The sequence below is a fragment of the Bombyx mori genome, chromosome 19, assembly GCF_030269925.1.
Source record: "Bombyx mori chromosome 19, ASM3026992v2".
Lineage (NCBI taxonomy): Eukaryota > Metazoa > Arthropoda > Insecta > Lepidoptera > Bombycidae > Bombyx > Bombyx mori.
This window is the reverse complement of record NC_085125.1, coordinates 8,228,269-8,499,728: the sequence shown is the minus strand read 5'-3', so window position 1 is coordinate 8,499,728 and position 271,460 is coordinate 8,228,269. Positions and strand designations below refer to the sequence as shown.

The window sequence follows — 271,460 nt, the reverse complement described above, 5'->3', positions numbered from 1 at the left end:
GTTACATTCATATAAATTTTTTTATCATAAAAAGTTATAGTCTTTTTGTGATCCAACTAATGACTTAAAGCTTTGAGAACGTCGATAGCTTAAAGCTGTGCGGAATAATTGGACTTTAATACTCAATGAAGCATGACTAGCTTTATGATTAATATTATAATATAGTATAAATTAGTGTGGTTTACTGAATTATTGGTATTACTTTTTTTTAAATATCAATAATTTCACTCGAAGAAAACTGCTTCGAGTCTAAGTATGACTAAGGGTGTAGATAAATTGCACGTAGTTGTAAGATTAAATAAGAATCATTAAAAAATATATATATTGTTTACGTTGTCGATGTCCATGGGCTCCGATGACCACTTGTGGCGGGTAGCCATCATACAACTTACTTATACTTGTATATATGCGCTTTATCTTGAAAATGTCGTAAGCGAGATTCAGGCATCTGTCAATTATCTTGCGTTGTATGATGGCTACCCGCGACATCACTCCCCTCCGAGACCGGAGGTCGTGTCATTTTAGTTATCGTTGTCCGTGCTGAGATTAGCTTGCAAGTGCCAGTGCTGCTCGAAGTCTGCGGTGAGTCGAGACTGAGCTTGAATGCTGCGCGTGTATCGTGAGTAGTCCATGTGTGGGCTGTGTAAGTGCTGTGGTGTCTGGGTCATGCAGTATGTAGGCCGGCTTGATGCGATCTACGGATACCGTGACCTTCTTACCGTTGGCTATCGTGAAGACTTTATCCCCACGCTGAACCACTTCGAATGGTCCAGTGTATGCTGGTTTCAAAGTTCCATCGACAGTACAGTCACGCAGGAATACGTGACTGTAAGTGGCCATATTCCTACACACTTAACACCAAATGGACCGACAGCTCAGTCACAAAACAAAACATTACAAAAAAAATATGTTAGCAATGTATTACGATTGTCCTCTCTTAGCATTGGTGGAAGAGAGAAAAAGAGATATAAACAATTTACAACATACACTTGAGCAAACCACTTGCGAGTTTGCAAGCGTACGTGAAAAAACTCGTAACTCATCTCCATACTTGTGAGTTTATTTTATCACAGTCCTATTCAGAACCCAAATTAGGAAAATCGTGCATGAACAAGTCTACAAGCTCCCTACAAAAAAGACTTTTTAAATACAATCACTCCGAAAAAATACTACCCACTTTTTTTTCCCTTCCTATGCTGATAGCCTTGAGAGGCTATTTCAGCTTCACCCTAACATTTGTAGGTGAGCTCACGGGGCTCAACCGGAGAGTTGCTAACACTGACCCTAGCAAGAGCAGTGCTTCGCAGAATCTACCACCGGATCGGAAACGCGACCCACTGAGAAGATTCGGCGAGAAACTCAGTGGGCTGTGTCTATGGGTTAGTTCGCTCGTCGAGCCCTTCGTCGCAAGCGACGGGTTCGACGAGGACGGTGACCAGACTACCCACTAATAGCCACTACATGGTATGGAACAACGGGCTAATCTCCCGATTGTATGTACTACATACTCGGAATCCAAACATGGTTTCTTCACTTAAAGTGCCTCCTCATCTATAAAACGAAATGGATGGTGTTCTCGCCTAAAGCTTAAAATTACCTATGCCTCATCTTGAATTAATCTTAATTCTTTATCATTCGCTGAAATGAAAGTCAAATGATATAAAGACAACAAGAGAATTTTCTAATAGAAGACAGTTAGTAGTAACATATTCGTACCGTATGAAAAAGACATGTAATAAAATTAATTCCATTTAAATCTATTCACATTTAGAGTAAAACGCATTCGATTATGTGTTAAAACAGTTATTTCAAAGGGTTGCCAGTTGTTAGAATAAAACTAATTATATATTTCGTGTGATCCTAAAATAAGGCCTAAAGCAAGACAGCTTTGGTATTCAAATAATTGTATTCATAATAAATATCAAAAATAGACTAGCAGATAAAAAAAAACTATAGCGATGAATAGGTATATAAATCTGGGGGAAAACCCGTCATAAGGAGATTAATTTTGAAATGTTTCGTGCAGCTTGTTTGATAAAAATAATATTTAAATATAAAACTTTATTGATATAAAATTTCAAACGTATTTTCCGTTATACTCGTAATATCCTGGCCTAATGAATAAGGCGCCCAGTATAATAGGAGTTCAAAACCGTTGTAAATATTTAATTAAGCACATTGTAACTTGCGTTTTTGTACGGTTTACTAATTGTTTATTTATGGCTTAGATGGATGGACGAGCTTTTTTTTTTTTTATTGCCTTTGTAGTCAGACGAGCATACGGCCCACCTGATGGTGAGTGGTTACCGTCGCCCATGGACTTCAGCAATGCCAAGGGCAGAGCCAAGCCGCTGCCTACCGAGCTCACAGCCCACCCGGTGTTAAATAGTTACTGGAGCCCATAGACATCTACAATGTAAACGGAATATTGAAACTTTGTCGCTGATTGATTATTTAGAGGTGTTTTGACCACAACTCGATTCCTTTGACCACCGGTCACTTTTCGTACAATCAATTTCAAAAAACTCAAGAAATCTCATGTAGTGCTTAAATTCGAGAAAATTAATGCACGCATCTTTAACTTAAATAAAAAAATTAATGAATCGAGAGTCCTTCATCAAAACAGATTTAGAATATCAGAGACTATCACAGATTTAGAATATCAGAGAATATCATTTATTAAACGAGGAATGAACTTGTAATTTCAATTAGACTTAAACTTTATTCCTCTAGAAACCGGCCATTCCGAATTAATTGATTGGGATTTTCATTAATATTAAACGATTGTTATGAAGTTTGTTAACAATACTGCTCCAATAGGATTATCAAGTTTGACAAGTTCGTTGCTATAATATTGGACTCTTAGCAAAACATCCTCGAAACGGGCTATAGCTTGCTCGCAGTTGTGTCAATGAACTGCGATCACACACTTGGACCGTTAAATCTTCTAAACATGTGTATGTAAACATTTTTGGAGTGAGTTTTAGGAATTATCACTTACGATGATGTATTTTGTGATATAAATGAGATCATCTCAAAATTAACCATACAAGAATGAATTGAGGCCCATAACTTTTGGTTAAGTTTCAATGTCTCATTGTGAATTCCAATGTTCGTCATGTCAAAGTTACAACGCCCGTCCGAGGCTTCTTTTAAAAAGAAAAAGGACATATTCTTAAAACTCCTTTTGAAAATGGAATTCGCTATGGAAGTCGTTAAGATCTGTGCAAGAGTATAATAAGCTACGTTATATTGCTGAGCATTCGTCTCCGCCCATGCGATATATTATTATGTAAATGATTTGTGCGAATTTCAAATCAAATTTAAAACCTTTTTTCGTAGAAAAAAGCTTTAATTCATTCTTAGTTAATAACGATCGTAGCAATCAATACGAATCAGACAATTTTTATGGACTACGAAAAAAAAACGATCGATTAATATGTTTTTTTTTTCACCCAGGCTTTGAGAATTCGGGCTTGACTATTATGACTATTTTACTGTAGTTTAAATTACCAGCTGATATACCTATGATCTGTCTTTATTTTTAAATCAGGGTAAGCTCGATTGACTTACTGTTAGCATGGTCGATATTTCTATGAATGGCTTCTATCTCTTCTATAGTATATTTCCTAGCCTGTATTTTTTATTTTTTTTATATATTACATAGAAGGGTGGACGAGCTCACAGCCCATCTAGTGGTAAGAAGTTACCAGAGCCCATAGACATCTACAACGTAAACGCCGCCACCCACCTTGTGATATGAGTTCCAAGGTCTCAGTATAGTACAACGGCTGCCCCACCCTTCAAACCGAAACGCATTACTGCTTCACGACAGGAATAGGCAGAGCGGTGGTACCTACTCGTGCGGACTCACAAGAGCTCCTACCACCAGTAAGCATCCAATGATTCCTGAACATCCAAATAATAATTGTTAAATTATTGGAATTACATATTTAAAACGTTTAAGCATTTACATGCACCGCTTAGGTATGTAATATATGTGGACTGATAGAATAGAACAGAAAAATGTGTGTAAATTCATACAGAAATAAAAATAATACAAGAAGTACAAAATAACGATTCAACTCTCTATTTTGAGTTATCGTTTTTAACAGCAGTAACTTAACGGTGTATCGAAATATATTTCATAACATAAAACATTTATAAGCTATGCAGACGTCGATTAAGATTAACAAAAAAGAACCGTGCTTATCGACTATTATGTCTATCGACTAAAATACCTATTACTTTAAATATATCTTGAATGTACGATTCATAAAACGTATTATTAAATCAACTATATAGACCTAAATTACACTCAGACAAACTATACCAGAACATGTTTTCGGAGTAGTTGGAGTTAAAGTGTTTTTTTTTTGTGCTTTGTTCGTTCATTTTGATTTAACGGGTTCCGCAGGATAAAATGATAGAAAATTACGTGCAAATTTCGTCTTTTTTGGCGACCCTGGCGACCCTGCCAGGATATGAGGTGCGGGGAGTAGATGTTGTTGATTGAAACACGTATTGTCTGTACGACGACTTTTATTATACTGACTTACACACTACAATTGCCTGGACGGACACGCTCACGGGATGTCAACGAAAATCAAATCCGCAAAATTATAATATGCGTAATTACTGGTGGTAGGACATCTTGTGAGTCCGCACGAGTAGGTACCACCACCCTGCCCATTTCTACAATGAAGCAATAATGCGTTTCGGCTTGAAGGGATGAGCAGCCGTTGTAACTATACTGAGACCTTAGAACTCATATCTCAAGGTGGGTGGCATTTAGGTTGTATATGTCTGTGGGCTCCGGTAACCACTTAACACCAGGTGGGCTGTGAGCTCGTCCAACCATATAAGCAATAAATAAAAATAAAAGTCTGCTGTTAAATGCTTACTGAAGCCCGCAGACATCACCGCGGGAATGCCACCTTGAGCTGTGGTGTCGATGTCGTGATTATATGGCGTCCTTTTGTATTACTTGTTCTCCTACCCTACTTCTTGAGTGCTTTTCGACAAAAACCAGCCTGATATCTGAATTCGACCATAAATGACAGCGTATGATTTTGGATTTAATCAGTTCCGATCGCAACACGGTTGAGCCCGGACGCGTTTTCCCGAGAAATTGTCGCTGCTGTCGCGATCGTGTGTTTGGATTGCACGACATTGTCGTTGACGTTGTTTTGCATTCCGGACGCTCTGTCGCTGGCATCGCGACCTTGAATCGGTAAAGCGTATTTCGTGTTCGTAGTTTTGCACTCGAAACGACAACTCATTTATCATTCACTCATTTCATTATTAAATTTATTTATCGTATTCGGCGTGCAAAACAGTCTTTTTAAAGACTGAACCCCCACTGCGATCACCGCTTGTTGTGGCACTCACAACCCAGTGGGGCCCCACCTTCCCCAACTCTCCACCCCAATCCCAGCTGACTGCCGTTTTCACGGCATAGGCATCCCCCCCCTACAAATCACTGCTGGCAAGTACAGCGCAGGGGGTATAAATCCCACTCAGGGGACTCGCCTTTCGGCGAGTTTGCTTTAAGTCCCGGGGACGCCCCCCCCGGGCACACTCACCATGAGTGACGCCAATGGCGCGCTCTTTTTTAAGTTCGTCCGCGATTTTTGTCCGGACATCATCACGAGATTTGAAGCCTACAAGGCCGGCCTTGACGCGCCGGCACTCCGCGACTCTCCGTTGTCGCCCCCCGCGCCGGTACCTCGCGACTCGCCGATGTCGCCCCCCACCCCCGCGCCCGCGTCGATCGCGTCCTCCGTAGCGGTAAGCTCCGGCTCCGACTCCGAGTCGGAAATGGAGTACGAGTCCGCCGCGAGTCCCCAACCGGGAACCTCGGAAGGGTTCACCACCGTCGCGCGCGGGAAAAAACGCGCCCGCGCCGTGGAACCGTCCGCGGCGCCGAAACAACCCAAGGCCGCGAACGCGTCGCGGCCTAAAGTCGTGGTCTCACCCGACTCCCCTCGCCGCGCAACCCCGTCGCCGCGCCCCGGGCCCGCGCCCGTCCGAAAAGTTCCCGCGCCGCCGCCGGTCATCCTGCGGGAAAAGTCTTCTTGGGATCGCGTGTCCCTGGCCCTTAAGGCCCAAAAGATCAATGTCATCCATGCGAGGAATATCCCGCATGGAATTCAGATCAAGGTAGAAACATCCGACGACCATAGGTCGTTGACCGCGTACCTCCGCAAGGAACGCATAGGGTATCATACCTATGCGCTCCAGGAGGAGCGTGAACTCCGCGTATTACGACCCCAAAGAGCTCGACGTCGAGCAAATTAAGAATGACCTGGTAGGTCAGTCCTACCCCGTCATAAGTGTGCACCGGATGCACAGCGGGCGCGACAAATTCGCGTATGATATGGTGCTCGTAGCACTAGAAGCCACACCGGAGGGCAAGAAAATTGCCTCATGTCTCCGCACCGTGTGCGGCCTATCGGGGGTCACCGTAGAGGCCCCCTACAAACGCGGCACTCCCGGGCAGTGCCACCGTTGCCAGTTATATGGCCACTCCGCGCGTAACTGCAACGCGCGACCGCGTTGCGTGAAGTGTTTAGACGATCACGCGACCACCGATTGCTCGCGAGTAAAGGAGACAGCGACGGAGCCGCCGAGCTGTGTACTCTGCCGCAAGCAGGGACACACGGCCAACTACCGTGGATGCCCCAAGGCTCCACGGAAGCGCCCGGCAAACGCGCCCCCTAAAACCGCTGGCCCAAAGACTTCGGCGCCCCGCGCGCCGAAACCGGCTTTCGTACCAGCTCCGGTGCCCACCGTCTCCGCGTGGGCGAAACCGTTGCCGTTCACAAAGGCAGGAACGACACCGGCACCCCAACCGCGGTACGCGCCGCAACCTCTACTCGCGCCGCGCCCGCGCCCGGTCCCGCGCCTCGCCCCGCCCCCGCGCACTCAAACGATTTTACGATTATTCGCGACTACATCGCCGCGATAAACATTGACCGCATGCGTGCATTCGCCGACGCCATGCGCAGAGCGGTCACGGCCGAAGACCGCCTAAACGCGACGTTCGAATACATCGACGTCATCGAGTCCGTCCAGCGCACGCTGGTTTGATTACCGGTAATCAATGGCGTGCAACGGGAGATTAAAACCCCATTCTTTGAAGTTAGCATTCTACAATGCTAACGGACTCGCGCGTCAGCGCGACCAGGTTTATGAGTTTCTACGTGACAATCTCATCGACATCCTTCTGGTGCAGGAGACCTTCCTAAAGCCCTCGCGTCGCGACCCCAAAGTCGCGAATTACGTCATGGTTAGGAATGACAGACTCTCCACCCGCAAGGGCGGGACTGTCATTTACTATAGGAGGGCCCTGCACTGCGTCCCTCTCGATACTCCCTCGCTCTTACATATCGAGGCGTCAGTGTGCCGCATCGCGCTGACGGGACACCAGCCGATCGTCATCGCATCCGTATATCTCCCTCCTGACAAACCCCTCCTGAGCAGTGACCTCGAGACACTGCTCGGTATGGGGGACGCGGTCATTCTGGCAGGCGATTTAAATTGCCACCACACTAGGTGGAACTGCCATCGCACGAATGTGAACGGTAGGCGTCTCGACGCGTTCATAGACGACCTCACATTCGAAATATTCAACCCCCCGACCCCCACGTGCTATCCGTACAACGCCGCGCGTCGTCCGAGCACAATAGATCTGGCACTGCTGAGGAACGTAACTCTGCGCTTGCGCTCCATCGAGGCAATGTCAGAACTCGACTCAGACCACCGACCTGTCGTCATGCAGCTCGGTCGCCCACTCAACCGCGAACCAGATACGAGGACCATGGTGGATTGGAAGAAGCTGGGCACGTGCTTAGCTGACACCGCTCCACCAATCCTCCCTTGCGGCCCGGATTCAACTCCATCCCCCGAGGACACCGTCGAATCCATAAATATCTTCACTGATCACGTCTCGACGGCGATCACAAGATCTTCAAAGCAAGTTGATGTGGAGGATTGCTTCCACCGCATCAGACTTTCCCCCGATCTTAGGGACCTCGTTAGAGTTAGGAACGCGGCAATCCGGGCCTACGATCGATATCCCACGGATTCAAACCGGACTCGGATGCGTCGCTTACAGCGGGAGGTCAAATCCCGCTTGAGCGACGCCCGAAACGAAAACTGGGATAGTTATTTAAAAGAACTCGCGCCCACTCACCAATCATACTGGCGACTAGCTAGGACCCTCAAGTCCGAAACTATCGTCACTATGCCGCCTCTCGTACGCCCCTCAGGCCAATCACCGGCTTACGATGACGATGACAAGGCAGAGTTGCTGGCCGATGCACTGCAAGAGCAGTGCACCACCAGCACTCAACACGCGGACCCCGAACACACCGAGTTCGTCGACAGGGAGGTCGAGCGCAGAGCTTCCCTGCCGCCCTCGGACGCGTTACCCCCCATTACCACTTCCGAGGTCAAGGAGGCGATCGATAGCCTGCAACCACGGAAAGCTCCCGGCTCCGACGGCATCCGCAACCGCGCGCTTAAACTGTTACCAGCCCAACTGATAACGATGTTGGCCACCATATTAAATGCTGCTATGACGAACTGCATCTTTCCCGCGGCGTGGAAAGAAGCGGACGTTATCGGCATACACAAGCCGGGCAAACCGAAGAACGAAACCGCGAGTTACCGCCCCATCAGTCTCCTCCCGGCGATAGGCAAACTATACGAACGGCTCCTTCGTAAACGCCTCTGGGACTTCGTATCCGCGAATAAAATTCTTATAGACGAGCAGTTTGGATTCCGCGCCAGACACTCGTGCGTCCATCAAGTGCACCGCCTCACGGAGCACATCTTACTAGGGCTGAACAGGCGGAAACCCATTCCGACAGGAGCCCTCTTCTTCGATATAGCGAAGGCGTTCGACAAAGTCTGGCACAACGGTTTGATATACAAACTGTATAACATGGGAGTGCCAGACAGACTCGTGCTCATCATACGAGACTACTTGTCGAACCGTTCGTTCCGATATCGAGTCGAAGGAACGCGTTCCCGGCCCCGTCACGTCACAGCCGGAGTCCCGCAAGGCTCCGCCCTCTCCCCGTTACTATTCAGTTTGTATATCAACGATATACCCCGGTCTCCGGAGACCCATCTGGCGCTCTTCGCCGATGACACCGCCATCTACTACTCGTGTAGGAAGAAGGCGTTGCTTCATCGACGACTTCAGACCGCAGCTACCACCATGGGACAGTGGTTCCGGAAGTGGCGCATCGACATTAACCCCACGAAAAGCACAGCGGTGCTCTTCAAAAGGGGTCGCCCTCCGAACACCACGCTGAGCATCCCTCTCCCGACTAGGCGCGTCAACACCCCCGCCCCCGCCGTTCGCCCAATCACGATGTTCGACCAGCCCATACCGTGGGCCCCGAAGGTCAAATATTTAGGCGTCACCCTCGACAGTAGGATGACATTCCGCCCCCACATCAAGACGGTACGCGACCGTGCCGCCTTCATTCTAGGACGTCTCTACCCGATGATATGTAGGCGAAGTAAAATGTCCCTTAGAAATAAGGTGACACTCTACAAAACTTGCATACGCCCCGTCATGACCTATGCAAGTGTAGTGTTCGCTCACGCGGCCCGCATACACTTAAAATCATTCCAAGTCATTCAATCCCGTTTTTGCAGGATAGCCGTCGGAGCCCCGTGGTTCGTCAGGAACGTCGACCTCCATGACGACCTGGACTTAGAGTCCACCAGTAAGTATATGCAGTCGGCGTCAATGCGCCACTTCGATAAAGCGGCACGACACGAGAACCCTCTCATCGTGGCCGCCGGTAACTACATTCCCGATCCTGCGGACAGTATGGAAAGCAGTCGACGTCGCCCAAAACACGTCATCTCGGATCCTCCCAATCCACTAACGGTGCTTCTAGGTACTCCAAGCACCGGTCACCGTTCTCGTCGAACCCGTCGCTTGCGACGAAGGGCTCGACGAGTAAATTAACTCCCAGACACAGCCCACTGAGTTTCTCGCCGGATCTTCTCAGTGGGTCGCGTTTCCGATCCGGTGGTAGATTCTGCGAAGCACGGCTCTTGCCAGGGTTCGTGTTAGCAACGTCATCAGGTTTGAGCCCCGTGAGCTCACCTACAAAAGTTAGGGTTACGCTGACATAGCCTCTCAAGGCTCTCAGCTTAGGTAGGAAAAAAAAAAAAAAAAAAAAAAATGGATTTAATTTTGTATTGAATTTTCTTCTCGTTTAGAATTTTACATTTTGAAAAAAAAAAAGAAACTAAATTCTCTTCTCGTTTTGAATTTTGAATTTTACATTTAATAAAAAAGAAGAAACTAATTGTTTCTCTTTTATTGGTAACATTTATTGGTAAAGCTCGCTATTAACTATGTTATCGATATTTCGTTGTCTTAAGAAAATAAGAAAAACGTCTGAGAAACAAAAGAAAAAATCGTCTGAAGAAAAAATTACTTGGCCTATTTTATCAATATCCTTTTTTTTATGATTGAAGGATTACTGGTGGCCCGAAGGCCTTTCCAGTTTCACCGGAACAGGTGGGCGAGCAAATGCTCTGCCAGGAGGGGTGGGATTTGCTAACAACTGCCCGAGCACCTCCGAAGGAGACCTAACAGCTCAAGAGTAGCTGCTTCGCGAATGAATCTACTACCGGATCGGAATCGCGACCCGCTGAGAAGATCCGGCGAGAAACTCAGCGAGCTGATTCATGAGTTAGGTTGCACGGCGAACTCTTTGTCGAGTTCGACGAGTACGGTTACCGAGGTCCCTAAGCCTGCTCCTAGTGTTAGAGCTAAAGGCGTCTAATGCAAAGGTTATTGGATCTGATGGATCCGTAAGGACGTGTCTAGGGCGTCGACGGTGACTGGCTCCTGCGTGATCAGGATTCGGGGAGTAGTCAGCGGCGGCAACGATAAGGCGATTATCATGACACATAACCTTATCGAAGGACCGTTCCGACGCTGACTTCATGTACTTCTGGATAGATTCGAGGCCCAGGTCGTCGTGTAGGTCAACGTTCCTCACGAACCACGGAGCTCCGACGGCTAACCTGCAAAAGCGGGATTGTAGAGATTGGAGGGTGTCTATGTGTGTGCGGGCCGCGTGAGCGAACACCACACTCGCGTAAGTCGTGACGGGCCTTATGCAAGTTTTGTAAAGTGTCACCTTGTTCCGAGGGGACATTTTACTCCGCTTACAGATCATGGGGTAGAGTCTACTGAGAATAAACGCGGCACGGTCACGGACTGATTTTATATGCGGGCGGAATGTCATCGATGCGTCCAGGGTAACGCCCAGGTACTTGACCTTCCTGGCCCAGGGTATGGGTTGTCTAAAGAGAGTAATCGGGGGTGTGAGATTCCTCCTCCTAATCCGGGAGGAAATCCGTGTGGAGCTTCCCCTCTGAAATAGCACCGCAGTACTTTTCGCTGGGTTGATGTCTATGCGCCATTTTCGGAACCACTGTCCTTGGGCTAGGGCTGCGCTCTGAAGCTTCTTCGCGATTAGGGACTTGTTTCTACTGGAATAGTAAACAGTCGTGTCGTCGGCGAATAAAGCTAAATGGGTCGGCGGCGACCGGGGAATATCGTTAACGAATAAGTTAAATAGGAGGGGTGAGAGGACAGAGCCTTGCGGGACTCCAGCTGTGAGAGGTCGTGGGGAGGAGCGGGTTCCCTCGACTCGATATCGAAAAGAGCGGTTTGACAAGAAGTCCCGTATGATGAGCACGAGACTATCCGGCACGCCCATGTTGAATAGTTTGAAAATCAAACCGTTGTGCCAGACTTTGTCGAACGCTTTTGCGACGTCGAAGAAGAGAGCTCCCGTGTATAACGGTTTTGGTCGATTAAGCCCCACAAGAATGTGCTCCGTGCGGCGGTGCACTATAGAGGTGTTCGGGACACTATAGAGGTGTTCGGTTCGATTTCTCTGCTCCCGTAAATAAATTAATTAAAAATAAACTAACACTTCATAATATCATTGCAACATATCAAAGTAGTGTTAAAGGTGTATAAATAAGTAAACTATATTATAAATAGTGCTTTAAAACGTTATTTAATTGATTGTTAACGTTATAATATTGCTTGGTGAGTGTGTAATATTTTGTAATTTGAGGGTAATCTGACCGGCAACTTCGTAAATTTTCTTTACATACTTTATTGTAATTTATTTTAAAATGATGACTCGCAGCATCAAATCTCGTCAGGTTGATGAACAGCTTCGTATTGCTTTAGAACAATTAAAAAATACTCGCGAAAAATATGATATACTTTTACAAGAAAGTGAACAAAATGAAGAGGAGATGCTGTCAGTCATCTCTAAGAATACTGACCTTAAAAAACAATTGTCTCAGCTCTTCATTGAACACAGTGAAGCTCTTGAGACCAACCAGAAGTTGCAGGATACGATTAACACCTTTTCTCAATGCAGTGATGAATTTTGTGATTCATTGAAAATCACCGCTGAGTTGAGACATAAATTGGCTGAGGCTGATGATTGTATTTCTGACTTGCGGTCAGAGCTATGTAAACTTAAGGAACAGCAGCCTCAGAGCTTATATTCGGAACTGGTTAAGAGCGAACCCTCTTTGGTTGCTGTAGATACTGCCTTGAATTTTGACATAACTACTATTGATCTGACTGGTAGTGATGCAGAGACCTCAGAGCGCTCCCAGTTAGTTTTAAGTAAAAATAAAGTAAGGAAATATGTTAAAATTAATAAATTAATATATAAGACTCAACGTAAATTGAGAAATTACAAGTCTCAGGATTACATCAAGCTCATTTGCAAGCAGAGAACTTCACTTTCACACCAGGTTGCTGTATTGACTGAACAGAGTCAACAAATTCATCACAAACACTTGGAAGAAATAGAATGTTTATCTACACAAATAAACAATTTAAAGTCAAGTTTAGAGAACATTACATTAAACTATGAACTAGCACAGAGGGACATTAGTGAGCATGTGTTGGCAATGGACAATTTAATTGATACTTGTAATTATAATCAACAGCGTTTTGACTCTTTGACAATGCAGTACGCTGAATGTAAATGCTCTGCATCGGGTTGTCAGGAGCTACCACATGTTGAAATTCAAAAACATAATGTGTCTACTCTTTCAGTGCTAGAGTCTCAAACCAATGATATTGTGAAGGCAGCACCTATCTGTATACCTACTACTGCATCTTCACAAGTTTCTAGAGAAGACAAAATTAAAATTAAAATTTTTAGTGATGAGCTGGGGAAACAGATGGGTGTGGCATTACATGACCTTTGTTTTGGACAACATGTGATTAATTACTGTATGCCAGGTGCTAATCCAGCACAAATATTTGATAAGATTTTAAATACCACACATTGTCTAAACACTGTCATAATAATTATGTTAGGGAGGAGAGAAAACGTTAACCAAAAACAAATTTTGCATTATGTTGAAAAAGTTAATATGTTAAATATTAAAAAACTTATTATGTTCACTTTTGCTTACTTGCAAGACTTACCGACAGAAAACAAAATTAGATTTAATATTAATAATGCAATTTATAATGCTTTTGATAATAATAACTGCACCTTGACATCCAAAAAATATGCATTTAAATTAATAGACATAAATAATATAATAAATTTTAGAAATTTAAGGACATCAAAAAATGACTTATTTAAATTAAGTAATAAAAATTTTAGACAAGTAGCAACATCGCTACAGTATTTTATACACAATTTCCTAGCTATAAATTTAGCTAAAAAAATACCTGCTTCTATTGAGCAGGAAAAAAATTTGACATGTTTTAAGACTTTGGAATCTGCTTCCAATTTAAATTAATTGATAAGACAAAGGAGTCACACTCTTGCAATTACAAATCAATTAATACAACTAGATTATACCCATCAAAAGACGTTAACGTTTCAATTATTAACATATTCAATTTGGTGCATCAAAATTTACAAGGGATGATGGGTAAAGAGCTAGAAATTGAAATGTTTTTAAATATGCATAATATTAATATATTCTGTGTTACTGAGCACTGGTTTAGAAATTATGAATTATTGTTTAATTTTAATGATCACCAGTTGTCAAGTTCCTTCTGCAGAGAGAACGCTATTCGCGGTGGCTCACTGATTCTCGTTAGTAAATGTTTGAAATGTAAGGAACGAAAGGATGTAGTGGCCCTCTCTGTTGAGAGAATTATTGAAATTTCCTGTGTTGAGCTTGAGCACCTCATTGTTGTCTGCGTCTACAGACCTCCTGATGCGTTATATGATTCTTTTGAAAATATTTTGGAAAATGCATTGCTGAAGCTTTCTGTTTCTAATAAACAAATTTTTGTATGTGGTGATTTTAATATTAATCTTTTAGAAAACACAAATACCACTATTAGATTCAGAACACTGTTAAAGTCATATAACCTCCCAAATTTATTTTTAGAGCCTACTAGGACAACGACCACATCGGCAACATGTTTAGATAACATATTTACAAATGTAACACCGATTAACAAAAAAATTATTAATCAGTTAACATCAGATCATAGTGGACAATTTGTGTCTTTTGAATCTAATATCAATTCTATAGATAAAAATACTCTTGTGATTGTTCCTATTAATAAAAAACGAATTGAGAAGTTTAGAAAAAATATTAAGCAAGAACATTCAGAAATTATTTATAACCATAACCCAAATTTGTCATACCAGAATATGTTTGAGAGAATTAATTTGGTCTTTGCTGATGTATTTATTCCTAAAACTGTAACATTAAAAAACAAAACAGTGTTCAGCGAGTGGGCCACCACCGGAGTGTACAAAAGTAGAAAAAAGTTATATGATCTGTACTCTCAAAAAGCCTATAATAATGATGAAACATTTCATCAATATGTCAGGAACTATTCAAAAGTATTTAGAAAAGTTTGTTTAACGGCAAAATCTTTACATTTAAGTGATTTAATAAAAAATGCCCCTGACAAGATAAAGATGACTTGGAACATCATTGGTAGAGAAAGTGGAAAAGTCAGAAATAGTCACCAAGAATTCTCATTAAAAATAGATGATAAATTGGTAACTAGTCATAAAGATGTGGCTAATGCTTTTGAAAAGTTTTTCTCTGACATTCCAGTTTCAACTACCACTTCTCTAAATTCATCCCCCACAGCAGCTGAAATATTATTGCATAAACATGTCAACAAATGTAATGAAATTTTTAAATTTAAGGAAATTAATTCAAGCAATATAATAAAAAGTTTTAATAGCCTTAATGTAAAAAATACAGCTGACTTGTGGGGAATATCAGTAAAGGTTTTGAAGTCTGTAATAGACATTATTGCTCCTCATCTTGCTAGTATTTTTAATGATTGTATTAGGTGTGGTGTATTTCCTGACTTAATGAAACATAGTAAAGTGATTCCTCTTTTTAAATCTGGTAGTACTGATGACCCCTCTAACTATAGACCTATTTCAGTACTCCCTACGTTGAGTAAAATCTTTGAAAAAATAATTTTGACACAACTTTTAGAACATTTTAATTCAAATAACCTGCTTCATAATAAACAATTCGGGTTTACCAGGGGTCGCTCTACAACTGATGCAGGTGCTTATCTAGTCAAAAATATTTTTAAATCTTGGGAGGAATCACATGATTGTCTTGGAATTTTCTGTGACTTATCCAAAGCATTTGACTGTGTTGAACATGAAACATTGGTGAGGAAACTACATCACTATGGTATTAGGGATGGTGCATTGGAACTTATTACTTCCTATTTATCAGGACGGATACAAACAGTAGATGTGAAAGGTAATAGATCTTCAGGTACCTTGTTGAAAATGGGTGTACCTCAGGGTTCCATTTTGGGTCCTTTTTTATTTCTAATATATATAAACGATTTACCTAGTTTTATTGAGTCCCGACACGAGGTCGTATTATTCGCAGATGATACATCTTTATTATTTAAAATTAAACGACAATTACAAGTCTATGACGAAGTGAATGATGCGATTTCGTGTGTGGTTCATTGGTTCCGTATCAATAACCTATTATTGAATAGTAAGAAAACTAAATGTATTAAATTTACTTTAAAATGTATTAAACCATCTTTAAATGTGAGACAAGTGGATAGTGATGTAATTGTTTCTGAGGAATCATTGGAGCTTGTTGAGTCAACCGTATTTCTTGGTATAACAGTGGACTCCAAACTGCAATGGGGACCTCATATTCATAAATTGGCGAGTAAGCTCAGCTCTGCAGCATACGCAGTAAAAAAAATTAGAATGTTAACAAACGCGGACACGGCTCGTTTAGTTTACTTTAGTTACTTCCACAGTGTCATGTCCTATGGCATTTTGCTATGGGGCAATGCGGCCGATGTAGAAACGATATTTATTCTGCAGAAAAGAGCTATACGCGCTATTTATAACATGCACTCAAGGGAATCCCTGAGGGAGAAATTTAAAGAAATTAAAGTTCTCACTATGCCATCCCAGTACATTTTTGAAAATTTGATGTATGTTCGTAAACATATTGAGGAGTTTCCTAAAAAGTCGGACATACATAATAGAAATACTAGGAACAAACACAAGCTTGTTGTGCCGATGAGTAGGTTACATAAGATACGAAATTCATTCGGGTGTTTGTCTGTGCGCCTGTACAACAAAATTCCACAAGATGTTCAGAACCTACATATACATAGGTTTAAGAAAACTGTTAAAGAACATCTGTGCAATAAAGCTTACTATAAAGTCAATGATTATCTAGAAGATTGCACAAAGTGGGAATGAGTTGCTCGCTCCGGGCATTTCAATATTGTAGTAATTGTTACGTTATAATACTCATTGTAAAAAACTCATATTTAAAAAAAATAATGTAATATTAAAAAATTTATAAATAATAATTTATTAAAAAAAAAAAAAAAAAACATGCCCGCTGAGTTTCTTGCCAATTCTTCTCAGGACGGAGGCTAGTTCTTGTGAATTGGCGGTAGTTCTTTTGACGTTCAACAAGTATGTACTTTCATTTATGTTGAATAAAAATTTTTTGATTTGATTTGATTTGATTTGATTTGCACCTGTTGAACGCATGAGTGATTTGTACGGAATCCGAATTGTTCATCGATGAGAATGCCCTTGGATGAGACGAAGTCTCTGAGGCGTTTGTAGAGCAGACGCTCATACAGTTTGCCTAGAGACATGAGGAGGCTAATCGGGCGGTAGCTCGTCGGATGATTTTTTGGTTTACCGGGTTTATGTATGCCGATAACGTCCGCTTCTTTCCACACCGCGGGAAAGATACAGTTCGCCATAGCGGCATTGAAAATAGATGCCAACATCACGATGAGTTGGACGGGTAGAAGTTTAATAACGCGGTTGGATATACCGTCGGAACCGGGAGCCTTGCAAGGACGTAGGTCTTTGATCAAGTTTTTAACTTCCATCGGGGTGACGGGTGGTAACGCATCCGAGGGTGGCAAGGAGGCTCTGCGTTCTACCTCACTGTCTACTAATTCTACATGAATCAATTTCTCTATATCTATGTAAAGTGATCTTTATCAAGGTTTTCACTAACTTCAAGACCTCAGATGAACTTGAAAATTTGAACACGTATCCAGATCGATGACTAATTATTGTTACTCTGGCCTATGCGGAACAGGATTACCGCAATCTACACATCTATACATATAAATAAAATTGGAGTGTATATTGAAATAACCGCTTTTTACTACATGCATATGAATATATATACACCATATACACCAAAATAACATTTTTTACAGTTTCATTGATTTCATTGATTTTAGACTAGATTCGTACCGCGAGTAACATCGCGGGACTATCAATAATAAAATTTAATGTTTTCAAAGCGGCGCGAGGGCGGGTCGTTAACTTAAAATAAAAAATTTTGAGTGACTACTTTAGCGTCTATATATGCCTTTTTTATATAATGTTTTGATATACTTTGGATCTGTTTGTATGTTCTAAAGTATGTACGAGTATAAAGTTTCTAATTCTGAAAATTTTTGAGTTATCTGGTCGTAATACTGAGAGAAAATAAAGGAATACTTTTGTGTGAACGCATACCGCATTTCGTTTTGCCAACCAACTTTTCATAAATAATCACATAAAATTTACCCACAGAATAAAATATAACGCAAAAACAAAATACAAACACAGATCTTATAATTTATTATTTTACTCCTTGCTACACGTTCAGTCAGGTTATTATTATTACATTTTGGCAATTTTTTATATTTATAATTAATTACTAAAAATTACTCCAACCGATGTAAAAATAAATTATTTCCATAATTATTACCATTGTATTTCCCGTTGTATCAAAGAACTTCGAACATAGTTAATTAACTTATAATAGATTATCATCATATATTCAGATAACTGCCTCACAAGGTATAATATATAGCCTGCGCCATTTATCTAGCTCTGAAATTAGAAGTAATAACGTTTTATTCCGTCGGCCATTGACCTTTTTCTACATAGAGTTTTTTTTATATATCCAAAGAAATTAATAGATGCAAAATTTAATTTAACAATAGTAGACGAGCAGCTTATGAATCTAATATTCGCACGGGTTTTTACTTCACCAATGAATTATTTTTATTTATTGCTGTTTTATCCCGTAGAATCACTAATTTCACACACAATGTATTTTTAACACGTTTTTTACTAGCTTGAACTGTATCTATTTGTTCATATAGTGGAATAATTAACGTTATTTTGCACGAGCTTCGAGACGGCCAATTTACTTGAAAATTTGGATACGTATATAGTAAGACCCAATCAAATTATGTGATGTAGGATTGGTAAGAACGGAACGTAAGATGTGAATAAGAGAAAATTAAAAGAAAGGTAGAAGAGAATAACAGACAGAATGACAGAGAAAAGGAAGATGGCGAAGACGATTGAAAAATGAGCAAGACGTAATAAAAGTTATTAATTATTATTATAACAGAAGATTTTGGAACAGTGGAAGTTTTATTTTATGCGCTGCGATCCCTATTCTACCGCAAAAATTTTTTGAACAGGAGGAAATTACCTAGCTGCTGTATACGCGTTGGTGGTGGTAAACGCGCTATATTGGAATTGAAGTGACTAAAACATCCTATTGACCCCATCGATATATTACCACTAGATCCCGCGTAAAGGCGTCAAAAGTAACCAAACAAAACTGTGCTTAGATTCATATTAAGCACTGTTTTGCCGTCAGTGTCACGCCGACCGTCGAGTGAAACGATCCTAAAATGCGCTGTAAAAAGATGTAAAAAACACGTTTATAAAGAGAAAACAACATGAAATTTAGTATTTTTGGTAAGTTTTATAATTTTTATTAACAGATAGTGATAAATATTTGAAATAAATCAGTTATTCTTACCAAATTAGTACTTCAAGAAATTAAATCCTATTATTTTGCTTCGCAGTTATTTCTTTCGCACACATAATAACGGTTACATGCAAGACAAGGATGAAATAGGGCTATTTCAGAACAAGTGTAGTGGAGTCACATAATTTATAATTTTTTTATTATTTTTTATTGCTTAGATGGGTGGACGAGCTCACAGCCCACCTGGAGCTAAGTGGTTATACTGGAGCCCATAGACATCTACAGCGTATTTACGTTGCCATTTGCGCATTTGCGCCACCCACCTTGAAATATAACTTCTAAGGTCTCAAGTATAGTTACAACGGCTGCCCCACCCTTCAAACCGAAATGCATTACTGCTTCACGGCAGAAATAGGTGGGGTGGTGGTACCTACTCGTGCGGACCCACAAGAGGTCCTACAACCAGTAATTACGCAAATTATTTTGCGGGTTTGATTTTTATTACACGATGTTATTCGTTCACCGTGGAAGTCAATTGTGAACATTTGTTAAGTACGTATTTCATTAGAAAAATTGGTACCCGCCTGGGATTCGAACACCCCGTGTATCGCTAGATCAGATACGAATGCAACAGACGTCTGTACAATGGACGGCGAAGTGAAATCTGTAAACTGGAATTTGTTTTTACATTTTTACAGATTTAATAACAGAGTAATAAAAGAAAAAAGAAGCAACAATTATTTCAAACCTAATTGCTCCAGTGTGGTTTGTGCAGACCATTTTACCGAATCTGACATGTATTTAATAAATAAAACAATTTGATGGGGATTATGTTTTTGTGATTTAAAAAGCTCTTGTCTATTTTCCCCACCGATGTGCAAGGTACAATACAGCTAACTCAGGTATAATTATCTATAGTTATACAATATTTGTTGTTAATCATATGGAATTAAATTGAAAAAATTGAAAAAATTGAATGAATATGAATTAAAAAAACATAATAAAAAATAAATGACTCAAAATATTCTTACAAAAAAAGTATAAAGTGCGACTCCGTAATACTCTGTTCGGAGCAGTAAAGTCTTAATATCGTAAGTTTAAAAGGGCGTAAGTAAAATGCTATGCGTGTAAATTTTTGCTTTATTTTTAAGGGGATAAGGTTAAATTTGGAATAAAAGTTATTGTAAAAAACTATCTTTTTCTGTCATTCATGGCGTAAAGTCGTAAGTGAATGTTAAAATAATCTAACTGCACTTTATTGCTTGGGGAAAAGGCATAGTTTAGGTTACAATTATTATATTATACATCGTTTTTCTCCACTTGATGGTGTAGTCAGATCAGTTAGTCGATGCCATTTTTGTGTTTGGTTTTTGTATGTGATGCGTTATCTAGTGGTAATATATCGATGATTGACCCAAGAAACCACGTTCGAAGGGCAAGATGACACGTTTCGCGCGAATAAGTTTTTTCTCTCTACCAACTCGCCCACACTGAATTCCGAACTGGCAGTTGTGGGCTCCACGGCCACTGGATCGGGGGCTATACGAAATCCGCCTAGACAGTATCGCCTGCTCATACCACCAGGATACCCACACTCTTGTCAGAACCAGTACGTCACGGACTACGGTGTTTCATCACCCGCTTGCTCTTTTGTAAGACGCCTGTAGATCAGCTTACATGTCCTTATTTTCATAGCTAACAGCTGGTCGAGCACCTCCGAAGGAGACTTAACAACTCGAAAGCAGCTGCTTCGTGGATGAATCTACTACCGGTTCGGAATCGCGAGCCGCTGAGAAGATCTGGCGAGAAACTCAGCGGGCTGAAAAGAATGTGTACATCCAGACCTCGATTACCACATATCTTTAACAGACACTGAATTGAACCCCAAGTCGAAGCAACGGAGCAAAGAAATAAACTCTAAAATTTAATTTATAGATTTTGTAAGTCTATATGATGAACTGATGATATGATGATATACCTAGTCCAGTCATAAGTTCTGTTACAAACAAAAACGCATTTTTTAAATGAAGTAATATAATATTATTAAAATTTATACTTTAAATTTTAAATTTATCAAAATCTCAGCAAAAAATAAAAAAAGATTCTATTCGAAATGGCCATCTTTGGCTTTGAAATTGTAAAGATTGATTTACGCCATGTCCTGCTTATCGACGATAAGCACCGAGCTTCAGGTCTTGTTTTATAAAACGCGATAGTCATAACGGGAATATTTCTTTCTCACGATAAGATATTTTGCTTCCTAATGGGGTTTCAACGAATTAAGGCTTTAACAACATTAACAGCCTTTGTAAATTCTATCAGCACGCGGCCGCCCCGATCTTTTCTGGTCTTCGACAGACGAAGTGTTGTTGTATCTGTTGATAGTACGTTATACGAACATACGGCTGATAACAAGCTTTTGAAGTGTCTTGATTATGACCATCTTTGTGCAAGGCGATCACTCCAATCCTATTTTCTTTAACACCCCATTCCATATTGTAATTTGACAATGAACACGAAAAATATGTAAAATAGCAATATCGAAAAAAGTTTTTAAAATAATATACTTGTTCCAAATTTAAAATAATTCAAAAGTTGAAAAAAAGAAAAGTTTTTAAGTAACCGTATTTACGGCCAGACTGAAGATATGATGAATGGTCTTTATGAACTTTAGCACTGATTATAAGACGGGTATTTGAAACGATCCTTGAATATAATACGTTTCATATACCTATTCGAATTTTAATTTAAAATATATGGAATTAATTATATCATTTTGATCTTTTAAATACGTATTTTTTCGTCTTGTGACTTTCCATGACCCGAAAATGTTAAGCGTGACTTTTTATTCGTTTATTTCAATGAGTGACGCCAAAATTTATTTGTTGGTGTAAAATTTTGAGTACTGTACTAAACATTTTAGCAAACTTCAGTTACAAGCCTGATTAAATTCTTAATATATAGGTATATTCCTAAATGGTTAGCGAGATCTTCGGGAATGTGGAAGAAGCACAACCATCGAAATACTTAATGTATTAAGGGACTTATAATTTTGCTTACATCATTGCAGATCCATAAAGATAAATTTCAAGTAGTACCTAGCACAATTATTTTATTCTTTAAAAATTATATTAACTGAAAATTATGAAATCCAAGGTTACAATTTTCATTTTATAATTACCTATGTTTCAAATACTTTATAGTTAGTTGAATTAACAAAACATTAATCAATCTTTATGAACCTTGCGTTTTATAATTTTTTTTAGGAATTTATAAATAATTTATTAACATATTGTTTAATTAATTTGTTCATTAAGAACGTTTTGTGAGCTCTACAGTGCATGTTGAACAGTACAAAAAAATATTATCTATGTTTTGTTTTTAATCATGTTGAAATTTATGGACGACATGAACCAGTGGCTCAACTACGCCTATGTAATACCCGAAAAATACTAAGAATTTTTCAACATTACTAAATATACACCAATTTTAATTAGTAACATCAAATACACAACATTATTTAAGACAGAAATAAACATTAAAAAATCAGGTACAACGACCAGCACCGAATATTCCCGAAAAGATATGCACAAGTTTGTTAGTGAATTAATACGCTTATAAAAACCTTAAAAAAACGTACATCTATACTAACATATAAATCTACAGTGGTTTTTACGGATGTTCCGTTATAACTACTGAACTATGCATCCGATTGACTTGAAACTTGGTATCCATGTAGAAAACACATGTTTTAATGGATAGGCTAATATTTATATGAGTGTTGGACTCCCTGCACCAGTTGCGGCGGCGTTAATAATGAAAATCTTTGTGGGGGGTGAGAATTAATAATGTTAATTTTAAATGCCCAGCGAAGTGGGTGAGTACGGCTGGTACTGTATATAGCTATTACAGATTATTCAAAATACATATGGCTATTTATGTAGTCCAGCCTTAAGTTCTGATACAAATGAAAATACATTTTTTTAATGAAGTTATAATATTATTATAGTTAGAAGTTAGAATATAATTAGAATTTATGCCTACATATTTATTAAAGTCTCAGCAGAAAATAAAAAAAGATTCTATTCAAAATGGCCACCATTGAAAAAATTTTTAAGACTCAATGTCACCGTGTCGTTTAGAGCAGGCCATGTCTTCTTCGGTAGTCGTTCTGCGGGGCAAGTGCTTCGCGCGCCTTTTTCAAAGCGTAGTCTCCTGTGAGAAATTGGGGGAGGTGAAGGACCTCGGCCCTTCTCTTCTCCCCTTCTTCCTTTCAGGAATCGCCGGAGTCCGACATAACCCGGTCCGTTACCCCCCTCGACCGGGTATCCGTAAATAGATTCCCCAGCGTTAAAAAAAAAAAGGCCTTTTCCTCTAAAACTCACCATAATTTGAAGTCTAAAGGGTTGAGGTCTGAGCTAGATGAGGGCCAGTCTTCAGCTCTTATAAAGTCCGGAACTTTTATTTCAGGCCAGGTTTGGGTGGTTCGTGCCTTGTGACCAAGTGCAGAGTCGTGCTGGAAAGTACACGGTATATTTTAAAAAAATGTATTGTTGAGAGATTTCACAACATGATCCAAAACACACTCGATACACTTTGGCTGAAGTTTTCACTTCTTTTTCACAAAAATGTAATTTTGTGACCCCTTGATAATACACGCCCCACCCAACCATCACTGACGAAGGATGATGATCACGTTGTAACTTTCCGGCCACTTGAGCAGCTTTTTTAGAACTGTGAGCGTACACTTTATAATTTTGCTTATTGTAATGTTCTTCAATCGTGAATTATTTTTCATCGGTTAAGAGAATATTTCTGTGCCTTTCACCTGCGTATCACGACAGAAGGCGTTTTGATCGATCCACTCCCTTTAATTGTTAAGATTGATTTAGAGCATGTCCTGTATATCGACGATAAGCACCGAGCTTCAGGTCTTGTTTTACAATACGCGATAGAGTCCTAACGGGAATCTTCATTTGTTGCGATAATTTTTTTTGATTCCTAATTGGGCTTCGACGAGTTTGGCTGGCTTTTAAGGCATTAACAGTCTTTGTAGTTCTAATAGCACGCGGCCACCCCGATCTTTTTTGATCTTCGACAGACGAAGTGTTGTTGTTGTTGTTGATAGTACGATATACGAACATACGGCTGATACCAAGCTTTTGAAGTGTCTGGAATATGACCGACGGCTCCATAACCAGTTTGTGCAAAATTAAATAAAAATAATACACGTCTTCCAAATTCAAAATAATTAAAAAGTTGATAAAAATGAAAGGTTTTTATGGAACCGTATTTATGGCCATACTAGTTAATTTAATATTATTTCATTTATTGACTGCATGTTACTAGAAACAGGTCCAGACTGAGCATGGACTAAAACATCACATCTTATAATCTTGTTTTGCTTTAAATAGTTTCTATATAAAACGAACGAAACGAAATAAATAAATTACATTATAATGTCACTTTGTACGTCATGATTTCAATATACATATCCCGGATTTTTATAATTCAAATTGAGAGTTACAGATAGTATTTGGTTGGTGACTAGAATTCTAAAAACTAAATGATTTAAAAAAGAGTTTTGCAGTTTATGGAGAAATTTAAACTAGTGGCCTGACCTTTAATAAATGAATTATTAATTAAATAAACGAATGTAACCCAACTTAAGGTGAATCTCTAAATTTTAAAATGGACTCGAAGTCCAAACTCTGTTACTTAACGTATTAAAAGCCGTTACACCCTTAAAATCGAAACGAATGAGTGCTTAGTGTGCGAGCTCACAACACATATCATCACTAATAGACATAATTGGCGATCGCATTTTGTTTGCATAAAATCAGAAAAACATTGACACTTGATTTCCGATGCAACCTTTAAAAGAAACGAATACCTACCTCTGTCTCCACTTAGGACAAAATGCGGACCAACTTTTTTTTTGAGAATTAAGTATTACTTACTGTGACCCGTAGGCCTTTCCAGTTTCACCAGGACAGGGTTAAGCCAGGAGGCAGTTACTCTGCGGAAGAATTTGGATTCCCGCGGCCCTGCGCGCACGTGTGGGTGGACACCGGGGTGGTTTTAGCCGGTAGGAGTCCGGCACGCCCCTCCGCCTTTGCCCAGGCGGAGGTAGTAGTACATGAGGATTTCCACCCGAAAAAACAAAAAAAAAGGATGCATTTACTATTTTAGTCCAACTCGAATATACATATTTATGCAAAGCAGATAAACCGCACGGCTAATACGAACATACACACACGTATTTACATATCTATTTATAGCTACAAATTCTTATTTTGACGTCATTTCTGAGCCATAGTTACAAGCTCAAAGGAAGTTTGGATCGATGACATTCCGCCCGAATATAAAATCAGTCCGTGACCGTGCCGCGTTTATTCTCGGTAGACTCTACCCCATGATCTGTAAGCGGAGTAAAATGTCCCTTCGGAACAAGGTGACACTTTACAAAACTTGCATAAGGCCCGTCATGACTTACGCGAGTGTGGTGTTCGCTCACGCGGCCCGCACACACATAGACACCCTCCAATCCCTACAATCCCGCTTTTGCAGGTTAGCTGTCGGGGCTCCGTGGTTCGTGAGGAACGTTGACCTACACGACGACCTGGGCCTCGAATCAATTCGGAAATACATGAAGTCAGCGTCGGAACGATACTTCGATAAGGCTATGCGTCATGATAATCGCCTTATCGTTGCCGCCGCTGACTACTCCCCGAATCCTGATCATGCAGGAGCCAGTCACCGTCGACGCCCTAGACACGTCCTTACGGATCCATCAGATCCAATAACCTTTGCGTTAGATGCCTTCAGCTCTAATACTAGGGGCAGGCTTAGAGACCCCGGTAACCGTACTCGTCGAACTCGACAAAGAGGTCGACGTGCAACCTAACCCATGCATCAGCCCGCTGAGTTTCTCGCCGGATCTTCTCAGCGGGTCGCGATTCCGATCCGGTAGTAGATTCATTCGCGAAACAATTGCTCTTGAGTTGTTAGGTCTCCTTCGGAGGCGCTCGGGCAGTTGTTAGCAAATCCCACCCCTCTTGGCTGAGCCTTTGCTCGCCCACCTGTCCTGGTGAAACTGGAAAGGCCTTCGGGCCACCAGTAAACTTTCAATCAAAAAAAAAAAAAAAAAAAGTTTGTGTTTAATTGAATTATTCAAGATCATAATTAAGAAAACAATTGTATATTTTTTCATAGTTGTTTAGTGGATAATAAAGATAACGCTAACAAAAACATTTATTTAAAAAAATTTTAATTAGATAGATTAAGCCAAAAACATGTTACAAATAACATATATACGCGTAGTTTGCTTAAATTTATTTTAATTTAACCATGAATGGCAACAATTGTTTAATTCTAACGAAAATAAATAAGAGCAATATGTTTTAATGTTTTAAAAGCATGTCAATTAGACATAAAAGTTCCGTCAGTCCTCGCTTGAGATAAGTTTATCGTAATTGAATAAAACTTTAACAACAACGTTCCGGATATTTCATTTGTGCTTTTCGTGGGGTTGATATCGATGCGCCTCTTGCGGAACCACTGTCTTATGGCGGTTGGTCTGGGGTCGCCGATACAATAAAAACTGCTAGATGGGTCTCTGGTGATCGGGATATATCTTTGATATACAAACTAAATAATTTCAGATATTTTTTCGTGTTAACTATCAAATAACAATATGGAATGGGGTGTTAAAGAAAATAGGATTGCAGTGATCGCCTTGCACAAAGTGGGTATGGAGCCGTCAGTCATATTCCAGACACTTCAAAAGCTTGGTATCAACCGTATGTTCGTATATCGTACTATCAACAGATACAACAACACTTCGTCTGTCGAAGAACAGAAATAATCGAGGCGGCCGCGTGCTGTTAGAACTATAAAAGCTGTTAATGCTGTTATAGACAGAATTCGTCAAAATCCTATTAGGAAGCAAAAAATCTTATCGCAAGAAATGAATATTCCCATTAGCACTCTGCCGCGTATTATAAAACAAAACCCGAAGCTCAGTGCTTATCGTCGATATACAGGACATGCTCTAAATCAATCTTTACAATTAAATAGAATGGATCGATCAAAACGCCTTCTGTCGCGATACGCAGGTGAGAGGCACAGAAATATCCTCTTACGTGAAAAAAATTTCACGATTGAAGAACATAAGCAAAATGATAAAGCGTACGCTGACAGTACTACAGAAGCTGCTCACGTGGTCTGAAAGGTACAACGTGCTCATCATCATGCGTCAGTGATAGTTTCATGGGGCGTGTCTTATCAAGGAGTCACTAAAACTACATTTTTGTGAAAAAGGAGTGAAAACTTCAGCCAAAGTGTATCAAGATGCAGTCTTGAATCATGTTGTAAAATCTCTCAGCAATACACTGTTTATAGTACATTGTGCACCAAGTTTCCGCGGTGCACATACTATTTTTTCTCCTACCAGGCCGAAAGTTCGTGGAGTACCGAGCCGGGGTCCAGGGGCGAAGCCCTGGCGTAGGTGGAGGATAGTCCTAAAAAAAACAATTGAACTGTTTTTTAATTTTTAAATAAACTACTACTAATTAAATAAGAACTGTCTGATGAACTCAACTTCGTTTAATACTCCACTATTAAATTTTGTTGCTTTTTGTTTATTTCACTTTTACACTAAACACAATATTGCAAATTACCCGAGCACAACAATGGTAGAGAATTTTAGGTGCGTGAGAGCAGACGTAGACACTAACGCGCATGCGCACTTGTCAGTACCCAGGGAGAAAAAGTTACACTTTCTTCCCTGTACAGCGGGACGAAAACCAAACTTTCGGCATCGGTAGGAGAAAAAAAAATACCGTGGACTTTCCAGCACGACTCTGCACCTGGTCACAAGGCACGAACTACCCAAACCTGACTTGAAACCAAAGTTCCGGACTTTATAAGAACTGAAGACTGGCCCTCATCTAGCTCAAACCTCAACCCTTTAGACTTCAAATAATGGTGAGTTTTAGAGGACATGGCCTGCTCTAAACGATACGATGACATTGAGTCTCTTAAAAAATCTTTCCTTGTTCCAAAGATTTTTTGGAAAAGACACCAGTCTTTGGAAAGAGGCAAAATTTCCCTTGGAAACAGTGCGTAAATCCATAGATTCGTGGCCAAACAGATTAAAGGCCTACATAAAAGCCAAACGTGGCTATTTCGTATAGAATATTTTTTTATTTTTTGCTGATACTTTAATAAATATGTAGGTATAAATTTTAATAATATTACATTACTTCATTTAGAAAAAAAATGCATTTTTTTCAGTTCAGCTATAGCTGAACTAGGTATAGCAACATGTAGTTTAGTTCCGAGTCGGTGAGTTGAGTACTGGTGGCGAATTGTTCTTGCAGCATCGGTCAGTAACTTTACCTTTTCATCGTCATCGTAAGCTGGAGATTGGCCTGAATGGCGTACCAGAGCTCGCACAGTGGCGATAGTTTCGAATTTGAGGGTCCTCGCTAGTTGCCAGTAGGTACGCAACACGACCCGCCACCATTTTCGAAACTACTAACCAAAGATTTTCTTTCTTTAAATCTGCTTGCTCATTGTACAACACAAAGTTCCTCATAACAACAATGGTTTATAAAGTAGAATTAAAATGGATCAAACCTTGACACAGAGGCTATAATGACTAATTATTTACCCAAACGTGTTTTCTCCAAAATCTACCTAAAGTAAATAGCATCATTAAAACGAAAGAAGTCAAATCGACTTGATTACTTTTGGGCTACGAAAAAAGGCAGAAAGATTTACTAAAAGTAAAAAAAGATGCAATCAATGCAATAGGAACTTCATCGGTGCATTATACTGTCGTTGCCAACGAAATGACATTGTAAAACCAGAAATTTTAATTAAGAAACAAATACATAATTACGTTTGTTGTTTTTTAGTGCACAAATCCACAGATAATCCACACTTAGTATTTGAGACACAAGTCGTCAATAACACGTAAGTTAACAACTTGTCCGGCGTCATGGATGTGATTAGCTTTGCCGGCTATATAAGACGACTCGTAATTCCATTATACATTAGATTCAGTGAAGCTACGGTGAGTAAGTCACGCTCTCAGAGCTATACTGCTATTTATTCACAATAAGCTTATCAAACTCATAACTAAACGCCAATTAATTATTACATTGCTGATTGTTATTTGAAAATCGTATTTGTTTTATTTGGCCTCGTATCTTTGAATATATAATTTAGACAAAATATTTGCTAGATATCCTTTACAAATTTTCTAAGACGCGTAATTTCCTTAACCAATTAGGCAAAGTCTTATTCAAATATGTATAATATAAAAATAAATGCTTTTAATTTATAAAATTCGTAATCATAAATATACCAATATATTCGTTTTATTTACAACGATTTTAGAAAAGTTATATTTTCGATCATTTAACATAGTCAAAGTTTAATATGTACAAACAATAATATGTATGAACACTGTAAACAAAAGGCCAATTTTTTTAATCAAATACGAAAAAGTGTTTTTGGGTTCAGTTTCAGTGCAAATCAGTGTGTAAATACCATATGTTCATCTTGCTTAGGGCAATCCTGAACATAAACTTTTACATAATTGTTTTTAAATGTAGGAACACACTAATAAGTATGGCAGCACAGCTAAGTAGTTGCAATTGCACAAAAAATCTGGTCGTACGGGCACGTGTTTTACATCAAGAAATAAAAATCCTTCGCTCTGAATCTAGTTTTTATTGAAGCTAGCACACACAAAACAGTCCACGTTCTAAACAGATTTTGCTCCCTTGTAAGACCTAAACTGTAATTTTTTTTTTATATTTTTGGTACATAATAATAGTGTATTTTAATAAAACGTCACAATAAATTGGAAATAAGGATCCTACGGATCGATCATAAGGGAAATAAGGAGCATAGGATCATTGGATAGGATAGGATAGGATCGAAACTGAATAAAAACAAAGTTAGACAGAACAAAAAATATAAATTAATTTAAAAATTAAACTTAAATATTCATATTCTGTGAACTCATAATATGTTCTCTCGAGATCGTAAATTCCGCTCAGTGGCTAGTTTTTATATTAGATAAATAGAATCGCCTACACCGAAACAATAACAGTTTATATGCGATTTTTTTTAAGTAATACTCAATTTGATTAAAATGTTTAGTACTTTTACTTTTTACTAAAATATTTGGTAGTCGTTTTTAAACAGTTTCGGGTGTAGTCTAGTATCTGATGTCACTGACCCGCAAAATTGTTTTTTAAAATTGGTCGCATTGATTTCTAGTCAATGTTGACCTTTGCTTTAGTAATGTTTAATTTGAATATAAAGGACATTTGACCATATGTCTGTTAAATCAAGAATTATCGTCATATCCTCCTTATTGTTCTGATTAAAGGCTAGGTGTTTAGATAAGATTCAAATTTAAATAACCATAGCGTGTAAACTTGCCCGCTCCCTCCAATCCCAGTGTAGAAATTTGCATATGTGTCTGTGTCCCAAGCATAGATCATGTCATAGACCATACACTAATATAAACTAGATCAGAAAAGCTGAATGGAGCGGACAATTAGCCGCTACTAACTATTTATTTAATATATACTATCTTACCCGGCGGACTTCATTGTGCCTCAATCGGTAAATAAAAGACCTAAACTTTTGTGTAAAATAAACTTAAAACAAACAAAAGGAATCCGTCCGACGGGGGACACATCAAAGGGAAAACAAGATTGCTATTTTTATTTATATTCCGAGCATTTTCATATTTATTCACCTTTTAAACCTTCACTGGACTTCCACGAATAATTCAAGACCAAAATTAGTCAAATCGGTCCAGCCGTTCTCGAGTTTTAGTGAGACTAACGAACAGCAATTCATTTTTATATATCGACGCTTTTAAGGCAAACGTGACAGTGGGCAATGACCATATTCGATGCGCAAAAAAAATATATTTCTAGGTCTATTAAAATCATTTCAATCCTACAGCTAGATACGTTAAAATATTTTTTTTTCAGGTAATTCAACTTTAAATTAGTCTACTGTAAAGTTCACGCATTGTCGCTTAGTCACGTTTGCTTTCAAGCGTCGATATATAGAATAGATTTCACAATAATAATTATACATTTTGCAACAGCTAAAAGAAATGAAGTTCGTCCTCGCTCTCATCGCTCTGGCTGTAGTGGTGGCCGCCCGGCCAAATGACGATCTATTCTATGACAAGAAATACGACAACTTCAACGTTGACGAGATTATTGACAACCCAAGACTGCTTAAAGCGTACACATTCTGTTTTAATGACAAGGGAAAGTGCACAGCTGAAGGAAACGACTTCAAGAGTAAGTTTTTTTATATATTTTTTATTGCTTAGATGGGTGGACGAGCTCGCAGCACACCTGGTGTTAAGTGGTTACTGGAGCCCATAGACATCTGCAATGTAAATGCGCCACCCACCTTGAGATATAAGTTCTAAGGTCTCAAGTATAATTACAAAGCAAGTAAGTACTATCAAAGTCAAACTCTTGTCATTGGCATAGCTATAGCATTATGGCTTTCTTTCTTTTTTTCGTTTTTTTATTCGTTACCCGTTCTTCGTTTGAGACCGACTTTTTCTTATGTTTTTGGTTTGCCCGTCGATAAATAAGTTTTGCTTGTGTTATTCCAAACGATGGTACTGAATGGCATAATTATTTCTCACCCGGTTTGCGTAGAATGCCTTCGCTCCGTAGGATGTATTTTTTCTCAGAAATAACTCACTTTAGGATGGCGTCACTGTTAACTTTTTTTTAAAAGGTGCAGAAATTTTTATTTGACTCAGAATACTGTAAATGCTGTAATAATTTGACTAAACTGATTCTTTGCAAAAAATAGATATTCCGCTCTATATTGTTTTGTGATACCTTTTACTACTTGCTTTATTAATAAAGAAACCGTCAAGAGCTATTTAAAAGAACATTTTTGCATATAAATATAAACTTCATAAATATTGAATCAAAATAGATTTAATATGAAATAAAATAAATAGAGAGAGCTAATAAATGAAGTAACTTTTTTCTTTTGTAAATTTCAATATATAAAAAAGACATCTATTTTGTACCAACGAATTAATATATATCCCAAACTGCATTCGTTATTTCTAAATAGGTATATATATTTAAATCCAACTCACCTTTTTACTAAATTCATTTATACTAAAGACGAGCAAAAAAATTTGAAATTAGAGATCATTAAACTATACAAAATATAATCATTAAAAACATCAATTAGTATAATTTAAGAACATCAACAATGAAACAAAAACAATTAATTGAGGAAGAATAAATACACTTTAAGCTGCTCGATAAGAATTTTGATTAAAATAAAAATATATGTAGGCAACTAATGTTTAGCGTCCACACAAATATATAATGTGAGGGGTCCACACCACTTACAGATATTCTACTTAAGATAAACTCATTTTGTCATACACATTCAAATGACATATTCTGTATGTATAGTTATATGCATAAACAAACAAACACAAAATAGTTATGTAAATGAATAGCTTATTATACTATTAGTATACTGCAGTTAGTATACTGTAGTATAATAACTGTTCTCCTCTGTTTGTCAAGAGATTTTTGTTTTTGTTTCTCGTCTTGAAACTTCTAACAAGATTTAGCTATTTCATTTTTTTGTTAATAGTTTCACGAAACAGAATATGTTACAAAAAAAGTGGGAACCTTGACAATATAATACTATGTATAATCTAATTATGGTCGAATATCGAAAATAGGCGAATGCAAATATTAAAAAATCGGCTACTACTACTACTGATGGTAAGTCGTCTTGTCAGTCCGCACGGGTAGGTACCACCACCCTACCTATTTTCGGTTAGGGGAGGGCAGCCTTTGTACCGTAAAAACTGTGAGAGCTTAGAACTCATGTCTTGAGGTAGGCGGCGGCATCTACGTTGGAGACGTATGTATATGGGCTCCGGTAACCATCACTTAGCATCAGGTGGGCCGTGAGCTCGTCTACCCATCTAAGCAATTTACACTAACTCAATCTAGTATTTGATTATAAGTCTACATCTTCGAAAACCTATAAAAAACAGGTAAATTGCTATCGGTGACTGTTAATTATAAACTATTTTTAATAACCCTAATAGTCTTACAATTAAGCATATTTCACGAATCGAACACACATCAATATAAATTTTAATTAACTGTTGGCAATCGAAACCCGGTCATTAATCAAATTTCGTTTGCATAATTAAAATTTAAACTTATCAGTAATTAAGAAATTGCTTTTGAAAATTCTAATCAAATAACACTGAAATAAATATCTGAAATTAATTATTATATATCCGCCAAAACTTCTAACACACATATTTACATATATACTCTGTATTGTAATAAATTCCTCATTTCACCATTGACTCATTTCTAATGCATGAATATTTTTGAACGATTTTTGCTGTAGTAAGCTCCGTAGCAAAAAAAAATTTGATTTTTTTTTTTTTTTATAGAATGGATCCCAGAAAGCTTGCAGACATCGTGCGGGAAGTGCTCTGAAAAGCAGAAGTATCTAGTGGCCAAGTTCGTCCACGCCATCAAGGATAAGATGCCTGACGAATTCGATATCCTGCGCAAACTGCACGATCCCAAAGGGGAATACACCGAGAACCTTGATAAATTCCTCGAAACTTACGGACATTAAATTATGATTTAACTTATTCGCTTCATGATAATGTTACCTGTGACTTCATAAATAAATGTCATTACAGTTTTTGTAAAATCGTTTTTTTTTATTCCCGAGCTACCACGAAACTGAATCATACAATGTGTAAAACACATCAACAGAATTTTGTTTGTGGAAGCGAAAATGGCGTGGTCGTTTTTCCACTAGAGTTTACTAGTAAGATATACACTTGGCGCTACTTGAGTACACATAGATTTCCCAACGTGTGTACCATCCACCTTGAGATATGAGGGTCAACGAATAATATTGCTTATTAACTGTCCTACCATTAAAAAAGGAACGTGTAATTAACTATAGGCTAAAACTAAACTGAGTTATGGTAAATACCAGTGCAAGCTATAAGCTAAGCTATTTTTTTTTTATTGCTTAGATCGGTGGACAGCTCACAGCCCACCTGGTGTTAAGTGGTTACTGGAGCCCATAGACATCTACAACGTAAATACGTCACCCACCTTGAGATATAAGCTCTAAGGTCTCAAGTATAGTTACAACAGCTGCCCCACCCTTCAAACCGAAACGCATTACTGTCACGACAGATGTAGGCAGGGTGGTGGTACCTACATGTGCGGACTCACAAGTGGTCCTACCACCAGTAATTACGCAAATATGAGATATAATCTAAGGCCTCAAGTATAGTTACAACGGCTGCCCCACCCTTCAAGCCGAAACGCATTACTGCTTCACGGCAGAAATAGGAAGGATGGTGGTACCTACCCGAGCGGCCTAACAAGAGGTCCTACCACCAGTAATTACGCAAATTATAATTTTGCAGGCTTTGATTTTTATTACACAATATTATTCCTTCACCGTGGAAGTCAATCGTGAACGTTTGTGGAGTACGTATTTCATTAGAAAAATTGGTACCCGCCTGAGATTCGAACACCGGTGCATCGCTCAACACGAATGCACCGGACGTCTTATCCTTTAGGCCACGACGACCACTAAGTAATGGTTGTAGAAGGTCGATATAAACTCCCTTCAGGTGACCATGGTTACGGTTTGCCTCTATGCAACCAAAGAATGAACGATCTAGGCTGAATTTTACGCGTCATCACACTATTAGGGGCGGCTCGCCTTGATCGAAGAGATCTTACGAATCGACATTACTACACAGGTAAAAGTTTGAAGTTTTGAACAAAAAATAAATAATAGTTTAAAAAATTTACAAAATACGCTTTTATAGAAAATCCAACTAAAGAATAGAAAATAAATTTTAATAAATTTGAATTAAAAATAGTGTAAGAAACATGATTTTATTGTAAAAAAGCGTGGGGTGCATGGTATCAGTAGTTATAAATACTTTATGAACAGATATGAGTAGAAGGATTATTTTTATAATATCCTATAAAATTCTATAAAAGCGTATTCTGTAAGTTTTTTTAAACTATTATTTATTTTTCATTTTTTAGTTGAATTTCAATTTTTTCAATTTTTTTTTAAATATAGAATTGTCGTCGGTTCTTAATAAGTATACCAAATTTCGAGTTAATCCGACGTTTTGAAGGGGGTCAAAATCATGTTCAAAGATTAAGCGTTACAAACATAGTAATACATACGTATGAAGCTAATAAAAGCGTATTAAAAATAAAACTTTGATAAACCCTCTGAACTGCTCCAATGTGTTCATGGGGCTCCGATAGGTGTTCTTATATACTCGCGTACCACGATTTGACGTACTATTGGACCACACTTGAAGCGATAATGCGGATCATTATATGCGGTATATTATAATAAAATAGATATTAATAATATATTATAATAACGAATTTTCAACTAATACAAATTATGAAACCGAAGCCTTCAGAATTATTACTTTAATATATAATATGCACATTCTACATCTACTTAATAAATAATACATGGAATTTAAAAAAAATATTTACGTTTGTTTGTTGGTACCTATTCTATGCGTTTTATAACCATTCGGTTGACTTGAAACTTAGTTTAGTTGATGTTGGCATTTTAGGAAGGTTTTAGTTTTAGCCATAGTACCATGAAAATGCGAGGCTTGCAGTGCGTGAATTTATAGGAAATTGGTGTTTTTTCACAAATTTAGTGATAGTCAAGGTAATGCATAGACAAAATTACTCCGATTTGCTTTAGATAACAGCTTGACTGACTGACTGGTCTAAAGTCCAGGGGCCACTTAAAGTCAATGAGCGACGGTTACCAACTACCATCAAGCAGGCCATCGTGTAGTCTGCCTTCGGTAGCAATAAAAAAGTGTTAGTGTGAAAGTATCAATAATAAAAATAATCGCAAGGGTCAACCAGCCTGCAGTGCAATGGAGCAGCCTCACCCTAGGGGAACCGCCTGCATGATCACGGTATCCCTGCGCTAGGTAAGTATAATTTAGAAAGAGAAATTCGAGAACGTCTATCAGCTGTGTAACCGCGATTCAGAAATTGTTGAATTTACGTGCAGCGACACCTATTGATAGCAAACTAAATAAAAATAAAAGTATCTCAGGGCGCTCCGAGAGCCACGACAGCGTGCACGGACGTCAAAAACATACTGAACTAGTCGGGGACGCGAGACCGTGTGGAGCACTTCGTGATTTGTCGGAGCCGCTCGGAGCCGCTTTGGCAAGCCAATCGCGGCACACTTATTTTTCCGTTTCGTTTCGTCGAATTTGAAATCACAACGATTCTTAAGAAGTTTCACTTCAAAAAACTTTCATTTCACAGACTCCCATTACTGATCTTTTACATAGCTCCAACAATGTTAGCGCGTACAAACGCACAGACAAAATTCTGTAAAGATATACGACACACATTATTTCGTTTATCACGTGCTCATTTCAGGAGCAGTGTTATTAACATTTCAGCGGTACGTTTACGAGATAAACTTATCAAACGATATTGGTAAACCGTCCGAAATTGTGGCAATTACCAATCGGCAACGTTCCGATAAGTTCTCTGTGACACGACACTCAACTGTATCACTGACGGGATCGTATAAAATAAAATAAAAATGATTTTATTGTAAAAAAAAGTGCGGGGTGCATGGTATCAGTAGTTTATTGATAATATCCTGAAAAGCACCCCACGCATTTTTACAATAAAATCATTTTTTCTTACACTATTTTTAATTCAAATATATTAAGATTTAGTTTCTATTTTTAGTGGGATTTTCTATAAAAGCGTATTTTGTTAGTTTTTTTAAAATATTATTTATTTTTCATTTTTTAGTAAATTTCATTAGAATTGTCAGCGGGCCTTAATAAGTATACCAAATTTAATTTTGAGTTATACGTTTTGAAGGGGTCAAAATCATGTTCAAAGATTCCGTTACAAACATACATACGTCTGAAGCTAATAACAGCGTATTAATGAACGAAAGCTTCAGTGAAATAACACAAACAGTTGTCATGAAGTTTTTCAGGAAACCGCTCTGACTTGTATACGTTTTTCCATTTATATATTACTTATCCGTCTTCCGATCTTAGATTTTACTTTCCGATTACTAGCAAACTTCACAGGATCACCGGTTAGTCTAATCTGAATATCTCCTGAAAATGTCGTTGAAATCGGTTCAGCTGTTTCAGAGTCTAAGATACCCACATCGATTTTTATTTTAAATAAATTTCCCATGGCTTCGCCACCTGCACCACCAAATAGAACGACAGCGAAGAAGGACAAGAATCAAGTAATAACAAAGATACAGAGAAAGTCACTCGCAATAAAGTTACTTTCGGAACTCTAAGTGAAAGGACTCCTTTGTGCGCGTTTATTTATTTCCCGGCAAATACTAAAGACAGTTAGGTGGCTAGCGTTTTGTAATTTGCATATAGAACTCTTGTGTTGGTGAGGTAAGCCATATAGTTCTAGGCTATGATATCAGCGAGAGATTGAAGTCTAAGTTTGCTTAATAATTAAAATCTTAGTTTATAAATTAGATTCCATGGAACAAGCATGTTAAATGCCTAAATAAACCTGAGAAGAACCGGTAAAACGAACTAAACTGACTTGAATTTCATTTCTTAAATCACCACATACATACACTAAGAAACTCAGATTTTTAATTGTATGGTGTTTTAGAATCGTATTTTATGATGTTTTGGTAGCGGCATTTACTCTGTGTAAATGTCTATGGGCTCCGATAACTAAATAACACCAGGTGGGGCGTGAGCTTGTTCACACATCTAAGCAAAAAAAAATAAAAAATGTAGGCAATAAATGTAAAATAAAAACCTAATATAAGTAAACCGTTAGCAACTTCATTTATTAATAGAGCGTGCGTGGCGCGTTATTATTCGACAAGGTGTAATTTCTATTTGGCTTTGAGCTTTTTAGGCTTAAAATCCATATAAATTTTCGCGACTCTGGAGTCAAACACTGACTCGGTGATCAAAGTAAGTATGCAGCATATTTTGAAACAGCCATAGAAGTAAAAATTTTTGTAGGAAATACGTTTCTGAAGTTTTCACTTCTATTGAGTTCTATTATTTTTTTTGCTTCGTAAGAACGATGAGGCGATTTCAAGGCCTGCTATTGAAAGTTATCACATACCACACCCCGAGACTCAAAGGCAATAATGCCGCCACGAACTCTGTGAGTTTATTTAAGTTATTAAATTTTCTCTTATTCAATATAAAAACCACCATGACTGCAAGTACTTCAAGCTCACTGACTTCAAATAGTTTTGTAACAATTTTCAAACCAAAAAGAGCTTTTTTGGGTCAAGGTTTGGGGCTTTCGCCTACGCGTTGGGGATGGTAGGAACATGTTAGGGTTGAACCGACTAAAACTTCCGGCTTTACCAACCGCGTCTAAGCGCTCGATGTATCAGTAATAAACCAAACAACAAAGGGGCAAGCTTATGTATTTCACGCAAAGCGCATCGTTTCTCGGGGCCCTACTCTAGCCGGACATCGAAACAGAGATTATTGGAACCACGGTCACTGGACCTCTCAACCGGCGAACTATTACTTAAGGGCTTGACTAGTGCGTATACTATCTATATATTAATACGTTAATACGAAAAAAAAATAAAAAAAACATATCGACGCTTGAAAAGCAAACGTGACTAAGCGACAATGCGTGAACTTTACAGTAGTCTAATTTAAAGTTGAAATACCTGAAAACAATATTTATTTTAACGAATCTAGCTGTAGTAGAATCTAGCTAGTAGCTGTAGGATTGAAATGATTTTAATAGACCTAGAAATATATATTTTTTGCGCATCCAATATGGTTATTGCCTATCATTTATATCATCATCATCATCATTTCAGCCTATCGCCGTCCACTGCTGAACATAGGCCTCTCCAATAGATTTCCAGTGCGACCGGTCCATTGCCACCTGCATCCAACGAGACCCAGCGCTTTTTACTAGGTCGTCGGTCCATCTAGTAGGTGGCCGTCCCACACTGCGCTTGCCAGTACGTGGTCGCCACTCCAGGATCTTTCTGCCCCATCATTTATATACAAAGCAGTTATTGTCGCTTACGTTTGCCTTTCGAGCTTCGATATGTACATACTCATGTAGAATTCGTATTTTGGATTAAATTTATTCTCATTCAATACTTTCACATTGTGAAGTGGATTGTTCATACTCGTATTCAATATTCCTTGAAAATACCCCATAAACGTTAATTTTAAACACAAAAAGTCGTAGGAGTCCCTATTGTGTAAGAAAATACGTTTTTACGTCATTTCACGTATCGTGCTCATTGAGACATTAAATTTATTCCGACCTCCCACAAGCAGCTCTGATCCCGTCAAAAACTAGGTCAAAACCATCGGATTCATGAATAAAGCTATGGCTAAGTTCTTATTACAATTGTGGTAAAGTACCAGTAAACTAGTGAAAGTCTATTTTAAATTTTTACAGCTTTACAAAGTTAGATTCCTTTTTTATGCTTTAATAGTAATATTATATATTTTATTAATCGCTGTTATTAAAGTTTACTTCAGATTTCTTACTAAGTACACGCACACAGTTGCAAACACAGTTACAAATTGAGTATTTTGTGAATGATGTAGAATACAATAAACTCGTCGAAGCTTATTTGAACAATAAACAAATTACTTTTTTAATATATATTTTTCGTTTTTTTACAGAGATCGATGAATGAGCTCACGGCCCATCTGGCGTTAAGTGGCTACTAGATCATAGGCAACACAACGTGAATTCTACTATCCACCTTAAGATATAATATCGAAATTTCTATTATACTTTTAATAAATATATCATATAATATAATCATTAATTGACCGGACTTACCTGCCCATGCGAATCTATAATACAGAAATAAAAACATTTGGAAATTTTATTGTTTCAATTCTTTTTCTTATGTCATCAAAAATATAAGTAGATCACAAATGACTTTTTCTAATAACAAACAGTAATGTATAAAGAACTCTTCCACCAATCCTTAAATATGTAGTTATCGTAGTGTTGAATTTGTAGGTTATTTGAATATTTTTGATTTGAGTTTATAATTTTTTTTTAAATTCACATTTTTCATTTATATCTTTATTCGCAATTTATTCTGTTTTGTTTTAATAAAGTTATTTCTAATACTGCCTTCTTTACTTTAAGAGTATACAGATATATTTGTTACTTACTTAATAATATTATAACGTTGCAATTAATACGTTTATCGGAAATCCAAATCAAATTTACCAATTGGGTGAGATTTGCTTCATTGTCTTTGAATTCTGACGAGAATATACCCAGTATGTTATCGCTCATATATTTAAAAAAGAAGCTAGGAACACAGCTAATCCACTGAAAACCGTTCACTATATTATGAGGCGACATTTCAGAGAATATTCCTTAACGTTACATGGCATAAATTACCACGCACTCAAATCTTTCATTTATTAATATTTCAAGAACACAGGAGTACAGTTTGAGAGTCTACAAAAAAAAGTCTCTTAGATAAAGAGGTACTTATTTTAATGGATATATGTATGTAAATTTGAGAGCCACTAACGTACACATTTTAAGATACGTGGTAAAAATAATTACAAGTTTTATTTTTAGTTTATCCTAATATTTATTTGATGCAATATAATGCGACATTTGATTTATTATACCTTCAAATAGCTAATGATGGAGCCTGTAAGATGTAGTTAAAAAAGGCTGAGCTATGAGCTGATCGACTACTAAAAAGTTCATGGAAGTTTGGAGGATCCCCAGAATTTCCAAAGAACACACAAATCGGGCCGGTTGCGAAAAACAAAACAATTCAAATTACTTTTGACTAATTAAATTGTCTCAGTTGTTGAAACTTTCACTGAACTACCATTAATAATAACTAAATACTTATTAAGCTAAGTTTAAAAGATGCGCGGATGGATACAGACGAATGATCAATTTGATTTTTTTTGATAAAGAAAGGATTACTGTTGTCCCGGAGGTCTTTCCAGTTTCACCAGGACAGCTGCTCGAGCGCCTCCAAAGGAAATCTCATAACTTAAGGGGACCTGCTGCGCATATGCATCTACTATCGGATGTGAATCGTGACCCACACAGAAGATCCGGCGAGAACCTGAACGGGCTGTTGTATTGATTAAGTTGCACGTCGAACTCTTTGCCGAGTTCGACGAGTACGGTTACCAGGGTCCCTAAGTCTGCTCCTTATGATAGAGCTATTGGCGTGTAACTGACGAGTTAATAGATCCGAGGGATCCGTAAAAACGTGTCTAGGTCATCGATGATGACTGGTTCCTGCGTGAGCCGGAGTCGGAGAGTAGCCAGCGGTGATAACGATGAGACGATTATCATGACGCGTGGCCTTATCGAAGTACCGTTCCGATGCTTTCTTCAGGTGTTTTCTGATCGATTCAAGGTACAGATCGTCGTGTAGGTCGACGTTCCTCACGAACCACAGTGCACCGATAGCTAACCTACCAAAAATGCGATTAGAGGGTGTTGGTCTATATGGGTTCGGACCGCGTGAGCATTCGTGTATGTCATAACGGGGCGTATGCAAGTTTTGTAAAGTGTCACCTTGTTCCGAATTGATATTTTACTCCGCTTACAAAGCATGGGATAAAATCTGCTAAGAAAAAACGCGGTGCAGTGGCAGACACGATGACAGATTTATGGCGATGAAACAACGATCCTACAAGATATTTTATACACATTCAGTATCATTTTAATATCTGTTTGGAAAGCATGTTACGAGAATTGGATTGAACATTTATGAATTAGTACAATGATTACGACAAGTTTCTAATTGAAGATCGAGAAGTAAAAAGAGAACAAACATAGCTTTTTAACCAAGATAAGACTTCCTTTTTTTGCCCATGTAGGCAGACGAGCATACTGCGAGACGCTGCCTACAAATATCTACCTTCTAGGAAGATGAATGAGCAATTACAATTATCTTAGAACCAAAGTAGTTTAATTATAGCTAAACCATAATCTGACGGGTTGGTCATGCGTATAATAGTTAAGAACAAGAAAATTACAGTTAATTAACACAGTAAATTAAGCTGTGGTACTCATTGATTCGTTCTCTGTAAATGGTCACGTTTTATTTCTCACATAAATCTTAATATTTGTTTTCATAGATTTTTTTGCATAGTCTCAGCATTTAGTTAATCTTAGGCAATGAAACACTAGTATTCATGCATCACGCTGATCGGTGCATATACCAATGTTCCCGCAATTATTTGAACTAGTGGCCCCGCAGTAGTCGAAATTCGACTGTAATTAACTGAAATCATAAGTTTAAACTTTATTATGGTTCTATTGTAAAAACACTAATATAATTCGATAATATAATCACAGTATTCGCCAAAACTACACTATAGATCAATAGTATTAAAGACAAACAATATTAATCTATTCTCAGTTCGACCACAGACAAACAATAACAAAAGCTTCCCAATTGACAGTAAACACAAAGTATATTTTTATGTATGTGTTTTGTCAAATACATGGTAGTGTGTGTAATGCTTTGTTTATTGATTTAATGTGTTTTTTATGCATATTTAAAAAAAAAATTAGCATTCTGCACTTCTTTTCTATATTATTATTATCTATAAATATAGGAAATTTCATACTCCTCCGTCCAGGCAATTTTCGTAAAAAGGGGTACAAAGTTTTTGCTTCACGTATTAATATATAGATTCCACCATAAACACTGATACCTCAAGATTCAAATTCATTTGATTTGATAGTTCCTCTTTTGTTCTGTTCTTGAAATTTTTATTACGTTACGTACGTCTTTATATGGGAAACTTGGGCATTGTCATTTTTATCGTCTAGACACTTACTACTAGTCTAGACTTACATTCGAGACAATTTAAATTATAATTGGCAACGAACTTAGTCACTGGATAAAAAATTGAATAATTTCAAGGTTTACATTTATTTCGATTATAATACATTTTTTTACATACCAGAAGTTTGTTTTTACCTTGAATCTATTTTATTTGACAACTACTGAAGGATCATTCCGGCTTAAATTTGTGCAGTCTAGTTTAAAAAATAATAAATGATTCTGGTTATGCTGTTTGGAACCTATGGGTCTACGAAGGGACATCGTATCTTTCAGCATTATGTACTTCATGTTCCATGGGAAACGCTTTAAAATTGTTTGAAATGATTTCTACACCTGTTTTTTACTTCCGCATCACCGGTAACCATTATGTTCATCAACAATGCTTTTAAGACTTCTTTTTTGCCCGTGTAAGCAGACGAGCATACGGCCCACCGGATGGTGAGTGGTTACCGTCGCCCATGGACTTGAGCAATGCCAGGGGCAGAGCCAAGCCGCTGCCTACCGTGCATTTGTGTCGTATCTATTCTGCTCTGTAATTACGGTGCAATTTTTTTGCATCTTATGTGTAAAGTACAATGAACATGACACTAAATCCTGGAACGCGAAATACCTTGAGTGAGTTTTGCACTCTGTTCGAGAATTGAACCCGTAGTTATGGTCAATTTAAAAAGTAGTGACGTAAATTTCGATGTTCAGATATACAATACATTCTAATGAAATACGTACTCTACAAATGTTCACGATTGACTTCCACGGTGAAGGAATAACATCGTGTAATAAAGATCAAACCCGCAAAATTATAATTTGCGTAATTACTGGTGGTGGGACCTGTTGTGAGTCTGCACGGGTAGGTACCACCACCCTGCCTATTTCTGCCGTGAAGCAGAAATGCGTTGCGGCTTGAAGGGTGGGGCAGCCATCGTAACTATACTGAGACCTTAGAACTTATATCTCAAGGTGGATGGCGCATTTACGGTGTAGATGTCTATGGGCTCCAGTAACCACTTAACACCAGGTGGGCTGTGAGCTCGTCCACCCATCGAAGCAATAAAAAAAAACATATACACAAAGTCAAATACGTAAGCAAATGAATTTTGATCGAGTGCTCTATTATAACACAATACAGTAGTGTAACATAAATATGTTTTCCATTACATACTAATGTTTAGTTAAGTAATACCTCACAAAAGAGATAAAAATAGAGGTCCTATTTTACTGAAAGGGAAATGCAACGCATTTTCCTTCTTTTTTATATAGTTCAACCTAAGAGGCATCCATCACGCAAAGTAGACATTTCCGGGTTGCCTTCTCTTTGATGGTAGTAATCTAGAATAGTTTATATGGGAGAAAAAAAAAACAAAAAAAAAATTCTACTGTCTATATTATTTATTACACCAAGCAAGGCTTGCGATCCTCTGTTCATCGAATTAAAAACCTACATTAATATAACTAAATATTTATTTATTAATTTCACAATTTTTTTTTATCACTTTGTAATTCTCAGTGAAGGAATAACATCGTGTAATAAAAATCAAACTCGCAAAATTATAATTTGCGTAATTACTGGTGGTAGTATCTCTTGTGAGTCTGCACGCGTAGGTACCACTCCGCCTATTTCTGCCGTAAAGCAGTAATGCGTTTCGGCTTGAAGGGTGGGGCAGCCGTTGTAACTATACTGAGACCTTAGAACTTAGCTATAAAGTTAAAGCTATAAAGAAAACATTAAATAAAACAATAAAACACTGGCCGACTAATAAAAAAACAACAGCTGTTTTTAAATCTCAACCTCCTACCTATTTCAGCCTTAAAGTTATGAGTTCTGGTTCACACGTGCCAAAACTGTAAACGAACTCTCGTCTCAGCGATTGTTAAGCGGCTACCGGAGCATGCCATTTACGGATGTGTACCATTAATTACCCAAAGTATCAGGGACTTTTATAATTTTTCCTAGTGTGATTTATTACACGATGTTATTAAACCTATACCATGGAAGTAGTTCGTGTTTAACTATGATAGCCTTGAGAGGCTATTACAGCTTCGCCCTAACGTGTAGGTGAGCTCACGGGGCTTAAACAGGAAGTGTTGCTAACACTGGCCCTAACAAGAGCAGTGCTTCGCAGTCTCTACCACCCGATCGGAAACGCGACCCACTGAGAAAATCCGGTGAGAAACTCAGTGGACTGTGTCTATGGGTTAATTAACTCGTCGAGCCCTTCGTCGCAAGCGACGGGTTCGACGACGACGGTAACCGGTGCTTGAGGTACCTAAAAGCACCGTTAATGGATCAGGAGGATCCGTAATAACGTGCTTAGGACGACGTCGACTGTTTACCATTTGGTCCATAGGATCGGGTATGTAATTTCCGGCCGCCACGACAAGAGGGTTTTCGTGTCGTGCCGCCTCTTCAAAGTGGCGCAATGATGCCGACTGTATATACTTACTGACTGAGTCAAGCTCCAGGTCACCATGGAGATCCACATTCCATAGGAACCATGGTGCTCAGACGACTATCCTGCAAAAACGGGACCAGTTAAGTGTATTTTTTTATACAAATCGTGTCTGAGGGATATGAACATCGGCATAATCCAATCGCTTGGTACATATTCACCGATTATCCATTAAGCCACGTCGACTTCATTCATATATTTTACGGTTTAAATGTCTGCTCAATTAATAAATTAGTCAAGAATAGAACATCAAAACAAGGCAATTTGAAAGCGCTCTAATTAATTGAAATAAACTGTCATATCCGCAGTCGGTAGTAATCTAAATAATTATAATTAAGTTAATGTGTATTGTTCACGCGGGCATGGCTTCGGATGAATTGGTTGGAAAACGAGTCTAGGCACGCAAAACGGGCCCATTTCAACCTTATCGTGTCGCCCTTAATTAAGAGGTCCTTCGAGTTTCTCAATGTCACTGTGATCAGCCTTCACGGTCGCGTGACGTCACGGAAGATCACGGCTAATGTCAAGATCGCAATCATTATATATCTCTGACATCACAATACGATACATATAAATAAAATAAAATTTGTTTTGGTATTTCAAAAATTCTATTAATATCACTGCTGACGGGCTGTAACAATTGATGCTTCCTCGACTTACAGCCCGTATTATTTTCGAAACATCTGACCTAGACCCCGAATTTGGTTTTCATTGCATAGTCAGGTGAATGAGATCACGCCTCATCTGGTTTTAAGCGATTATTGGAGTTCGTTGACATGGCGAAATGTATGTGGCTACCAACATTAAAACATGAGGCCTGCCTCAACTGTATAGTACATACAACGGCCATATATTACTTCTAAATAACAAGTATATGCTTTACAAAAAACTGGATTCGACTGGGAACCGAATCTGGATCCCGTAGTACAATAATCGCGGCCGTCTCCCCAATTAGTCTACACACGCTTCAAATATTTACAAGTTTGATTTTTTAAAGCGAATTATCATAATAAAATCGTAATCCCTTAAACTTATAAACAAACCAAGGAATAAAAACTCATAAAAATTGCTTCGATAACCATTAACGCGTTAATTGTATACTCTGAATAAAATCAATACAACTTATTAAAGTTTGTAATGTACATTAAAAATAATTAGGAGATGGCATACATTTGATAAGCACAGATCCGCCTTGATTCCGGGTCTATGTGTAATTATATCTGAATTAATTAATGCATTCGAGTATAAATGGTATTTAATTAAACTGCTTGCGTACAAGGTATTTCCAGAAAACACTACAATAGTTATAATTTACAGTTACATTCATATAAATTTTTTTATCATAAAAAGTTATAGTCTTTTTGTGATCCAACTAATGACTTAAAGCTTTGAGAACGTCGATAGCTTAAAGCTGTGCGGAATAATTGGACTTTAATACTCAATGAAGCATGACTAGCTTTATGATTAATATTATAATATAGTATAAATTAGTGTGGTTTACTGAATTATTGGTATTACTTTTTTTTAAATATCAATAATTTCACTCGAAGAAAACTGCTTCGAGTCTAAGTATGACTAAGGGTGTAGATAAATTGCACGTAGTTGTAAGATTAAATAAGAATCATTAAAAAATATATATATTGTTTACGTTGTCGATGTCCATGGGCTCCGATGACCACTTGTGGCGGGTAGCCATCATACAACTTACTTATACTTGTATATATGCGCTTTATCTTGAAAATGTCGTAAGCGAGATTCAGGCATCTGTCAATTATCTTGCGTTGTATGATGGCTACCCGCGACATCACTCCCCTCCGAGACCGGAGGTCGTGTCATTTTAGTTATCGTTGTCCGTGCTGAGATTAGCTTGCAAGTGCCAGTGCTGCTCGAAGTCTGCGGTGAGTCGAGACTGAGCTTGAATGCTGCGCGTGTATCGTGAGTAGTCCATGTGTGGGCTGTGTAAGTGCTGTGGTGTCTGGGTCATGCAGTATGTAGGCCGGCTTGATGCGATCTACGGATACCGTGACCTTCTTACCGTTGGCTATCGTGAAGACTTTATCCCCACGCTGAACCACTTCGAATGGTCCAGTGTATGCTGGTTTCAAAGTTCCATCGACAGTACAGTCACGCAGGAATACGTGACTGTAAGTGGCCATATTCCTACACACTTAACACCAAATGGACCGACAGCTCAGTCACAAAACAAAACATTACAAAAAAAATATGTTAGCAATGTATTACGATTGTCCTCTCTTAGCATTGGTGGAAGAGAGAAAAAGAGATATAAACAATTTACAACATACACTTGAGCAAACCACTTGCGAGTTTGCAAGCGTACGTGAAAAAACTCGTAACTCATCTCCATACTTGTGAGTTTATTTTATCACAGTCCTATTCAGAACCCAAATTAGGAAAATCGTGCATGAACAAGTCTACAAGCTCCCTACAAAAAAGACTTTTTAAATACAATCACTCCGAAAAAATACTACCCACTTTTTTTTCCCTTCCTATGCTGATAGCCTTGAGAGGCTATTTCAGCTTCACCCTAACATTTGTAGGTGAGCTCACGGGGCTCAACCGGAGAGTTGCTAACACTGACCCTAGCAAGAGCAGTGCTTCGCAGAATCTACCACCGGATCGGAAACGCGACCCACTGAGAAGATTCGGCGAGAAACTCAGTGGGCTGTGTCTATGGGTTAGTTCGCTCGTCGAGCCCTTCGTCGCAAGCGACGGGTTCGACGAGGACGGTGACCAGACTACCCACTAATAGCCACTACATGGTATGGAACAACGGGCTAATCTCCCGATTGTATGTACTACATACTCGGAATCCAAACATGGTTTCTTCACTTAAAGTGCCTCCTCATCTATAAAACGAAATGGATGGTGTTCTCGCCTAAAGCTTAAAATTACCTATGCCTCATCTTGAATTAATCTTAATTCTTTATCATTCGCTGAAATGAAAGTCAAATGATATAAAGACAACAAGAGAATTTTCTAATAGAAGACAGTTAGTAGTAACATATTCGTACCGTATGAAAAAGACATGTAATAAAATTAATTCCATTTAAATCTATTCACATTTAGAGTAAAACGCATTCGATTATGTGTTAAAACAGTTATTTCAAAGGGTTGCCAGTTGTTAGAATAAAACTAATTATATATTTCGTGTGATCCTAAAATAAGGCCTAAAGCAAGACAGCTTTGGTATTCAAATAATTGTATTCATAATAAATATCAAAAATAGACTAGCAGATAAAAAAAAACTATAGCGATGAATAGGTATATAAATCTGGGGGAAAACCCGTCATAAGGAGATTAATTTTGAAATGTTTCGTGCAGCTTGTTTGATAAAAATAATATTTAAATATAAAACTTTATTGATATAAAATTTCAAACGTATTTTCCGTTATACTCGTAATATCCTGGCCTAATGAATAAGGCGCCCAGTATAATAGGAGTTCAAAACCGTTGTAAATATTTAATTAAGCACATTGTAACTTGCGTTTTTGTACGGTTTACTAATTGTTTATTTATGGCTTAGATGGATGGACGAGCTTTTTTTTTTTTTATTGCCTTTGTAGTCAGACGAGCATACGGCCCACCTGATGGTGAGTGGTTACCGTCGCCCATGGACTTCAGCAATGCCAAGGGCAGAGCCAAGCCGCTGCCTACCGAGCTCACAGCCCACCCGGTGTTAAATAGTTACTGGAGCCCATAGACATCTACAATGTAAACGGAATATTGAAACTTTGTCGCTGATTGATTATTTAGAGGTGTTTTGACCACAACTCGATTCCTTTGACCACCGGTCACTTTTCGTACAATCAATTTCAAAAAACTCAAGAAATCTCATGTAGTGCTTAAATTCGAGAAAATTAATGCACGCATCTTTAACTTAAATAAAAAAATTAATGAATCGAGAGTCCTTCATCAAAACAGATTTAGAATATCAGAGACTATCACAGATTTAGAATATCAGAGAATATCATTTATTAAACGAGGAATGAACTTGTAATTTCAATTAGACTTAAACTTTATTCCTCTAGAAACCGGCCATTCCGAATTAATTGATTGGGATTTTCATTAATATTAAACGATTGTTATGAAGTTTGTTAACAATACTGCTCCAATAGGATTATCAAGTTTGACAAGTTCGTTGCTATAATATTGGACTCTTAGCAAAACATCCTCGAAACGGGCTATAGCTTGCTCGCAGTTGTGTCAATGAACTGCGATCACACACTTGGACCGTTAAATCTTCTAAACATGTGTATGTAAACATTTTTGGAGTGAGTTTTAGGAATTATCACTTACGATGATGTATTTTGTGATATAAATGAGATCATCTCAAAATTAACCATACAAGAATGAATTGAGGCCCATAACTTTTGGTTAAGTTTCAATGTCTCATTGTGAATTCCAATGTTCGTCATGTCAAAGTTACAACGCCCGTCCGAGGCTTCTTTTAAAAAGAAAAAGGACATATTCTTAAAACTCCTTTTGAAAATGGAATTCGCTATGGAAGTCGTTAAGATCTGTGCAAGAGTATAATAAGCTACGTTATATTGCTGAGCATTCGTCTCCGCCCATGCGATATATTATTATGTAAATGATTTGTGCGAATTTCAAATCAAATTTAAAACCTTTTTTCGTAGAAAAAAGCTTTAATTCATTCTTAGTTAATAACGATCGTAGCAATCAATACGAATCAGACAATTTTTATGGACTACGAAAAAAAAACGATCGATTAATATGTTTTTTTTTTCACCCAGGCTTTGAGAATTCGGGCTTGACTATTATGACTATTTTACTGTAGTTTAAATTACCAGCTGATATACCTATGATCTGTCTTTATTTTTAAATCAGGGTAAGCTCGATTGACTTACTGTTAGCATGGTCGATATTTCTATGAATGGCTTCTATCTCTTCTATAGTATATTTCCTAGCCTGTATTTTTTATTTTTTTTATATATTACATAGAAGGGTGGACGAGCTCACAGCCCATCTAGTGGTAAGAAGTTACCAGAGCCCATAGACATCTACAACGTAAACGCCGCCACCCACCTTGTGATATGAGTTCCAAGGTCTCAGTATAGTACAACGGCTGCCCCACCCTTCAAACCGAAACGCATTACTGCTTCACGACAGGAATAGGCAGAGCGGTGGTACCTACTCGTGCGGACTCACAAGAGCTCCTACCACCAGTAAGCATCCAATGATTCCTGAACATCCAAATAATAATTGTTAAATTATTGGAATTACATATTTAAAACGTTTAAGCATTTACATGCACCGCTTAGGTATGTAATATATGTGGACTGATAGAATAGAACAGAAAAATGTGTGTAAATTCATACAGAAATAAAAATAATACAAGAAGTACAAAATAACGATTCAACTCTCTATTTTGAGTTATCGTTTTTAACAGCAGTAACTTAACGGTGTATCGAAATATATTTCATAACATAAAACATTTATAAGCTATGCAGACGTCGATTAAGATTAACAAAAAAGAACCGTGCTTATCGACTATTATGTCTATCGACTAAAATACCTATTACTTTAAATATATCTTGAATGTACGATTCATAAAACGTATTATTAAATCAACTATATAGACCTAAATTACACTCAGACAAACTATACCAGAACATGTTTTCGGAGTAGTTGGAGTTAAAGTGTTTTTTTTTTGTGCTTTGTTCGTTCATTTTGATTTAACGGGTTCCGCAGGATAAAATGATAGAAAATTACGTGCAAATTTCGTCTTTTTTGGCGACCCTGGCGACCCTGCCAGGATATGAGGTGCGGGGAGTAGATGTTGTTGATTGAAACACGTATTGTCTGTACGACGACTTTTATTATACTGACTTACACACTACAATTGCCTGGACGGACACGCTCACGGGATGTCAACGAAAATCAAATCCGCAAAATTATAATATGCGTAATTACTGGTGGTAGGACATCTTGTGAGTCCGCACGAGTAGGTACCACCACCCTGCCCATTTCTACAATGAAGCAATAATGCGTTTCGGCTTGAAGGGATGAGCAGCCGTTGTAACTATACTGAGACCTTAGAACTCATATCTCAAGGTGGGTGGCATTTAGGTTGTATATGTCTGTGGGCTCCGGTAACCACTTAACACCAGGTGGGCTGTGAGCTCGTCCAACCATATAAGCAATAAATAAAAATAAAAGTCTGCTGTTAAATGCTTACTGAAGCCCGCAGACATCACCGCGGGAATGCCACCTTGAGCTGTGGTGTCGATGTCGTGATTATATGGCGTCCTTTTGTATTACTTGTTCTCCTACCCTACTTCTTGAGTGCTTTTCGACAAAAACCAGCCTGATATCTGAATTCGACCATAAATGACAGCGTATGATTTTGGATTTAATCAGTTCCGATCGCAACACGGTTGAGCCCGGACGCGTTTTCCCGAGAAATTGTCGCTGCTGTCGCGATCGTGTGTTTGGATTGCACGACATTGTCGTTGACGTTGTTTTGCATTCCGGACGCTCTGTCGCTGGCATCGCGACCTTGAATCGGTAAAGCGTATTTCGTGTTCGTAGTTTTGCACTCGAAACGACAACTCATTTATCATTCACTCATTTCATTATTAAATTTATTTATCGTATTCGGCGTGCAAAACAGTCTTTTTAAAGACTGAACCCCCACTGCGATCACCGCTTGTTGTGGCACTCACAACCCAGTGGGGCCCCACCTTCCCCAACTCTCCACCCCAATCCCAGCTGACTGCCGTTTTCACGGCATAGGCATCCCCCCCCTACAAATCACTGCTGGCAAGTACAGCGCAGGGGGTATAAATCCCACTCAGGGGACTCGCCTTTCGGCGAGTTTGCTTTAAGTCCCGGGGACGCCCCCCCCGGGCACACTCACCATGAGTGACGCCAATGGCGCGCTCTTTTTTAAGTTCGTCCGCGATTTTTGTCCGGACATCATCACGAGATTTGAAGCCTACAAGGCCGGCCTTGACGCGCCGGCACTCCGCGACTCTCCGTTGTCGCCCCCCGCGCCGGTACCTCGCGACTCGCCGATGTCGCCCCCCACCCCCGCGCCCGCGTCGATCGCGTCCTCCGTAGCGGTAAGCTCCGGCTCCGACTCCGAGTCGGAAATGGAGTACGAGTCCGCCGCGAGTCCCCAACCGGGAACCTCGGAAGGGTTCACCACCGTCGCGCGCGGGAAAAAACGCGCCCGCGCCGTGGAACCGTCCGCGGCGCCGAAACAACCCAAGGCCGCGAACGCGTCGCGGCCTAAAGTCGTGGTCTCACCCGACTCCCCTCGCCGCGCAACCCCGTCGCCGCGCCCCGGGCCCGCGCCCGTCCGAAAAGTTCCCGCGCCGCCGCCGGTCATCCTGCGGGAAAAGTCTTCTTGGGATCGCGTGTCCCTGGCCCTTAAGGCCCAAAAGATCAATGTCATCCATGCGAGGAATATCCCGCATGGAATTCAGATCAAGGTAGAAACATCCGACGACCATAGGTCGTTGACCGCGTACCTCCGCAAGGAACGCATAGGGTATCATACCTATGCGCTCCAGGAGGAGCGTGAACTCCGCGTATTACGACCCCAAAGAGCTCGACGTCGAGCAAATTAAGAATGACCTGGTAGGTCAGTCCTACCCCGTCATAAGTGTGCACCGGATGCACAGCGGGCGCGACAAATTCGCGTATGATATGGTGCTCGTAGCACTAGAAGCCACACCGGAGGGCAAGAAAATTGCCTCATGTCTCCGCACCGTGTGCGGCCTATCGGGGGTCACCGTAGAGGCCCCCTACAAACGCGGCACTCCCGGGCAGTGCCACCGTTGCCAGTTATATGGCCACTCCGCGCGTAACTGCAACGCGCGACCGCGTTGCGTGAAGTGTTTAGACGATCACGCGACCACCGATTGCTCGCGAGTAAAGGAGACAGCGACGGAGCCGCCGAGCTGTGTACTCTGCCGCAAGCAGGGACACACGGCCAACTACCGTGGATGCCCCAAGGCTCCACGGAAGCGCCCGGCAAACGCGCCCCCTAAAACCGCTGGCCCAAAGACTTCGGCGCCCCGCGCGCCGAAACCGGCTTTCGTACCAGCTCCGGTGCCCACCGTCTCCGCGTGGGCGAAACCGTTGCCGTTCACAAAGGCAGGAACGACACCGGCACCCCAACCGCGGTACGCGCCGCAACCTCTACTCGCGCCGCGCCCGCGCCCGGTCCCGCGCCTCGCCCCGCCCCCGCGCACTCAAACGATTTTACGATTATTCGCGACTACATCGCCGCGATAAACATTGACCGCATGCGTGCATTCGCCGACGCCATGCGCAGAGCGGTCACGGCCGAAGACCGCCTAAACGCGACGTTCGAATACATCGACGTCATCGAGTCCGTCCAGCGCACGCTGGTTTGATTACCGGTAATCAATGGCGTGCAACGGGAGATTAAAACCCCATTCTTTGAAGTTAGCATTCTACAATGCTAACGGACTCGCGCGTCAGCGCGACCAGGTTTATGAGTTTCTACGTGACAATCTCATCGACATCCTTCTGGTGCAGGAGACCTTCCTAAAGCCCTCGCGTCGCGACCCCAAAGTCGCGAATTACGTCATGGTTAGGAATGACAGACTCTCCACCCGCAAGGGCGGGACTGTCATTTACTATAGGAGGGCCCTGCACTGCGTCCCTCTCGATACTCCCTCGCTCTTACATATCGAGGCGTCAGTGTGCCGCATCGCGCTGACGGGACACCAGCCGATCGTCATCGCATCCGTATATCTCCCTCCTGACAAACCCCTCCTGAGCAGTGACCTCGAGACACTGCTCGGTATGGGGGACGCGGTCATTCTGGCAGGCGATTTAAATTGCCACCACACTAGGTGGAACTGCCATCGCACGAATGTGAACGGTAGGCGTCTCGACGCGTTCATAGACGACCTCACATTCGAAATATTCAACCCCCCGACCCCCACGTGCTATCCGTACAACGCCGCGCGTCGTCCGAGCACAATAGATCTGGCACTGCTGAGGAACGTAACTCTGCGCTTGCGCTCCATCGAGGCAATGTCAGAACTCGACTCAGACCACCGACCTGTCGTCATGCAGCTCGGTCGCCCACTCAACCGCGAACCAGATACGAGGACCATGGTGGATTGGAAGAAGCTGGGCACGTGCTTAGCTGACACCGCTCCACCAATCCTCCCTTGCGGCCCGGATTCAACTCCATCCCCCGAGGACACCGTCGAATCCATAAATATCTTCACTGATCACGTCTCGACGGCGATCACAAGATCTTCAAAGCAAGTTGATGTGGAGGATTGCTTCCACCGCATCAGACTTTCCCCCGATCTTAGGGACCTCGTTAGAGTTAGGAACGCGGCAATCCGGGCCTACGATCGATATCCCACGGATTCAAACCGGACTCGGATGCGTCGCTTACAGCGGGAGGTCAAATCCCGCTTGAGCGACGCCCGAAACGAAAACTGGGATAGTTATTTAAAAGAACTCGCGCCCACTCACCAATCATACTGGCGACTAGCTAGGACCCTCAAGTCCGAAACTATCGTCACTATGCCGCCTCTCGTACGCCCCTCAGGCCAATCACCGGCTTACGATGACGATGACAAGGCAGAGTTGCTGGCCGATGCACTGCAAGAGCAGTGCACCACCAGCACTCAACACGCGGACCCCGAACACACCGAGTTCGTCGACAGGGAGGTCGAGCGCAGAGCTTCCCTGCCGCCCTCGGACGCGTTACCCCCCATTACCACTTCCGAGGTCAAGGAGGCGATCGATAGCCTGCAACCACGGAAAGCTCCCGGCTCCGACGGCATCCGCAACCGCGCGCTTAAACTGTTACCAGCCCAACTGATAACGATGTTGGCCACCATATTAAATGCTGCTATGACGAACTGCATCTTTCCCGCGGCGTGGAAAGAAGCGGACGTTATCGGCATACACAAGCCGGGCAAACCGAAGAACGAAACCGCGAGTTACCGCCCCATCAGTCTCCTCCCGGCGATAGGCAAACTATACGAACGGCTCCTTCGTAAACGCCTCTGGGACTTCGTATCCGCGAATAAAATTCTTATAGACGAGCAGTTTGGATTCCGCGCCAGACACTCGTGCGTCCATCAAGTGCACCGCCTCACGGAGCACATCTTACTAGGGCTGAACAGGCGGAAACCCATTCCGACAGGAGCCCTCTTCTTCGATATAGCGAAGGCGTTCGACAAAGTCTGGCACAACGGTTTGATATACAAACTGTATAACATGGGAGTGCCAGACAGACTCGTGCTCATCATACGAGACTACTTGTCGAACCGTTCGTTCCGATATCGAGTCGAAGGAACGCGTTCCCGGCCCCGTCACGTCACAGCCGGAGTCCCGCAAGGCTCCGCCCTCTCCCCGTTACTATTCAGTTTGTATATCAACGATATACCCCGGTCTCCGGAGACCCATCTGGCGCTCTTCGCCGATGACACCGCCATCTACTACTCGTGTAGGAAGAAGGCGTTGCTTCATCGACGACTTCAGACCGCAGCTACCACCATGGGACAGTGGTTCCGGAAGTGGCGCATCGACATTAACCCCACGAAAAGCACAGCGGTGCTCTTCAAAAGGGGTCGCCCTCCGAACACCACGCTGAGCATCCCTCTCCCGACTAGGCGCGTCAACACCCCCGCCCCCGCCGTTCGCCCAATCACGATGTTCGACCAGCCCATACCGTGGGCCCCGAAGGTCAAATATTTAGGCGTCACCCTCGACAGTAGGATGACATTCCGCCCCCACATCAAGACGGTACGCGACCGTGCCGCCTTCATTCTAGGACGTCTCTACCCGATGATATGTAGGCGAAGTAAAATGTCCCTTAGAAATAAGGTGACACTCTACAAAACTTGCATACGCCCCGTCATGACCTATGCAAGTGTAGTGTTCGCTCACGCGGCCCGCATACACTTAAAATCATTCCAAGTCATTCAATCCCGTTTTTGCAGGATAGCCGTCGGAGCCCCGTGGTTCGTCAGGAACGTCGACCTCCATGACGACCTGGACTTAGAGTCCACCAGTAAGTATATGCAGTCGGCGTCAATGCGCCACTTCGATAAAGCGGCACGACACGAGAACCCTCTCATCGTGGCCGCCGGTAACTACATTCCCGATCCTGCGGACAGTATGGAAAGCAGTCGACGTCGCCCAAAACACGTCATCTCGGATCCTCCCAATCCACTAACGGTGCTTCTAGGTACTCCAAGCACCGGTCACCGTTCTCGTCGAACCCGTCGCTTGCGACGAAGGGCTCGACGAGTAAATTAACTCCCAGACACAGCCCACTGAGTTTCTCGCCGGATCTTCTCAGTGGGTCGCGTTTCCGATCCGGTGGTAGATTCTGCGAAGCACGGCTCTTGCCAGGGTTCGTGTTAGCAACGTCATCAGGTTTGAGCCCCGTGAGCTCACCTACAAAAGTTAGGGTTACGCTGACATAGCCTCTCAAGGCTCTCAGCTTAGGTAGGAAAAAAAAAAAAAAAAAAAAAAATGGATTTAATTTTGTATTGAATTTTCTTCTCGTTTAGAATTTTACATTTTGAAAAAAAAAAAGAAACTAAATTCTCTTCTCGTTTTGAATTTTGAATTTTACATTTAATAAAAAAGAAGAAACTAATTGTTTCTCTTTTATTGGTAACATTTATTGGTAAAGCTCGCTATTAACTATGTTATCGATATTTCGTTGTCTTAAGAAAATAAGAAAAACGTCTGAGAAACAAAAGAAAAAATCGTCTGAAGAAAAAATTACTTGGCCTATTTTATCAATATCCTTTTTTTTATGATTGAAGGATTACTGGTGGCCCGAAGGCCTTTCCAGTTTCACCGGAACAGGTGGGCGAGCAAATGCTCTGCCAGGAGGGGTGGGATTTGCTAACAACTGCCCGAGCACCTCCGAAGGAGACCTAACAGCTCAAGAGTAGCTGCTTCGCGAATGAATCTACTACCGGATCGGAATCGCGACCCGCTGAGAAGATCCGGCGAGAAACTCAGCGAGCTGATTCATGAGTTAGGTTGCACGGCGAACTCTTTGTCGAGTTCGACGAGTACGGTTACCGAGGTCCCTAAGCCTGCTCCTAGTGTTAGAGCTAAAGGCGTCTAATGCAAAGGTTATTGGATCTGATGGATCCGTAAGGACGTGTCTAGGGCGTCGACGGTGACTGGCTCCTGCGTGATCAGGATTCGGGGAGTAGTCAGCGGCGGCAACGATAAGGCGATTATCATGACACATAACCTTATCGAAGGACCGTTCCGACGCTGACTTCATGTACTTCTGGATAGATTCGAGGCCCAGGTCGTCGTGTAGGTCAACGTTCCTCACGAACCACGGAGCTCCGACGGCTAACCTGCAAAAGCGGGATTGTAGAGATTGGAGGGTGTCTATGTGTGTGCGGGCCGCGTGAGCGAACACCACACTCGCGTAAGTCGTGACGGGCCTTATGCAAGTTTTGTAAAGTGTCACCTTGTTCCGAGGGGACATTTTACTCCGCTTACAGATCATGGGGTAGAGTCTACTGAGAATAAACGCGGCACGGTCACGGACTGATTTTATATGCGGGCGGAATGTCATCGATGCGTCCAGGGTAACGCCCAGGTACTTGACCTTCCTGGCCCAGGGTATGGGTTGTCTAAAGAGAGTAATCGGGGGTGTGAGATTCCTCCTCCTAATCCGGGAGGAAATCCGTGTGGAGCTTCCCCTCTGAAATAGCACCGCAGTACTTTTCGCTGGGTTGATGTCTATGCGCCATTTTCGGAACCACTGTCCTTGGGCTAGGGCTGCGCTCTGAAGCTTCTTCGCGATTAGGGACTTGTTTCTACTGGAATAGTAAACAGTCGTGTCGTCGGCGAATAAAGCTAAATGGGTCGGCGGCGACCGGGGAATATCGTTAACGAATAAGTTAAATAGGAGGGGTGAGAGGACAGAGCCTTGCGGGACTCCAGCTGTGAGAGGTCGTGGGGAGGAGCGGGTTCCCTCGACTCGATATCGAAAAGAGCGGTTTGACAAGAAGTCCCGTATGATGAGCACGAGACTATCCGGCACGCCCATGTTGAATAGTTTGAAAATCAAACCGTTGTGCCAGACTTTGTCGAACGCTTTTGCGACGTCGAAGAAGAGAGCTCCCGTGTATAACGGTTTTGGTCGATTAAGCCCCACAAGAATGTGCTCCGTGCGGCGGTGCACTATAGAGGTGTTCGGGACACTATAGAGGTGTTCGGTTCGATTTCTCTGCTCCCGTAAATAAATTAATTAAAAATAAACTAACACTTCATAATATCATTGCAACATATCAAAGTAGTGTTAAAGGTGTATAAATAAGTAAACTATATTATAAATAGTGCTTTAAAACGTTATTTAATTGATTGTTAACGTTATAATATTGCTTGGTGAGTGTGTAATATTTTGTAATTTGAGGGTAATCTGACCGGCAACTTCGTAAATTTTCTTTACATACTTTATTGTAATTTATTTTAAAATGATGACTCGCAGCATCAAATCTCGTCAGGTTGATGAACAGCTTCGTATTGCTTTAGAACAATTAAAAAATACTCGCGAAAAATATGATATACTTTTACAAGAAAGTGAACAAAATGAAGAGGAGATGCTGTCAGTCATCTCTAAGAATACTGACCTTAAAAAACAATTGTCTCAGCTCTTCATTGAACACAGTGAAGCTCTTGAGACCAACCAGAAGTTGCAGGATACGATTAACACCTTTTCTCAATGCAGTGATGAATTTTGTGATTCATTGAAAATCACCGCTGAGTTGAGACATAAATTGGCTGAGGCTGATGATTGTATTTCTGACTTGCGGTCAGAGCTATGTAAACTTAAGGAACAGCAGCCTCAGAGCTTATATTCGGAACTGGTTAAGAGCGAACCCTCTTTGGTTGCTGTAGATACTGCCTTGAATTTTGACATAACTACTATTGATCTGACTGGTAGTGATGCAGAGACCTCAGAGCGCTCCCAGTTAGTTTTAAGTAAAAATAAAGTAAGGAAATATGTTAAAATTAATAAATTAATATATAAGACTCAACGTAAATTGAGAAATTACAAGTCTCAGGATTACATCAAGCTCATTTGCAAGCAGAGAACTTCACTTTCACACCAGGTTGCTGTATTGACTGAACAGAGTCAACAAATTCATCACAAACACTTGGAAGAAATAGAATGTTTATCTACACAAATAAACAATTTAAAGTCAAGTTTAGAGAACATTACATTAAACTATGAACTAGCACAGAGGGACATTAGTGAGCATGTGTTGGCAATGGACAATTTAATTGATACTTGTAATTATAATCAACAGCGTTTTGACTCTTTGACAATGCAGTACGCTGAATGTAAATGCTCTGCATCGGGTTGTCAGGAGCTACCACATGTTGAAATTCAAAAACATAATGTGTCTACTCTTTCAGTGCTAGAGTCTCAAACCAATGATATTGTGAAGGCAGCACCTATCTGTATACCTACTACTGCATCTTCACAAGTTTCTAGAGAAGACAAAATTAAAATTAAAATTTTTAGTGATGAGCTGGGGAAACAGATGGGTGTGGCATTACATGACCTTTGTTTTGGACAACATGTGATTAATTACTGTATGCCAGGTGCTAATCCAGCACAAATATTTGATAAGATTTTAAATACCACACATTGTCTAAACACTGTCATAATAATTATGTTAGGGAGGAGAGAAAACGTTAACCAAAAACAAATTTTGCATTATGTTGAAAAAGTTAATATGTTAAATATTAAAAAACTTATTATGTTCACTTTTGCTTACTTGCAAGACTTACCGACAGAAAACAAAATTAGATTTAATATTAATAATGCAATTTATAATGCTTTTGATAATAATAACTGCACCTTGACATCCAAAAAATATGCATTTAAATTAATAGACATAAATAATATAATAAATTTTAGAAATTTAAGGACATCAAAAAATGACTTATTTAAATTAAGTAATAAAAATTTTAGACAAGTAGCAACATCGCTACAGTATTTTATACACAATTTCCTAGCTATAAATTTAGCTAAAAAAATACCTGCTTCTATTGAGCAGGAAAAAAATTTGACATGTTTTAAGACTTTGGAATCTGCTTCCAATTTAAATTAATTGATAAGACAAAGGAGTCACACTCTTGCAATTACAAATCAATTAATACAACTAGATTATACCCATCAAAAGACGTTAACGTTTCAATTATTAACATATTCAATTTGGTGCATCAAAATTTACAAGGGATGATGGGTAAAGAGCTAGAAATTGAAATGTTTTTAAATATGCATAATATTAATATATTCTGTGTTACTGAGCACTGGTTTAGAAATTATGAATTATTGTTTAATTTTAATGATCACCAGTTGTCAAGTTCCTTCTGCAGAGAGAACGCTATTCGCGGTGGCTCACTGATTCTCGTTAGTAAATGTTTGAAATGTAAGGAACGAAAGGATGTAGTGGCCCTCTCTGTTGAGAGAATTATTGAAATTTCCTGTGTTGAGCTTGAGCACCTCATTGTTGTCTGCGTCTACAGACCTCCTGATGCGTTATATGATTCTTTTGAAAATATTTTGGAAAATGCATTGCTGAAGCTTTCTGTTTCTAATAAACAAATTTTTGTATGTGGTGATTTTAATATTAATCTTTTAGAAAACACAAATACCACTATTAGATTCAGAACACTGTTAAAGTCATATAACCTCCCAAATTTATTTTTAGAGCCTACTAGGACAACGACCACATCGGCAACATGTTTAGATAACATATTTACAAATGTAACACCGATTAACAAAAAAATTATTAATCAGTTAACATCAGATCATAGTGGACAATTTGTGTCTTTTGAATCTAATATCAATTCTATAGATAAAAATACTCTTGTGATTGTTCCTATTAATAAAAAACGAATTGAGAAGTTTAGAAAAAATATTAAGCAAGAACATTCAGAAATTATTTATAACCATAACCCAAATTTGTCATACCAGAATATGTTTGAGAGAATTAATTTGGTCTTTGCTGATGTATTTATTCCTAAAACTGTAACATTAAAAAACAAAACAGTGTTCAGCGAGTGGGCCACCACCGGAGTGTACAAAAGTAGAAAAAAGTTATATGATCTGTACTCTCAAAAAGCCTATAATAATGATGAAACATTTCATCAATATGTCAGGAACTATTCAAAAGTATTTAGAAAAGTTTGTTTAACGGCAAAATCTTTACATTTAAGTGATTTAATAAAAAATGCCCCTGACAAGATAAAGATGACTTGGAACATCATTGGTAGAGAAAGTGGAAAAGTCAGAAATAGTCACCAAGAATTCTCATTAAAAATAGATGATAAATTGGTAACTAGTCATAAAGATGTGGCTAATGCTTTTGAAAAGTTTTTCTCTGACATTCCAGTTTCAACTACCACTTCTCTAAATTCATCCCCCACAGCAGCTGAAATATTATTGCATAAACATGTCAACAAATGTAATGAAATTTTTAAATTTAAGGAAATTAATTCAAGCAATATAATAAAAAGTTTTAATAGCCTTAATGTAAAAAATACAGCTGACTTGTGGGGAATATCAGTAAAGGTTTTGAAGTCTGTAATAGACATTATTGCTCCTCATCTTGCTAGTATTTTTAATGATTGTATTAGGTGTGGTGTATTTCCTGACTTAATGAAACATAGTAAAGTGATTCCTCTTTTTAAATCTGGTAGTACTGATGACCCCTCTAACTATAGACCTATTTCAGTACTCCCTACGTTGAGTAAAATCTTTGAAAAAATAATTTTGACACAACTTTTAGAACATTTTAATTCAAATAACCTGCTTCATAATAAACAATTCGGGTTTACCAGGGGTCGCTCTACAACTGATGCAGGTGCTTATCTAGTCAAAAATATTTTTAAATCTTGGGAGGAATCACATGATTGTCTTGGAATTTTCTGTGACTTATCCAAAGCATTTGACTGTGTTGAACATGAAACATTGGTGAGGAAACTACATCACTATGGTATTAGGGATGGTGCATTGGAACTTATTACTTCCTATTTATCAGGACGGATACAAACAGTAGATGTGAAAGGTAATAGATCTTCAGGTACCTTGTTGAAAATGGGTGTACCTCAGGGTTCCATTTTGGGTCCTTTTTTATTTCTAATATATATAAACGATTTACCTAGTTTTATTGAGTCCCGACACGAGGTCGTATTATTCGCAGATGATACATCTTTATTATTTAAAATTAAACGACAATTACAAGTCTATGACGAAGTGAATGATGCGATTTCGTGTGTGGTTCATTGGTTCCGTATCAATAACCTATTATTGAATAGTAAGAAAACTAAATGTATTAAATTTACTTTAAAATGTATTAAACCATCTTTAAATGTGAGACAAGTGGATAGTGATGTAATTGTTTCTGAGGAATCATTGGAGCTTGTTGAGTCAACCGTATTTCTTGGTATAACAGTGGACTCCAAACTGCAATGGGGACCTCATATTCATAAATTGGCGAGTAAGCTCAGCTCTGCAGCATACGCAGTAAAAAAAATTAGAATGTTAACAAACGCGGACACGGCTCGTTTAGTTTACTTTAGTTACTTCCACAGTGTCATGTCCTATGGCATTTTGCTATGGGGCAATGCGGCCGATGTAGAAACGATATTTATTCTGCAGAAAAGAGCTATACGCGCTATTTATAACATGCACTCAAGGGAATCCCTGAGGGAGAAATTTAAAGAAATTAAAGTTCTCACTATGCCATCCCAGTACATTTTTGAAAATTTGATGTATGTTCGTAAACATATTGAGGAGTTTCCTAAAAAGTCGGACATACATAATAGAAATACTAGGAACAAACACAAGCTTGTTGTGCCGATGAGTAGGTTACATAAGATACGAAATTCATTCGGGTGTTTGTCTGTGCGCCTGTACAACAAAATTCCACAAGATGTTCAGAACCTACATATACATAGGTTTAAGAAAACTGTTAAAGAACATCTGTGCAATAAAGCTTACTATAAAGTCAATGATTATCTAGAAGATTGCACAAAGTGGGAATGAGTTGCTCGCTCCGGGCATTTCAATATTGTAGTAATTGTTACGTTATAATACTCATTGTAAAAAACTCATATTTAAAAAAAATAATGTAATATTAAAAAATTTATAAATAATAATTTATTAAAAAAAAAAAAAAAAAACATGCCCGCTGAGTTTCTTGCCAATTCTTCTCAGGACGGAGGCTAGTTCTTGTGAATTGGCGGTAGTTCTTTTGACGTTCAACAAGTATGTACTTTCATTTATGTTGAATAAAAATTTTTTGATTTGATTTGATTTGATTTGATTTGCACCTGTTGAACGCATGAGTGATTTGTACGGAATCCGAATTGTTCATCGATGAGAATGCCCTTGGATGAGACGAAGTCTCTGAGGCGTTTGTAGAGCAGACGCTCATACAGTTTGCCTAGAGACATGAGGAGGCTAATCGGGCGGTAGCTCGTCGGATGATTTTTTGGTTTACCGGGTTTATGTATGCCGATAACGTCCGCTTCTTTCCACACCGCGGGAAAGATACAGTTCGCCATAGCGGCATTGAAAATAGATGCCAACATCACGATGAGTTGGACGGGTAGAAGTTTAATAACGCGGTTGGATATACCGTCGGAACCGGGAGCCTTGCAAGGACGTAGGTCTTTGATCAAGTTTTTAACTTCCATCGGGGTGACGGGTGGTAACGCATCCGAGGGTGGCAAGGAGGCTCTGCGTTCTACCTCACTGTCTACTAATTCTACATGAATCAATTTCTCTATATCTATGTAAAGTGATCTTTATCAAGGTTTTCACTAACTTCAAGACCTCAGATGAACTTGAAAATTTGAACACGTATCCAGATCGATGACTAATTATTGTTACTCTGGCCTATGCGGAACAGGATTACCGCAATCTACACATCTATACATATAAATAAAATTGGAGTGTATATTGAAATAACCGCTTTTTACTACATGCATATGAATATATATACACCATATACACCAAAATAACATTTTTTACAGTTTCATTGATTTCATTGATTTTAGACTAGATTCGTACCGCGAGTAACATCGCGGGACTATCAATAATAAAATTTAATGTTTTCAAAGCGGCGCGAGGGCGGGTCGTTAACTTAAAATAAAAAATTTTGAGTGACTACTTTAGCGTCTATATATGCCTTTTTTATATAATGTTTTGATATACTTTGGATCTGTTTGTATGTTCTAAAGTATGTACGAGTATAAAGTTTCTAATTCTGAAAATTTTTGAGTTATCTGGTCGTAATACTGAGAGAAAATAAAGGAATACTTTTGTGTGAACGCATACCGCATTTCGTTTTGCCAACCAACTTTTCATAAATAATCACATAAAATTTACCCACAGAATAAAATATAACGCAAAAACAAAATACAAACACAGATCTTATAATTTATTATTTTACTCCTTGCTACACGTTCAGTCAGGTTATTATTATTACATTTTGGCAATTTTTTATATTTATAATTAATTACTAAAAATTACTCCAACCGATGTAAAAATAAATTATTTCCATAATTATTACCATTGTATTTCCCGTTGTATCAAAGAACTTCGAACATAGTTAATTAACTTATAATAGATTATCATCATATATTCAGATAACTGCCTCACAAGGTATAATATATAGCCTGCGCCATTTATCTAGCTCTGAAATTAGAAGTAATAACGTTTTATTCCGTCGGCCATTGACCTTTTTCTACATAGAGTTTTTTTTATATATCCAAAGAAATTAATAGATGCAAAATTTAATTTAACAATAGTAGACGAGCAGCTTATGAATCTAATATTCGCACGGGTTTTTACTTCACCAATGAATTATTTTTATTTATTGCTGTTTTATCCCGTAGAATCACTAATTTCACACACAATGTATTTTTAACACGTTTTTTACTAGCTTGAACTGTATCTATTTGTTCATATAGTGGAATAATTAACGTTATTTTGCACGAGCTTCGAGACGGCCAATTTACTTGAAAATTTGGATACGTATATAGTAAGACCCAATCAAATTATGTGATGTAGGATTGGTAAGAACGGAACGTAAGATGTGAATAAGAGAAAATTAAAAGAAAGGTAGAAGAGAATAACAGACAGAATGACAGAGAAAAGGAAGATGGCGAAGACGATTGAAAAATGAGCAAGACGTAATAAAAGTTATTAATTATTATTATAACAGAAGATTTTGGAACAGTGGAAGTTTTATTTTATGCGCTGCGATCCCTATTCTACCGCAAAAATTTTTTGAACAGGAGGAAATTACCTAGCTGCTGTATACGCGTTGGTGGTGGTAAACGCGCTATATTGGAATTGAAGTGACTAAAACATCCTATTGACCCCATCGATATATTACCACTAGATCCCGCGTAAAGGCGTCAAAAGTAACCAAACAAAACTGTGCTTAGATTCATATTAAGCACTGTTTTGCCGTCAGTGTCACGCCGACCGTCGAGTGAAACGATCCTAAAATGCGCTGTAAAAAGATGTAAAAAACACGTTTATAAAGAGAAAACAACATGAAATTTAGTATTTTTGGTAAGTTTTATAATTTTTATTAACAGATAGTGATAAATATTTGAAATAAATCAGTTATTCTTACCAAATTAGTACTTCAAGAAATTAAATCCTATTATTTTGCTTCGCAGTTATTTCTTTCGCACACATAATAACGGTTACATGCAAGACAAGGATGAAATAGGGCTATTTCAGAACAAGTGTAGTGGAGTCACATAATTTATAATTTTTTTATTATTTTTTATTGCTTAGATGGGTGGACGAGCTCACAGCCCACCTGGAGCTAAGTGGTTATACTGGAGCCCATAGACATCTACAGCGTATTTACGTTGCCATTTGCGCATTTGCGCCACCCACCTTGAAATATAACTTCTAAGGTCTCAAGTATAGTTACAACGGCTGCCCCACCCTTCAAACCGAAATGCATTACTGCTTCACGGCAGAAATAGGTGGGGTGGTGGTACCTACTCGTGCGGACCCACAAGAGGTCCTACAACCAGTAATTACGCAAATTATTTTGCGGGTTTGATTTTTATTACACGATGTTATTCGTTCACCGTGGAAGTCAATTGTGAACATTTGTTAAGTACGTATTTCATTAGAAAAATTGGTACCCGCCTGGGATTCGAACACCCCGTGTATCGCTAGATCAGATACGAATGCAACAGACGTCTGTACAATGGACGGCGAAGTGAAATCTGTAAACTGGAATTTGTTTTTACATTTTTACAGATTTAATAACAGAGTAATAAAAGAAAAAAGAAGCAACAATTATTTCAAACCTAATTGCTCCAGTGTGGTTTGTGCAGACCATTTTACCGAATCTGACATGTATTTAATAAATAAAACAATTTGATGGGGATTATGTTTTTGTGATTTAAAAAGCTCTTGTCTATTTTCCCCACCGATGTGCAAGGTACAATACAGCTAACTCAGGTATAATTATCTATAGTTATACAATATTTGTTGTTAATCATATGGAATTAAATTGAAAAAATTGAAAAAATTGAATGAATATGAATTAAAAAAACATAATAAAAAATAAATGACTCAAAATATTCTTACAAAAAAAGTATAAAGTGCGACTCCGTAATACTCTGTTCGGAGCAGTAAAGTCTTAATATCGTAAGTTTAAAAGGGCGTAAGTAAAATGCTATGCGTGTAAATTTTTGCTTTATTTTTAAGGGGATAAGGTTAAATTTGGAATAAAAGTTATTGTAAAAAACTATCTTTTTCTGTCATTCATGGCGTAAAGTCGTAAGTGAATGTTAAAATAATCTAACTGCACTTTATTGCTTGGGGAAAAGGCATAGTTTAGGTTACAATTATTATATTATACATCGTTTTTCTCCACTTGATGGTGTAGTCAGATCAGTTAGTCGATGCCATTTTTGTGTTTGGTTTTTGTATGTGATGCGTTATCTAGTGGTAATATATCGATGATTGACCCAAGAAACCACGTTCGAAGGGCAAGATGACACGTTTCGCGCGAATAAGTTTTTTCTCTCTACCAACTCGCCCACACTGAATTCCGAACTGGCAGTTGTGGGCTCCACGGCCACTGGATCGGGGGCTATACGAAATCCGCCTAGACAGTATCGCCTGCTCATACCACCAGGATACCCACACTCTTGTCAGAACCAGTACGTCACGGACTACGGTGTTTCATCACCCGCTTGCTCTTTTGTAAGACGCCTGTAGATCAGCTTACATGTCCTTATTTTCATAGCTAACAGCTGGTCGAGCACCTCCGAAGGAGACTTAACAACTCGAAAGCAGCTGCTTCGTGGATGAATCTACTACCGGTTCGGAATCGCGAGCCGCTGAGAAGATCTGGCGAGAAACTCAGCGGGCTGAAAAGAATGTGTACATCCAGACCTCGATTACCACATATCTTTAACAGACACTGAATTGAACCCCAAGTCGAAGCAACGGAGCAAAGAAATAAACTCTAAAATTTAATTTATAGATTTTGTAAGTCTATATGATGAACTGATGATATGATGATATACCTAGTCCAGTCATAAGTTCTGTTACAAACAAAAACGCATTTTTTAAATGAAGTAATATAATATTATTAAAATTTATACTTTAAATTTTAAATTTATCAAAATCTCAGCAAAAAATAAAAAAAGATTCTATTCGAAATGGCCATCTTTGGCTTTGAAATTGTAAAGATTGATTTACGCCATGTCCTGCTTATCGACGATAAGCACCGAGCTTCAGGTCTTGTTTTATAAAACGCGATAGTCATAACGGGAATATTTCTTTCTCACGATAAGATATTTTGCTTCCTAATGGGGTTTCAACGAATTAAGGCTTTAACAACATTAACAGCCTTTGTAAATTCTATCAGCACGCGGCCGCCCCGATCTTTTCTGGTCTTCGACAGACGAAGTGTTGTTGTATCTGTTGATAGTACGTTATACGAACATACGGCTGATAACAAGCTTTTGAAGTGTCTTGATTATGACCATCTTTGTGCAAGGCGATCACTCCAATCCTATTTTCTTTAACACCCCATTCCATATTGTAATTTGACAATGAACACGAAAAATATGTAAAATAGCAATATCGAAAAAAGTTTTTAAAATAATATACTTGTTCCAAATTTAAAATAATTCAAAAGTTGAAAAAAAGAAAAGTTTTTAAGTAACCGTATTTACGGCCAGACTGAAGATATGATGAATGGTCTTTATGAACTTTAGCACTGATTATAAGACGGGTATTTGAAACGATCCTTGAATATAATACGTTTCATATACCTATTCGAATTTTAATTTAAAATATATGGAATTAATTATATCATTTTGATCTTTTAAATACGTATTTTTTCGTCTTGTGACTTTCCATGACCCGAAAATGTTAAGCGTGACTTTTTATTCGTTTATTTCAATGAGTGACGCCAAAATTTATTTGTTGGTGTAAAATTTTGAGTACTGTACTAAACATTTTAGCAAACTTCAGTTACAAGCCTGATTAAATTCTTAATATATAGGTATATTCCTAAATGGTTAGCGAGATCTTCGGGAATGTGGAAGAAGCACAACCATCGAAATACTTAATGTATTAAGGGACTTATAATTTTGCTTACATCATTGCAGATCCATAAAGATAAATTTCAAGTAGTACCTAGCACAATTATTTTATTCTTTAAAAATTATATTAACTGAAAATTATGAAATCCAAGGTTACAATTTTCATTTTATAATTACCTATGTTTCAAATACTTTATAGTTAGTTGAATTAACAAAACATTAATCAATCTTTATGAACCTTGCGTTTTATAATTTTTTTTAGGAATTTATAAATAATTTATTAACATATTGTTTAATTAATTTGTTCATTAAGAACGTTTTGTGAGCTCTACAGTGCATGTTGAACAGTACAAAAAAATATTATCTATGTTTTGTTTTTAATCATGTTGAAATTTATGGACGACATGAACCAGTGGCTCAACTACGCCTATGTAATACCCGAAAAATACTAAGAATTTTTCAACATTACTAAATATACACCAATTTTAATTAGTAACATCAAATACACAACATTATTTAAGACAGAAATAAACATTAAAAAATCAGGTACAACGACCAGCACCGAATATTCCCGAAAAGATATGCACAAGTTTGTTAGTGAATTAATACGCTTATAAAAACCTTAAAAAAACGTACATCTATACTAACATATAAATCTACAGTGGTTTTTACGGATGTTCCGTTATAACTACTGAACTATGCATCCGATTGACTTGAAACTTGGTATCCATGTAGAAAACACATGTTTTAATGGATAGGCTAATATTTATATGAGTGTTGGACTCCCTGCACCAGTTGCGGCGGCGTTAATAATGAAAATCTTTGTGGGGGGTGAGAATTAATAATGTTAATTTTAAATGCCCAGCGAAGTGGGTGAGTACGGCTGGTACTGTATATAGCTATTACAGATTATTCAAAATACATATGGCTATTTATGTAGTCCAGCCTTAAGTTCTGATACAAATGAAAATACATTTTTTTAATGAAGTTATAATATTATTATAGTTAGAAGTTAGAATATAATTAGAATTTATGCCTACATATTTATTAAAGTCTCAGCAGAAAATAAAAAAAGATTCTATTCAAAATGGCCACCATTGAAAAAATTTTTAAGACTCAATGTCACCGTGTCGTTTAGAGCAGGCCATGTCTTCTTCGGTAGTCGTTCTGCGGGGCAAGTGCTTCGCGCGCCTTTTTCAAAGCGTAGTCTCCTGTGAGAAATTGGGGGAGGTGAAGGACCTCGGCCCTTCTCTTCTCCCCTTCTTCCTTTCAGGAATCGCCGGAGTCCGACATAACCCGGTCCGTTACCCCCCTCGACCGGGTATCCGTAAATAGATTCCCCAGCGTTAAAAAAAAAAAGGCCTTTTCCTCTAAAACTCACCATAATTTGAAGTCTAAAGGGTTGAGGTCTGAGCTAGATGAGGGCCAGTCTTCAGCTCTTATAAAGTCCGGAACTTTTATTTCAGGCCAGGTTTGGGTGGTTCGTGCCTTGTGACCAAGTGCAGAGTCGTGCTGGAAAGTACACGGTATATTTTAAAAAAATGTATTGTTGAGAGATTTCACAACATGATCCAAAACACACTCGATACACTTTGGCTGAAGTTTTCACTTCTTTTTCACAAAAATGTAATTTTGTGACCCCTTGATAATACACGCCCCACCCAACCATCACTGACGAAGGATGATGATCACGTTGTAACTTTCCGGCCACTTGAGCAGCTTTTTTAGAACTGTGAGCGTACACTTTATAATTTTGCTTATTGTAATGTTCTTCAATCGTGAATTATTTTTCATCGGTTAAGAGAATATTTCTGTGCCTTTCACCTGCGTATCACGACAGAAGGCGTTTTGATCGATCCACTCCCTTTAATTGTTAAGATTGATTTAGAGCATGTCCTGTATATCGACGATAAGCACCGAGCTTCAGGTCTTGTTTTACAATACGCGATAGAGTCCTAACGGGAATCTTCATTTGTTGCGATAATTTTTTTTGATTCCTAATTGGGCTTCGACGAGTTTGGCTGGCTTTTAAGGCATTAACAGTCTTTGTAGTTCTAATAGCACGCGGCCACCCCGATCTTTTTTGATCTTCGACAGACGAAGTGTTGTTGTTGTTGTTGATAGTACGATATACGAACATACGGCTGATACCAAGCTTTTGAAGTGTCTGGAATATGACCGACGGCTCCATAACCAGTTTGTGCAAAATTAAATAAAAATAATACACGTCTTCCAAATTCAAAATAATTAAAAAGTTGATAAAAATGAAAGGTTTTTATGGAACCGTATTTATGGCCATACTAGTTAATTTAATATTATTTCATTTATTGACTGCATGTTACTAGAAACAGGTCCAGACTGAGCATGGACTAAAACATCACATCTTATAATCTTGTTTTGCTTTAAATAGTTTCTATATAAAACGAACGAAACGAAATAAATAAATTACATTATAATGTCACTTTGTACGTCATGATTTCAATATACATATCCCGGATTTTTATAATTCAAATTGAGAGTTACAGATAGTATTTGGTTGGTGACTAGAATTCTAAAAACTAAATGATTTAAAAAAGAGTTTTGCAGTTTATGGAGAAATTTAAACTAGTGGCCTGACCTTTAATAAATGAATTATTAATTAAATAAACGAATGTAACCCAACTTAAGGTGAATCTCTAAATTTTAAAATGGACTCGAAGTCCAAACTCTGTTACTTAACGTATTAAAAGCCGTTACACCCTTAAAATCGAAACGAATGAGTGCTTAGTGTGCGAGCTCACAACACATATCATCACTAATAGACATAATTGGCGATCGCATTTTGTTTGCATAAAATCAGAAAAACATTGACACTTGATTTCCGATGCAACCTTTAAAAGAAACGAATACCTACCTCTGTCTCCACTTAGGACAAAATGCGGACCAACTTTTTTTTTGAGAATTAAGTATTACTTACTGTGACCCGTAGGCCTTTCCAGTTTCACCAGGACAGGGTTAAGCCAGGAGGCAGTTACTCTGCGGAAGAATTTGGATTCCCGCGGCCCTGCGCGCACGTGTGGGTGGACACCGGGGTGGTTTTAGCCGGTAGGAGTCCGGCACGCCCCTCCGCCTTTGCCCAGGCGGAGGTAGTAGTACATGAGGATTTCCACCCGAAAAAACAAAAAAAAAGGATGCATTTACTATTTTAGTCCAACTCGAATATACATATTTATGCAAAGCAGATAAACCGCACGGCTAATACGAACATACACACACGTATTTACATATCTATTTATAGCTACAAATTCTTATTTTGACGTCATTTCTGAGCCATAGTTACAAGCTCAAAGGAAGTTTGGATCGATGACATTCCGCCCGAATATAAAATCAGTCCGTGACCGTGCCGCGTTTATTCTCGGTAGACTCTACCCCATGATCTGTAAGCGGAGTAAAATGTCCCTTCGGAACAAGGTGACACTTTACAAAACTTGCATAAGGCCCGTCATGACTTACGCGAGTGTGGTGTTCGCTCACGCGGCCCGCACACACATAGACACCCTCCAATCCCTACAATCCCGCTTTTGCAGGTTAGCTGTCGGGGCTCCGTGGTTCGTGAGGAACGTTGACCTACACGACGACCTGGGCCTCGAATCAATTCGGAAATACATGAAGTCAGCGTCGGAACGATACTTCGATAAGGCTATGCGTCATGATAATCGCCTTATCGTTGCCGCCGCTGACTACTCCCCGAATCCTGATCATGCAGGAGCCAGTCACCGTCGACGCCCTAGACACGTCCTTACGGATCCATCAGATCCAATAACCTTTGCGTTAGATGCCTTCAGCTCTAATACTAGGGGCAGGCTTAGAGACCCCGGTAACCGTACTCGTCGAACTCGACAAAGAGGTCGACGTGCAACCTAACCCATGCATCAGCCCGCTGAGTTTCTCGCCGGATCTTCTCAGCGGGTCGCGATTCCGATCCGGTAGTAGATTCATTCGCGAAACAATTGCTCTTGAGTTGTTAGGTCTCCTTCGGAGGCGCTCGGGCAGTTGTTAGCAAATCCCACCCCTCTTGGCTGAGCCTTTGCTCGCCCACCTGTCCTGGTGAAACTGGAAAGGCCTTCGGGCCACCAGTAAACTTTCAATCAAAAAAAAAAAAAAAAAAAGTTTGTGTTTAATTGAATTATTCAAGATCATAATTAAGAAAACAATTGTATATTTTTTCATAGTTGTTTAGTGGATAATAAAGATAACGCTAACAAAAACATTTATTTAAAAAAATTTTAATTAGATAGATTAAGCCAAAAACATGTTACAAATAACATATATACGCGTAGTTTGCTTAAATTTATTTTAATTTAACCATGAATGGCAACAATTGTTTAATTCTAACGAAAATAAATAAGAGCAATATGTTTTAATGTTTTAAAAGCATGTCAATTAGACATAAAAGTTCCGTCAGTCCTCGCTTGAGATAAGTTTATCGTAATTGAATAAAACTTTAACAACAACGTTCCGGATATTTCATTTGTGCTTTTCGTGGGGTTGATATCGATGCGCCTCTTGCGGAACCACTGTCTTATGGCGGTTGGTCTGGGGTCGCCGATACAATAAAAACTGCTAGATGGGTCTCTGGTGATCGGGATATATCTTTGATATACAAACTAAATAATTTCAGATATTTTTTCGTGTTAACTATCAAATAACAATATGGAATGGGGTGTTAAAGAAAATAGGATTGCAGTGATCGCCTTGCACAAAGTGGGTATGGAGCCGTCAGTCATATTCCAGACACTTCAAAAGCTTGGTATCAACCGTATGTTCGTATATCGTACTATCAACAGATACAACAACACTTCGTCTGTCGAAGAACAGAAATAATCGAGGCGGCCGCGTGCTGTTAGAACTATAAAAGCTGTTAATGCTGTTATAGACAGAATTCGTCAAAATCCTATTAGGAAGCAAAAAATCTTATCGCAAGAAATGAATATTCCCATTAGCACTCTGCCGCGTATTATAAAACAAAACCCGAAGCTCAGTGCTTATCGTCGATATACAGGACATGCTCTAAATCAATCTTTACAATTAAATAGAATGGATCGATCAAAACGCCTTCTGTCGCGATACGCAGGTGAGAGGCACAGAAATATCCTCTTACGTGAAAAAAATTTCACGATTGAAGAACATAAGCAAAATGATAAAGCGTACGCTGACAGTACTACAGAAGCTGCTCACGTGGTCTGAAAGGTACAACGTGCTCATCATCATGCGTCAGTGATAGTTTCATGGGGCGTGTCTTATCAAGGAGTCACTAAAACTACATTTTTGTGAAAAAGGAGTGAAAACTTCAGCCAAAGTGTATCAAGATGCAGTCTTGAATCATGTTGTAAAATCTCTCAGCAATACACTGTTTATAGTACATTGTGCACCAAGTTTCCGCGGTGCACATACTATTTTTTCTCCTACCAGGCCGAAAGTTCGTGGAGTACCGAGCCGGGGTCCAGGGGCGAAGCCCTGGCGTAGGTGGAGGATAGTCCTAAAAAAAACAATTGAACTGTTTTTTAATTTTTAAATAAACTACTACTAATTAAATAAGAACTGTCTGATGAACTCAACTTCGTTTAATACTCCACTATTAAATTTTGTTGCTTTTTGTTTATTTCACTTTTACACTAAACACAATATTGCAAATTACCCGAGCACAACAATGGTAGAGAATTTTAGGTGCGTGAGAGCAGACGTAGACACTAACGCGCATGCGCACTTGTCAGTACCCAGGGAGAAAAAGTTACACTTTCTTCCCTGTACAGCGGGACGAAAACCAAACTTTCGGCATCGGTAGGAGAAAAAAAAATACCGTGGACTTTCCAGCACGACTCTGCACCTGGTCACAAGGCACGAACTACCCAAACCTGACTTGAAACCAAAGTTCCGGACTTTATAAGAACTGAAGACTGGCCCTCATCTAGCTCAAACCTCAACCCTTTAGACTTCAAATAATGGTGAGTTTTAGAGGACATGGCCTGCTCTAAACGATACGATGACATTGAGTCTCTTAAAAAATCTTTCCTTGTTCCAAAGATTTTTTGGAAAAGACACCAGTCTTTGGAAAGAGGCAAAATTTCCCTTGGAAACAGTGCGTAAATCCATAGATTCGTGGCCAAACAGATTAAAGGCCTACATAAAAGCCAAACGTGGCTATTTCGTATAGAATATTTTTTTATTTTTTGCTGATACTTTAATAAATATGTAGGTATAAATTTTAATAATATTACATTACTTCATTTAGAAAAAAAATGCATTTTTTTCAGTTCAGCTATAGCTGAACTAGGTATAGCAACATGTAGTTTAGTTCCGAGTCGGTGAGTTGAGTACTGGTGGCGAATTGTTCTTGCAGCATCGGTCAGTAACTTTACCTTTTCATCGTCATCGTAAGCTGGAGATTGGCCTGAATGGCGTACCAGAGCTCGCACAGTGGCGATAGTTTCGAATTTGAGGGTCCTCGCTAGTTGCCAGTAGGTACGCAACACGACCCGCCACCATTTTCGAAACTACTAACCAAAGATTTTCTTTCTTTAAATCTGCTTGCTCATTGTACAACACAAAGTTCCTCATAACAACAATGGTTTATAAAGTAGAATTAAAATGGATCAAACCTTGACACAGAGGCTATAATGACTAATTATTTACCCAAACGTGTTTTCTCCAAAATCTACCTAAAGTAAATAGCATCATTAAAACGAAAGAAGTCAAATCGACTTGATTACTTTTGGGCTACGAAAAAAGGCAGAAAGATTTACTAAAAGTAAAAAAAGATGCAATCAATGCAATAGGAACTTCATCGGTGCATTATACTGTCGTTGCCAACGAAATGACATTGTAAAACCAGAAATTTTAATTAAGAAACAAATACATAATTACGTTTGTTGTTTTTTAGTGCACAAATCCACAGATAATCCACACTTAGTATTTGAGACACAAGTCGTCAATAACACGTAAGTTAACAACTTGTCCGGCGTCATGGATGTGATTAGCTTTGCCGGCTATATAAGACGACTCGTAATTCCATTATACATTAGATTCAGTGAAGCTACGGTGAGTAAGTCACGCTCTCAGAGCTATACTGCTATTTATTCACAATAAGCTTATCAAACTCATAACTAAACGCCAATTAATTATTACATTGCTGATTGTTATTTGAAAATCGTATTTGTTTTATTTGGCCTCGTATCTTTGAATATATAATTTAGACAAAATATTTGCTAGATATCCTTTACAAATTTTCTAAGACGCGTAATTTCCTTAACCAATTAGGCAAAGTCTTATTCAAATATGTATAATATAAAAATAAATGCTTTTAATTTATAAAATTCGTAATCATAAATATACCAATATATTCGTTTTATTTACAACGATTTTAGAAAAGTTATATTTTCGATCATTTAACATAGTCAAAGTTTAATATGTACAAACAATAATATGTATGAACACTGTAAACAAAAGGCCAATTTTTTTAATCAAATACGAAAAAGTGTTTTTGGGTTCAGTTTCAGTGCAAATCAGTGTGTAAATACCATATGTTCATCTTGCTTAGGGCAATCCTGAACATAAACTTTTACATAATTGTTTTTAAATGTAGGAACACACTAATAAGTATGGCAGCACAGCTAAGTAGTTGCAATTGCACAAAAAATCTGGTCGTACGGGCACGTGTTTTACATCAAGAAATAAAAATCCTTCGCTCTGAATCTAGTTTTTATTGAAGCTAGCACACACAAAACAGTCCACGTTCTAAACAGATTTTGCTCCCTTGTAAGACCTAAACTGTAATTTTTTTTTTATATTTTTGGTACATAATAATAGTGTATTTTAATAAAACGTCACAATAAATTGGAAATAAGGATCCTACGGATCGATCATAAGGGAAATAAGGAGCATAGGATCATTGGATAGGATAGGATAGGATCGAAACTGAATAAAAACAAAGTTAGACAGAACAAAAAATATAAATTAATTTAAAAATTAAACTTAAATATTCATATTCTGTGAACTCATAATATGTTCTCTCGAGATCGTAAATTCCGCTCAGTGGCTAGTTTTTATATTAGATAAATAGAATCGCCTACACCGAAACAATAACAGTTTATATGCGATTTTTTTTAAGTAATACTCAATTTGATTAAAATGTTTAGTACTTTTACTTTTTACTAAAATATTTGGTAGTCGTTTTTAAACAGTTTCGGGTGTAGTCTAGTATCTGATGTCACTGACCCGCAAAATTGTTTTTTAAAATTGGTCGCATTGATTTCTAGTCAATGTTGACCTTTGCTTTAGTAATGTTTAATTTGAATATAAAGGACATTTGACCATATGTCTGTTAAATCAAGAATTATCGTCATATCCTCCTTATTGTTCTGATTAAAGGCTAGGTGTTTAGATAAGATTCAAATTTAAATAACCATAGCGTGTAAACTTGCCCGCTCCCTCCAATCCCAGTGTAGAAATTTGCATATGTGTCTGTGTCCCAAGCATAGATCATGTCATAGACCATACACTAATATAAACTAGATCAGAAAAGCTGAATGGAGCGGACAATTAGCCGCTACTAACTATTTATTTAATATATACTATCTTACCCGGCGGACTTCATTGTGCCTCAATCGGTAAATAAAAGACCTAAACTTTTGTGTAAAATAAACTTAAAACAAACAAAAGGAATCCGTCCGACGGGGGACACATCAAAGGGAAAACAAGATTGCTATTTTTATTTATATTCCGAGCATTTTCATATTTATTCACCTTTTAAACCTTCACTGGACTTCCACGAATAATTCAAGACCAAAATTAGTCAAATCGGTCCAGCCGTTCTCGAGTTTTAGTGAGACTAACGAACAGCAATTCATTTTTATATATCGACGCTTTTAAGGCAAACGTGACAGTGGGCAATGACCATATTCGATGCGCAAAAAAAATATATTTCTAGGTCTATTAAAATCATTTCAATCCTACAGCTAGATACGTTAAAATATTTTTTTTTCAGGTAATTCAACTTTAAATTAGTCTACTGTAAAGTTCACGCATTGTCGCTTAGTCACGTTTGCTTTCAAGCGTCGATATATAGAATAGATTTCACAATAATAATTATACATTTTGCAACAGCTAAAAGAAATGAAGTTCGTCCTCGCTCTCATCGCTCTGGCTGTAGTGGTGGCCGCCCGGCCAAATGACGATCTATTCTATGACAAGAAATACGACAACTTCAACGTTGACGAGATTATTGACAACCCAAGACTGCTTAAAGCGTACACATTCTGTTTTAATGACAAGGGAAAGTGCACAGCTGAAGGAAACGACTTCAAGAGTAAGTTTTTTTATATATTTTTTATTGCTTAGATGGGTGGACGAGCTCGCAGCACACCTGGTGTTAAGTGGTTACTGGAGCCCATAGACATCTGCAATGTAAATGCGCCACCCACCTTGAGATATAAGTTCTAAGGTCTCAAGTATAATTACAAAGCAAGTAAGTACTATCAAAGTCAAACTCTTGTCATTGGCATAGCTATAGCATTATGGCTTTCTTTCTTTTTTTCGTTTTTTTATTCGTTACCCGTTCTTCGTTTGAGACCGACTTTTTCTTATGTTTTTGGTTTGCCCGTCGATAAATAAGTTTTGCTTGTGTTATTCCAAACGATGGTACTGAATGGCATAATTATTTCTCACCCGGTTTGCGTAGAATGCCTTCGCTCCGTAGGATGTATTTTTTCTCAGAAATAACTCACTTTAGGATGGCGTCACTGTTAACTTTTTTTTAAAAGGTGCAGAAATTTTTATTTGACTCAGAATACTGTAAATGCTGTAATAATTTGACTAAACTGATTCTTTGCAAAAAATAGATATTCCGCTCTATATTGTTTTGTGATACCTTTTACTACTTGCTTTATTAATAAAGAAACCGTCAAGAGCTATTTAAAAGAACATTTTTGCATATAAATATAAACTTCATAAATATTGAATCAAAATAGATTTAATATGAAATAAAATAAATAGAGAGAGCTAATAAATGAAGTAACTTTTTTCTTTTGTAAATTTCAATATATAAAAAAGACATCTATTTTGTACCAACGAATTAATATATATCCCAAACTGCATTCGTTATTTCTAAATAGGTATATATATTTAAATCCAACTCACCTTTTTACTAAATTCATTTATACTAAAGACGAGCAAAAAAATTTGAAATTAGAGATCATTAAACTATACAAAATATAATCATTAAAAACATCAATTAGTATAATTTAAGAACATCAACAATGAAACAAAAACAATTAATTGAGGAAGAATAAATACACTTTAAGCTGCTCGATAAGAATTTTGATTAAAATAAAAATATATGTAGGCAACTAATGTTTAGCGTCCACACAAATATATAATGTGAGGGGTCCACACCACTTACAGATATTCTACTTAAGATAAACTCATTTTGTCATACACATTCAAATGACATATTCTGTATGTATAGTTATATGCATAAACAAACAAACACAAAATAGTTATGTAAATGAATAGCTTATTATACTATTAGTATACTGCAGTTAGTATACTGTAGTATAATAACTGTTCTCCTCTGTTTGTCAAGAGATTTTTGTTTTTGTTTCTCGTCTTGAAACTTCTAACAAGATTTAGCTATTTCATTTTTTTGTTAATAGTTTCACGAAACAGAATATGTTACAAAAAAAGTGGGAACCTTGACAATATAATACTATGTATAATCTAATTATGGTCGAATATCGAAAATAGGCGAATGCAAATATTAAAAAATCGGCTACTACTACTACTGATGGTAAGTCGTCTTGTCAGTCCGCACGGGTAGGTACCACCACCCTACCTATTTTCGGTTAGGGGAGGGCAGCCTTTGTACCGTAAAAACTGTGAGAGCTTAGAACTCATGTCTTGAGGTAGGCGGCGGCATCTACGTTGGAGACGTATGTATATGGGCTCCGGTAACCATCACTTAGCATCAGGTGGGCCGTGAGCTCGTCTACCCATCTAAGCAATTTACACTAACTCAATCTAGTATTTGATTATAAGTCTACATCTTCGAAAACCTATAAAAAACAGGTAAATTGCTATCGGTGACTGTTAATTATAAACTATTTTTAATAACCCTAATAGTCTTACAATTAAGCATATTTCACGAATCGAACACACATCAATATAAATTTTAATTAACTGTTGGCAATCGAAACCCGGTCATTAATCAAATTTCGTTTGCATAATTAAAATTTAAACTTATCAGTAATTAAGAAATTGCTTTTGAAAATTCTAATCAAATAACACTGAAATAAATATCTGAAATTAATTATTATATATCCGCCAAAACTTCTAACACACATATTTACATATATACTCTGTATTGTAATAAATTCCTCATTTCACCATTGACTCATTTCTAATGCATGAATATTTTTGAACGATTTTTGCTGTAGTAAGCTCCGTAGCAAAAAAAAATTTGATTTTTTTTTTTTTTTATAGAATGGATCCCAGAAAGCTTGCAGACATCGTGCGGGAAGTGCTCTGAAAAGCAGAAGTATCTAGTGGCCAAGTTCGTCCACGCCATCAAGGATAAGATGCCTGACGAATTCGATATCCTGCGCAAACTGCACGATCCCAAAGGGGAATACACCGAGAACCTTGATAAATTCCTCGAAACTTACGGACATTAAATTATGATTTAACTTATTCGCTTCATGATAATGTTACCTGTGACTTCATAAATAAATGTCATTACAGTTTTTGTAAAATCGTTTTTTTTTATTCCCGAGCTACCACGAAACTGAATCATACAATGTGTAAAACACATCAACAGAATTTTGTTTGTGGAAGCGAAAATGGCGTGGTCGTTTTTCCACTAGAGTTTACTAGTAAGATATACACTTGGCGCTACTTGAGTACACATAGATTTCCCAACGTGTGTACCATCCACCTTGAGATATGAGGGTCAACGAATAATATTGCTTATTAACTGTCCTACCATTAAAAAAGGAACGTGTAATTAACTATAGGCTAAAACTAAACTGAGTTATGGTAAATACCAGTGCAAGCTATAAGCTAAGCTATTTTTTTTTTATTGCTTAGATCGGTGGACAGCTCACAGCCCACCTGGTGTTAAGTGGTTACTGGAGCCCATAGACATCTACAACGTAAATACGTCACCCACCTTGAGATATAAGCTCTAAGGTCTCAAGTATAGTTACAACAGCTGCCCCACCCTTCAAACCGAAACGCATTACTGTCACGACAGATGTAGGCAGGGTGGTGGTACCTACATGTGCGGACTCACAAGTGGTCCTACCACCAGTAATTACGCAAATATGAGATATAATCTAAGGCCTCAAGTATAGTTACAACGGCTGCCCCACCCTTCAAGCCGAAACGCATTACTGCTTCACGGCAGAAATAGGAAGGATGGTGGTACCTACCCGAGCGGCCTAACAAGAGGTCCTACCACCAGTAATTACGCAAATTATAATTTTGCAGGCTTTGATTTTTATTACACAATATTATTCCTTCACCGTGGAAGTCAATCGTGAACGTTTGTGGAGTACGTATTTCATTAGAAAAATTGGTACCCGCCTGAGATTCGAACACCGGTGCATCGCTCAACACGAATGCACCGGACGTCTTATCCTTTAGGCCACGACGACCACTAAGTAATGGTTGTAGAAGGTCGATATAAACTCCCTTCAGGTGACCATGGTTACGGTTTGCCTCTATGCAACCAAAGAATGAACGATCTAGGCTGAATTTTACGCGTCATCACACTATTAGGGGCGGCTCGCCTTGATCGAAGAGATCTTACGAATCGACATTACTACACAGGTAAAAGTTTGAAGTTTTGAACAAAAAATAAATAATAGTTTAAAAAATTTACAAAATACGCTTTTATAGAAAATCCAACTAAAGAATAGAAAATAAATTTTAATAAATTTGAATTAAAAATAGTGTAAGAAACATGATTTTATTGTAAAAAAGCGTGGGGTGCATGGTATCAGTAGTTATAAATACTTTATGAACAGATATGAGTAGAAGGATTATTTTTATAATATCCTATAAAATTCTATAAAAGCGTATTCTGTAAGTTTTTTTAAACTATTATTTATTTTTCATTTTTTAGTTGAATTTCAATTTTTTCAATTTTTTTTTAAATATAGAATTGTCGTCGGTTCTTAATAAGTATACCAAATTTCGAGTTAATCCGACGTTTTGAAGGGGGTCAAAATCATGTTCAAAGATTAAGCGTTACAAACATAGTAATACATACGTATGAAGCTAATAAAAGCGTATTAAAAATAAAACTTTGATAAACCCTCTGAACTGCTCCAATGTGTTCATGGGGCTCCGATAGGTGTTCTTATATACTCGCGTACCACGATTTGACGTACTATTGGACCACACTTGAAGCGATAATGCGGATCATTATATGCGGTATATTATAATAAAATAGATATTAATAATATATTATAATAACGAATTTTCAACTAATACAAATTATGAAACCGAAGCCTTCAGAATTATTACTTTAATATATAATATGCACATTCTACATCTACTTAATAAATAATACATGGAATTTAAAAAAAATATTTACGTTTGTTTGTTGGTACCTATTCTATGCGTTTTATAACCATTCGGTTGACTTGAAACTTAGTTTAGTTGATGTTGGCATTTTAGGAAGGTTTTAGTTTTAGCCATAGTACCATGAAAATGCGAGGCTTGCAGTGCGTGAATTTATAGGAAATTGGTGTTTTTTCACAAATTTAGTGATAGTCAAGGTAATGCATAGACAAAATTACTCCGATTTGCTTTAGATAACAGCTTGACTGACTGACTGGTCTAAAGTCCAGGGGCCACTTAAAGTCAATGAGCGACGGTTACCAACTACCATCAAGCAGGCCATCGTGTAGTCTGCCTTCGGTAGCAATAAAAAAGTGTTAGTGTGAAAGTATCAATAATAAAAATAATCGCAAGGGTCAACCAGCCTGCAGTGCAATGGAGCAGCCTCACCCTAGGGGAACCGCCTGCATGATCACGGTATCCCTGCGCTAGGTAAGTATAATTTAGAAAGAGAAATTCGAGAACGTCTATCAGCTGTGTAACCGCGATTCAGAAATTGTTGAATTTACGTGCAGCGACACCTATTGATAGCAAACTAAATAAAAATAAAAGTATCTCAGGGCGCTCCGAGAGCCACGACAGCGTGCACGGACGTCAAAAACATACTGAACTAGTCGGGGACGCGAGACCGTGTGGAGCACTTCGTGATTTGTCGGAGCCGCTCGGAGCCGCTTTGGCAAGCCAATCGCGGCACACTTATTTTTCCGTTTCGTTTCGTCGAATTTGAAATCACAACGATTCTTAAGAAGTTTCACTTCAAAAAACTTTCATTTCACAGACTCCCATTACTGATCTTTTACATAGCTCCAACAATGTTAGCGCGTACAAACGCACAGACAAAATTCTGTAAAGATATACGACACACATTATTTCGTTTATCACGTGCTCATTTCAGGAGCAGTGTTATTAACATTTCAGCGGTACGTTTACGAGATAAACTTATCAAACGATATTGGTAAACCGTCCGAAATTGTGGCAATTACCAATCGGCAACGTTCCGATAAGTTCTCTGTGACACGACACTCAACTGTATCACTGACGGGATCGTATAAAATAAAATAAAAATGATTTTATTGTAAAAAAAAGTGCGGGGTGCATGGTATCAGTAGTTTATTGATAATATCCTGAAAAGCACCCCACGCATTTTTACAATAAAATCATTTTTTCTTACACTATTTTTAATTCAAATATATTAAGATTTAGTTTCTATTTTTAGTGGGATTTTCTATAAAAGCGTATTTTGTTAGTTTTTTTAAAATATTATTTATTTTTCATTTTTTAGTAAATTTCATTAGAATTGTCAGCGGGCCTTAATAAGTATACCAAATTTAATTTTGAGTTATACGTTTTGAAGGGGTCAAAATCATGTTCAAAGATTCCGTTACAAACATACATACGTCTGAAGCTAATAACAGCGTATTAATGAACGAAAGCTTCAGTGAAATAACACAAACAGTTGTCATGAAGTTTTTCAGGAAACCGCTCTGACTTGTATACGTTTTTCCATTTATATATTACTTATCCGTCTTCCGATCTTAGATTTTACTTTCCGATTACTAGCAAACTTCACAGGATCACCGGTTAGTCTAATCTGAATATCTCCTGAAAATGTCGTTGAAATCGGTTCAGCTGTTTCAGAGTCTAAGATACCCACATCGATTTTTATTTTAAATAAATTTCCCATGGCTTCGCCACCTGCACCACCAAATAGAACGACAGCGAAGAAGGACAAGAATCAAGTAATAACAAAGATACAGAGAAAGTCACTCGCAATAAAGTTACTTTCGGAACTCTAAGTGAAAGGACTCCTTTGTGCGCGTTTATTTATTTCCCGGCAAATACTAAAGACAGTTAGGTGGCTAGCGTTTTGTAATTTGCATATAGAACTCTTGTGTTGGTGAGGTAAGCCATATAGTTCTAGGCTATGATATCAGCGAGAGATTGAAGTCTAAGTTTGCTTAATAATTAAAATCTTAGTTTATAAATTAGATTCCATGGAACAAGCATGTTAAATGCCTAAATAAACCTGAGAAGAACCGGTAAAACGAACTAAACTGACTTGAATTTCATTTCTTAAATCACCACATACATACACTAAGAAACTCAGATTTTTAATTGTATGGTGTTTTAGAATCGTATTTTATGATGTTTTGGTAGCGGCATTTACTCTGTGTAAATGTCTATGGGCTCCGATAACTAAATAACACCAGGTGGGGCGTGAGCTTGTTCACACATCTAAGCAAAAAAAAATAAAAAATGTAGGCAATAAATGTAAAATAAAAACCTAATATAAGTAAACCGTTAGCAACTTCATTTATTAATAGAGCGTGCGTGGCGCGTTATTATTCGACAAGGTGTAATTTCTATTTGGCTTTGAGCTTTTTAGGCTTAAAATCCATATAAATTTTCGCGACTCTGGAGTCAAACACTGACTCGGTGATCAAAGTAAGTATGCAGCATATTTTGAAACAGCCATAGAAGTAAAAATTTTTGTAGGAAATACGTTTCTGAAGTTTTCACTTCTATTGAGTTCTATTATTTTTTTTGCTTCGTAAGAACGATGAGGCGATTTCAAGGCCTGCTATTGAAAGTTATCACATACCACACCCCGAGACTCAAAGGCAATAATGCCGCCACGAACTCTGTGAGTTTATTTAAGTTATTAAATTTTCTCTTATTCAATATAAAAACCACCATGACTGCAAGTACTTCAAGCTCACTGACTTCAAATAGTTTTGTAACAATTTTCAAACCAAAAAGAGCTTTTTTGGGTCAAGGTTTGGGGCTTTCGCCTACGCGTTGGGGATGGTAGGAACATGTTAGGGTTGAACCGACTAAAACTTCCGGCTTTACCAACCGCGTCTAAGCGCTCGATGTATCAGTAATAAACCAAACAACAAAGGGGCAAGCTTATGTATTTCACGCAAAGCGCATCGTTTCTCGGGGCCCTACTCTAGCCGGACATCGAAACAGAGATTATTGGAACCACGGTCACTGGACCTCTCAACCGGCGAACTATTACTTAAGGGCTTGACTAGTGCGTATACTATCTATATATTAATACGTGAAGCAAAAACTTTGTATCCCTTTTTACGAAAATTGCGCGGACGGAGGAGTATGAAATTTTCCACACTTATACAGAATATAGAGAAGAAGTGCACAATGCTAATATTTTTTTAAAATAATGCATAAAAGATACATTAAATCAATAAAGAAAACATTACACACACTACATACCATGTATTTGACGCACACACGCATGCATACCGTACTATTTATTGTCAAACTTTTGTTCTTGACGTCTGTTGTCAAATTGAGATAAAATATTGTTTGTCTTTGTTAATATTTTTTATAGTGTAGTCTTGGCGAAATTTGTGATTATAGAAGTATAAAATACAATCATAATAGTGTGCAAACTTACAATTCCAATTAATTATAGTCGAATTTCGACTACTGCGGGACCTCTAGTCTATACTAAAGTATAAATCTACAGTGGTTTTTACGGATGTTCCGTTATAACTACTGAACCGTGCGTCTGATTGACTTGAAACTTGGTATCCATGTAGAAAATACATGTACTTAATGGATAGGCTAATATTTATATGAGTGTTGAACTCCCTACACCAGTTGCGGGGGAGTTAATGATGAGAATCTTTGTGAGGGTGAGAAATAATAATGTTAAATTTAAATGCCCAGTGAAGCGGACGGGTACAGCTAGTTGCTAATAAATTAAAAAATTAAAACTGATAGGAAAATTGTATACTATTAGCACCGACGTAAATATGTATATTTGATGTGCTTCGCGGTCATCGGTGATCACCAAAACTCAAAACGTCAAGAAAAACATCATTATCATTATCCTGCCCTTCTCCCAGTCACCTGGGGTCGGCGCAACATGTTTTCTCCTTCCATACTCTTCTATCATATACCATTTCTTCGCTCACTCCATACTCACTTAGAACAACATCAAAAATAACATAATGACACTAAAGAACTCGAAGTTAAAACGTAAAAGAAATTTAAATTATGTCAATAACTCTAGGCAAAAATTGAAGAAAATACTATAATTCAATACGTCATTAGCAGTATTGTAATAGATTTATACAAAAGCGAAAATTAGTAGAGCCTAACTAGTGATTCTCTCCATGTAATTAGTACGACTTAATTTCAAAAGACATAACTGAAAGAAATGTACAACATAAACACAGTAATGAAAATATTTTCCGCTCGTTTGGAAAACAGGTAAACACAAACGTTTTACAAACGGTTACAAACGACGACAAAAATATTTGATATGTGAACAAAAAACAATAAACTTGTTATTTCGGAGAAAAAAAATAACAATAATAAAAATCTAGCATTAATGTTCGCTTTCTTACGACAAGAGCTCGTAAAATATCAACCCTTTTATATTCATCGTACTGAAACAATCAGTGTTAAAGAGATATTCTCTTATTATGCTTTCACTTACAATTTGAGTTTTATTACTTTTCCGCCGAGAACCTCGACCTGTACAGGAAGTTTCCCAAACGCTCGCGAACATTAAATATATTTAAAACGTTGTGGTTTTTTCTGTCACAGATTAAAATTAACAAAGGCTAGTCTGTATTATCTGTAACTGCATATATCTTATACTACGAGTATATTATGTAACTCCATAATCTGATGGTTTTTTTTTTTTTTTTTTTTTTTTTGTCAGGAGGAAATCGCCGGACTTCCACCCTTCACTGGGGATGGAGGGCGGGGCATGTCGGAGTCGAACCGACTAAAACCTCCTGTCTCTCAACAACCAACGTCCAAACCTCGCATGAGACAAAACTCATGAAAAGGCAAGGGGGGAAAGTGAAGCGTTTAGTGCGGAGCACATCTCTCCCATCACCCTCTCCCTCGGGACGCCGGACTGGCGGTCGTCGGCGCCACGACCACCAGCCCTCTCGGTCGGCAGGCTATCCGAAGCCCGCCTAGATGGCGCCGGTTAGAATGGTCTATCCTACGGAATACCCCGCTGGGTCAGAACCAGCGTGGGTTGAGGATAGCCGGCCTTCCATCACCCGGATGCTCATGCATAAAACGCGTGCAGAGCAGCTTGCACGTCGTCTTCTTAGGCCCCCTTCGTCGGTCCCCAGGCCGACATGTGAGGGAGACCCGAAACACTTAGAGGGCCAGGGCTTGGGCGAGATCCGCCTCCCTGGCCCCCGCTCGACGGCGGCGGGCCTGTGCGTCTCTCACGCGCCCCGCCGCCTCCTTCTGCGAGATGGTGCACTCGCAGAAGTCGAGCATCGCCTTCCACGACTCGTCGTCGCCGAGCATCGATGCCACAACACTCGGCAACGACAAGTCGTTTCCTATTTTTGCGACGAGGACACGGCGCCACCCCTCCCACGCGGGGCAGGCAACGAGCGTGTGCTCCGCCGTGTCCAAGTCGCAACCACAATGGTGGCACTCTGCCGTCGGCTCGGCTCCGATCCGGTGCAGGAACTCACCGAAGCAACCATGCCCAGTGAGCACCTGCGTGAGCCGGAAAGTGAGGCGTCCTCTGTCACGATTCACCCAGTTCACAAGAACCGGGCGAATCGCCTCGACGGTCCTACGACCAGCCGAAGGATCGGCCAGCCGTCTGGACCATGACTCCAGCACGGACCGCCGAGATTGGGCCCTCCGCGCTCTGACCACACTGGGGCTGAGACGTGCCACGCCCCGGGCACGAAGGTCAGCCCGCCACTGATAGTCAGCGGCGAGCGCCTCCGCCTCCAGGACCCAAGGCGGCGTCCCAGCCAGTACACACGCCGCCTCGAAGGAGATGGTGCGATAGCTAACTAGTGATTCTCTCCATGTAATTAGTACGACTTAATTTCAAAAGACATAACTGAAAGAAATGTACAACATAAACACAGTAATGAAAATATTTTCCGCTCGTTTGGAAAACAGGTAAACACAAACGTTTTACAAACGGTTACAAACGACGACAAAAATATTTGATATGTGAACAAAAAACAATAAACTTGTTATTTCGGAGAAAAAAAATAACAATAATAAAAATCTAGCATTAATGTTCGCTTTCTTACGACAAGAGCTCGTAAAATATCAACCCTTTTATATTCATCGTACTGAAACAATCAGTGTTAAAGAGATATTCTCTTATTATGCTTTCACTTACAATTTGAGTTTTATTACTTTTCCGCCGAGAACCTCGACCTGTACAGGAAGTTTCCCAAACGCTCGCGAACATTAAATATATTTAAAACGTTGTGGTTTTTTCTGTCACAGATTAAAATTAACAAAGGCTAGTCTGTATTATCTGTAACTGCATATATCTTATACTACGAGTATATTATGTAACTCCATAATCTGATGGTTTTTTTTTTTTTTTTTTTTTGTCAGGAGGAAATCGCCGGACTTCCACCCTTCACTGGGGATGGAGGGCGGGGCATGTCGGAGTCGAACCGACTAAAACCTCCTGTCTCTCAACAATCAACGTCCAAACCTCGCATGAGACAAAACTCATGAAAAGGCAAGGGGGGAAAGTGAAGCGTTTAGTGCGGAGCACATCTCTCCCATCACCCTCTCCCTCGGGACGCCGGACTGGCGGTCGTCGGCGCCACGACCACCAGCCCTCTCGGTCGGCAGGCTATCCGAAGCCCGCCTAGATGGCGCCGGTTAGAATGGTCTATCCTACGGAATACCCCGCTGGGTCAGAACCAGCGTGGGTTGAGGATAGCCGGCCTTCCATCACCCGGATGCTCATGCATAAAACGCGTGCAGAGCAGCTTGCACGTCGTCTTCTTAGGCCCCCTTCGTCGGTCCCCAGGCCGACATGTGAGGGAGACCCGAAACACTTAGAGGGCCAGGGCTTGGGCGAGATCCGCCTCCCTGGCCCCCGCTCGACGGCGGCGGGCCTGTGCGTCTCTCACGCGCCCCGCCGCCTCCTTCTGCGAGATGGTGCACTCGCAGAAGTCGAGCATCGCCTTCCACGACTCGTCGTCGCCGAGCATCGATGCCACAACACTCGGCAACGACAAGTCGTTTCCTATTTTTGCGACGAGGACACGGCGCCACCCCTCCCACGCGGGGCAGGCAACGAGCGTGTGCTCCGCCGTGTCCAAGTCGCAACCACAATGGTGGCACTCTGCCGTCGGCTCGGCTCCGATCCGGTGCAGGAACTCACCGAAGCAACCATGCCCAGTGAGCACCTGCGTGAGCCGGAAAGTGAGGCGTCCTCTGTCACGATTCACCCAGTTCACAAGAACCGGGCGAATCGCCTCGACGGTCCTACGACCAGCCGAAGGATCGGCCAGCCGTCTGGACCATGACTCCAGCACGGACCGCCGAGATTGGGCCCTCCGCGCTCTGACCACACTGGGGCTGAGACGTGCCACGCCCCGGGCACGAAGGTCAGCCCGCCACTGATAGTCAGCGGCGAGCGCCTCCGCCTCCAGGACCCAAGGCGGCGTCCCAGCCAGTACACACGCCGCCTCGAAGGAGATGGTGCGATAGCCACGGATGACCCTGACCGCGATGGTGCGTTGCGGCCGTTGCAGCAGCTTCGCTACCCCCACGGCCAGGGACTGGCCCCACACGGGCGCCCCGTATAGGGCCATTGATCGCACCACCCCCGTATAGAGACGGCGCGTCACCTGGTCAGGCCCCCCCACGTTGGGCAGAAGCCGGCTTAACGCACCGGCCACCCCCAACAAACGAGGGACCAGGTTCTGAAAGTGAGCACGGAAGGTCCAACGACTGTCCAGAATGAGGCCGAGGTACTTCAACTGCACCCCGACCTCGATACGGACGCCTCCAACCATGATATGGGCATCGACAGGTGGCACTCTCCGGGGCCTGTGGAACCACATGGCCTCGGATTTACTGAGCGCCACGTCGAGGCCCAATCTCCTGATTTTGCCGACGACATGCGCCACCCCAGCGGTGGCAAGACGAGCAGACTCAGCAAAACTCCCCCCCCGGGCCACGACCAGCGTGTCGTCTGCGTAACAGATTACGCTTAGGCCCGGGAGGAGGGCACCCCTCAGTACCCAGTCATACCCGATATTCCACAAAAGGGGGCCGAGCACCGACCCCTGTGGAACACCGCGCACGACCGGGAACCTGTGCACGATCCCACCGTGTCCGGTACACGTGACCGATCTGTCCTCCAAGTAGGAACCCACCAGTCGGCGAAGGTAGAGAGGCACTCCGTGTCTTTCCAGTGCCCCCCCTATCACGGACCAGGGCAGGGTGTTAAACGCATTGGCGATGTCGAGCGACACCGCCAAGGCCACCCCACCCCTGGAGACGGCTCCTTCCGAGAGAGCCCGTACGCGAAGGATCGCGTCCACCGTTGAGCGGCCCTCTCGAAAGCCATACTGCTCCGCCGACAGATCGGGTCCCACCCCGACCAGATGCTGAATGATGCGGACCGCCAGAATGCGTTCCAGCAGCTTGCCCACCTCATCCAGCAACACGATGGGACGGTACCCGGCGGCAGTATCCGCCGGGCGCCCCTCCTTTCTCAACAGCACGAGTCTGCCCGTCCTCCACGATGAAGGAAACCGTCCCGACTCGAGGCAGGAGTTGTAAAGCCTCAAGAGTCGGTCCCCCAGGGCACCAAGAGCCAAGGCCCAAACCCGGCCATGGACGCCGTCCGGACCGGGCGCAGTGTCCTTCGCGCACATTTTACGCACGGCCACATGGAGCTCCGCCCCCGTTATATGGGGCACCTCAGCAGAGGCGTCGCCGCCGTTTTCCGACGGGACGTCCATAGCGGGAGCAATAAATCCCTCCCGCTCCTGCGGGAACAGCGCCGAGACGATGTCCCGCAACTGCTGAGGCTGGAGACGCTCCGTGATTGGGGGGGGGGCCCATGGGCGCATTTTATTGCGCATAATCTGATGGTAGGCATTTTAGACGGTTCTTTCAAAATTGAATCCCATTTTTTCTTGTGATTTCCACGTAGATATAATAATTGCACGACTAATATTAAGTAAAAATAAAACCTTTATCGCTGCTCATCGTTTTTTTTATTGCCTTTGTAGGCAGACAGTCATACAGACCATCTGACGGTAAGTGGTTACCGTCGCTCATGGACGCAAGCGATCCCAGGGGAACAGCCTACCTACCAAACATCAGTGCAAAATTACAAATATGAAGTTTGCTCGAAAGTAAACATTGACATACGCGGTTATTAATCTTAGTGTATCTCGTCTTTCGGCAAAGGGTTTCCATTCAGTCCTTAGCTTTGCTATACAAGTCCACATTTATCTCGCTATTTTATTGCTATGTTTCTCTTATCTCATAGTTTGTCTAACTTTGTTTCATTTGCTACCACAAGCACCGGTCACCGGCCTCGTCGAACCCGTCGCTTGCGGCGAAGGGCGGTAGATCGATCCTGCGAAGCACTGCTCTTGCTAGGGTCAGTGTTAGGAACACTCCGGTTTGAGCCCCGTGCGCTCGCCTACACACGTTAGGGTGAAGCTGAAATAGCCTCTCAAGGCTATCAGCATCATAGGGAAAAAAAAAACATTTGATGTTTTGTCCTTTTCTCCTTGATTTCTGTTACTATAAGCCCCGTTCATCTCCTGGACAATTAACTTCTAAAATTAACTTCAAATCGAAACGACTGTAATGCAAAACATTACATTAATGCGAGCATTACAATCGATGTGAAGTTGATTTCAATTTTGAAGTTACAAACAAATCGATACCAATTCTCGATGCAATCAAAAAAGTGTGAAATTTGACGTTCTTTACTCGCTCGCAGCTATTGCTTTTTCGTTTTCATGAATATTTACGAATCGCTATAACGAGTTACGAGAATCGAGTGAAAATTACAAAATAAAAAAATAAAGACCATAAAATTAACATAATACGACAGAAGTAAAGCTGTTGTTCCGGAACGACTTTCAACATTGAGAGGCAAACTCGGTAACGAAATTAAGACTTGTTCGAATTAAAAGATTTTCGGTTTGATTTAGAACTCAATTTTTAAATATTTCTTCATATTCGTTCTTTTTTTTATTGCCTAGATGAGTGGACGAGCTCACAGCCCACCTGATGTTAAGTGGTTACTGCAGCCTATAGACATCTACAACGTAAATGCGCCACCTACCTTGAGATATAAGTTCTAAGGTCTCAAGTATAGTTACAACGGCTGCCCCACCCTTCAAACCGAAACGCATTACTGCTTCAGGGCAGAAATAGGTAGGGCGGTGGTGCCTCCCCGAACGGACTCACAAGAGGTCCTACCACCAGTAAATCACGAACCAATACTAAGAACTTCATATAACTAAAGGAAAAGAACGTAAATCAAAATGGATAAGCCATTTACGATAACCAATAATCGCTCGTTTTAGAGCATAATTTTAGCGGAAGTATTTGAGGTCTTCTTATTCTTTTTTGCCTTTCACGGTTGAGACGATAGGCCCTATAGCAAAGATTTTTTTATCAGAAATATCCAAACGCTTGAAGGAGGCCACACGTGATGCTAAAGCTGGCTGGTACTTTGCACAGAGAGTGAGTCTGGCTGTCCAACGAGGTAACGCAGCCAGTATCTTGAGAACTGTGCTTCCTTCAGGGCAATTGGAAGATTTGTTCTACTGTGTGAATTGATTTATGTTAAATTATTTTGATTTGTTAAGATTATTGACATAATTATTGACATTAGAAACAAACAGAATTTACTTACGTTTTCATAATTTTATATTACTAAACATTTTATAATTGTGTACTTATATTAAGTAAGAGATAAGATGAATTTTATTTTAAATCATTTTAAATTAAAAAGATTAAATCGCGATAGTAAAAACAAGAAGTGTTACAAACATTCTTAAATAAATAAATTATCGTAAACGTACATCAACCGTAGGGTACGGCAATATTTCAAATCCTATCTAATAATTCAGGCACAGAGACAAATCCACAAGTGTCGTCCCTAAAGATTAAGGGCCGGTGGTCTTTTAGCATCTAACATGTAATTTATCATCCAGTCATGTTGTACATAAAATTTGCTTGTTACCCTTGTTTTATTTATGTGAATAATTTTGATTTAGTTTTATCAAGTTTTATATTGTTTTAGTAATTAATAACAATACGTGTAAACAGTATCTTTCTAAATTAAATTCAATAGCCTCTGTATTTTTGCAAGATTTCGTAAAAGATATTGACACACCAACGTGGCCACGGAGCCCGCACTTTTACATGTAAAATCGAAGTCTCAATACTTAATAACGGGTATCTTTCTTTCTTATGCAGTCAGTTAAAAAGGCTGAAAGTTAGCAGGTGCTATGATCTTCAACTTCAACTATTTTAACCAGACATCTACAATAGGCCGTAGTTAAATTTTTCAGTTCAAATAATTGATTTGCCAAAAGTAACATCTTGCTTAGGTATTTTCGGAACCATTTCCTTCGGCTGGATGACAGATTACACAGGATAATTTATTTTCTTCCCCTCGCTGCGGAATATGAATTATTTTGGTTTCGTTCACCCAAAACCAGATTGACTTCCTGCAAAAGTATTCACTATCGTCAACCATTAGCAACATTATTTTCTTTATCTTAAAGAAATGATAAAGTATCATCTCACTCGTAAACTAAAATATTTTTCCTTTTATACTTTTACAGTGTGGGTGCGACAAATCCTTAGAATTTCAGAGAGTTTTTTTCTTATACAATAAGTGTTTATAATATTCTCAGAGGGACACGTGGTTTACTTACGGATTAACACGCATTTTCTGGAAAAAAAAACACCTATTGTAAACTAAAACAGCTGTGACATGTTTGTGATATAAATTCACAAACCGACTATCAACTGTTTTTAGTTAATAAAATATAGATAAAAATAAATTTCCACGTATGTTTGACGAAGTTGATGGTTTACTGGTGGTAGGATACTGTGAGTCCGCACGGGTAGGTACCACCGCCATGTCTATTTCAGCCGTGTAGGAGTAATGTGTTTCGGTTTGAAGGGTGGGGCAGCCGTTGTACTGTTAAAACTGAGATCTTACAACTCATGTCTCAAGGTAGGTTGCGGCATTTACGTTGTAGATGTCTATGGGAACAGTAAGCACTTAGCCGTGAGCTCGTCCACCTATCTAAACAATAAATAAAAACATTACATTCACGTTACGTTATAAAAGATGAGTACTTTTTCAACGAATGTCTAAGATCCAATTTAGTTTCATTTACTTGTAATTCGTTACGTGTTCTACATAAAAACACAGTCCTAATTGAAAACGGTCAGATTATAAAGGTACGGGTGCCATTGAATTGGCTTCGAATTGCAAAGGACGTTTGTAAAGATGTCCTCCAATAACATCGGAAGATCTTGTTAACAAGGGTTCTCCTGGATATTAGACGTAGTATTTAAGTGGATATTATCGTTTATTTTCCGGATGGTACCAATGAGAAATCTTCGATGATTCCCCAAATATAAGCGGTTCGTTTATAAGTTTACTGTTTCATTTAAAATGTATTACGGATATCATGAAAATATACATTAACTACAATTATTAGAAAAATACTTTTGCTTTATAAAGCACAAGTCCGGCCTCGCGTGGAGTACTGCTCCCATCTCTGGGCCGGGGCTGCCATCTTCTTCCATTTGACTCCATACAGAAGAGGGCCTTTCGGATTGTCGATAATCCCATTCTCACGGATCGTTCGGAACCTCTGGGTCTGTGGAGGGACTTCGCTTCCCTCTGTATTTTATGCCGTTTGTTCCATGGGGAGTGCTCTGAGGAATTGTTTGAGGTGATCCCCTCATCTCCTTTTTATCATCGCACCTTTCGCCATCGGAGCAGAGTTCATCCATATTATCTGGGACCGCTACGTTCATCGACAGTGCGTTTCCAGAGGTATTTTTGCCACGTACCATCCGGCTATGGATGAGCTCCCCTCCACGGTGTTTCCCGAGCGCTATGACATGTCCTTCTTCAAACGAGGCTTGTGCAGAGTATTAAGCGGTAGGCAGCGGTTTGGCTCTGCCCCTGGCGTTTCTGAAGTCCATGGGCGACGGTAACCACTCACCATCAGGTGGGCCGTATGCTCATCTGCCTACAAGGACAATAGAAAAATAATAATAATCAAAAAACTAAAGCGTCGATTCTATTTATATTTTTGTAAGAAAATTCAGTGCAGAGCCTGATTTAAAAAGTAAGCAATCTTTCTCAACGTGTATTAAAAACTAGACGAAATAATAAATAAATTATATATTTCAATTTCGCGGGCTTCATCATTTTATGACTCTATTGTATTCTACTGTACTATATTTATCTATGAATTATTTGTCGTTGAATTCATAAATAAATAATAACTATCGGTCACCCGACCCTAAATTAGAATTCCCTATGTTATAGGTGCCAGAGTCTGACATACATATATACTTATATACATTTAAACATATACATATATAGAGAATAGACACCCAGAAAAGAGTAAACAAACCTGTTCATCACACGAATATTTGCCCGACGTGGGAATCGAACCCACGACCCTCGGCGCAACAGTCAGGGGCGCTCAATAATGCACCACCGAGTCAGTTAGTCAGGAGCATGGTCAGGACCAGAGAAAAGTGATGCATGGAATGATGGTACTACAGTTACACACAGTACGTCTTAAGTCGTCGTGGCCTAACGGATAAGACGTCCGGTGCATTCGTGTTGAGCGATGCAACGGTGTTCGAATTTCAGGCGGTTAGCAATTTTTATTATTACTCGACAAATGTTCACGATTGACTCCCACGGTGAAGGAATAACATCGTGTAATAAAAATCAAACCCGCAAAATTATAATTTGCGTAATTACTGGTGGTAGGACCTCCTGTGAGTCCGCGCGGGTGGGTACCACCACCCGGCCTATTTCTGCCATGAAGCAGTAATGAGTTTCGGTTTGAAGGGTGGGGCAGCCGTTGTTACTAAACTTGAGACCTTAGAACTTGTATCTCAAGGTGGGTGGCGCATTTACGTTGTGAATGTCTATGGGCTCTAGTAAGCACTTAACACCAGGTGAGCTCATCCACTCATCTAAGCAATAAATAAAAAAAACATAAGTTAACTTAGTCATGAATGGGCGGTCTACTCACAACCCACTCGGTATTAAGCTGAGTTCATCGAGAATGCCTCTATCGACCTCGAGAAACGAGATTGACGTCTCACTTTTGTTTGACGGCTTTCCCATTCAGAAAACCGTAACTTTTGTCTGCTCTGTAGCCCAAAATAACATGACGATGGTACCAACCCATTCGAGCTTTTCCGTTCTACGACATCGGAGGCATAAAGAACCGGCATATATTGATGATTTTTTCTTTTCAAATTGAATATTTTAAGACGTTACAGGTTCTGAACTCGTGGACTACGACGAAGAGTTCGACGTGCGAACTAGCTTATAGACACAACCCACTGAGTTTCTTGCCGAATCTTCTCAGAGGGTCGCGATTCCGAACCGGTAGTAGATTCAACAAAACACTGCTCTTGCTAGGGCTAATGTTAGTAATTGTCTCAAATTAATCCCGTGAGCTCACCTACCGGTCCGCATGTAGTTGGAATAGCCCCTTGGGCTACCAAATATTAGATAAAGCAGAGAATAAAATGGTTCTGAAATAAAATGCTACTACAAGTATTATTTTTTCTTATTGCTTAGATGGCTGGACGAGCTTACAGCCCACCTGGTGTTAAGTGGTTACTGGAACCCATAGACATCTACAACGTTAATGCGCCGCCCACCTTGAGATATAAGTTCTAAGGTCTCAGTATAGTTACAACGGCTGCCCTACCCGTGCGGACTCACAAGAGGTCCTACTACCAGTAATTACGCAAAAATATTATTTTACAAGTTTCATCGTATCACACGATGATATCCATTTATTGTGTCTGTCATTCATCATTCTAGGTGCGTATTTTTTTTTTAGTTTACTCTATTATACGAATACAAATAATTTTCTGAACCATTTAAGTTACGATGATTTCTTTTACAACGTACGCAACAGCTTTTAAACTATAAATATCTCTTCATTAAAGTCATTTAGTCATTAATGTCATTTAGATTACGGATTTTTGTAAATTGAAAATCGTCTAACGATTACTTTACAATATCCGTGTTAAACGTAATTTCGAATAATTGCAGTATTGATATTCGCAGTCGCTGACTGTGTAACAAGCCTTCGCTACTGAGATATTTCTAATTACTATCTTTTCTATTATAATATAGACAGCCTAAGTTTATATAACCTTCTCGTCTATCTCTACACGATGGAGTATTCAAAGTAACAAAAGTAAAACGGGAAACATTTTCTTCAGAAACCATTAAATTAATAACCATAAAGAAGGAATAAAGAAATGAAATTACATCAAAAGCATAATTTTAATTTGTTTTGTACAATTTAAAATAAGATAGATGACAAATAATAAATTAATTACCATTAAAAAATTACACGGACATAATCTCGTCTTCTCGCATTAAAACTGTATAATCTCAAAAGTTACGAATTTTACAGGAGAGTGTTTTAAAGGTTTATATGTGATATTTTTAATATGAATCATCTTTGCAGCATTTAATTTTTATTTTTTAACAGTTACATTAACTGTCTTTTAAAGTAAGATAAAATTATGTATTAATGTTGTTAGTAGTAGTAAAAATATACATAAAATAATAATAATAAAAAAAAACTAAACTACGCTCTTTTGACAGTATTTATGAGAAAAATACTGGTGATGCCAAATGATTCCGCATATTATCTCAATTTCGAATATTTTTGGAAATTGTACACTTTTAATGCGAAAAGACGATCTGTGTAGAATATGGAACTCAATACTTGATACAGGTTATGATGGCAATACTTTAAATTATTTTAAACGCTATTTAAAAACGAACTCATAATGCAACTTACGATGCACTCTTAAAGTTTCCTTACTTAAAGTACATGGACAGACGACAATTAATTGATGTAGACAAGAACATCAAGAACCGATATAACTACGACAAAATTTGGCAGAATGCTGCTATTCTATAACACTATGAACCTTATTTCATCACATCGCAATACGAGCCATGATATTGTGAAGTCTTCGGTAAAGCTGAATACAGCAAGATGTAAAACAAACTACAATACAATAAATTCAATAACCTACATATTTTAAATATAGTACGTCGCGTCGTATACAAATTTGGCTTTATCTAAACTATATCCGTTAGAGACAAAAACATATGGAAAAAGATCGTGCGAGAGATAGTGATGCAGAATGGTAATCACGACCTTCAGCATTGAGGAATACGACGCAAGTAGGAGGAAACTATATCCTATTGGCATGAAACTACTACTAATGATTACTGATGATACAGTACAATATGAAATTAAAGTCCTCACGGTATCGTATCCTTGCACCCTCATTGCTTGACATACCACCCATATTTACGGAAAAATGTTAACTGTGCTTGATTTTTGTCATCCGTTATTACCTCATCATAAAAGAAGTTCAACAAGACAGGAACACATTGCTAAATTTTTTGATATATATAATCTATGTTATATGGTATGGTATCTATGTTATGGTGTGGTATCTATGTTATGGTACGGTATGGTATCTATGTTTAAGTGAACCTGCAGTAAAGTCAAGGAGCAAGCGCAAGACAGGGTCAAGTGGGGACAACTTTTGAGGGCCCTATGTACCAGCGGGGTAGCCTAGGACTTCAAAAACTGCATCTGTAAAAGCCCTTATTTTGCTGCAAATCAGTCAACGGTACCAGCTAAAATGTGGCTCCATTATATGAGTTCTATCAATACTATGTACAAATGACAATGATTTATTTGTGCTTATCATTTACTCCAGTAAATATTTAAAAAGAAAATACAGCTAATCTGTTCACCTAAGCTTTTTTATAATCTAATCTATTCGTTATTATCATTATTATAATAATATATACATATTTCATCGGATTAGTCTATGGAAGGGTCTATCAAAGGAGGTTATTTAATCAAAGCCTCCAAATGTCCTCCTATTTTTATTGCATTTATAGGCAGATGTATACTTCACGGTGACCACATCACCTCATGCTGATTAGTTAATGAGGCTTATGCATATCAGCGATACCAAGGGGCTAGCTGAGCCATTACCTGATACTGAAAAAAAATTTCAAACGTTATTTGAAGAAGAATATAGCATGGTGCTCGAGAAACACCGTGGAGGGAGTTTATTCCAAAGCCGGATTGTGCGTGGAAAAAAAGCTATCTAGAGACGAACTGTGGTGTAAGCACAGTTTCCAAGTAGTAAACTCTTCTCTAATGGGGAACCAAAAAATCAGAGGTGATGAGTTCCTCCGAAACAATTTCTCAGCGCACAAATCTAATCTTATTAAATCTCAATATTTACTAGCGGAATTATTTTACAAATGGAACTAAATACTTCCCCCTATTTATCGATATCTAATGACTACATTTTTTGAAAATTTGTTTTGCTAAATCTTTTATGCATACAAAATCTCAAATCTACAACATTACTATGACATGTATAATATTTTTTTTTGGTTTATTTAAAATGTCATATATCATACTTAGTGCATAAATTATTCAATACAGTTTTCACAGTAATTTTAACACTTATTCTATTTTAAAAGATATCTCATCAAATCTAAATTTTTCACGATCCACAAAGAATGCACAATGAAATCGAAATGATATTCAACAAGTTTCACAAATGCATTTCAATTGTTCTTTTTTCAAGAGCATTTTAAGAGCTTACGAATTATTCCCACGAACAGTTTTCCTTTTTATTGGTTCACGTTCAATTTAACTTTTATTCCGCACTATCGAGAGATCACTTCTGCGCACTGAACTGTGCACGCTGCTATAGGAAATGTTCACAAATCACAGGAGCATTTCGCTGTTTCATCCGCCCTCAAGGTATAGAAGTCTTCATGCTGTAACAAACAACATAATTTACAACAATTCATTGTAAAACATATCGTCAATTCTACGAAGACACCAAACAAACATAAAACAATCGAGTCGTCAAATATTGTACTAGCTGTTGCCCGCGGTTTTGCTCACGAGGTCAAAAATATGTCAACATAGTTTCCTGTAGGAATGAATTTTCTTTCGGGTTAAAAGGTAGCCGTAGCCTCTCCCGGCCTAATACTATCACTTTTTGGAACGAAGTTCCTTACGGCAGGCTTGGAGGGGATAGGGATTTTGCTGCGCGACCGAACTGAAAAAAATGTGATAGTAAAAACGGAAGAAAAAATCCGTGGAAAAAAGTGCGTGGAAAAAAACCGTTAAATGAGACGTGCGCAGGCGCGACAGTCGTATACACGAGCGAGTAGTGTATAATACCTTTCTCTTTCTCCCTCTTTCTTTTCGTTCTCTCATCCCTTCTCTCTCTATTTTGTAATTATTTCTATTTCTATGTAATTTTATGTTGTCAAACAAAAATAAAGAGACATATTTTGTTATTTTAATTGATAATTTGAATTACGATTTTATTTTTATTTTACGTAATTTATTATTTCCTAAAATACTGAATTTCCTAAATACTTTCCTGTACTTAAATAAAAACTAATCAGCAAAATTTAAGAGAAAAATCAAGAAAACCAACATACAATTGAGCACGTTTTTTTTTTGCAAATTGTGTCGATTCTACATTTGCCGAAGGAACTTCGTTCCTACCTGGTGTCCCACGACACCACATTTATATATTTTTAAATATGTCAATCGATAGCCTCGTTCGAAATTAAAAGAAGGCAAATAAACCTACAAATTTACAAACAAAAAACACTCACTCATTTAATAATATTAGTATAGATGACAGTACTAAAAGTAACGATGTTTTCCGATTTAAAGCGTAACCTAGACGCTATTTCAAAGCACTTCAGATTTCAGCTGGCGGTAGCCCGATCACTCATTTTGACCGGCTATAACAAATTCATTTATGCTTTTTTAATGACGTGTGTAGGGTAGACAGACTATCTATTTGAAAAAAAAGGTAGGAAAAGAAACAATGACAGTTTAATCGTAGCTTTCTTGATTATGATAAAATACGACCTGTATGTACGCTTCAACGGAAAACTGCTATAAAATTTACCGTTAATTTCAAATAATGCGATACATGAAACGGGTGCGTTCAACGTCCAGCGTTTAATGTGCTGCGTGCAGTATGATTTTTCATTCAATCGTGTTGGTATCAGGTGACTCACTTTGCCCAGAAGAGTAATCAACGTAAGTGCACTGTACAAAGCTTGTGCTTTCGATTAGCAATGCGCATACATTACTACTAAGCACTCTTAAGCATGTTTAGGTTTTTTAATTGTAGTAAGTGGATAGAAATTTTTTATACACGATTAATGTCGCCACCATTTTTACTGGTGGTAGGACCTCTTGTGAGTCCGCGCGGTTAGGTACCACCACCCCCTACCTATTTCTGCCGTGAAGCAGTAATGCGTTTCGGTTTGAAGGGTAGGGCAGCCGTTGTAACTATACTTGAGACCTTAGAACTTATATCTCAAGGTGGGTGGCGCATTTACGTTGTAGATGTCCATGGGCTCCAGTAACCACCTAACACCAGGTGGGCTGTGAGCTCGTCCACCCATCTAAGCAATAAATAAAAAAAAAACATGTGTGCAATTCACACGTGGTAGAAGTGAAACCTTCCAAAATTAAAATACAATTATCCTAAACGTCTTAAGTATATGTAAAATTTTGTCATTAGTAAATAATTGTAAGGTAACGCCCTCTGTGAATTGATATTTTAATTATAACGTATAATCCTAAATTAAAATTCACTACAAGAGCTTTCATACACACGTTAGTATTAAAAAATCTCACAGATGGCGCTGTATTAAATAGTATGTATATTTCTGTCTCATTCTTTGCTGGCTTCATCCTACACATTTTTGTATTTGTGTCTCTTACCTGTCGTTTTTTCCGTTGCATCCGGTTTGAAATCACAACGATTCTAAAGAAGTTTTCACTTCAAAACTCACATAAAGTGGAAATTAAATAGCGGTTCTCTCATCTATCAAACTGGAACGCATGACTGCTTCACGGCAGAAATAGGCAGAGTCATAAGCCCATTCTGCCATTCATCACCATACCTAGCCGTGTGTACCCGTACGAACTCGCAATACATCATAAGCAATTACAAATATGAAACATTTCATTTTAACTTAATGTCGATTCTTTATAACGTAATTCATTTTCGTTACTTAGAAACATTGAAAAACTCATTGTTTTTTTTCTTGTTTTGAAATTAAAGCCTGTTTTTATAAAAAAACGAACAAAACGATACGAAAAATTCCCAAAAAATTGTACATCGTTTCTTTTTCCTGATGAAACTTAGTTTCGGATCTCAACAAGTAACAAATGATTACGTTTTGAAATACTTCTGTGAGCTGCTTTATTTACGGGATTACATAGACGAAAGGGACCCTCTGATTATGGATGACAAGCCATTGCCGGATATGGAAATAAAAACAGTCGGACCTTTACCTTGACCTTAATACCGATTGTTCTTAATTTTATTTATATACACAGTGCTCTGAGAAATTGTTCGAGATGATACCGGCATCTCGTTTTTACCATCGCACCGCCCGCCACCGGAGTAGAGTTCATCTATACTACCTGGAGCCACTGCGGTCATCCACAGTGTGTTTCCAGAGGTCTTTTTTTCCACGTACCATCCGGCTATGGAATGAGCTCCCCTCCACGGTGTTTCCCGGGCGCTATGACATGTCCTTCTTCAAACGAGACTTGTGGAGAGTATTACTCGCTAGGCAGCGGCTTGGCTCTGCCCCTGGCATTGCTGAAGTCCATGGGCCACGATAACCACTCACCATCAGGTGGGCCGTATGCTCGTCTGCCTACAAGGGCAATAAAAAAAAATATTTTTAGGCCTAATGGATAACGCGCCTATACCTAGGTGTATTAGCCCTAACGAACGAAGTGACTGTGCTTAGGGCGTAGCGATAATTAACCCTATAGAATACAAGGGTAATAAAAAAAAAAAAAAACATAGTTAAACTACTTCTTTTGTTCAATACCTAATACTAAAACCTTACTCTCTCAAATCCCATTAAATAAAACCTTAAATATAATTCGACTAAGCCACTAGGAGGTATAGACTAAAGACTGCTAGTAGCGGAAAAACAAAGTCGTAAGGTAATTTTTCCTCATACACAAACGAAACTGTCCAAGAACTAATAAAGACCATTCGGGTTCGCAGGAAGGCGTAGATAGTATAAATCTTTACGACCAGGACACCGCAATTAAGACGGATAACAAAGTCTGCACTGTTAGCCAAACCTTGCTTTAAATGGAAATTAACTCATGAATTTGCTAAATACCCACAAAATTACAAGTACACTTTATTCTTTGCTGACAAACTTTATTCTTTGCGGATCAAATGTTTTGACAATAGAATAAAACTGACACTTTATTCTTTGCGGATTAAATGTTTTGAAAATAGAATAAAAAATACGTTCCGCTTTAAGAGTCCCTTTAAAAGTTTTACCTATTAACTCATCTTCCACCTTCACTCACCAAACTTTCCAAATAAAAGTTACGTTTCTATGAAATTATCGTACAATATTCTTTGTCGTTCGATGGAGTGTCAGAGCAACGATGAAAGTTATTAAATGGCTTAGTGCGCACACATAGACGAATAAATTGAGTAAAGATCCAACATGTGCAAGAAATGGGTGCGGATTTACAAAAGAATTTCACCCAGAGGCTGAAGCGATAAAACAAACTGAATATTTCTTTGGTTTACGTGACCGTCTTCACTTTATGTGTTATATAAAAACACGAGACTCGTTCTGAAATCAAGTCTTTGGCGCGTTATACAAAATACTAAGAAACACTTTACACTTTGTGAGAATATGTTACTTAAGAAAAATGTATTATGCACAATATCAACGCTGAGCTTGAAAGCGAAATAAAAAGAGTGTTTAATCAAATCTGCATTACATTACTTTAAATGAAAATATATTATTACAAATAAAAGTATATGAAATGAAATAATATTAGAAATGAAAGCAATGTTACTCACATATCCTTATTTATATTAAGGCCGGACTGTAGTTACCTTTTAATCTTTTCCGTACACCTGCAGGAGGAAAACAATGTCATGTCTACATTCCAAAAGACTGCGCAACCGATAATTAATGTTATCAAGATTAATTTAAGATAAATAATAAATTACATATACAAATATTTCAAATTAGCGGACATTTAAAGCTTCACGATACAGTCAGTGAAACAAATCCACGAAACATGCTCTTTAAAAGAGAAAAAGACACTTACGTGTTTTGATTGTGGGACTCGGAGTGGGAGGCGGTCGGCGGCAGGAAACGTGCCAATGGCGGTTGCAGCAACATCTGCCTGAAGGTCTGCCGGAATTGCCGCGACATCGTGCAGTATAATATAAAATTTATCGCTCCATTCAGTAGCGCCAGAAAATCCATTAACTCTCCAAATAAATCGTAGCAACGTTTGAAGAAACACCAACCTAATAGGCCACTCATAAGTCCCAGTATGCCTTGAGGTAGCTCTGTGACCAGGAACAATAGAAGGACAGCTAATAACATTTTAGTTGTCCTATCAGTTCTTTTATCAGCTTTGTTCTGTCTCTTCACCATTTTCTCTGCGGCCGGACAGGCACTATAGTTCCTTAAGTTTTTTTGATGCTGATTTGCTTTATATAAAGCCTTGATAAGCCATATACTTATGACAGTGAGTATTGAACAGGGCAGCAATTTGATGACGACGCCATGCACCCAAAAGTTGGCTTGATAAAGTGTCCCCTGATAGTCTGAATCGACATGGTATGCGATGTCAGGATTTCCGTCAGCATTCGTGACGTTCTTCGTATGAATGTCAAAGACCTGCGAAAATAAACAATGAAATTGGATTCCATTCTATGATAATTCACATTGTATGGAAAATAGTGCATTCATTTTGCAAATTTAACTTTCGATACGTACACCGAATATGTATTCAGATGTGCGTTCGCTTTTAGTAAAAGGTGAACTCACCATAAACGTTGGCGTGCACAGTATCGGGGGCAATATGAAGCTCGTGAGTATTGCGATGCTACACCGCCGCTCCGTGCACAGTATGTGACTTCGATCCGAATACCTGCAAAACAAAAAAAAACGTTATCCGAATTTTTCACATTCATTCTTTCAATATCAAAGCTGGCTAACTTTACGCTGAAAATGGGACATTACCGAGATTTTTTATCCCCTGTAGGTCCCCCTGTATGTCCCCCTGTAGGTCCCCCTGTAGGTCCCCCTGTAGGTCCCCATGTAAGTCCCCCTGTAGGTCCCCTTGTAGGCCCCCCTGTAGGTCCCCATGTAAGTCCCCCTGTAGGTCCCCCTGTAGGCCCCCCTGTAGGTAACCCCTAAGTATAACTAAACTCTTTTGATGTATCGCGACACTCAAAATAATTTATTACAAAAAATCTTGTCCATAAACAGGACCCGAGTCATACTTTATTATGAAATGTGTCCCTTATCGTCCAAATTACACATTGTAGGTTTATATTTATCGCAATCCTGACAAACACAGTACTTACTTTATCGCGATGTATCTCCAAATAGCCAATGAAAGTGTCAGACATATTGATGCAGTGTGCAATATTTGGGCGAAGTGCATGTGGAATAACAAATACATCGCCCACGAATAAGGGAAATCCAATTTCTCTGGCAGGACCTGGAGAATAACGATATAGTTAAATGTGATTCGGGGTGTCGAAAAACGCACATTGCTGAGACGAGATTGCCAATATAAACCTAATCACTGAACACGACACCATTCGATCTCCTTTCTTTTATATGCATGGCCCTGATCGCATTTCGTCGTTGAAAACATTCTATTTGAATTGTAATTGGAATTAAAGATAACAGTGTATATATATTTATACTGGTGATAGGACCTCTTGTGAGTCCGCACGGGTAGGTACCACCACCCCGCCTATTTTTGCCGTGAAGCACTAATGCGTTTCGACATGAAGGGTAGGGCAGCCGTTGTAACTATACCGAGACCTTAGAACGTTTATCTCAAGGTGGGTGGCGCATTTACGTTGTAGATGTCTATGGGCTCCAGTAACCATTTAACACCAGGTGGGCTGTGAGCTCGTCAACCCATCTACGCAATAAATAAATAAAAATAACGCAGCACATTTATTACAATTAAACTTAAAGCTGCAATTTAAATTATATTACGTCTAATGATAGGGAAGGGACTTCGGTTCGCTCTGTATTTAGTATCGGGAGATTACTCCAAATGAAATGTTGAAACGATCCTGTCATTTTAACCATCGTACTGTCAGTCACCACCCGAATTCACTCATACTATCTAGTACCCAAGTGCTCAATAACAGCGCATCTTCATAGATCTTTTTACCACTAGAGGTTTGAAATTAACTCTCCCCCACACTGTCTCCTGAGCACCATGGCATGTCTTTTTACCAATGAGGTATGAAAAGAATCCACAGTGATAATTAACGGCTTGTCTGTATACCTGGCGTTGCTGACGTCCATGGTGACCACTCATATTAAGGTGTGCTTGTATGCCTACTGTAGCAATAAATAAAGTGAAAACTGCAAATCGAACTATAAGTTCCAAATCCATAGAATTCTTTTTTTTTTCAAATCCAACTTACGACCTACTTTTCTGGTTTCAGTTTTCGTAATTTTAGAAGCGTCCTAATTCTTTTAATGATATATTTAAGATAGAAAAAAAAAACGGGTGCGTGGCAGTGGTAGCTAGTAGGTAGGTAGTGGTAGTATATGTGTTTATAGTGTATACTGTAGATAAATATTATGCTATATATCTATATAATATAGTATGATATATTTGATGATAAATGGTATACCTATACTTCTATACTCTATACTAATATTATAAAGAGGAAAGATTTGTTTGTTTGTTTATATTGAATAGGCTCCGAAACTACTAAACCGATTTGAAAAATTATTTCACTGTTTGGAAGCTACACTATCCCCGAATGACATAGGCTATTTTCTTCTTTTTTTTTTAATTAGAGATCCTTACTAAAACTCCAATCATGTAAGCCAAGGTGTAAAAAAATTACCTAAAATATTCTTTACATCGCGTGCCCTGCGAAAACTATTGATGATAGAATAAAATAATGTACCACGACTTTGAAGAACACATTATTTTTTAGAAAAAGTGTCGCGACAGCATATGTCTTACTATTTATTATAGTTACGCCACAATAAGTGTTCTTTCATTTAAAAAAATAATACGTCAAATATCGTTGAAATTTTTGTTAAGGACCCGAGCGGAGCCGGAGCGGGCCGCTAGTCATACTATAAATACACAAAAAAACCAGTGTTATGCATATTTATAAACGAAACAACGCAGCAAAAGTAAATTTTTGCATACCAATTAACACAGTTACCTACTCATCGATTTCATTAAGTAGTTTCATATTTGAATGAAATACCTTTATCTAGTCCATTATCATGTACGCTATATAGCCTGAACTAGTATCTAGGGATCAATAATTTTTAGATAACGATGTTATTAGGCAAAACGGGAAAAATTTTCATTGATCTGGCTTTCAGCCGCCACTATAAGATTCCCGTTGAAACTACCATATTTAGAATACAACAACAAATCTTAAAGTCGGATTTATGACAACCGTTACAATCTGATCTTCTAACACAGCGTGTTATGATTTTGATCTACTAATCTTCTACACGGAAAAGAGTCACTGAGTTACGGATATCAAGCTATTATGGTGGTGAATCGAAGGTGATGCATCATGCTCGTCACCAGTCCAATAAAGTCAATTGCTCGAGATAGATATCACCCAAAGATCGCCACAAAATGAAAATAGTAAAGTTGTGTCCGGCTGCGGACATCATTAATAAATATGTGTTTTATTTTTTGACTACGCATGACTTGACTGTACGTACTTAGGTCAGTATGAGTCGTACGTGATAGATTGTGCAATGACAGACCTATTTCTTCTAGTCTAGTCTAATCTTTGTATGAACGCATTTATACTTGAAATTTTTCCATATCATTCCAATAATTATATTATATTTATTTGAAAAAGAGCAAATCTTATGTTTCTTGCCAATTCTTCTCAATTGTGAAAGGAACATGTGGTAGAGTCATGAGAGAGAGCGAAAGAGAGAGTATGCTTTATTGTACACAAAATAAATAAAAATGCAAAATATCAAACACAAAAAAGTACAATACGCGGTCTTATCGCTATCCCTCACTTCCAGACAACAATTACGTGGACAAAAATCACTTTAGGAAACAAATTACACGCAAATAGTATTTAAAAAAAATATGTTTTTTTTGTTTTGTTTTTTTTTGCTTAGATGGGTGGACGAGCTCACAGCCCACCTGGTGTTAAGGGGTTACTGGAGCCCATAGACATCCACAACGTAAACGCGCCACCCACCTCGAGATATAAGTTCTAAGGTCTCAGTATAGTTACAACGGCTACCCCACCCTTCGAACCGAAACGCATTACTGCTTCACGGCGGAAATAGGCGGGGTGGTTCTACCTACCCGTGCGGACTCCCAAGAGGTCCTACCACCAGTGAAAACCAGTGTGACCATTACATTTTTATTTATTTTTCTACTATACCTATATTGAATGACATGTAATTAATATGAGAAATAATTTTATAAGCTTCACAATTTTCCTGCTACGTCTCTTTATAATTAATTATACTTCATCAACTCATACTTGTCTGACATTAAAATGACATGTAGATTGAATATTGTCACAAGTTATCATACCACCCTAATCATAAGTAGCAGATATTTGATATTTATCATCATTCAAATTCATGAGTAAAATTATACAGAATTCCATCAACAATCAAGACTTTACACAGCACTCAATCCACGAAACCCTTTGTTAAAATTACTGTTGTTATGTATACCGAGATATGAACTGAAGATTTTACTGGCAATAACCGTTTCATGGTATAATAACACTGATATTATACTCGATTTTAGTTCAAATATTTTGAGCTTAATGTCCTCTGATGTGCACAACTAGAATCTCATTTCAGATATATTGTGTGTTAATAAATGAACTAGTAAATAAATTTTCAAAATATGTTTGGTAAGTATATGCTATCAAATCATCAAGAATATCTTTACATTTTATTTTATTGCACTCGATATTTAAGCATTCTAACGGCCAATCCGGTGTTAAGCGCATATGTAAAGCCCATATGTGTATTCGATGATGTGACTACTCGCATAGAACCATGAGGTCGATGCCTCAATTTTATAAGATACTAGTGACCCGCCCTCGCTTCGCTTCGGAAACATTAAAATACACATGAAACCAAAAAAAAAAAAAAAATTAAAAAAGTTGCCTATGTTCATCAGGGACAATGTCGGCTTCTAATGGAAAAATAATTTTTCAAATCGGTCCAGTAGTTTCGGAGCCTATTCGAAACAAACAAACAAACAAATCTTTCCTCTTTATAATATTAGTATAGATTTCGGCGGTCTCAGTCTTCGTAAAGTTATCCGAAACTGCTTCAAAGCAGACATAAGCAGGATAGTTGATCCTACTCGTACAAGCTCACAGCTCACCGTACCTTTAGTAATCACAATATTGGACAATCTATCTATCTATATATACTTATATAAAAATAAATTGCTGTTCGTTAGTCTCGCTAAAACTCGAGAACGGCTGGACCGATTTGGCTAATTTTGGTCTTGAATTATTTGTAGAAGTCCAGAGAAGGTTTAAAAGGTATATACGAGCTCACAGCCCACCTGGTGTAAAGTGGTTACTGCAGCCCATAGACATCTACAACGAAAATGTACCACCTACCTTAAGGTCTTGTAAAATTAATTAATTGTTAAGGTCTTGTAAAATGGTCATAGTAGCTCATCAATACCACAACTCGCCTTGATACGTGAGGCCATAGTCTCAATTTTTTTGTAAAATGCCTGCTCTAGATACATTGGCGCTAATAACTGCTTCGCTACATAGAACTTTATGATTGATAATTGATTCATAAGGTAGCTTTTGGTAGGTTCGGTGTTGTAAACTGGAAGAAACCTATACTGAGCAGTGGACGACTGTATGCTCATGATAACGATAATCATAGCTTTAAGTAAATGTACTTAAAAAGCACATTTTTTTTATGAAATAGGAAACTTGCAGTCAAAAATAAAATTATTCAAAGAAAATAAAATAATTTTGAAATAAAAATCGGGTCGATATTAATTTTCTTTTGCCCCGGACATGGATAGCGATATTCATAACATATCTTGTTTGAAAAATAACTATCGAAATTTCTAAATCCTAAACACGTGTTTTTTTTATCTTGGAATAAAAGTAGCCTATGTATTTCCGGTACATGAACTATTTACAAATATTTGCATCCGTTATTCCATTGACAGTGAAAGAAAAACTAACATATTATTTATTATTTTCTTTATTTACTTTTTGTATTACAAATAAAATAATCACAACTGGTTTTTCACAACCAAAAAAACAAGACTACGTAGCTTTACCAAATCCCCTCCTAGAAACAAACAGATGCAGCTTTCTTCCATCAATCTTGGTAATCCACGTGTCGAACAATGACATTATTACCATTTTTTTCTCGAACCCTTACCATATAAGAACTTGAATGGGGAAAGTTTCCGCTTTGTATGCTTTTCAAGTGTCAATTTGCAAATAATTTTTCTTCCCTTCCCTTTGAAGATATTCTTTTGTTTGGGAGCTAATGAGCTCTACCATTACAATGAAAACTTTTTATCATCACATACGCGATTGTAAAGTAAAATACGAGTCTTAAAATTTTAGAAAATATAAAAGGTCTAGTTACGTATTTAAGCTCGCATACTGGACACTTTCGAGACTTTCATCTATACTTCTATACTACCTAGTCTTGCCATAAATACTGAGACAAAGGAAAAAAAAATCTATTGCAAATAAAATGTATTACTTTTACAGTGTATTAGTTTAATATATAAATATAAAACAATTTAAAGTATAAAAAGCTTATTCGAAGTGGTCTCCATTGGCTGCAATACAGTCCTTTAAACGATGAGGCCAGTTATCAACAGAAGCACGCATTCCATGGGAAAATGTTTCACTGGCAATCGTACGGATTGTTTGAGGGACTCCAAATTATCATGACGTTTAGAGCAAGCCGTACTCTCTAAAACTGACCATAAATCATAATCCAGCGGATTACGATCAGGACTAGATGACGCCCAGTCTTCAGCTCTGATGAAGTCCGAAACGTTCGTTTCCAAGCAAGACTGCGTAGACCGAGCTTTATGACCTGGTGCCGAGTCTTGCTGGAAGGACCATTCTTGATTATTGAACATGTTGTTGTTACGGGGCTTCACTACCTTCTCAAGAATGGTATCTTGATACACTTGTGCCGATGTTTTGATACCTTTTTCACAAAAGTATGGCTCAGTCACTCCTTCATAGCTAATACCCCACCAAACCATCACTGAAGTCGGATAGTGCCCACGTTGCACTCTGTCGACTAGTTAGGAAGCTTCCTTAGAGCTTTGAGCATAAATACGGTCATTTTGTTTGTTAAAATGTTGCTCAATTGTAAAAAATTTCTCATCCGTAAACAAAATTTTTCTATGACCTCCCTTTGCGTACCGCTTCAGTAGTTGTTTCGATTTTACCACCCTATTCTCTTTTAAATTATCAGTTAATAAATGACCAGTACGTCTCTTATAGGCTGCAAGTCCTAAGTCATCTTTTAAAATACGCGACATGGTTCTAGGTGCTATCTTCATCTCCCAAGATAAAATCTTTTGCTTTCGGACAGGATTTCTTCGAATTCTTTCCCATACTGCTTTGACCACCTTTTTCGTATGAACACTACGTGGACCGCCAGTTCTTTTTCTATCACAAACAGAGGAGGTCTCACTGCACCTATTAATAGCCCGGTACACAAACATTTTACTAATACCAAGCGTATAGAGAGTTTTAAAAATTGCATTTGGCTCCATACCTACTTTGTGTAATGCAATCACAGCGATTCGGTTCTCTTTATCACCCCACTCCATTTTAATATCGCAAAATATTGTACAATGTATTGGCGCCAAAATGAGAAAACTCAATGAACAATCGTATAAAAATGATAGATTCCAAATTCAAATGTAATATTTTGTTTATTTTTAATTGTAACACTATTTATGGCCAGACTAAGTAATATTATACAAAAAAGAAAGATTTGTTTGTTTGTTTGTATTAATTAGGCTCCGAAACTACTGAGCCGATTTAAAAAATTCTTTCACTGTTTGAAAGCTACACTATCTCTGAGTGACATAAGCTATAATATTTTTTGAAAGAAATTAGAGATCCTTACTAAAACTCCATTAATGTAACCCAAGTTGTAAAAAAAAAAAATATTCTTTACATCGCGTGCCCTGCGAAAACTATTGATGATAGAATAAAATAATGTACTACGACTTTGTAGAACACATTATTGTTTACAAAAATTGCCGCAACAGCATATGTTTAACTATTATAGTTATACCGCAATAAGTGTTCTTTTATTTAAAAAAACAAAACAACGTCGTTGAAATTTTTGTTAAAGACCCGAGCGGAGCCGGAGCGGGCCGCTAGTTGGTTATCAAAATAAAAATGATATTAGTCACTATCAACTAAGTCCCTTCTAAGGCTCGTCATAAATACTGGTCCTACACTACCCGCAGCCAGCGGATTCCTTGAAATAATTTAAACTTTCTTCCGATGTGCGTTCACTATTTGAGAGCTTTATGGTCCCAGCAGCTATGTGTTGTACTGACCTCCCCACTGCCACTTCAACTTCAAGCGGCTGGGGAGTTGTTATATGAACATGAACAGAACGAAAATTATATCGAATGTCCAAGTAGTATCTTTTCATGTAAAGATCGAAAACTCCGCCCTCGAAGCTGTTTGCATTTTTACTTTAGACTAGTGGTCGCCCGGTAGTCGAAATTCGACTATAATTAATTGAAATTATAAGTTTGTACACTATTAAGATTCTATTTTCAAAGACTTTTATACTTCTATAATCACAAATTTCGCCAAGACTACACTATAGACGAATATTAATAAATACAAACAATATTTGATCTATTCTCAATTTGACCACAGACGTCAAGAACAAAAGTTTCACAATAAATGGTATGCTTGCGTGTGTGCGTCAAATACATGGTATGTAGTGTGTGTAATGTTTTCTTTATTGATTTATTGTATCTTATATGCATTATTTAAAAAAATTAGCATTGTGCACTTCTTCTCTATATTCTTTATAAGTGTGGAAAATTTCATACTCCGCCGTCCGCGCAATTTTGGTAAAAAGGGATACAACGTTTTTCCTTCACGTATTAATATATAGATAAATGTTCAGTTAGGTAGATCCAACTTCGAGAAAGAGGTCAATCGTAGAACTAACTTGGGCAGCAGCGTTTGTGAACCTACCCCCATCGTGTAAATGAAGCTCAACAAAGGCTAATTCAAAGATGAAACTTGTGAAGCGATCCCGTTCTTGTTCATATTGAAATAAACTTAGCTTGTTGCTGTTTGTTTGCAACATTATCATTTATCATTTCCATACTGTAGATTTATAATGTGTATGTAAGTATATTAGAATGTATTTTAAGTAAGTATGTATATAGGTATATAAATCAGTTAGCTATATATTTTATATTATATGTAAACGGTATATATATGTTTATTGTATATATTTTCTATAATAATGTATTGTCTATAGTACACCGCAACATACCTGCTATATTGTTATATTTTCCAGAATTTCTGTAAATTAAACGGTTGTCTGGAAGTGATCGATTTTAGCAATAAGACTGCCTATTGTACAAATGTATCTGCTTTTTGACTGTTTTTTGAATGTAAATTGTGTTTTGGTGTGCAATAAAGTGTATTCTCTCTCCTCTCTCTCTCTAAAAAAATTGAGACTAGAAATAGGTGCTCAACTTATAAAATCGATAGTACTGGTGGTAAGATAATATTATGTACACCAATACTAAGTTAAACCATAAACTGCAAAACACAAAACCTTCCTTACAATTTCTTCGGTAAATTTTACATAATGCATAATGATCAAAAAATTTACGACTATAAGGAACCACGTAGACAAACAATCAATCAGTTCATATATGTATGTTGGAGTCAGGAACTCTTTAAAACACCAAATGCTTTAACAGACACTATTTTGTTCCCTAACATTTTATGTTAGCATACCACACTTGAAAACATTGTTTTTTTTTTATTACTTAGTTGGGTGGACAAGCTTGCAGCCTACCTGGTGTTAAGTGGTTACTGGAGCCCATAGACATCTACAACGTAAATGCGCCACCCACCTTGAGATATAAGTTCTAAGGTCTCAGTATACAATACTGCTTCACGGCAGAAATAGGCGGGGTGGTGGTACCTATCCGTGCGTACTCACAAGAGGTCCTACCACCAGTAATCTATCACCAGTAAATCTATGTACCAAGACACACACTTACCAAATGTCGGTATATTACAAATGGCATGTACTCGATCATGACGAATACGTCTGCAACGGCTAGCCACTTCAGCAACCTGTTTATCGGAGCAGCTGCCATATCTCGTCGCGTCAGCACCGCAATGTTCATTGAATTCGCCAGGACACCAATCGTGCAGACCTGGTGAAATAAAAGTCACTTTTGTGAAATCACTTGTCACTTGTCACTAGTCACTAGCATTTCGTCGTTGAAAACATTCTATTTGAATTGTAATTGGATTTAAAAATAACAGTATATATATATTTATACTGGTGTTAGGACTTCTTGTGAGTCCGCGCGGGTAGGTACCACCAGCCTGCCTATTTCTGCCGTGAAGCAGTATTGCGCTTCGGTTTGAAGGGCGGGGCAGCCGTTGTAACTATTCTTGAGACCTTAGAACTTATACCTCAAGGTGGGTGGCGCATTTACGTCGTAAATGTCTATGGGCTCCAGTAACCACTTAACACCAAGTGGGCTGTGAGCTCGTCCACCCATCTAAGCAATAAAAAAAACAGGTAAGTTAAAATACGTGAATGTAATTCACGGTAAAAAGAAAAGCGTCAAATTTGTAATTAGTAGGCGTGTATTCATTTACGGTGGCATCATGTTTGCCAGTCGATGTTTTTAATTAATCTATCTCATGAATACCAACCGGTACGTTAATTAAAACAGCAAAATATTTCATTAAAATTGATCATGGATGTTGCATTACACACGATTCAATTAACTGCTTTTGTAATTGATACGGCTTGGCATTCTTTTCAAAATATTTGTGTAATGATTTTTATTCTTAAATATTTTAATTGGGTGTGGCCAGTATATTTAATAAGAATATTTTTAGTAAGGATATTTAATAGCCTGAAATACTTATAATAGATCAATGAGGATTACAGTGACTGGTTTGACAAGTTATTGCAGTTGATGCTTAAAACATGTTTGAACTATCTTTTAATGAATCACTCAAATAATTCAAATTAAACGCCTATTTACTTTTGTTAATTGATGGGTATTTTGATGAATTGATGATTAAAATGAAACTAATCAAAAGCCCCGAGTGAAATGTGAAATGTCAATATTGTAGTTGTAATAGAAAACTTGCTGGATGTTACGTAACTAATAATTTGTATACACAAAGCAGCGGCTATTGTGGAAAATCGGAGTAGCCCTGAATTGGGAATCATGTATCTTTCAGTAATCACATCAACAACAGACGAATGTAACAGGCGTAACGAGAACAATGCTCGAAGCTTTTAGAGCTAGGCATAAAATACTGGAGCTTTTACATGTATATTTTGAGATAAAATAAAAAAAAGTAACCACAGTAGTGTAATGTACGACAGCCTGTTTTGTAGTTTATTTTAGTAGTTTATTTATTATTTCCTACTAGCGACCCGCCCTCGCTTCGCTTCGGAAACTGTAATTTATTATTGATTTCTCCACTATTTAATGGATGTTATTATACATGTAAACCTTCCTCTTTAAACACTATCTATTAAAAAAACCGCGTCAAAATCCGTTGCGTAGTTTTAAAGATTTAAGCATACATAGGGATATAGGGACAGAGAAAGCAACTTTGTTTTATACTATGTAGTGATGTTTGTTAGTAATAGACAATGAATACTATTTTTATACCTAAGGCCCGTAATGTCAATCGTAGTTTAAACTTAAATTGAAAATTTAAACGGTCACTGAAGATCAACTCGTAATTTTAATCATAGTTAAACTCTCCTTGGGAGCTTAAGCTATCTTAAACTTTAAGCGGTCACGAGGGAGCATTTAAACCATGAGGTGGGGCTTAAGCTGTTCTTTTCAAAATGGCCGCTCGAAATCAACAGCTTTGTGTCAAGCTCAGTAAATAGAGATTTATAAACTAACTAGCTGACCCAGCAGACTTCGCAGTGCCTCAATCGATAAATAAAATACCTAAACTTTTGTATAAAATAAACTTAAAACAAACAAAAGGAATCCGTCCGACGGGGGACACAAAACAAAATTGTTTTTTTTTATTTAATTCCGAACGTTTTTATATTTTTTTACCTTTAATTCCACAAATAATTCAAGACCAAAATTAGCCAAATCGGTTCAGCCGTTCTCGAGTTTTAGTGAGACTAACGAACAGCAATTCATTTTTATATACATAGATAGATAATAGATAGAGTCAAATTTTCTCTTTCACCAGATTGCTAACAACATTGGTGTTTCTTTTAAGTTTGCTAACAATTTAAATTCCGATTTAGGATAATTTAGAACGCGTTTCCCTTCAACGTACAGTTAAACTATATTTTTTTTCCAAAATAACAATTCGTCTGTCAAATACAGTAAAGTACTTTCGTACTTTCAGTTTGAAACCTTTTTAAGATTGAAAAAAACGGATGGAACACAAAAGGTTACCACACGTTAAAGCATCATCTCAGTTCAACTAAACTGGGTTTGTTTTTGTATTGATATTACGAAAGAAGTTTAATTTAAGGATCAAATCGTAACTAAGTTTTGTTAATCTTTGATTAAAATTATGATTAATATTACGGGTCTTAATCTAGCGTCAATTATGTACAGTTTAAATGTCATTAAATATTTTTATGAAATCGAACTAGGATAGCGAATCGTAAGCTTCGTTTTATGACATTGTAAACGATTTCTGTTTTATTTAATTACATGTTTATACATAACGAAATCTGTATCGTGATTTAAATCGTGTGAAATTCGATATAAACAATATTATTTATAATTAATATTATCTCATAATGATATTTTGCTTCTTCCATTTGACTCCATACAGAGGAGGACCGTTCGGATTGTCGATAATCCCATTCTCACGGATCGTTTGGAACCTCTGGGTCTGCGGAGGGACTTCGGTTCCCTCTGTATTTTGTATCGTATGTTCCAGGGGGAGTGCTCTGAGGAATTGTTCGAGATGATACCAGCATCTCGTTTTTACCGTTGCACCCCCCGCCACCGGAGTAGAGTTCATCCATACTACCTGGAGCCACTGCGGTCATCCACAGTGCGTTTCCAGAGATCTTTTTTGCCACGTACCATCCGGCTATAGAATGAGCTCCCCTCCACGGTATTTCCCGAGCGCTATGACAAGTCCTTCTTCAAACGAGGCTTGTGGAGAGTATTATGCGGTAGGCAGCGGTTTGGCTCTGCCCCTAGCATTGCTGAAGTCCATGGGCGACGGTAACCACTCACCATCAGGTGGGCCGTATGCTCGTCTGCCTACAAGGGCAATAAAAAAATATATATATTATAGATTTAAAATTGCTGTATTAAAAAATTCATTTTCTTTTTCTTTTTATTGCTTAGATCGGTGGACGAGCTCACGGCCCACCTGATGTTAAGAGGTTACAGGAGCCCATAGATATCTACAACGTAAATGCCGCCATCCACCTGAGATATGTGTTCTATGGTCTCAGTATAACGTCTGCCCCACCCTTCAAACCGAAATGCATTACTGCTTCACGGTAGAAATAGGCAAGGTGGTGGTACCTGTCCGTACAGACTCACAAGAGGTCCTACCACCAGTAAGTATCTTGTCAATAAATGTCATGAAATGAAATTTTCCTTCTCGTAGCTCAGTCACAGACATTTTTTCAACAGTATTAGTCGCAAAGTAACTGAAATTGGGCGATAATTAATCATTCTAATTTACACAAGGTTACAAAGTTTATTTTTCACAATTTACGTTCTATATTCTAATGTGTGGACATACTTTTGTTACAGATTCATTAAGCATCTATTTTATCACTGTATCAATCATTTTTTAAAACATTTCAAAATGTCAGGTAATACCTATCCCTACAAGCATGCACTTTTGTGAATTGGGACCTTATCCTCGTGAGAAAGTACGAATTAGAAAGGAAATCATCAAATAAACATGACTTTCTTAAAATAACACACAAACATCATATTTAACGGCACAAAATCCAAACTGAATTAATAATCAGGATCATATCAGAGTTTTCAAAACTTCTCTACCAAATAACAGTTTTGAAACAGGAAAGCCATACTCCTTAGACAATAAACTTGAAAAACAAACGACAAACATTTGGATTCTTCGATTGAAAGATAAATAACTTCAAATCATTTAATACTTTTAGCTATTCTCCAAAAAAGTTAAATTCTAATTTAAACAAAAAATAATAGAAGCAAAAGCCTGGTAATCTATCAGCAATGCTTACAGAAATAGAAAGTCTCATTGTCATTGTCAGATATATTAAATAACAATAAAAATTATAACTGTTTAAAACGGCTGCAATTTTTTTATCGCAAATTTAAGTCTGACGTGCTTAAAAATCGAACTAGCGCACGATCCTATATTTATTCCTGATCTCACAATTCTCGTACTTTATACACATACGCCGCATACAGTACATCTAAAACTAGACGATGGGGTGCTAGACCCAAGTAATAAAAGTAATTTTAACAACATAATTGTAAACAGGATCATTCGTTTGTGTAATATTGCACAATGAATAATTTTGATGTTGTCTTCCAATGAAAAATATTTAAATTACATTAATTATGTACTTAAATATTGATACGCGCTGGGGTTCGGGATAAATAAAAGTTCCACCGAAGTACAATTTAAAACTTTATTAAACACTTAGAACACCTAAAGAACCCTTTAAAATTCTCAATTCACTTAATCCGCTTCGTTTCAGGTGATCCGTTCGCTGTTTCGCTTCGAGTAGATCCGATTACTAACTGCCTTCGTGTCATCTCTGCAACGCTTTTATAATCGATACGACATCTCTACAATTATCGAGAACATTCCTGACAGGTCGAATAGTTTCGATATGCGTTTCCGTTATTTGATAATAAATGGCGTTGCACTTCTCGAGCGTTCTGGATTTTACTAGTTCTTTTGATGTTCGTTTCTGCTATTCTACGACAGATGGCGTTACTCTTTTCGACGTAACAATAGGCTTCCTAGCATTGCATTCTACTTTAATCGAAGATGTCTCAATATCTAGACACGCAAATATTGGCATAGCATCGTTGGATATAAAATCAATAATAAACATTATTTTTGTTATTATGTCTTTCCTTGCAAATTAATTTCCATTTTATGAGTAATAAAAAAGTAAGTTACGTAATAACATGTTCAGATATGATCATATATTGACATTATGGATTATTGTTTCTCTTGTATGCCTTTTATATGTAGCATTGATATTGAGAAGCGTAATATTATATTCATGATAGACAGAATTAAGTTACGGTATATTTTTGTTAGCACAAAAAACATACAAAATTTTGAATCACCTTATAATAAGTGGTCACTGGTGTCATTGTGTTTCTGGAGACAAAATAAGGTATTCACACCTAAAAGACAATTCGGAAATCTCAGTTATCAGTTAAAACCCAAGCGCCGTACTTTGGGGCAGATCTAAACAAGATGGTGGTACAAGTACTAAGTACTCAAAGATGAGACAGTAGCAGTCATATCTCGTGGAAACGAAGTCGCGCATTCTGGCATTAACCAGTAAAGACGGCGTATTATCGCCAGGCAGTCTTATACAACGTAAGTGACAAAGACTACTACAAAAACTAACTAGACTAATATGTGAAAACTAAGATCCTTTGACCATAAATAAATTTAATTATAAAAGCGTATTTTGTTAGTTTTTTTAAATTATTATTTATTTTTCACTTTTTTTTCAAATATCGAATTGTCATCGGTCCTTAATAAGTATACCAAATTTCGTTTTTAAGGGGGTCAAAATCATGTTCAAAGATTCCGTTGCATACTAACATACTGACGTACATACGTCTGAAGCTAATAAAAGCGTATTAAAATCTTTTTGATTGTGGTATATCTATACGATCCGGTAACCGCGAGATACTTCAACTCGGGTGCATATCAATGCAAAAAAGTATTCAATCACGCGTGAAGATTTTCGTCAACAAAATTTTCATTCTTGTAATATTTTTTTTTTTTTGAGAAGAACGAGTGGAAAGAAAGCTCGCGAGATCGCTTTCGTTGATGTCAGCAACGACTGATCTCCAGCGAGAATGGACGATGGCACTCGACATTTTGCCTCAGGCGCCACTTCTCTGCAAGTACCGAACTTACTTTCGAATATGATAAAGAATTTTTTACATTTCCTTTTCATAACCATCAAGGATTTCGCGAGTACGTCTTGAAATTCGAAGTTTTCTGTCTGGACTTATGCTTCGTATTCGATTTATTTAAAATAATATCGTCCCGTTTTATTGTTAAGATTACTATTTTATTTTATATGCTATGTTATAACGAGCGAGTTTCTGGTGGTAGGACCTCTTGTGAGTCCACACGGGTAGGTACCACCACCCGGCCTATTTCTGCCGTGAAGCAGTAATGCGTTTCGGTTTGAAGGGTGGGGCAGCCGCTGTAACTATACTGAGACCTTAGAACTTATATCTCAAGGTGTGTGGCGCATTTACGTTGTAGATGTATATGGGCTCCAGTAACCATTTAACACCAGATGGGCTGTGAGCTCGTCCACACATCTAAACAATAATAAAAATAAAAATAAAAGTTTTACTGGTGGTATGATGTTTTATTTCTGCCGCAAAGTAATAATGAGTTTCGGTATTAAGCGTAGGCAGCAGTAGGTATTAAGCGTAAGCAGTCTTGTATTGTAAAACCTTAGAACACATGTTTCAAAGTGGATAACGACAATAATGTGGGTGGTGTCTATAGGCTCCGGTAATCACTTAACAGCACGCGGGCCGTGAGCTCGGCCATTCTAAGCAAAAAATATCAGTATCTCGATCATACCCCGCTGAGAATATTGCATCAGATGTAAAATACAGATTTTTATTGCGCAAAAACTTTTGCGCTAAGTTCCTTTCCACGATTTATGTAAGTACCTACTTAATCATTAATTAGAAGTACATTATTTTACCGAAAGGACCGCCCGTTATAGATACTTAGATATCTTATTTCTCCAATAAATATTATTCTTATTATCATCAGCCCACCGACGTCCACTGCTGAACACTTTATATGTTCGCCAACCACTTCCTTAAATATGTAGCCCGTCGCTCGTCGACCCAAGTTGCAGAGTGGCAGCTTTTTTTCCCTACCTATCTATCAATAACCTCGAGGTGCTATACTGGCTTCGCGTTCGTTTGTGAATGAACTCAAGAGGCTCAATCAACCTGAAAGGGTTGATAAATCTGCCCTAGCAAGAGTAATGTTTCACTGAACTCCAGTCCGTGAGTAGCTCGAACAGCTTTTTAGCTACCAGCGGTTAGGTAGGGGAGAAAAAAACGAAATCTGCCACCAAATCCGGAAACGTGTCCCACTGAGAAGGACCGGTGAGAAACTTGTGGGTCTGTGGGTTATGTTGTTACATGACTAAGGCTATTTAGCATAGATACATTTTTACTGGTGGTAGGACCTCTTGTGAGTCCGCGCGGGTGGGTACCACCACCCTGCCTATTTCTGCCGTGAAGCAGTAATACGTTTCGGCTTGAAGGGTGGGGATTCCGTTGTAACTATACTGAGACCTTAGAACTTACATCTCAAGGTGGGTGACGCATTAACGTTGTAAATGTCTATAGGCTCCAGTAATCACTTAACACCTGGTGGGCTATGAGCTCGTCCACCCATCTAAGTAATAAATAAAAAATACATAAAGCTCAAAAGAAAAAAATATTTTTCTTTTGAGCTTCATCATTAGATTAGAAGGGCAAAAAAACTATCGTCGAAATACGTGGGGTGCTTTTGATACATTATGATGACTTTCATTAGGAAATTAAAAAAACAAAAAAACTATCATCGAAATACGTGGTGTGTTTTTTAAGATACTTTACAATGACTTTCATTATTTGTTTCAATCTTTGATCGTGATTTTAATCCATGACTTTGGAAATTTGTTCAAGTAGTGTTATTTGCATTTCTATTGTACCACGACTCTGTAATATATGGTGCGCAATGAATTTTACGGGTGTTATGGAACGGTAGTCACAGCAAAGCATGACCAGGCTGCACTATTTTTTTTTCTACCTAAGCTGTTAGCCTTGAGAGGCTATATCAGCGTAACAGGGCGAATAGGTGAGCTCACGGAGCTCAAACCGGGAATGTTGCTTACACTGGCCCTAGCAGGAGCAGTACTTCGCAGAATCTACCACCGGATCGCAAACGCGACCCACTAAGAAAATCCGGCGAGAAACTCAGTGGGCTGTGTCTATGGGTTAATTTACTCGTCGAGCCCTTCGTCGCAAGCGACGGGTTGGGCGAGGACGGTGACCGGTGCTTGAGGTAAACTGCAATAATACTCGTATAACAATGCATAACATTTCGTCTTAAGACAGATAAGTTTCTCGTAGGCGATATTCCAAAATCATAGGTTGTTTTTTTTTTCTAAACACGCAAACAAGATAAAAGACTGTCGGTAAGTAAACAACTTATTTCGGTCAGCAGTGAACTAATTAGATTCCGGCACTGATAATTCCAACTCCCAACAATTCCCTTGGAGTGAACGTGTTTTTCAGTGGATATTTAGGTCATACTAGACGTTATTAGGTTTAGTGCTGATGATGATATCTCCAAACAAAAAAGTTGTTACAGATGTTTATATCAAAAAGAAATACAGGCCATTAATAAAAAAAAAATACTGGTAGTAGTATGAGAACACATGAGCTGATAGCATGAAGTATATTGATACGCATTTAATCTTTTACCTTATCGAGGACATTCAGATTGTGTCCAATGGTCTATTCACTAATACCCTTGTTTGAACTAGAAAAACACGACCGCATTTTAAAGTAAAAAATTATCCTTCACTAATGAAAATTACTCGTCGGCGCTTATTGTACGTTGATGACACATTATATGAAATATAAACGCCATTCTCAATAATATTAAGAGCGGGAAAGACACGACAACATGATCCTCGTTAAAATAGCTTTAATACTATTATCATCATCCATCTTAGCTAATTCCTAAACCTTTTTTTTATTGACTTTGTAGGCAGGTGAGCATACGGCCCACCTGATGGTAAGTGGTTACTGTCGCTCGTAGACGTCAGCAGTGCCAGAGGCACACCCAAGCCATAGCCTACCAAAGTTGTATAGTTGTTATAGTAATGATGGTGAGGCATTATAACGCCATTCCGATAGAGGCACCCGTCACGCGCGGACGTGCTCATCGACCACTCGATCGCCCGGCCTTTGTTCGCCCGGCTTTTGTTAGCCCGGCCATTGTTCGCGCGGCCTGTGTTCGTGGTACATCTGCCGACCAAGTGTTTTTCCTGGAAGTTTTTATTTGTTTTGTTTCCTTTTGTTATTTCTGTGTTCGTGGTACATCTGCCGACAAACTGCCTTCCTGGAAGTGTCTAATTGTTTTGTTTCTTTTTGTTATTTCCGTTTTGTTGTGATTTTTCTTTGTCCTGCAGTAATCGTGCCGCATCGCCACCTGTGTTCAATAGAACCGCTCAGGTCCGACAGGTTGGGGCCTCGCCGCAAGGCGAGTGTTTTCTAAGACCCAGGGTAGCCCCACCTGGGCACGTAGACATCATGGACGCTGTATTTGCGGAATTTCTCCGGCTTCGCTACCCAAAGCTCACTTCCGAGTTTCAGGCCTTCAAGGCCGATCACACTGCGAGCCCTCTCGTGGACTCCGCCGAGCTCGCTGCTCCTGCGTCGCCTGTACCTGCGTGCAAAGCTTCTGCATCGAGCACCGCAGCCTCCGTCGTGCCTGCCGTTCCCGCTTCGCCTATACTGGCGAGTAACGATAGGATTTTTTAACGCTTACGGTCTCGCAAATCAACGTGATCAGGTTTCTGACTTTTTGCGTGACCATCAAATTGATATATTTTTAGTGCAGGAGACCCTACTTAAGCCCGCGCGCCGTGACTCTAAAATCGCGAACTATAACATGGTCAGGAACGACAGGCTCTCTGCTCGTGGTGGTGGCACCGTCATTTACTATAGAAGAGCCCTGCATTGCGTCCCGCTCGATCCTCCCGCGCTCGCTAATATCGAAGCATCAGTGTGCCGAATCTCACTGACGGGACACGCGCCGATCGTTATCGCGTCCGTTTATCTTCCACCGGATAAGATCGTTCTAAGCAGTGATATCGAGGCGCTGCTCGGCATGGGAAGCTCTGTCATTCTGGCGGGCGACCTAAATTGTAAACACATCAGGTGGAACTCACACACCACAACCCCGAATGGCAGGCGGCTTGACGCGTTAGTTGATGATCTCGCCTTCGATATCGTCGCTCCGCTAACCCCGACTCACTACCCACTAAATATCGCGCATCGCCCGGATATACTCGACATAGCGTTATTAAAAAACGTAACTCTGCGCTTACACTCGATCGAAGTAGTTTCAGAGTTAGATTCAGACCACCGTCCCGTCGTTATGAAGCTCGGTCGCGCTCCCGATTCCGTTCCCGTCACGAGGACTGTGGTGGATTGGCACACGCTGGGCGTCAGCCTGGCTGAATCTGATCCACCATCGCTCCCGTTTAGCCCGGACTCTACCACGTCTACTCAGGATACCGCTGAAGCCATAGACATCTTAACGTCACACATCACCTCAACATTAGATAGGTCATCGAAACAAGTTGTAGCGGAGGACTTCCTTCACCGCTTCAAATTGTCCGACGATATTAGGGAGCTCCTAAGAGCTAAGAACGCCTCAATACGCGCCTACGACAGGTATCCTACCGCGGAAAATCGTATTCGAATGCGAGCCCTACAACGCGACGTAAAGTCTCGCATCGCCGAAGTCCGAGATGCCAGATGGTCTGATTTCTTAGAAGGACTCGCGCCCTCCCAAAGGTCTTACTACCGCTTAGCTCGTACTCTCAAATCGGATACGGTAGTAACTATGCCCCCCCTCGTAGGCCCCTCAGGCCGACTCACGGCGTTCGATGATGACGAAAAAGCAGAGCTGCTGGCCGATCAGCCCAGCACTCAATCCGTGGACCCTGTTCATGTAGAATTAGTAGACAGTGAGGTAGAACGCAGAGCCTCCTTGCCACCCTCTGATGCGTTACCACCCGTCACCCCGATGGAAGTTAAAGACTTGATCAAAGACCTACGTCCTCGCAAGGCTCCCGGTTCCGACGGTATATCCAACCGCGTTATTAAACTTCTACCCGTCCAACTCATCGTGATGTTGGCATCTATTTTCAATGCCGCTATGGCGAACTGTATCTTTCCCGCGGTGTGGAAAGAAGCGGACGTTATCGGCATACATAAACCCGGTAAACCAAAAAATCATCCGACGAGCTACCGCCCGATTAGCCTCCTCATGTCTCTAGGCAAACTGTATGAGCGTCTGCTCTACAAACGCCTCAGAGACTTCGTCTCATCCAAGGGCATTCTCATCGATGAACAATTCGGATTCCGTACAAATCACTCATGCGTTCAACAGGTGCACCGCCTCACGGAGCACATTCTTGTGGGGCTTAATCGACCAAAACCGTTATACACGGGAGCTCTCTTCTTCGACGTCGCAAAAGCGTTCGACAAAGTCTGGCACAACGGTTTGATTTTCAAACTATTCAACATGGGTGTGCCGGATAGTCTCGTGCTCATCATACGGGACTTCTTGTCGAACCGCTCTTTTCGATATCGAGTCGAGGGAACCCGCTCCTCCCCACGACCTCTCACAGCTGGAGTCCCGCAAGGCTCTGTCCTCTCACCCCTCCTATTTAGCTTATTCGTTAACGATATTCCCCGGTCGCCGCCGACCCATTTAGCTTTATTCGCCGACGACACGACTGTTTACTATTCCAGTAGAAACAAGTCCCTAATCGCGAAGAAGCTTCAGAGCGCAGCCCTAGCCCTAGGACAGTGGTTCCGAAAATGGCGCATAGACATCAAACCAGCGAAAAGTACTGCGGTGCTATTTCAGAGGGGAAGCTCCACACGGATTTCCTCCCGTATTAGGAGGAGGAATCTCACACCCCCGATTACTCTCTTTAGTCAATCCATACCCTGGGCCAGGAAGGTCAAGTACCTGGGCGTTACCCTGGATGCATCGATGACATTCCGCCCGCATATAAAATCAGTCCGTGACCGTGCCGCGTTTATTCTCGGTAGACTCTACCCCATGATCTGTAAGCGGAGTAAAATGTCCCTTCGGAACAAGGTGACACTTTACAAAACTTGCATAAGGCCCGTCATGACTTACGCGAGTGTGGTGTTCGCTCACGCGGCCCGCACACACATAGACACCCTTCAATCTTTACAATCCCGCTTTTGCAGGTTAGCCGTCGGAGCTCCGTGGTTCGTGAGGAACGTTGACCTACACGACGACCTGGGCCTCGAATCTATACAGAAATACATGAAGTCAGCGTCGGAACGGTACTTCGATAAGGCTATGCGTCATGATAACCGCCTTATCGTAGCCGCCGCTGACTACTCCCCGAATCCTGATCATGCAGGAGCCAGTCACCGTCGACGCCCTAGACACGTCCTTACGGATCCATCAGATCCAATAACCTTCGCACTAGATGCCTTCAGCTCTAGGAGCAGGCTTAGGGACCTCGGTACCCGTACTCGTCGAACTCGACAAAGAGTTCGCCGTGCAACCTAACCCATGCATCAGCCCGCTGAGTTTCTCGCCGGATCTTCTCAGTGGGTCGCGATTCCGATCCGGTAGTAGATTCATTCGCGAAGCAATTGCTCTTGAGTTGTTAGGTCTCCTTCGGAGGCGCTCGGGTAGCTGTTAGCAAATCCCACCCCTCCTGGCTGAGCCTTTGCTCGCCCACCTGTCCTGGTGAAACTGGAAAGGCCTCCGGGCCACCAGTAATCCTTCAATCATAAAAAAAAAAAAAAAAAATTATAACGCCATGCTGCCGCTTTTTACCACAAAACTATTCGTTGCGGTTCGTTCCGGCTTCAAAGGTAGATCCGGTCAATACAATAGGTACAATCGATTTACCAATTAAATTTAGGCTCCAATAGTATACCTCAAACTGAACATCAGCATTCATATTATATAAGCTCACGTAGTATGGAAAAAATTGGAAAAACATATTCCTTGTAAATACTACTTCTATTGCTAAGCCTTAGTATGAATATTAAGGGGAGAAATTTAAAAGTCAAAGTTTTAGTCGTCGTGGCCTAAAGGATAAGACGTCCGGTGCATTCGTGTTGAAGCGATGCACCGGTGTTCGAATCCCGCTGGCGGGTACCAATTTTTCTAATGAAATATGTACTCAACAAATGTTCACGATTGACTTCCACGGTGAAGGAATAACATCGTGTAATAAAAATCAAACCCGCAAAATTATAATTTGCGTAATTACTGGTGGTAGGACCTCTTGTGAGTCCGCGCGGATAGGTACCACCGCCCTGCTTATTTCTGCCGTGAAGCAGTAATGCGTTTCGGTTTGAAGGGTGGGGTAGCCGTTGTAACTATACTGAGACTTTAGAACTTGTATCTCAAGGTGGGTGGCGCGTCTACGTTGTAGATGTCTATGGGCTCCAGTAACCACTTAACATCAGGTGGGCTGTGAGCTCGTCCACCCATCTAAGCAATAAAAAAAAAATAAAAAAAAAGTCATTAACCTTTTTAAACATTCGATGATGTCACAATCCAAAATTTCTTCAAAAGAAAAAGCATCACGTCTTATTACATAATTTTTTCTCGAATTCATAGTATTTTTTATATCAAATCCAAGCACGCAACTGATGAAAATAAGAACTATAATAAAACCTTGAAACCTTTTTTTATCATTTACGATAAATCAATCCATTTTTAAACTACAAATAAGTTTTGAAAGAATCAATCGATATAACATCATACGGTTAGTGACGAACCGTGTGACGAAAAAAATCTTAAATTATTTAGTACAATTAGACTGTATTCAATTCCGTGAGTTACGAATCTTGAAACATACAATTGTACTTGTATGTTTATAGTGTACGTCGTCATAGATCAAGAATACTTGAGATCAAAAAACGAAAATGGCGAACTGGCGCTAATGCAAAACAAACTAACGCAACAACGCCACGCCATTACGTTAAGACACGTGCATAGAGTTCGTCTTTTCGCATTAAAAGTGTACCATTTCCAAAAATATTCAAAATTGAGTTAATATGCGGAATCATTTGGTATCACCAGTATTTTTCTCATAAATACTGTCAAAAGAGCGTAGTTTAATTTTAGTTTTTTGAAGTGAAAACTTTTTTAGAATCGTTGTGATTTCAAACCGGATGCAACGGAAAAAACGACAGGTAAGAGACACAAATACAAAAATGTGTAGGATGAAGCCAGCAAAGAATGAGACAGAAATATACATACTACTTAATACAGCGCCATCTGTGAGATTTTTTAATACTAACGTGTGTATGAAAGCTCTTGTAGTGAATTTTAATTTAGGATTATACGTGAAATTAAAATATCAATTCACAGAGGGCGCTACCTTACAATTATTTACTAATGACATAATTTTACATATACTTAAGACGTTTAGGATAATTGTATTTTAATTTTGGAAGGTTTCACTTCTACCACGTGTGAATTGCACACATTTTATTTTTTACCTATGTTTGACTATTATTAACAAAATTAATACATAATTTTATTTTACTTTAAAAGAGAGATAATGTAACTGGTAAAAAAATAAAAAATGAATGTTACAAAGATGATTAATATTAAAAATATCACTTGTTAAAATCTTTAAAACACTCTCCTGTAAAATTAGTAAGTTTTGAGATTATAAAATTTTAATGCGAGAAGACGAGTTGTGTAATTCTGGAATACTGGCAATGATTTATTAAAAACTAGATTTATAAATAAACGCTTTGTTGTTGGCATTCGACTGCCACTGCCGAGCTGACGCTGCATGGTGAAGCCCAAAAGAAATGAACCTGAGATATGGCTGAGGTTGAAGTTTCAACGCATTTCAAAGCATCTTACAATTACATTAAGTTCGAAATAAGCAAAACGCTATCTTTACTTAGTAGAAAATTACAGAATTCTAAATTTGCGTAATTACTAGGGTGGTAAGGCGTATTATAAACCCGCACCGGTAGGCTATTTCTACCTTGAGGTAATAACGGGTCCAAGTTTAAAGGGTAAGGCAGCCTTTATAAAATACAACTGAGTTTTCGACCATATTATATTTTAAGGTGGATAATCGGATTCACATTCTGACGTGCGTGAGCTTCGAAAACTACTTATCACCAGATCGATTTCGAGATCGTGTAATACAACATTTTATTATAACAAAATATGGCGAGCATCAAAAAGAATAAAAATAAAATTATTTTTGTCTCAGTATAGACGTACCTTAAATCTATGAGAGCAGTTTTTATTTACACTCCGTGCCGGAAATTTCAATCACTTGTCCTTAAGGACACGTGGAAGTATTTATAACGTAATCGAAGAGCAGGTGCGCTGTCTATAAATTTTAGCTCACATAAATAAATGTCAGAATTGAAGGCATACCTCCATTCAATGTGTATTCTATCTGTATTTTAATAGTATCTCAAACCACACCAGCTTCTTTGTTAGAAAAGCGCTTTACCACGTGCTAGGTATGTGCATTAATTTAAGAATATATGTATGTATTGTATGATCATCAACGTGTGGATCAACCATATGAAAATCATGTATTAGTGTCACGTTAGCTTGATATACAATGCTGAAGGTTTAATTTTATTTTCGGTCGTCGGGTTATGCCGTCGTAAGCAAGATTCAGGCATCTGTAAAATATCTTGTGTTTTATCATAGGGTAGCTACAGTATTATATAAAGAGTGCCCTAACTTTCAAACTAAAACACATGAATGATTCGCGATAGGAAGATTCGCGATAAAAATGCGGGTTCACGATATATTACTAGTACTAGTAGTTTTTTACTGGTGGTAGGACCTCTAGTGAGTCCGCACGGGTAGGTACCACCACCCTGCCTATTTCTACCGTGAAGCAGTAATGCGTTTCGGTTTGAAGGGTGGGGTAGCCGTTGTAACTATACTGAGACCTTAGAACTTATATCTCAAGGTGGGTGGCGCATTTACGTTGTAGATGTCTATGGGCTCCAGTAAGCACCAGGTGGGCTGTGAGCTCGTCCAACCATCTAAGCAATAAAAAAAAACCTCGTTATAATATTATCGTATAACAACTCTCCATGTCAAAAATAAAGAATATAACAAATCGTATTTTGGAAAATGAAGGAGCATTATTGTCAATGATAAAATATCACTAGTAAATTGGTCACTGAAAATTTTTGTTGTCAATAAACAATTAATTATAGCTTTTGATCGCAGTTTTTCTCAACGAATTTAGCGGTTACTTTTATTTTTAAAGCAAACAATACCGACATCCGGTTGAAATAAACATGAATGTAAACCAAAGCTTATCGCCATAGCAAGCACATTGATTCAGTCAGTTTAAAGAGAGAGTAACGTAAATTCATCAACACACATACGTTCGTTTATAATTTTAGTATATACATACATAGACGTTGCAACATCTGGTATCGATACATTTTAAAAATACTTCGAATTATTTATTCAAACGCGAAAAAATGTAATACGGGTTAAAATTGGAATTTTCCTAATGTACCTACGTTACGTTTCGATTGGCTATTTCGTGAAAATTAAAAGAATTCAAATTCAGATTTTTGTTTTCTAAATTGTTTTTTTTTTTTTTCATTAGATCTTTGTGTTATTAATCAACATTTAACTACATCTAACCGCATCTGAAAATCGTACGCTTGAGACAGTCTTGAATGGTCTGAGACAGTTTGGCTCCGGCGACAAAAAGATAATTTTTTAGTTGGGCTGATGAGCTCAAGCTCTTCCAAATAGACAAAATGGTCATACTCAGCAGTACGGGCTCACAATATGCTCTACCACCAGTAAACGCTGATTGGGGATCGCAAAATACTGATATAATACTGCAACTCGTTCCCTGGTGAGCATTTTGTCGTCTTGTACGATGTCCACGGGGAAATATGTGGTGATGCCACATGGTCAGATTCTTAGCCTCCACCAAAGCTTTTCAGACCATATCTCACAGCGTTACATAACAACGTCTCTACAACATAGTCGCACGACATTAGGACTGACAATATCACATTTGGGATGTACAAGACCAGTTAGAATGAAGCTAAGAAAAGCCGACTTTGGGAAAGGCGGATCAATAATCGTAGCGGTAGGCAGCGGCTTGGCTCTGCCCCTGGCATTGCTGAAGTCCATGAGCGACGGTAACCACTCACCATCAGGTGGGCCGTATGCTCGTCTGCCTACAAGGGCAATAAAAAAAAAAAAAAAAAAAAAAAAATAAGAAATAACAAAATTTCGACCCTCGGAAACTCAATAATTCATTGTTTTAGCGATACATCACTTCCATAAAACAAGTAGGGGTACCTTCAGAGCATGACGTCACATAACGACACTAATAAATCGATAACATTCAAGAATTACGACCATAATCAGACGGAACCGCCCATGATAAAGTGAAGTAATAAGCTCCATGGTGTTATGATTTGTCATCGGATTTCTAAAAAAAATTAGAGAAAAACCGTTTACCAATAAATATACCTAACTTACAAATGCATCTGGGAATACGTGGTTTACATGTTACATTGAGTGTATTATGAAATAACGTAAGTTTTAAATTGTGTCCAATACACCAACAGTGCTGAAGAGATTTTTGATCGGCGCTCAATAATATTAGCCCGTTTCTTCTAATTACATTCACTTCGTAGATTGATTTCAAATATTTCGTATATGTATACTAGATGATGAGTTTTTTTTTGATAACGCCATTTTGTTGTGTCTTTTAAAGCGGTTAGTAGCCCTCAATTAAGAATAATAGTATTATTATTCGCCAATAGATGTCGGGAAGAGTTGATTATTGAAAACACGAATAAAACAACATTTTCTGAAAATAAATCGTAGCTAGATCGATTCATCGCCCCCGAAATCCCCTGTATACTAAATTTTATGAAAATCGTTGGAGCCATTTCCGAGATTGAAATTATATAGGTATATATTAATATACAAGAATTGCTCGTTTAAAGGAATAAGATTATTTTGCATTTGTTAAATTTTATTTCATTTACATTATTTACCTTTTTCAGCTCTTTATTACCTTTGCATGCAGATTAGCATACAGCCTACCTGACAGTGAGTAATCAGCGTCACTCGAGGACATCAGCAATGCTTTTATCAACCAAGTCATTGCTTATCTTTAATGTAGGTCTACCGCAACTAAACTTGTTTAATCATAATACAGCCAAACCTTTGTGTTATGTGCTTGCGTGAGCCCATGACCTCGTCACTTTGTTTTAAGTGGACTGTATGTAAATTGGGAGCATTGTGAAATTAGGTACATAATGAGGACGTAGGCTAACTTTTTCATAATTTTTTCTCGTAGAGCGTGGGCTTTAGTTTCTGTGGGCGGTCGCCCTTCTTCACCACTCAACAATACTCGCAGTCCCTCTGCGTCATCACGAAGGAAAATGAGTTTGGCGACATTATGTTGCCCGCTTTTAAGCACGCGAGATTACTTATTTGCAAATTAATTTATTAATTTTATACAGCAATTTCAAAGCGGTTATATTTTTACTTCTTTTGACGGTAAATTTGATGTCACAAATTAAATATTATTTATAGAGCGATATCAAATAAAAACTTCTAGATACATACCTATTATTATTTTTTTATAATATTTCTAACTGGAGAATAGTACCATTTTTCTGGTATCTCTATAATGCTATTTTAACGTTTAAATTTGCATGATGTTTTAGTGACCAACTTGTTTCGAAATGATTTTTGTATCAGAATTTGACAGATTGTAACCAGAAAGTTTTATTCATTTATTTTTAACTAAAATGGTGGAACGGGTTGTCTGCTCACTTGCTGTTAAGTTCCTACCGGAAACTATAGAGTTCACTTTTTTTTCCTACCCCTTCACTGGTAGCCTAAGGGGCTCTTCCAGCTACGCCCGGACGAGTAGGTGAGCTCGCGGGCTCAACCTGAGAGAATTTGCTAACACTAGCAAGAGCAGTGCTTCGCAGCTACCACTTCCACCGGATCGGAAACGCGACCCACTCAAAAGATCCGGCGACAAACTCAGTGGGTTTCTGTGTCAAAAGAAACAAACGTACGTAGATTGTTATCTTGTAAATAATAGAGTTAACCCATTGACACCTCAGTAGTCGGCGAACGACGGAAACTAGAAAGACGATTTCGAAACGTCCAAAATAATGATGCAGAGCAAGAACAAGAACAGACTTGACCATTGGATCCGAATCGCGGCCCAATGAGAAGATCAGGAGAGAAACTCAGTTGGCTAGGTCACAGCGTGAACGCCGCAACCCTTTAGAAACAGTAGATCAAATTTTCAATGTTTATGCAAAATACTTGCCCTATTCTTTAAAACTAAACATATGACAACTTCACGGTAAAGATGAAGTGGAAAGTTTCAACCTAATCTTTGTCCCAAACTGTATAGAATTAGAACGAAACTATCTTACATTAACCTTTAATATATTTTGTTATGTACAACACATGTATATGGCATGAAAAGAAAATTGTCAACGAATTTCATATTGCTTTTATGTGCTGCTCGAGATCGTAATAATAACAAAATATTGGAACGAAAAGAACGCTACGTCTATTAGCAGATACGTAGACACGCTTTATTAAACACTTTGGGAGCTTAAGTTACACATTTGTTTGTGTTAGTAACTTTTTCGGGTGCAAAGGCTCAAATCTATTTTCATTTGTTGTATTAAGCCTGTTTGGGTCATTTTTTAAATGATTCTACGGTGCCTTCCAAAAAGATTTTGTAGAGTACTTAGGCACAAAACCGTCTCCAACATTAATTTTGTAATATTATTCGAGAACTAAGAGAATCGAATCGTTAACAGTTGAGCGACCGAGCGAATACGTCACATATTACACGTAATTATGTCCCAAGCGTGCCTTCATTAAATTATATCACCTGACTTCCAACAATTCGAAGTTCAGTTCAATGAGCAAAGGGTGCGTGACACTAGTTAAATAATTTTATATAACTAAATATATTTATTTCAATGCCAAATAAATAAAACTCCGATAAACAAAAAAAATAATTAAAGATATGCCTTCAATTCGAGATTTTTGCATTAAAGATTTTCAGCAAGAGAAAAATCGCTTTCCTTAACATATTTGAGAGCGAAGCATGTTTTTCTGACATAATCATCTATAGGCTACAGAATAAACATCCGAAAATGACTAAACGCGACAATAACTACAACATGATTATACATAACATAACAAAGGAACAAATAAACTACTTGGAAGATAATTCGCAAATGTAACACAGATATTGTCCATTATTGAAATGCTCCAGGAAAATATCGTACTTATATGTCCTTGTACCTTTAGGGAAAACATGTAGATTCTCACTTTGCTCAAGTGGAGGAAAATTTTTTAGAAGCTATATACTCTTGTGAGCTCGAGATTGCGTAATCTCGGAAGGGCCGGTTCATTTCTTTTACCATTCTGCCTCTTTGTAAATTGCGATAAAACTATGATTTTTTTTATGCTTTTTGAACAACACAAAAACTAAGTCTGAGAATTACAAAATATCATTCAAGATCGAAGAAAAAAATTTCAAACACGATATTTTATTAAAATGATTGATACAATTGGAGATGGACAAATCTCCAAGCCTCATTATACAATGTATCAAACATTTCGATCGAAGCTTCAAAATAGGTTTTTGGGATTGAAAATTATACACACTCGTGCTTATCACTAAAGCTAGTCTTTGTGGGCTGAACGCAGACCCCTTACATCATTTTGGGTCTGTTCCATACATTACGTGCGTATCTTATAAGAAGAGATGACAAAAGAGGCATCAATATATCCAAGCTGGCATAAGAATTTCATCCATTTAAGAATTTGGGTATTTGCGATAAAACCCTCGTGTGATGGACCTCATTGTGCGTCCGCCAGTCTTGTCTGATTATTTACATCGTAGATCTGGCCCAACTTGAATAGCTTCATATGAACCGAATAAACGAAAAGGACTTATGTGTTTGGGTTAAATGAAAGCTTTCATGTTCCAGTTTCGGGAAAATTTATATTATTGTGTAATTTATGTTTTATCAAAATAATATTACGTCTTTTCTATTTTTATTTTTTATTGCACTCATAAGTGTATGAACTCACGATCTACCTGGTGTTAAATGGTCACCGGAGCTCATAAACAATATCAACGTGAATACCTACCACCTATTTTATATTCCGCTTTGAGTATGGAGGCCAATGTCTCCATTATATAGCAATTACGTCAATTATAATTTATGCGGGTATTTGATTTTTAATACACGATGTTAATCCTTCGTCGTGAAAGTCATTCGTGAGGAAGAGTTAAGGCACCAGTATTTGAACATTGGCATATTCAAATAGCTTAAAACGAATACACCAGGTATCCTTTGAGCCACAACGACTTCGAAAAATCCTATGATAAAGTTACAATTTTAATACTGTAAGTGTAAGAGCACACCCTGCTTTTCTGTTTCTACAAAGCTCTTAAGTAAGGTACTATAGATTGTATTTTGCCAAATAAAAATTCATACGACATTCGACCTGTCTTAACGCTCCGTGCATAATTTAATGAATGATACATTTAACATACGTACAGCAACATCGAGTATTTAAAACTAATGTAGTATTGCGATACTACACTTTTACTGTTATTTTAACAAATGATTGAATGACTGACGATACCTTCCAACTAAATTCCATAAGCGAAAAAGGAACGGACGGATAGCCAGCATAAAAATTTAATGGTATATTTACGGGCTCCAAATTATAATGATTCAGTGTTTTCTTTATGTGATCAAAAAGTAGAATATAAATAAACGAAAGAAAATTGAAACTTGATTTGAGAAAAACAGTTTCCAAATTGATAGTTTTTTTTTATGGAAACACTATGTCTAATTTTTAAACATTTGATTGCAATAACTGACTTGAGTATGAAAGATGCTTTTAGTTAGTATTAAAATGATTCAAATATTTTTTTTCGTCTCATGCAATATACTAATTATTTTAGAATAATAAGCTACACGTAGGCAAAACCCTTTCGGTTAAGTCTCGTAAAATGATTAATCGGCAGTCATTAAATCTTTCGTTAATTGCCTGCTCCTCTTTCGTAACTTTCTAGTAAGCAAATCCTAAATTTACCTCTAAATTTAATTTAAACGAGATTTGCCAGCGTTAAGCCACTTGTATAAATTTTATGTTGGTATTTCAGTTATCACAAATAATAATCAGGTTAATATGGAAATATTCGTTGCAGGTAAGAAAGAGACCGTATACACACAGTATACGATGCAGTGTTACGCGCTGAGATTCGGGATAAACAAAACTTTCACCGAAATACAAATTAAAACTCTGTTTAACGTTTAGAACACTTAAGAAGCAGTTTGCAATTCGTAAATCACTTCTTTCGCTTCGCTTCAGAAGATCTGTTCGCTATTTCGAGTAGAACCTGCCTTCATTTTTTTTTCCTAGCTCTGCTGATAGCCTTGAGGGCTATATGAGTCCCATATTCTATTATATAACCCCACTGAGTTTCTCGGCAGATCTTTTTTTTTTTTTTATTGCTTAGATGGGTGGACGAGCTCACAGCCCACCTGGTGTTAAGTGGTTACTGGAGCCCATAGACATCCACAACGTGAATGCGCCACCCACCTTGAGATACAAGTTCTAAGATCTCAATATAGTTACAACGATCCGAGTGGGTCGCGATTTCGAACCAGTAGTAGATTTAACAAAGCACTGGTCGTATTAGGGTTACTTCTTTACTTGAGTAACGTCTTTCCATTAACACTTAACACCAGTTCCATGAACTAACCTTAAGCAAAAAATGTATTTTCATTGTACTGAAATTTAAATGAAAGGTTTAGTTGTTAGTACTATAATTACAATAAGATCTTCAGTGAGTCCGTCGTACACAAATACAATCTGTTTTAATACAATCTCGGTCAACTTACCAGTAAGCTTACGTATCCGTGGATACTGTTGTACACCGTAATGACATCTCTAAAGTCCCCCTCGCAATAACCGCACGTGTCTGGCTTCAACGTCAGATTCAGTTTGCTTTTGGCATCTTTCATCATCTTCACGAGGAGGGATTCGAACTCCTCCCCCGCCCCTCCTCTGTTGGTCTGCTCACGTAGCATTGACAAGATTTGAGTCTCATTGTAACTGTCCGACGAGTTCCCGGACGCTGCAAATATCTCTTGGAATATATCCAAAAGGCTTTGCGGTTTGTTAGACATTTTTATCCAGCATATATTCTTTGTTCAGTGAGATTTACATCACCCAGTTCGATAAGCGATAGAAACCTGCAACAAAAGTACTTGATGTTAATTTAACATGCTCGTATACAATTACAATTAACCTACAATTTTGAAATCATCGTGGTCTAAATTTCACAGGGAACTACTGATTTTTCTTAGAAAATGTGTTTGTATCTTGCACGTGCTCACGAACAACATCTACGATGAACGAATAATTGCGTGAAATAAAACACAAAACAAAGCATAAAAAATTTGCGATTTCTTCGTCATTGAGCGTATCGCGGGAACGGTGGCTATCGCCGTAATGTTTGTTTTTACCGTGAAACAAATATTGGTACGGTTTGAAGATTTAGAAAATTTCTTATAAGACAAAAAGTTTGACTGCGACCTCATACGATAGATAGTGGCATCCAAGTTGTAATTTCCTATGACCTTCGGCAACAAGCCTGCGCATTGAAGTTGTTCATTCAACAAGTGCAGTAAAAAAAAGATGTGTGGTGTCGTGGGACACCGGATAGGAACGAAGTTCCTTATTATAAAAATATTAATTTTAAGTTCTATTCGAGGTATAAAGAAAATAAAACTGGAGGTTTCGCAACAACCCACGGTCCTTCGGTAACGTGCGAACTTATTGTGGTACACTTCATTCACGGTTGCTTGCATAAGAGTTAGTGTATTGCGCAAACGAATGCTCTGAGATCGTGGTCAATGAATGACAAAAAAATATGTTATGTTTTGTACGTTATTACAAAGTTAAGTCGTACACTGTGTGCATTACTAATAAAAATCTTACGTTACGGACGTTTTTTCCCGGTTAGGGTACCCCTCCACATCTTGCCATAAGGAACTTCGTTCCAAAAATAAACTATTCACTTCCGTGTTTTTTTTCAAGATTTAATAAAAGTAGTACTGTTTTAGTCATAAAACATATCATTTCACATTTATGAAGTATTTAGTATGCTACGATCTCAATTTTTCCACACAGAGAGATGCTTAATAGAAAAACAAGAAGCAATTTAATATTAATTCCATGATTGCGTTCCGCTGGCAATATTCCAGAGCTCTATGTGAAATCTAAAAGATTCTGTTGAAATTTAATTTAAGAGCCTTAAATCTTATCATTCGCGTTAGTGTCATTGATCGCCGATCGAACGAAAACGTTTCACGGTACGTTTTTCTTTATAATACCAAAATACGATTATAATCGGTGAGCTTATAGCAGGAAAGTAATCTCGACGTTTACTCGCGTCAAGTATTTTCATCTCAGTATTTTCAATCAGAGTATCAAAAATTATCGTAGAGGAATTAAAAAATTATATTGTTATACTTAGATTTACTTAAATACTTACATAGTTCTTAAGTTATTTGTAATACTAACGCACTGTGTGACGTCTCAAAATAAAAGATTTTTATTTCTTATTTTTATTTTATTTTTAAAAAAGCAAGCCGATCACGAATATTAATTTCACCACCGCCACCAACCAGATGTAATTAGATGTACGAAAACATAGTAACTAAAATGTTTAAAAGTTAAAAAAAAGAATGACAGATACGTAATACGGAACTCAACTTATTACTTAAGTTAGAAGTCGTCGTGGCCTAAAGGATAAGACGTCCGGTGCATTCGTATCTAGCGTCGCAACGGTGTTCGAATCCCGTAGGCGGGTACCAATTTTTCTAATGAAATACGTACTTGACAAATGTTCACGATTGACTTCCAGTGAAGGAATCATATCGTGTAATAAAAATGAAACCCGCAAAATTATAATTGCGTAATTACTAGTGGTAGAACCTCTTGTGAGTCCGCACGGGTAGGTACTACCACTCTGCCTATTTCTGCCGTGAATCAGTAATACGTTTCGGTTTGAAGAGTGAGGCAGCCGTTGTAACTATACTGAGACCTTTGAACTCATAATAATATCTCAAGGTGGGTGGCGGCATTTATGCTGTAGATGTCTATGGGCTCCGCTAACCACTTAACACCAGGTGGTCTGTGAGCTCGTCCACCCAACTAAGCAATAAAAAAAAATACTAACACACTATGAGACTATGATGTCTCGAAATAAAAGATTTTTATTTTATGTCATTTTTTATTTTTATTAATTTTTTTATAAAAAGAATGTTGATAACCAAGACAAATTTTCCACCACCAATCAGATGTAATTAGATGTACGAAAGAATTGTAACTAAAATATTGAAAAGCAAAAAAAAGAATGACAGATACGTAATACGGTAATCAACTTATAAGTTAAGTTCTTAGATCCTAGGCAGGCAGCCGCTTGGTAGGCAGCGGCTTGGCTCTGCCCCTGGTATTGCTGAAGTCCATGGACGACGGCAACCACTCACCATCGGGTGGACCGTATGCTCGTCTGCCTACAAGGGTAATAAAAAAAATCCTAGCAACAAATATTATTCTTTACCATGGACAACTTTTCGCCATCAAAGCATAAATGTATTTTCTAAAGAGTTTTCCAACACTTCATGATCTAACTATGTACTAAAAATCCTCAGAAGGTAAAATTTTATTGCAAATATATTTTATGGCAAAATATAGCACCGCGATAAATGTTTATACGTTCGAGAAAATCAGTCAAAACCAAATCAATATTGTTTCAGTAAAAAAAGAAAGAAAAAAAAACGATAATTGTTTGAAAGTAGGCTATGATTTTAATGCTACATTAAACCCTTTCAAAATCATTCAGGGACTACTAAATTGAATAGGCGGGCCACCTACTTTCCTTGGCTACCGTTTTTGCGGACGTTTCTTGTGTATACGACCGTTATAAATGGATTTCGAAGATTTTCCTGCTCATGATTTGACTTATTAAAAACAAAATGCTAAAATGTTAAAAGACTTTTCCTTCAATCTTTTAAGTTGGTATTGAATTTTTTTTTAATATTTAATACGGATTGACACTGTGGTTCAACATTGTGTTATAGGTATTATTTTAGTTATTTAGTTTTAAGAAAGTCGTTTAATTAGCTATACAATAAATAGAAATATAAACTAATATATTTAATATTTCATAACATAATTTACAGACCTTATATATATTTACATACTAATATTAATAATATTAAATAATAAATAATAATAATAATTTAATAACTAAAATATATTATTAAAAGGAGTCCTTTTGGGCAAGGTTACGAAGATACTGGCAGCGTTCCCCCTTTGAATAGCTTGACTAATTCTTTGTCCATTTAATTTACATTGGAAAAGTACAAATATTTTTACAGGCGGAAGTGCAGAGAAGAGAGTCAGATCACGCCTTGTCTAGGGATTCCTAAACAATAGTGAACATTGTCACTTTCACTAATCATTTTTGAAGTTAAAACTTTTTTAACCTAGTTATTATTTGAAATGGATGAAACAACATTAAGAGAGACAAACGTATACAGTATTTAACCTGCGAGAGAATAAAATAAATTAATTAAAATTTCTATAACTAAATTAGTTCATTTCTAGCACATGTAATTTTCAAAAAAAATTTTTGTTATTGCTTTAGATGGGCAGAATATTTTCAGGCCCGCCTAATGAACAGTGGTTGGTAGACTCCATGGATATCATAACATGAAATCTGCCATCAATCTTGAAACACTAACTCGAAGTCTAGACTATTTTGTTTAACGGCTATTCCGCCCTTCAAACGAAAATGCTTGTCTGATTCGCGGCAGAAATAATTCGAGCTCATTACGGACACACACAATAGTCCTACAACGAACCCAAAATTCACAAATCATGAACGTTATTATTAATTTTTTTATTGCTTAGATGGGTGGACGAGCTCACAGCCCACCTGGTATTAAGTGGTTACTGGAGCCCATAGACATCTACAACGTAAATGCGCCACCCACCTTTAGATATAAGTTCTAAGGTCTCAGTATAGTTACAACGGCTACCCCACCCTTCAAACCGAAACGCATTACTGCTTCACGGCAGAAATAGGCGGGGTGGTGATACTTACCCGTGCGGACTCACAAGAGGTCCTGCCACCAGTAAGATTTACTAATTATATCTACTTCTTCATCACTGCATTAGAGTTAACTGCATTGAAGAACACTCGAATATTAAATGGAACTGAGATGACAGTTGCAGAGAGGTTTTCATGTGCACCTGTGAGACAGTACCTAAGCAGTTAGTCTCACGTGATTAAGCCTGATAACGTTCAGGTAGAGAGCGGTGTCTTTGCGGATTCAGTGCCAATAACAGGAAACGGTAACGACTTGGATACTTGCCATGACCACGTAATCTTTTGTACAGAAACATCTGCAGGCCGCACTACAAGCTATTGCCGATTATTTTTCGATTCTACTCAATGGCGTATATTAATTTTTAGACTAAAAGTAAGGTTTCTCTATTATGTGTATGTAAGTATATTGGAATATAAATCATATGGTGGTTTCATATTGTGTTTAACGGTCTATATAATATAATATATAGTATATATATATATATATATATATATATATATATATATGTATGTATGTATTATTTTCTTTAGTAATGTATTGTTAATAGTACACCGCAACATACCTGCTGTACCATTATTTGTCCAGAATTTCGGGCAATTAAACGGTTGTCTGGAAGAGATCGCTTTTAGCGATAAGACCACCTATTGTACAAACGTATCTGCTTGTTGACTGTTTGCTGTTTTTTTCTGATGTTATGTTTCTCGTGATTTTAAAGACTGTTCGTGAAGTCATCAGATGTGGGAAAAGTACTACTTCTCGAAGCTGCTTACACTATTTCTAGTTCGTTTTAGGATGTTACCATTGGAATTTGACCATACGTCCAAACAACAAAAACTTATAAAAAAAATTAATAATTAAAAATTAACTTATAAAACTTTTAACGTTGTATACAAATTCAGCACTTTGTCTTGTTTTATCGTGCGCACATAACTTATGTTGCAAGCCAGATTTTGTTTCTTTTTACTTGTGTTTTTTAAGTATCTTTTTAGCTTGTGATGTGTATTGTGAGCTTAATAAATAAATATCCAACAAGGCACATAACAGGCAAGGTATTAGTTTAAACATAATTTCATGCAGTATTTTATCGAATAAATATATAAAGTTCGGAAGCAAAACAGTAATCCTAATCCGGTTTTATATATGAACATACATAATATATATTGCGGCTGTCATCCCATAGGAACATATTTACAGTTGAATCTCGTGTTAATTTCACACATTTAACAATTTTGTCATTTCGAATACCTAGCAGTTTAACGAATGAAGGTTTTTATTTTATTTTATTTTTATTGCATAGATGGGTGGACGAGCTCACAGCCCACCTGGTGTTAAGTGGTTACTGGAGCCCATAGACATCTACAACGTAAATGCGGTGTAATAATCCTAAATTTCTAGTGTCATACTTAATCATCATCATCATCATCATCAACAGCCCACAGTCGTCCACTGCTGGACATAGGCCTCTCCCAATCCACACCACTGTCTTATTGTATTTAGAACAAATTAATTAAGAGAACAGATTACTGTTTATGTTTTCATGTAGGTACTCTTAAACTTTGATAAGGTATCTTGATGTTTGTTACTTTCTAAGATCTGGGTTTTAATAATAACAGAAGACTACTGGTTTTAAGGTTTTCTATGGCTCGAACAAGCGACTGTGTAATTAGCAATCAAAATATTACTAATAATGTAAGTTTCTCATTAAATTAAACAAATTGAGCAAACTAATAAGAACCATTTAAAAGCATTTCATAAACCACGAAAAGAACATAAAACTTTATCCGACGCCGCATGAAAAGGGCTAAATTTATCGAGTTAAAGTCGCTGTTATAAAAGTGAAATTGTATTACACAATAATGTACGCGAGTTCGTGAAAAGTAGGCAGTTAACTTTTTCAACATTTTGTTGGAACTTTCTTTCGTGGTGTAAACATAGCTTTGAATTACAGTTCACAGCTAGTCACAAACTTGTAAGTGAATTGACTGAAATCGTATGCAATATCAATAATGTTCGAGATATTCTTGTAAAAATCCCTTGGTTCACAAATGTGATTTCGATCTCAATAAAGGCGACCGACTATTTTCCTATTTTGTGTTATAGTCACAAATAATAGAAATAAGTCACAACAATATGTTTTTACAATGGCCGCTACAAAAAACGTAGCCCGAAACAAGTACTTTTTTATTTATTTATTGCTTAGATGGATGGACGAGCTCACAGCCCACCTGGTGTTAAATGGTTACTGGAGCCCATAGACATCTACAACGTAAATGCGCCACCCACCTTGAGATATAAGTTCTAAGGTCTCAGTATAGTTACAACGGCTGCCCCACCCTTTGAACCGAAACGCATTACTGCTTCACGGCGGAAATAGATGGGGTGGTGGTACCTACCCGTGCGGACTCACAAGAGGTCCGACCATCAGTGATTACGCAAATTATAATTTTGCGGGTTTGGTTTTTATTACACGATGTTATTCCTTCACCGTGGAGGTCAATCGTGAACATTTGTTGAGTACGTATTTCATTAGAAGAATTGGTACCCGCCTGCGGGATTCGAACACCGGTGCATCGCTACATACGAATGCACCGGACGTCTTATCCTTTATGCCACAACGACTTCAAAGTCTCTTGTTACTACAGTAATATTTATACACTCTTATGCTAGAAAATGCTTATTCCTAATAGCCAGTTAAGTTTATCTATCTAAATCCAAATCACACGAATAAAATCTATAATTACATTGACTACTTTACCTAAAATGAGTAAATTAAATATAACTTTTAATTTCTCATATGCTACGCTACTAAAAGAAACGTTCTATACATTATTTATTACCTGCTTCTTAGAATAAGAAAGCCGTATAAACTCAATTATGAAGAAATAATCATTTATTTCTTCGTAATTGAGTTTATACGGCTATATAATATAACCAATTAATATTTATAACCACTATATTTATTTTATTATACCATTATATATATAACCAATTAAACTACAAATAAAATGTACTTCCCAAATGGGATGACATGGACGAAAATCCATCGGTCACCGGAAGCGATACGAAGCACCGGAAAGGTCCCGTTTCTCCATCACCAACTCGGAATTTAATTTAGTGGACAATCACAATGGACCTAAGCAAATGTCACAAAACGACAGTAACATATTACTATTACAATGTTTGCGTTACCTTTTTCTGACGTGAACTTTTAAGGTACAATCTGTGGGTAGAATAGCGTTTATGAGGAGAGACGTCTGATAAAATACTGTTTAATTTCACCAGTTCGCGGTCATGCTTAATGAAATCGATTACTCTAAGACTAGTCAAACCAACTGAAAATTTAGGTAAACATATAGGATGTGTCACTTTCTATCCGTTATCCTACAAAAATACAATCGCAAATTTAGGACTAATTCTTCTGTTGAGCTGAGCCTTTCCTAGCAGTGATTAGCTGAATTCACTACGGGATCTGAATTGCGATCCACTGAGAAGAACTTTCGAGAAAGTTAGTAGGTTGTGTCTGTGGGTAAAGTTTGATACAATGATACCCCTCTACTGAGGGCTACCCATAGGTACTTGAGCTTCATGGCCCAGGATATATATAGGTTGTCCAAAGAGGAAAGAAAGTCCAAAGAAAAGGATGCTTTGATGAAGATGACGATGTCGTGGGGTTGATGTCGATGCATCACTTTTGGAACCACTGTCTTGCTATGCAGTGGCTGGAATCTAGAATTTACGATAGATGAACGTATAACCTATCAGATTTCCCCCTAGTTGTTTCTTGTATAATAACCACGGGCGCAAAGCCAAGCGCCAGTACTTGTTTCGGTAACTGTACTCGTTCGGATAATGTTTATTGGGTTCGCAAATGCCCTTCAGTGTGTTTCGCCCCTTGAAATGGACGACGGTAATTCGAGAATTATGTGTATGAAATGATATAGCTCACGTTACATAAGTAGATACTGGTGCGGGATAATCTAAGAGAGAACTTAAGAACCCATTTCAACATCCTACTAATATTATAAACGCGAAAGTTTGTAAGAATATATGGATGTATGTTTCTTACTCTTTCGCGCAAAACCTCTGGATGGATTAAAATGACACTTTACAATAATATAGCTAACACATGATACATGTTGGAGCGGGGGGACTCTCTAGAGTGGTTGAACATTGTTTGTCTTTCTTAATATTTGTCCAAAGTGTAGTCTTGGCGAAATCTGTGATTATAGATAGTAGTCTTTATAGTAGTCTTTGACAATAGAATCTTAATAGTGTAAAAAAAAAAGCTAACACATAAGAATAGCATATGGGCTATAATTTATAAAGATACGAGGAGGGATCAAAAAGTAGTGAGAACGACATACTCCTTGGTAAGAAAAAAGAAATACTGGCAGGCATAGCTCAGCATACATATTTGTAATAATAATAAAGAAAAAATTCTTCAATTCTCTTTTGTTTTTTCTGAATGTAGTCTTTTGTTTGCTTCGTGTCGGAACGTGTTCTCGAAAATGGAGAAAAACTCAGTGCGAGCCGTTATTACCTCTGCTTAAAAAAGTTAACGACGCAAGATATTCATTGCCATTTGGAGGCAACATCAGGAGAGTCTGCTCCGCCGTATTCCACTGTCGCAAGGTGGGCTTCTCAATTTCGAGTAGGGAGAACGAGCACGGAAGACGAACATCGTTGCGGCCATCCATCGACATCAGCCACCCAAGAAAATGTTGCGAAAGTCAAGAAAATTTTTCAATGTTTTCAATGCTCAGTCACTGATTACAAAAAAAAAGAAAATTCGTTGGCAGACTCCGGAGAAAAGGTACTAAACTGTTCTGTCCTTGCTTATTTATTAAATATACAAAAAAATCTCCGACCAAATTTAATATTAAAGAGACTTTTCCATGAATCGTATATCGGTAAGGTCGGTAAGTCACTTCGACACATCAAATTTCAACAAAACGTAATGAGCTACGATGCTATTTTCCAGCTCCGAACACAACTTAATAACGAAACGACGTGACAGTAGTAAAAAAAATCCTTTAATTAAAAACCGTGTCTTGAACTCACCTCGTCTTGAAGATTTTTTTCAAGTAAAATAAAAGTATATTCCCTTTGTTCTTTTAACGCCAAAAACGTTGACATGTCCCATGACAATCAGGGTAAATGACGTCTTGTCGTGTACGGAATTTTGTACATCAAAAGAATTGGCGGAAAGGTGAGAGATCCATTTTATAAAATTATAGTGATCCTTGTTTTACTGTTTTTTTTATTCAAAACGGAAATAGCACAATCTTTATATACGTATTTTGTAAAATATTTTATTCTATATTAATTATGGGATACTAGATAGGGACGCCGGCTACCTCGCATACAAGTAGAACTACATTATTAAGTTCATTAGTATAGGGTTTTTCAATAGGAACGCACGAACTTTGACAGCTCATAGCGGCCATCTTGGTAAAGCGATACCTTTCAAATTTGGCATGACCATACTTAGTCGTGACATTTCACACTTGTCCGGCGGTATCATCGGCCCTTATTTCCTCGAAGATGCGCAAGGAGCCACGCTCACTATCAATGGCGACCGATATCGGACGATGATAACAAACTTTTTGTGGCCTACGATAGATAGTATGGATTTCACAAACATGTGATTCCAACAGGACGGTGCCACTTACCATACAGCACGGGAAACATTAAATTTAGTGCATGAGTAATTCGAAGGCTTCGTCATCTCGCGTGAAGGCGACATCAACCGGCCACCGAGATCGTGTGACTTAACACCGCTCGACTACTTTCTGTGGGGCTACATGAAATCTCAACCATAACTCGCGCTCTTGGTAAAATTGAGCCCCATTTATGCGAAGATATCATACGAAACTGGTCCACCAGGATACACCACCTACAACGGAGTAGCGGCGGCCATTTGGCTAAATTTGGCGGACTGTAGATTAACGCGTTTCCAATTAGAATGGTTGAGCTCTGGTGCGATGGCAATATAGAGATGTTGCTATCATCTCAAACAACGCTTTAGAACAAATCCTGTAATCCTAGATGCATCATTAGAGTTCTACTTGACTTTGTTTGTGTGCCCAAAGATATGAGCTATGAATGTCGTAATAACCGACAATTATACTCAGTTTACACATATTACAATGGAGTGGTCTGCTATTAGAGTCGCTTATTTTCTGCTTTGTATATAGAACACGAGTATTTAAGGTCCTTTTTCCTAGTTCGAAAGAGGATCGCTTAACATTCTCAACAACAGTAAAAATAGGAAGAAATTAAGAAGGGGGCACTAGAAAATGTTGAGAAATAGAAGCAATTGAAGGAATAATTCTGGTTCTGATATATATGAATCAATGAAATATAGTAAAGGGTTCGTGTAGCGACTGTTTTAAATAAAAACATTATAGTTAATTACATTTTATATTAAATTGTTTGGTTTTAATAATAAGGATAACAGCTGACTGAATCGTATCGTCATCATGAAGATAAATAATAATTTTCTAAATATAAAAAAATAATCAAAAATAATTAGTTGACTTAATTTTTTTTAGGTAATTGCATAGCTTATTTACAAATATACTGCGCTTTTAGCCGATTTCCGATAATCCAAACCGACTTACTTTAAGAAAACGATGCTACCCGAACAAACAACGCGACCCTTAATTAAAAGTTTTGTTCGTTGTCTATTTGCGAAAGTCAATAAAAGTTCTGAAACAAGTCAACAATTTCAAGATACTTTTGAAAACAGTCTGGATACAATAGTTGCAGGTACGTTTCGTTTTTACCGATTAGGTGAATTATTCTTTAATCCACAACTTTTGGAACAACTCAACTACGTCTTTTTTCAGACTGACTGACCCGGTGACGCAATAGCTAACGCCCTGAATCCTAGGGGGTCAAGAGTCGTATGTTCGATTCCCAAGTTGGGCAAACTTTCTTGTGACGAACACTTTTGCTTGAGAGTGTGCTTTTTTTTATTGCTTAGACCTGCTTAGGTTGGGGCTTATTGCTTAGTTAGGGCTTATTGCTTAGGTGGACGAGCTCACAGCCCACTTGGTGTCAAGTGGTTACTGGAGCCCATAGACATCCACAACGTAAATGCGTCACCCACCTTGAGATATAAATTCTAAGGTCTCAGTATAGTTACAACGGCTGCCCCACCCTTCAAACCGAAACGCATTACTGCTTCACGGCAGAAATAGGCAGGGCGATGGTACCCACGCGCGCGGACTCACAAGAGGTCCTACCACCAGTAATTACGCAAATTATAATTTTGCGGGTTTCATTTTTATTACACGATGTTATTCCTTCACCGTGGAAGTCAATCGTGAACATTTGTTGAGTTGTCGTGTGTTTAATATCTAATCATTAAACGCGTATTACCATACATATATTTCGGTCTCTGCAATATAGAAGCAATGCTAATTTGGGGCCATAACATGTCTTTGTGTGATTTGTCCTCGATGATTTATGAAAATAAGATGAATTCTAGTACAATTCTAGAAATTGGTCGACCACTAAATAAAAAAAGACAAGGTAACTTCTTACCTCACATCTATTCTTTTGAAAGGAAGCCGGATTGGAATTCTGAGATCGATTCGGCAGACAGAGTTCAGTTCAAAAATGTGGAAGACGTACAGGAGCTTAAGCTTGAAGCGCGGAAGCTTTTTGAATTGTTCTAAGGCAAACGTTAGTGATCTAATTATTTTATCCGCGATCTAATATTTAAAACTATACTACACACCTGACATATAAATACACACAACTATACTTAAGACCTTAGAACTTATATCTCAAGGTAGGTGGCGCATTTACGTTGTGGATGTCTATGGGCTCCAGTAACCACTTAATACCAGGTGGGCTGTGAGCTCGTCCACCCATCTAAGCAATAAAAAAAAATTAAATTAAATATCTACAATTCATTATATCTATATGTTATAGATACTCTTAGTCGTTAAAAATGATTTTCGAAATTTGTATATTAACTAAAATATGCTCTGCTTAAGTTGATGAAAAAAATAATGGAGCTTTTTAATATTAATGAGGCTATCCATCTTACCTACAGTATATTGTTATCGCAGCTTTGTTTAATGGCACAAAATATAACAGTAAACGAGCTAGCCAATGCCAAGGGAACATCCATACTATATGCTTTTTTTTATTGCCCTTGTAGGCAGACGAGCGTACGACCCACCTGATGGTAAGTGGTTACCGTCGCCCATGGACTTCAGCAATGCCAGGAGCAGAGCCAAGCCGCTGCCTACCGTTAAGTACTCTCCACAAGCCTCGTTTGAAGAAGGATATGTCATAGCGCTCGCGAAACACCGTGGAAGGGAGCTCATTCCAAAGCTGAAATGTTATACGTTAATGTATTTATTTATTATATTAAAAATTTTAAAGTGAATGCTTGTTTGCCCTTTGACGTCGAAACGAACAACGGATTTACGTGGCTTTTTTTAATGTGGTAGTTAAAACTATATAAAAATAACACATTATAATAGTAACCTAAAAGCTACCTTTTATCCCAAAAAAAATCTCATTCACACGAGTGGCTGTTTTATTGTCTTTAGAAAAATTGAACGTGAAACTTTTCCTTGACCACGCAGGAGAAGCCGCGATTACAACTAGTGTGTTTATAAATAAAATATATGATCAAAAATTTCGTATACGACCTGATGGATCGAATGGTCTAAAAATGTCGTTTATTCGAATTTTTAACAATATTTAAATAATATCTAGTTCTTTCTTCGGTTTTAGCGAGTCGAAGAAGTCATAATGATTACTTTCATGGCTTAATCTTGCGTTTTTTTTTATTGTCACTACACTATTTCCAACCTTTCGAGCACTTACAGTGTTCGCGGTCAGAGTCACTCTTCCGTGGACCACGAGAGATTAATCCGTAAAATCATTTTTAATTATAATAAAAAAAGTAATTAAGTAAATTTTATGATGTGTGTAAATTACATAACATTACATAAAAACAAAAATGTAATTGAAACCTACCAACCAAAATTAATAAGCCAACAATTCTGGAAAATTACCAAATATTCACCGCCAATGTCCGAAACAGAAAACAAATACTTCAAATAATAACGTCATTTGTCAAACACGTAAATTGACACGATCAATTAAATTGGCAAATATTAGTTAATCACGCCCCGGTCATGGTGCAGGACATTTGCCGATTACAAATCAATATTTCGGTTCTAGAAAGTAAGACGTGTCAAAATTCATTGAAATTATTTTAAGTGTTATCCTATTAAACTTAGCCTGTATTAACCTTCTTATTGCCAGAAATTCCTAAAGATAAAATTGTAAGCTTCGTCAAACAGAACGCGTACTTAGCGCTGCGTTTCAACGTCGCGCTCTTTACATGTCACACAAATTGAATAGATGAGCCCAACGCTTCTTGACGCAACGTAACGCCAAAACATAGTGCCTTCCGATAGCAATGTGAAAATTTAAAAGTATTAAGATGTTGAGTGATTCAGATGTGGCATTGTATAAACATGGGTATTTCCTAACTAATTCTATCAATTTTTCGGGCATTATCCAGTATTTTAATACACATTCACTCACAAATGAGTGTCTACAATTATAATTAAGGCAAACACATTATTTTCATTAATCTATTAACAATGAAATTCAGAGAAAAGAATAGCTTGTCCAGCATAGACATTGGAACTTACAAAAAAGGTAAAGAAATTATTAAGATATAACTGCATATTTTAAGTGACTGTTTTGAAGTAACTGACATAAAAATATCAAAGCTGGTCAATTAAATTTCAGATTGAGCCTCGTGAGCAGAGCACGTAGTCATAATACTCTTTAGGCTACCAACCATTAGGTTAGGAAAAAACGCCAATAACGAAAGAAAATGAGAACAACATGTTTAGTTGTTAAACGAATATAAAACGAAGCCTGCTCTGGTGAGATTGACAACACAACTATAAGAATTAGGACTATGTTGGACGCGGTGATAGTTTTCATAAGATCTCTTAAATGAGGCTAGGCCGAACTGCATGACTCCTCTGATTAATGGCTTTGAATAACCCGAGAATGGGTCCCAAGAGATCTCTCGGACAAAATAACATGGGGTATTTTTCTCGAGGGAGCTGGAATCCAAATTTGGTGATAGAGCCCGGAAAAGAAAGCTGTCAATGGAATTGTTATGGAGGATCAGAACGAAGCTACTTTGTGACGCCGACAATGGTTATTTTCGCAAAAGACCTTATGATTTAGGTTATAAATATTAAAGAATTATTATAACTTTATTATGCATTTTTCTTGATTCAATAACCTTATTATTTATTAAACGTCCAATAATCGTCGATTTCGGATATCGGTCACGGTAGCTGGATTAAAAGTTCCACTGCTAATTTTAGCCAAATTTTGCCAAAAATCATGAAAGAAAAACTAACACAATTATCCAAAATATAATATTCGACTAAGCCACTAAAAACATTCATGAAATACATTTCCAAAATAAAATAATTGTATAATTCGAGGGCTTTAAAATCTGCAATTGTAAATAGTTTGAAACAAGGACAAACAATATTTTGAACTCTGCTACACTACAGCACGTATCCAATTAGTTGACAGTTTCCGACACCAGGTGCTTAGTCCAACTGTATTTACGCATTGGACTATAGGATTACTTCTCTAATTTATCTTATACTCTAGGCTTGGAAGCTTACATTAAACTGAAGAGAAGTTTTAATAGACCAGAGCCCAAACGATGCTAAACTGTTTACCTTTGAAAACTCGATGGAGCAGTAATTAATCACAAATCATAGATGACATTCTTCTTCTGAATTGTAGATCGGCAAATTGGGTATTCTTTATACAACATGCTGTTTAACTTTATTGTGAAACAAACAAAATAATTTTTCTATGAATTATGTATTTTATAGTATCGATTATAATAAACCAATGATGTCAAAATGAGAGCAGCCGTTTTTTCTTTTCTATTATGTTTTAATATTACAACAACGAAGTTTTGAAAATTTATGAAATCAGTAAGAATTTTTAACATGATTTTCGTTGCTCACGTATATTGCGGGACATAATTTGACATTCTCAATTTTTAATAGTCGCGAAAATAAGACTATGAACCTCAGCTAAATTTATTTATTTATTTAGACACACCAACAGCAATACACAAAACACATTCAAGCTTAAAATTAACATGTATCTAATTAAGTACTGGTATGTAAGCCAGTTACAGGCATGTACAGCAATCTCTTATAACACACTATGACATGTTACAGCAATTTTACAAACAGAGGGAAAATAGGCTAAATTTAAATGTTAACAGTACGACAAAAAAAGTATATTTGAAAATAACATGAAAACAAGAGTTAACTACTTAACATTCTCTCATCAATCATAAACAAAGGAACTTGGATACTAGTTTGTTTTTGAGACCAGGACACGTGTCGTTAAAAATGTCAATGCCGTCAATTAATGCACATATTTGGTTATATTCACTACAAATCTTTGATAAAGGCGAATATTAATTCCAATCAATGGTAAAATGTATATAATACCTACATATATTCATGAATTTATATACATAATACCTTACCGAATTGAAGACTAGAGGGAGAATAACCATTTAATAGAACAGCGCAAGTCATTTATCATATACAACCAGTCGTCAATTTCTTTTGAGGTGTCTCCTTACAATTTCAGTCAGGCACACGGCAATTACTGAAAGTAATTGCAGAGATCCTTTCGCTCAAAAAGTAAAGACGTATTCTTTCATCGCGTTTCAACGATGAAGTTTTTGCGATTTAATATTAAAAGAGGAAAAATTATATGTTAGATAGACGTAGACCAAATAATATTTTATCATGAAAGTATGGTTCACTTGTTTTTATTACTCTAGGTGGGCAAAAGAACCTATACACTTCGCGAACGCCACTACTTACCATGAGATACGAGAGCATTAAAGTCTAAATAATCTAGTAATATAAATAAAGTCCTTCAATTCGGAACGCATGAGATATGTTTTAAGGTCATTGCGGCCTTTAAGTGTTCGTTACTGGTGGTAGGACTTCTTGTGAGTCCACTCGGGTAGGTACCACCACCTTGCCTATTTCTGCCGTGAAGCAGTAATGCGTTTCGGTTTGAAGGGTGGGGCAGCCGTCGTAACTATACCGAGACCTTAGGACTTATATCTCAAGGTGGGTGGCGCATTTACGTCGTAGATGTCTATGGGCTCCAGTAACCACTTAACACCAGGTGGGATGTGAGCTCGTCCACCCATCTAAGCAATAAAAAAAATAAAAAAATAAAAGATCTCCATAAACGGCTACCAATTTGAGGGAGACAATCATGTCGCCGTGAGGTCGGTTAACCATGAATGCTATAAAAAACCGTATCCATAAGGGCTTACGATACCTACCACCATTAACGAGAATTCCGGCAGTTGACTTTTATTTCCTTCTTTGTGAAAGACGTCCATGGAGCACGTTTAAGATATGTTACTAACAAACAGAAAATCAGTACCATCTATCTATTGTATTATGAAACCGGTAGTCGCATCATTGGACACTTCATAGAATAGTCGTCGTGGCCTAAAGGATAAGACGTCAGGTGCATTCGTATCTAACGATGCAACGGTATTCGAATCCCGCAGGCGGGTACAAATTTTTCTAATGAAATACGTACGTGACAAATGTTCACAATTGACTTCCACGGTGAAGGAATTATAACATCGGGTAATAAAAATCAAACCCGCAAAATTATAATTTGCGTAATTACTGGTGGTAGGACCTCTTGTGAACCCACGGGCAGGTATCACCACCCCACCTATTTCTGCCATGAAGCAGTAATGCGTTTCGGTGTGAAGGCCGGGGCAGCTGTTGTAACTATACTGAGACCTTAGAACTCAGATCTCAAAGTGGGTGACGCATTTACGTTGTAGATGTCTATGGGCTCCAGTAACCACTTAACACCAGGTGGGCTGTGAACTCGTCTAACCATCTAATATATATTATAAAGTCCATATTCTTAAGAAATGCTTATTAAGCAAGTATATTATGCATCTTCTCTTAAGTCAACATTCGTCAAAATTAAAAATAAATAAATCATACTTCTTATTTAAATTGACCTCGCATCGCAATGATAAATATTTGTTATGATAAAAACGTTTTAAGCAGACCCCGCTCCTTCTGAACCTGTGGAAACGGTTCTTTATAATCTATCCGTCCATACAATTAACAAGTTGCATTAATTAAATTTGTCTTACAAGAAGTGACGATGCTGAAAACTATTAATCACTTCTAGAAACTTCCATCGGTCGCGAACTGGGGCCCGACCATCAATCCACGACACAGGCAAAGCACAATGTTGAAGTAAATTATTCTAAATACTATTTATTTTCGTTTAGATGATTTGAGCCGTGGAGATAGGGCGAATGTGCGAATCTTTGTTAAAAAAATATATGGAAGTGGAGAATATTCTTAAGGTACGGGTTTTACCACGGTTTCCATAATAATTTCCACATATTTCCGTACTATACCAAGCGTCAATATCATGGACACACTCATAAGAATTATATAATAAGATGTTGAATTTTCCATTGTTTCTCCTGAAAAATTACATAAGGGGAGTGCAACTCCCATACAAAGGAAAAGAACATTCAACTAGCGTCATCTTTAGGAACCGGCGAGGTCATTTTTGAAACGTTTTGGCCTTAATGAACTAATAAACTCACTAGATGGCAGATACGAGTTCTGACTCAATAAAAAATGTTAGCGTACTTTGAAGCAGTGCTTCCACTTTTAGGGAATTCTCCCTTTTTTAGGGAAAAGTAGCTGATATTTTGGATGATAAAGACAATTTAAAAAATACCAGGATTTAGGATATTTCGGGGTAAAAAGCAAAGCCTATACTAGTAACTGTTGTGAATTTTAAAATAAACGATAATTAAAGTAAAACAATGAACATTTTATTTTATGGAGAGAGAATGACATTAAGTCGAGTTGACAAGTAAAAGAATAAAACAGAGTTGTGTATAAAAACTATAAAGAAGGTTTGATTCAACAGTAACCCTCTAGTAAAGTAAATCATAGATTAAGCCACTGCTTTTTTCTTAGGGATTCCCCAGAATCCCAATAAGTATAATCCCGCCAAATTTTTATTTACCTATTTTCGTTGATGTCACCAGAACTTACTTGTATTGTAATATACAGGTACTTCATGTACCATGAAAGATTATCATGGTAATTTCATTTACGAAAACCTTGTAATTGTCATTTCACTTTTGCTAGCAGTTCCTTCTTCAAAGACTGAGGTGGAAAGATTATTCAGTGTTCTCAAATGTAAAAACTGACAAAAGAAACAGGCTTTCTAATGAAACCCTGAACGGCTTGCTTCATAGAAAGTTCCCAACTTTGCCAGCAAACAATTGCTCAATTTTAGAACCGAACAGTGTTAGGTTGCGTGCAGCAAAAGAATATAAAAGCAATGCGTCGACTTCCTTGAAAATTCTAATCCTATAGATCTATGATCTTCTGGGGGCGTTTATATTATATATACCTACATTAAATAATATGCTGTGGTTTATTTTCTGTATTTTATTTATGCTTTCTATATAAAGGATTTATGAAAGTGGTCTAGGAAATTTTAGGGATAAATTCAAAAGAAACTAGGGTAAAATGTGTTAAAAAAAAAGTAAGTGGAAACACTGCTTTGAAGTTTTCAAAATTCCAGGACCGTAAAACATTCTCAAAAAAAAAAAAAGTTTTCAAAATGTCGTAACGATTTAATTTTTTAAATCGTTTTTTTTTTGTCTTGGTGTGAGTTATTTTACGTTGTAGTATTAATTTAGAGCAACTTTTAGCTTTATGAGAATATTAGACGATCAGACATTGAGAAACTCTGTTTTGAATTCTCTTTAGACATAACTTGGCTCCAATACTTTTTTCTTCGTTAGCGTCTCGTAAGCCTGTGTAACTATTTTCATTTCTTACAGAAAGTTTATTATTAAAAATCAGCATGCCTCGAAGATCGAAAATGAAATGCTATTTCGGATGCCTTGATAACGGTGAGTTTACACTATTTTCCCGGTATATTATTTGCTAACAGAATTATTATTCATAATATAATTAAATGAATTAGCACCAACTAATGGTCCTTCCTATTTCTGCTGCCTAGCTATCATATATGTTAAGTTTTGATCAAAACAGTCGGTATTAAGTCTCGTACTATCACACACACACCTCAGATAATAAAATTGTCTCGAGTGGGTGGAAGTATTTATGTTTTGCAACTCCGCGTATTATATGCTTATTGTCAAGTGGGCCCGAACTAGTTTTTTGGAATGATCAATCAGTCATGCTTTCCTGTTTAAATAAAATACAGCACAATTGATCTCACATCCAAAGTTAGATGATGGCATTCACGTTTTGTTTCCTGGTGTTTGATAACCAAGTTACACCAAGTGGCCTGTGACCACGTTCATCCTTCTACCCAATATAAAATAATGTTTTTATTTTTGTAGACAAAGGTTTGATAATGACAAAATTTTATGGAAAAATTATAAGGAGCACTAAAATGTCTGAAACATGAAAAGATTGATGCACTATATTTGAACCAGAACGTGTTATGTAATATATTAATTTGTAAGTATGATTACATTAACACAAAATTTTTCATGGTCGTATTTTTTCAATATTTGTTACATACTTAAGATACTTTGTTTCTCCGTTTCAGAAGAGAAACTGATTCAGCAAGGAACGTGAACTCTCAAGGGATCTTAATTTTTTTTAAATATGTTTATAATTTATAAATTAATAATTGAAATAGTTCATAACAACTAAATTGATGCCAATTTTGTTTTAAAATAGGTTGTTTAGTTCTTATAGTTATAGTATTACGTTTGAATAGTTGTAATTAGTAAGTTAGTAATATATGAAAATACTGATATAAATTTTTGTAAATAACTTTTTGTAAATTCTACGAGAAGATGATTTTAATTAATGATCAAAAGTCAACGGTCTTCAAAAGCATTATTTGCAATTATTTAGATTAACTGTGGAATATATTTGCTAAGTTGTGTTTTCTGTATGAGCAGATATAAATGAAAATGCCCAAACATGATTATGTTTCTTACATTTTCATTATGTGAAATCAATATGCTTGTGACTGAGTATATTAAAAAGTTATTAAAACTTAAGTGATAGACAGCAACTCCTATGACACTGCTGAAGTTTATAAGCACTGGTGACCACTTATCATGAGCCGGGTTGCGTGCTTGTCTGCTGTTGAGTGCAATAAAAATTTTCGAAACTCTTTCTATTATTTAGATGTAATATTAATGTACATTTAATTTGGATTAAAAGATAAATTTACATTTTATGTTTGCATGTGTATGTTTATAATTCATTTGCATGTAATGAACATCAGTTTCTTTTGTAATAAAATGCAAACTAATGGTTTGTAATGAATGTAATTAACTTTAAGATGATTTTCTTTCAATCTGCTGTTTGTTTCATCTAGTATTACCAAAGCTAAAGCATCAGAAACGTCAGAATAGAAATAATTTAGATAGGGAATAAAAGTATAACTAATGTAATCATGTCTAAGATTACTATAAGCGTCATTAAGTACAAACTATCAATATTTAAGAGTACTTTAAATCATCATTACATTTTTTAAACATTTTTTGTTTTTCAAATCATGTAACAAAACGTTTGTGCAGAACAAAATGTCACATGTTATGAACATGATTGTGGGTTAATCGTTTCTTAAATTTCTAAATGTTTATAAGAATGCTAAGAATAATTTAGTATTCACTTTAGTGTGTGTATTATCTCTACAATGCTAGTTTAAATGACAATTATTGTATGACGAAGCATAGGTAGTGTTTATAGATGTAATATTTTCATACAAGGTAATGATCTGTCACGATCAACTTTAAGCAAGAACTGCTATCGTTAAGAAACAAATTTATTAAATTTAATTCAAATTGTCTACTATGTTTGTAATGAAAAGCTGACATGTTTATATTTCGCACAAATGACTTAATTGACATTGAATGATTTGATTATCTAGACTTAATTAACTTTTAGATAACTTTCGATTTAATGTGTACGCTAGTAGGATTAATCTAGAGGAGTTATTGTTATTCGAAATTTTATACAATTGTACGTTCATACAATCTTTTAACAGAAAATTGTTTGTAATATAGGGAAATTAAATAGCTTACAGAGAATTACAGCTTTTTATTTTAAAAAACTGTTTTCTCTCTGTATGAAAAGATCTTATCGATTAGAATGCTGAACACAATCAAACATTCCTTAATATCTCATAAGTACTACCGGGAATTTCAGCGATTCTAAACGATAAGATTTTTTCATAAAGAGAGTTATTAAAAATATTAAAATTACTAAAAAAGCCACCTGGTGGGGGGTAGGGAGACTAATAATCGACCGTAGCGACGCCTGCTGGACCGGGCTTTAACTAAAGCAAAAATAAAAATGAGAGTTGCGCATCTATCTCGAATATATTAAGTGTATAGAATATATTAAGTGTATAATCTATGGACACACTGACAAATCTATCTACCTAATGCGTTTTAGGCGCTACTACTGGAACTCGATGGCTCGACCTACTGAATGTTCTTTCTTTCCAGCGTATTGGTTACAGTGTGAATTCAGAACACTATATTATAGTCGTCCCTGACACTGCATTCATAAAATAGCTGTGGTTTTATAACTTAAATTAAAGACATTATTTTTTATTTTTAATGTCATCCTTCAGACATGACGTCGATGGCTTCATTGTACTCGTAAGAGTATTAACAATGAAGGCTCACAATACGCCTTAGATTCAAATACGTTCCACTAATTTAAATCTTACCACAAAAAGCCATACCTACTCTTATTTTTGACGACACGTGAATGATTACAAGTTTCTTTGGGGTATATAGTTCTGGGGACTTCATTCCTTATATAACCTTTACATATGTGAGAACTTTTGGTTCATTCATCATAAGTTACGACGCAGGTTCTATGAATTTTGGTTTTACGCCCAAAAATACCTTACAATATTATACAGTAATATCGATACTTCAGTTCCAAAAGGTAAGAATTTAAACAGAAAGTTGAATCAGTTGTGCTAGTTTTGTGCGCGTATTTTTTAATTATACATTAATTAATTAAAAAAATTGTGCACGATTGTTTTGACACATAAGCCACCACTTTATCTTCTGAGAAGGATGTCCAAACACAACCATCGCATCAGCAAATTAAACATAGTCGTTATATTAGCACTTAAATTTATCTGCCAGCTATATATGATAATACTAAATTTACTAATTAGACACAAGATCGAAACTTATAAAACGTAATTTAAATTTTTTTTCAATAACTGATCTAAAATTATACTATCGAGCAAAGCTACTCAAGCCAGAACTTTAAAAGGCGTACGCAAGTAAAATTTAAAAATGCAATAACTGACCTGATCTTACAGTTCTTTGGTAATGTCTGATCAACTTATGTATGATATGTTTAATTTCATCATATTATCTTGAGTTAAATATAAATACCGCACATCACTAGTTGAAAAATACATTCTTGAATAGTTATTAACATCGATTAAATAAAAATATAAAGATCATAATGGACAATTTAATCAATGACAATTATTGAGATCTCGACCGGACAAGTAGTAGGTACATTTAATGTTACTAGAGGTCCCGCAGTAGTCGAAATTCGACAATAATTAATTGGAATTGTAAGTTTGTACACTATTATGATTGTATTTTATACTTCTATAATCACAAATTTCGCCAAGACTACACTTTAAAAAATATTAACAAAGACAAACAATATTTAATCTATTCTCAATTTGACAACAGACGTCAAGAACAAAAGTTTGACAATAAATAGTATGCATGCGTGTGTGCGTCAAATACATGGTCTGTAGTGTGTGTAATGTTTTCTTTATTGATTTAATGTATCTTTTATGCATTATTTAAAAAAAATATTAGCATTGTGCACTTCTTCTCTATATTCTCTATAAGTGTGGAAAATTTCATACTCCTCCGTCCCCGCAATTTTCGTAAAAAGGGATACAAAGTTTTTGTTTCACGTACTAATATATAGATAGCGTATTTTGTAACATAGAATTTAAAAACCTACTTTAACAAGACTTAACCTTCGTCAGCTAGTAATACGTGAACACATTACTGAACAATTCGACTTATCAAGACAATTAGTTGTGGTTATCGAGGACCCACTAAGTAACGTCAAGTTACGGCCTAGAAATCAACGCATTACTGTTATCAGTTGTGACAATGACAAAAGGTTCTGATGATTAACAAAAACTTCGCCTTTGAAACACTACAGTACCACTTTGTCCTATCTTAAATAATCCGAAGGAATCCACGGAATCTAAAAATGAAAATAGTATTTTTGGTTATTAATTAATCTCTATATATAAAAATGAATTACTGTTCATTAGTCTCGCTAAAACTCGAGAACGGCTGAACCGATTTGGCAAATTTGGTCTTGAATTATTTGCGGAAGTCCAGAGAAGGTTTAAAAGGTAAAAGGTTAATATGAAAATGCTCGGAATTAAATAAAAATAACAATTTTGTTTTTCCTTTGATGTGTCCCCCGTCGGACGGATTCCTTTTGTTTGTTTTAAGTTTATTTTATACAAAAATTTTAGTCTTTTATTTATCGATTGTGGCACTACGAAGTCTGCCGAGTCAGCTAGTCAGTATATAAAAACGGTCGTCGCTTTTTCGAGTTGGTGCGATGATAGTATTACGGTTATACAATAGACGTTCCGAGAATCTCTTAATACTCGTATGAAGGCAAGTTGGATTAACCGTATGCAGTTTTATAAAATAAGGATCCTCACCTTTTTTTCTTTTTCTTACCTAAGCTGAGAACCTTGAGAGGCTATTTCAGCGTAACTTTAACTAGTAGGTGAACTCACGGGGCTCAAACCTGACGACGTTGCTAACACGAACCCTAGCAAGAGCCGTCCTTGGCAGAATCTACCACCGGATCGGAAACGCGACCCACTGAGAAGATCCGGCGAGAAACTCAGTGGGCTGTGTCTGCGGGTGATCCTCGCCACATGTCGTGTGTATAATCGAATTTGTTTATACATCATTTATCTTTATGATTTATGAACAATAATAATATATAGCCGTAACGAGACAGGACAAAAAAGTCACAGAAAAACCATTTGAACCAAAATTAATTAAAACACACGAACATATTAATTTCCTGGTAAAGGATGGGATGTCCCACATTAAAATACAGTAAACATTTTGACCTCACGTCTGAAGGCATAGAACCTTCAGAGTAAGCCCTAAGCTTAACTGCTCTCCTGTAGAAATGGATTAAATTAATAAAAATACATTAACCAATCAAATAACTACGATAAAATTGAAATGGTTTTGTCTTTTCTACTAAAAAACGGTACTCAACTGCCCGACTTGACCATTGAGGAAAGGAAATAAGAAAGAAAAGGAACCTTGTTTTTACAAAGCCGCCAGTGGCCAATGTTTCCGAAGTTCTGTGAGTTTGCCAAAAAAAGAAAGCTATCTAGAGATCATTTCTTATTGTGTAAATTAAAAAGTTTCTTTTAAAATACTAAAACTTCGCCTTAACAAAATAATAATACGTGAACAGAATAAAACTTATATATCGTAACAGGAAGAAATGTAGAAATACCCATTATTTGATTTATTTTACAGTTTTTAATAAATTTTAATAGCACTCGAGCGCTTTCAAAGGAAACCTGACAACTTTTTTAGTCGTTTTATTATCGGCTACAACCTACGAATAAATAATTTATTCGTAGGCTACAACCGAATATTCGAAAGAGGACTCTAGCATAGAGGACTCTAGAATATTCGAAAGAGGACTCTAGCACATTGTATTGTCTATAGACCCCGGAATGAATTAGGCCTTCAAAATAAATAATTATAATTAGAAATAGACTAGCAATGAGTTGAAATGTCTGTAAAAGATTTCAAATTAACCGAGAAAAAAAATTGAACCAATGAAGACTTCGGAATGCTCATTATTTTCAAAGAATTTCGCAAACATTCTACACATTAAATGTGATAGGGATATCAAATATACAGCGCTAAATTGCATTCCATGATAAACTCGAGAGCCAGCGGCAAATTATTAAAAATATAAATACTTATTTCATATCATTCCATTTAAAATCGTGGGACATGTTTTACTTTATTTATTTATTTGTGAAGATAAGCAAACAAAGGGACTACCCACTATTAAAGGTTATCTATTTTTATGGGCAACAGATTGTGAATACCTACCTTAAGATCAGAAGTCGGACTCGTTATGTATTCGAAACCACCTTCAAACAGGAGGAACGCGTGAATTCTATGTATTGGGACGGTCAGTGTGAACAAACCACAGTAACTCACAATACCAGCCTATTCCAAATAAGTATTTTAAAATAGCAGCTTGTGTTCTATCTATATACTAGGATGTCATAGCGATTACTGGTGGACTCTTGTGAGTCCGCGCGGGTAGGTACTACCGCCCTGCCTATTTCTGCCGTGAAGCAGTAATGCGTTTCGGTTTGAAAGGTGGGGCAGCCGTTGTAGCTATACTGAGATCTTAGAACTCATATCTCAAAGTGGGTGGCGCATTTGCGTTGTAGACGTCTATGGGCTCCAGTAACCACTTAACACCAGGTGGGCTGTGAGCTCGTCCACCCATCTAAGCAATAAAAAAAAAAGATTATTAACAATAAATGCAGAGGAGGGTATCTTAAATCAATTTTATTGTTCTGTTTTCCTCAATTATTTTAAAATCAGCCAGTTCGTAAGCTAATGAAAAATTCAGCTAAAACTTTGATAAATTTTAGCAAGTCGGTTGAGATTATTCTTGTTTATCATATAAATAATTCTGGATAATATGTTTTCGTGATAGACTAGATCCATTTACCTACACGGTGGCCGCACAAAAATGTAGCAAAGTCTAAATCTAGAGATTTATGATGTGAGAATAAGTGAAACTGTTATTTCCACTTGTGATTATCGTCTTTGTATTTCAACAGCTAATACACTTAATGGAGTATGTAAAATGAGTGTGGCGGCCATTTCTATGGTGTCTACTAATTCACTGTGGTACAAAAAATGTTTTTATACAGTTAAATTTAACAATAGAATGTTGAATCGAAAAAGGATTGGCAATTTTTTCTATTATTATATTTTGTAACCCAGCAAATAGCTGACAGCTGTACAAGGTTCTTCCTAAACCATATAAAGCGTTGTGCATATGTTGTATAGTCAACCATTTTTGTAATGATATTTCAAAGTTAAAACGGTTCTTATTGTACAGTATTGAAATATGACACTAAAGTGTAAAAAATATTCAGATTACAACAGTTTTTATGTTGTAATGCTGTAATGGACAGAGCATTGTCCACTTGTTGGAAAGTAACCCATCGCTCATTACATGGGACTAGCGCTCGCATAAGTCGGTCAGTTGGTCGAGTAGACACATTCTTGAGAAACCCCACTCTTGTAAGCAAACATCAAAGTGTAATCGAATCATTTATATTGATTTAATTTAGAATGAGTTTCATTATTTTGCCTGATTTATTACTATGAGCTATGATAAGATTTTCCATGCAGTTCACGATTTGGTTTCGTGAAAAAGGGTCAAGAGAGACACGCAAATAGGGCTCAATTTAAGGGACTACGTTGTGCGGCGAATAAACAGCGGAGTAGAATGAGCTCAACTAATACTAGAAAATAACTCGGAACCACTCGCGAACCTAGCGAAATTACTTACCGCAGTGATGCCGGACTACTTGTGGCCTCAACTGGGCAGCATGTGTCTGAACGAAATGTAATATCTACAGAAGCGTCACCGGCTGCACCGCGTTTGAAACTATCAATTTTTTTACAGATCCTGAACTCGTTGGGGAGATAGAGCTACACCCTTGTGAAAAACTCATGGAAAATTTTATGAAAAGATCAATGGCCTACCATGAGAGCTACTGTGATCATTTGCCGGATATTTTATTCTTCAATTAACAAATTCAATACTTTTCTCTCAGAAATACGTTTTTATTTTAAACTGAAACAGTACACTCTTATGAAGACATTCCAAGCTATTCCACATTAGACATCCTTAACTTTTCCTACGACAATAATTTAATTCAGTACTAGATCCGTGACAACATTAGTATTCCCTCGGGATAGCAGTCTAGTTATATTGGTCAACGTTGTGAATTCCACACATAGGGGTTAGAAGAACTAATGAAAGAATTAGGTCAATCCCATCCAATAATTAATTATAGGAAATTAATACGGCCCTGAAACCACCATGCCGGAGGTGGATGAAATAAGAAACGCCAAAATTGTTTTATTTACTTCGAACAAAACACTGGTCAACACAATTAAAGATATTTGGAAGTTGTGCTTACCTCCAAAAAAGATTTAAACTGGTCTATCTTTTTGGAACAAAAAAAAAGTATTTGACCAGCCCTAACGATACAAACCTCTGACGTTTTTTTCTGTGCATGAAACTAAATAAGCACCAAATATCCATTTTAATAAAAAATGTCTACGGCGAAAATTGCTATTCATTCTAAACGATATGTGCTCAGGGATATGTCACAAAATGAACAAAAACTAATATTTTAGCTTGCCAAGATATGCGTGATGAAATAACTTAACCAAGCGTGAACAACGAGTAATAATGTGAATGTAAAAGACTTACAAAACGTATTATATTGTTCATTTTCAAAAATATGTCAGAGTACTCTTAATTCTCGATCACAAATCACAATTTTTTTAATAACTAAGGCTACTTATTTTTAATTGTTTTGTAGATCGATTAGTTTGATAATATCGATACCGCCTGAGGTATCGAAAAAGTAGACACGATTTTGAACTTTACGGTAATGCCAGTGAATGGATATAAAAATCAAAACAAAATGTTATACTTGTTTATCTTAAAATTAACCTAATTGCTACAGACTTGCTTTTTGATTCATAGAGAGAAATATTCATTCCATTACCGGCGGTAGAGCAAATTGGGTAAGAACGAATATCTTGCCTATTTCTGCCGCGAAGCAGTTGTTTTTTCCGATTAGAGGATGGGACAACCTTTTATAAAAAAATAATACTATGAATTCAGGTCTCAGGGTGATGTCTAAGGGCTTCACTACCCACTTAAAACCGGGTGGCTCGTAACCACTGTCCACTTAAAGTAATACAAAGAATAATATTAAAATAAAAATATTCAATATAACTAATGTGTGACAATCATCTTTAATAGTTTCCATACAGAACTGAGTAAGGGAAATCTCAACTTAGAGTTACTTGGAAAGTGTTCAGTGAAAAGTGAAAAATACTTTTGTGAAATCGTGAAACCTCGGAGTTAAAAACTTATTGTCAATAGAAATAACAAATCAACAAATAAAGTGCCCACATGCATATACATATATAAGTAGAAAGATAATTTAAATGAATAATTTTGAAAACACCAAATGATATAATGAAGCAATTTTTTTTTCAACACATTAGGCAGACAATTTTTACTTAACTTCCATTCATACTTGACTGAAAATGCAAACGCATATTTTTTTTTTTATTCAATACGCAATTATATTCAAAACGTTACTCAATACTTACTGATCCGTATTAAGTTCATGTGAAATTTTAAACTTCACTAAGCACTGTCCGTTTTCAAGCGGTCGCGGATTTTGTAAGGCGGAAAATCGGTGGTATAACGAAAGGGGCCGCACGGCGGTGCGTCTCGCGTGACGCAGCGATCTCGACTGAAGCCGGTTGGTAAAAGGGCAGGCTCGCTTTATCACACGCAGGTGATGTGAAAACATACAGACAACCGTGAAACGTATTAAACAAGTTCAAAGCTCTGGTAATTAACTGATAACGCTCGTAAATAAACAAATGTGAAAAGAAAAGCATATTGCATCGGGAATAAATCATCAATCGAGTATGACTATTAACTTAGAGATTGGAATAAAATATCCGCTGGATGCAGGCAGCGCAGGACCGGTGTTTGTGGTGAGGCTTGGGGGAGGCCTATGTACAGCAGTGGACGTCCATGGGCTGATAAGAAGAAGAAGATGGAGAGCTTGACATAGGATAGGATTTCCAAAAAAAAACCAAAACAATTTCTGATTATGTAAATATAATTACTCTTGTTACAAGTAAGAATGTGTTAAATTTTAACGCAGGATCAAAACAAAGTTGCTTGTTCAGAAATTTTGAATGAAATTTATCGAAACTTTTCATGTTTTCTCTTCGTTCGGTTTTCGTATAAATAAGTTTGCTTGATGCGATTATATCAAAATTACATCATAATGTGCCTAAAAGTTCGCAGGCGAGCATTAAGGGATAAATAAAATAAAGTTTAAGCACATTAAGTACGTTAAGTTACGTACTCAACAAATGTTCACGATTGACTTCCACGGTGAAGGAATAACATCGTGTAATAAAAATCAAACCCGCAAAATTATAAATTGCGTAATCACTGGTGGTAGGACCCCTTGGGAGTCCACACGGGTAGGTACCACCACCCCGCCTATTTCCGCCCTGAAGCAGTAATGCGTTTCGGTTCGAAGGGTGGGGTAGCCGTTGTAACTATACTGAGACCTTAGAACTTATATCTCAAGGTGGGTGGCGCATTTACGTTGTAGATGTCTATGGGCTCCAGTAACCACTTAACACCAGGTGGGCTGTGAGCTCGGCCATCCATCTAAGAAATAAAAAAAAGTAAAGTTAAGCTTGATTTCAAAGGAAAAAAAAAGAAAATATTTAAAAACAAAAATAATGTTACAAATGTCAATATTACATTTACATACGAATATTAAGGATGATACGGACAATATTTTGTTATAATATACAGTTGACTTTCTTCTAAAACTCAATAAAATTTTGTTTTAAAAGTTACTCTTCATGACTGAGCATTTTATACTAAGACCATGAAACTCGGCGGCAAAATAAACTTTAGTTCTAAAGTCAACAGCTTCGATGGAAAACTTTACTCCTATAGATTATATTATATTATATTATATATTTTATTCACATTTTTTTCTTAGTCAACAATCATAAAATATCATATCAAAAAATTATAAGGAAGTTACTGAGTATCTCCTTATTTCTGAAATACAAAATAAAAATGCGCGAAACCGCGGGTCACGTCTAATTGAAAAGTATACTTAAGAAAGACAATTAAAAACCTGCAAGTCCAGTTTTTTTTTTTTTATGTTTGAAGGATTACTGGTGGCCCGAAGGCCTTTCCAGTTTCACCAGGACAGGTGGGCGAGCAAAGGCTCAGCCAGGAGGGGTGGGATTTGCTAACAACTGCCCGAGCGCCTCCGAAGGAGACCTAACAACTCAAGAGCAATTGTTTCGCGAATGAATCTACTACCGGATCGGAATCGCGACCCGCTGAGAAGATCCGGCGAGAAACTCAGCGGGCTGATGCATGGGTTAGGTTGCACGTCGACCTCTTTGTCGAGTTCGACGAGTACGGTTACCGGGGTCCCTAAGCCTGCCCCTAGTATTAGAGCTGAAGGCATCTAATGCAAAGGTTATTGGATCTGATGGATCCGTAAGGACGTGTCTAGGGCGTCGACGGTGACTGGCTCCTGCATGATCAGGATTCGGGGAGTAGTCAGCGGCGGCTACGATAAGGCGATTATCATGACGCATAGCCTTATCGAAGTATCGTTCCGACGCTGACTTCATGTATTTCCGAATTGATTCGAGGCCCAGGTCGTCGTGTAGGTCAACGTTCCTCACGAACCACGGAGCCCCGACAGCTAACCTGCAAAAGCGGGATTGTAGGGATTGGAGGGTGTCTATGTGTGTGCGGGCCGCGTGAGCGAACACCACACTCGCGTAAGTCATGACGGGCCTTATGCAAGTTTTGTAAAGTGTCACCTTGTTCCGAAGGGACATTTTACTCCGCTTACAGATCATGGGGTAGAGTCTACCGAGAATAAACGCGGCACGGTCACGGACTGATTTTATATGCGGGCGGAATGTCATCGATGCGTCCAGGGTAACGCCCAGGTACTTGACCTTCCTGGCCCAGGGTATGGATTGACTAAAGAGAGTAATCGGGGGTGTGAGATTCCTCCTCCTAATACGGTAGGAAATCCGTGTGGAGCTTCCCCTCTGAAATAGCACCGCAGTACTTTTCGCTGGGTTGATGTCTATGCGCTATTTTCGGAACCACTGTCCTAGGGCTAGGGCTGCGCTCTGAAGCTTCTTCGCGATTAGGGACTTGTTTCTACTGGAATAGTAAACAGTCGTGTCGTCGGCGAATAAAGCTAAATGGGTCGGCGGCGACCGGGGAATATCGTTAACGAATAAGCTAAATAGGAGGGGTGAAAGGACAGAGCCTTGCGGGACTCCAGCTGTGAGAGGTCGTGGGGAGGAGCGGGTTCCCTCGACTCGATATCGAAAAGAGCGGTTCGACAAGAAGTCCCGTATGATGAGCACGAGACTATCCGGCACGCCCATGTTGAATAGTTTGAAAATCAAACCGTTGTGCCAGACTTTGTCGAACGCTTTTGCGACGTCGAAGAAGAGAGCTCCCGTGTATAACGGTTTTGGTCGATTAAGCCCCACAAGAATGTGCTCCGTGAGGCGGTGCACCTGTTGAACGCATGAGTGATTTGTACGGAATCCGAATTGTTCATCGATGAGAATGCCCTTGGATAAGACGAAGTCTCTGAGGCGTTTGTAGAGCAGACGCTCATACAGTTTGCCTAGAGACATGAGGAGGCTAATCGGGCGGTAGCTCGTCGGATGATTTTTTGGTTTACCGGGTTTATGTATGCCGATAACGTCCGCTTCTTTCCACACCGCGGGAAAGATACAGTTCGCCATAGCGGCATTGAAAATAGATGCCAACATCACGATGAGTTGGACGGGTAGAAGTTTAATAACGCGGTTGGATATACCGTCGGAACCGGGAGCCTTGCGAGGACGTAGGTCTTTGATCAAGTCTTTAACTTCCATCGGGGTGACGGGTGGTAACGCATCCGAGGGTGGCAAGGAGACTCTGCGTTCTACCTCACTGTCTACTAATTCTACATGAACAGGGTCCACGGATTGAGTGCTGGGCGTGCACTGGGTTTGCAATGTATCGGCCAGCAACTCTGCTTTTTCGTCATCATCAAACGCCGCGAGTCGGCCTGAGGGGCCTACGAGGGGGGGCATAGTTACTACCGTATCCGATTTGAGAGTACGAGCTAAGCGGTAGTAAGACCTTTGGGAGGGCGCGAGTCCTTCTAAGAAATCAGACCATCTGGCATCTCGGACTTCGGCGATGCGAGACTTTACGTCGCGTTGTAGGGCACGCATTCGAATACGATTTTCCGCGGTAGGATACCTGTCGTAGGCGCGTATCGAGGCGTTCTTAGCTCTAAGGAGTTCCCTAATATCATCGGACAATTTGAAGCGGTGAAGGAAGTCCTCCGCTACAACTTGTTTCGATGATCTATCTAATGTTGAGGTGATGTGTGACGTTAAGATGTCTATGGCTTCAGCGGTATCCTGAGGAGACGGGGTAGAGTCCGGGTTAAACGGGAGGGATGGTGGATCAGATTCAGCCAGGCTGATGCCCAGCGTGTGCCAATCCACCACAGTCCTCGTGACGGGAACGGAGTCGGGAGCGCGACCGAGCTTCATAACGACGGGACGGTGGTCTGAATCTAACTCTGAAACTACTTCGATCGAGTGTAAGCTCAGAGTTACGTTTTTTAATAACGCTATGTCGAGTATATCCGGGCGATGCGCGATATTTAGCGGGTAGTGAGTCGGTGTTAGCGGAGCGACGATATCGAAGGCGAGATCATCGACTAACGCGTCAAGCCGCCTGCCATTCGGGGTTGTGGTGTGTGAGTTCCACCTGATGTGTTTACAATTTAGGTCGCCCGCCAGAATGACAGAGCTCCCCATGCCGAGCAGCGCCTCGATATCACTGCTTAGAACGATCTTATCTGGTGGAAGATAAACGGACGCGATAACGATCGGCGCGTGTCCCGTCAGTGAGATTCGGCACACTGATGCTTCGATATTAGCGAGCGCGGGAGGATCGAGCGGGACGCAATGCAGGGCTCTTCTATAGTAAATGACGGTACCACCATCACGAGCAGAGAGCCTGTCGTTCCTGACCATGTTATAGTTCGCGATTTTAGGGTCACGGCGCGCGGGCTTAAGTAGGGTCTCCTGCACTAAAAAGATATCAATTTGATGGTCACGCAAAAAGTCAGAAACCTGATCACGTTGATTTGCGAGACCGTAAGCGTTAAAAAATCCTATCGTTACGGATAGGGGCTTTATTCTACTTATATACGCCATTGATTACCGGCGGAGTGAGGGGAGGACGTACGTATTTAATGACGCGTATACGTCGGCGTATTCTTGCACAACGGCGATAAAGTGTTGTGCAGTGGAGGCAGCGCGAATGGCGTCGCCCAAAGCGTTAACGCGCTCAAAGTTGATCGACTGAAAGAAGTCGATCGCTAAAGCGAGATTGTCGGACGCGGTCGGAGGGCAAGTCGCGGGAGAGGGACGAGTTGCGGGGGCGGGACGAATCGCGGAGGAGGGAGTTGTAACCGTGTTCGTGTACGGCAGCGGTTTCGCCCAAGCCGAGACACTGGGCACCGGCGCCGGAACGAACGCTGGCTTAGCCTGCGACACAGAGGGTGCCGAGGCTTTGATGTCTGGGCCGGAAGCTCGGAGGCGGTTTTGGCGGGCGACGCGGCGATTTATTTTCGGGGCTCGGGGGCATCCGCGGTAATTTGCGGGGTGACCCTGTGTACGACACAGGACGCAGCTAGGCGGTTCCGTCGCGGTATTTTGATCGCGAGTGCAGAGGGCCGTGGCGTGATCTCCTAAACACTTGACGCATCGGGGTCGCGCGTGACAGTTACGGGAAGAATGCCCGTATAATTGGCAGTTATGGCACTGGCTAGGTGTGCCTTTCTTGTGTGGGGTTTCGACGGCGATTCCGGAAAGGCTACAGACCGTTCGGATGTTGAATATTTGTTTACCCTCGGGGGTAGGCTGGAGGGCGACGAGAACCATGTTATATGGCTCCCTTCCGCGACCTGTGTGCATGCGGTGTACGGAGTTAACCGGTAGGCCTTGTTCGAGAAGGTCGGCCTTGACTAGCTCGGCATCCAACTCTTTAGGGATGCCACGTATGACGGCACGGAGTTCGCGGTCCTCCTGGAGCGTATACGTGTGGAAACTTATACGCTCCTTACGGAGGTAAGAAGAGAGGGTCCTATGGTCGTCGGGTGTTCGAACCTTAATTTGAATGCCGTTCGCGAGGTTACGGGCATTCGTGAAGTTGATATTTTTGGCCTTAAGGGCCAGGGAAACTCGATCCCAAGCTGCCTTCTCTTGGAGGATTACCGGGGGAGGGGTCTGGGTTTTATTTTGTGCCACCGGACGCGGCGACGGAGTGGCACGGGCTGGAGGTGCAAGTCCAGTCCTGCAAGTTCAAATAAGAATTTTCATTGCTTCATTGGTCTAGTGGTTAGTGACCCTGACCGCTGTACCAGAGGTTCGACTTCGATTGACGGTTGGACTCTTTTTTAAGGGATTAGTAATGATAAACACAAAAAAACCCGAGCCGGTAGTAGATTCATTCGCGAAGCAACTGCTCTTGAGTTGTTAGGTCTCATTCGGAGGCGCTCGGGCAGCTGTTAGCAAATCCCACCCCTCCTGGCTGAGCCTTTGCTCGCCCACCTGTCCTGGTGAAACTGGAAAGGCCTCAGGGCCACCGGTGACCCTTCAATCATAAAAAAGAACAAACAAAATTTGGCAGTGGCACAAAAACAATGCGAAACGTTTTTTAAAATTTTCAAACAATCATAAGGATATTTTTTAGAATGATTAAATTAGAAAAATATAAATCCTATTAAACCTTAAGTAAATTCGAACCCGGTAACAAACCATAATAACCTTAAGTCTAATGTCATATTTCAATTCACCTTCGAAAATTGACGCGTAATCAAGAGAGTAAATTGAAACCGCCCTCTGTGGCCCTTTATAATACAAATAATAATACTGTCGAAGTGTTATCGAGACATAAATTGTGTTACAAGTGCGTTTAGGGCAAGATAAAATGAATTACAGAACGTTGGCCCGCAGTTCGATCGTGGTCCGCCATCACAATTTTCGCGACCTTTAGTAATGCAATTGCATTACGGAAGAGACGTTTTATTTTCCAACTAGCGGCCCGCTCCGGCTCCGCTCGGGTCAACAAAAATTTCAATGATATTGGACGTTATTTTATTTTTTAAATAAAAGAACACATATTGCAACATAACTATAACAGTTAGACATATGCTGTCATGACAATTTTTGTAAATAATAATGTGTTCTACAAAGTCGTAGTACATTATTTTATTTTATCATCAATAGTTTTCGCAGGGCACGCGATGTAAAGAATATTTTGGGTAATTTTTTTACACCTTGGGTTACATTATTGGAGTTTTAGTAAGGATCTCTATTTTTTTTTCAAAAAAGATTATAGCCTATGTCACTCGGGAATAGTGTAACTTCCAAACAGTGAAAGAATTTCCCAAATCGGTTCAGTAGTATCGGAGCCTATTCAATACAAACAAAGAAACAAATATTTCTTCTTTATAACATTAGTATAGATTAGTATAGATAGCCTTAAAAGTTCCATTTGAGTGAGCTAAAGTTCAAGCTGGCTGTAGTAAAAATAACTTATCGCGATCTAGTTAGTATTTTCTTCGGTTTTCGCGTCTCGTAATTTAAAAACAATTTTACAGTTTAATCTTATATTATTATTATTTTAATATTATTTCCAACCGTTTGATTACTTTACAATTTTCATAGACACGAACGACTAAGTTTTTAATTTTTAAACGGATACGTCATTCACACCTGAATAATGTCGATAAATTGCTCGCAGTTTGCCAGCACTTGTACATCCGGGGCAATATTTTGAGCCAGCTGTCGCCATTTTTCCTGAATAAATACGTACCTGATACGTATTTACGAATCACTTCCATGATGACGGATTAATATAGCGGAACAAAATAACTGAATTTATCAACGTGCTGTTGTTTCAATTTGATTCTCGTTGAGATGGCTCGTTTCCAGAATTAAAAAAAAAACTGGAAAATAGACCGCACACATCTCCCGGCCGAACTTTTGATAGAGAATCCGAACCATTCTTACACTATTCTTACAAAGCCACTGTAAAAAGCATTTTCGTATTTAAACATTTAAGATATCAATTAAAAAAAAAACTAAATATGTTATAAATAATGTCTAATAAAATATGTTAAAAACATATTTTATTATTGATTAATGTTCATAGTCGTATATTTTCATGATGTTCTTCACAACCTAACGCGAGAAATGAAGCGGTGAATCAAACTGCCAAAAATAAATAAAAAATAAAACTAATGACAAAAGGCGATCTTAGCAAAGTAAAAAGTTTTTACCATTTATTTTTAATTATAAAATTCTCGACTAAAATGAATAATTTTACACTTCACGTTGAAATTTCAGATTATTCGATCCTAATCAATTGTCAGTATCCTATTAATCGAGTAACTTTCTTGCTGATTCATTATTAAGGAAAATTTCGAACGCTTCTTAGAAGCGTTCATAAAAGTTGTCAATAATTTCCCGAGGGTTTCTATGTGCTTACGATGGCGGTGTGTATATAAAGATTCAGAACTAGTCCCAGAGATATATTCATAATTAACATTTTAAACTTATACCATATTACCATTATATATATGTCGTGGATAACGACTTTTAGTAATATTAAGACGATGGTTTTGATTATTATTTTAAATGATGAAATGTTGTTTTGATAAATATCACAAAATGAAGGGTAGACTCCGTAACGCCACAGTATAAAATGGCGGTATGTGGACAGAGTCGTGGCATTCCGTGTCAGACAGTCATTCCGTCCGTCTCAGTCAGTGAGTCTCTGACAGTCAGTCAGTCAGTCGGTCTGTCGGTATGTGGAACGAAACTGTCGGTTTACACTGTCATTGTGAAAGTTGTGTGTGTTGAGTTTCAATAATTATTATTCAAAAGGTTTTATTGACTTTTTATAAACTGAGTTCAATCAAATACGAGTGATGACGGAACCTACCGCTCAGCCATCCCTCACGTGTGCCAACATATACATTTATACCATACATCATACCTAATACATATTATACCACCAATATATTTGTGGACACGAGTAGTCAGTCAGTGTTGGGATTGTGATTAATAAAACCTTGAAATTTCTTCTTAATTGAAAGCGTTCATTTTCCATTTCTCCTACATAAAGAATTTGTACCCCACATGAACTACATATCTTTAACTATCTGACACTCTCTAAGTGGGGTACAAAGTTATTTCTTTACATAACTGCCTCCTATATTATTCTTAGCCTTATCTCTAATTTCTCATTAAATGTTTGGGAACCCCACGTCACTTTTGATTTTCATAGACACCGATAACCATCGATCGTAGATCGATCGATGCGATATGAATCTTTAGCTTATTGTTTCATCTCATTAAAACCAAAAATACTTCTACGATTTGCTTCTAATTTAAAAAAAATCGTTTTAAAATTCTTCCATTTAAAAAATGCGAAACTAATATCTGTACAGAACCACTAATTTGAAAATACTTTCAGTTTCATTGGATTTTTCCATGAAAGGTAAACGCGCGACAAATTGGCATTCACGTGCGTCGTGTTGACAAAGTTATTAGCTCCATTGATACGTTGTACTTCTATGAATATTAAATACACGTACATAGTATATAGTATCTACAGTATAGATAGTAGCTCACATTTATTTCTATATTCACCTGCGCTTCGTTACTGTTTATTTTCATTTATCTTTTTAAAATAGAATATTTTATTCGAGACGTGGCAAACAAGACATTTTGTGTTTTTTTATTTTATTGCTTAGATGGGTGGCGAGCAAAGGCTCAGCCAGAAGAGGTGGGATTTGCTAACAGCTACCCGAGCGCCTCCGAAGGAGACCTAACAGCTCAAGAGTAGCTGCTTGGCGAAGGTATAGTTACAACGGCTGCCCCGCCCTTCAAGCCGAAACGCATTACTGCTTCACGGCAGAAATAGGCGGGGTGGTGGTACCTACCCGTGAGGACTCACATGAGGTCCTACCACCAGTAAAAACCGGCGTGTAAACCATCTGCACTGAAATATGTCCACGCTTTGTAGTAGATCCCACAAACTAATGAAAGTTTGACGGGTCCGTACTCTGACGATCAGGTTGATCAGCGAAATACATAAACTTTTCGTATTCAAACATTGTATAGTTGAGCCCAAGCTTAACCAATGCGTTAGTCGGAAGAAAACATTAATCAAAATTAAATCTGACTTGGTTTTGCAAATTCAGACGATTTTCAAATTCAAATTTTTACTAACTGAAATAAAATGAGGAGGTTCTCAATTCGACTGTATTTTTTATGTTTATTACCTCAGAACTTTCATGTATAATTAAACTGATTTTAACGATCCTTGTATATTTAGAAGCTAGTACATGTCATGTGGTCCAATTAAATTTTATCAAGATCTGACCAGTACTTCTTGAGTTATCCTTAATAGCACGTATTTGGTTAACTTCGAGTACATTGATAATATTTTCATTTTGTTTTGTTCAAATTTAAAATCAGCATAAGTTATTCCTAAAAATAAGTATTGTACCAAAGTCAGCATTGTATAAATAAAGGCTTTGAATTATTAAAACTATTTTGTTTAACTTTATCTCTATGGACAGACGCGCTGAACCTTGGAGTCTACTAAGTTATAAACCAAAATTACCGCGATAATAATGAATTTTGTAACTTAGAAAATGTTTGTGGAACTATAAAATTGTCTACGATTATTTCAATATTGAAAATTCAAAGTTTTGAAGAGAAATTCTGAGTTTTGTAGAAACATGAATTGTGTAGCTTGACGATAGATAGCATCGATGATTTTAACTTTGTTTTCAATTAGAGTCTGTACTCTAACCAATACGATTTCGAGTTTATCATTAAGCACGCGGTCACGATCAAGCACTAGTCCTTATTCCTCCTGTGGGTAGTAGCAGAAATGCCACGACACTTCCTTGGCCTTGTAGGTAAGACGTCCGAATCGGCGGTGCTACTGTAGTAACAACTATAAATTTATACAGATCATTTATCGTGTTCACTTAATACTTCCATGTTTTTTTTTCTTATTGCTTAGATTTGTGGACGAGCTCACAGCCCACCTGGTGTTAAGTGGTTACTGGAGCCCATAGACATCTATAACGTAAATGCGCCTCGCACCTTGAGGTTTATGTTCTAAGGTCTCAAGTATAGTTACAACAGCTGCCCCACCCTTCAAACCGAAACGCATTACTGCCTCACGGCAGAAATAGGCACGGTCCTACCACCAGTAATTACTCAATTTAAATATTTTTTGGGTTTGATTTTTATTACACGATGTTATTCCTTCACCGTGCAGGTCAATCGTGAACACTTGTTAAGTACTTATTTCATTAGAAAAATTGATACCCGCCTGCGGGCCCGTGCTGGAATCATGATCCAAGCGGCTAGCCAATCCTTCGGCTGGTCGTAGGACCGTCGAGGCAATTCGCCTAGTCCTTGTGGACTGGGTGAATCGTGACAGAGGACGCCTCACTTTCCAGCTCACGCAGGTGCTCACTGGGCATGGTTGCTTCGATGAGTTCCTGCACCGGATCGGAGCCGAGCCGACGGCAGAGTGCCACCATTGTGGTTGCGACTTTGACACGGTAGAGCACACGCTCGTTGCCTGCCCCGCATGAGAGGAGTGGCGCCGTGTCCTCGTCGCAAAAATAGGAAACGACTTGTCGTTGCCGAGTATTGTGGCATCGATGCTTGGCGATGATGAGTCGTGAAAGGCGATGCTCGACTTCTGCGAGTGCACCATCTCGCAGAAGGAGGCTGCGGGGCGCGTGAAAGACGCGCAAGCCCAGGGTTTCTAAGTGTTTCGGGTCCCCTTCACATATCGGTCTGGGGACCGGCGAAGGGGGCCTAAGAAAACGACGTGCAAGCTGCTCTGCACGCGTTTTACGCAAGAGCATCCGGGTGATGGAAGGCCGGCTATCCTCGACCCACGCTGGTTCTGACCCAGTGGGGTATTCCGTAGGATAACCCATTCTAACCGGTGCCATGTAGGCGGGCTCCAGATAGCCTGCCGACCGAGAGGGCTGGTGGTCGTGGTGCCGACGACCGCCGGTCCGGCGTCCCGAGGGGGAGGGTGATGTACTCCGCACTAAACGCTTCACTTTCCCCCTTTTGCCTTTTCATGGGTTCTGTCTCATGCGAGGTTCGGACGCGGGTTGTTGAGCGACAGGAGGTTTTAGTCAGTTCGACTCTGACATGCCCCGCCCTCCATCCCCAGGGGAGGGCGGAAGTCCGGCGATTTCCTCCTGACCAAAAAAAAAAACCCGCCTGCGGTATTCGAACACCGGTGGATCGCTAGATACGAATGCAACGGACGTCTTATCCTTTAGGCCACGACGACAACTCAAGGCCACAACGACAATTGAGGAACATTGTGTTTGAAACCAGATTGTTTTTTTAAAGGAAATAGAAAGGAATATTTTTACTGTTAGCAGCGGCTTGACTGTGCTTCTCTTATTGATGATGTTCATGGACTCTACGAATCACTTAACAACAGTTGGATCGTAAACTGATACAATTATCAATGTACTAAATAAAATTTAGTCCAACTAACAAAACTACAGCACGTACATACATATATTCTACGTATACAAGACCGTGTTTCCTGGCATAACTTTAGATTGTAACCGATGACAAAGTTAGTTAGACAAAGCAACTTAGAATTTATGTTTTAAGTTGAGTACGGAGGGAAAATCACTTTAGGCGTTGCATACTCTTCGTGGATAATCTGTGGCTCAACTGGCTCACAAGACCGCTACGCTGTCTATAGTAATCTGGGACACCATTTGATCTTTATCGCCTGATTAATCTGAGTTCTAACTCTAACAAATCCAATATCGTAATTGTTGAAGGTCAAATATATTTAATTTGAATTCTTTTCTTGAACAATTTGAAATGTGAACCGTCTGACAGGTTGCCGTACAATTTTTTCTACGAGAAATTCATGTTTCAAGAACTCATAACAATTAGTCGGAAAATTGTACTTGAAATAGGAAATACTTTCACTTTTATTAGACTATTATTAAAAATAGCTGTTATTTATATTTCTGTGATCGGATAAACTTTTTTTTTGTCAGGAGGAAATCGCCGGACTCCCACCCTCCACTGGGGTTGGTGGGCGGGGTATGTCGGAATCGAACCGACTAAAACCTCCTGTCGCTCAACAACCAACGTCCAAATCTCGCATGAGACAGGGCTCATGAAAAGGCAAAGGGGAGAAAATGAAGCGCTTAGTGCGGAGCACATCTTTCCCATCACCCTCCCCCTCGGGACGCCGGACCGGTCGTCGTCGGCGCCACGACCACCAGCCCTCTCGGTCGGCAGGCTATCCGAAGCCCACCTAGATGGCACGGTTAGAGTGAGTTATCCTACGGAATACTTCGTTGAGTCAGAACAAGTGTGGGTCGAGGATAGCCGGCCTTCCATCACCCAGATGCTCTTGCGTAAAACGCGTGCAGAGCAGCTTGCAGATCCGCCTACCTGGCCCTCGCTCGACAGCGGCGGGCCTGTGCGTCTCTCACGCGCCCCGCCGCCTCCTTCTGCGAGATGGTGTCGAGCATCGCCTTCCACGACTCGTCGCCGCCGAGCATCGATGCCACAACACTCGGCAACGACACCGGATAAACATAAGGCTTCTTTCTAGATGTTTTGTTATATTATTTTCGTGTAAACTAACAAAAGTAAATTCCGGGGTTATTTTTTATCAAACTTTAGTAAAATTAAAATGAAATCAAACTAGGTGCTAATGAATTCAAATCGAATTCAAACAGATTTTTTGTTGCTACCGCAATAATGTCTGAATTTGTATTTGATAGGTTTAAACAGTATTTCGTAATTTACCTTCAACGTTTTTTATCGACAACTTCAAAATAATTTGACTTGCCGTTATAAGCAAATTAGTGCTCAAAATAACAAAAGCTGTTTACGATCATGGTTTTGCTTCAAGAAATCCTGTAAATTCAAGAGCTGCAATGCGAACGCAGCATCGAATGCGTTGCATATCTTCTACATGGGACCGAACGAAAGTAAAATCACTAAATAATGCACACAAAAATTATGCTAGAAGTATTGCAGGCACGTAACTACATTCTTTATTACAGAAACTTATACAAACAAGGAAGAACAAACAAACCACACACGGTAGTAATTCTAAGTGCCGGAGATACAATATACAGGGTCTTGGCCCCGGAAGATAGGAATTGCTGTGTCGCTTATCTATAAATTGCTCCATTTAAACTAGAAGTACTCGATTGAGATTGATCTACATTGTTGTATGACTAACTACATCCTATTTGTAAAAATGCACGCAGCGGTATTCAATTGGAAAGCCGATAAGCCACAATACTGATTTCAAGACTGACTTGACTGACTCGGTAGTGCAATATAAGTACTGACTGTAGCACCAAGGTTTTGATTCCCACATCAGACAAACATTCTTGTGATGAACAAGTTTCTTTACTCTTTTTCTGGGTGTTTATTATCTATATTTATACATTTATTGTAAGGCGCTGGGGTTCGGGATAAATAAAAATTCTACCGAAGTACGGATTAGAACTCTATTTGACACTTAGAAGACTCACTGAACGCTTTAAAATTCTTAATTCACTTCTTCCGCTTCGTTTCGGGTGATTCGTTCGTTGTTTCGCTTCGAGTAGTTCCGATTACTAACTTACTTCGTGCCATCTCTGCAACGCTTTTATAGTCGATACGACATCCCTAGATTTATCGAGAACATTCTGGGCAAGTCGAGTAAGTTCGTTTCCGCTATCTGAAAATAGATGGCGTTGTACTTCTCGAGCGTTCTCGGTGTTACTAGTTCCTTTGATATTCGATTCTGAGATATGTGGTGTTACTCTTACCGGTGTAACAATATCTAAGCGTATATAAATATGTATATCAGTCGCTGATTCTCATAAAACAGGGCAATCGTAGTTAGACCATGTGTGACTAGTTAAATAAAAATAACTATTCTATAGATAGGGTAGCACGAAAGATACGCAGGCTGAAAAGGTAATGACGTCACTGAACTGGCAAACTGAAGGGAACCTGGTTGCCGGACGCTACACGATGCCGTTGTCTTTAATTGTTCACTTTCCGTGCAATAGCAAAACTATGCAGTACAAGGCCTTATTGCGAATACGCATAGATGCTTTTATCTTAACAAATCCTGCCGCGAAATAAAGAACAATTTGAAATCCCGACCTCACACCTCTGAAACTGGGGTGGCACACAATGATAATGTCTATAGACCCCAGTATATTTTGACACAAGGGGCGTTGAGCTCATCAGCCCATCATGTTTGTCATAAAGGACATTTGTAACGAGATTCTTCAAAGAGACGTATCGCGGAACTTCTCTTTTGTAATTCATAATTTATATCAAAAAAACGTATCGTTAAATATAATAGTTGTGCACGATTTTAAACTACTGTAGAGTTGTAGTACGATAGTCAAAAAATTAAATGACAACTCTCAGTCGAAGCCGACGACCTTTCGTGATATCATGATTAGAGCAATTTGCTATAGTATGTTACTCAAATAAACTATTGTTTCCTTTATCTAATTTCCATTTATAACAAAAAAAAGAGGAGTTAATAAAATACAACAACACCTTAACTGGTGGTAGGACCTGTTGCGAGTCCACGTGGGTAGTTACCACCACCACTCTGCCTATTCCTGCCGTGAATCAGTAATGCGTTTCGGTTTCGGTTTTCGGTTTGAGGAGTGGGGCAGCTGTTGTAACTATACTTGACTAAGATCTCAAGTTATATCTCAAGGCCCCAAACACATCCTTACGCTCGCGGTCTGCTTTCAACATCAGCTGACCGTCAAAACCGACGTACCTCGCACGCCCCCTAGGCGCGGAAACCTCGCATGAGGCTCGGCAGTACGCCCGAAAACAAAAAAATCAGAAAGCAAAAAAAAACAAAAAAATTAACTGTTACTAAAATTTAGTATTAATCCTAGTAATTACTATGCAATGCTCTAATTCCAATAGCGAATCGCAAAAATAAATAGGATAATTATTCTTTTTGTAAATATTAACAAAGGCTAGCTTAAAAGTTTTTGAAAATAACATAATTTTTTTTATAAAACTCAATAAGTAAATTTCAAAAATTAGACCGAACGGTTGAATCCCTAATCGTGCTTAAAATAAGACATTGCTGTCTCTGAATTAGAGTGAAAATGTCCATAAAACACTCGAGAAGCTCATCCGACTTGACATTTGAAAAAGTATTTTTATACTAGTGAAACCCGGTCACGCTCCGCTGTCACTACCGCGAATTGTGTGAAAAACACCAATTCCTTGAACGTACTATACTTATTGCGTAGCTGGGTGACCGAGCTCACGGTTCATCTGATATTAAGTGACTATATATTGTATGTATGTATGTATATTGGCATATAATTGGTATATAAATATTGGTATATATTTCATATTATATACAAACGCTATATATTTTGTTTATTGTATGTATATATTTTCCATAATAATGTATTATCTATAATACACCGCAACATACCTGCTATATTTTTTATATTTTCCAGAATTTCTATAAATTAAACGGTTGTCTGGAAGAGATCGCTTTTAGCGATAATACCGCCTATTGTACAAATGTATCTGCTTTTTTTTATTGTTTTTTGAATGTAAATTGTGTTTTGGTGTGCAATAAAGTGTATTTATTCTCTCTCTCTCTCTCTCTCTCTCTCTATAGTGAATACCGCCATCTACTTTGAGACATGAGGTCGAAGTCTCAATAAATTGTATTGTATAACGACTGTCCCACTCTTCAATCATCCATCCAGCCTCATAAACTATCGTATTTATAAAATTTGTATTATATAAAAAATATTCGCTCCACACAAAAAAGACATTTTATTGTTATTTTCAGTATTTATTTTTACTATTATATATAACTTATATATTATATATAACTTACCTGATTTGACACTAAAATTAAAAACTGTTCACATCATAAAGTAAATGCAGCAGTATACCATAAGATAGAGTTCTTAAAGGGCATTATTTTAACGCCTCTCCAACCTTTCAATTTCCGACGCTTATAAGCCCTTAGCATAGGATAGATAACTTAAGGTATTTCGATTGCCACGAGATCTAGTCTGTGCTCAACTTACCTTCGAATCTATCTTAATTCCTCGTAGCTTATGATTTATTTCTGTATCATTACAATGGAATTTATAAGTCCTCATTATTTAAGTAAAAAATCCATATTTACAAGATTTAACGTTTCACATTTTACCTCAATCTCTTTGTATCTGAATAGACCAGTGTGCTTAGTGCGAGTTTCTTAATGTTGTCGATAGCGTAAAAGTTAACCCAATTTTGTATGCAGTTGGAACAGCACCCCTAGCGGTAAACGCAAACCATCCCATTCCATTATTATTTTTATTGCCCTTGTAGGCAGACGAGCATACGGCCCACCTAATGGTGAGTGGTTACCGTCGCCCGTGGACTTCAGCAATGCCAGGGGCAGAGCCAAGCCGCTGCAAAAATGAGTTAGAAATATGAGTTAACTTTTACGCTATCGAGAACGTTAAAAAACTCGCACTGAGCACACTGATCTTAACGCTGCTTAGTAATGCAAAATACGCAAAGGTCTGTCTATTATTTTTAGTCTTCTCCGAAATAAATAAACGTTTTAAATTGGCTTGTTCGTTTCAGGTTGGTGACACAGCCTGTTCTACATTTAGCTTAATTCACGTAAAACGAATTTAAATTGTTTTGCGTCGCGGTACCGATTCTCTCGATCGTGCCCCCCCGAACCGTTTTGCGTGCGTGACTAAAATACAGTATACGATTATTTCAATCAAGACGTTCCCGTTGACGTGACGATAGAATTCGTCAGGATTTCCGAGCTAATGCTGCAAAGAGTCCGACAACTTTTTTCATTAGAATTGAATAAGCTTTGTTGTTATGCAACTAAAGTTTCTGCTGGAAATACCTGTTGATATTGTGGATGGATAGGGGCAGATTGTGTGTCCGTTAGGGAGTAGTTTCTACCAGTTGCTGGTTTTTGTCGCAAAGCAGTCATGGGTGACGGTTTGTAAGTTGCCACAGTTAAACAATTAAAACTTCGATGTCATGTCTCGAAGTAGGTGACGATACTGTCTCTATAACTTCTATAGATTCCGGTAACCATTTAAAACCAGATATTCCGAGCAAGAAAATGTTTAAGATTTTTTTTCATGCAATTATAATTTTTGTGCATATCTCACCTTATGACGTTATCTGTTCTAAGCATTTGCTATTTCCCACAACCATAATTACCACCAGAAACGCAAACTAAAATCTTTTGAGCGATACAAAAAACAGTCAGTCAGTTTTCGGTTACACGATTTAAATATTATTTGAAATAATTTATTCCTATTTAAATATTTTGCTAAGGCATAATTAAAACTATTTCACCTTTACGGTTTAATTTTCCGTTTTGTTCGATAATTATAATGCTTTACAGATTTCGTGGTCACGGACGACCAAGGTGTTATTCGCCGATATTGTGTTAAAAAAACGCGAAATTAAACTGTCAAAATAGTTTTAATTATATCTACTTCTCACGAAAACTGCAGATAATACTATATTTTAGAATTTTCGTACCGTTGAAACATTGATAACAACAAGTTTACTAAGTTTACAGTAAAAGACTGCCTGCATCTGAAAAACCCTCTCACAATAACAAAACTGATTCGTTATTTGAAAAGTTCAAAGGATTTTCTGTGTTGACCTTTTTGATTGGTTTGATTTGATTTTTTATTTGATAATGCACTTGAAAGGAAAATGAACAGAAGGTAGATATTTTCGAATCGAATGCGAGAACGTTAAGCACATTTAAACATGCTAAATGATAAAGAATTATTTACGAAACAAAAATGTTCACTTCGCAAACAATTTCTTTAAGAACGTTTAGGGAACGCCAGTAAGTAAAAATTCCTATAAAACGAATAAAACAAACTACAAAACCTTTTATCGCTTCGAGTTGAGAGACATTTTAGCTTTTGTGATTACTTTTGGCAAACATTAAAGAACCTTTTTTCGCAGAAAATGAGTCAAAGGATATTAATTCTAAGTTTTGCGATTTTCTTACCCTTACACATCCCTTCCCTTCCACACTAATAAAAGAAATTAAATTATTGTGGAATTGTAAATTCGATGCCAAAGATACATTTTTGTGGTTTTCTCTTTTTTTTAATTCGCATAGTAGAAGAAATTATAAGCGATTAAGACCTTACTTACTTTTGAATTTTATAGAAGATATACATACATGTGTATGTGTGTATAGTTTTCTATTAACTACTTTACTTAAACTACTTTAGTTAAATCTTATTGCTTTCGCAAGTTCAGACTTTGTTTTCCTTCAATCCGAAACAAAGGCCGATGGACGCCACCATCAATGTTCAATATCGGGATTGGATCCAGAGTTACGGTATTAATGTACTCGAAATACGTTTAGGGCTTATATTTTTAATGATTTACGGAGCTTTATAAATCTACAAACCGTCCACATGGTCTTATTCATCTATATTATGAACTAGCGACCCGCCCTCGCTTCGCTTCGGAAACATTAAAACACACATGAAACCAAAAAAAAAATAAAAAAAAAAATTAAAAAAGTAGCCTATGTTCATCAGGGACAGTGTCGGCTTCTAATGGAAAAAGAATTTTTCAAATCGGTCCAGTAGTTTCGGAGCCTATTCGAAACAAACAAACAAACAAATCTTTCCTCTTTATAATATTAAGTATAGATAACACTCTTTGACAATCTTATTATAATGGGCTTAAATTGGTTTATTAAGCATTTATTTAAGGGGTCTGTCACGTTGGTATCTAAGAACACTAAATATTTGACGAATGCTTGTATCGCGCTAATAGCATTAAATAAGTTAGCATAGTGTGTATATAATAACCGAACAAGTGCAAACGGATCATCAATCTATCTAGCAATTTCACCGGCTGAGTGTATGATATGGCTATGTCGATCAATGCAAGTTTATTTTACTCGTTATGAATAAGTTTATAAGTAGCCAACTGTTGTGCTGAAATTCGTGCAAAAAGAGAGTACGAGTATTTTATGTATACATATATTGTTACACGCTTTAATAGAGTAAATAATCACTCATTTCAAGTCGTCGTGGCCTAAAGGATAAGATGTTCGGTGTATTCGTATCTAGCGATCACCGGTGTTCTAATCCCGCAGGCGGGTGTCAATTTTTCTAATGAAATACGTACTTAGCAAATGTTCACGATTGACTTCCACGGTGAAGGAACAGCATCGTGTAATAAAAATAAAAAACCCGCAAAATTATAATTTGCGTAATTACTGGTGGTAGGACCTCTTGTGAGTCCACACGGGTAGTAGATTCGTATTTACACAGTCGACGATAATTTATAATCTTTGCTCGATTTTTATATCCGCCATAATTGAGATTTTGGTCCTAAACGCTGTTCATGGGATGCACAGTTGTCGCCGCCAGCACCTCATCTCGAGTGCACCAATTTTGCGTCGGTCCTAGTACGAATATGGAATAGTAGTGGTGAAAGGTTATCTTATCTTATATCTTATACCTTTAAACGAGCAATTCTTGTATATATATATAATCTGAATCTCGGAAACGGCTCCAACAATTTTCATAAAATTTAGTATACAGGGGATTTCGGGGGCGATAAATCGATCTAGCTACGATTTATTTTCAAAAAATAATGTTTTATTCGTGTTTTCAATAATCAACTCTTCCGTACATCTATTGGCGAATAATAATACTATTTTTCTTAATTGAGGGCAACTAACCGCTTTAAAGACAAAACAAGATGGCGTTAACAAAAAAAAAAACGAGCAAAGCTCGGTCATCATCTAGTTTGGATTAAGCGACATTTTTGAAACTTTAGAGAATAGCCATTTAAAATTTGGAAAAAATATCATTACAAGTTTTCTTCAGCTATTTAAATGGTGTAAAAACATCATTGAAATTCGATTAAAACATCGAATTATTGATGCTAATATTGCTAATACCAAATAAAACGGACCTTTAATTCCAAAGATAAATGTCGCGTATTAAGCTAAATGTCGCTTAAACCAAATAGCATTTCACACCTCGATATGAGATTAAGCCATTCATGGCCGCAGTAGGCAGACGACCCTACAGACTACCGTCGGTCATGGGTAATAAGATAATTCTAACTATTTTTAGTGCCACTTTCTGTTAACATTTTATTCAATCGTCATACTTTAAAGTTTTTAATAGAGTATAGTGGTAGAGGAATCCAGCATTAGTCAACTATTTTTTAGTACCTATGCTGATAGAGAGAGGCTATTTCAGCTTCACCCTAACGTGTAGGTGAGCTCTCGGGGCTCAAACTGGGAGTGTTGCTAACACTGACCCTGGCAAGAGCAGTGCTTCGCAGAATCTACCACCGGATCGGAAACGCGACCCACTGAGAAGATCCGGCGAGAAACTCAGTGGGCTGTGTCTATGGGTTAATTCGCTCGTCGAGCCCTTCGTCGCAAGCGACGGGTTCGACGAGGACGGTGACCGGTGCTTGTGGTACCTAAAAGCACCGTTAATGGATCGGGAGGATCCGTAATGACGTGTTTAGTCAACTTTAAATCGGCTGTTATCTTATAAAAATATCTGTTTCCGTTTGGAACTAAATCTACTTAATAAATTAATATCGTTATATTAACTCAAACATTTGTGATTATATTTGTGATGGCTTCGCATCGATGTGATAATCGAAAGCATTTTATCGTAAGGACTGTAATGAATATCTACTATATGTCAATCTAGGAAAATTTCGGAAGAGAATAAAGAAGATCGTGGTGTATGATTTTGAAGTGTTTTAATCATTTTGATTAAACGGTCATGATACATTTAAAGCAAGAATAAGTAAAGTGAGTTTTTTTTTGCAAAAAAAGAGAAAATGCTTCACTCGCGCTTTTGGCGTTTTCAATTTAGTGTAAAAGTATGAATCAAATTGTTATTCTGAATATTTTTACACTATATTTACTATATTTATCACACATTTTAGGATATTTTAATTTTTTTTAGGATTGTTTGTAAACGATTGAAATGAATAGGTACACAAAAGGAGCCGATTTGCTAAAAAAAAAACAATTAGACAACTAGGTACATTAACTTTAAAATTCAATTTTAATCGTATCACGCTTTACCTACGTCTCTCTTGAGAAATTACGTGCAAGCCGAGCGTTATTCAAGCGAGTGCAATTGCGGACTCATCAACGTAAATTCACTTAACGCGGTGAGTTGACACCAATTGATCGATTACGGACACCGACGTCTATTCCACAGCCCATGATGTCAGTTAAACCGCATCCGGCCTACACAATACCGGATAATTAATCGAAGGCTTCCAAAATTTCTACAAAGTTTTATTAATGATCTAGGCAGACGTTGAATCGATATATATGCACATAAATTCACAATATTAAATTGGTATTTCATAATTGGTACTTTTAATTATTTAAATATTAATAAAAAAACTGTAGACTTTCTTTAGGTATGTTTCATTACTTTCGTTTTCATTATTCAAAATAATACCTAATCATTGTTTGCGTAAACACAAAAGTAAATAGTAAATACAAAAGGAATATTCGTAATTAAAATTAATTAATCGCAAACACTACATACAACATATTACTTCTATTCTAGTATAGTCGAAGATAAAATATTTATGTGTTTGTTTGTTCATCACCTTTGTATGAATGTCGCCTATATGGGAGAGATGGGCTCCGCACTAAACACTTCACTTTCCCCCCTTTGCCTTTTCATGAGTTCTGTCTCATGTGAGGTTTGGACGTTGGTTGTTGAGCGACAGGAGGTTTTAGTCGGTTCGACTCCGACATGCTCCGCCCGCCGTCCCCAGTGGAGGGCGGAAGTCCGGCGATTTCCTCCTGACCAAAAAATAAATAAATAAAAAAAAAACATCCTATCGATTGACTTAAAACTTTGTAAAGTTACTATTAGTAGGTACCTACTTCAGAGAAAATTTTGTAGTACTGTACCAACTACGATAGATAACGCGTGAATAATTTTAAAGAATTACTTACTGGATATATCGTTCATGTATTGATAGTCACAGCGGACGGTGGCGGCTTTACAGTAGTGTCAAAATAAAATAAAAAACAACTAAAATGAGCAGAAGGATCCACAGCTCCAAAACCATACACCAGAAGCTCCTTGGTTTTCAGAGTGCTACGATATACATATTTTCGAATTAAGTTTGAATCTTCAGCTGTAGGAAGTGGAAGTGAATAGGAAGTCCGTGAGCGACGGTCACCACTTACCGTCAGATAGACTGTCTGTCTATCTAAAAATCGATCAGATAACCGACACCTCACGCCCGCCTCTTCAAGTCATTATACTTCTACATACGCATAATCTGTCTGCAATAATAGATAGCATGATTGTAGACTACAATGTAAAGATTGCTTGATGCCAAGAAAGCCACAAAATCGTTCTACCGTTCCTATCGTATAATCATCTTTCCTCGCCTTTTTTCTAACTCAGCCTTGTAATTAATAAGAAGTTCAAGGTTAAAGTTAGCTAAAATGTTAATTTCAAATCTAATAAATTCATAGTGTATACATGTATACATTTAAAAAAAAATCGTGATAGTGATGCTTAAAATGAATTACAGCCCTCCTACAGCACGGTACTTTACCAAACAGCCGAAAAAAATATATCTCCAATACCCTTTTATGAAAACGGTATTTCTACAACACAATAACAAGATTTTTGTTTAAAATTAATATTTAGATAATTACATTATGCTCTATGAACACACAATACATATATGGGAATAACCGATATTTTGCTGCTTATTTCTTATATGTGTAATAGGTAGAAAAATACATACAGACATAGTTGCAATGTTTCATTCAGAAAAAAATATACTCTTTTTGTACTGGCTTCTAGTCTCATATAAAACGGTTTTGCACTACACGGGACTTAGTAGGAATGTATCTACCATGTTATAGGAGGGTTAACTGTATCCTAATTGAATACGTATACATTTCTGCGCTGCTAATCATTGAAGAGTTCCCTCACCTGGATCTGGATGTCGAGTCAGGTTATGCTGTAACACATTAATAAATTATGCACAATTTTAAAGCGACCCGTGAATCGGCGTGCACTGCACTGTAGTGATTCTAGCGGCCCGCGTTCAGGTATGGACTGCATCTTAACATATTTTGTCACCGCTTGTATAAAAACGCGTGCTACCCTTATAGCCAGTCATTTAGAAACCGCGCTAAACAGTTGAAGTAAAGAGTCCACACGTAAATAAACTATATACGAATGGTACATAACCATTCAAGTTAATTATTAGTGCCCGATTTGTGATATCGGGTTCCAATGGTCCCGTCATCCCGACTTTATTTATTTGTTGGAGTACGCTCCGTGGACCGTCCCGTAACGTCCCGAAATCAGACTCTGTACCTAAACACATCTCATGCCAAAAAGCTGGAGTATCCTCGATGTACCCCAGGATCCTATACTTCTGAATCACCATAGTTTAAAGATACCTATCACCATTTAATTATTGTAATATTTCATCATCACATCATACAATTTACCCTCAATAATTTGTGACTATAATATCCAAATTTTGTTAATCTGGATAAGTTATATAAGTTATTGTTTTATATACATAGTTATTTTCTTTGTTGTATGTGTATGTGTGTGCTTTAGATTACTTTTTTATTGCTTAGATAGGTAGACGAGTTCACAGCCCACCTGGTGTTAAGTGGTTACTGGAGCCCATAGACATCCACAACGTAAATGCGCCACCCACCTTGAGATATAAGTTCTAAGGTCTCAAGTATAGTTACAACGGCTGCTCCACCCTTCAAACCGAAACGCATTACTGCTTCACGGCCGAAATAGACAGGGTGGTGGCACCTACCCGCGCGGACTCACAAGAGGTCCTCCCTCTACCACCAGTAATTACGCAAATTATAATTTTGCGCGTTCGATTTTTATTAAACGACGTTATTCCTTCACCGTGGAAGTCAATCGTGAACAATTGTTAAGTACGTATTTCATTAGAAAAATTGGTATCCCGCCTGAGACTCAACACCGGTGATCGCTCAACACGAATGCACCGGACGTCTTATCCGTTAGGCCACGACGACTTCACTATGTTGGTACGACCGCATTTCATTTTTATTTTTATGGCGTCCTGAGAAATCTTTAAGAAACTCATACTCTCCACTGCGGCGACCGCTAATTATAAAATCCAAATTCATGTTCAACTTCTTTTCTATACTAATATTATAAAGAGGAAAGATTTGTTTGTTTGTTTGTTTGTATTGAATAGGCTCCGAAACAACTGAACCGATGTGAAAAATTCTTTCACTGTTTGGAAGCTACACTATCTCCGAGTGACATAGGCTATTTTTTTTTAACAAAAATTAAGTATCCTTACTAAAAAAATTGTTAAAGACCCGAGCGAAGCCGGAGCGGGCCGCTAGTAAGTAATAAGTCAATAGTTTAAGCTTGGAATCAGGGGTATCAGGGTTAGTAGATGTTCTGTTCTTTAAATAAATAAATAAAAAATATGTACGTATCAATTTCTTTATTTAAAAATTTCATGGCAATAATAACAAGGACAAACGTCAAGCTTTGAATAATGTAAAACGAATTCTATCTTGAACATTGATATCATTTTACAAAACAGTACCATCTCAATCTGTCTGGCATGAAATAAAAACCTTTAACTTATTTTTTCAATTAACTTTGATTAAATGTTAAGACTTAAAATAAAAATATAGGCAAAAAAATTTGCTCGTTCATATTTAAAAAAAACAATTAACCTTATTGTTTTATAAATACGTTGTACAATAGCACGATGAGTCTTTTCTACGAAATAAATATATTTCCATGACTTTAAATGAGTATGAAACGATCCAATCCGTTTTACATTTTCCAAAACCACGCACCTAGTCTTCAATACAAAACAAATTCACTTAAAATTAATCACAATTAATTTATACACCAATCCAAATTAGATTTTTTTAAACTATCAGTTGTTTCTTTCGGATTTATTGTATAGTTTATTATTGTTCATATGATATAACATTTGCATTAAAAAAAAATCTATTAAAAATACAAAAAAAATTTCTTTCACATTTCCAAAATTTCAATTTGTTTGTCCCAATTTTAAAATAATTATTCATATTTTACGTCAACAGTGGTCAAAGTAAAAATAATAACGTATAATTAAAAAGTTTATGTCAATAATTTTGTTATACTAAACCCCCTTTGTGCAAATCGATCTCACGTGATGACGTAGCATTAATTTACAGTTATAATCCAGTTTTTTTTTTATTGCTTAGATGGATGGACGAGCTCACAGCCCACCTGGTGTTAAGTGGTTACTGGAGCCCATAGACATCTACAACGTAAATGCGCCACCCACCTCGAGATATAAGTTCTAAGATCTCAGTATAGTTACAACGGCTAGCCCACCCTTCGAACTGAAACGCATTACTGCTTCAAGGCGGAAATAGGCGGGGTGGTGGTACCTACCCGTGCGGACTCCCAAGGGGTCCTACCACCATTGACATTTTCAGGACACAGAACATGAATTTGATTTACATTTAAATTTTGAACATTATTTTAATAATTCAAGTAAGTATAACTAGGTACTTAAAATCCATTAAAATATTTTATTGCAATAAATTGATATTTAAAAATTTACACACGTGTACGTAAAAACATTTGATCAACATTACGTTTACAACAAAACTGCATTGATTCAGTCTCCAAAACTTCGTATCGTATTTTGCATTGGTGCAATCAAAACATTAAAATTAATTACCTAAATGTACACTTACAGAATACACAAGAATTAATTGACTGTCAATTCATTGACGTATTTTCGTTACAATGAAAAATTTTTAAGTGAAATTTATAACAAACTTAATGTGTAAGCGTTGTGCTTATTATTCTATCAAAACTCATTTATAATAGTTACTAGATTAACAACAAGCCTATTTTACAACATTCATAAACATTTCAAATTCCAAACGTTGGATATTAATTATTTATTTAAAATTTCTTGAAACACAGTAAATATATATATTTAGAGAAATAGGCAACATTACGACCTACATATAGCTTAATTTTAATCTCATCCCTTTTTAATATGATTTTATTTAAATATCCGATATTAAAAATTCGTTGTATTCAAATTACAAATACGTATTTTCAAATAAAACAATATTCCAAATTAATAGCCTTTTTACGCAATCTTTTTTTATCCCTTCTATACAAATAGCCGAAATACTTGCAATCGAATATGAAAAAAAGGTGAAACATGCTTTTCCATCGCTAAAAAATCTATTAGGGCCAGATCAACCGATATAACATCACTTAATTTTAAGGACGGTTTTTAGTTACACAAGTTAATAATATTGGACAAAATCTTCTCGTGTATATGATTCTGTTACATTTTGTAGCTGTAAAAAAAAAGTTCCTTGTGAAGATTATTCATACATTCGTTTTAAGCATTTGCTAATCATCAACCAAAATACCAAGTCCTTCGCAGACTTTTTACTTTAAGTTTACCAAGCATTCAGCAAAGTCGATGCTTAACCAAATCACAAACTTTTAAACGAGGCTATATAACATTCTTAGGACAAAATTTTAAAATTCTAACCAAATCATTTCCGTCCCACATTTCTATTAAGGCCCACTTACACTTGTAGCACCCTCAAACGCATACAGTCTTAATCACATCACCCATGTTTCTATCACTTTAAAATACAAATAACGAATAAAAAAAATATAATTTCAAACATCTATGAAACAATCACACGACCATAGACAATAACACTATTCCTTAAAAAAAACTTTTAAAAGTCTAAAATATTTGTCGCAAAAGTAAATCGCATATAATTGATATAAATATAATTATAATGCAATTACATTTAATCTTATAATTTTAAAAGCTGTTTGTTTTAATCTTTACGTAATTGTTTAATATCATCTTTGGTTGGTTCTATAGTCCAACAATGGGATTAACCATTCTATGAAATTAAAGTCACTTTTTTTCCTACAGTACATAACGATGAGCTTTAGAGTTTCAAAAGACAATCGGACGCCAAGAAACAAAAAGATCTAAAGTTAATAATGCTAATTAAATTAAAAAACTTTATTCAATTATTATTTGTCTCTAAAGATTTTACAAAAAATCTAATAATTCAAACATTCGTTTTTCATCTAGCCATTGTGCGTGTGTATGCTTAAGCCTGTTTATTTTGGCCCCAGATGACGTCACCATGTTCTGCTCTATTTTGAAAAGTCTGCGCCGGAATTTGCAAATATAAGGAAAAGTCCCGTTCCACATTTCATGTTAGAATAAAAATTCAATAGTGTCAAGAGAACTTCAAGTTACATTTACGGATTCCACATGTTTCATGAGTACTACTAATAGTACAAAAGTACACGCACACAAATGTAAAATTTACATCTGAACTTCTTATAACTTTACTTTAATATTTCTGTGGTTGCATTTAATTCTTCTTCCAATTCGATGTTTTTTCGATCGTATTATTACGTCGCGAAGGTTTATTTTCGGGAAAATGGCTTATGGACCGAAGAATGACTATATTATATTGAATGATTATACATGAGAAATGAGTGCGAGGCAGAACCGATTTAATATAAATAGATCATTTTGTTCTCTAGCGACACACTTGTCTCGTTAGATACCTATGAATAGTCAAACAGCTCACAACAATATTTTCTTAAGCATTTTCCTTAAACTAAAATTGACTTCGAAACGTATCGAACTATGATATCGGCAAGTTTAACCGTCGCTTATTTAAAATAAAATAAAAACATATAAACAATAAAACGTATATCGGTAAAATAATGACAATAAAAATTAAAACTATAATTAAATTGATTGCACAAAACTAAAATAATAATAAGTTCTAAAATAAGACCATAAATAAAACATTTCGGCAAAAATATGAGTAATAATAAAAATAAAAAAAAAATTACAAAACAAATCTCATTTATACGCTAAAGGCAAATGCTTCAAGGAACCACAAACAAAAAAAAAACAAATCGGATAGTTTGTGCAAATAATTATTACGTAGAAAATAATTAATTTAACTTTGCATGCCGACACAAATACATTCACCTATGATCGAAGACCACACGTGCTAATTAGATTCTTAAAACTAGTTTTGTCTAAAGCTCATAACTGGTAATTGACAGTTAATAAGATCATTGTTCAAATGTGATATACAAATCTTTAAGTGATTCAAACCAGTTAAAACTGTAGATTTCATTTCAAAAGTCTTATTACTAAGTCAAGATTTATTTTGAAATTTGATTGTATCAAAAACATGCTTTTTGCTACGCTGAGTTTTGGATCGTTCGATACACCAGGTGAATTTAGAACATAATAGAATAGAATAAACAGTAAACATAAATAACCTTTAGAAAACTTTTTGATAACCAATCTTCAAGTTCTAAACTGTATAAGATGTGTAGATTATTTAATTTATTATATCATTGATATTTCAAACAACAATTATCAAGGTAAAGAAGAACGTTAAAAAAATTGAAAAAATATTTATATATACAATAATATTTAAAGCATAAATATTAGATTCGTTAATAATGAGGTATTATGTATTAAACCTGTCTCTTACGTATTCATTAAATGCATTGACATCTAAATTTCATCCAAAAAGGATTTGTCAGGGTTTTTAAAATTAAAGCGCCATCTTTACATCACACGAGGAACTAACAGGACTAAACAGCTATTACGTTCAAAGACAATACCTTGATGCTTCATATATTTTGTTCATTGATTTAAGCAAATTTCTGACCGTTTTTGAATTTGGAATCTTCATTATTCATTTTGCACTACCATCCAAAATACGAATATTACTGATATTCCGCTATGAATCTCTTGCATGTGTGTATTAGGTCAATAAACCTTGGCCGTAAATTCGGATCGAGAGCCCAACACTCCTTCATGAGGTACCTGAATATCTCGGAGGGACATTCTTCGGGTATTTGAAAACTGAAAAATAAAACAAAATGATTAGTATATTTAACGTCAAAAACAACAAGATATAATGCTATGCGATGATAAAGACGTACGTGTACAGTAAAAGTGAAAGTTACAAAAGTATTTATTCTCTTGCTTTTGTATTTATTTTTATCTCATCTAGTTTCAAATCACAACGTCACTTAAGAAATGTTCACCTCAAAATAAATCGATGCCTCCAATGAACACTACGCTAACTCCAAATTCGTAGATTTACAGGAGGAGCGTTTAAACGAAAAAAGTTGATAAAATCTTTATTATTGCAGATATATTTATGGTTTTTTTGTGTAACTAGCTGATTTACTCTTACTTCGAACCCCATCAATAATTATTAATTGTAATACTTTTAACATAGTGAAGCGATTTGCATGAAAAACGAAAATTTCAAAATGTTGAGTTAGAGTAGTGTTCATTGGAGGCATCGAAATATGACGTGATGAATCAATCAAAAGTTTCACTTTAATGACTCGACAATTCACGTGTGTCAAAAAAACTATGAATTAAAAAAAAAACCCAAAGAACTCCGAAATGTCTTTAGGAAACATCGAATCGTAACTGAATTCCTTGACACCGGGCTTGACTTGATACTATTGGTTATAACTTATACTATCGCTATTTCGTTTATGTCATTGGCAATAATTTGTTGGAGAAATTTGTTTACATTGTCGTTATTAAGTTATACACAGTCGTACTCAAATATCTATATAATAATATATTAATACGTGAAGCAAATACTTTGTAACCCTTTTTACGAAAATTGCGCGGACGGAGGATTATGAATTTTTCCACACTTAAAGTTTATATAGAGAAAGAGTACAGAGTACAATTTTTTTTTTTCAAATTGTGCATAAAAATACTTTAAATCAATAAAAAAACCATTACACGCCCTACCATGTATTAGACACACATACGCATATATATTTTGTTTATTGTTAAAGTCTGTAGTCAAATTGAAAATAGATTAATATTGTTTGTCTTTAATATTATTAATCTATAGTTTAACCTTGGCGAAATTTGTTATTATCGCGGTCTATGATAGTATTTGACAATGGACCCCTAATAATGTTCAAACTTATAATTTAAATTAATTATAGTCGAATTTCGACTACTGGGCGACCACTAGTATTAAGTAAGCGCCAAAAACCATTACAACGCCGCCAAACAAAGGACAATATACGCACGTATATACAATATTTGAAGTCGTCGTGGCCTAAAGGATAAGACGTCCGGTGCATACGTATCGAGCGATGCAACAGTACTTACTAATGAAATTTTTTTTTTTTTTTTTTTTTTTTTTTTTTTTTTTTTTTTTTTTTTTTTTTTTTTTTTTTTTTTTTTTTTTTATTGCCCTTGTAGACAGACGAGCATACGGCCCACCTGATGGTGAGTGGTTACCGTCGCCCATGGACTTCAGCAATGCCAGGGGCAGAGCCAAGCCGCTGCCTACCGCTTAATACTCTCCACAAGCCTCGTTTGAAGAAGGACATGTCATAGCGCTCGGGAAACACCGTGGAGGGGAGCTCATTCCATAGCCGGATGGTACGTGGCAAAAAAGACCTCTGGAAACGCACTGTGGATGACCGCAGTGGCTCCAGGTAGTATGGATGAACTCTACTCCGGTGGCGGGCGGTGCGATGGTAAAAACGAGATGCCGGTATCATCTCGAACAATTCCTCAGAGCACTCCCCATGGAACATACGGTACAAAATACAGAGGGAACCGAAGTCCCTCCGCAGACCCAGAGGTTCCAAACGATCCGTGAGACCGGGATTATCGACAATCCGAACGGCCCTCCTCTGTATGGAGTCAAATGGAAGAAGCTGGTATTTGGGAGCCCCGGCCCAGAGATGGGAGCAGTACTCCACGCGAGGCCGGACTTGTGCTTTATAAAGCAAAAGCCTTTGTCCAGGCGTGAAGTACCGCTTCGCTCTGTTGAGGACTCCCAGCATTTTGGACGCCAACTTGGCTTTGCCTTCCAAATGACTCCGAAACTGGACATCGCTCGAAATGTCGACCCCAAGTATCCCAATACTCTCGGAAGGTTGCAGGGATACTCCTTGGAATTGCGGCGCCATGACAAAGGGGTCCTTCTTCGCAGTGAACGCGCAAACTTGTGTCTTTAACGGGTTGAATTGAACCAAGTTCAATTCACCCCATTTGGAGACTCGCCCCAGAGAGTTCTCCACTTCAGACACAAGTTTTGATCGTCTCTCTTGCACCACGCTCCGAGAGAGACTCTGATGGCCGATATATCGCGCATCCCCCGTGCTGTCATCCGCATAGCAATGCATGCCATCAATAGACAGCATGTCATTGATATACAGGATGAAAAGCGTGGGGGAGAGCACCGAACCTTGTGGAACGCCAGCGTTAATGGTCATGGTATCAGAACAGTCACCGTCTACAACGACCGTGATGCTCCGCCCATCCAAAAAGCTAGCGATCCACTTGCAGAGACCCTCGGGGATTCCGTAAGATGGTAGCTTCGACAGAAGTGCCCTATGCCAGACCCTGTCGAAGGCCTTCGCAATATCAAGGCTCACAGCAAGAGCCTCGCCCTTGCTCTCCAAGGCTTCAGCCCACCTGTGAGTAAGGTATACAAGAAGATCGCCAGCTGAGCGACCGTGACGGAAACCGTACTGTCGGTCACTGATCAGCTGGCGATCCTCCAGATACTTCAGGAGTTGTATATTAATTATTCGCTCCATCACCTTGGAAAGCAAGGAAGTTATCGCGATAGGCCTGTAGCTCGATGGGTCCGACCGGTCACCCTTCTTGGGGATAGGGTGGACGTGGGCAGTCTTCCATGAAGACGGAACCCTGTTAGCGCAATAAGAGAGGCGATACAAACGCGTTAGCGCAGGCGTCAGCTCAGGGGCGCACGTTTTCAGAACCACTGCAGGGATGCCGTCTGGCCCGCTCGACTTATGGACGTCCAGGAGTCGGAGTTCCCGCCTGACTGCACACTGTGTAAAGCAGATCTCCGGCAGGGAACTATCACACCGGAGGATGTTCGGTGGTGTGGCACCCCCGTCGTCCACAGTCGAGTTCGAGGCGAAGAGTTTGACCAGAAGGTCAGCCTTCTCTTTCGCACTATGGGCCAGACTGTCATCGGACTTGCGTAGTGGTGGGAGACTAGACCTGCAAAAGTTACCTTCTGCAGCTTTGGCGAGCGACCAAAAAGCACGGCTCCCAGAGGGATAGCTCTTCAGTCGCTCGCCAATTCTAGCAACGTGCTCCGATTTCGCCCTGGCAATAACCTTCTTGTAGGACCTGGAAGCGGCGTTATATTTCCGCCTTTCCTCTGAGATGTTAGGATCCCGACGTCTCCTAGCATCATCCCATGCAACGTATGCGGACCGCTTGAGGTGTGCAGCATCCCTGCTGGCATTGTTATACCAGGGTCTGCTGCGACCCCCAACGGGCACTTCAGAGGAGGGAATAAACAATTCCATCCCCTGGAGCACCACGTCTTTAAGACGGTCCGCACAGACGTCAGGATCAGCAGAGGAAAAGCAGAACCGCCCCCATGGGTAGGATGCGTAAAACTCACGCAATCCATCCCAATCTGCTGACAAATACTGCCAAACTCTTCGATACCTGGTCGTCGTTCGACGACTAGGACGAGAGAGTGGTGTGGCAGCACGGATAAGGCAGTGATCAGACGATCCAAGTGGAGCGTCGACCACCACACTGTATCCGGCTGGATCGGTGGTCAGCAGAAGGTCCAACAGAGAAGGCTCGTGCCCCTCAATATCTGGGACACGGGTGGGCTGTGTCACCAGCTGGGAGAGGCCGTAGGCCAAGGCGAAATCGTAGGCAGCCCGACCCGGGAGGTCAGTGGTTCTGGACCCCAACCACTCTTGGTGATGAGCGTTAAAGTCTCCAAGAACCACCACCTCCGCAGATGGGTACTGCTCAAGCACGCGGTTAGTCCCCTCTTGCACATGCTCTATCAGAGCTGAACCTGCATCACTGCTGTGGGACCTGTACAGGCACGCGTAGACTCGGGTACAGCCCCCGTGATCTACGCGCAGCCACAAGAGGGACAGGTCCCGTTGTTCGAGGCTTCGTAGACGGCGACAACAGACATCAGCCCGGACGAATACACACACCCCGGCTTTACGCAGGAAGTTGTGCTCCAATACGTAGCCGGGGTATTCAAGGTACGAAGTATCATCCGGAGCAGATATCTGCGTCTCCGTCAGAAAAAGAAGGGCAGGCTGCGCCGTCTCAAGATGGTGGTGTACGGCGTCGAGGTTGCTATGTAGACCCCTTACATTGCTGAAATCCACATTAAATGTGGAATGGGGAGTCGCCGACAAAACCCTTTTCCTTTTTCGAACTTTCATTTTTTTTTATATTTTTTTATTTGGAGAGTGGGATTGGGCGGGGTAGGATGTTCGAGGCGAAATCGTGACAATACCTGAATAAAGCGCGGAGCACAGTACGTGCTCGACCACGGGTTGCGTGAGCGACTGACGCAGGGCATGGAAGGGCCCCCAGTCCACCCTGCGTGCGATCGCCGGGATCCACTCCGGTCTCCGACTCCGGCACGACGACCGCACGACAGGATTTTACACCGGTTGGCGGGACAGCTTCCCGGGGCGGAGTTTAGTAGTGACACCCGGGTTCAGGTCCCCAACTGACCGGCGGGCGGCGGCGAACACCGTTTCACTGGGTCTCCCTATACCCCCGTCAAACAATCACGTCCCGCGAGCTCACACGCACGTCTGCTCCGCATGTTCCAGGTATCGCCAAGATTCACCCCCAACAAGGAAGAGGAAAGGGTAGGAATAACACTGGCTCTCCAACCCACACGCCGGAACACAGCTAGGCTATTTGGCGGCGGACTCTAGTTGGAGGGTGGTCGCCAGCCAGTCGGACAAGTCCTACCACCGATTATGTATTCGGCTCCCGTTTTGCACCACCCAGGGGTCACTTGTAGGGAATCGCGGGTTAAACCTACGGAAGCGGGAAGCAATCAACCCCCAACCGAAATATGTACTTAACAAATGTTCACAATTAACTTCCATGGTGAAAGAATAATAATTATCGTGTAATAAAAATCAAACCCGCAAAATTATAACTTGCGCAATAACTGGTGGTAGGACCTCTTGTAAGTCCGCGCGGGTAGGTACCACCGCCCTGCCTATTTCTTCCGTGAAGCAGTAACGCGTTTCGGTTTGAAAGTCGTCGTAGCCGTTGTTACTATACTGATAGAACTTATATCTTAAGGTGGGTGGCGCATTTACGTTTTAGATGTCTATGGGCTCCAGTAACCACTTAACGCCAGGTGGACTGTGAGCTTGTCCACTCATCTAAGCAATAAAAAAAAACCCATGTATGTAAAAGTCATAACATAATTCCTCACCACGACGCTCTTTCCCTCGGCCGATCTACGTCGAACTTAGGAACTTCTTGTCTGGCACGTGTAAATATTTCCCAGGCGGTTACACCGTACGACCACACGTCGCTTTTGGTCGAGAAGTGCCACGGCTCGACGGCCGACTCGGGGGCGTACCTGGAATATTCCAGAAACTTAAAATACATCTATCTACATATACTTCATCTCAAAGACGTCCACAGCCGGACATAGGCTCATAGACAACACAACCGATCTAGGGGATTCCCGCAACCCCCGATACGCGGTCGCCACTCGAGAACTTTTAACCCCAACAGCGATCTGTTCTACACAATACAGCAATAATAATAATTACAGGATATAATAATATTTAATAATGGAATAATATTTTTTTTTGGGTGTTAATAAATGAGTTATCAGCTTATCTGATGTTTAATAATTACTGAAGCCCCTAAGATATCACAATGCGAATACCGTTGATTTTTATCCGATTTCCTATTTCCACGTAGAATGATACTGCGTGCGGTAATTGACTGAATATTATTACCTTGTAAATAATGATAATATAATGAACTAGGTAAACTGACTACAAACTGAAACTACAAAATCGAGAATAACACAAAAAAAAATTGTTTTACTGAGTGCACCATAAGATTTATAATGGCACGAATGAATTGAATAAAACAACCATGAATATGACTATATACGAATTAATTATGTAAAGCATAATTATATTCATACGAACTCACCAGTTAATTGGTAACAGTCTTTCAGTCTTAAGTCTGTACGTGTTTTCTTCTTTAGGAATGATTCTGGCCAAACCGAAGTCGGATATCTTAACGTGATATTTGTTCACCACTAGAATATTCCGCGTCGCCAAATCCCGATGCACGACGTTTTTAGCAGACACGTGGTCCATACCCTACAAATACATTGCGCGCACACATTACACACATTGTATTCCGTTGACGCATAACTAGAGAAGCTTCCCATAGACACAGCCCACTGAGTTTCTCGCCGGATCTTCTCAGTGGGTCGCGTTTCCGATCCGGTGGTAGATTCTGCGAAGGACTGCTCTTGCTAGGGCCAGTGTTAACAACACTCCGGTTTGAACCTCGTGAGCTCACCTACACGTCAAGGAGAAGCTGAAACAGCCTCTCAAGGCCATCAGCATAGGTAGGAAAAAAAGAGAAGTTTCTCTCAACATCAAAAACTTCAGGACTATCGCTAAAATTATAAAAATACTCATATAAAGAAATGACCCGGGCGCCATCTACGTAATAATAATAATAAACCATTTATTGCGTTTCATACAAATTTAGAGTATTGCGGGTAAATGAATAAATAAAAAATGGCGTGTGTGCAATTTGGTGCACGTGAAAGAAGTGAAACTTCTTTTGCGGTGTGTAGTATTGTGGTTTTCTTTATTTTTCATCCTTAAATCAAATTTCTCTTGTAATAAGGAATGCTGTGTATAAGAGAAACGACCTAGCTCACTTGTCGTTTCCCTTTTTCTACGGTCGAGTGGTTCGCGAGAGACGCTCTGTCTCTTTTCTCACTCTCGCTCTTCCTAAATTGTATCTTTTCTCTCTAGCCGTAACGATCTGTCGCGAGTTAAATTTTACTCTCAACGCGCCTAAAGAAGATTCACTTCACAAATGGGTAAGGAGGTGGCTCAGCTGATGCTGTTTAAAGCGGATTCATTAAACAGCACCGAATTAAGACTAAGTGCGTGTGAACAGAATTAAAACCTGACACAAACTACAATAAAAATACGTAAGTGTACTTTAACGAGCTTTAATGAAAGCTTTTGGACAAAATTACAACTCAATTTGACAAGCAATACGCGGACGCATTGTAGACAAATACACGTTTAATTTTATAGCATATATTTATTCTTCTTCCCATACACCATTTTTTTTGTTTGTTTCTGAACTAAATCATTGTCTATTACTCACCGTTGCTATGTCCTTACAATATTTGAGCAGATGCGATATCCTAAGCTTTTCGCCTTGGAATTTGAGGTAGTAGTTAAGCGAACCTTCTTCCAGATACTCCATGACTATTAGAACTTCCGGTCCCTGGTCCCAAGCATAGCCCAGTATCTCTACTATGTTAATGTGTTGTAATGACTGTTGAAAAAACAAGAACAAAATTAAATCGAAATCGTCATTTGTGAGGCTCTTTTTTATTGCTACTGAACCGATTTGAAAAATTCTTTCACTGTTCGGAAGCTCCACTATTCCCGAGTGACATAGGCAATAATCTTTTTTTTTAATTAGGGTGCCTTACTAATACTCCAATAACGTAACCCACGGTGTAAAAAAATTACCTAAAATATTCTTTACATCGCGTGCCCTGCAAAAACTATTGATGATAGAATAAAATAATGTACTACGACTTTGTAGAACACATTATTATTTACAAAAAATTTCGCGACAGCATTTGTCCCAATAAGTGTTCTTTTTATTAAAAAAAAAAACGTCAAATATCGTTGAAATTTGTGTTAAATACCCGAGCGGAGCCGGAGCGGGCCGCTAGTATTTAAATATTTGTAAAAAAAAACTTTGACGCCCTCCCTGTCCTACATGCATACCTTCATAATCTCCAATTCGTTTTTGAAGTCTTCATACAGAGTCCCGTTCCTTTCGGAGGCTTGTCGGGTTAATTTCTTAATCGCCACTTCTTTTCTGTGAGATTCTTGATTGTCACGCTCCATCCAACCTTTGAATACGTGACCGTAATTTCCCTGCGGGAATATGAAACACGTTTAATTTAGAAAGGGTTACTTGAACACGAGTCATCTATATATTAATACGTGAAGCAAAAACTTTGTACCACTTTTAACGAAAATTGCGCGAACAGAGGAGTACGAAATTTCCCACACTTACAGAGAATATAGAGGAGTGCAAAATGTTTAATTTTTTTTATTATGGATAAAAAATACATTAAATCAGTCAATAAAAACATTACACACTACCATGTATTTGACACATATGCATGCATACTATTTGTTTATTACCAAACTTTTCTTATTGCTTATAGTCGATGATCAAATTGAGAATAGAGTAATATTGTTTGTCTTTATTAATATTTGTAGTCTTGACGAGATCTGTGATTATAGAAGTAAGTCTTTGACAACAGAATCATAATAATGTACAAACTTATAATTTCAATTAATTATAGTCCAATTTCGATTACCAGGGACCACTAGTTATAATTGAAAATTTGATTATTACTTTCGTTTTTTTTTTTCGAAAATAAAATAATCGTATTAAAACAAATATTGATCTGTTGTTGATAAAGAACAGATTCGTGAATAAAGAGATCATAAAAATGATGTTCACAAACATCGCTTAAAAAGCGGTAAACCTCAATATCACATTGAGCAACCTTTACCAACACTGAACGTACTCTTGAACAATGCTACGACTAACGCTGTGCCACACTTCCTCCGCGATTTTTTTTTATTGCATAGGTGGTTGAACGAGCTCACAGCCCACCCGGTGTTAAGTGGTTATTGGAGCCCATAGACATCTACTACGTAAATGCGCCACCTTGAGATATAAGTTTTAAGGTCTCAAGTATAGTTAAAACGGCTGCCCCACCCTTCAAACCGAGACGCATTACTGCTTCACGGCAGAAATAGGCAGGGTGGTGGTACCTACCCGCGCGGACTCACAAGAGGTCCTACCACCAGTAATTACGCAAATTATAATTTTGCGGGTTCGATTTTTATTACATGATGCTATTCCTTCACCGTGGAAGTCAATCGTAAACATTCGTTGAGTACGTATTTCATTAGAAAAATTGGTACCCCCCGCCTGAGATTCGAACACCGGTGCATCGCTTAACACGTATGCACCAGACGTCTTATCCTTTAGGCCACGACGACTTCAAAGCGATAAGCGAAATCGACCTACGCTTCCGATCTTCTTGGTCAAGGTGACGAGGTAGGTCTTCCCCTGCGAGACGATGGACTCCATGAGCCTGGGGGAGGCCCAGGCGTCGCAGTCGTGCAGCGCGTCGTCGAGCCCCAGCGTGGCGGCGCCGCCCGCGCTGCTCGTGCTACGCGCCGACGACACCTCGTTGGGGAGCCCGTACATCAGGGCCGCCATGCTGTCCAGCGAGTTCGAACTTTTGTTGTCTGCGAACTGAGAACATCATTGATTATCGAATTTCTATTGGTCAAGGGATTCTAACTTCTCCCTACAAGTTCTATTACACATTTAACTTTACTCTTTTTTATTACTTCTGATTTGTTTTGGGTTCTAGTCTAATTATATTTGGTTATAACCCAAGGGCCTATCGGTGTTTAATGTCAATTTAATGACTGCATCATATCGATTTTTACAGCATATTTTTAATATTATTTACATAATCAAATTTCTACTTACGGGATTGTCATACTGATCAGACATAGTGCCATTCATAGAGGGAACGCTGTTGTCCGATATAAGAGATTTGTTGCTTCCCGCGTCACTCAGTTCGCTCGGAATAAAACGATCACCTAGAAAAAATGGTTATGAAATATTTTTGGATACAAATAGTATTAAAAAAAACGCCTTATAAGAGTTGAAATTTTTGTACAGTTCAATAACATGCTATGTAAATTATATGGAAGTCACATTCATTTTACTGTTAACGAAAATAACCTACATAAGAGTATGTAAAGTCAAAATAGTTCAATATCACAACTGATATCCGAAAGAAAAAAAAAACTTTCTTTCTTTCTATAAAATAAAAGTGACAATTTTGACGTAAAGATTAAATTAATCTTGCAGTATGGTTGAATTTCATTCATAGGCCGATCACTTATATATTTGTATTTAAACTAGGTCCGGGCGTACATTTTCCGGCAGCAATTGTTGGGTCAGTTTCTGAATGGAAAGCATTTTAAGCACTCACATATTCTAAAATGTACTAAGCCCGATGGATTGTCGAATACACTAGAAGATCGTTCATCTTTTTCTAGCAATCGAATGTTAGAGAGAGATAAACTAAACAATATGCACCCAAACTATATGAAGGACATATACTCCGGTTTCATGATTTTAAAAAGTTTAAAAAGTTAGCACCACACTAATACTCACTCGACACAGTTTCTGCGTGCTCTATGTGATCAAGAGATATCTTAGGTTCTTCATATTGATGTACAGGAACATATTCTGAAATTCCAATTAAAACAACTTACTACACTTAATCATCAGAGTAGCATCATAATCATTATCATCATAAACAGTCCTGTATAGCTCCATTAACTGGGCGCCGGCATCTCCTCAAACACGCCAATAAGTTCGGTATTCATACACAGTACAGTATATATTGTTTTGCTTTAGTTTAATCATTTCCAAACTGGTCTGTATTCCTAGAGACTGAAATTCGATAATATCTTTTTTTTTATTGCTTAATTGGGTGGACGAGCTCACAGCCAACCTGGTGTTAAGTGGTTATCGGAGCCCATAGACATCTACAACATAAATGCCGCCACCCACCTCGAGGTATGAGTTCTAAGGTCTCAGTATAGTTGACATGATATCAATTAGCAGTCTCGACTAATTTATATCGGCTACACTACCCATCAAAATTTCATATGCATGTTGGAGTTCAGACAATGTGGAGGAAGCCGGCATCACGGGCGATATGTAGTCTAATCACGTAAGTAATAATAATAATTGCATTTATTTACTCCACAATACAAATACAAATAAATTTTCAATTAATATGACATAAAAATTCTAATTCTAAGCAATATTATAATATATTATACTGTGGTGGGTAACCATCATACAACGCAAGATAATTGGCAGATGCCTGAATCTCGCTTACGACATTTTCAAGATAAGCCTGCATATATACAAGTTCCGAACAACAACATTCGGACCGTCGGTCTACCGAACAAATATCACCCGCTCGGTGGAAAATCTTCCCTTTGTTGTTCAGCCTGTCACACACAATACTAACACAGCCGGTCATCGTTCTCGTCGAACCCGTCGCTTTCGACAAGGGGCTCGACGAGTAAATTAACCCTCAGACACAGCCCGCTGAGTTTCTCGCCGGATCTTCTCAGTGGGTCGCGTTTCCGATCCGGTGGTAGATTCTGCGAAGCACTGCTCTTGCTAGGGTTCATGTTAGCAACGTCATTAGGTTTGAGCCCTGTGAGCTCACGTACTAGTTAAGGCGACGCTGATATAACTTCTCAAGGCTATCATCAGCTTAGGTAGGAAAAAAAATACTAACGCAGTAGAGATAAAAGTACCTCTATACAGCATGTGGTTCATGTCCCGCATGATCTCCTGCGGACGGAGCGGGTCGGCGTGCCAGCACTGCCGCACCAGCGCCCACACCTCCGCCGGGCACCGGACCGGCCGCAGCAGGCGGTCGCCCATCTCGTAGCTCTGAAAACAAGAACCGATTTCTACAAAAAAAAACAAAAAGATGTGTGGTGTCGTGGGACACCGGATAGGAACGAAGCTCCTTATTATAAAAATACTAGTGACCGGCCTCGCTTCGCTTCGGAAACATTACATTTTATTATTGATAGCGGAGTCCCGCGATGTAACCCGCGTTATTGTCGTACCGCGGATGAGGCCGCGAGGCGAAGCTAGTCTAAAAAAAGTAGCCTAAGTTACTCTTTATATCATCAGTTACCAATCAGTGAAAGTCCCGTCAAAATCGGTCCAGCCGTTCCAGAGATTAGCCGGAACAAACAGACAGACAGACAGACAAAAATTGTAAAAAATGTTATTTTGGCGTATGTACCGTATATATATTCATAATATGCATGTAGTAAAAAGCGGCTATTTCAATATTAAAAACAGACACACAAATTTTATTTATATGTATAGATTAATTTTAAGTTCTATTCGAGGTATAAAGAAAAGAATTATTCGGTATACATTTTTTATTATCACTTTTTTATTGATAAAAAAAATCTACTTTACAAAGTTATCAACTTTATTTTATTCACAATGATTTATAAAAAATATTTAATAATAATAATAATAACCGTCATCACGTAGACTATAATACATTAGACACTGTATAGCCATCATACTAAGACTATACATAAATAATAAAAATCTTACTTTACGGACGTTTTTGCCGGTTAGGGTACCACCCCTCCGCATCGTCCGATAAGGAACTTCGTTCCAAAATACTATAAAATCAGAGTAAAACTCCTATCGGTTCAGTTCAATGGTTCAACGACGAACACAGTACATAGTGTTACGCCGGTAAGAGTAACGCCATCTATCGCCGAAATGCCGAAACGAATATCAAAGAAACTAGTAACACCGAGAACGCTCGAGAAGTACAATGCCATCTATTGTCAGATAGAGGAAACACACATCGAAAATACTCGACTTGTGAGGAATGTTCTCGATAATTCTAGGGATGTGGTATCGACTATAAAAGCGTTGCAGAGACGGTACGCAGTCAGTTAGTAATCGCAACTACTCGAAGCGAAACAGCGAACGGATCACCTGAAGCGAAGCGGAAGAAGCGAATTGAGAATTTTAAAGTGTTTTAAGTGATAAATACAGTTTTAAGTTGTACTTTGGTAGAACATTTGTTTATCCCGAACCCCGCGTAACAATAATAACACGATTGCGCTGTTCCCATCTTAGAAATACTTAAGATTAAATTAGACTAATAAAAAATGTCATTTATTTGTTTAATAAAAATAGTATTTGTGATTTATAGTTTACAAGTATATTACTAATTCCATTCCTTGAAATCAAGAGGTGAGGAGATTTTTCAAACAAAATTTACATTTAACTGTCATAATGCCCATTAAAACGCAGGCTCCTTCCACTCTTCTATACACCGTTTCATTATTTGAGTACTTACCCTAACTGTCAAAACGGGGTTGGTTTCAGTTGGCAATTGTCCGTACGAGAATACTTCCCAGAGCGTTGTAGCGAAAGCCCAAATGTCTCCAATGACCGATCTCTTCGCTAAGTTCATGTCTGCGAAAAATTCTACAGGCATCCAATGTACACTAAAAAAAAATAGAAATTTACACGTTAATCAAATTATTTACAAGAAAATTTACATTATGCTGAATTTACACCTAAATTCAAACATTTATAAATCTAAATAATAGGTACTCTTCACTTCAGATTATGAGTTGAAGAAGCCAAGGCTAATTTTTTTATATCTCGAAAGTAAAGAAAACTCAAAAACTACGGCTATCCGTGGTTATACTAAAAATTACTGAAAAGCTTCAATTTTAGCACAGCGTCTTGCCTTTATAAGCAACAAAATTACGTAACGTCCTCTTCGAAAAAAAAAAATAATTGAAGGGATCTTTCAAAAGGAAAATCCAGTCTTATTGTTTTACAATCAAGACACACTGATTTATTTATTTCATTAATTGTAGCATTTTTTTCCTATCTATGCTGATAGCCTTGAGAGGCTCTTTCAGCTTCGCCCTAACGTGTGTAGGTGAGCTCACCAGGCTCAAACCGGGAGTGTTGCTAACAATGGCCCTAGTAAGAGCAGTGCTTCGCAGAATCTACCACCGGATCGGAAACGCGACCCACTGAGAAGATCCGGCGAGAAACTCAGTGGGCTGTGTCTATGGATTAATACGGCCGTCGAGCCCTTCGTCGCAAGCGACGAGTTCACCAGGGCGGTGACCGGTGCTTGTGGTGCCTAAAAGCACCGTTAATGAATCGGGATTGTACCAACAAAGTTATTAATTCAAAAAAAAAACAGAAAATTGACAAGAAGGTACCTCAATTATGGGTACAAACAACAGTGAATTTCATTAAATACATCTTGAAATTAAAAATAAGAATAATTATATAGACATAAGAAAAAACATTAAAATCTACAACAATACGATGTAACTGAAGTAATTATGTTCTAAAGCAATTGATCTAAGTAAAAAAAGTTTTTTTTAAATAACTTTACTTTTTTTTTATTCCTTAGATGGGTGGACGAGCTCACAGCCCACCTGTTGTTAAGTGGTTACTGGAGCCCATAGACATCTACAACGTAAATGCGCCACCCACCTTGAGATATAAGTTCTAAGATCTCAGTATAGTTACAACGGCTGCCCTACCCTTCAGACCGAAACGCATTACTGCTTCACGGCAGAACTAGGCAGGACGATTGTACCTACCCGCGCGGACTCACAAGAGGTCCTACCACCAGTAAAAAACTACACCGTGTGCATAAGCACCGGCAGCGTCTTAGCGTACGCAGCACACCGCTAATTCTCTGAAACATCGCGCTGTCTCGCTACCCAATGGCTTGCTAGCCTATGCTCCGGAAATGGATATATTCCATGATGGTTTGCAACGATTTATTGTTGTTGTTAGAAATTACTTAAGTTAATTATTAATACCTTACAAATGTTTTGGTTTATACTGTTAATTTGTAAGTAGACTAAATAAATAAGAACGAAATCAACTGTTCCCGTAACTCACTCCTGCTGCGTGTATTGTCTCAGAGTGGGGCCGGATAGCTTGACTTGAATACGGTCCGCGTCGAGCACGGCCAGCAGCAGCTTCCGGCACCTGATGTAGCCGTGCACCACGCCCGCCTCCGACAGGTCCCACAGCGCCCTCGCCAGACCAGCAGCTACCTTCTTTAAGTGCAGTGGCGTTATACGGTCGCCGTTTTCTCTACAAAAAAAAAAGGATTATTTACCGTAATTTGAAATTCGAAATGGCTTAGATAGGTGGACGAGCCCACCTGGTGTTCAGTGGTTACTGAAACCCATAGACATCTACAACGTAAATGCGCCACCCACGTTCAGCTATAAGTTCTAAGGTCTCAAGTATAGTTACAACGGCTGCCCCACCCTTCAAACCGAAACGTATTACTACTTCACGGCAGAAATAGGCGAGGCGGAGGTACCTACTCGTGCGGACTCGAGAGGTATTGAAGTCGTCGTGGCCTAAAGGATAAGACGTCCGGTGCATTCGTGTTGAGCGACGCTACTGTACCGATGTTCGAATCCCGCAGGCAGGTAACCATTTTGTTTTCAAATGAAATAACCCTACTTTAACACAAATTTATAAATTATTTCATATTGTCATGGAATAAAATCGTTTAATAAAAAATCCTTAAAAATAAAACCAACAATGGTCTCAACATTTCAATCAGTTAAAGAAACGGTAAATTACCTCAGATAATCATCAAACGGTCCGTACGGTAGATATTCCAATACCATTGCTGTCGGGGAACTCAAAGTCACTCCATACAGCCTAACTATAGAACTAGACTGTATGCACGCCCATTTGCTTGCGAGATCTACAAAGTCCTGTAGAATAAATAAATAAAATAGAATCGAAATTTTAATATTCAGCTGTTGATTTTTTTTAAAAGGTTTTTATGACCTGGTACCTAAGACCTTTAAGTCATGTCTTATTTTAATTTATATTCATATTTTTATGAAAAATCATATTATGGAGTGAAATGAAATGAAGATGATTAATTTGAGACATTAATCAACTGGGATGAAATTAAATGAAATGAAATGAGATGATATGGGATGATATATTATTATAATCTCAGTAAAATAATGGTCATTTACTCAGATTTTTTCAGTGGACTTTTTTGAGGATCCCGAAACGTTACTTCCAGCGGCTTTGTTTTATTTTCCCACATTTGTGCACTTTCACAGATATTAAACAGTTAATAAACCACCATTAATACATATTTAAACCTGAAGAAACACTAAATAGACAAAATAAAACAAATCACATAACTTCACTCCTCGCGCTCCCGCCAAAAAGTCCTCAGCTGTTGAAGTAGCTTGGCACAGATATATAAAACTCACCTTTAAATAGTCATTGGCCCTCTCCCGTTGCAGTGTCTTGAACGCAACTAACAATTTCTTTGTCTCATCTAGCCTCCACAGAGCTTTGTATGTCGCCGTTATATTCTCTGAGCCCGTTTTCTCGGAGCCTATTAAAAGAAAACCAAGCTGTAAAGGTATCTCTGGAAAACATGCGCTCTCAGCTCAGTACTAGTAATGTTAATCCTATCCAAGTTGTTGGTTCGAGATCGGTCACATACCATTAATATTTTTAGGTTTTTAAATATTACTGTTGTGAGTACGTAACGTAAAAATTCGATAGACAGCGATTTGTATGATCCTGACATTGCTGATGTCCATGAGCTTCAGTAACTACTCACCATCAGGTATGCAGATTGTTTAACTACAAAGACAATAAAAAAAGAGTGCTCATTGTTTTTTGTTACTATAAGAGTGGCAAACAGGCTCAGAAAGCTAATAATAGTAATGGCTACAATGGTAGATAAGTAGATAATATATCGGTATTAAGTATTGTGCAATGGCTTATCCTATACTATATTATATAGCTTATACCTATACTTACTTAATACCTGTACATTAATACTTAGTACCCATACATAATATTACTTATTACCTATATATTATCTGTTACAAATACCATTGCGCACAACACTAATGCAAAATATTGAAGTTTCAAATGTATTAAATTATGTAACTCTTGAAAACGAAACGCATTACTGCTTAGATATAGGCAGGGCGGTACCAACCCTTCGTCATGGGATCACAACTAGTCCTACCACTTATGCAGTTTTGATAAGGTACCAAATTCAATCCCAATTAGCAATGTCTGTCCTAATTGACGACGTGATCGATGGTTGCGTTTAGATACGGACTATGTCTATAACCACACAAATAAAAATAAATAATATGTTCGCTCATGTTTGTTTACCTGTATACAATAAAATGTCTTTGTTAGGCAAGCACCTGGGACTCTTGTTGTCCCTCAGAATCTCCTGTAATTCTGCCTGGTCGATGCGGACACCCCTCTTCACCGGTTCCCCGCACAAAAGCAACTGAGATTTGTCTGTAAAATTTGATGTATGAGTTATTGATTGAATCCTTTTAGATCTTATTAATGACAGATATAAATGAACAAATGCATTTATTAAAAGAATATTATTTTATTATTTAGTGTCCGCTAAAATTTGGGAGTAGGCAGCGGCTTGGCTCTGCTCCTGGCATTGCTGAAGTCCATGGGCGACGGTAACCACTTACCATCAGGTGGGCCGTACGCTCGTTTGCCTACAAAGGCAATAAAATAAAAATAAAAAAAAGTAGGTAGGTATGCTCGACAATAGTAACATGAGGAAATCAGAAGCTTTGTAGAATGCATTTCCTTCATATTTGAAGTCATACGTGAACATGTTACATGCATATTTATTAAGAAAAAAGTGAGACTGTAAACATGGCAATGGACACTTCAGAATCTACGAGACTGATACTCCAACCTTGGGATATAAAGGCAAATCTTCCGTTGTTGTTTTTAAAGAAAAAAAAAACTATTCGCAGTACTATGTTAATTACACAAATAATAGTATTCAATGTTGCCCGTTGACACTGACATTCTATAAACCCACTGCATCCGTTCACGTCCTATTCTAATATAAATTACTAGTGAGAACCCTGAAAATAAAATGTAGCGTTTTTCTAAAATATAAAATCTCACCATACTCAGAGGGAGGTATGCATTCGTTGAGGTATATTCTTCCTTCGGGATTTTGATGGCAACTGACCAACCGTTCAATGCTAAAGTACTCTTCAGTGCTGAATATGTAGCAGTGACCTTTGAATTCTATTCTGTACGTTTCTGTTGTGCTACAATCAAATTAAAGCAAAGTATACATTGTTATGCCCCAAAATTATAAACAGATTTTTTTTATTAAAGGTAAGTGTAAAATAGGCGGACTTAAGACTTCAAGGGATCTGTTCTGGGGTTTTGCCTACCTACTACCGTAAGCTCGAAGGATGATTCAGCTCAGCCCGAGAGCAAAACTTGTTCGTTAAAAGTTAGTAATAAAAAAATAGTCTTAATCTAAGCGACTATAAAAATATTGTAATACAACATTAAACAAATAATTAATTTGGGACAAAACACATGGTCGTATGACTCCAAATTACGATTCCCTGAACTATGGAAATCAGAGACTGATATTTTCATTTATTTATATGCATATATGTATTTTAAACATCCAGACAAAAAAATAATGTTTGGTCAAAGCGGGAGTCCTACCGACGACTCTCGACACAACAGCAGTTAAGAGAGTTAACGCAAAATCAGTCTAATTATTACCTTGTTTTCGTACAAACGTCCAAATAATACACGTTATATTCGTCCTGGCATTGCCTCAGTATATAACACCCGTGTTTCTTTCCGCGTTTCTCCTCCAACTTCCGATACGAGAAAGCACCGCTGCACAACAAAACATTATTCCACTAACGCGATTTCTACTAGGCTGCACTAAAAGTATCGGGAATGGAATATTTCCACTGTTCCTGTCATATTAAAATCTTTTTAATTGAAAACTCCTTGGTTTTAAAAATCGAATACCATTTATTTATTTAAAAAAAGATTCTCGGTCTTGTCACGAGGTTTTGTCAAACTTGTTTAGTCGTTGAGAAAATGGAATTGACTCGAGAAAATTCAAGAGCGATGATTTATTATGACTTTCGAAGTGGTTTAACACAAAAACAGTGTGTTGACCGGATGATTTCTGCATTTGGTGATGAAGCCCCATCCAAAACCACAATTTATCGCTGGTTTGCTGAGTTTCAACGTGGACGTGTCAAGCTCAATGATGATCCCCGTCAAGGTCGTCCAAAAACTGCAGTCACCCAAGAAAACGTTGATGCTGTGCGTAAGCTGATTGAGGAAGATCGACATGTGACATACCGCGACATTCAGGCAACTTTAGACATTGGCATGAGTCAAATACAAATAATCTTGCATGAACAATTAGGTGTAAAAAAGTTGTTTTCCCGGTGGATACCGCATTCGCTCTGTGAAGAGCAAAAAGCGGCTCGCGTTACTTGGTACGTCAGAACTCTCGAAAGATTCCACGCAGGATCCTCAAATGCTGTATACAACATTGTATCAGGTGACGAATCCTGGATATACGCGTACGAACCCGAAACAAAAAACCAGTCACGAGTTTGGGTGTTCGAAAATGAGTTAAAGCCAACAAAAATTGTTCGTTCACGGAGTGTTGCAAAAAAAATGGTGGCCACGTTTGTCTCCAAAACCGGCCATGTTACGACTATTCCTCTTGAGGGACAAACAACGGTTAATGCAGAATGGTATGCTAGCATTTGTTTGCCACAGGTCGTTTCTGAACTCCGTAAAGAGAACTGCAACCGCCGCATCATCCTCCATCACGACAATGCGAGTTCTCACACCGCGCACAGAACAAAAGAGTTTTTAGAGCAAGAAAACATAGAATTATTAGACCATCCGCCGTACAGCCCCAACCTAAGCCCTAATGATTTCTATACTTTCCCTAAAATAAAGAATAAATTGCGTGGACAGAGATTTTCATCACCTGAAGAAGCTGTGGACGCCTACAAAACGGCCATTTTGGAGACCCCAACTTCCGAATGGAATGGTTGCTTCAATGATTGGTTCCATCGTATGAAAAAATGTGTCAAATTTCGCGGAGAATACATCGAAAAGCAATAAATACATTTTTAAATAGTAATGTTGTGTCACTTCGTTAATTCCCGAAATTTTCAGTGCCGCCCTCGTAATTGACTATCTTCATTCTTTACTCTATGTTTTAGCATACCAATAATCAAAATGTAAATAATCTTCATTCTTTACTCTATGTTTTAGCATACCAATAATCAAAATGTAAATATATAGCAATTTCCTAAGGTTCTCAAGTAATATTTATTATAACTACAGTAAAAGTTCCTTATTCAAACTTCCTTAGCAACCCAATTCCTATATTCGTCGCTAAGGATTTCTTTATTCAAGGATCTCATCGATACATCGGTACATACTCATTGATAAAAAAGGATTCCAATATGTAGGTATCCCAACCGAATACGCATCCTACGAGCCCTTTGTAAACGCGTCATCAAATGGTCTAATAAAAAACAGTAGTAAAGTAGACCTTATTACAACTACTTAAAGTTTGTTTTTATTTTGTCACCTAGAAACGTATCCTCTATAATCGCATATGTAAATTACGATGCCATAAGCATGGTTTCTGTATTCGCCGCATACTTACTCAGAACATATACCCCGCGAAAAATGAGCTTTTACTGAATTAAAAAAAATTGTATACACATATTTTTCAAAGTCAAAAATCAAGTTGAATTGATATAACAATAATATTGATTGTGAAGGAATCAAAATGAATTGTATATTATTTAAGTATGTAAAGAATTTAAAAATATTTTCTACAGCTCTGAAACAACCTACCCAACAGGTCCATGACATTTGATCCTTTGCAATTCTTTAAGTGAAGGCGTCTCATCGTCTTTCGAGAGATTGAATGTCCATTTTACGGTCAACCTATAAATAAATATTAATTTACTAAAGATTTCATATTGTGAATTAATAAAAAAACCCAACAGAAATGTGCCAAGTGGGGGAGGAAAGTCCTCGAATGGAGGCCACGGATGGGTACCAGGAGCGTGGGGCGTCCTCCAACCAGGTGGACCGACGACTTAGTGCGCACGGCGGGAAGTCGTTGTATGCGGAAGGCGGAGGACCGCGTTCTGTGGAAGGCATTGGGGAAGGCCTATGTCCAGCAGTGGGCAGATAAAGGCTGATGATGATGTTGATGAACAGAAATGTCGAATAGTTTGATTAACGAATTAACAATGGTATTTATCACTACGAAACATAAACATACCTATAATATCCATCACAGACAGAAATAAAAGACGAAAGCTGATCCTCGGACTTGAACTTGAGAAACACAGGAGTGCCTCTTCTTGACACTTCCACTGAACTATCACCGTTCCTTGTCAGATATATCAACTCCTCGACGGAGCACACATGGAACCACTGCAATAATTCAATATCATTCAAATATGAAGGTTTTATTCTGTCAATTTTTTTTTGCTTAGATTAATATTTAGTTAGCATTTTCAGACAGTTTTTGCAAAGTATTTACCAGAATAAACCTCTGATTATAACGTCTCTCCGTTGACTTTCATAGATAAGATGCCGTCTTTATTGGACTACATTTCGATAATAAAGTTATTTAATCAATATAAGTTGACATTAACCTATCTCAAAACGAATACCTAGTGGAATTCGCATTATGATGTTTATGCACCAGTCTGTGCCTTTATAGCGCTAAAACTAAATTCGGTAGAGTGCTTGTAGATAGGAAACTAAGAGAAAAAAATCAAATTTATCTAAACTTTATTTGACGCTAGTGAAACCACGTAATGCATGAAAAATACATTAAAATAATTAATAACTCGCGCGCTACCTGTCATTATTAGCATTATTCAATTATTAGTATTATCACAATAAAAACCAAAAATAAATTGCGAAAAACAAAATTTAAATCCAATCGAATAAGACACGCGAGTGTATGAACTAAGAACTTCAAAGGAGTAGATTCTCAATTCGACTATGTTTTATACGTGTGTTCCCTCACATTTTTTTATCAATTATATTTTTTAGATATACATATTTTCCAGGTGAATCAATTACGATCATTTTTGTATTTGTAAGCTGGTGGTTTTAATGTGGTCACATATTTTTTTTAAGATTATCTGACCAGTAAATTTTTGAGTTGTCCTTAATAATGCATATTTGATTAACATCGACTATATAGTTAAATTGATGATATTCTCAATTCATTTTCTTCTAGTCGGTTTTTTTTAAATTATATTTTGAGTTGCTTAACTATATATTAATACGTGAAGCAATAACTTTGTACCCCTTTTTCGAAAATTGCGCGGACGGAGGAGTATGAAAAATAAAAGATACATTAAATCAATAAAGAAATCATTACACACACTAACATGTATTTGACACACACACGCATGCATACTATTTGTTTATTGTCAAACTTTTCTTATTGCATAAAGTCTATAGTCAAATTGAGAATAGATTAAAATATTGTTTGTCTTTGTTAATATTTGTCTAAAGTGTAGTCTTGTCGAAATCTGTGACTGTAAAAGTATAATAAATAGCCTTTGACAATAGAACCATAATAATGTTCAAACTTATAATTTCAATTAATTATAGTCGAATTTCGACTACTGCGGGACCACTAGTATAAATTAATGTTCCGATTGTTAAACTGATATTGTATTATACACCTTATGTTACTTACTTCACGTTTCAGAGTGTTGTAAAGTCGTATTCCAGGATGGTGCGGATGAAAAGGTGCCACCATCACCCGCACTGGCGTCATCTCACTGCCGTTTTGCCACAGAACATTATCGTACTCCTCAGCGAGGTAATTTGGTGCTAACGCGTATAACTGTTGTAAGTACAAATTCTTCACGTAACTGAAAATAACTCAAGTTCTGTACTGTTCGCTGCTAATTATAAAATCAAGTATTCGTCCAATGATCCAAATTCGACCATAACCACAGTCACCTCAATATTTAGATTCATTTAATGTGCTTCATTTTTCATTTTGTTTTCTTAAATTTCATACAGAAACTATTCAGTTTTTGTTTATTTTTTTTATTATTATTATAAATTATTTCCTTACATTATAACTTAGATTCGTTTTCGTTATCGTGTTGTATTGTCCTACTACAGCTGTAAGGAACTTTGTGTACACACTCAGCATATGTGTATTGTTTAGTAGTGCACACATACAGGGCTTAAGTTACAAGCAAGTTTTTTTTTGCATATTTTTAGCTTATAATGTGTATTGCGTGCCTAATAAATTAATAAATAAATTCCCGAATAAAAACAGAATTTAGCCGAATTACCGCCGCACGGCATTTTAATCGCCGAAGCGCCGCAGCACTATGACTGTGACGATTTGAATTTTTTTATGGTCGCCGAAGCACCGCCGCACCATAGCCGCGACTGCTTACGTAAAAGTGGGTTCGCTGCTCTACCGCCGAAACACCGCTGCACGGCATTTTAATCGCCAAAGCACCGCCGCACCATAGCCGCGACTGTTTAATAAGAGTGGTTTCGCTGCACGGCATTTTAATCGCCGAAGCACCGCCGCACCATAGCCGCGACTGTTTAATAAGAGTGGTTTCGCTGCACTACCGCCGCACCACCGCTGCACTACAGCAGTGACATATCATTCTCATATACATACATATGTGTGTTTTTTTCGTCCAGTGTTTATAAAATGTAAACGTAAAAAATTCGAAACGTTCGGCTATGCTTCGGCTGTGGTGCGGCGGTGCTGGGAGATTTCTTTCGAAGCGTGCGGCGAAATTTTCCGCCAAATGGCGGTGGTGCAGCGGTGGTTCAGCATTGTGGTGCGGACACCGTGCAGCGGTGGTTCGACGATAGACTTGAAATTATTATTTTTATCAAAAAATTATAATTTCATTTTTACTCGGGTTATTAGCGAAGCTTGTTCGTAGCTACTTAAGAAAAAAAGAAAATTTGTTGACGAACAACAGCGAAAGTGGTACTTAACTTCTTTATCTTTGCCTATTTATAAATGGATAATAATTGCTTTCATTTTGATTTTACTTCTTTTGTATAAATAGATAGAAAATCTAAAAAAAAGGTATATCATAAAAATATGATATACCTACCTTTACCATTAGGCGGGCTGTGTGTAAATGTGTGATGTAAAATCAAAATGAAAGCAATTATTATGTTTACAACAAACTGCTGTTTACAACAAATATGACTAATGCGAAGACTCGTGTCTTCTTATCACATCCTTATCGTATTCAAGAATATTTTTTTGCGATGGATCGTCTGAATCATTTCACTTCTTATCGTATTCAAGAATCTTTTTTTATTGCAATGAATCGTCTGAATAAATTCATTTCACAATTATTAAATAGCGGAGATTATTAGCGCACGGTTAATAATCACCGTTAAAGTGATCACGTAACATCACGATTAAAGTGATATAATAATCACAATAGCCAATCAATATTTACATTTTATAAATGTAAATTACAATATAAATATACTTATGTTTATTCTTAGTTATTTCGATAAATTACACACATACGTGTTGTAAAGATTCTGCAACTATTTAATAAAGGCTTTTAATTTATACACGGTGTAGAAGCAATGTTGCCGAAAATGAAGACATACGGTAGACCTGATAACTCTCGACATGACAACAAAAAAATATCACGTACAGAAAATATATACATAATAATAGGTAACGTTACATTACGACTTCACGATATACATATAAGTGGTAACTACTGTAACCCATAGACTATATGAGTCGACTATTATCAAAGCCGGCAATGTGACTTTTGGACAATTATTGGTAAATCAGAAAAACGAATTATTGACTTTGTATTCCATTGGCAGTCACAAAACTCTTCTGAACGACATCTTAGATAAATAACAGGTTAAGTATTAACCTTTATTTAGTGCAGGTTTTGAACCGTATTCTTTGAAGGAAACGATTATATTCAAATCAATCTGTATTGACATATCAATAACATTTTTTTGTCCAAATGCACAGATTGCCACCTTTGATAATAGACGACTCATATATACTAGTTCCGAACAACAACGAGGGTTAGGTTCACAGCATTCGAGTAAAACTATGAATTTCCATAACTCTTCAACACCCGGTGAACCGTCAACTTCTTTAACACGTAGTACAAAACAAGACAAATAAAAAGAAACACCTTCAAATGGACGTCAAGTTTAATTTAAATAATGTCTCAATTGATGTCGAGAGCAGTCGGATGTGGACTGTTAAGGAATTACCCACCCTCCTTTGAAGTTACGTTAAAATGATCATATAAAACTGTATCTACTGACGCTTTCTATATTCTGTAGATAGGTCTATAAATCTATAGTATTCTACATAGTAGTTAGATAGATATAAAATTAAATAATTATTAATACGTGAAGCAAAAACTTTGTATCCCTTTTTACGAAAATTGTGCGGACGGAGGAGTATGAAATTTTCCACATTTATAGAGAATATAAAGAAGAAGTGCACAATGCTAAAAAAAATTTAAAATAATGCATGAAAGATACATTAAATCAATAAAAAAATCATTACACACACTACATACCATGTATTTGACGCACACACGCATGCATACTATTTATTGTCAAACTTTTGTTCTTGACGTCTGTGGTGGTCTTATTGAGAATAGATTAAATATTGTTTGTCTTTGTTAATATTTTTTATAGTGTAGTCTTGGCGAAATTTGTGATTATAGAAGTATAAAATACAATCATAATAGTGTACAAACTTACAATTCCAATTAATTATAGTCGAATTTCGACTACTGCGGGACCTCTAGTAAAATTAAAAAGACGTAACAGGACGTTATAAATTCCTTAAGAGATTATACTAGCTGCACCAGACGTGTAGGCGAGCTCACGGGGCTTAGAGACAAGCCTTGCAGCCAAGCCAGCAAGCCTTGGAGACTTTGTCCTGGTGCAGTGCTTTGCTGAATCTACTACCGGATCGGAAACGAGACTCACTGAGCAGATCTGGCGAGAAACTCAGTGGGCTGTGTCTGTGGGTTAATTTACTCACCGAGCCCTTCGTCGTATAAATTCGAAGAAGCAGCTCGTTACAAAGACCAGTTTGGATCAGCAAAATAGATATTATAATACTACAATGCCTAAAGCACATGCGCATTCGGTACAAAGAACGGCAAACGTTAGTACATTCAACGATATGTATATTAGTATGTATAGTATGTGTATTAATATTGATCTAGCAACGAATCCAATTGAAACTTTTAACAGTGGCTTAGATATAAACATTGGAATGGAAACCTCGTGTATTAATTATCATACTTGGTCGATATATCCAATTCCATATAAATCGTCAAATTCTTCGTCAATATGACTTAAGTCAATTGACGCAAACAATTAAGCCGAATTTACATTACGAAATTAGTGGCGTGAAATTAATTTCGTGAAATTAGTTTTACCAACAGTTTCACGTGTAATTTAATACTTTCGTAATGCATGCATTAATTTCATGCATGTAAATTAGTTTCGTGCCCTGCGCGATTTTTTGGTGAAATTAGTGTCATGCAACTAATTTCATAGTGTAAACGCGACGTGAAACTAATGTCGCGAAAGGGCCTGCGCTGTGCGGACGTGTGTATTGTTAGTTCGGACGCGCTTCAAGCCTTGAAAATGGCAAACCAACGATGGAGTACAGGAAAAAATTAGATCTTATTAATGAATATCAGCGACAAGAGTGTCCCTGGGACCCGAAACACCTACAGTAAAAAATCAAAATTATCTTCACTCATTCGAAAATAGTTTTTATAACTCTTAGGATCTTCATCTGCTAATTCAGAGACTAACTTCATTGCACCTAAATGCCTTCTTGTTGACCATCCTCGAATCTACCAACTTTTTTTTTCTTGATAGTCTTTTTTTAAGTTTATAGGTATATAAGCATTTCTTTAGCTATATTGAATATAGCAAATTATAGCTTTGATGCTGAAGGCGCCATGGTTACTGCGATACTGTTGATTTCGCGACACTAATTTTTTAACGAAATTACTTTCGTGAAACTGAGCTCAACATGCATGACACTAATTTCGTAATGTAAACTCGGCATAAGGAAAATGTATGATGATCGTATATACTCGCACGCAAAAACGTGTCAAAGGTCTGCGATATATCACATTAGAGATAAAAACAATCTATGCATATCAATCTTTTACACCAAACTTCTTGATGAAAACAAATTTAATTCTCGTTATCTTGCGTTTTATTTTTTCCTCAATTTATATTACTCATTCTATGCTATGACATGTCCTTCTTCAAACGAGGCTTGCGGAGAGTTCTTTATGGTAGGCAGCGGCTTGGCTCTGCCCCTGGCATTGCTGACGTCCATGAGCGACGGTGACCACTTACCATCAGGTGGGCCGTATGCTCGTCTGCCTACAAATGCAATAAAAAAAAAATAAAAAAAAATTCGTCTGGTAAATAAAAATATCCATACAACCAATAGTTTACGAATACGGTCGATACGGACTTGCGATTAATCAACAAAAACACCCTAACTTAAACTACCCAGTGCAAATACAAATAGGCCTCAAGACGTACACTTCTTTCTCTACAACACCCCTTAGCTTCAAATGGCTAAATTATCTACTTTGAAAGCTAGATTAAGCATTCTATAAACTATATAAACGAATCAGACGGCCATGTTAATTTATTTATTTATTGCTTAGACGATTTATCGGGCTCACGGTCCGATTGGTGTTATGTATAAGTTAAATATGTAATCGAATATAAATTCAGTTATAGTTACGATAGAATATAGTCTATGGTCGACTCCTCGCGGCTCGCGATTTACAATTCTGTACCCGCCATTCCGAAGATTCAGTCTCGTTATACCAATTAGAGAAGCCACATTTATGCCCATTATTTAGGCTTGCTCGAAAATATACCAGGACGGTTAAAGGGTATCTAATTCTAAGCACTGTTAGATACACATATCCATTGAAACTTCTACATTGTTGATGTCATTATCTTCTACCTAGGACGCCTAGAATAACCAAGCCCCTCACCACAATATAAGAGATCAGCTTAAAGGGTATTCTTGACTTATTTAGATAATATAATTATAAATATATTATGCTTCCTACACTTACTTCACATTATGACCGACCGAAGACAATTGCGGTAGATAATCAATGGCATACTTTTTAGGAAATGGTCCATGTCTTTTAGCAATCTCTTTAGGAATATATTTTTTGTAATTTCGAATAACATCATTCAGTGGTAATCTCTCTTCAGCTATTGCACGGGTCCTGTAACAAAGTAAAACAAAAAGTTAAGATCTGACTTGCAAGACAGCAGGATTAACAATGTGATGCAACTATTCCTTATTTATTTATTAATGAGGCATTATCTATTTAACAGTGACATCATGTCGCAAAATATGTTATTTGCACAATATAGACTTGCAGCTTGTACCTAATAAAATTATTTTTATTAACTGTTAGATAACAAGTGATAAAATTTAATACATATGTAAATTTTAGTATAATTCCAAATTCTCATAATTTTATCTTACCATACAACGATATTTTAAACATATCAAGTATTTTAGCATGATATTTTCTTGGTAGCATGTTCTTAATCCAGGATCAGATCTTAAAATATGAATAACAAATTTCTTTAAATATGTTTAAGTAATCTTTTAAAATTTTGTTACTTTTATTGTTTGTTTTTTATTATAATTACACTAAGTACTTTATCTCATAGACAAAAGTCATGGAGTATCTCGTTGGATCTTCTCAGTGGATCCAGATTCAAATCCAGTGGTACATTCTGCTAAGCACTGCTTTTACTAGCGCAAATTCTCTTGGATTGAGCCCGTGAGCTTACCTCCCGGTCTTCCAGTGGTTGGGGCAGCATCTTGGGCTCTTAGAAAATAGTAGGGAAAAAATCTCCCCAAGCATATCAGTACTTCATAGGGGTACGGAATTTTGTTCATTGAATTATCATATAGGATAGTAGATGATTAATTTAAAAATATTAAGCTATAACTTTCACAAACAAATGTTCACGACTGACTTCCAAGGTGAAGGAATAACATCGTGTAATAAAAATCAAACCCGCAAAATTATAATTTGCGTAATTACTGGTGGTAGGACCTCTTGTGAATTCGCGCGGGTAGGTACCACCACCCTGCCTATTTTCTGCCGTGAAGCAGTAATGCGTTTCGGTTTGAAGGGTGGGGCAGCCGTTGTAACTATATTTGAGACCTTAGAACTTACTAGGCTGCACTAAAAGTATCGGGAATGGAATATTTCCACTGTTCCTGTCATATTAAAATCTTTTTAATTGAAAACTCCTTGGTTTTAAAAATCGAATACCATTTATTTATTTAAAAAAAGATTCTCCGTCTCGTCACGAGGTTTTGTCAAACTTGTTTAGTCGTTGAGAAAATGGAATTGACTCGAGAAAATTCAAGAGCGATGATTTATTATGACTTTCGAAGTGGTTTAACACAAAAACAGTGTGTTGACCGGATGATTTCTGCATTTGGTGATGAAGCCCCATCCAAAACCACAATTTATCGCTGGTTTGCTGAGTTTCAACGTGGACGTGTCAAGCTCAGTGATGATCCCCGTCAAGGTCGTCCAAAAACTGCAGTCACCCAAGAAAACTTTGATGCTGTGCGTAAGCTGATTGAAGAAAATCGACATGTGACATACCGCGAAATTCAGGCAACTTTAGACATTGGCATGAGTCAAATACAAATAATTTTGCATGAACAATTAGGTGTAAAAAAGTTGTTTTCCCGATGGATACCGCATTCGCTCTGTGAAGAGCAAAAAGCGGCTCGCGTTACTTGGTGCGTCAGAACTCTCGAAAGATTCCACGCAGGATCCTCAAATGCTGTATACAACATTGTATCAGGTGACGATCCTGGATATACGCGTACGAACCCGAAACAAAAAACCAGTCACGAGTTTGGGTGTTCGAAAATGAGTTAAAGCCAACAAAAATTGTTCGTTCACGGAGTGTTGCAAAAAAAATGGTGGCCACGTTTGTCTCCAAAACCGGCCATGTTACGACTATTCCTCTTGAGGGACAAAGAACGGTTAATGCAGAATGGTATGCTAGCATTTGTTTGCCACAGGTCGTTTCTGAACTCCGTAAAAAGAACTGCAACCGCCGCATCATCCTCCATCACGACAATGCGAGTTCTCACACCGCGCACAGAACAAAAAAGTTTTTAGAGCAAGAAAACATAGAATTATTAGACCATCCGCCGTACAGCCCCGACCTAAGCTCTAATGATTTCTATACTTTCCCTAAAATAAAGAATAAATTGCGTGGACAGAGATTTTCATCACCTGAAGAAGCTGTGGACGCCTACAAAACGGCCATTTTGGAGACCCCAACTTCCGAATGGAATGGTTGCTTCAATGATTGGTTCCATCGTATGGAAAAAGGTGTCAAATTTCGCGGAGAATACTTCGAAAAGCAATAAATACATTTTTAAATAGTAATGTTGTGTCACTTCGTTAATTCCCGAAATTTTCAGTGCCGCCCTCGTATATTTCAAGGTGGGTGGCGCATTTACATTGTAGATGTCTATGGGCTCCAGTAACCACACCAGGTGGGATGTGAGCTCTTCCACCCATCAAGGCAATAAAAAAATAAAAAATTTTTATACATAAATTGAAGTAATAACTTAAGTTAATAGAGCTTTGGACTAAAATTTTGTATGGAGCAATTCTTTCTGTAATATACATTACCTGTCAAGCCTGTAACGCATTCATAACTTCCTAACTTAGAAATCATATTTTTACCATTAAACAGCGGTATTTTTTAATACTTTTTAAAAATATTTAAAGAAAGTCAATAACTTGTTGACTCTTCAGAGCACTCCGTATGAAGTATAGAGCACAAAGAGAACTAAGCTCGAAGCAGAAAGCAGGTTTGTGATAACCTTAATATAAACCATGTACATTTAATCATCAGAGTTGCTCTTATTTTTACATGTATGCATCAATACTAAACCTAATTGCTTACATATCTGTGATCCCCAGTCCGAGTAATTCTTGCTTATGTTCAGGATACTTAATCTCAGGTATTTTATTTTCATTGACGTCATTCCTTGCTTGTTGGAAATAATAATCATATGTGGTCTCATCCAATGTTATAAGAAGACTTAACCTTGGCACCTAAAAGATTGATTTATTTTATATTAATATTAAACGTCTAAAAATGTTAGTCAACAAATGTAATTATTCACTTCATTAATCAATCATTTCTTATTAAATTAAAATAATTTAATTTGTTGATTGCAAAATAATATATATATTACAGTAAACATGAGATTTTCTTAAATTTTAGAAATAACTATAATTAAAATTTTCCTATAGACATAATTACAGTGATATCTACCTTCGTAAAGAGAAACTAATTTACATATATATTTTTTGAGCTAAGCAAAAGTACTTCTTGTGGTCAAAAAATGAAGTCCTGTAGAGTGTCAATAAAAAGCAAAAGAAGATAGCGAAAAACAGGAAATGTTGACCTGCTTCTTATTTTTATGGAAGTCAAGAACAATGCACAGATTACTGTTTACTATTTTATTTTCACTAATTGGCCTTTCGTAAAACATCAGCTCTCCTTCCTTCTCCTCATTCTTCTCTTTTACGGCTAATTTCCTAACACTGTGTATTCAACGAATGATTTAATGTTTCAAGTTTTTTTTTTTTTATTGCCTTTGTAGGCAGACAAGCATACGGCCCACCTGATGGTGAGTGGTTACCGTCGCCCATGGACTTCAGCAATGCCAAGGGCAGAGCCAAGCCGCTGCCTACCGCTTAATACTCTCCACAAGCCTCGTTTGAAGAAGGACATGTCATACCGCTCGGGAAACACCGTCGAGGGGAGCTCATTCCATAGCCGGAGTTCCAAGTTTATTCAAATAAAATAAATTAATTAGTAAACAATTCTTAATTGTCATCTTTTATTTTGTTGCAGTTGTTATTGATGATATTTTCAGTATAGATAATTTTTTTTGTGTGTAAAAGTTCGTGACCCTAAAGCACAGATAACCCCCAATAGATACCGCATTATTCAACATTTGTTTCAATTCGACTTCACCAAATTTTGAGGTAAGCATGAGTGGCGGGGAACGTGTCAAGTGTGCTGTGATTGGATATTTCAAAGACAAACTTATAATGCATCAAACCATAGTGATGGGACAGATTTAAAATTATTGATCGATAACTTTGGTAGGATGATCTGGATCATTGATATTTTAATTTTATTTTTAGTTATAAATAAAAAATAAATTAATTCTAAATTATCAAATATTTATTAAAAACAAATAAAAAAGAATCTAAGTATATTTCATTGATTTTTAAAATGAATCAGCTTAGTAAAAATTCGTGTTACAGAATTCTTAGGATTTGTCTTCCTTGATAAGTAAAGTAGTCTTATATCTATGTATTTTTCCACGACAATCAATAATTATTAAATCAATAATATGATTACAATTTTCGTGATCAAATTGGTGATATATCAAGGAAAATACTTTCACCAACAAAACTACTTAATGTTTGTGTTACAAAACGTTTTTATCTTTATATAATATTTTACAACCTTGGGTTGTATTTATTGAGCTTCGTATGACTTGCTTGATAATGTTTTAAACATTAAACATTACTGGTTTAATAGTAAGGTTTTAAATTTTTTTTGTTACAATAGAAAAAAAAACAAACAATGCCCAAACAAATGTCGACTTGTAAATCACAACACTATCGATACACGTGCAGATTTAGACAAAGACAACTATTGTAATTTACATGATGAGTGAAAGGGACATTTCAAAAAGACATCAACGGGTGCTTTGATATTACTTTTCACATAAGTCTCCAGTATAAGTTGAACTCTGGTTTATTTGAATTACGTTAATGTAATAAAAGTACAGAAAAGTAACAGTAGTTACCGATGAAATGTTATGGCATCTTTTTGATAACCAGATGTCTTAGATGACTTGCCAAACCATTTTATTGCACAGGAAGCACATTTATAATATTATTTGAATTTAAAACTATCTTTAAATATTGGAAAGAACTCGGCGTGCTTACGGGTCTTAAACTTGGTCAACACTGATGTCGTGATTCTTAGTGTCACTTCATATACTAGCTAAATCACTAATGTGCTGTGAACATTTGTGGCCCTGCATGTGGAATCTATTGGGGGTTATTTGTGCCCTATAGTGTTGCCTGGAAGAGATTGCTATAAGCGACAGAGCTGTTAATTGTAAACACTATTTAATATTTTAAAGGTTTTTAAAGTTTACTTCTAATTTTTTTTACTTGTAACATTTAAATCAAGTCTTATCTATCTATAAGCTAAAAAAAGATTAGCGGCAATTAACATACTCAAGCACTCAATGAATCAAAGTGGATTTTTTACAATACTAATATGAAAATTACAAGCTTCGTCTGACTAACCTTGAAACGAATCCTCAGTTCATAGTCCCTAGAGCCCGAGAGGACCTTACAGTTATCCTTGAGGAAATAATCAGTACCCTTAACTCGTAATGCAAATAATGTACGAGTTAGAGGAGGTATGTTGTATTTCTTACACAATATTATACACAATTCTTCTGCAGTAAGTGTGCTAGTACACCTTACATTATTTGGTGTACGATTGGTCACCACGGCCACTTTAACTATATCTTCCACTGTTGCCATCGTGAACTTGAATCATAAAACTAAGAGGACGCCAACAGAGATAAGACTTGGCTTACTTCGTTAAGCACAATGGTATCAGTAAATGAAATTTGTGTGATTCTTTCATTTTATTTCCACACTTTTAAGAATATTATACTCTTTAGCTCATTGATACACAAGCAAATTTTGTGTTTATTTTTAACATTGTAACAGAGTATGTAGGTACCTACCTACCTACGCAATACTCAATTACAGACAGGCGCAGCGTTTACTTTTTCATTATTTTTGACACTTAACTTTTTTTCGTTTAATGGCTGAGACTCTAGGCTTTTAAGCCTAACCATTATACGGATAATAAGAATAACAATTTTTTTTAAAATGTAATGTTTCCATTGCATTGTAGTCGGTATGATATAGGTTCGCCCCCTCATGACCTATGCAAGTGTAGTGTTCGCTCACGCGACCCGCACAAACTTGAAACCCCTTCAAATAATATAATCCCGTTCTTATAGGATAGCTGCCGGAGCCCCATGGTACATCCGAAACGTAGACCATCAGTAAGTATCTACATTCGGCATCAGTGTGCCATTTCGAGAAAGCGGCATGACACGAGACCTCTCATCGTAGCCACCGGTAAATAAATTCCCGATCCTGCGGGCCAAAAGGTAAACAGTAGACGTCACCCAAAACACGTCATTTCGGATCCACTCGATCCACTAACGGTGCTGTTAGGTACCCCAAGCACCAGTCATCGTTCTCGTCGAACCCGTTGCTTGCGACGAAAGGCTCAGCGAGTAAACTAACCCACAGACCACTGAGTTTCTCGCTGAATTTTCTCAGTGGGTCGCGTTTCCAATCCGATGGTAGATTCTGCAAAGCACTGCTCTTGCTAGGGTTAGTGCTAGCAACGTCGTCAGGTTTGAGCCCCGTGAGCTAATAGTTAAGGTTACTCTGAAATGGTCTCTCAAGAACATCAGCTTAGGAAAAAAAAAATGGTATGTACCTATACTACCTATCTGTAGGCTCAAGGGCGGATCCAGCTTTGGCGCCAAGAGGGGGTCACATAATCAAATTTTCGATGCGCTCGTTCCCAAACGCTTGCCATCATACAAAGTTATTAAATTATATTAAATTAATTAAATATTGAAGGTATGTAGTTACATAAAATCTGTATAGTGACAAAATATATAAATAAAATCATTATGGTCAATTAGTGGTTCACCTAAGTCCTGGAACCAGCTCAGGGGGGGGTCATGACCCCATGACCCCCCCCGGGATCCGCCGTTGTGTAGGCTATGAATGAAAATTAAATCTAGTGAAGTAAAATTAAGTGTAATATTATTATAATATATATTATATTCTTGATCCAGGCGGTAAAGTATTTGAGAGTCGTCCTGGATGACGTGATCTGCAAGTGGGGAAAAAGTGCTTTCGCAATAAGGTGTCATTTTACAAAACTTAAACGCGGCCTATACTGACTTATGAGTATGATTCGGTGACACGGCCGACACGCACATAGACTTCCACCAGGGAATTCAATCTCTGTTTTGTTCGAATAGGTTTTAGCAATCTTTCTTCTCTTTGCGAGAGTTTTTACCCGCCCAAGTGTCCTAGCTAGGCGGTAAGAACATGCCGCGCCGTAATCCTTCCACCCAAAAGAAAAACAAAAAAGCTAAAAGCATAATAGATGTCAGTTTCAATTTTCTCATTTTATTGTAATCCTTTTAAATTCACTTAATTATCATCATTAATTTATTATAAATGGAACAGCAATTTTATTTTTATATTGCCTACAAGTTGAGCAAAGAAAGAACTTTCAGCTATTCAAATAAAAAAATGGCGTATAAGCTTAGCGTTCTTTGCCTTTCCTAGTGAATCAAACAAAAAAAAGAGATTGGTTTGGAATTCTTCAACTCAGTGCCAAATTGGTAGCAATCGTTCGTCCGCCATTATTGTTTGGCGACTTAACGTTGTCGAAGTCCAGTGAAAATAAAAAATACCATTGTAAGTACATACAACTTGTTGATCTTGAATAGAATAAAAACTTATAATTTAGAGCTATAATTATTATTATGACTAAATAATTATTTAAAAACGTGCGTTATTGTAACACGTGCCAAATTATTATCCAAAAGCCGGTAGAAACTATTGTTTAGCGTCAACATAGAAAAAATAAAAAAAATAGTTTTACTTTATCTTTATCTTTACTGTTAAGTATAGATGTTAAAATAAAATGTATTCATCCAGTTATTGCTACTGGTAAAGCATTGTTAAAATAGTTTTTAGTTCGAAATGTATAATAGAGAATCAACTTCGGACATAGCTTTTAAGATTAAAATTGCAATATGATAGGAACAAATATCTTCAGTATTTAATATAACTTTATCATTAAAAAAACGGTTGAACCAAATAGCCATGCTGTTTATAAAAATTTCAATCTACCTTCCAAAACTACTTGATAAAAGTTAATGGAAAATGAAGGTCACAATGAAAAATTTTAATAAAAAAATTACTTTGCAGGTAATGGATGATGACTGGGATGATTCCTGTGAAGCTGTTGTAAGTCATCAACTATAAAAAATAAAAATGATTTTTTTGATAATAATACCTAAAATAATAATATATCTTTAACAAAATGTGAATTTTCTCCATATTATTATATTAAAGTCACATAATATTTGAATAGTTTGGTTCAATTTCCTTCATGGTAATATGTGTGCAAAGCTTCAAGAGAACATTTAAAAAGGTCAAAATTATGTGCTCTTTTAATATTTAACATTTTAGTCTATTTTTTGTTCCATGGAATAACTTAAGAACCACAGCGTTGGAGCTTATGGATATCACAATGTGTTACCATCCTCCTTTGGGACCAGTGGTAAAAGTCTCAATCAAATGGTATTGTAAACCGATTGTCCCACAATATGAACCCTTCACCTATTTGCAGGCTAATTATTTGACCTATAACTGATAATTAAGCAAATCAACACTTCTCATTAATGATTTTTACCACATGATGATCTCAAACTTGTGTAAAGCACATATTTTCATAAAAATAACTGGACCAAGCCTGCAGGATACAATTTCTGGAATATGAAATGAAATTTTAATGTCATAAAATTCAGTAACTTTTTGGTGTTTAATGATTTTCCTGGTTTTCACAAGCTGCAGACATAATTAAAATTACTTTAATTAATCTTATTATCTGTTGTCTGCATTCTAGGTGGTGCCACCTCCCCCACTACAGAACCATGATTCTGTAGATGAAGGTCACAGTCTATCCAGAGGAAGAGGATTTCCTTCCTTCAATGAGGATGGTAAGAATTCAGTATTTTTCATTTCTGCTTTTAAAACTGATAGTAACATATTAACTTAAATTACATTTGAATACTGCATAGAAACATAAACTAAGGGAATGAAATTAAGTGCTTGTTCTTGATATAAGATTTTGTGTATCTTACCTTTGCTTAGCTATTTTATATTAAGGGTTAAAGTATGAAATTGCCGATTTGTACTGAAAAATTGAAATTCGTTCTTTTTTTTCATTTAACATATTTTTTAATCAAAATATCTACCATTATTATCTATACATTGCTGCCATCTAATAGGAAGGTAATTTATGCCTTTGTGATAGAACTCTGGTGGTCTATATTCTACAAACTGTCAAAGCATTTTGTCCTGGGAAGCAAACTTTTTATAACATAGAAAATTGTCCAAATCACGAAAAAAATGCTAGTCCGTTCGAGCAAGGTTTGGCGAATATGGAGGGTGACGAATGGTTTCTTATTGCAGTTCCTGTAGAGTTAAAACGGTTTCTCGTGCTGTATGAGGTCTCGCGTTATCATGGAGCAATGATGGTGAAGATCGATTCATGAGTCGAGGCTGTTTCACTGCAAATTTTGCTTTCGTTGTTCGGATTTCGGCACAGTAGACATCTGCCGTTATTGCTTGACCAGATCGGAGAAAGCTATAGTGAATAACAACGTGCTGAGACCACCAACAGTTACCATTACCTTTTATTGGTAAACTTTGCTTTAGGACACTGTTGCAGCGTTTGACCTGGGGTCAGCCATTGCCTCTTTCTCTTACGGTTAACGTAAGGAATTCACTTTTCATCACATGTCACAATTCGATCCAATATTCCGTCATATCTGTATCGATTCAACAAGGCAACACAAGTTTCAACGCGTTTCTTTCTGCAGACCAGTCAAATCATAAGGGACCCCCGTTTTTCATATTTTTTTTATTTTATTGATTTAACGCATATGAGTCAACATCATTGGTAAGGTAACGTTAAACCATGCCGCAAATCCCTGGGTAGTATGGGTCGGATCGGCTTCCAACATCTCTTTCAATTCGTTCGTTCTTCAAATCAAAATTTCCATCACGAAAGCGTTTAAAACAAAATCGCACGGTGCGGTCATTAGCAGTCTCCGCTCCAAACGCAACATTGATATTGCGAGCTGTTTCTGCAGCGTTAGTTCCGCGTCGGAACCCTTATTAAAATATCACTCGAATTTTCGAAGTATCGCATCTTTTTCGTCTAAGCTGAATAAAAAAAAGCAACTGAAAGTCGAATCGAATTTTGCACATTTTTTAAACAAAGAACCTCATAGAATGGTACCATTTGAAAAAAGTTTCACCCAAAAATCTCAAACCGTGAAGCTTCTATGTCAATTCGAAGTACCAATTACAATAGAATGGCAATTTCATACTTTGACCCCTTTTATTTTTACATGTTTCACATTCACATTGTCTTGTCAATAAAACTGAAAGCTTTTACTGGGTATGATAAAAACTCCACTATAGCTATTTTTTGCTAAGAAAATTTAATCAAAAACATTATAATAAATATATATAACTAAATCAGAACTGTAAAAAGCAGATTATGATATTAATATTGAAAGAAGTATTAACAAAAACATATTGTAAGGCTGGTTTGGTGTCAATAAATTTTTGAATTGAGTTGCCACTTAAGTTTTCTTTAGGCACTTATGATGCTTTAATTAACTCTGGTTAAGCACTTAAGCATGGAATTTTAAGTATCCACAGCTGAACCCAAAAATAAAATGTATGTTGACATATGCTGAAAGCAGTTTTTCAACTCTAATAGCATTGTAATAATGTGATAGATATTGTTATTGGAAAGTATTCCTTTGGGTTACTTGATTAATTTGAATCTTTTCTCACTTGCATGAATGTAAAAAATTCAAAACAATTTCATTTTATCAAACTAAATATGTGAATAACTGAAATATATAACAAAAAGTCTGACCTATGTTTCTGTGTGGTCATGCATGCATTTTCTGTCATTGACTTCTTGAACCTGTTTTCTGCAGCATTGTTATTATAGACATTATTTTCTCAATAATATAAAGTCTTAATACTGCACTGATTAAAGCTACAAAAAATATATAGTTTAAATCATCAGTAAAATTTAATATTTCTAGAAGAAACATTTGAATTTTAGATGAAAAAGAGAATGGGTATGGTGAGCGACGGGGTCGAGGTGGCCGAGGCGGAGGACGAGGACGCGGCGGAAGAGGTGGACGTGGAGGGTCACGAGAACAGCACAGCGACTATGAGACTAATGGTAATAGACACAAATATCAAAAATTAAACTCCATATTATCCATGGATATTGAATTATTTATTGTTTGCAATTATTATTTATATTGTCTCATAAATGGTATGAATATTGTATATAATTATAGGTGACCATGATGATAGGGGTCGTGGCGAACGTGGCCGAGGCCGCGGAAGGGGAGGACGTGGTGGTGGTAGAGGTGGTGGTGGCGGAGGAGGCGATAGAAATGATTATGAAGATAATGAAATAGGGGAAAACGGGGAAACGAAGAAGCCGGTAACCTATGTGCCTCCAGAACCAACAAATGATGAGACGGAAATCTTTAGCAGTACTATAAGCTCTGGTATTAACTTTGACAAGTTTGACCATATTGCAGTAAAAGTAAGTACCTAAGTAATTTGTTGTACTCTCAAACAGTTTTAAAGTAACTATAGCAAGTAAATTACTTTTTAATACTTAATAATAAAAAGAGCTTTTTTTTTTCATAGTACAAAAGTTTTGATGAAATATTTTAACCTCGTACTAAAGAAAATAAATTCGTTTTATAGATCATAAAATGCTAAGTCTACAAATATGAGTATTTCCCTATATTTATGATGCAAATCAAATCTCTAATGTTATGTTTACTTCATAGAATGTGAATGCATCCATCCAATGCATGCAATTATCTATTTTAGAAAGAGCCAACACTATAAAGCTGGTGAAAACCATGGCTCTCTTGTCAATCTCTCAGTTAAAAACATTGTTATTCTCTGTCTAATATTGAATACTAATTTAATTTGCAGGTCAGTGGTGAGAATCCTCCGAGACCTATCGAAAGTTTCGAAACTGCAAATCTCAGAAAGTATGTTTTAGATAATGTACTTAAGGCTGGTTATAGAAAACCCACACCTATTCAGAAAAATGCAATCCCAATCATAATGAGTGGCAGAGATTTGATGGGTTGTGCCCAGACTGGTTCGGGTAAAACGGTAAATTTGAACTGTTTAATATACACAGTAATTCAATCCACTTTTAGTCTTTAGTCTTGCGTCTTTTTAAGTATTTCTTTTCCTTTAAAAAAAATTTTTTTTCCCATATTTTTCACCTTTCACATACTTTAACTGGGCCATCGTCAGTCAATCGTGCATGACCGCGAAAACTGCAGGAAACGAAAATAATATGGTAATCAAAATAAATAAATAAACCCGAGATTAAACTGTAAAACTAGTTTTAATTACGCTCACGACTCGCGAAAACCTTAAAAATAAGTAAATTACAAAAGCGAAAATAACTATTCAAAATTATTGATACAAACCTTCTTTTACAATAATTCAGTCGATTTTTTCTTTCAGGCTGCTTTTTTGGTACCCATAATTAATATGTTATTACAAGATCCAAAGGATCTGATCTCAGAAAATGGCTGCGCCCAGCCACAGGTGGGTAAATTTTTATTTTATTTTGAAAAGTAAGAATATTGTAAAGCATTTTTTGTTGTAATGTTAAATTAATTTTAGGTTATAATAGTATCTCCAACGCGAGAATTGACTCTTCAAATATTTAATGAAGCTAGGAAATTCTCATATGGCTCAGTTTTGAAGGTTGCAGTTGCTTATGGTGGCACTGCTGTGCGCCATCAAGGTGATAACATTGCTGTGAGTATTTCAATATTCAACTATTCAATATAATTTCAGTAAAACAGTTAAACATGCAATAGAATAACGTTTTTAGGGTCTAGGTTGAGTTATGAATGAAAGACTTATGTTACTAAATAATCAGCAGAATAATTAAGATAAACAATGTTTAATATTACTTACTAAGTTTGTATTAAAATAGGTCAAGATGATTGTATAAATACCGGCGGTTAGCATATTATGTTGATGTTGCATTCGTATTTTACCCGCCGTAACGTGTACTAAAGAATATATTATTTCGTGTGGATGTAACTTTTCTAGTAAGAAATTAGTGATCCTTAAAAATATATAAATTAGTTAGTCAACTACAACATTATTACTACAACCCTTTCTGCATCCTGGTTGAGCTATCAACTTCCTATATCTACAGCATTATTCAACATACAATATTATTATCATCATTTTAAATCCGAAATATAGTAAAAAATAAAACTTAATACACAGAGAGGCTGTCACATATTGGTAGCAACACCAGGCCGTCTTCATGATTTTGTGGAAAGGAATCGTGTATCATTTGGCAGTGTAAGATTTGTCGTACTGGATGAGGCTGACCGTATGTTAGATATGGGGTTCATGCCAAGCATTGAAAAAATGATGTTACATCCAACCATGGTGGAGACCGTAAGTTAATTAGTAATTAATCTTATTTATTATGCCAATTAGTAACTTAAATAAAATATAATAAAATAATTCTTAATGTGCAACTATTTAGTTTTAAAAATTGTGGGAATAAAGAAAATGGTGTTTAAAATATGAAATGGTCAATTTATAACTGATGGTCAATGGTACCTTTTTGTTTTAATAATTTCATATTCTTTCACTTAATGAATGAACCATGAGGGAGATCAGACAGGTAAATAATGATGAAATAAAATGAAAGCCAATGTCCAAGGAATTACTCATTACTTTATATTAGCTTATAACATCACTAATTCATTGGTACCAAATTGATTGCTTTAAAAGAGGGAGAAGCGACTTCCACTTAAATGAAATATTATGAATGTATAGAGGCACAAGGTGGTTTTGATTTGCTGAGTAGGTATAAAATTACAGTTAATTTTTATTCCTACTCACTGGTTACTTGTCAGTTAACACACTACCTACTTTGTATCAGACTGTAAGTGATCAAGGGAAAAATACACAATGCGAAGCTTGTGGTAATCACCACATCAATATAATATCAGATGTCTATTAAGAACTTTGATTAATGATTATCTCCATCATTATAGAAAATACGCAACTAATCAACTAACTTTTAAACTCAATATTTAATTTTAATTTTATAATTTAATTTTTTTTTCCAATTCGGACCTTTGATTAGAAATTATATTTCACTCATCAAATTTAGCTTTCACCTTTTAATGAACTACGTAAAAATATGTGAAAGAGAAAATTACTCTTAGAATATGTACAAAATGTCTCTCGATATTGCAAAGTTTGCATAGACCTTGAGAGGATATTTTCTTTGATTAATATATACAATTTCTCTAAAAATAGGATATATTTTCATATTCATCATACATTATTATAATGAGATATTGTTATGTCAATATCTCATACTTTAACCTAAAATAAAATAATAGAACTACTATAATATATAATAATACTATTAATTGGCGACTATTATCAGCGGATCCTGTTCGCTTGTAATATATTGGAGTCACATACATGCTTTGCATTCAATGATAATACTCGACCAAAGATATATTTGTGTACATTGGGGATTTAAAATTACTAATTAAACTGAACTTCTACACACTCCTTTACCCAGTTTTTATAAAACCACATAAACATGTAAATAGTTTTGTAATAATACAAGAAGAAATTATATATTTCTAAGAAAATTAAAATTGTGCTTTATATCCACTGCAGACGAAAAGGCAAACTTTAATGTTTTCGGCAACATTCCCCGAAGACATCCAACATTTGGCTGGTCGTTTCTTAAATAATTATCTATTTGTGGCGGTTGGTATCGTCGGAGGCGCTAGCACTGACGTCGAACAAATCTTCATTGAAGTCACTAAATATGAAAAACGGAACAGTCTAAAACAACTGATTGAGGAAAATGGTGAGAAAATATTTTAATAATATAGTCCATAATTCCAGAAAAAGTGAATTGTTGTTGTTCTTTCTTATTTTCATGTCATCTTATAAAACAATCATTACAGATGGTAAAAGAATCTTGGTATTTGTCGAAACAAAACGTAATGCAGACTTCATAGCAGCCATGTTGTCGGAACAGCAATTGCTGACATCTTCAATTCACGGCGATCGCATGCAACGTGAGCGCGAGGAAGCGTTACAGAATTTTAAGAGTGGGAAACACTGTATCTTGGTTGCAACAGCTGTAGCTGCACGTGGTTTAGGTAAACATCATTTAATTTTTATATTGTTTTTTTTTTGTTATTATAATGTTTACAATGCCTAGTTCAGTTCCAATCTGCCAAGAAATCCGAAAATCATAAAGATTAATGTACTATCATTTTTTTTATATAATAATGGTAATAATAGACGTTTATTCCGCCTAAGCAATAAAACAACTTTTGATGTACCGACATGCAATTTTTGTCACTAGTTAAACTTTGAACAACTTTAATTAAAACAATGAAAATGAAAACTAAATATCATATAACTAATTTATACCGCACTATCGACTGTCAAGCACTGTAAACACCGGTTATTTTTAAAAGAATGCTCAGTTATTAGTTTGTAAATTAAGAAAAATCTTAATTTACAAACTAATTGAGCATTAATATCTGAAAATATTAATTTCAATGAACATTTAAAAAACTGTTCATTGAAATTAATATTTTATTACTTCAAGGGGGGTGGACGCGCTCACGGCCCACCTGGTGTTAAGTGGTTATGGGCCCATAGACATTGTAACAAGGTGAATACCGACATAGTCGCATTGCTCGATATGAATGGACTGTGTGACCCTTTAGCCCAGTGGCTCTCAAACTAAGAGTCGCAACCCCTTTGGTGGCCGTGAGAAGGTTGTTGGACGTCACTATTTTTTAATTTTTCGGTCGGTTTTAGTAGCTCGTATATACCACTCCCTCCGTATTTAGGGGTCTTCTAAGCTTTTCTCTACTGAAGGCGTCGTAGTGGAAAAAAGTTTGCGCAACACTGCTTTACAATAGTTTTTTTTAATACAAAAATTGTATACTTGGTTCTGCCACCCAACACATACATATACATATAAAGTTATCCAGGTTCAGTGAAACATCGATTTCAGTACAACTTGCAGTTGTTCCATCCATATTCTAAGCTTAAAGGAGGTGGTAGAGAAAGCAAAATTTTTGAATATCTACTTTATTTTCAAATTTATCCAATTTTTTTCTCACAAGAAGTTGACGGAGTTACTTTATATTTTTTTTTTATTTTCAGACATTAAAAATGTAGACATTGTAGTGAATTATGACCTCCCAAAGAGCATTGATGAGTATGTGCACAGAATAGGGCGTACTGGTCGCGTAGGAAACAGAGGAAAAGCCGTATCGTTTTATGATTCTGATCAGGTAATTAAATTATAATAAATTGAATGATTCAGTTGAGAAAATCTGATTTAAATACAATGTTTATTCGATGAACACTGATAATAAAATACACTCAATAAATTAGAACATAAACATTAATCATTTTTTTACACTGTATAATTCATACAATAGCTTCTATTTATATTTATAACAAATAAAACTTCTCTTTTTATTTCAGGATTTAGCCCTAGTGGCTGATCTTTCAAAAATACTTCGACAGGCAGATCAATCTGTCCCAGACTTCTTAAAGGGAGGTGGCACTGCTACATTCAAGGGCAATAAATATGGAGGCAGTGATGTTAGAGTAAGTAATATGAGCTAATGGGGGGAATATGTGAATTTCAAAAATTACAAATAATCACTAGATTAAAAAATTGGATGTTATTAATAACTGGTATAGGTATAGTATATATTTCTACAATGCACCAAATTCATACGGTTATTTTTTAAAAGAACTTTAACACCTTTATTTTGTATTTCTTTATCGAATTATTTAATGAAATTTAGTTGTTCCATGCAAATTGATTAATAAAAAATTTGCATCTATCTGTGCAGTAATTCTTATCGATTTTCCAAACAATTCTCAAGGTTCTCAACTATTTTTTGTTAATGCTTCCAAAAGGGATTAACATACTACAATAATGAGGTACTTAAAAATATAAAAATATGCTAAATCAACATGATTAGAAATAGATCTAAGTACAAAATTTTCCATCTAATTTCAGAATTTCAACAATGCCAACACAGCTGTAGTAGATCAAGGGCAGGAACCTGAAGAAGAATGGTAGATGTACAATGTACAAAAATGACTTTGAATTTATTATCACTATAATTATACGTAAATGTGACTGTTAGTGATTTTTTTGCATTACATCTACGTACATACAACAGGAGTGAATGCGCGTTCAGAACATTGGTGCTTATGCTAGTAAACTTAAAGACATCTTTATTCGTTGCTACGACGAAGTAAAATTATATTATACATGGCCTGGTGTACAAAGACTGTAATTCATTTTCAAGTAATTTTTTTTTTTAGAAATAAGAATATTTTCTAAGATTAAATTGCCTTCAGGCAACTGCAGCTTGCTCAACTTTGACGCGCAATAACCCCGATATTTCGAATTACTTTATTCCGCTGTACTTACGTTTATTATTTTTACACTATTAGAAGTGGTGTTTTTTTTTTTTTATATTTTACGTATTATATAGTGCCAAGAATTTAACACGAAACATTATAGTGCATAGAATGACATGCGATTCTGTGATGTTCAAGTGAAAATTGCTCACTTAAAAGTTTAACAAAGTTGCTCTATTATCTATAGTTTTCAGTTATTCATATTTTTGTTTCAATTCTATTTTGTTTCGTTTGAATCTCTTGAGAAGACCTCATAAATATATCAATTATGTTTATCCCTGTACAAAATTGACTAACTGAAATGTAGTATAAAACTATAATCTGTGATGATTATTATAAGTAGAAATAAGTTTGCAGTTTGAATTACTTCTACCATCATGCCATAGATGTTTAGTTCAATACCAGTTCGTTGAAGTGATCAACAAAACATTAAAGAGTGATTTGAATACTAAGTTAGAGTTATTTACTATGTACGTTTTCAACCTTTTTTTTTATTTGAGTTTAGTTGTTATACTCATTATGTTATAAGATGTTACTTTTGAATAATAAGGTGTGACGAAATAAGTGTTTTATTTGCCCATTATAAATACGCCAGATCTTAACGCACGGGAATGATCAACTTAGTGTTTCATCTCTGGTTCAGTTTCCAAATAAATCCTGGACAATGAAAACATGCCTACTGATAGTGCTCTTATAAAGCAACATGCTTCACCCATCTTAAGGATCCGTTCACACAGACTGGCTCGGAGATGAGAGCAAATTTTTATCACGTTGGGAAGTTTATTTTTGCATTTGTGCACTTTTTTGTTATAAAGAATACTTGAACGCGCTGCGTGTGAAATAATAAGAGGAGCCGACCGGCTCTGATTGCGAGCGTATCCACTTTCAGATCTCTTCCACCCAGACTATGTGAAATAGTTGGCGGATCCGCTCCGGCCAATTCCAATGTATACGATGCGGTCTGTGTGAAAAGAAAAAAACGGGCCGATGCTCTCCAAGCCGGTCTGTGTGAACGGACCCTAACCCATACGGTTGTAATTAACTATCAATGAAATAGAAACATTGTACGACTGAACGCGAACTTTCACTAACCATTCGCCGGTAGCCTAAGGGGCTATTTCAACTACGCTGTGACTGGTAGATGAGCTCACAGGGCTCAACCTGAGAGAATGTGCTAACATTGACCTTTGCGAGAGTAGTGCTTCGTAGATTCTACGACCGAATCGGAATCGCAACTCCCTAAGCCGCAACGCAAGACAGTTTCTTTCGAGGTAACAACCGCAAGGATTTTGCAAAATTGAAATTCCGTAGATTGTTTCTTGGGTATCAATAAAAAAAGATCGCTTAGACAGAACTTTATTGTGACTTAACAGAACATCACATTCGAGTTTTACAGATAAATATAAAATACTTTTTTTTTACCTACCCATTCCAGCTACGCCAGAGCGGGAAAATACTCCTGATTCGAATTAAATCTATTGATATATTATTATTCTTTAAGGATATATTTAAACAAGTTGCTCCAATTAAAACTACGAAATTGTCTAAAAATGTCCGAGTTGATTATTGAGTCTGAATGAATTGTCATCAGAGTGCATTATTCCGCATAAAATCATAACATAACAAGGTCCGTCTTATTGTTTTTTTAACTTGATATTTTATAAAATGACTAACAATCCATTCATAAAGGAGAAACCCGAAATCCATACAAACTTGGGCCTGGCGTTACAGTGCTAGAATTTGGACATAAATTACAACACTTATGAAGGTTTCATGAGCCCAATTTTCAGGTCTCCCAGCAATGGCCAAATTGGTAAAATCAGACAATGTTTACATTTTAGGTTATGTTTATTGTTCGAGATATTTTAATAAAAAACGATATTTGTTTCCTACTAAAGGTGAGTAATTTTTTACGAAACCTGTTGCAGCAACAAGTTGCTTTGAAAATAAAAATGGAACCTGTTACGAGAAATCGTGCATTAGGTTGTTTACGAAAACGAACGAAATCCAAAATTAAAAACAACGTAATGCGAAACGCGCTGCGCACGAAATGTTTTTTTAAGAGATTTTATGACCTGGTAACTAGGACCTTTAGGTCAGTCTTATTTTAATTTTAATGAAAACTTTTTTATCGATCCTATTTTAGGGATGCTCTAATTCTAACCCACACGTTTGTGGAGCTAGTTAAGTATATTGAAATAAGTTTTGCAGATGTTTACAAAGATTGTTTAAAACAAAAAAATAGAATTCAACTTATTTTCTACACTTGACCATTGTCAATGAAGCTAAGATTTCAATAGGTTAATCAAGCAAAATAGACGAATTTTTTGGTACATATCCCATTCGTGTAACGCTTAGGCCCAGAATGGGGTTTCTCCTTTCATACTTATACGCCACGGCAAAGTACGCGATATTTTTTTCATGAGATTTTATGATACAATTTTATAAAAGTGTATATATAGTACGCTACCAGTTTTTCGGAATACTACTTATCACAGAGTTTCTTTTATTTAATGTTAATACAAAATAAAAGTAAAAAATGTTGCACAGGAAATTGCTGTTGCTTTTTCTGTTAATTTATAACAAAGAATTCTGAATGTGCATGTATACAAAATTACTGACTTGGCTACGAGTTTTCCTTAATTATAAACGTATATTCTTCTGGTAACTTCTAAACCCCAATATTTTTATAAAATCTTTAAAATCAGTTTTGGTGTGGATGCAATGAAAAATCTATATGATTCTATAAACCCCTTGGGATTACAACTCTTTTTAATAAGATAACTTATGTGTACAACATTTAATTATATTTAATGTACCTAGTTTCTTAAAAGTATAATTTAAAAAATATATCACAATTATTTACGACCCCGTAATAATTAAGTACCTACCTACCTAAATAATTAGATTACCTATAAAACTTCTGCTATAAGCTACAAATTTTTGTTCAAATACAAAAATTAAGATCATTCATTTGATTAAGAACCGAAGTCCAAAATTTGAAATTAGTTAAATATATTTTAATGTATATCGACGCTTGAAATGCAAATGTGACTAAGCGAAAATAACTGCTTTGTACATACATGATAAGCAATAACCATATTCGATGCGCAAAAAAATATATATTTCTAGGTCTATTAAAATCATTTCAATCCTACAGCTAGATTCGTTAAAATATAATTTTTTTTAGGTATTTCAACTTTTAATTAGTCTACTGTAAGGTTCACGCATTGTCGCTTAGTCACGTTTGCATTTCAAGCGTCGATATATTTAAAATTAATTCTCTAGATTTTGACAGTATGTAAAAATATCTTTTGGCCAGTAGATGAAATAGTTTCCCTTCCGCCCTTCCCGCACTATACCTTCCGGAATATCCAGTCTGTTAGGTACAGTTATCAATAAAAAATATTGTAGATATTTATAGGCAATTTATAAACAATCTACTCTGCAAATGAAAAATCAAATTACGCACGTTTTTCTAATCTAACCCAACCATATCACTTTTCAATTGTGACATTATGCACAATATGTGGGTTTTAGTAATGTAAGGCACATTTATATAAAAAGGTTTTTACGTATTTTATGCAATCGTTGGTGAATCTTGCAACCTCTCATAGGGCGTTGACACATTCCTTCTGAAATATTGTACTAATCTGTAAAAAGAAAACAATAATGCGTTAATGTTATAGAAATAATATTGATCAGGCAATAGGATTTAAAAAATCACACAATAAAATTTGCTTTTACCTAATCTTTCGAGATGCCAATAGTCGTGTCAGAATTAGATATAGGTACTTTCAAAACCAGTATTTGCCAGTGACCAAGGTTATTTTTTTTAGAATTAAACCAAAACAAAAAATATTAGCCTTAGACAAGCGTGACGCATACGGATTTATCTAGCTTCATAACACAGACTTGTACAGGCAAGTAAGTAGATGTGACTATTCCACCTTTACCGTGTTTTCTACTTATCGGTCAAAAAGTGTCGGACAGACAGACGGACAACAAAGTAATCTCATAGAGGTTAAATTTTCTTTTTCAGGACCGTAACCCAAAATATGCACATCCTAGTACCTACATTAATTTCAAAAACCCATCGAGATAATAAGATGCTAACAGTAACATTAAAGTGTACATTGTAACATTGTTTTGTGGACAACTACAATTATTATGAATCGTTATTAAAGAAGTTTTTTTTTATTTATTTTTTATTGCCCTTGTATGCAGACGAGCATATGGCCCACCTGATGGTGAGTGGTTACCGTCGCCCATGGACTTCAGCAATGCCAGGCGCAGAGCCAAGCCGCTGCCTACCGCTTAATACTCTCCACAAGCCTCGTTTCAAGAAGGACATGTCATAGCGCTCGGGAAACACCGTGGAGGGGAGCTCATTCCATAGTCGGATGGTACGTACGAAGTCTATATTTATTATTAATATGACGAAAATAACCATAAGTATTAATTTTAAATCTGATAAAAAATACGAATTGTGCAACCTTTCGCGGCTATCTAAATTACACACACTATTATTTATATTATATCAGTAAACAGCACTATATTATTGAATGTGAATATTGTCGTAAGAGTCCCTCAAATATTAGTGCCTGATAAAGAGTACCTACATACTTTAAAAATATTATATTTTGAACAGCGACTGCCAAGAAAAGTTCAAGGTATCAAATGAAGAATTAATGGAAGCCGTTTATAAATTGTAAATTTAATTATAGTATAAAACGACAATAAAAAACAATAATATTAAGTTTAATCAATCGCACACAAGTTCTTATTCATTTTCATGTGTCATATTATTATATTAGTTCAGCTACTTGCCGCTAGGGAAGCTTATTCCCCAATACAAAGACAAAGAAACTCCGTCAATATTCGTCATGTAATATCTAAATATAGATTTACGTTTAATTTTTGAAGTCACGCTACTACGAAAATAAAGTTGAAATATGTGATATATCTATTTATAGAAAATGCGTTGGTCCGACAATGTTTTTGCTTGTTTTTGTATACTAAAATGTCATTGTTTGTTTAATTAGAATACTGAATACCAAATATGTTTTAACATTTTGTAAACATGTATCGGGAACATCGTCCTCCCTATTTCTGTCACGAAGTCATCATGGGCTCGGTTTTGGAGGGTAAGATATTCTAATGCGGTTCAGAATCCTGGGTCAAGATTGGCTGGCGAAGGTCACTGTTAGTTTATAGACTCGGATAATTACTGTTTATGACCAAGTAAGTTCTTCTGCCCATTTATGCGAACTATACAAAAATTGTTCAAAAATTGACAGCATCCTATCTCATGCACAAACACACTTGTTTTATGACGAAAACAACTAATTCAATTAAATAAAATTATTTAACTAGGACACTGGTGAATTACATAATAGATACATCTAATTAGTACGCCGCGAGTATCTGCAGGCCATTTACAGTGAATAGGTACTTCAATCGCTAGCGAGTTTAACAAACAATTGTCATTAGTCACGCTAGACTTCGTAATGGACCAAGGGTTTTTGATCGTTATTAAAAATTTCAACAATCGTAAATGTTCAACTAGACGTCCACGATATCTAAAATTTTATTGATCTAATTCGTCCGTAAATTATTATCTCCGAAACGTCATTAGCACATGTGCCTCTATATGCATAATATATTATAGTAATACGAATGTATGTACTCATACCACAAAAGCGACGATTATCACTGACAAAAACAAGGCAAAAAGTAAACAAGTCTCCCAACAATAAATAATGACGATGTAGGTAGTTAAGGAGCAGATTCTGTATCAAAAAAAAAAAACAAGAAAAAAACGTATGGTAAAAATAAAATTTATCGAAACGCAAACATAGCTGACCCTTTTTCGAAATTTACATTCAAATCGATTCACGATAATTAAAACAAAACAATGTGGTTAGCGTAAATAATGCGAGCAACCACCCTCAGACACAGCCCACTGAGCTTCTCGCCGGATCTTCTCAGTGGGTCGCGTTTCCGATCCGGTGGTAGATTCTGCGAAGCACGGCTCTTGCTAGGGTTCGTATTAGCAACATCGTCAGGTTTGAGCCCCGTGAGCTCACCTACTAGTTAAGGTTCCGCTGATATAGCCTCTCAAGGCTCTCAGCTTAGGTAGGGGAAAAAAAAGCGAGCAGCAAATAAACATGATGATAAATTTCGTTCAAACAAGTTATCGTGTGCAAAAATAAATACATTATAAACTGTTTAAAACATACTCGTTTACAGCATTAGCATTTTAAAATATGTATTTTATTTTATTTAAAATGCGATATGAAACATTTTGATAAAACTGTTTCGGTATTTCAATTTTGCTACGAAATACGAAAGTTTATATCAGCAAGGATGGCATTCGACGGTTGGTTAAACCATTACACTACTCACTTATTTTTCCCACCTATGCTGATAGCCTTGAGAGGCTATATCAGCTTTACCCTAGCGTGTAGGTGAGCTCTCGGGACTCAAACCATGAGGTGTTGCTAACACTGGCCCTAGCAAGCGCAGTGCTTCGCAGAATCTACCACCGGATCGGAAATGCGACCCACTCAAAAGATCCAGCGAGAAACTCAGTGGGCTGTGTCGGTGGGTTAATTTACTCGCCGAGCCCTTCGTCGCAAACGACGGGTTCGACGAGAACGTTGACCGGTGCTTGTCGTACCTAAAAGCACCGATAATGGATCGGGAGGATGACGTAAACGTATGTACGTATTGTTGCTAAAATCGCTCAAGGCTATCACCATAGGTAGGAGGAAAAAAAATATACCTCAAATTTCCGATGCGGAGAAATTATGAACTTTCATAAATTAAAACTACTTACCCAATAAACGTGCAAGATACGCACACGATCCCAATGCTGAGCATATAAAAAGCCGCCGGGAATGTTGATATCGTGCATTCGTATAAGGAATTGTACAGAAGCGGAGACAGTAAAGGGCATAAGCCCTCAATAGCCGACATTAGCGCGAATACTTTAGCGATATCACTGATAGGCAGTATTTTTGTCAACAACGACCTCAATAGCGGTGACGATAGCCCTTTGAACAACGATATAGTGGAACCTGCAATATAAATTTGAACTCAATCATTCAAACACTAAAATTCACAATAGATTGATGAGTATTCCTTTATTATTTTGTCTTATCTAGCCATACAGCTACGCTGATATTAACGAAAAATAATTATTTGATTAATGTAATAATATATGTTGAAACACGATTCGATGTAACAAAATGTAATCGTTTAATGAGTTATGTCTTGTATTTTAATGTTCTTTAATAAAAAGTAGTAGAAAATTTCATTAAATGTATGTTCAGATTGAACACGATAATGCATCGACGTAAATACATAGCTTGTTTGAGAGTGACATACATAAATCGGGTAAAAATTGGGGTATCATTATTTCAGAATGATAAAATTTAATATCGGTGAATGTAAATGGGTGTTCGACCTCACCGATCTACTTGATTAGCAGAGCCCATACCGGAGTGAATACCGCCACACACTTAGAGATATGAGAGCCAAATTTTGTTGTAAAACAGCTGTCCATTGTTCAGATTCGAATGTATAATTAATTGCTGGATTAATTATGCAGGATTATGGTACTTAGCCGTTGGGGCTTATAATACCAGTAACGGTCGATTGGTGATCGCAGTACGTTGTTATAGTACTCTAGGGACACTACTGTGTATTCTCCCGGGGAATCAATTGAACACACAACAGACACACACAACACGCGCACACACACACATACACACAAACACACACAATAAATTAAGTTTTCTTGACGCCAAATAACAGCTTCATGGTATGTTTAGTAGTGGTAAAGTGCCTCGTAGGTACTACCATCCTACCTGTCTCTGCCGGTTTGAAGCCTGGGACAGGTGGATGGCGGCATTTACGTTTTTGATATCTGTGAATTACTGGTAACTAGTCAACACTAGGTGAACCATAATATCGTACACCGATATACTGAATGAAAATAAACATTTTCTATTAATAATAAAAAATATCAATTGTGCAAGTAACAGGACTAAAACGATAAAATTCTTGTAGCCTAGGGTACGAATCACAACTTAACTAATCATAGAAATTAAATATAATAATACATCGAATAGTGTTGCAAAGAAGCCAGTAGCCGCTAACCTGCATATTATATAGCTATACAAGGACACCAATTATGTAAATGTAATTGAGGATGTCTCGAGATGGGCGGTAGAAGCATCAGATGAAAAAAAAGAAAACAAATAACGACTTACTTAGAGGAAGAGGTAGACCTAAGAAGAAATGGATGGATTGCGTGAAAGACGATATGTGTAAAGGGGGAGTGAGCGAAGAAATGGTATATGATAGAGGAGTATCGAAAGAGAAAACATGTTACGCCGACCCCAGGTGACTGGGAGAATGGTAGGAGAATTATGATAAACGACTTACTCAAATACATATGCCACGTTGAAACTGCAAGCGCTTTCACGACGTACTCGACGATCATCGAGAGATAAGCGACGTTCACAAAGGCCAGATCGCCGATCTTCAGTAACTTCTGCACAACTATAATGCCCAAGAAACCGCCCGCGAACGATATCGTCGTGCTCAAGGCCGAATATAACGTGTAGTCTTTCAGAGCCCAGCGCAGTTTCTCTCTCGTGTACAGATATTCCAAATTCATGGAACCGTATAATATGAATATCGTTAGACTGTTCGCAACGGTGAGGAGCAGGATCTGTGCTCTACCGAAGTTAGGCCGTTTCTTGAAACATTCGCGTGCCATCTGTTTCACTAAAGACCAATCTAATAGGGTACCGAGCCGCCCCTAAAACAATGCTATTAATAAGACGACTCTTTGCTAACAACATATCAGTATATGGCAACACCATATATATGGCAATACCATATCATTATAAGGCAATACCATATCATTATATGGGACCACCAAGCCGCTCTGATGACGAACCTGGAAAGCGAGCCTCGAAGATTTTGCATGAGCTGTTCTATTACTGCACTATGCGGTTTACCGGAGACCATAGACTTCTGAAAATTATTGCCCCACCAACCTTGAGACATGAGGTCAAAGTTGCAATTGTACTGTAAAACAGCTGCTGCTGTTCCACTCTGCAAACTAGAACGCATGATTTTACAGCAGAAATACGGAAGGATGACCACAATTATGATCACAATACAATAAGAATATTAATTTTTTTCTAATAAATGTTTTGATGGATAAACAGGACAAATACGAGAACACCTTCCATGATTACCGACCTCACCTCTCATTTTGGGCGGCGACAATAACATTTTGGTGTCCAAAGGCTTCGATAGACAGTTAACACGAAACGGACTGGACCTACGTCATACAGCAATAATAATAAAAAAACGATGCGTGCCCAATCTCCACCTCTATAAGTACTAGAAACTTCCTCATCATCCGTCAATAGTTGTGATATCTTCTACGAACAAATAATTGTTAAATTTAATTTCACCTGTATAGCTCCTTCCAATGATTCCCTTAGAAATATATTTGTAAAGGCGTACGCAAATACATTTAAAGATGCTCCTATCAACAGTAAATACACATTCCCGACGGCCCTAAGCAAATGGGCACTAAATAGTCCTCCCAGTACGCTTCCAGCAGAAACAGATGCCCCCAGTATAGTCATTCTACAATAGGAAATTTCAACCACGTTAATCCATTGAACTTTAGGTATTCGAAGGGCCTTTTCAACCATTCGGTCTTCAACTAATTATAATTTAATTTCAAATAAAACTTATCAGGTACGATGCGCTACATTTATTGACCAACGTCAAATAAATCTTATTAATTTAACAATACGGCTGCCCCACCCTTGAAACTAGAATGTATAAACATTTCGCAGCAGAAATAGACATAGAGGTGCCTCCAGTGCGATCCCATAATACACCCTACTATATACCAGGAATTACGCAAATTCATTCATTTTTTTTTATTGCTTAAATGGTTGGACGAGCTCACAGCCCACCTGATGTTAAGTGGTTAATGGATTATGGAGCCCATAGACATCTACAACGTAAATGCGCCACCCACCTTGAGATATAAGTTCTAAGGTCTCAGTATAGTTACAACGGCTGCCCCACCCCTCAAACCGAAATGCATTACTGCTTCACGGCAGAAATAGGCAAGGCGGTGGTACCCACCCGCCCGGACTCACAAGAGGTCCTACCACCAGTAATTCACCATCGAAGACCTTCATAAGCAATCAAGTAAGTTTTCCTTAGAACCTGTCTGTGGAATTTTAACACTGACATAATCGCATCGCTTCATACCGGGCATAGCCTTTAGGCCACGACGACTTCGCTATGTAGCTGGGCCCAAAGCAAAGTAAAAAAGCATTAGTAGGAATGGTCCACAAATACAAAAGCTCTATACAAATAAAATTTTACAGTTTGCAAACTATTATTATAGGCATTTGTTTAAGATTAGCATGGAAAACAGGTAACGTCAAAACGGTTATTACCTAAGGGATCTGTTCTCCGGGGATGTGACGTCACTTACGTAACAAAAAGCTCCAGTAAATAATATGATCATGCCGCCGGTTAGCGAATATGGAACGGCAGTTACTATCAACCACCAAGGGCCCAAGTCGTTCATAGTGCTATACACCACCAGCATCATTCCAGTCATTGCCATGCCTAAAACACACTTCAATGTATTTATTACGAATCGTTTTTAAACTAATTTAATTATTTTTTTGCCCTTGTAGGCTTACGAGCACACGGCCCACCTGATGGTGAGTGGTTACCGTCGCCCATGGACTTCAGCAATGCCAGGGGCAGAGCCGGGCCGCTGCCTACCGCTTAATACTGTCCACAAGCCTCATTTGAAGAAGGACATGTCATAGCTCGGGAAACACTGTTGAGGAGAGCTCATTCCATAGCCGGAAGGTACGTGGCAAAATAGACCTCTGGAAACGCACTGTGAATGACGGCAGTGGCTCCAGGATTTTTTTTTATTCCAGGTAGTGGGTTAGGTTGACGGGAGATTTTTTATTTTTTATTTTTTTTATTGCTTAGATTGGTGGACGAGCTTACAGCCCACCTGTTGTTAAGTGGTTACTGGAGTCCATAGGCATCTAGGACGTAAATGTGCCACCCACCTTGAGATATAAGTTCTAAGGTCCCAAGTATAGTTACAACGGCTGCCCACCCTTCAAACCGAAACACGTTACTGCTTCACGGCAGAAATAGGCAGGGTGGTGGTACCTACCCGCGCGGACTCACAAGAGGTCCTACCACCAATAAAATCACGCGATCACGCGAAAAGACCTTCTCAAAGAAAAGATTGAAAAAAACCTAGACCCACATCTAGTGTTTGTTTCATTTTAATCGTTTGACTATTACATAGGTATATCACATAACTGTTTACTCAATACCATACGTAGATTAAAATATACTGTACCTAAATGTAATCTAAAGTGTATATCATTGCAGGCGACGAAGGTCATCGAGGACACGGCTTAAATAAAATTTGAACTCCAAATTCAATACGACAGCAATTTACGACACAACTTAAATGCACGATGCATTTTATTTTTAAATCTGATAACAACACCGACCGGTTTCAGGGCGTAACTAAAGTCAAAGGTTTTTTTTTTGTATTTTTGAGGATACCGGTTCTGAAAACCTTCAATTAACTTAAGTTATTTTTTAATCGATCTTTAATTCTGGCACGAAGATACCTTTAAAATAGCTTTTAGTATGATCAGAAGATCTCACAATGAATGATAACAGCTAGTAATGTTATTTATTGCGGACAATGTGTGAAGGCTTTTTTTTCCACGGAAGCAAATCGCCGGATCCCCACCCGCGCGGCAAGTGGGATATGTGGGAGTTGAACCTCACTAAAAACTCCTGCCGCTCACAGCCGGCGCCCTACCAAAAACCGGGCCCAGTCGGGGCTATTGAGACGCGGGACAAGGTTGAACAATGTGAGAGGTCTAGAGCTAGCTAGAGATATATGTACTATCAAAATTATAAAATGTAATTCCTTATTGCTCCGTGGTAGAAATAAGCGAAATGGAGGTGCCGACCGCCACAACACGATCTACCACAAGTACATCGAGCAAGATTATTTATTACATTACATAGATTACACGACATCATCCCCTCATACTAAAAATGGTCTTTAACACGCGATAGCTATATTACCACGGCATAATCGCTGTGAGAACACCGAGCCTTTTCTTAGTCTACTTAAGCAGAAAGAAAGGAGAAACCCCATTCTGGGCTTTTTTTTTTTTTTTTTGTCAGGAGGAAATCGCCGGACTTCCGCCCTTCACTGGGGATGGAGGGCGGGGCATGTCGGAGTCGAACCGACTAAAACCCCCTGTCTCTCAACAACCAACGTCCAAACCTCGCATGAGACAAAACTCATGAAAAGGCAAGGGGGGGAAAGTGAAGCGTTTAGTGCGGAGCACATCTCTCCCATCACCCTCCCCCTCGGGACGCCGGACTGGCGGTCGTCGGCGCCACGACCACCAGCCCTCTCGGTCGGCAGGCTATCCGAAGCCCGCCTAGATGGCGCCGGTTAGAATGGTCTATCCTACGGAATACCCCGCTGGGTCAGAACCAGCGTGGGTTGAGGATAGCCGGCCTTCCATCACCCGGATGCTCATGCATAAAACGCGTGCAGAGCAGCTTGCACGTCGTCTTCTTAGGCCCCCTTCGCCGGTCCCCAGGCCGACATGTGAGGGAGACCCGAAACACTTAGAGGGCCAGGGCTTGGGCGAGATCCGCCTCCCTGGCCCCCGCTCGACGGCGGCGGGCCTGTGCGTCTCTCACGCGCCCCGCCGCCTCCTTCTGCGAGATGGTGCACTCGCAGAAGTCGAGCATCGCCTTCCACGACTCGTCGTCACCGAGCATCGATGCCACAACACTCGGCAACGACAAGTCGTTTCCTATTTTTGCGACGAGGACACGGCGCCACCCCTCCCATGCGGGGCAGGCGACGAGCGTGTGCTCCGCCGTGTCCAAGTCGCAACCACAATGGTGGCACTCTGCCGTCGGCTCGGCTCCGATCCGGTGCAGGAACTCACCGAAGCAACCATGCCCAGTGAGCACCTGCGTGAGCCGGAAAGTGAGGCGTCCTCTGTCACGATTCACCCAGTTCACAAGAACCGGGCGAATCGCCTCGACGGTCCTACGACCAGCCGAAGGATCGGCCAGCCGTCTGGACCATGACTCCAGCACGGACCGCCGAGATTGGGCCCTCCGCGCTCTGACCACACTGGGGCTGGGACGTGCCACGCCCCGGGCACGAAGGTCAACCCGCCACTGATAGTCAGCGGCGAGCGCCTCCGCCTCCAGGACCCAAGGTGGCGTCCCAGCCAGTACACACGCCGCCTCGAAGGAGATGGTGCGATAGCCACGGATGACCCTGACCGCGATGGTGCGTTGCGGCCGTTGCAGCAGCTTCGCTACCCCCACGGCCAGGGACTGGCCCCACACGGGCGCCCCGTATAGGGCCATTGATCGCACCACCCCCGTATAGAGACGGCGCGTCACCTGGTCAGGCCCCCCCACGTTGGGCAGAAGCTGGCTTAATGCGCCGGCCACCCCCAACAAACGAGGGACCAGGTTCTGAAAGTGAGCACGGAAGGTCCAACGACTGTCCAGAATGAGGCCGAGGTACTTCAACTGCACCCCGACCTCGATACGGACGCCTCCAACCATGATATGGGCATCGACAGGTGGCACTCTCCGGGGCCTGTGGAACCACATGGCCTCGGATTTACTGAGCGCCACGTCGAGGCCCAATCTCCTGATTTTGCCGACGACATGCGCCACCCCAGCGGTGGCAAGACGAGCAGACTCAGCAAAACTCCCCCCCCCGGGCCACGACCAGCGTGTCGTCTGCGTAACAGATTACGCTTAGGCCCGGGAGGAGGGCACCCCTCAGTACCCAGTCATACCCGATATTCCACAAAAGGGGGCCGAGCACCGACCCCTGTGGAACACCGCGCACGACCGGGAACCTGTGCACGATCCCACCGTGTCCGGTACACGTGACCGATCTGTCCTCCAAGTAGGAACCCACCAGTCGGCGAAGGTAGAGAGGCACTCCGTGTCTTTCCAGTGCCCCCCCCCCATTCTGGGCCTAAGCGTTACACAAATGGGATATGTACCAAAAAAATCGTCTATTTTGCTTGATTAACCTATTGAAATCTTAGCTTCATTGACAATGGCCAAGTGTAGAAAATAAGTTGAATCCAATTTTTTGTTTTAAACAATCTTTGTAAACATCTGCAACACTTATTTCAATATACGTAACTAGCTCCACAAACGGGCGGATTAGAATTAGAGCATCCATAACATAGGATCGATTTAGTGGAAATCGAGTGTAAAAAATAATTAATACTCTTTTGCTTTAGGATAAATGACTGTTTTTATAGGTATTTTAATAAATGTAAATAGAGTATGGCCATCGAATCGTGACACAACTACTTACAATGGCGGCAATTCAAAATATCTACAACTGACAACATTAAATATGGCATGAAAGGGTAGTTTTGCATTTTTATATTAATGTGACTATGCCATAGAAAAACACAAATGTATCAAATCGTGTTATGTTATCTTTAATGTTGCCAACTGAAGATATTTTGGATTGCCGTTATTTAGTTGTGCCATGATTCGCTGGCCAGACTATAAACTTAATCTCATTGAATAACGTAACGTAAAGCACCAAAATCTACTAACAAAAATCATTAAAAGAAATAAATAACTGTGCCATTTAGTTATGACACGAAATCATGTCGGCAACTGCGGCAATTCAAAATATTTTCAACTGGCAATCTTAAATATAACATGAAAAAGTCGATTTGGTACTTTGAGTTTTTCTATGGTGTAGTTACATTAATAATTTTACTGGTGGTAGCATCTCTTGTGAGTCCGCGCTTCCCGCCTGCCTATTTCTGCCGTAAAGCAGTAATGCGTTTCGGTTTGAAGGGCGGGGCAGCCGTTGTAACTATACTGAGACCTTAGAACTTATATCTCAAGGTGGGTGGCGCATTTACGTCGTAGATGTCTATGGGCTCCAGTAACCACTTAACATCAGGTGGGCTGTGAGCTCGTCCACCCATCTAAGGAATAAAAAATAAAAATGGCATGAAATAAAATGAAATGAAATGTGATGAGATAATATGGGAGCACGTAATGATTTATATTTTATATAAAAAAGTTATCATATAAATATAGTTTTTCATATAAAAAAAATCATTTCGTGCGCAGCGCGTTTCGCATTACGTTGTTTTTAATTTTTGGCTTTCGTTCGTTTTCGTAAACAACCTAATGCGCGATTTCTCGTAACAGGTTCTATTTTTATTTTCAAGCAACCTGTTGCTGCAACAGGTTTCGTAAACAATTACTCATCTTTAGTAGGAAACAGTTAAAAAAATATCGTTTTTATTAAAATATCTCGAACAATAAACATAACCTAAAATGTAAACATTGTCTGATTTTACCAATTTGGCCATTGCTGGGAGACCTGAAAATTGGGCTCATGAAACCTTCTTAGGTATTGTAACTTCTAGCCCAAATTCTAGCACTGTAACGCCAGGCCCAAGTTTGTATGGATTTTGGGTTTGTCCTTTTAATGATTAGGGAACGTACCCATACTACGTGACCCGTTTAGGGGGGGGAGCGGAGTCTTTAAAATACTATGGTCAGTCACAGGAGCGGGGGGGTGGCTCAGGTTTTTGTCACGAAGTCGATTTTAGTCAGAGAAATCTCGTATTTTTTCGACCTATATTCAAATATAGCGCGCAGTGTTTAGCGCTTTGTAAACTCACACTACATAATTCACTAGTAATTTAAGTGTGTATGCAGTCTTATGCAATAAAGACGAGTATGAACCAAATTATATTTCTTTTCAATTTTTGCGTGTGAAATGATTAAAAATCATAATTATGAATTACTACGTGAAAACTAAAGGGGGAGAGGGGGGGTCTTGGCATATACTACGAGTGATCACCGAGGGGAGGGAGAGGTCGAAAAAACTAAAAAAATTGGTCACGTAGTATGGGTACGTTCCTTTATGTTTTATGATATAAAATGTACCAGTATTTTGAGTGCTAAATTAATGTTCAATGATAAAATGTTGCCATATACGTTTTTACTAAAATGCTTTCGCTTATATTATACTTATATAGACCGCAGGTTGCCCATGCGATGGACTGACCAAGTCATGTCAGCAGTTGGCGTTTGTTTGCATGGGTGTATCAGGCTCACCACAAAACCAAGAGAAGTGGCAATTGCTCGTGAGGCGCATAAAATCTACCCACAGCAATAATGTCTCCACACGTCATTACGGATCCTCTCGATCCATTAACGGTGCTTTTAGGTACCACAAGCACCGGTCACCGTACTCGTTGAACCCGTCGCTTGCGACGAAGGGCTCGACGAGCGAATTAACCCATAGACACAGCCCACTGAGTTTCTCACCGGATCATCTCAGTGGGTCGCGTTTCCGATCCGGTGGTAGATTCTGCGAAGCACTGCTCTTGCTAGGGCCAGTGTTAGCATCACTCCGGTTTGAGCCCCGTGAGCTTACCTACACGTTAGGGTGAAGCTAAAATAGCCTCTCAAGGCTATCAGCATAGGTAGGAAAAAAAAAAACTGAATGACGACCACGACCGACAAGAGTGATACGACAATGGATTATATTATACGTACTCACCAAAAAGTGGCCATACAACCAGAGGTTTTCTGCCGTGGGTATCAGACCACACACCCATAAATAGAGATAAAACTGCCGGTGCAACAGCTTCTATTATACTTTTTACGGTATTCACTACGGTCGCGTATCTCTGCACTTCTTTTTCTAATTCATCTGTTTGGTTCGTCTTGTCGAGTGCAAGAAAAACCTTACACACAGAGTCTGGATGGTTCAAACTATGCAAGCATGTCCTGTATAGTAAAATGTTGCTAACAGCAGCGCCTAAAATAATATTATTCATTTAAGAATACACATAGAGAAAATAATATTTTTACTTAGCTTAATCCGTTTTTTTTACTGTCATTTTTTGCTACCTACTCGCTAGTAACTTATGGGGCTATTCTAGCTACGCGCGGAGAGGTTCGGTGAGCTCACCGGTTCAATCTGTGAGAATTAATGAACACCAGCCCTACCAAGGGCAGTGCCTCGCAGAAACTACCACCGAATCGGAATCGCGACCCACTGAGAAGATCCAGCGTGAAACTCAGTGGGCTGTGTCTATGGGTTAATTCGCTCGTCGAGCCCTTCGTCGCAAGCGACGGGTTCGACGAGTACGGTAACCGGTGCTTACTATCTCAATAGAAAGCAAACAATAAAAACAGACGATCAATGAAAACAAGATAAAAAATTATTCAAAAACGTACCTTACGTTGTAATGGTTTAAAGTTTAAAAGTTCCGGGGTTAATTCTAGATTCTATACAGCTACATGGGCTACGGAAAACGAAACAGAAGAGAACAGTGCATACCCCACTCGCGCTCACGATTATCTTTTAACTCTGATAACTTGGAACCTATTAGCCCATTATTTCTACAACTTTTAACAATTAATTTTATTACATATTACCGTAGTCAACTAACCTATGCAGTAAGAAACATACTTGACAATTCCGTTAGGTTTTCGAGTTTGTAAGAATTACGATCCGACATAGCATCCCTTTTTTCCTGCAGGTTTAAATGGTGAAAGCGTTTTTTTTTTGACATCAAAGACAGTGGAGGTTTCATGTGATCGTAACTGGCTGCGGTCGCTCATAAAAATAACCATTAACAAGGTGGGTATTTATAAATAATGGTTCTGGCAACAATACACCCCTTTTGGCTATTCAGATTCTACCTTGACGTAATTCGACCACACCACTATCTGCACCACAAACCATAATTTTCTGATTTTCTTTTGTCCAAATAAAATATAAGGTATATGTCACAAAAAAGTTTTTGATATAGGTATATTAAAATATTCACTGGTGGTAGGACCTCTTGGGACTTGGAAGTCCGCACGGGTAGGTACCACCACCCCGCCTATTTCCGCCGTGAAGCAGTAATGCGTTTCGGTTCGAAGGGTGGGGTAGCCGTTGTAACTATACTGAGATCTTAGAACTTATATCTCGAGGTGGGTGGCGCATTTACGTTGTATATGTCTATGGGCTCCAGTAACCACTTAACATCAGGTGGGCTATGAGCTCGTCAATACATCTAAGCAATAAAAAAAAACAAAAAAAAACTGCCACATTAGTAATTCAATAACACCTCTACATTGATGATTTAATTCATTTAAACTTGATTTTCATTCTGTACAGACCAATAACAGATTTATATTAGCACTGCAGCTCTATTCAAACTTTAAAAAAAAACTGGTATATTCAAATTTATATTGCATTTCATATACTGATCCTTATTACAATCTCTGATTTTGAATTTGTTTATAATTGTATACCATTGTATATATAATTGTATATCACACAAATATTTTTAATTAAATTTAAAAAAAACCTTGGTTTGACCATATGCAAAATTAACAATGGTTATTCCTATAACTTTTCTCGCAAGTTAAATTCATTATTAATAATGAATAAATTAAAAGTTTTCTTGTAAAGTTGTTGAAGTGCTTATATAAATGCTTAGTTTCCAATTACCTAATAAAAGACCTGATAATTATTTAATTACCTGTTAATGACAAGCTTAGCATGGTTAGGCACATTGGAACTTCCATAGTCAAGTGGAACTTTCTTGGTGTATTTTGGACCATAGACCTGACTGCTGATCCATTTTCCAGATGATGATTCTCAATTTCAGTCATTACACTTAGATCTAAATGAAAATAAATTTGGTCTTAAAAACAATATAGCTCAACATTAAAATTTAACTGAATGCACACAATGTGATGAACAATTTTACACACTTACTAAAGAATTACCTTCTTAGATATACTGAACTTAAAAATATTGTTGTTAAATTTTTATTTACCGAAATAATGCAGCCTTGTTTTTATTTGTTTATATCAAAAATCAGAAGGCGGCAGCAAGCAGTGGGCCTTATAATTCTAGTTAATCAACAGTTAATATTTTTATTTCAGTTAATCTCACATATTTTTTTTATTTTTATAAATTATTGTTTTTATTTTATTCATTAATTACTAATGATAAGTTTGCAGTGGCTCGAACCACGTATCAGTGATATTACTAAAGCACGTCTAAAACAACCAATGAAGGGGATACAGTTTCCACTATCTTGCAAATCTTATTAATGTTTGATGGAGTATAATCCACACGATCCAACGTTTACCAGACACACGACCAAACTAATCACCATAAATATTAACAGAAGAACTAAGTATTTAATTGTCTTACAAAACAACAAAGCAACGTTTGCGTGATCATAAATGAATAAAATTTGTGTTAATAAAATTATTACGTTTGCTAATTTTTTCACATCACACGGCAAAATTTGAAAACGTTTATTTTCCCGCGATGGATCATCCGGAATGAATTTGTTCACTGTAAGTTTAACAAAGTTGATTTTTTTTCGTTTTGTCCTCCTACATGACCAAACATTGCGTACCTATACATATTCACTCATTAGAACTGTCAATTGTCATATTGCGCGCCTGCCAATGAAAACAAATAATATGTTTGGAATTTTAAAGATTGGAAAGGCATTGCTAGATGTTTTGTTGAATTAAAAAATTTGCTTGAATTCGAAGTACCGTACCTATATATCATAGAACACTTACCGTCCATCAGGTAACTTATGCTTTCCGTTTAACATTAGCCTACTTAGGTACTCACTTTTTACTTATTTACATTATGCCGGCCACTCACATGCGCGAAAACATTCCTACATTGTACAAATGTTCGCGCCATGTGAAGGGCTGTTAAACATTCATTCGCAAACTTAGCGGCTGTGCAAATGGGTTCGGCATTCAATTTGCGAACCCGCTTGCGCTTCCTCCTACACTTGTTTACGAATGTCTCACGAATTTCTCCTCTTTTTTAATTCGTCAATAGAACATTGAAGAGAAAAAGAGCTTTCAATTCTTTCCCAGGCGTTATTGTTGCCATTGCCAGCTGACAGACAAATCCGGCGCATGCGCATTGTAGGCGTGAGGTGATGGTTTGTTTATTAGATATAAAATAATTATTAATTGGGAATTTAATTGTTTTTATGATCAAACAATCACCAATAGTCATCGAACAAACGATAATTGATCAAAATTAATTAATTTGACCGATAAAAATAAAGATAAGGATAAGGTAAGGAGGGCCGATTTAAGGGTGATCATTTGTTTAATTAATTATAAATAAAAAAAGACGAACAAACAATTTTTAGATTTGAACATTAACGAAAAAACGACGAACAAATAATTAAAAATAAAAAAAATCCGAAAATCAAAAAAGTAGGGCGAAATTTAGTGAGCCAGACAAAGCCTGTCCAACCTAAAGTGTAATGTTTGAATATGTCAATGCCGGTTGATCCTTAGTGCGTTTGCCTATAAAGGTTAGCGAATAGAGTCTAAAAAATCTTTGGTCGTAGGTATCGTGACGAATAGAGATTATAGAACAGAAAGTGTATATGGTGATCAAAGAAGAACGAGGTGAGCGTTTTGGATAAAAATTCTAACAAATTTGATAACTTATCTCACACAGCAAACTTGTTTAGAATAAAGATAAATTCACGGTCAAGAATTTTTTCATCAAGGGTAAGTTTATTGGCAGTTAATTTCAAACATTTACCGCAAAACTCTTAAAGTAAAGCGACATATTTTTGATGAGTCGACTCGTATGTCATATCACATCCGCTACGAAGAACGTTTCAGTTAACTGTTACTTTACAAACAACTGTCTTATTGATAGCGTAAGAATTAAGAAGTTCAGCAGGTGGTTATAGTTATATGAGTATTTAAAAGATAGACTCACTGTATCATAATACCACGACCTATTTTTAGATCAGCTTTCTTTTCCGAATGTATTCGAGGCGCATTGATGTTTGCTTGCAGCCGGTCTTTTAGCGATTTATCTAATGTTAAACAATCCCAACCTTTTGTTTCAGGCTGATACATAGTAAAAATGGCTGTAAATGTATATTCTACGAACGTTACGTCAGAAAATCTATCGCGGCATGATATGCTAGCGTGGGTGAATGATTGTCTCCAGTCAAACTTTGCGAAGATCGAAGAGTTGTGTACAGGTGCCGCCTATTGCCAGTTCATGGACATGCTGTTCCCTGGCAGTGTACCAATGAAAAGAATCAAATTTAAGACAAATTTGGAACATGAATATATACAGAACTTTAAAATATTACAAGCTGGTTTTAAAAAGATGGGTGTGGACAAGGTATTGCTTTTTGTAAATATAATTCTAATCTGATTAGTCATAAGTTTTAAATTCTCATTTAAAGAGACTTGATACACAATTAAAGTAATATCAGAAAGAAAACTGAATGTTTATCAATAATGTGTTGAATCAGTAGGTATTTATGTTTACAGGAAATGGCTTAAAGAAAGATACTTATTTAAATAAATTACCATACTATTACTACCAATGGTAGGACTGTAAGCCCAAATGGGTAAGTATCGTCACCTTGCCTATTTCTGCTCTGAAACAGTAATGCCTTCTGGCTTGAAGGGTGAGACTATTCTAAGTATAATTGAGGCTTTGACCTCATATTTCGAGATGGCTGACAATGTTCACATTGTGATCTTTAAAGGCTAAGTACCCATTTTACACCAATGAGCTTGCTTACTCTTCGATATAATAAATTCAATCATTGGTAAAAATTATCAATATCTGTTATGTTGCCATTTAACTAAATAAATATGTAATTTTATAGGTAATACCAGTAGACAAGCTGATTAAAGGCAGATTTCAGGACAACTTTGAATTTTTACAATGGTTTAAAAAATTTTTTGATGCTAACTATGATGGTCGGGATTACGATGCTTTTGAGGCTCGCTGCGGTATCCCACTAGGTTCTGGCATTTGTGACCCGGGTGTTCCATTATGTGGCATCATGCAGCCTCCACCAACGAGAGCACGCCGACCAGCGCCCATACAGCATTCGGGCAGTATGCATCTATATAGAATACCTTCAAGCACACAACTCACACACCACACTCAGAAATGATACCTGTGATAAAAAAAAATATAACAATTAATCCAATTATAATGAAACATTTTTGAGAGTGGTGCTTGAACTTTAAACATAAGGTCCTAATTGCAGGTATCGTATCCCGCACTTGTAGACCTATTGTTTCATTTTATTTTATCCTTCACTTTTTTCTTTTGTAGATAGTACCCATTGACAAACTGGTGAAGGGTCGTTTCCAAGATAATTTTGAGTTTTTGCAATGGTTCAAGAAATTCTTTGACGCCAACTATGGAGGTGCGGCATATGACGCAGTGGCGCAGCGAGAAGGTCTGCCCATGGGGCACGGGGGCTCGGCCGCCCCGAGGGCCGCTGCCGCTAAGAAACCCGTCGCCCCTGTCGCCAAAGTCGCAGCTAGACCCCAAACCAGTACTATTTTATTTTCATTTAATGAGTGACCTAACTATTCCTTATTTTGCTGTTATAAAATATGATTCATTACAAATTTTTAGTATTTACTTATATTTCAATTTATCAGAACCATTGCACCTAATTAATGATTAGTATTCCCTGTTACTTAGTGTTGAGTTTTGTATAAATATACATAGTTTATCTTTAACTACTTATGAGATATAACTTTAACTACTACAACATATATGTCATACAAATCATTATAAGGAAATATATAATGTTATTTAAACTGCACCTGCACATTAGTTACACATATTTACACAGCATGCTTTGCATTACATTTACATGTAAATATATTTTTTTCTTCTTACAATTGTAATTATGTACATTCTATATTATTCTTAAGTAATTAATGTGTAATTTGCATAGTACTGTAACTGAAATTTTGCATAAAAATTTACACTAACACTTGAAATATACTGAATGCTCGAATCCAAGCAATATTTTAAAATAAATTAATTCTATCTTTTTTAGTTGGGAAAGCTAATACAACAGTCAGATCTCCACCAGTTAATTTGTCACGGATAAGTCAAAGTGCCAAGGGTGATTCGAAAGTTGTGGATGAATTAAACCATCAGGTAAATATAGAAGTCAAATGCGATTAATTCAAGATAATTCCAATGGAAACATGGATACAGTTTTAATTAAATTTTCTCAGATAAACGAATTGAAAGCCACAGTCGATGGATTAGAAAAAGAGAGAGACTTCTACTTCGGTAAGCTTCGGGATATAGAGGTGATCTGTCAAGAGATGGAAGAACAACACAATGCTCCTATAGTGCAAAAGATTCTTGATATTTTATATGCCACTGAGGTAAGTATTTACTACATACATTTTTGATAACAACAAGAACTTACACAGGAATGTTGTATTAAAAAAAAGCACTATTCTGTTCATAGTCACTAGTCTGGGCCTTTGACTTTAATCAGATTTTCTCTCTATATCCTATTATATGAACATTCATTTTATAAGAATCTGAAGTATAGGATTCATTTCAAGGATTTGTTTTTTAAAGTCTCCTTTTTTATTTAAGATATTTTACGGCATCAAATATGACAAGTTTATGCACATTTATATATTAATAAATATAATTATATACTATATACATAATCAAATCAAGAGGTGGTCAAGAACTAATTTACAAAATCTGAGCTGTGCTCTGCTAAATTTAACTATCTTCTTCATTGTTATAATGTGGAAACAATTGTATGTTTTGTTGTAAATATGGGAGGTACTGAAACATCAATTATCTTCTGTACTGTTGATTTCTCGCACCAATCGCCTGTATCCATGCAAGTGGCACTTCGACAACAGCTTTACGAACCTCAGTATAAATATAAAATGTAGCACAAGACAGTAAACTATGCAGAGCCCAAAACAGCACAGCCACTGATTTTAATTCAATTATTAACAAATTCTAATTATCTTATACTTAAAGTCGTCGTGGCCTAAAAGATAAGACGTCCGGTGTATTCGTGTTGAAGCGATGCACCGGTATTCGAATCCCGCAGGCGGGTACCAATTTTTCTAATGAAATACGTACTCAACAAATGTTCACGATTGACTTCCACGGTGAAGGAATAACATCGTGTAATAAAAATTTAACCCGCAAAAATTATAATTTGCGTACTTACTGGTGGAAGGACCTCTCATGAGTCCGCGCGGGTAGGTACCACCACTCTGCCTATTTCTGCCGTGAAGCAGTAATGCGTTTCGGTTTGAAGGGTAGGGCAGCCGTTATAACTATACTTGAGACCTTAGAACTTATATCTCAAGGTGGGTCGCGCATTTACTTTGTAGATGTCCTATGTGCTCCAGTAACCACTTAACACCAGGTGGGCTGTGAGCTCGTCCACCCATCTAAGCAATAAAAAATAAAAATATATACTAAATAAAATTTGCATGTTAAAAACAACTTATATGAGTTAGGCTTGTCGTACTAATTCTTTATGATATAATTTACAGGATAATACAAATTTGTTTTCACTACTATAGTACGCAGCAGCTTGGTTGTGCTCTTGGAATTTAAGCCAATGCTAAATTCTTGGAACATTAAACATTATTTTAGGAAATATGAAATATAAAAAATTATTAGTTATTGTTTCTATTCTTAATTTGAATCCAGCCTGTTATTTTCCAGGACGGTTTTGCGCCTCCCGAGGAGATAGACGGCGACAACCCTCACCCGCCAGAAGAGGACGAATATTGAAACAAGACAATACGACATCAACGCGTATCATAGTGCTCTTGTATATTATATCAAACGAAATTATATCGCTTAACAATCATTGACAATATTGAGTGCTTAGTATTTCACAGCCAACGAGTCGTAACATACTAGGTCGGTCCATTGACACAGTGACCTTTAGCTTTTCTTGTGTATTAAATTTTAACACGTTTGTTAATTCTAGTATGTTTATAATTAACATTAAAATTTTAAATTATCAAAACGACTGTCTATATTTGGATGGTCGCGGATTTGTTATACATTTTCCTTATGTATTATAACATTTTTGAATTATGTAACGTGTTAAAATTTATTCTAACATATATAAAATATTATTTTCATCTGTAATTTATTTCTCTGATTTTTGCACAAAAGTAATTTATCATCCATATGTTTATTTTATAGGAATTTTTAGACCTACAATTATTGAAATAGCTTAATAATGACTAGCGGTATTGTAAAAGTTAGTCTTTCAAGTAACAATAATTTATGTAGGTTCCGTAGGTAGATGAGTAATAATAACATTGTATCGTGCATGTAAATCTATGTTGTATTTTCGCATGGCTGTGTCATACCTAAGTGCATACCGAATAAATTATTTGGGGGCGACATTTCTCGACTGAATTTCTAATTTCGTGTGTATTTTCGGAGGTTTGAAGTATAAATGAATGGCGTTGAGGTTTCGCGTTTGAGATTGAGTAATGTGCAATGAACCGCGAAATGAGATGCTTTTTCTCGTATCTACTACATTTCTGGGCCACTATTGCCTAAATAATGTGCATTTAATAGTTTGTTAATTATTGGAAGAGATTTACTGTTACTTGTTCAGTTCTGTTAATAAATAACAAAGTTAGCCAAAATTAAATGTTACAATATTATCTCGTATTATTATGGTTTGTAATTAGATCTGAAATTCTTAGTTTTCATGGAAATTTATTTTGTTCTCTGCAATTTGAATAACCATGCTAGTAAATCGTTACATACTTATTTTTCGTTTTAATACTAACATTAGTTATACGTAAGGTATACTAATAAATAATAATTTAGTATATTTTATTGGTAAAGCATCTTAAAAGCGGGACACTAACGACTTGTTGGCGGAAGATGTTCGCTGGTTAAGATAAAGATAGATAATTTATTTACTTCAGCATTCGTAAATTGCCTTAACTTCAGATATATTAATTGCGTCTGATTTTCAGATTGTGAATGTCTTATCGAATAAATAACTTTTATTGACAATTTGTTTTTTATTATTTCAGATCAGTAAATAAATATATTAATTTCAGCATTTGGCCAAAATTATCTCTACCTATTCATGCAATAACAATTCACTACAAGTTGCTCTCCCAACCCTAGCCCTAAAGATTCTCATATCGGCATTGTAGTAACATGAAGGGTGAACGAGCTTACCGTCACAACCTATCTAGTGTTAATTGGATACCGTAAACAGGCATTACATGTGGACGCCAGCACCTACTTCGAGACACGACGCGTAAGTCTCCTTTGTATAGGTTAAGAGCTGTTCCAACTCTTCAAATCTTTCATTACGGTTTTTATTGATGTTGCTTCACAGTGAAAGTCATCGTGAAGATGTGTGACTACGTAGGTATATTATTATTTCACTAGAAAACTTTGTATCTCTGCAGTATTTCGACACTTCTTCATAGCTTATTCAGAACGCTTGCAAGTACACATTCCCGATCCTGCGGAAAGAATGGAAAGCAGTCGACGTCGCCCCAAACACGTCATTTCGGATCCTCCCGATCCACTAACGGTGCTTTTAGGTACCTCAAGCACCGGTCATCGTTTTCGTCGAACCCGTCGCTTCCGACGAAGGGCTCGACGAGTAAATTAACCCTCAGACACAGCCCACTGAGTTTCTCGCCGGATCTTCTCAGTGGGTCGCGTTTCCGATCCGGTGGTAGATTCTGCGAAGCACGGCTCTTGCTAGGGTTCGTGTTAGCAACGTCGTCAGGTTTGAGCCCCATGAGCTCACCGACTAGTTAAGGTTCCGCTGATATAGCCTCTCAAGGATATCAGCTTAGGTAGGAAAAAAAAATACAAGTACACCTTCGATCTGATTATATACAGGGTGTCTCAAAAGAAAGTTTACATTTGTTTTGGATAATGCGTGAACGCAACTATTCTGAGGGGCGCGGGAGGGTGTCAATCGGTAACCTGGCCAGAGGTCAAATTTTTCTTGGTGAATTGATCTCCAGGAGACGTGACATAAGTTGACCTCCATGCAGTCCCGATTTGACACCTACGGACTTTTTTCTGTGGGGTTATGTCAAATCCAAAGTTTACGCCAACAAACCGACTTTCCAGGCACAATTAAAAGAAAATATCCGTCACTAAAGCGCAGCCCGGCTGTGAAATAGCAAAACCCAGTATCTGCATAAAACTAAATTTTACAGGAGAGCCGAAAAACAATTTCATATCTTTGACAGCGTGCCGTTTCAATAATATTAGTCGTACCTTCTTGAGAGTGATTGCAAAATTTGAGGTACATAACAGGCTTTATAAAAAAGTAGATTTCATGCGTCTATCACAAAAGATGTACGTAGAGGAGCAGTTACTAATAAAAAGATTGTTTTTTTAGATCAAATTTTTTGAGTGTGACAATTTCAAAACCTAGTAAGATCACTTGCTTTGTTTTCATCTAGTTCTAAAATATAATGAGTGGGGATAAACGCAAATTAATAGACTTAGTAAGATCACTTGCTTTGTTTTCATTTAGGTCTGAATTTACTGAGTAGGAACTAAATGCAATTTTATGAACATAGTAAGAAAAAACAGAATAAAACAACATAAATATGGGCAGAAATAAGCAGTTTTAATGAAAAACAAAAAAAAAACACATAATCGGAAACCAAACATTATTTGTTCACAGTAAAACATCAAAAAATAATCACTCAAAATATTTGAAAACAGTCAAATCAAAATAAATTATTCGGTTATTAATAATTGTCCACTAGAAACTAAATTAACTGGATTATTATTAATCGGTACACTTTGCCAAAACTTCTTCTCCAAAACTTCTGTTCATTGGCATAAGCTAAATAAAGTTGTTACTATGCCTTCCTTTTTACTTTCGTTAATGCCTCTTGGAATATTTTTTAAGGTTGGCATGATCAAGGGATTGTGTTTTTTAATAAGAAAATTCAACTCGGAATACGGAGATTCAAAATCATTCCTATAAAACATATTACGGCACCGATTTACAAATATACCAAAGAACTACGCAAAAAATTATTAATGGGAACAAGGTCATCATCGCGTCGCGGTATGCGTTTCTTTTTTACCCACTCATACGATTTTTGGAATTCGATATCTTCAATATGCGATCTGCAACCCAAAATTACATTCTTATAGTCTTCAAAATCGTACACAGCATCTTTTGTTTTTAATCTGCGTCTCTATATTGCCATGAACTCCATCAGCTGACATACGTGTGTGATCTTTAGTTAGGTAGGTATTACAAAGTCAAACTTTCTAAATTGAAAAACCCAGAAATTATTATAGTAACAAGTGATGTAAAGAGGATCTAATTTTTATTTTGAGCTGTGAAATTATCACACCACAATATCAAATGATTAAAATCTCTTTCTTTTTCGATCATTGCTGCAATTGCATTAACAATGTCATGAGCATCTTGTCCAGAATAGGCTTCATGCCTTAGAATACAAATACTATTAACATTAGTTTTCTTTCTGATTGGTGCAAATGTCAAGTAGAAAGTTATCATTCAACTCAAGAAAAACGATTCTTTGACTTTAGGCATGTCGGGTAACAACATAACTTTTTGTAAATCCATCGAATAGTATCTCACAGAGGAAGTATTTTCTAGGGAGGCATCTTCTTGATACTTTTGTATTGCTTTACTTGCTTTAGCTTTGTGATCCCCGTATGCAGTTTTAACATCCTCCGGAATATTTGCACCTTCATTTACTTTGTGTCGTAGTAGGTTGCAATTTTGGAAAACAAAAAACCTTGACAATAATAAAACACACTGAAGCGTACTTA

General features: G+C 37.8%; 7 protein-coding genes and 3 long non-coding RNA genes across 34 annotated transcripts; 7 read left to right on the top strand and 3 right to left on the bottom strand.

The window, feature by feature from the left end:
* Positions 1-1,996: 1,996 nt before the first annotated feature.
* LOC119629997 (ejaculatory bulb-specific protein 3-like) lies at positions 1,997-34,125 on the top strand. 3 transcript variants are annotated; one of them, XM_062674026.1, is made up of 4 exons: positions 28,140-28,326; positions 29,262-29,419; positions 31,484-31,685; positions 33,857-34,125. In XM_062674026.1, the coding sequence occupies exons 2-4, from the start codon at positions 29,345-29,347 to the stop codon at positions 34,045-34,047; spliced, it is 468 nt and encodes a 155-aa protein (XP_062530010.1). In that variant the 5' UTR covers positions 28,140-28,326; positions 29,262-29,344; the 3' UTR covers positions 34,048-34,125. The 3 variants fall into 3 exon arrangements, with proteins under 3 accessions (XP_062530011.1, XP_062530010.1, XP_062530012.1); XM_062674027.1 differs by lacking the exons at positions 28,140-28,326; positions 29,262-29,419 and adding an exon at positions 1,997-2,211 and having other exon boundaries at positions 31,451-31,685; XM_062674028.1 differs by lacking the exon at positions 28,140-28,326 and having other exon boundaries at positions 29,297-29,319.
* A 14,966-nt stretch (positions 34,126-49,091) lies between these two features.
* LOC692619 (chemosensory protein) lies at positions 49,092-81,220 on the top strand. Of its 3 annotated transcripts, XM_062673811.1 has the most exons (4): positions 75,235-75,421; positions 76,357-76,514; positions 78,579-78,780; positions 80,952-81,220. In XM_062673811.1, the coding sequence occupies exons 2-4, from the start codon at positions 76,440-76,442 to the stop codon at positions 81,140-81,142; spliced, it is 468 nt and encodes a 155-aa protein (XP_062529795.1). In that variant the 5' UTR covers positions 75,235-75,421; positions 76,357-76,439; the 3' UTR covers positions 81,143-81,220. The 3 variants fall into 3 exon arrangements, with proteins under 3 accessions (XP_062529796.1, XP_062529795.1, NP_001037066.1); XM_062673812.1 differs by lacking the exons at positions 75,235-75,421; positions 76,357-76,514 and adding an exon at positions 49,092-49,306 and having other exon boundaries at positions 78,546-78,780; NM_001043601.1 differs by lacking the exons at positions 75,235-75,421; positions 76,357-76,514 and having other exon boundaries at positions 78,588-78,780; positions 80,952-81,142.
* A 17,203-nt stretch (positions 81,221-98,423) lies between these two features.
* NGR-A8 (neuropeptide receptor A8) lies at positions 98,424-167,685 on the bottom strand. 3 transcript variants are annotated; one of them, NM_001134271.1, is given in 8 exon segments: positions 100,602-100,995; positions 105,153-105,173; positions 105,371-105,951; positions 106,102-106,204; positions 106,644-106,780; positions 115,586-115,744; positions 138,563-138,916; positions 167,508-167,655. In NM_001134271.1, coding segments are annotated over 7 exon segments (1,311 nt in total). In that variant the 5' UTR covers positions 138,851-138,916; positions 167,508-167,655; the 3' UTR covers positions 100,602-100,973.
* LOC110385883 (uncharacterized) lies at positions 147,940-153,796 on the top strand. Of its 2 annotated transcripts, XR_002431127.3 has the most exons (4): positions 147,940-148,055; positions 149,401-149,617; positions 150,420-150,538; positions 153,533-153,796. It is a non-coding gene; the product is annotated as an uncharacterized LOC110385883 (long non-coding RNA). The 2 variants fall into 2 exon arrangements; XR_009975697.1 differs by lacking the exon at positions 147,940-148,055 and having other exon boundaries at positions 149,257-149,617.
* On the top strand, positions 151,871-153,123 carry LOC134200683 (uncharacterized). Its single transcript, XR_009975698.1, has 2 exons — positions 151,871-152,545; positions 152,639-153,123. It is a non-coding gene; the product is annotated as an uncharacterized LOC134200683 (long non-coding RNA).
* LOC134200682 (uncharacterized) lies at positions 157,595-158,959 on the top strand. Its single transcript, XR_009975696.1, has 4 exons — positions 157,595-157,656; positions 157,833-157,904; positions 158,361-158,481; positions 158,573-158,959. It is a non-coding gene; the product is annotated as an uncharacterized LOC134200682 (long non-coding RNA).
* A 24,983-nt stretch (positions 167,686-192,668) lies between the features above and the next one.
* LOC101746320 (tyrosine-protein kinase JAK2) lies at positions 192,669-230,960 on the bottom strand. 3 transcript variants are annotated; one of them, XM_004922334.5, is made up of 22 exons: positions 230,456-230,960; positions 228,015-228,166; positions 225,116-225,274; positions 219,679-219,856; positions 218,236-218,390; positions 217,800-217,892; positions 215,670-215,789; positions 215,046-215,194; positions 214,269-214,403; positions 213,341-213,468; positions 212,685-212,821; positions 211,983-212,180; positions 210,397-210,547; positions 208,805-208,943; positions 207,639-207,713; positions 206,943-207,055; positions 206,469-206,699; positions 205,142-205,294; positions 204,504-204,677; positions 203,295-203,467; positions 202,555-202,704; positions 192,669-197,153 (listed from the first exon to the last, which is right to left on the bottom strand). In XM_004922334.5, exons 1-22 carry the CDS (start codon positions 230,696-230,698, stop codon positions 197,015-197,017), a joined length of 3,345 nt encoding a protein of 1,114 aa, XP_004922391.1. In that variant the 5' UTR covers positions 230,699-230,960; the 3' UTR covers positions 192,669-197,014. The 3 variants fall into 3 exon arrangements, with proteins under 3 accessions (XP_004922391.1, XP_062530009.1, XP_021206252.1); XM_062674025.1 differs by having other exon boundaries at positions 229,945-230,949; XM_021350577.3 differs by lacking the exon at positions 215,670-215,789.
* A 1,637-nt stretch (positions 230,961-232,597) lies between these two features.
* On the top strand, positions 232,598-243,166 carry Vlg (vasa-like). Its single transcript, NM_001043882.1, is given in 14 exon segments — positions 232,598-232,681; positions 233,198-233,236; positions 233,898-233,991; positions 236,145-236,267; positions 236,389-236,642; positions 237,047-237,232; positions 237,596-237,679; positions 237,758-237,895; positions 238,379-238,555; positions 239,807-240,002; positions 240,103-240,300; positions 241,325-241,455; positions 241,652-241,777; positions 242,199-243,166. Coding segments are annotated over 13 exon segments (1,806 nt in total). The 5' UTR covers positions 232,598-232,681; positions 233,198-233,200; the 3' UTR covers positions 242,262-243,166.
* Positions 243,167-243,950: 784 nt separating this feature from the next.
* Positions 243,951-262,406, bottom strand: LOC101746174 (probable peptidoglycan muropeptide transporter SLC46). Of its 4 annotated transcripts, none has more exons than XM_012694220.4 (8): positions 262,385-262,406; positions 261,319-261,462; positions 259,338-259,598; positions 253,120-253,294; positions 252,109-252,286; positions 251,063-251,441; positions 249,450-249,690; positions 243,951-246,261 (listed from the first exon to the last, which is right to left on the bottom strand). In XM_012694220.4, the coding sequence occupies exons 1-8, from the start codon at positions 262,389-262,391 to the stop codon at positions 246,189-246,191; spliced, it is 1,458 nt and encodes a 485-aa protein (XP_012549674.1). In that variant the 5' UTR covers positions 262,392-262,406; the 3' UTR covers positions 243,951-246,188. The 4 variants fall into 4 exon arrangements, with proteins under 4 accessions (XP_012549674.1, XP_012549679.1, XP_012549684.1 ...); XM_012694225.4 differs by lacking the exon at positions 262,385-262,406 and adding an exon at positions 262,066-262,214; XM_012694230.4 differs by lacking the exon at positions 262,385-262,406 and adding an exon at positions 261,619-262,052.
* Positions 262,253-268,673, top strand: LOC693103 (microtubule-associated protein RP/EB family member 3). Of its 13 annotated transcripts, none has more exons than XM_021350288.2 (7): positions 262,253-262,394; positions 263,185-263,350; positions 263,701-263,984; positions 264,939-265,164; positions 265,681-265,784; positions 265,865-266,020; positions 267,333-268,673. In XM_021350288.2, the coding sequence occupies exons 3-7, from the start codon at positions 263,718-263,720 to the stop codon at positions 267,414-267,416; spliced, it is 837 nt and encodes a 278-aa protein (XP_021205963.1). In that variant the 5' UTR covers positions 262,253-262,394; positions 263,185-263,350; positions 263,701-263,717; the 3' UTR covers positions 267,417-268,673.
* Positions 268,674-271,460: the final 2,787 nt, after the last annotated feature.

Excerpts from the sequence above, each read along its gene's own strand:
- LOC119629997 (XM_062674026.1), top strand. The coding sequence starts at position 29,345 with ATGGATGTGATTAGCTTTGCCGGCTATATAAGACGACTCGTAATTCCA. Across the intron at positions 29,420-31,483 it reads TTAGATTCAGTGAAGCTACG|CTAAAAGAAATGAAGTTCGT; the intron begins GTGAGTAAGTCA and ends ATTTTGCAACAG. Across the intron at positions 31,686-33,856 it reads TGAAGGAAACGACTTCAAGA|AATGGATCCCAGAAAGCTTG; the intron begins GTAAGTTTTTTT and ends TTTTTTTTATAG.
- LOC692619 (XM_062673811.1), top strand. The coding sequence starts at position 76,440 with ATGGATGTGATTAGCTTTGCCGGCTATATAAGACGACTCGTAATTCCA. Across the intron at positions 76,515-78,578 it reads TTAGATTCAGTGAAGCTACG|CTAAAAGAAATGAAGTTCGT; the intron begins GTGAGTAAGTCA and ends ATTTTGCAACAG. Across the intron at positions 78,781-80,951 it reads TGAAGGAAACGACTTCAAGA|AATGGATCCCAGAAAGCTTG; the intron begins GTAAGTTTTTTT and ends TTTTTTTTATAG.
- NGR-A8 (XM_021350124.3), bottom strand. The coding sequence starts at position 138,850 with ATGTCTAACAAACCGCAAAGCCTTTTGGATATATTCCAAGAGATATTT. Across the intron at positions 115,745-138,562 it reads ACGGATACGTAAGCTTACTG|GTCTGCACGATTGGTGTCCT; the intron begins GTAAGTTGACCG and ends TTATTTCACCAG. Across the intron at positions 105,952-106,101 it reads TGTGCACGCCAACGTTTATG|GTCTTTGACATTCATACGAA; the intron begins GTGAGTTCACCT and ends TTATTTTCGCAG.
- LOC101746320 (XM_004922334.5), bottom strand. The coding sequence starts at position 230,698 with ATGGCAACAGTGGAAGATATAGTTAAAGTGGCCGTGGTGACCAATCGT. Across the intron at positions 212,822-213,340 it reads GGGCCAATGACTATTTAAAG|GACTTTGTAGATCTCGCAAG; the intron begins GTGAGTTTTATA and ends TTTATTCTACAG. Across the intron at positions 208,944-210,396 it reads ACCCCGTTTTGACAGTTAGG|AGCTACGAGATGGGCGACCG; the intron begins GTAAGTACTCAA and ends TCTTGTTTTCAG.
- LOC101746174 (XM_012694220.4), bottom strand. Across the intron at positions 253,295-259,337 it reads GGTTGTATGGCCACTTTTTG|GCATGGCAATGACTGGAATG; the intron begins GTGAGTACGTAT and ends AGTGTGTTTTAG. Across the intron at positions 246,262-249,449 it reads GTATCTTGCACGTTTATTGG|ATTAGTACAATATTTCAGAA; the intron begins GTAAGTAGTTTT and ends TTCTTTTTACAG.
- LOC693103 (XM_062673823.1), top strand. The coding sequence starts at position 263,718 with ATGGCTGTAAATGTATATTCTACGAACGTTACGTCAGAAAATCTATCG. Across the intron at positions 264,716-265,680 it reads GCCCATACAGCATTCGGGCA|TTGGGAAAGCTAATACAACA; the intron begins GTATGCATCTAT and ends TATCTTTTTTAG. Across the intron at positions 266,021-267,332 it reads ATATTTTATATGCCACTGAG|CCTGTTATTTTCCAGGACGG; the intron begins GTAAGTATTTAC and ends ATTTGAATCCAG.